The 277305-nt window shown below is 57.8% G+C and overlaps 5 protein-coding genes and 1 long non-coding RNA gene across 51 annotated transcripts in view; 2 read left to right on the top strand and 4 right to left on the bottom strand.

Annotated features, from left to right (window-relative positions):
* AGXT (alanine--glyoxylate aminotransferase) overlaps window positions 1–8038 on the bottom strand; it is a 10626-nt gene extending 2588 nt beyond the window's left edge. The window contains exons 1-8 of one of the 3 annotated variants that reach the window (XR_013519191.1): window positions 7612–8038; window positions 6899–7091; window positions 5573–5637; window positions 4872–4972; window positions 3698–3768; window positions 2719–2803; window positions 1612–1707; window positions 1–899 (exon numbers count right to left, since the gene is read on the bottom strand). The exon at window positions 1–899 is cut by the window's left edge and continues 636 nt beyond it. Coding sequence is in view for 1 of the 3 variants with exons in the window: in XM_002749974.6 (XP_002750020.4) it covers window positions 830–899; window positions 1612–1707; window positions 2719–2803; window positions 3698–3768; window positions 4872–4972; window positions 5573–5637; window positions 6899–7091; window positions 7612–7776 (846 nt within the window). In the remaining 2 variants the exon portion in view is untranslated. The remainder of the gene's footprint in view (window positions 900–1611; window positions 1708–2718; window positions 2804–3697; window positions 3769–4871; window positions 4973–5572; window positions 5638–6898; window positions 7092–7611) is intronic. The other 2 variants (XR_013519192.1, XM_002749974.6) reach the window with 2 other exon arrangements.
* A 50334-nt stretch (window positions 8039–58372) lies between these two features.
* KIF1A (kinesin family member 1A) lies at window positions 58373–178167 on the top strand. Of its 34 annotated transcripts, XM_078328939.1 has the most exons (52): window positions 59582–59678; window positions 79432–79600; window positions 86615–86782; window positions 95428–95504; window positions 96445–96624; window positions 97310–97375; window positions 97904–98082; window positions 99139–99250; window positions 101183–101260; window positions 101867–101932; window positions 102314–102331; window positions 113367–113442; window positions 114910–114988; window positions 115899–116041; window positions 116550–116576; window positions 118019–118227; window positions 119858–119937; window positions 120332–120407; window positions 122594–122673; window positions 122930–123036; window positions 124119–124202; window positions 126498–126678; window positions 126752–126824; window positions 127028–127121; window positions 128424–128572; window positions 128959–129137; window positions 130467–130604; window positions 131365–131634; window positions 138772–138890; window positions 141913–141998; window positions 143028–143166; window positions 143296–143467; window positions 143683–143773; window positions 145101–145219; window positions 146115–146170; window positions 147654–147762; window positions 148634–148700; window positions 148880–148964; window positions 151680–151785; window positions 154424–154450; window positions 164164–164187; window positions 165623–165737; window positions 167141–167274; window positions 168509–168570; window positions 168975–169120; window positions 169900–170100; window positions 170657–170734; window positions 171475–171599; window positions 172448–172600; window positions 173177–173369; window positions 174194–174312; window positions 174807–178167. In XM_078328939.1, the coding sequence occupies exons 3-52, from the start codon at window positions 86677–86679 to the stop codon at window positions 174847–174849; spliced, it is 5496 nt and encodes a 1831-aa protein (XP_078185065.1). In that variant the 5' UTR covers window positions 59582–59678; window positions 79432–79600; window positions 86615–86676; the 3' UTR covers window positions 174850–178167. The 34 variants fall into 34 exon arrangements, with proteins under 34 accessions (XP_078185067.1, XP_035162166.1, XP_078185073.1 ...); XM_078328941.1 differs by lacking the exons at window positions 59582–59678; window positions 79432–79600 and adding an exon at window positions 58373–58507; XM_035306275.3 differs by lacking the exons at window positions 59582–59678; window positions 79432–79600 and adding an exon at window positions 58825–58910.
* Window positions 130486–135048, bottom strand: LOC128932457 (uncharacterized). Its single transcript, XR_013519190.1, has 3 exons — window positions 134919–135048; window positions 134412–134516; window positions 130486–130624 (listed from the first exon to the last, which is right to left on the bottom strand). It is a non-coding gene; the product is annotated as an uncharacterized LOC128932457 (long non-coding RNA).
* A 16264-nt stretch (window positions 178168–194431) lies between the features above and the next one.
* AQP12B (aquaporin 12B) lies at window positions 194432–200518 on the top strand. Of its 2 annotated transcripts, XM_035306628.3 has the most exons (4): window positions 194432–194594; window positions 194631–195078; window positions 197395–197511; window positions 200173–200518. In XM_035306628.3, the coding sequence occupies exons 1-4, from the start codon at window positions 194472–194474 to the stop codon at window positions 200370–200372; spliced, it is 888 nt and encodes a 295-aa protein (XP_035162519.3). In that variant the 5' UTR covers window positions 194432–194471; the 3' UTR covers window positions 200373–200518. The 2 variants fall into 2 exon arrangements, with proteins under 2 accessions (XP_035162519.3, XP_003733324.4); XM_003733276.6 differs by having other exon boundaries at window positions 194432–195078.
* A 26997-nt stretch (window positions 200519–227515) lies between these two features.
* GPR35 (G protein-coupled receptor 35) lies at window positions 227516–261510 on the bottom strand. 3 transcript variants are annotated; one of them, XM_078328937.1, is made up of 3 exons: window positions 261392–261510; window positions 260364–260594; window positions 227516–232266 (listed from the first exon to the last, which is right to left on the bottom strand). In XM_078328937.1, the coding sequence occupies exon 3, from the start codon at window positions 232254–232256 to the stop codon at window positions 231327–231329; it is 930 nt and encodes a 309-aa protein (XP_078185063.1). In that variant the 5' UTR covers window positions 232257–232266; window positions 260364–260594; window positions 261392–261510; the 3' UTR covers window positions 227516–231326. The 3 variants fall into 3 exon arrangements, with proteins under 3 accessions (XP_078185063.1, XP_078185064.1, XP_003733326.2); XM_078328938.1 differs by lacking the exons at window positions 260364–260594; window positions 261392–261510 and adding an exon at window positions 246692–246711 and having other exon boundaries at window positions 227516–232260; XM_003733278.6 differs by lacking the exons at window positions 260364–260594; window positions 261392–261510 and adding an exon at window positions 236990–237306.
* A 5740-nt stretch (window positions 261511–267250) lies between these two features.
* Window positions 267251–277305, bottom strand: part of CAPN10 (calpain 10) — an 11823-nt gene continuing 1768 nt past the window's right edge. The window contains exons 2-12 of one of the 8 annotated variants that reach the window (XR_013519184.1): window positions 276387–276518; window positions 274983–275179; window positions 273886–274103; window positions 272108–272249; window positions 271444–271610; window positions 270102–271188; window positions 269740–269942; window positions 269338–269599; window positions 268234–268433; window positions 267927–267972; window positions 267251–267685 (exon numbers count right to left, since the gene is read on the bottom strand). Coding sequence is in view for 5 of the 8 variants with exons in the window: in XM_035306268.3 (XP_035162159.3) it covers window positions 267656–267685; window positions 267927–267972; window positions 268234–268433; window positions 269338–269599; window positions 269740–269942; window positions 270908–271188; window positions 271444–271610; window positions 272108–272249; window positions 273886–274103; window positions 274983–275179; window positions 276387–276518 (1878 nt within the window). In the remaining 3 variants the exon portion in view is untranslated. Of the gene's footprint in view, window positions 267686–267926; window positions 267973–268233; window positions 268434–269146; window positions 269600–269739; window positions 269943–270101; window positions 271189–271443; window positions 271611–272107; window positions 272250–273885; window positions 274104–274982; window positions 275180–276386; window positions 276519–277305 lie in introns of all 8 variants that reach the window. The other 7 variants (XR_013519185.1, XM_035306268.3, XM_008999796.5 and 4 more) reach the window with 7 other exon arrangements.

The following is a 277305-nucleotide window of genomic DNA, read 5'->3' as shown; positions in this document are numbered from 1 at the left end:
TGTGACCCCACAATCCATACTCTGCCAGGTCCCCGAGCCCGCTGCCGCCCTGTGCCCTGCCGTCTAGTCCTGCTCTCTTCCTTCACAGCCCCACCCACCTTTACCACCCTAGAGCCCTTCCCTGTGTGAGAGCTCAGCGCCTCGCCTTCCCGAGGGGGGTGGGTGTCATCTGGCTTACAGGGGCACCCCGGCACTAACCCAGCCCTAGGCAGTGGCTTTATGAGCGGACCCAGGAGGCCAATGTGGCAGGCACCGCCTTGCAACCTCACGGGAAGCTGGCTGCAGCCCAGGGACCCTCCCTGGACTCTGGACTGGGGGCTGGCGATGGGCCCCACGGGACAACAGGACCAGATGAAAGTAGGTGGGGCTTCCTGTCCCGTGTCCTGCAGAGCCACTGGACCTCTGTGCTGACACTGTGGATGCTGCAGTGGCCAAATCAACCCCTGGTCACAGCCAGTCGCGCCTGCTCAGTTCTCGCCCCGCCATAGGAGCTGGGCCAGACTACAGGACCGGCCTACCCCTCACTTTGGCCTCCGCTTCTCCTGCCCACCTGCTCGCCAGGCCTGACTCGCTGCTTCACACAGCAACAGAAGGGATGGAGCGTCCACACCTGCCTCACTGCTGCTTCTGTCCCTGGGGCTCTGTCCTCCCAGCCGTGCCCATGGCCAGTGTACCCGGGGCCCTGTCCTCTCTCCCCCACCCCATGGAGGGCCTCCCTGGCAGGCTCCCTTCCCTCCGTGCACCAGGGACGTTTCCTTCTCTGCGGGCTGCGCCCTCGGCAGTCCAGCCGGTGGCCCTGTCTCTTCCGGTGGGAGTGTTGTCTGCACACCTGCTCCGAAAGGAGGGCCAGGCCCTCTCTCAGGCTGTACAGGCTGACGACAGGGGTCGTGTGATGGTACCTGGAAGACATGAAGGGCTTGGTCTGGCACCATGGGCGGGGTCGGGGGCAGATGGGCATTAGCTCTGTCTGCCCTAGCCCCGACAGCACAGGCTCTCTGACCATAGGCTGGCCTTCTCCACAGAAGCCCTGTCTGGATTCAGAACGTTGGGCTGAGAAGGCAGCTGTGTCTGCCAGGGAGAGCACGGCTTGGTGTGGGGGCTGGCTAGGATGTAGTGGGCGGCTGCAGGAACAGACACGCGCCAGCACCTCCCCGCCCCTCAGCCCCAGCGTGCCTGAGAAGCTGGCAATGACCCTCCATGCCCACCGGGCTAGGGCACCATTCCTGATGCCTTGTCCTTGTGTGTAGCATAAGGGGCCTTGGGTTTATGGCCAAGGTCGTCTTTTGAGAGGGAGTAAACTGAGGCCTGGGAGTGGGGAGATATGGCAGGGTCAGGTCAACAGTGCCCGAGGGTGCGCTGGGACTTCTGGGGAGAACAGTGTTTTCGGAAGGGTCTGGGGGCCACACACCTGCCCAGAGCCTTGGGCCGGGGAATGGGGGAACCTTGGGTGGGGTATTTGGTAGCCTGGTGCAGGTGAATTCTGGGGCTCTAGTTGGGGTTCATGGGGCAGGAAGGTGGGGGGCTTGGAGAATCCCCGAGTGCAGAGAGAGGTCGGCCCCCACCTCTCAGCCACGCCCAGCACCCCGCCTTCCCGTCCCCACTGGGCCTCACATCCTGGGCTGGCCGTCACAGCCCCAGAGGTTGGCCAGGTACTTGACGTCCAGGTAGAAAGAGGACGGCTTTGTCTTGCGGGAGTAGATCTTGTTCCTGGGGAGGAAGGAGCCGCCTGAGCCCCGGCCTCTCAGTTTGGGGTGAAGGCCAGGCGGTCTTGTCAGCCGTCCTGTTTCACAGGAGTGAGACGTGGCAGGGCTCCCAGGAGGGCCTGCCCAGCTGCATTTGTGCTCAGGGGCCAGTGTGGGACCAGGCTGGCCGCGGGACCCTCAGCTGTCCAGTCCTGCTGGCCCTCGGGCCCAGCCTGCACCTCTGCCCACATGGGTGTGACCCCGCCAGGGGGCACCTGAGGCTCCCTCTACTCTGTGCACCCCTTTCTCTCCCCCAGCCCCTCCCACGGGGTCAGCCTTCATTTCCCTCATCACCCAAAGGTGACTGCTCTCAGGCCCCCAGGCCAGGCTTGGAACTTGAAATGTGTCTGTCTCTACAACTCCAGGTCGACCAGCCAGCCTGGGCCTCTCCTCAGGCTCCTGAACACACCCAGCTGCCCCCTTGGCCCTCCCTGTGGTCCAGCGGGCACCTCGGACCTCCCCTTCCAACACCGAATTCCTGACATCACCCCAAAGTCCTCTCTGTTCTGGGGACCGGCACCTCCTGTTGCCAGGCTGCAGCTGGATGAGAACTGCCTTCGAGGCCTGGCCCCCTTCCCCCACCCCCTGCCCGGCCTGGCTCAGCATCTGGACACTAGCATGGGAGGTGAGATGAGGATGGCAGGGGACACTGTGTGTGGCCCATGTGTCCCTTGGGGCAACCCCTGAAAACTGAGCCAGGGTGGAGGCTGTGTGGGGCGCTGGGCCACAGGCCCCCAGTCCTTTCCGGACCACTCCTTAGTGTGAAGCTGGGAACTGCCGGAGTGCCAGACTCTGCACCCTGCACCACCCCTGGTCCTCCCCTCATCCGGCCTCCCCACTCCCCGTGAATGCAGAGCCTGTGGCCTCCCAGAACTGGGGAGCCCTTCCTGCCTGGTTCCAGCCCCTCCCGCCTCGGGCCCCCTGAGCTCCCTGCAAGCGCAGCCCTGCATGGGGTGAGGGGCTGTGGGTCACTCACTTGGCAGTGTCACTGAAGGAGAGTAACGAGGTCCCTGGAGGTGCGTTCAGAACCTTCTGGGAACCCGAGTACAAGATGTCAATGCCTGTAGGAGGGAGGTTCGCTCGGGACAGGGACCCTGTCCCATGGCAGGCCAGTCCAGCAGGGTGCCGGCCTCGCTAACAGGCGGGAGGGCTACGACCCCACCAAGAATCCGTGCACGATGGTGGGGAGACGCAGAAGGGAGTCCTGGGTTCCAATCTCAACACTGCTGAAGGGCAGCCATGACCTCGGCCCTGAGCCTTTCAGCGCCGCTTCTCCCTCCACTGTGCTCGTCCCCAGGGACAGCCCTGCCTCCCCCGCACTGCACCCCTGGGCTCCTCCCCAGGTCCCTGCTTTCAGTAGTAGTGTGAGGGTCAGCCCAGAAATCCCTTCCTCCCTGCCTGAAAACTCCCAAATCAGGAGGAGCTCTGTGGAAACAGACAGGCTCTGTGGAGTGGGCCGGGGCAGCTCGGTGGTGTGGGGTGCAGGCTCTCCCCAGAGAGCGGCTGGGCACGGGAGGCCCCTCGGTCCCTCGGCCAGCCTGGCTGAGGTTCCCTGCAAGGTGACCCTGACAGAGGTGCTCACTGCTTTGGACAGCCTGGCAGGGTTTGGGGTGGATGAGAAACGGAGCCTCTGGGGGTTGGGCAGAGGGGTCTCCTAGGCCTGATTGGCTGGAGCCCTGCCCCTTGCTCTTCCCACCGCCCCCACTACAGCTCTGGGGCCTCTCAAATGTCCCCCACCAGAAGCTGCCCCTCCCGCCAGCCCCCATGCCTGGATCTGACAGCTAAGTGGAAACATGGTGGTGCCAGGCAGTTTCTGGAGCCGTTCTTGCCCCAGTAAGCAGCGAGTGTCCCCCAGGCCAGGTGGAGATGGGGCGGAATCCTCACTCCAGCCAGGCTTCCTGCATGTGGAGCCTGAGGCGGCTCAAGCAGGGTAGGCCCCCGGGGCACAGCCTTACCTTGCTGGTCCATGTACAGAGGAGCCCCGCCCAGGGATGCCACCGAGTCCACCAGGAGCAGGCACTTGTACCTAGAGGGGTGGGGACAAAACAGAGGGCCCAGGTGAAGCGGGGGGCCTCTGGAGGGCTCGGGCCCCAGCCTGGATGGGGTTTCTGGAGGTAGCTCCAGAGCCTTAGGCTGGCAAGGAAGGGGCTGCCTCCCGCCGCCACCCAGGAGTTGGCAGCTGCCTTCTCCTGCCTTTGTCAGGGTCCACTGGGACCTGCGGCTCTTCCTCTCCCACCCTGAGCATCGGTGCAGAGGGAGCTGGGGATCAAGGGAGCGTCATGGCCCTTGAAGGCCCCAGCTGCAGGGCCCCGTACTGCTGCTGAAGAGGTCAGCTGGGCAGTCTGGGGTCCCCAGGCATGGCAGGCAGCTGAGGGCCTGTGTGGACCCCAGGATCCGGGGTGGCACTAGGCTGGGCCACTCTCTGCCGACAGCTGCTGGCCAGAGCCAGGGCCGGGCGGGGCCAGCAGCACTCTCGCCCTCCTCCACCTACATGTTTTCTTGTCAAGAAAAAAAAGACACAGAAAGTATCTCACGCTGGCTGCAGCTGGGGAGCCTTGGGTGTCGCTGCACCCGCCCCGGGTTGTTTGCGAGCTTTATTCACGGACACGGCCAGGCCACCAGCTGTCCGGACTGGGACCTGGCCGTGGAGTTCCTCTCCTCTGTCCTGTGCTCAGCCCTGCAACGGAACTGCTGGGTACCAAGGGGCTCTGTACCCATTTCCCAGGTTATCCCATCTGACTCCATTCAAGGCCCAGCCCTGTGCACTCCCGTGTGGGGTAGGGAGGCTAGGGGAGGGAAATGGAGGGCTTCGGGCAGCTTTAGTGCCCTGGCAATCTTGGGGCAGGCCCTGGCAGGATATGGAAGTCTGCAACAAGCCCTCTCCAGCCATGGGGACAGAGGTCAGTGGGCACTGTGAGGGTGCCCGGTCGGAGAGCACCAGAGCCTGCCCCTGGACCTGGGCTCATTTTTAGACTCAGCCCAGAGCAAAGAGGACCTGGGAGGTGCCTGCACCCAACACTGTGCGACAGAGGCTGGGGTGGGGACCCGGGCAGAGGGACCAGTGCCCACCCCTCCCCACAGCCTGGCTCTGAGCTGGGCTCCAGCCCACCTCGCCGGAGCCAGACTCACCTGTGGCAGAGCTCCCCAAAGCCGTCAAGGGGCTGCAGCACGCCGCTGGACGACTCCCCGTGGGTCAAGAATAGCAGCACTGGCTTGTGCTGGGCCAGGCCCTGGAGAAGCGGGGACAGCTGCGGGTGGAGCTCAGGGGCGAGGGCCAGGATCCCCACAAACACCCTCCACGGGTGGCACAGCTCCAGGGAGCAACAGCTGGGCATGCCTCAACCCCTCCCTGATGGTGTGCATGGGAGGAGGGGGCTGGCGGCATCTCAGCTCTGGGAGGACAGCTTTTCCAAGAACAGGACTTTCGCACAGAGAGGGAGGAGTGGCCCCAGCCTGCTGCCCCCTCTGTGAGGCCTGTTCCTAGAAGGGACAGAGTCCGCTCAGGGCAGGTTGGGGCGGACTTCAGCCCACAGGGTGGGGTGTCTTGAGTGTCCGGGAATTGCCTGCGCCCCTGACCCCAACCCAGCCTCCTGCCTCCAGCCCCTCGGGCCCTGCCCACAGAACCAGGCTCCTGACTCAGTTTCCTTGCCAGATAGAAGCCTCCCAACCAGTCTTCCCACCACTCCCAGGGAATGGAACTCTCCCCTGTAGCTGGTCACCAGATGCTAGGATGGGTTGAGGGCCAGCCGTGGGCCCCAGCCTCCAGCCCTGACCCCAGCCCGCTGGCTGGCTGCTTCCCGGCGGTCCCTGGGCCAGCATGCCCTCCCTACCTCCTCCACCTCCTGCAGTGTGTAGTGACCTCCAGGGTCCTTGGTCATCGGGTGCACTCGTGCTCCTGGGGGTGGGACAGAGCGGGCTGTGTGGGTGCCACTCACACTGTAGGAGCCAGTGTTGGGCACCATCAGCCCTGGTGAGCAGGGGGCCCTGTGAGGGCTGGACCCTGCCCACCGTGGCACCCTGGCCGCCTGCCTGAAGCGGAGGGTGGACTCTGCCCAGCGAGAATCTCTCCGTGTGAAGAGCCAGGGCCATCCTGGCTGCTGGCTGTTGGAGCCCAGGCCCTGGGGCACTCTTGACAGAGCTCAGCTCAAATGCCCTTTCTCAGGCCACACTGACCACTGCCCCCCAGGCAGAGCATGAGCTCCCAGGGGTCGGGGCTGCACCCAGGGCTGGCACAAGGAGGCCCACAGGCGTGATGGGTGACAGACTGAAGGCCGAGGGTGAGTGAGGCAGAGTCTTGCCCTCTGTTGGAGCTGGGACTCGAGGATCACGCCCTCATCCGCCCCCCCATCTCTGTCTCTGTCCCGGGTGCCACTCACAGCCAGAGTTGTGGGAGGGGAAGAACCTGTGGCTCAGGGGACAGCATGGGGACAGGGGAGGGGCCTGCTGGCCATAAACCCGCGGCATCTGAGCCTGCATGCCGGATGTCCCCTTGGGTCCCAGCCTCTGCTGACCTGGTTCCTTTTGTGAGGTTTGTGGCCTCGGGGTCAGGACGTTCTCGGTGGTCGAGGTTGTGCATTAACCAGCATGGCCATGGTGGAGCTGACCAAGCCCATGTCCCTCAATCCACGATCAGTCATTAAACCCAGGGCACACTCCTGCTCCTGATTTTCTCCCAGAAAAGTGTACTCAGGAGGCAAAGACTCTGTCCATACCTCTGTATTTTGTGGATCACATCAAGTTCCAGAAGGAATGCTGCCAAGCTTTGAGAGGAGGCCTCAGCTTCTGAAACCCCAAATCCCACCCTGTCACAGAGCAGAGCTGCTGCCCAGGGCCCTGGACAGCGGCCGGGGCTCTCGGGACTGTATGCTGGGACTGGGGGCTTCCCTGCAGTGCTGCCCCCCCATGCACTCCAGAAACCACTTGGGGGGCCAGGGGATCAGGGCCCTCGTGCTGTTCCCAGCATGTCAGAGCCAGCCCCCAAGTTCCCTGAGCCCACCTGGAGGAGGCAGTGGGCTGGCCGGAGGCGCGTGTGGGAAGGGCCACACGGGGGGTAAGCGCTCACCCGGGGACAGGGGCTGCCAGCTTCACACAGAGGGAGGCCAGGGAGGCCTTGAAGGGTGGAGCCAGGGCCGTCCCCACCTGGTCCTCTTCCTTACCAAGGCGCTCCCCGATGTCTGCGGCTCGCTGCCCCCAGATGCCATTGACCCCGACCAGGAAGGAGTCGCCAGGCTCCAGCACGTTGATCAGGGCAGCCTCCAGGGCACAGTGTCCCGAGCCACTGATGACCAGTGTGAGCGGGTTCCTGGTCTGGAACACGTACTGGATGCCTTCCTTGATCTCGTCCATGATCTGCGGGTGGTTACAGGGTGAGACTCAGGCCCCCACTTCCCTGAGTAAAGAGGCAGTGACCCTCTCATCTCATCCATGATCTTTGGGTGCGTACAGGGTGAGACCCAGATCCCCACCTCCCCGAGTGAGGAGGCAGTGACCGCCCTCCGCATCGGTGATCTGCAGGTGGGTACACCAGTCAGACCCCTGCTTGCCAGAGTGAGGAGAGAGTGACCATCCCCCCACCGTCCATGATCTGTGGTGGGTACAGGGTGAGACCCAGGCCCCTCAAGTGAGGAGGCAGCTGATCCCCTCCGCCATCCATGATCTGCAGGTGGGTGCATGGGTCAGACCCAGTGTCTCTGTCTCTCCGAGTGAGGAGACAGCTGACACCCTCCCCTTGTCCATGATCTGGGGGTGGATAGAGGAGTCAGACAGACCATGGCACCCTGAGGTGGGGAGGCAGTAGCCCTCCCCTCATCCATGATCTGGGGGTGTGAACACAGGTGAGACCCAGACCCCCGAGTGCCCCCAATCCTACCTGGTATGTCTCCTTGTGCATGTGCCCGAGCATCTGCAGCCCCCCGGCCGCCATGGTTCGAGGAGGCAGGTTGGAGGGGCCGGGCCCTAGCAGGAGCCGGGTGGGGATGGACAGGGGCTTGAGCAGGGCCTTGGGGGGTGCCACCAGCAGCTGGTGCGACGCCATAGTCCTCACCCAACCTGCTGCTCTGGGACCCAGGGCTGCACTGGCCTTGGCCAGAGCCTGGAACATTTCCCCTTGGGCTGGACACAGAGGTGAGAAATGAGGATTGGTGGATGGGCTTCCGGGCGGCCCTGCCTTTTGCTCCTGTTCCCTGAGCCTTATCTGTGTTATCTTGCAGGTCAGGGCCAGGCAGCAGGGGGCTGAGCCCTCAGGCAGAGGGAGCCTCCGGGGCTGACAGAAAAGCAGAGTGCCACAGAGCTGTCCTGGTCCCAGCCCTCCCCGCTTCCCGCTAAGTCCTGAGTCCAGCCCCTCCCATCCTGCTTAGCTCAGACATTGGCTCCACCTGGAAGGGCTGACAACTCGAATTGGGGGGGCTTCGAGGTCGCTGGCAGATTCAAACAGATTTTGATTGGCAACTGGTGGGCAACCTAAGCTTCACTCAGAGAAGTGTTTCCTAAAGGGTCGGAGCACACGTCACTGAGGCTTGGCAGGCCCTGTGGTCTGTGTTGCAACAACCCCCCACCCCCCAGTTGGCTGATGTGTTGCAAAGACGCTGCCATAGGTGTGGGCGTGTTCCCGTAAAACCTTGTTTACAAAAAAGCAGGTGGCAGGCCAGCCTGGGTCCATGGGCCGTAGCTGCTGACCCTGGCTCAGCTGATGAGAAGGCTTGTAACCAAAAATAAAATGTGAAGGCCCCCGCAACCATGTGAATGGGCTTCACTCTCCGCCAGAGCACTCTAAAATCGAACCTGGAAGACGCTCAGGCCAGGTCGTCACGTCTACACATCAACATCAGCACAGCCCCAAGCCTGCTAGGAAGCATCCGCCATCTGTTCCCTCTCTCCAGGCCGCTACCTGGAGGTGTCCTGTGCTCCCCACAACCCCGAGTCATAGCCCACACGCTCCTTTCTGCTGGTAATCACTCTTTCCATCGAAATACGTTTAAACTCAAGTTGTCCCGCTCCTCCAGACGGAACCAGCGTCAGTGTCACATGTGTTGACTGATGCCTCGTGTCTCCCTGAAACCTCTAGAAGCAAGCCCAGCCCCGACCACCCTGGGCACTTGCGGTCGGGGTGCACCCTGGACCCTGGCAAGGTTGCTCTCCCCCCAGGAGGCTGTGTCATGGGTGCACCCTCAGCCTGGGTGACGCTGCAGTTAACTTAGAAACTTTCTAAATTAATTGAGATCTGTTTCGGATACTGTTTGGTTTCCAGCCTCAATGTAGCAAATAAACCTGCACCGTGTATAGACACAAGGCAAGGGTGGCGCCGTGCGTCCCGGCGTGCGTGCGTGCGTTCAGGCGTGCGTGCGTCCCGGCGTGCGTGCGTGCGTTCAGGCGTGCGTGCGTCCTGGCGTGCATACGTGCATCCCGGCGTGCGTGCGTGCGTTCAGGCGTGCGTGCGTCCTGGCGTGCATACGTGCATCCCGGCGTGCGTGCGTTCAGGCGTGCGTCCAGGCGTGCGTGCGTCCCGGCGTGCATGCGTTCCGGCGATGTAGAGAAAGTCTAGCTACTTACAAATTTTTGATTGAAAAGGGGCCTGGAACCAGGTGCCGACTTTAGATGACAGGGAAATCTAATGACTTCTAAAGTCCTGAGATAAAGAGGTTTCCCCCCCACCTGGAGCCTGCCTGATGGTCACCAGGTGATGTTTGCTCTCCTCACATGGTGACATGGTTGACCCTCGCTATTCCGCCATGCTCATGTCCGCCATGCTCATGTCCGGGTCTCAAGAAAGGGAAAGGGCACAGGGAAGCGGGGCGTCCGGCCCACCTGGCTGCTTCCCGCTGAAAGCGAGTTCGGGGGATACGTCGCGTTTTCCCTGCCTTGCTCTCGGTCATGAAGGGAACGGAGGGTCACGGAGACTCGTTCACGGAGCGGGGAGCCGGGATCCCACCCGGGAGGCTGTGTAAACGGAGTCGCCACTGCAGGCCGGAGTTGGGACAGCGCAGCCCTATCCGTGGGTGGAATTGTGCTGTCGTCTGCAACATGTAAACTGAATGAGAGCATTCAAAAGGCAGGGACCCGACAGTCAAGGAAAAGTGACAGAGAGAAAGGTCTAAGGCATGGGAGAAGCCGAGTGATTTTTGAAAGCCAATCGTAAGGTTTCGGCCCAGTCTCGGTCACTTTGGGAAAGCGTGTGTAGGCATCTGGCTTGTTTGAAGATACCTTGGACATCGGTGTCCGCTTCTCCAGACGTGGTAATGTCGGTGCAACAGGCCCCGTTGATGACAGCACAGACCCTCCTTGTTCAGCGAGGAGGCATCCAGAGCGCATCTGTTCCCAAAAACCGTGCCTGCCGGCGAGTCTGAAGACTTTCGTGGTGCTGGTAGACTTGTACCAGCTTTTGCTGAGGTTGTTTCAAGGGAGGCGCTAGGCTCTCGTTAGGGTTTCATGGTAAGTAAAACCTCCCCGGGGTGTAAGAGTTGCGACAGTTTCCACAGCTCCGGCCACAGCAGGTCCCAGGGCCCTTCTTCTAGAAGAGAATTCTGAGCTGGAAGTGATGTCAAGACACTGATGTGGGTGGGAGTTGCTGTTCCCAGGTACAATCACCATCGTGAAGAGGATGATCAAGGCTGGGCGGGGCCAAAGCCGGAGAAGGGTTTAAATCATCCCGGGCAGTCCTGCAAAGCCGTGAGAGCCCAGGAGAGGCAGGATGATTATTCAGATTAAAATGTTGGCAAGAAAGGAAGTGGGTCTTCTGACGGTTTTTAAGAGGCCCCATATGGGAGGAAATATGCTTACGTGCCGATGGAGGGGGTGGAAAAGCAGGAAGCGGCACGTGCGTGGTGTGGGAGATGAAAGAGGTGCACGATGGTTACTTTTCCTGTGTGGGCTGCATGGGTAAACTAACAGACACGAAGGTGTTGGGAGTGCAGAGGTGTTGTATGCCGGCGCTCTGCTGTATTGGTCCAGTTTAACCACTTATAAACTGGCAGTGCTCAGAGAGTCAGAGGTTTTTTTTTTGTTTTGAGATAGAGGCTCACTCATTCACCCAGGCTGGAGTGAAGTGGTGCGATCTCAGCTCACTGCAACCTCCCCATCTTGGGTTCAAGTGATTCTTCTGCCTCAGCCTCCTAAGAAGCTGGGATTATAGGCACCCACCACCTGGCAAAAATGCCTGGCTAATTTTTTGTATTTTTAGTAGAGATGGGGTTTCGCCAAGTTGGTCAGGCTGGTCTTGAACTCCTGACCTCAGGTGATCCACCTGCCTCCACCTCCCAAAGTGCTAGGACTACAGGCGAGAGCCACTGCTCCCAGGCAGACTCAGAGTTTTGATTGTAGGAGGCTAAGGCCTCAAATGGGTCAAAGTTAGCTCTGTGAGTATCATTATAACAAGGTGATACCCCAAATAACACTACAAATCAGGGCAGTTTCAGTGATACTGTAAGTATGGACGGTGAGGGAAGTCATGTGGTAGCGGGAAGTTGGAGGGGGTTTCCAGTTTGGCAGCACAGGAGATGGTCGGGGTGGGAAGGTGTGTGAGAGGAGTAGTGAAATTCCGGCAGGACAGTTTGGTTGGAGACAGGGCGCGTACGTGGCTTGGAGAGGTGGGTTGTGGACGGCAAAGCCAGCCACGCGAAGGAGTTTCTCCTCTCACAATTGTTGTAATTCAGGGAGGGTCACAAAAGTTTTTCCAAGTATAATCAGAAAAACCACCTTGCAGATAAAAAGCTGGGACAAGCTGAATGATTGCATGTCGGTCTTGAGAATGGATAAAGAGTAAGTGAATTGGCCGGGCGCGGTGGCTCATGCCTGTAATCCCAGCACTTTGGGACGTCGAGGCAGGTGGATCACCTGAGGTTAGGAGTTTGAGACCAGCCTGACCAACATGGTGAAACCCCGTCTCTACTAAAAATGCAAAAAAAAAAAAAAAAAAAAAATTAGCTGCGTGTGGTGGTGCACACCTGTAATCCCAGCTACTCGGGAGGCTGAGGCAGGAGAACTGCTTGAACCTGGGAGGCGGAGGTTGCCAGATCTCACCATTGCACTCCAGCTTGGGCAACAAGAGTGAAACTCTTGTCTCAAAAAAAAGTAAGTGAATTGAGGATAATCTCAGAAAAGTGGAGGATCTCGAAACCCTTCTGGAATATGTAAGGAAACAACAAGGGAGGGAAGGAAAGTGGATGATAAAGACAGCAAGAGGCTTACGTGGTATCCTTGGTCCTGAAGCTTCTGCTATTAATCCAAAGGAAGGAGTTCATATTCAGGTAAAGTGTCACCTGGTTGTTTGCAAAACAAAAATGAGTAGATCTTCCAAGGGCTCAAAATGTGAGCCGGCTGGAGTTCTGGCGGTGGTGCAGACGGCAAAGGTGGGCCAAGGGGAGGGTCCCTGCAGTAGAACAGCTGCGGGAGGGACTGAGAGGACTGGAGACGGTCCAGTCCAGAGGGCCTGAGGGGTTTCTGTCTTGACCCAAAGTTTTTAAATATACCCAGTCCCCCAGGCTAGTAGGAGGGCTTGTGTCTGATAAGGAGGGATCAGGTTTTGGACACAATTTGTCCTAGTCTCCAGCAGTGGCCTGGATTGTTTGCCCCAGGGAGGCAACGAGTTGAGACAGATAATGAGCCTCTGGATCAAGTAATAGGTCTGTTTGTAAAAAGCGGCATCCATGACGAATTTCAAACATTCTTCACCCTTTCAAGGTGGGTTGAAACCTCTGGGGTTATTCTAGATCTCAACAGGGCAATAGGAAGAAGTTACCCAAGATGGCCGAGTTTCTCTAGAGAGCCTAGTGGCCAGAGTTGTCAAGGCTAGACTGGCCTTGGATGACCGAGGGTGGTAGCAGCAGCAGGTGGCACTGTGTGTGGAAGGTCTCGGTGATTCCCGGAGGACAGAGGTAATGAAGGCCAGGCCGCTGTCTGATGGGAGGGATGGGGGAGCTCAGGTCAATGCCGCTGTCTGATGGGAGGGATGGGGGAGCCCAGGTCGGGGAACAACGTGTGGAAATGAAGGCCAGGCCGCTGTCTGATGGGAGGGATGGGGGAGCCCAGGTCGGGGAACAACGTGTGGAAATGAAGGCCAGGCCGCTGTCTGATGGGAGGGATGGGGGAGCCCAGGTCGGGGAACAACGTGTGGAAATGAAGGCCAGGCCGCTGTCTGATGGGAGGGATGGGGGAGCCCAGGTCGGGGAACAACGTGTGGAAATGAAGGCCAGGCCGCTGTCTGATGGGAGGGATGGGGGAGCCCAGGTCGGGGAACAACGTGTTCTAAAAGAGCCGTAGTTACTTCTGATGTTCTTTCTGTTTGACTGGGGAAGGCTTTAGTCCAGCCCGTGAAAGTCTCTAAAGATGAAGAGGTATCTGAATCCCTTATGAGAGGGCATGGGGGAGAGTCCTCCCATGAATAGGCTGGAGGAGGGCCAGGGGGTTCATTGCACCCTCAGGATTTCATTGACAGCAAATTGGGCAGAATTGAGAAATGTACCATTGAGCTGGGGCTAGGTCAGGCCTGTGAGAAAGAGGGTCGATTAAGGCTTGTAAAGTTTCTGCCCCCAGGTGGGTAGCTTGATGGAGATTTCAGAGGATTTTCCATTGTGGAACCTTGGGGAAGAGGATTATTTTGAGAGTTTCGAGGCCATCCCTCAGGAGTGAAGGCGACACCCAGTTTTAGTGCCTTCTGTAATGTTTGGAGTATGCTGGGGTTTTGGGGGGTCAGGTGAGGAATGAGGGCACCTGGAGAGGAGCTGAGCTGCTGATATAGTTTGTTTGTGTGCATAATTATCCCCCCTGGCAGGATGCAAGTTCTCTTTCTGAGGAGCCTGACAGAGAAGGGTTTTGCTGCCTCTGTTGGGAGACATGTCTTCTAGCAAGGTTGAAATTTCAGGGGCGTGGTGAATGGGGGTGTCGGGGCTGTGAGAGACCCTCTCTCCTTCCCACAGCTGTGAGGGCGTGCATCACATGACACACACACAGGCTGAGTCAGTGGGTAAGTCACTTGGGCCTTATTCCAGTGCCCGGTTACAGAGCTATGACAAGGGCTATTAGTTCAGCTTTTTGAGTAGGACCTGATTCTGTGGCGTTAGTGAGGCTAACTGTGGCACAGCCTGACACTCTCCTAACAAGAGCCTCCCGCCATCAGTGCACCCGGACTTTGTGCACAGCGTCCTGTAGATCAGCCCTAGCAGTGCAGGTAAGATCAGCAGTTTCTACACAAGAATGTCCACGAGAAGCCGTAGGTTTTACACAGAGTTCAGGAGTTTGCAAAGCAAGTGATTGGCGCTTATGAATTCTATGATCTGAAATCCAATAGAAGGCCTTAGAATTTAGAATATCCAAGATCTGATGGGGTGGGGTTAAAACCATCAAGGTTTGTCCTAGAGTTAGTTTTGAGACTACTTGTACTAAGAGGGCTACGGCTGCTAAGCTCATAAGCAGGGCGCCGTCCTGGGTACCAAGGGAAGGGTTTAAAAACTATGCTACAGGGCACTTAGAGGGCCCAGATCTCGGGCTAAAACTCCCAAAGCGATTCCCCTTCGTTCATGAACATGCAAGAAGAAAGGCTTGGTCAGGTCTGGCAGGGCTGAGGCCGGGGCTGAGAGTCAAGCCTGCTTTGAAGTCTCTAGAGCACGCTTCATGCTATCAGTCCACGTGAGACGCTGCTCCTCAGCTCCTTGGAGAGTTTCTTAGGAAGCCTTGGCTGTTAATCCGAAGGAAGGAGTCTCCTCGGCAAACCCGCCACACCCTCACAGGACCGAAGCTGCTCTTCAGTTCCTGGAGTTGTCACGTTTAAGATAAGATCTTATATTTTACATTTTAATTAATTTCATTAATTTAATTTATTTTTGAGACTGAGTCTCACTCTGTTGCCCAGGCTGCAGTGCAGTGGCGCGATCTCGGCACACTGCAACCCCCACCTCCCAGGTTCAAGTGACTCTCCTGCCTCAGCCTCCTGAGTAGCTGGGACTACAGACACACACCATCATGCCCAGCTAATTTTTTTTGTATTTTTAATAGCGATAGGGTTTCACCATGTTGGCCAGGATGGTCTTGAACTCCTGACCTCAAGTGCTCTGCCCACCCTGGCCTCCCAAAGTGCTGGATTTATAGGCATGAGCCGCTGTGCTGGGCCTAAGATAAGATCTTTACAAGTGCTAGAGAGGCTCTTTGTGCTGCGAGTTAAGATAAGACCCCAAATGGAATGCCCTGTGTGGATGTTTTCACCTTAGAAGGGGACACTTTGTACCGATAATCTGTAAGTTTGTTTGGTGCTAATACTGTACTTTGGTCTGTAACAGCTTTGCTAGGACTACAGATTAGCAGGTCATCGACACACTGGAGGAGGCTGCTGTCTGGGAGAAGCAGTGAAGACAGGTGGTCTTTAACTAGGGCCCGTCTAAAAGGCGGGGGCTATCTCTGAATCCCTGGGGCAGAACTGTCCAAGTTAACTGTCAGTTATTTAGGTATGTGGGTCTTGCCATTCAAAAGCAAACAAAAATTGGCTGAGTGTAAAGGAATGCAGAACAACACATTCTTGAGATGAAGAACTGTAAACCGAGCTGTGGAGGAGGGAATCCGTCCTCCGGGAACGGGATGGGGGTTTGGGGCAGTAGGGGCCGTGGCGGAGGGAATCCGTCTGGGAACGGGGTGGGGGTTTGGGGCAGTAGGGGCCGTGGCAGAGAAATCCGTCCAAGAACAGGGTGAGGGTTTGGGGCATTTGGGGCCGTGGCGGAGGGAATCCGTCCGGGAACGGGGTGAGGGTTTGGGACAGCAGGGTGAATCGGAATAGCAGCTTCGGGAGCAACCATTCCAAGGTAGGGCCCTCTGGTTTCTTCACAGCTAAGGTGGAGCGTTGCAAGGTGACCTGCATGGGCGGAGGCATCCGTGGGTTACCCGTTTTGGTTATTGGGGGCTTCAGCCCTTCTCATGCTTCTGGTTTCAAGGGCTACTGGTGGGTTCTGGAGAACTTACTGGGATGTTTAAGCCAAGTGATGACAGGAGCAGATGATACTCAACAGCCAGGAATAGAAGTTTCCCAAACCTCAAATGGCACGTGTTTTAGAAAGTGAGGTTCTACAGACTGTAGCAGCCCTTTTGGTGATGTGTGAGTTAACACAGCTAGAAGGTGAAGCCTCAGCTATAAATTAGCTTGTAATTTTGTTAAGTCATGCTCTATGAATGGAACAGTGCAGCTTGGCAGGACTAAAAAGGACTGAGTAAAGGAAGAGCCTTCATCTTACAAGGGAGTGGTGGCGTGAAACAGCCTCAGTGGGGCTTTCCATCCATGCCCGTGAGGGAAATGGAGGCTCGGCACACTGGACCACAGTAAACGTTTAAAACTGAATAACTGGCCCCGTATCTCTGAGGAACATTGCCTCTTGTTCAGCCTCAGATTTCCCCAAGGCTCCTCCCCAGAGGTGGAAAGGCTATGGGCCTGGACGGCCTCATGGCCCCGTCTGTCACCTGGAGGATGGCTTTCAGAGGCTAGGTCATCACCCAGGGAGAGGGTGAGAGGTGCCAGTTCTTGCCCTCATCCTGTTGGGTAGGTTGGCAAGGTTGTGGCTGTGATGGCCAAGAGGAAGAGGTGCCCCTCCCCTCTTAGTGACCTTCTTGGTAGCAACGAGGACACGGTCCTGGAGGCGTCTTGTAACCCAGCGGTTTGAGACATTGTTTATGCCAGTGTCCTGGATTCCTGCAACAGTGACAGGCCCCTGTTCTGTGAATGTTACAGGAACAAGCCTTGGGGTTGTTCAGGAATGGAAAAGAACCTGCCAATACTGTCGCCGTGTCCTCCTCCAGTGGAGCCTCTCTTATTTCTGATGTTTCCTCTTGGTTACGGAAAACCGTAAAGGCTGCGTGCGGTAAAGCAGGGAAGGGAGTCTGTGGGCCCTGCTCTGATTCTGGAGCTTTTGTCCGACGTCTTAGGGAAGCTTGACGTAAACCGTGAGGCCAGGATGGCCTGGCCCTCAGCACCTCTGGAGTCTGAGTCTCCAGGTTTACACATGGCCCACACCAGGCTTGCTTTGGAAACGGCAGGGTTCCCAGATGGTTCCTGAGTGATTTCTCATGTTTAGAAAAATTAACAGGTTTATTAGAGGCTTTTTCACTCCTTCCAACAAGCAAGTCGTGACATAACCTTGTCTGCCCCTGCCTCTGTCTGCGCCACTTCGGCAGCCTGGTATTGCCAGTGGGTCCTGTGTTGGGGACAGAGTCTTCCCAGCTCTCGTTACGGTGATGAGCATGAACTTTATCTGCCCCAGCTGGAGCTGAAGACCGTATGTGTGATTTTTCTTCGTGAGAACAAGTAATTACTACCATGAATACGTCTCGCCAGGTTGAGCCAGAGGCAATATGGAAGCTGCAGATTCTTGAATGAACTTAGTAGGATCCTGGCTAAATGAACCCAGCTGGGATTCGAGGAAGATCAGACACTGGAAAAGGGACATGAACTCACATCGTTCCTACATCTCCATTGGCCATCTTGTGGAGAGGAAGAACACGGGTTTGCTGAGGACTCTGTGCTGGTGGCATCTGTGACTCCTGTGTGAGTGTGTGAGGGGATAAAGCTCTGGGTATGGGGGCAGGAGGGCTGACTAGGGGGTGGAGCAGATGGAGCGGGAGCAGGCTTCGGAGGGTGTGACGGGCAGAAGGAAGGTCATCTGTGACGTCAGAATTGGGGATGGAGGAAGTTCCTTGGAAGCGTATGTGACAATTTTTGTGTGATTTTGGGTTTTGGGATAAAGCCAAAATGACTTCAGCACGTGGGACCTCTGAATCTTTCTGAGGCTCTGGCAGAACAAGTGTATCTGTAAAACTGTATTCCAATCCAGGTCCCGTTCAGAGGCCAGTATAAAGTCCTGGGGAGTGTCTATCGAACCCGAGATATATTACAAAAGAAAACCATATGCTTCTTTTTCAGAATTTTTTGTGGGTCAAAATTCGACCAGTTTTGAAGAAGTCAATCCAACGGGGAGTGCAATGGAACCGAAGAATGAGTTGGGCCCATGTTGGGTTTAGATTGGGGAGTACAAGACTCCTGAGGTGTCCCTGAGGAACTTGGACCTCGCCCCTCCGGCTCCCTCTGTTTGGGGGTGCCCACCACAGCTGGAGGGCCTGCCCTTGCCTGGATGACCCCTCCAGGTGTGCCCATGTTTGAGTGGTCAGCTCAGACCTAAGGGGGAGGAGAACTCCCCCAGAACTTGGGGTGCGGTTCTGCCTGAGGTGGAATTTGGAAGTGGGTCTGCAAACAGTGGGGGGCGTCTGGGCGGAGTGGGGATCATGGCCGCTGTGTCCAAGGCACGGGTTACAGGGCATTCCGTCACGGTGGACTTGCCACCCCAACCAGCAGTAGCAAGTTCGCGCTTTAGTCTTGGCCTTTGGGTCACACCAGACAGTGCCCTCGGCTGGAAACCCTCAATTCCCAGAGTACTCGAGCTGGTTCCCTGGCGGCCCCAAAATAAAAAAGAAGCCTGGCTAATTCCTCACCCCTAAGGGCACTGATAGAAAGACCTCTCTTCTCTGGGGCTTCAGGATCCCACTGAAGAGTGGCCTCCTGCCAGGGCCGTCAGTTCCTGAGTAAAGAACCAGACCATCAAGGGAAGCAGGGAGGGAAAAGAAAGGAGAAATCCCAGTAAGGTCTCCATATGCACCACCAAGATGCCGGGCAAGGAGTCAGAGCCTCAGCGTCGGGAAGTGGCTGACTCTCGGCTTGGTAAGAAGAATTTACCAATGACAGTGTGGGTCTGAAAGAGGAAAGCTGGGCCAGGCGTGGTGGCTCACGTCTGCAATCCCAGTACTTTGGGAGGCCGAGGCGGGCAGATCATGAGATGAGGAGTTTGAGACCAGCCTGATCAACATGGTGAAACCCCATCTCTACTAAAAACACAAGAATTAGCTGGGCGTCGTGGCAGCTGTAGTCCCAGCTACTCAGGAGAATCGCTTGAACCCAGGAGGCGGAGGTTGCAGTGAGCTGAGATCACACACTGCACTCCAGCCTGGGCGACAGGGCGAGACTCCGTCTCAAAAAAGAGGAGTGGAGTGGCTGCCTTAGCCGGAGGACTGAGTGCTGTGGGGAGTTTTCCTGAGGAGCACCTGTGGCCCTCACAGCAGGGGCTGAAGGGCGACTTGCAGATAAATGGCTGCATCTGTAGAGTTTTTGGTGCCTTAACGATGGCAAGGGTTGCACAGTGAGTTTGGCATGCGTGCATTCCAGAGCTCTATAGAAATTCTAGTTACTTATACGTTTAGGTTGGAAGGAGGCCTGGAAGCGGGGGGACTTTAGATGATAGGGAAGTCTAATTACTTCTAAATTCCTCAAATACGGAGCTTTGCCTCTGGACGGCTGGCCTGATGGTCACCAGTGGTGTCTGCTGTCCCCAGCCAGCTCCCGGGGCCTCTCCAGCTCTGCCTCCGGCCCTCCCCCAAGCACACTCCCCTCTGCTCCAGGCAAACCAACACGCCTGTGCCTTGACATGTGTTGGTGTCTCTGCTGGGAGTGCTTGCTTCTGTCTGCTCAGCTCCCCCTCGCACCCCAGGGAGTCATCCCGACTGTCCAGTGTCCTCAGCTGCTGTCAGGCCACTGGCCCCATGGGTCACATCGTCTGTTGACTGCCTGTCCTCCACCCCCTGAGGCAGGAACCCCTTTATGTAGCTCTGTGTGCCTGGCGTGGCGTGTGCAAGGGCAGAGAGGGTCTGGATGTAGGGTGGCTGACCGGTCCCAGAGGGTGGGTGGGGCAGCCCCCGAAAAGCCAGGGAGGCCTGCGTGCTTTGTTCCGGAACAGAAGGTGTTGCTCCCCCGTCCTGAGTCGACGTAACCAGGAGAAGCTGTTGTAACCACCCAGGGAAGGCGTTTCCTCAGGCTGAGAGCTTATTGGGAGCCTGGGAGCTACTGACGACAGAGAACTGCAGGGCAGGCAACTGACCTCTGTCTCCCAGGAGTCCAGGAGATAAGGGCCACCTGGCCAGGTGACCAGGCCGTTCCAGCCAAGGCCGGTAGCAGCAGCACCCTGGGGACGGCCTCTCGCAGCTGTGAAATGGGAGGCGAGGGCACCGCCCGCTCAGTCACCTGCCTTTCTGGGTCTGGGGTGGGCCTGGGCCGGCAGCCCAGGGGGCCAGGACGGGGTGTGAAGTCCCGGCCTGCCTTGTCCTCCTGGGGAGGACAGACCCAGAGGTGTCTTTGTTCCCCAGATGATGTCAGCAGGGGAACCAGCTGGCCTGCTACCTGACGTGAGGCTGAGAACTGAGTCTCTTCTAAAAATTACACTTGTTTTGTTATAACTGATACGACATAATGCTAACAGTTTCTTTGGGTCTGGAGCCCATCTCACTAAGGTAGCGAGCCCGTGGCCCTTAGGTGCTCTAGGGAGGTGATGTGTGGCATGCTGGTCACGAGGAGCTCTGGGCACTTGCCGGGCAAACCCACCGTGCGCTGTTTAATTGAACCCTGACGAAACCAGCCTATTGGGACATCCAGGTTGCAGGTGGCCATTGGGGCATTTGCCCTTTCACAGGCAGCAGCTGGGTCCCAAGGAAGGGGAGGATTGGAGTAAAACCCACTGCCTCAAGTGCTGGGCGGGACCCTGGGCCGTGGGCCTGTGCCTGAGATGCACTGGTGCCTGGGGGTGTCCGGCCCCAGAGGCCTCCTCCAGGTCACAGCCTGAATGGCAGGAGTTGGTTCTGGCAGGTGAGGGGCCTGCAGAACGGACGCCATTGAGTAGCTCCTGATGAGATGCCGTGTTCTGGGGTAGCTGTCCAGCGCTCTGCCTGGGTCTGCCACCCCATCCCTGGAACAGCCCCTGCCATGCTCAGCCTGTGGCTGCATCCCTGCTCGTACTAGGCATAAAACTGTCCTGTGAGGACCGCCTGCTGGTGTGCAATGCCAGGAGTCCAGCCATATGGAGGCAGGGCTGCCCTGGATCTGTGAGGTAGAGTTCTCCCCTGGGGTGACAGAGCAGATGTCAGGGGCCATGGGTCATTACAGTCACCAGGGTCATCGTGGAGAATTCTGGCTCGGCCTCTCCCGCCTGGGCCAAGACTGCCCTGATGCACTGCCTCCTCCCCATGTGACTCTGGCCAGCCTGAGGGTCCTCCAGGCAGGGGGTGAGGGCATGTGGATCAACTCCCTGGGAGTCTGGGCACAGCCGCCTAAATGCTGGAGGACTCAGGAGCCAGGGCATGGAGGATTTCCAGCCGGCCTCCAAGGCTCCTTTCCCCGGCCCCTCTGCCTGTGGCGAGTTCTTGACATTGTTGGGTGGGTGGGGGAAGGGGTGGGTAGGATCTGGCACTGCCTTCCTGGTGTTCACTCTGGGTTCCTAGAGGAGAGGAATCCTCCGCCCCTCAAGACCTTCCCAGGGAAGGTGTGAGCAGAGACCCCATGTGTGGTTGGACAGGACAGGCCTGGCCCCTTCCTAGAGGTGGCTGAGTGGGGTAGGGCCACCTCAGCCTTGTGGTCCTGGCAGCTGCTTGTCCCACTGGAACCCATGTCCTCATCTGCACAGCAGGGACATACACTCGGGCAGCGGTGGCCATGGTGACTTGGGGGAGAGGGCAGCTGCCTACTACTGGAGTCTCTGGGCTTCGCTCCTGGGACCCCCACCTTCCACCACCAACCTGGAGGCCCCCAGCACCCCCATACCTTACAGTCTATCACCCTCTTCTCCCAAGTGACTGTAGAATTTGAACCGGAAAGTGGCATAGCTGACAAGGAGGCTGTCCGGGCTGGTGTGGCCGCAGGCTCTGTGGGGGCTGGCCCTGTCTGCCACCCCTGCCCTGCCCTGCCTTCTTGAGGCAGGTGTTCTGGATATGGGGGAGCTCCGCTGGGAAACAGCGCCCTCCACACATGGCAGCGGCGATCGGTGGATGCGGGGTGCATTGCAGCCCTCGGAATATGTGTGTCCTAGTCCTAACCCCTGTGAAAGTGACCTTGTCCTAGGGTCTTTGCTGATGTGATCAGGCTAAGGGCATAGTGGATGTGCATGGGCCTGAGCCCAGATGAGGTCAAGGCCAGTGGGACTGGACCGAAGACAGGCTGAAAGCAGCAAGCAGCACGGAGGGTGTCCTCTGGCCACCCTCACTGCCCATTGGCCAGCACTGGGACAGCCTGCAATGCCATGGCAGTGCCCGGAAGCCGTGGCCCATTTCCATGGCAAGAACCGGAAGTGGCCACCCATTTCCTAGCAACTTCGAATAACCTGTCCCTTCATTTGCATGTCATTAAAAGTGGGTATAAATATGACTACCAACCTCCCTGCCCCGCACGTGCAGCTCACTGCTTGGGGTGCCCCGCTCGGCTGGAGCTGCCGCACTGCCACCGCCTCCCCGCACGTGCGGTTCACTGGGGTGCCCTGCTCCTCTGGAGCTGCAGCACTGCCCGCCTCCCCGAACCTGCTTGCTTCTACCACAGGCTGCTTCTCGAATTCCTTCCTGAGCAAAGCCAGGAATGTTCCCCGCATGAGAAAGGAGATAGCTGAACACAGGCACAGAGACAGCAGGGCGGTGCAGCTGCATGGAGGACTCCGGGGCTGCCGGTGACCACCAGAACCTAGAGGAGGCCAGGAGGGACCCCCATCCCCAGAGGCTTCAGAGAGCGTGGCCCTGAGAACACCTTCACTTTGGACTTCCGGCTTTCAGAAATAAGCGAGAAAAGGCTTTTGCTGTTTGACGTAACCCAGCCTGAGGTCATTTGCTGTTGCGGTCTCAGGAAGCGGAGCAGCACATTCACGAGTTCCTCATGCCTGCGTTCACATATGGCCTCTGTCATCACCTGCAAGAGCCGGCTGCCACAGAGTGCCGGCCACCGTCCTCGCCAACTCCCGTCTCTCCAGGGCCCTCCAGCTTCATGCTGGTCACTGGCCTGTGCCCAGCCTGTCAGAGTCGCCAGCATCTCTTTGACACCCTCTCCTTGTTCCTTCCGCTCTGAAGCCTCCTAAGACTTTTGAGACTGATCCAGCACGTGCACACATGTGGGAATGCTTCTTCGGCCACACCAACCTGCAGGAGGACACAATTCTGAGGAAGAACTGGGCGCTGTGCGGAGCTCAGACCATGGCAGGAACGCGCAGTGCCCCGTGGCCGCCCGCTCAGTGGCGGGGGCTGAGTGGCCGGAGGAAGGCAGGCAGGTGCCCACGGCAGCCCCAGCCCGTGCCTGTGCCTGTGAAAACTTTTAAAACACTCGACTCTTCATAGAAAAACTTAGAAACAGCCCCTCATGGCAGGCAAGGCACCAGCCCTGCCCGGTTCCGCCCTCCCGAGTGTGACCCTCAGCGAGGGCTCCAGCCCCAGCTGCTCTGCTGGACCTGGTGGTTCCGCAGGGGCCGGCACGATCATGCCAGTGAGAAGAGCGTCTCATCAAGCTGGGTTTTCCTTCGTGTGCGGGCCGCGCCCACTCACGAGCCTCTCCACCTGGAATTCCGCCCTGTGGAGGGGGATGTCCACGCCCACACTGGCCTGCATCTCAGGGATTTTATGAGCATCGGCGGGTGTAACCTGCCACAGTGAAACCCGCCCAGTTGTCCCATAGACGGATGTTGATGGTTTCTTTTGAATAAACATGGAAATTGGCTCTCCCAGTCTTAAAACTTGAGAAAGCTACATTTGTCTTATCTGAATTCTTTCCTCAGGAAACTGGCCCTCAGCCCTCCCAGGCAGTAGGAGGGAATGGAGATTCAAAGGTCACGGATCTAGACAAAGAGGTGCCAGCGCCTTCCCCATCGTGGCTGCCTGACCGGCCACCTGCTTCCTCCTGGCCAGCTCTTCTTCCTCACTCTCTAATTCCTGTTTTCCTGCATGTAGTTACATTTCTGCCACGTAGACCTCTCGTTTCAGTTGATCAGGGCAGTGGATTTGAGACGCGTCTCCCACCTCTTTGGTTAAAACGTTCTTACTGGCTTTCTGTGTGGCGAGCGGCAGGACCGAGACCAGACTCCTGGCGTTTTGGTGACAGGAGAACACTCGGGAAACTACAGTACAAATCAGCTCAGCCCCAATGCCGATGAGAAGCTGGCGGCCTTGCCCATCTCAAGGATTTTCCCAGGAAAATCAATTCGATGCCTACTTGAGATGTACTTTTAAAACTGATTTTTAAAACAATAAAAGTATTATGTGCTCATTGTAAATACTTTCAAAACATCAACATACATTGTTAAAAAAAAAGTAAATGACTTAAAACCCTCTATTTAGATGAGCCCACATTTTTTGTTTTTGAGACAGGCTTGCTCTCTTGCCCAGGCTGGGGTGCAATGGCTCAATCTTGGCTTATTGCAACCTCTGTCTCCCCAGTTCCAGCAACTCTCCTGCCTCAGCCTCCCACGTAGCTGGGACTACAGGCGCACGCCACCATGCCCAGCAAATTTTGTATTTTTAGTAGAAACTGCATTTCACCTTGTTGGCCAGGCTGGTCTTGAACTCCTGACCTTGTGATCTACCTGCCTCAGCCTCCCAGAATGCTGGGATTACAGGTGGGAGCCACTGCGCCTGGCCAGAGCCCACTTTACGACGGTAGGTGTGTGTCACTTTCTCATGTTTGTTTTGCCACGTTTTTGTCCATATAGTTGAAATCATTCAGTACACACTGATATTTGAATGGAAAAAACACCAGAACTTTCTTGGGCCTCAGTGAAAGTAACAGAAAGGACAGACTGGTGCTGTGCCCTGTCTGGCCCTGGTGGGTTTATGAGTCGCTACTATTCCACAACATTTTAAGAAGAAACAACTGAAGTCATCTCATAGCGCTTAAAGAGGCAGCCCGGCTACCCGTATGCATCGGAGTGATGTAGGGATGTTTTACCAAGACATTTCCAGGGTGAATCTCTTTTCTTTGGATCTGCTGGGCACCAAGAGAGCAGTTTATCATCCTCGTGTAGGGAAGGGTGACAGGCAGGCCGGGTGCTCCCTCCTGGATTTTGGGGGTCCCCACCACTCTGGTGGATCGAGGGGCCACTATGCCTAAGCTGTCTGTGCAGACAAGCGGTTCTGCTGGGCACCTGGTTTCCTCCCAGGGTTCTGGGACCCGCAGGGATGCCAGGTGGAGGGTGCAGCACGACCAGTCCTGGCTCTGAGGCACTGAAGGGCTTCCCTGGTTGGGATATGTCACACGCGCCACCATAACATGGTGCTGGGGAACGGCGCGTCCCGTGGGCTGCACCCGGAGAGGACGCTGGAAGCTCGCGTGAGTTTCCTCCATGCTCTGCCCCGCGCCTTGCCCAGGACCCACTCTGTGTGTGTGTGTGTGTGTGTGTGTGTGTGTGTGTGTGTGTGTCTTTTCCTTGTAACAAGTGGAAGACTAGTGAGTCCTCTTGGAGAATCGTCAGCCTGGAACCTGGCAAACCTGTGCAGCCACCTGTTTCCAGCTCAGGCAGTAGTGTGGCTTCCCTCAGCTCCGTGGATTCTCGGGTAGAGCCACGGTCAGAGCCCTGTGTGCTGACAACCTTCCTTTCCCGTCCTGGGAGAGTGCTGAGGTTTTGCTTCATTAATTCATATTTTTGTTTATTCACCATCATTTATTGATGATCTTCTCTGGATCAATAGTAGGAGAGTAAATGGTCATGAATAAAACAGTGAAAACACACAGGCTCCAGTGTGCCGGCCCAGGAGTAGGGGCCCGAGCAACTGCACAGCAGGGCCTCAGAGGAGAGATGAACAACCGCACAGCAGGGCCTCAGAGGAGAGATGAACAACCACACAGCAGGACCACAGAGGAGAGGTGACAACCACACAGCAGGGCCTCAGAGGAGAGGTGAACAACCGCACAGCAGGACCTCAGAGGAGAGGTGACAACCACACAGCAGGGCCTCAGAGGAGAGAAGAACAACCGCACAGCAGGACCTCAGAGGAGAGATGAACAACCGCACAGCAGGGCCTCAGAGGAGAGATGAACAACCACACAGCAGGGCCTCAGAGGAGAAGTGAACAACCGCACAGCAGGGCCTCAGAGGAGAGGTGACAACCACACAGCAGGGCCTCAGAGGAGAGGTGACAACCGCACAGCAGGGCCTCAGAGGAGAGATGAACAACCACACAGCAGGGCCTCAGAGGAGAAGTGAACAACCGCACAGCAGGGCCTCAGAGGAGAGGTGACAACCACACAGCAGGGCCTCAGAGGAGAGGTGACAACCACACAGCAGGGCCTCAGAGGAGAGGTGAACAACCACACAGCAGGACCTCAGAGGAGAAGTGAACAACCGCACAGCAGGGCCTCAGAGGAGAGGTGACAACCACACAGCAGGGCCTCAGAGGAGAGGTGACAACCACACAGCAGGGCCTCAGAGGAGAGGTGACAACCACACAGCAGGGCCTCAGAGGAGAGGTGAACAACCACACAGCAGGGCCTCAGAGGAGAGGTGAACAACCACACAGCAGGGCCTCAGAGGAGAGGTGACAACCACACAGCAGGGCCTCAGAGGAGAGGTGACAACCACACAGCAGGGCCTCAGAGGAGAGGTGAACAACCGCACAGTAGGGCCTCAGAGGAGAGGTGACAACCACACAGCAGGGCCTCAGAGGAGAGGTGACAACCACACAGCAGGGCCTCAGAGGAGAGGTGAACAACCACACAGCAGGGCCTCAGAGGAGAGGTGACAACCGCACAGCAGGGCCTCAGAGGAGAGATGAACAACCACACAGCAGGACCTCAGAGGAGAAGTGAATAACCACACAGCAGGGCCTCAGAGGAGAGGTGACAACCACACAGCAGGGCCTCAGAGGAGAGGTGAACAACCACACAGCAGGACCTCAGAGGAGAGGTGAACAACCGCACAGTAGGGCCTCAGAGGAGAGGTGAACAACCACACAGCAGGGCCTCAGAGGAGAGGTGACAACCACACAGCAGGACCTCAGAGGAGAGGTGACAACCACACAGCAGGGCCTCAGAGGAGAGGTGACAACCACACAGCAGGACCTCAGAGGAGAGGTGACAACCACACAGCAGGGCCTCAGAGGAGAGGTGACAACCACACAGCAGGGCCTCAGAGGAGAGGTGACAACCACACAGCAGGGCCTCAGAGGAGAGGTGAACAACCACACAGCAGGACCTCAGAGGAGAGGTGAACAACCGCACAGTAGGGCCTCAGAGGAGAGGTGACAACCACATAGCAGGGCCTCAGAGGAGAGGTGACAACCGCACAGCAGGGCCTCAGAGGAGAGGTGACAACCGCACAGCAGGGCCTCAGAGGAGAGGTGAACAACCACACAGCAGGGCCTCAGAGGAGAAGTGAACAACCACACAGCAGGGCCTCAGAGGAGAGGTGAACAACCACACAGTAGGGCCTCAGAGGAGAGGTGCCCGCTGTGGGGAGTGAGCAGGAGGGGAAGGAAGGATTTCTGGCTGAAGCCACATCTGAGTTGAAATCTGCCTGGGGAGAAGGGTTAATCTGGGCATGAAGGTGGGGCCCAGAGCAGCCAGGCCTGCCAGGTAGCACCTGCAGGACTCCCGGCGGGAGGGGCGGGGGCAGCCAGGACCAGAGCAAGGACAGTGTGGCCGGGGGGAGGCTGCAGGGTGGCCAGAGGGTGTGTGGAGGCCACAGGGAGGATTTGTGTTTATGCCAGAGCCCTGTGGAATCACGGGAGGACGGACTCTACCTACAGCAACGGCAAATCACAGCGCGGAGAGCCTGGAGGGTGTGCCCAGGAAGGCAGGCGCCAGCTAGGGCTGGGCCGTTTTGAACTGAATTGTGCCATCCAAAATACATGTGTTGAAGTCTGCCTCCCGTCCCTCAGGATGTGACCATATCTGGAGATGAGGTCTTTAACGAGGCTGTTAGGCTGGGCCCTAATCCAACCCGACTGAGTCCTCATAAGAAGAGGAGATTAGGACACAGACGGGGGAGGCTGCGTGGAAACGCAGGGAGAAGATGGCTGTCTACGAGCCAGCGGAGCGGCTTCTGCTTCACCCCTCGCAGCCCCGCCCCTCGTTCCCCAGCCTGTGTGTGCTGGAAAGTCCAGTCCTCCGCTGTTCCAGAAGCAGGTGGCCCTGCCACGCCTGGCAAGATGGTGATTACAGGGACCTGCAGGCAGAACGTGCAGGCGTGCGTGTGTGAGGCACTCAGCACACATCGGCCGTTCCCACATGAGAGGGGAGAGCTCCGGGCAGCGCTGGAGCGCGGCCAGCCTTTTGGCCTGAGTATCCTCCCTGTGGCGTCCTGGCCAACGTCTCAGCCCCTGGGAGACCCCATGAAGCTCTGCCCACATCAGTGGCCTGGGCACAGCAGCTCAGGCCTGACATACACACCAGCAGGGAGCCCAGGGGGCTGAGCTCTCAGTGCAGCCAGGACCGGAGAGCTCAGGGGGCAGGTCTGGGGTCAGAGGTCACCACCCTGCCTGGGAGCTGCCAGCCAGGGACTGCGGAGAGGAGGCGGGGTAGTTGTGGGGGACAACGTGCTGGTCTCCAGGGAAACAGTGACACCCAGTGGCCGACTGCGGCCCCGACAGATGGCACACAGGGTTCCTTTTCTTCCTGATGGCACAAGTGACAGCTGGGAGGTTCACATGGAGCAGGAGGAACTGCAGAAAGGCCCAGAGAGGACCCCCTGCCACTTCCTCCGCCGTCCTGCCCAGAGCAAGGTCAGTCTGCAGCGTGTGGGCATGGACTCCGCAGCCCTCCTGGGCCTGCAGCCGCAGGGAAGCCACTGGACACTGACCCTGCCTTAGGAATCCTGACGGCCATGCTCAGCCTGGGTGACGTGACAGTGACCTCCCGTAGCGCAGACCACAGGGCTGAGGACAGTGAGAGACAGTGACAGGTGACCTGGCTCTCGGGGAGGGACCTCACCAGCAGGGCAGGGCCGGTCGGGGCTTCCCGATTTGCAGGAAACTCAGGGAGGGGAAGGGTGCCGAGTCAAGGAGGGACCCACTGGTCCCTGGCCTCTGAGGCCCCTGGGGTGGGAGCAGCCTGCAGGTGGGGTGGATGCAGTGGGGGATGGCAGCAGGGGGCCAGGAGTTCAGACGTGACCAGAGGATGGTCAGGAGGCAGTCAGGTTTCAGCAGGGAGGGACTTGTTTGTGGGCTTGTTTCCCCTAGAATGATGCAGAGGGTGTGCAGTGGCTCCCACGGGGGCTCGAGTGGAGACGCCTGTGGACTCTGTGCCTCTCACCTTCCGCAACCCAGCTGTCCTCATCTCCCCGCCCAGCCTTGGTGCTCCCAGGGCTCTGAGACCCCCATCTGCCACCGTTCATCATCCGCAAGCAGCAGGTGGGGCTTTCTCACACAGGGCTCAGGCCTCCAGACCAGCCTGACCACCCTCCCTGGCTGGGCCTGCCCTGGGCGGCGCCCACTGCCCTTCACTGCCCTTCACTGCCCCCGGTCCTGCACTTGTCCCTTCCCCTCACTGAGTGGGCTGCTCTGAAGGCCCCTAGATTGTCCTTCTGGCTGTCCCCAGGGGCTTCCACAGCCCAGTTCCTGATGGCACTCGGCCAGCCATGGGCCCTGCACATCGGGGCTGCTCCTCGGCCTTCTCAGCAAGCTCAGTGGCTGGCACTGGCGTCACCCTGCAGTGTGTCCTTGGCCAAGCCTCGTCCCCAGCCAGGCCCCCTCCTCCTCAGGACAGTGGGTTGGGCTGAAGCCCTGTAAGGTCTGTGGGGTGAGCCCTCTTGTTCCTTCCTCGGCTTAGCCCTGGGGCAACCAGGTGAATCTTCTGCAGGGCGGGAAGCGGAACCTCCCACTGAAGCACGTGTCCCAGCAGTCCTATTTTAAAGTATCTTCTGTGTAAGTAATGAGGACATTTTCCAGTGACACAGATGTGAGAACAGCGAACTTGCCGGCGCCAGCACCGGCCTCAACAGCCGGCAGCGTCCTCCCGTCCAGCTTTTCTCAGGACCCCTCCATATTACTGTTTAATTTTGCTGAAGACTTTCACAGCAAATCCCCGGCAATGTGTTCTTCCACCCAGATCTTCCAGTGCGCGCCTAAATGCATGGGCCCTTTTCACACAGCCTCAATGCCATTGTCACGCTAAAAACAACAAATGACAATTCCTTAATATCATCTGGGATCCTGGCCTCAGGAAATGTACAAGCATGGTGGAAAGGGAAGCAAACACATCCATCTTCACATGGCGGCAGGAGAGAAGTGCAAAGTGAAGGGGGAAGAGCCCCTTATAAAACCATCAGATCTCGTGAGAGCTCACTTGCTCTCATGAGAACAGGAACAATTCAGTTACCTCCCACCAGATTCCTCCCATGACATGGGGGGATTATGGAAACTACAATTGAAGATGAGATTTGGGTGGGGACACAGCCACCCCATATCACCTGTTAGCTTCCCAAACCTCATCTGTACACACAGCCCCCAGAACTTTGGAGCACTGACTCCCACTCTTTGGCGTCTGTGCTCCCAGGTGGCTGTCCTCATGCTTTGTGCTGAAGTTAATTGTGCATTTCACTCTGTTTTTTGAATCTCTTTAGGGTTGAAAGGGAAGGGATTGGCCATGGCGCTTGGCACATGGGTAGCTCCTGGCAGGAGACCAGCTGTGCCACAGCCCCAGCCAGTACTCTCTGTAGGGCTCTGGGGCTCCCTAGCTGCCTAGCCAGCCCACTCTCTCAGAATCTCTCACCAGGGTCCAGACTCCCTGTCCCAGGAGCCTCTGGGCAGCAGAGAGGGAGAGGAGGAGGCAGGATCTGAGCTTCCACCAGGAAGGAAACCAAACTATATCCCCTACAAATAGACTTCTTTGGCATATTTTGAGATGGCTGTTCAGAGATCCTGAAAACGGAGACAGCCCTGCAAAGCTTTCTTTTGTGGGTAAATTTGCATCTGTATAGAAAACCTGCATTGATGCAGCCAGGCTTTTGCTGAGGCTCTCGTTTGTCTGCATTTAGGAAAGATAAGCTGAGAGTCTGCATATCAGCCTGTTCTCACACTACCACAAAGAACTGCCTAAGACTGGGTAATTCATAAAGGAAGGAGGTTTAATCGAGTTCAGTGTAATTGAGTCAATTCTGCAGGGCTGGGGAGGCCTCAGGAAACTTACATTCATGACAGAAGGGGAAAAAACAGGCCCTTCTTCACATGGAGGCAGGAAGGAGAAAGAGTGGCAAGTAAAGGACGAAGCCGAAAACCACCAGCTCTCATGAGAATTCGCTATCACGAGAACAGCATGATAGAAATCGCCCCCACGATCCAGTCACCTCCACCTGGTTCTGCCCTTGACACATGGGGATTATTACAATTCAAGGTGAGATTTGGGTGGGGACACAAAGCCAAACCATGTCAGTCCATCCCAGCCCCTCCCAAATCTCACATCCTCACATTTCAAAACATAATCGTGCCCTTCCAACAGTCCCCCAAAGTCCTAGCTCATTCCAGCATTAACCCAAAAGTCCATATCCAAAGTCTCATGTGAAACAAGGCAAGTCCCTTCTCCCTATGAGTCTGTAAAATCAAAAGCATGTTAGTTATTTCCTAGAGACAATGGGGGTACAGGTATTGGGTAAATACACCCATTCCAAAAGGGAGAAATTGGCAAAAACAAAGGGGCTACAGGCCCCATGCAAGTCTGAAATCCAACAGGGCAGTCATTAAATCTTAAAATTCCAGAATGATCTCCTTTGGCTCCATGTTTCACATCCAGGTCATGCTAATTCTAGGGGTGGTCCCCCATGGCCTTGGGCAACTCTGCCCCTGTGGCTTGGATTTGCAGGGTACAGCATTCCCCCCCCAACCCGCCCTGCTGGCTGCCCTAATGGGCTGGCTATGGAGTGTCTGCAGCTTTTCAAGATGTACAGTGCAAGTTGTTGGTGGATCTACCATTCTGGGGTCTGGAAGATGGTGGCCTTCTTCTCACAGTGACACCATGCAGTGGCCCAGTGGGGACTCTGTGTGGGTGCTCTGATCCCACAGTCCCTTCTACATTGACCTAGTAGAGGTTCTCTGTGAGGGCTTTGCCCCCGCAGCAAACTTCTGCCTGGACATCCTGGCATTTCCATACATCCACTGAAATCTAGCTGGAGCACCCCAAATCTCAATTCTTGACTATGAGTACCCACAAGCCTATTACCATGTGGAAGTTCCCAAGGTTTGGGGCTTGCACCCTCAGAAGTAACAGCCTGAGCTGTATGTTAGCCCCTTTTAGCCATGGCTGGAGCAGCTGGGAGGAAGGGCACTAAGTTACAAGGCTACACACAGCAGGGGGTCCTGGACCCAGAACAGAAAACAAATTTTCCCTCCTAGACCTCTGGGCCTGCGACGGGTGGGGCTGCTGTGGAGGCCTCTGGGCCTGTGATGAAGGGGCTGCTGTGAAGGTCTCTGACATGCCCTGGAGACATTTTCCTCATTGTCTTGGTGATTAAATTCAGCTCCTCATTACTTATGCAAATTTATGCAGCTGGCTTAAATTTCTCTTCAGAAAATGGGGATTTCTTTTCTATTACATCATCAGGCTGCAAATTTTTCAAACTTTTATGCTTTGCTTCCTCTTGAACACTTTGCCACTTAGAAACTTCTCCCACCAGATGCTCTAAATCATCTCTCTCAAGTTCAAAGTTTCACAGATCTCTAAGGCAGGGTCAAATGTCACCAGTCTCTTTGGATACCAAGGGCAACCTCTATTCCAGTTCCCGACAAGTTCTGCGTCTCCATTTGAGACCACCTCAGCCTGGATTTCATTGTGCATATCACTGTCAGCATTTTGGTGAAAGCCATTCAATAAGTCTCTAGGGAATTCCAAACTTTCCCACATCTTCCTGTCTTCTGAGCCCTCCAAACAGTTCCAACCTCTGCCTGTTACCCAGTTCCAAAGCTGCTTCCACATTTTTGGGTATCTCTGTAGAAGCACTCTACTCTCCGTGGTAAGAATTTATGGCATTAGCCCATTCCCTTGCTGCTATAAAGAACTGTCTGAGACTGGGTAATTTATAAAGGAAGGAGGTTTAATTGGCTTATAGTTCCACAGGGCTGGGGAGACCTCAGGAAACTTACAATCCTGGCAGAAGGGGAAGCAAACATATTCTTCTTCACATGACGGCAGGAAGGAGAAGGAATGCCAAATGAAGGGGGAAGCCTCTTATAAAACCATCAGATCTCATTAAATTCAGCTCCTACTCACTATCAGGAGAAGAGCATGGCAGAAACAGCCCCTGTGATTCAATTATCTCCACCTGGCTCCACCCTTGACATGTGGAGATTATTAAAATTCAAGGTAAGATTTGAGTGGGGACACAGAGCCAAACCATATCCGTCTGTCACCCTTGAAGGCTGAGAGAAGCATTTGCAATCTGCCAGCTGTGAGGTCCCATAACCTGGTGAGCCCGGCCTCCTTTTCTCCCCCTCCCATAATCTGCCATGCCACTGGGATCTGGTTTTGGCTGTGTCTGAGACTCCATTCTTTCTGTAACCTGTTCAAAGAAAAACCAAACTTTGTAAAACATTTAAAGTCGTTTCTTCTGAGTCAATATGAGTGACCATGACCCAAGGAACAGACTCAAGAGATCCTGAGAAAGTGTGCCCAGGCAGTTGGGTCACTGCTGACAGAAGTTACAGGCAAAGACATAAATCAATACATGGAAGGTGTACATCTGTTCTGCCTAGAGAGCTGGCACATCTCCAGGTTGGGGCACTTACAGCTCATAGATAGATTCAAAGATTTCCTGATTGACAATTCGTTGAAAGAGCTAAGTTTTGTTTAAAGACTTGGAGTCAGTAGAAAGAAAGGCTTGGGTTAAGATAAGGGGGTTGTGGAGGCCATGGGCCTTGTTAGGCAGATGAAGCCTCCCAGGCCACAGTCTTCAGGGAGAATAGAAGGTGAATGTTTCTTTTCAGATCAGACTTTCATTTGATCTCCCTTAGATCTGGGAAATGCCTAGAAAGACAGGACCAGCTACATTAATGGGGATTCTCCACAGATCCAAATAGCCCCCACAAAAGATGTCTTTGTGGGGCAATATCAAAATATGTCAGCGAGATGTAGTTTAGAGTAAAATATTTTGATTTCCTTCGGGGTCTGCCATCTGTCATGTGAGGCTACACAGAGTCTGTTTGGAATTTGGTGTCTTACTGCCACAGAGAGTCTGCTCTGTCAGCCTCATGATCTCTTTGTTAAGGCTAATGCTGCTTAGCTGTGCCTGAACCCCAGAAGGGAGGGGAATAAGGAGGTAGGTCTGACCCCCTTCCTATCATGGCTGGGAATTCTGCTTTTCAGGTTTCAGTGGAGTGTCCTTGGCCAAGGGGGGCGCCTACTCAGTTGAATGGGCCTAGGACTTAATTTTTGGTTTACAAATCTTAAGGTGGTATAAAGACAGCAAGTATCTTGTCTTTGAGCTTTTTTTTTAATACGGGGTCTTGCTCTGTCACCTGGGCTGGAGTGCAGTGGTGCCATCTAAGCTCACTGCAGCCTCCACTGCCCAGGCTCAGGTGATCCTCCCATTTCAGCCTCCCAAGTACCTGGGACCACAGGCATGTGCCACCAAGCCTGGCTAATTTTTTTTTTTTTTTTTTGTATTTTTGGTAAAGATGGGGTTTCACCCAGGCTGGTCTCGAGCTCCTGAGCTTAAGCCATCTGCCCACCTCAGCCTCCCAAAGTGCTAGGATTACAGGCATGAGCCACCAAGCCCGACCTCTTTGAGTTCTATTTCCCTGACTCCTGCGCACGTTAATAAATTTGTATGCCTTTTTTCTTATTAATCTGCCCTCTGTCAGTTCATGTTTTTCAGAGAAACTTCAGAGGGTAAAGGGGAAGGTTTTCCTTCTTCCTTACAACCCCATTAGGCTTGAAGCCTAAGGCCTCACCTAATTCCCTGTGAGACAGGAGAGAGTGCTCTGTGAAGGGTAACCCCGGGCAAGAGACATCCCTTTGTTATACGTAAATTTTTAATGCTGCAAAAGAAATAGCACTTGAATATAACTTTTCTCAGCAAGGCAATCTGCTTCTGTAGAAGGGTGTGTCTCATGGACGGAGCAATGGCGAGCTCCCCCTGAACAGGGGAGGGGAAGGAGTTCTTATCCCTGATGCAGGTCACCCCTGCTGCTGTGTCATTCCCCAATTGGCTAGGGTGGGACCACACGGTCTAAGTGAATTCCAACTGGGTGTTTTAAAGAGAGCAAAGGTATGACCCAGAGTGGCGGGTGAGCAGTTTGGTGGGAAAACTGGTTATGGAACAGGTGACTAAAGGTGACCCAGCTCAGAGCAGGTGGCCAGGGGTGACTCGGGTCAATGCTGGTGATAGATGAGTCAGGACAGAGCAGGTGACGAGGGGAACAAATGTGAACCACTGATTAGAACTGGCATAAAAGCTGTTAAACTTTAAAATGGAAGACAAAGGACTGAACATGCTGACCTGCAGATGCTTTGAACAGAAACTCAGAACTCCTGTATCCAACACCTTCCTCAGAACACACCCCCCAGGTTCCCTTCCCCTGGGGCCCTAGGAACGTTCTGCCCCCAGCCCTGCTGCCTGTGGAGAGGTGTTCTGAGGCCATGGGCCTCCCGCCGACCTCTCCCTGCAGGGCTTCAAGTCCCTGAGGCTGTAGACATGGCCCAGGAGGCTGCAAGGAGGTGGGGGGGGGGGCGCCCTGAGAGTAAGCTCGTTTCTGCTGCCTGACCAGGAGCACAGGCCACAGGGGGATTGGGAAGGAAGTGGCCCTCCCATGCCAGATCTGTCACTGGAGGGCCAAAACCAGAGGCCTGCTGGGAAGCTGGATTCCCGTCCATCCTGCAGCCCAGGGAGTCACGTGACTGAGCCATTGGTGTGCTGTCCCACCCGTTACAGAGCTCAGCCAGTCCACACAGCCCCTTGAGGAAATTTCGTTATTTCTGTTTATAGATGAGGAAACAGAGGCATGGCACAGGGAGTGAGTGACCTGCCCGTGGGCACCTCCCGGAAAGGGAGGACAGTGGCCAGGAGGTTGCCCGGAGGAGGTGGGGCCACTCGGACCAGGGCATCTGTGCGGCTGCACTGACAGGGCTTCAGCATTGAGGTGGGGTCCCTGTGCTCAGCCCAGGGGGCCTACCACCGGCGCATGACCAGGCACCCGAAGAGGCATGTTGGCCACCCAGCCACAGCTGGACCCTCCTGGAAAGGCCACGCTTCTGTGGGCCACGGGCCTGGGCAGAAACACGCTCTTCCATGTGGACCGGGCCAGGCTGCGGCTCCTGAGGCACACTTGCCCCGTGGGGAGCTCCCAACTCCCGAGGCGCAGTCACCCCGTGGGGAGCTCCCAGCTAACCTTTCCTATCATTTTCAGACGCATCCCGGGTTCTACTTCTTTTTCCCAGCAGATGGCACTGGGGAGGCTGTGTGGAGCCCTCCAGACCTGTGAGCTCAGGCCATGGGTTGCTGGGATCCTTGTCCCCCACTGACCGGCCCAGGGAGCTTGCTGTCCAGGGTCTCTGCAGCTCCCGTCAGGGTCACACAGGGTGTCCTCCATGGGTCGCAACTGCCCCTGCTGTTGCCAGGATGCCTCCTCCGTACTCCCCCGTCAACTTCTCCAATCGTGACCCAGTGGTCGCACCTGGGTCAGGGAGAGACAGAATTTGCCTGAGAAGAGATGCTCATGGACACGTTCGCTCCCAGAGGCAGCTTTGCACACAATGCTGGCGTTGGCAGCGTCCGGACCGGCCTCCTAGCTCCCCACACGTCCTCTTGAATAACACATGAAAAGGGAACTAATCCCCAAACTCCTTCCTCCAAAGTCGACTCCCTTCTGCCAAGATTTAAGGAAAGCTTTTGTCTCAGCGCTCCCACTGCCATCTTCTGGCCTGGAGTCCAGGCTAAGTCCCTGCGTGCTGTGCTTCCTTGGGTGGAAGCAGGACCGCAGACCCTTTGATGGAGCCTGAGTGGCAGAGGGGCCATCAGAGAGTGTGGGCTCTAAAAGACTCCCCAGTTTACAGATGGGGAAATTGAGGCTGGAGAGAGGGAGCCCTGCCCAGAGCCACACAGCTAGCATTGAGTAGGTACTACCTGGGAACCGGACCAGGTGTGCCCCCTCCTGACCAGGGCAGGGGCTGCCAGTGTGGGCTTCAGGAAAAGTCACTGTCTGGCAACTGCACCAGGAGCTGGGGCCACAGAAGGGGACAAGGGGAGAGGGAGAGAGGGCAGCTCCGTGGGCCTCTCCGGGGCCACAGAAGGAGACAAGGGGAGAGGGAGAGAGGGCAGCTCTGTGGGCCTCTCCGGGGCCACAGAAGGAGACAAGGGGAGAGGGAGAGAGGGCAGCTCCGTGGGCTTCTCTGGGGCCACAGAAGGGGAGAGGGAGAGAGGGCAGCTCTGTGGGCCTCTCTGGGGCCACAGAAGGGGAGAGGGAGAGAGGGCAGCTCCGAGGGCCTCTCCGGGGCCACAGAAGGGGACAAGGGGAGAGGGAGAGAGGGCAGCTCTGTGGGCCTCTCCGGGGCCACAGAAGGGGACAAGGGGAGAGGGAGAGAGGGCAGCTCCGTGGGCCTCTCCGGGGCCACAGAAGGGGACAAGGGGAGAGGGAGAAAGGGCAGCTCCGTGGGCCTCTCCGGGGCCACAGAAGGGGACAAGGGGAGAGGGAGAGAGGGCAGCTCCGTGGGCCTCTCCGGGGCCACAGAAGGGGACAAGGGGAGAGGGAGAGAGGGCAGCTCCGTGGGCCTCTCTGGGGCCACAGAAGGGGAGAGGGAGAGAGGGCAGCTCCGTGGGCCTCTCTGGGGCCACAGAAGGGGAGAGGGAGAGAGGGCAGCTCCGTGGGCCTCTCCGGGGCCACAGAAGGGGACAAGGGGAGAGGGAGAGAGGGCAGCTCCGTGGGCCTCTCCGGGGCCACAGAAGGGGACAAGGGGAGAGGGAGAGAGGGCAGCTCCGAGGGCCTCTCCGGGGCCACAGAAGGGGACAAGGGGAGAGGGAGAGAGGGCAGCTCCGTGGGCCTCTCCGGGGCCACAGAAGGAGACAAGGGGAGAGGGAGAGAGGGCAGCTCCGTGGGCCTCTCCGGGGCCACAGAAGGGGACAAGGGGAGAGGGAGAGAGGGCAGCTCCGTGGGCCTCTCTGGGGCCACAGAAGGGGAGAGGGAGAGAGGGCAGCTCTGTGGGCCTCTCTGGGGCCACAGAAGGGGACAAGGGGAGAGGGAGAGAGGGCAGCTCCGTGGGCCTCTCTGGGGCCACAGAAGGAGACAAGGGGAGAGGGAGAGAGGGCAGCTCCGTGGGCCTCTTTGGGGCCACAGAAGGGGACAAGGGGAGAGGGAGAGAGGGCAGCTCCGTGGGCCTCTTTGGGGCCACAGAAGGGGACAAGGGGAGAGGGAGAGAGGGCAGCTCCGTGGGCCTCTCTGGGGCCACAGTAGGGGACAAGGGGAGAGGGAGAGAGGGCAGCTCCGTGGGCCTCTCTGGGGCCACAGAAGGGGAGAGGGAGAGAGGGCAGCTCTGTGGGCCTCTCTGGGGCCACAGAAGGGGAGAGGGAGAGAGGGCAGCTCCGTGGGCCTCTCTGGGGCCACAGAAGGGGACAAGGGGAGAGGGAGAGAGGGCAGCTCCGTGGGCCTCTCTGGGGCCACAGAAGGGGACAAGGGGAGAGGGAGAGAGGGCAGCTCCGTGGGCCTCTCTGGGGCCACAGAAGGGGACAAGGGGAGAGGGAGAGAGGGCAGCTCCGTGGGCCTCTCTGGGGCCACAGAAGGGGAGAGGGAGAGAGGGCAGCTCTGTGGGCCTCTCTGGGGCCACAGAAGGGGTGGGAGAGAGGTCAGCTCTGTGGGCCTCTCTGGGGCCACAGAAGGGGAGAGGGAGAGAGGGCAGCTCTGTGGGCCTCTCTGGGGCCACAGAAGGGGAGAGGGAGAGAGAGCAGCTCTATGGGTGTGGCGCCTCCTTTCTTCCAGCAGCCACACTTCCCTTCACAGTGCAGGACCCTGGAGGAGCTTATGCTGACCAGTGGCTGCAACTCAGGCCAAGCCCCAGGAACTCCGGGACACGTTTGCCAGCACAGTGGCCAGGCCAGGCTCCCCAGGTGCTCGGCTGCCTCTGAGAACACTGATGAGATGAGGAGGCAGAGGCTCTGGGATCAGGAGATGTGTCCAGCTCAACCCTCAGTGCCTTCCTCTGAGAGCGCTGTGAGGCCCTGCAGAGGCTCGGGAACGGCGGCACCCTGCAGCTCCAGGCCACGGTACGGTGAGGCGCAGACCCAACATCGAACTTCCGTGGTGGGTGAGAGGCCTCTGGCTCAGGACCGACTGTGAGGCGTCCACGTGTTCGTCCGATGTGTACACACACCGCTGTCCCCACGGACAGCTGCCCTGCATGGTCAGGGATGGCGTCACCAGCATCCAGCTGCAGCACGCAGGCTCGGGGATCAGGGAGCCGCCTCTGATCAGCCTTTGCTGCAGGACCTGGCTTTCCTGCTCAGCTGGCCTCCAGTCTCCAGCCACACCTGGGTTCCTGCTGGCCGAGCACGTCCCGCATCCATCAGACAGACAAAACTGACCCTGGCCACGGGCCTCCCCGTGGGTGAGGCGTCGGGAAAGGGCTGGTTCTTCACTCGCTTGCTCTGGAGTTTCTGTTCTTAGGTTACCCAGAGATCCTTCACCCAAGTGCAGCTGAGAAGGTTGAGCCTTTCTTTCCCGTATTGGTTTGAAACACCTCCCTTAGCACGTGCTACCCCTATCATTTCTCTCTGTGTGGGTTCCCTCACCAGGATGGCCTCCAGGTTGATAGGCTGATTCGCCACAGGATAGGTAAACTCCCCTAGTAATTGCTCTTTCACTTGCTTCAATTAATGTTCTTCTCATTATCCACTTTTTTTTTTTTTGACGGAATCTGGCTCTTGAATAACAGATGAAAAGGGACAGGGAGGCTGGTGGAATAGCGGATGGCACTGCCCAGGCTGGAGTGCGGCGGCACGGTCTCAGCTCACTGCAACTCTGCCTCCCGAGTAGCTGGGATTACAGGTGTGTGCCACCATGCCCTAATTTTTATATTTTTAGTAGAGACAGGGTTTCACCATGTTGGCCAGGCTGGTCTTGAACTCTTGAACTCAGGTAATCTGCCCCACTGAGCCTCCCAAAGTGCTGGGATTGCAGGTGTGAGCCACTGCGCCCAGCCTTATCAATGTCACTGAGATTTTCACTTTTTTCTATGTATTTAATTTTAAATATTTTGTTTCTGTAGTTATATGTTCTTGTCATTTTCAGAGAACCAATCCTTTTTTTTCTGAGTCTAATTTCTGTTTATTTTCCATTTCATGATTGGGGCTTTGCCTCCATCCTTCATCCCGCCCTGCTGGACTGTGCTGTGGCTCGTGGTCTAGACTCTGAGGTTGAACATGCCACTCGTTTCCAGCCTCTCCTGAATTCTTACCAGAGCCTTTCGGGCTTGAGCGTCCCTCTCAGCTCAGCAGCTGAGCCCTGGTTTGATGAAGAGCGTTCTCGTTCTCACTCACTCACTCCTAGAGACGCTGTAACTTCCGTTAGGTCGCTTTATTCAGCCCCGTCAGGTGTTTAACTTCCAAGGCGCCACACTTTTTCCTTGGCCATGCTTTTGCTTACTTTCCGTTTTATCGCTTTAGGCCTGGAGAACAGTACCTTGTACAACTTCTTCTCTGAATACTTTATTGGTGTTTTGAGGGGCTCTCTGCCTGCTTACATCAGTGCTCACGGCTTTTGAGAAAGACCCGCAGGTGCCAGTGAGGGTTCCGGCAGGAAACTCTTCCCGCAGCTGCGATGCAGCTCCAGGGCACAGATGCAGAGAGCTTGGTGACAGGGCTGGGGACCCATCAAGGGAGATGTGGGTGGCACTGGGGTCTTTGCCAGTGCTGGACAGTGCCATCCAGGAACTGAAGCCCTTAGCAAGAGGGCAGCCTGTCTGGGGTGATATGAAAAGGGGGGGCCAGGAGGATCAACCCCTCCCTCCTTACCATCTCCTCCTGCTCTCCAGCCCTGGCAGTCTCTCCTATGGGATGAAAGGAGAACAGAATCTGGGAGACTACCTCCCAGAACACAGGGACAGGGACAGGCTGGGGAAGTAGGAGCAGGTCTACACAGGGCAGAGGTCCACCCCACACACCCTGGCACCTCCGTGGCACAAGGTCCCTGGCTTCCCTGTAAGTGCTTGTGTAAGTGTCTGTCACCAGGAAGATGGCAGGTTGCCCTGGGCAGGACTGCAGCTTCCTCAGTTCCATCCCCGCCGGCGTCAGCACTGGGCAAGCCCTCCACATGCTGACCCCAGAGAACCTCTAGTACCCAGCCTCCTGCTCTGTGTGTAGGCTGACAGCAGAATCCAGGCCCAAGTCGCTGGGGTGCACCCAATTTGCTTCCCTTCCTCCTCAGCTAAGGGTGAGCAGCAGGGGTGACCTGGCCTAGCAGGCAGCACAGCGGCAGTGCCGAGAGGCCGCTCTTCCCGCAGCTGCGCTGCAGCTCCGGACGCAGAGGAAGCTCAGGCCGTCTAGGGTCTGTGGATAAACAGACGAGGGAAACTGGAGGGACTGGGAGCAGCAGAAGCGGAGTGGGCAGGGGACTGGAATGACATGTCAAAAGCCAACACTTCCTTCTGGTCCTGCTCCCTAGGAATCTCCCGGGAGGGCTGCCTGCTGACACGGCTGCCTGCGATGGGCTCTGGCCCCAACCCAGTTGCTGCTGGCCAGACACTGACTCAGTGCCCGGCTGCCCAGTGCCCCACAAGCAGAGCCTGGTAGAGCTGCCCACGCCATGCAGATCCCCAGCGGGCCTCCCAGGCCAGAGCCCAGAGACCGTTCACTTGGGCCCTACCAGGCTCCACCCTTGGCTGGCTGGGGGCTGCCCAGCCTGGCCCCCACCCTCCTGGGGCTCTAGTGTCTGAGTCCAGGGCCCAACAAAGCTGCTCTCCTGCTGGTTATTTCACTCCTTCTTGAAATGGGTGACGACCCTGGTCCTACCTCAGAGTGATTCTGATGTGAGATTAGGGTTTGTGCAGGGATGGGGGTGTGATCCGCCCCAAGAGTCCAAATTCCCCAAGGCAGGGGCTGAGGGGTGAGGCTAACATAGCCAGGACTCCTGAGGGTCCTGAGCATCTGGGGTCTCCCGGCCTGGGTCCCCCTTGGCTCTCGTGACTTCACATCCTGACCCCTCCCCACCCACCGGAGCTCTGAGGGTCTCAGCGTCTCCATTTGACATCTCTTCTTTCCCACTCCTGTGTGTACACACACACACACACACACACACACACACTCACGCACACACATACGCGCTCACGTGCTCACACACACACACACACACACACTCCTCAACAAACTGTCCAAAACCTAATGCGGATAAATACAGAATGTGGTGCAAAGTGTCTCCAAAAACACAGCAAGGCTCGGCCTCCCTGCCTGTGCGCTGCACCGAGATCTCCAGGTCTGGGGGTTCCCTGCGGTGTGAGGGACACCTGTGTCATTTACTGTGCAAACCAGGCACTGTCAGAGTGAAAGGGGGCATGGGCACAAAAGCACAAGGCAGGGCTGTCTTGCTGGGCCTGGACATGGGGTCACCCGCAGCAGCCCAGGGTCAGAAACTGGCCGGACTATCTTCAGAAATCCGACACTGGTGCAATTCATCATGGCTCTTCCTCACCCTCTTCCCGGGAGATGGCCCAGTTTGGGGCTTAGTCCTCAAGAATCTCCAGTAAACATCTTCACCAGACCTGTTTCCTGGGCCAAAGGCATGGTTGTTTATTTCTTTATGACTTCTATAAACATTTGGATTTTCAGGAGACAAAGGAGAAATACAGGGACTGAACCCCTGTTCTTCCAGCAGAGAAATGGGAAGGGCAGTTCATCTGGCAGCCTCTGTCCTGCAGCCTGGTCCTCACTCCCTTCTGAGCCTCAATTTCTCCATCTGTAAAATGAGGAGGGGGCCTGGACCCCAGCCCCAAGCACAGAGTCATGATTTTGAGAACACGTGTCCACTAAAACAGATGGAACCAAAACAGTCACTGTGCGCCAGCATTTGGAGGTCTGCAAGGAGGAAGCGCGGCTTTGCGTCTTCTCTGCCTGCCAGGCTAGAGGTGCATCATAACCAGGACTTCTCCTGGTCGATGGCTGCCCACGCGGGGGTCCCAGGGCCCAGTGACACACAGAGCCACATGGCCTGCTTAACTAGGAGCCCCCACAATTCACGGAGAACAATGGAGTCAGGATCTCTGGGGTGACTCTGATCTGCAGCCGGCGTGACAACCCTGCGTTAGAAGTTCCCATCAGCCTCCATGGCTGAGCTAGGTGGAAGCTGTTTAGGAATGACGAGGATTTGGGAGGGGTGGGCTTGAGCGGGGAAAGGTCATCGCCGAAGCTTAACAGTGCAGAGAGAGGCTGACCTCCTGCCTCCATCGCTGAAAGCCCAGGCTGGGGGCTTCCTACCAGGGAACCTGCTTCTCCCCATCTTCCAAGCACTGCCTTGCCCTTGGCTCTGGCCCCAGAGAAGCTGCTGGCATCGGGGGAAGGGTATTCTGCCAAAGGCTTGACTCAAGCCAATCTGGAGCATCCTCTGACCCTCAGGGGCCTTTTCAGGCTCTCAGCCTTGCTGTCTTTGTTTGCCAGATGGGGGCGACAATTGTGCCTCCCTGTGCCCTCTCTGGGTGCAAGTAAACTAAGTTCAGCTACTCAAAAGTAAGCACTTCAGCCAGGCATGGTGGCTCACACTTGTAATCCCAGTACTTTGGGAGATCGAGGCAGGTGGATTGCTTGAGGTCAGGAGTTCAAGACCAGCCTGGACAACATGGTGAAATGGTGTCTCTACTAAAATACAAAAATTAGCTGGGTCCCTGTAATCCCAGCTACTTGGGAGGCTGAGGCAGAAGAATTGCTTGAACCTGGGAGGTGGAGGTTGCAGTGAGCCGAGATTGCACCACTGCACTCCAGCATGAGCGATGAGGAGACGCCATTTCAAAAACCCCAAAACCAAAATCAAAAGTAAGCATTTGGCAAATTCCACGGCACAGACGTGGCTGGCAAGGAGGGTCAGGGTCCTGGGGAGAGCCGGGGCAGGTGTCTGCGGGCCAGGAGGGTCAGGAGGGTCAGTCAGGGTTAAGAGGGAGAGCCAGGGCAGGTGTCTGCAGGCTGGGATGGTGGGGAGGGACAGGGATACTAGGGAGAGCCGGGGCAGGTGTCTAGGGACTAGGGTGGTGGGGAAGGTCACGGTTACTGGGGAGAGCCAGGGCAGGTGTCTGCGGGCCCCGCCTGAGCTTCTGCCTGGCTGCCCCTGTGCTGCAGTGTGGTCCGCCTGGTCCTCACCCAGGTCCCCAGCTCTGCTGCAAGAGCTGGGCCGTGACTGGGGCTCTGATGTGCCTCCTTTCCCTGGACCCAGGCCAGTGGCTAATGTCCTGTCTCCGCCCCATCGCTGCAGCCCCAGAGCATGCTGGAAACCTGCTGACACCACTGCTGAGATTCTTGGACCTCTGTGGAGTCTGAGCTGCATCCCAGGCCATGAGCTAGGCCAGCTCCCACCCACTGTGGAGGGGTGGACACAGCCTGGTTAAGCACTCAACGTGCCCTAATGCCCATTGTTTATTGGACCCAATTTACATGCTATGAAATTGATGGGTAATTACTTCACCTCCCACAAACGGAGAAGCTGGGGCTCAGAGAGATGAGTGACCACCCAGGCTCAAAAGTTAGTGAGGGACAGAGCCGGGATTTCTTTCCAGCAGCCGGTTCTCAACCTCACTGTTATCATCTCATTGACTTTCTCGTCCCCAAACCCGAGGACTGCAGCGTCCCCACAGTACACTTAGCCCCGAGACTTTCAGGGCCGCAGTGCACAGAGCAGAACTGGCGTGGACGGGAAGGCCTTCGCGCTACGCTGTTGTCAGGCAGGAAGGCTGCATTGAGGAGGAGGAGAGGGAAGAGGCATCCCCACAGGGCTTTGGAGGACGGGGATTCTCCGGTTTAGGGAAAGGCCGCACAAGCTGCATTGAAGCTGTGATACAGGGGCAAGGCCTGTAACGTACCGCTGCACAGGCGCCTGGAGGGGATCTGTGAGGACCTGGTGGGCAACGGGGCCTCGGCCAGACAGGGCGCTCTACGGGAACAGGATCCAGGGTCTACGCCAGGAACACCGTCCACAGGTCACCCTTGGGAGCCATCTGAGATGCGAAGGGTCTTGCCTAGGTGGGACCTAGGTCCTCTCCCGGCGTTTTTCTATCTTGGCCTCAGTTTTCCTATTTGTAACATGCAGCTTTGGGTCTCAAAGGGCCTTCCAACTCATCTGTGTGGCTGAACCCCAACCCCACTGCGGTGCAGCGCGAGCCCACACAGAGCTCCCTACGGCTTGGCCACACTTCAGGATCCAGGCTCAGGACCCCACGAGCCGCTCTCCCCGCAACCGCCACGCGCCCGGCGCCATCATCTGGCCCAGCGGGATGCGAGCCCTAGTTCAGTGCACCCCGCGGGACCCGCCCGCCGTTGCTGTGGTAACGGCGCTACGCCAGAGGCCAGCGAAGCCAGTAATCCCGCGCGGAGGGAGGAGGTTGCCAAGGCAACCAGGGCGCGCCACCAGCGGGGCGGGGCACAGGGGAGGAGTCTCTAGGGGGGCTGGGCCCACGGCGGGGCGGGGCACGGGGAGGAGTCTCCAGTGGGGCGGAGCCTGCGGTGGGGCGGGGCGGCGGGGAGGAGTCTCCAGCGGGGCGGAGCCTGCGGTGGGGCGGGGCGCGGGGAGGAGTCTCCAGTGGGGCGGAGCCTGCGGTGGGGCGGGGCGGCGGGGAGGAGTCTCCAGCGGGGCGGAGCCTGCGGTGGGGCGGGGCGGCGGGGAGGAGTCTCCAGCGGGTCGGGGGCGGGGCCCCAGGGAGTCCCGGACCCGCGCGGGCTGTGGCTTGTTCCCGGACGGCTGGGCTGTGCAGTTCCGCTCCACGCCTTGAGCTGGGACTTTTAATTAACCTCTTCTCAGATAACCTGTCTTTTCACTCTTTTGTCTCTGGGGTTCTGCAGACTTGGCTTTATCTCCCAGTAGAGGCCGTTCTTGATTCCTAATGTGAGCGTTTCTGTATGTGGGCAATTCTGGAAAATTCTAAGCCAGTCTTTCCTCGAGTATTGTTTCAGTGCCTCTCCGTGCCTTCAGGAATTCCGCGGATGGTTCTCCAGCGCCGGTCACGGCATCCCCCCCTCCTGCTCCCGGCCCGGCCCCACCCTCGTGGCGTCTCTGCTGTGCGCGCCCTGCTTGGACCCAGCTCCCCTCCAGGCCCTGCCCTTCCAGGCTTCCCAGGCCCAAGGGGGAACGGGGTGGGGGACAGCGTCTTCCTGACCTGCCATCCTGGTGGCCATAGAGCCCCCTGGCTGACCCCAGGTGACACCCTTGCCCACCAGGACCCCCCGACCACCCAGCCCCGCCTGGTTGCTGCTTGGACGTCACAGTCCATCCATCTCCGGCGCCCGGACTGGCCGCAGCCGCCTCTTGGTGTGGCGCTTGGGAGTCGTTCTTTTCTGTGTGAAAAGCTTGGTTTCTGTATTTTAAATTTTGTGATATATTTTTTCTACAATTTATTTTTATTAGGTGGGACCATGTAAAATTTGTAGGTCAAAAGTAGACATCAATAATTTGATATGATTTAACCTAATATTCCTTCCACATTGGTTTATCTAGAAGTCTACATCTGTAATCGCATTTTAAAACCTCTTCCTTAATGTAAATTAATTAGTAGTGTAGATTCAGAATGATACAAAAAGAAAGTAAAATATGAATGCATCTCACTCTTTACCTCATTGGCATGCAAAGTTACACCTGAATAATATTTAAAAATTCAAACCGTATACACAGAAAGAGGATATAGTTAAAAGAAAGGAGTGAATGCCTTCCCAACAACCCCCACCAAGAGTCACCCCCAGTCATCACAAAGGCGGACAACAGTTTTTGCGATTCTTTTCAGTGAAAAAAAGGGCGAGGGGGTTCCATTGTGCTCACTCTTCTGTTCTGTGTCCCTTCTAAACAATTTAACAGAAAATCCCCCGTCCTCTTCCCCATCACCACATACTTTTGACACCTTCGTTTTAGAAGCTTTGGAGAAATCACTCCTGTATATTCCCCAGTCCATTTAGCCAGTGTCAGTGGGCGAATACCTTGATTTTTTTTTTTTTTTTTTTAAGACAGAGTTTCACTCTGTTGCCCAGGCTGGAGTGCAGGGGTGCAATCTTGGCTCACTGCAAACTCTGCCTCCTGGGTTCAAGCGATTCTCCTGGCTCAGCCTCCTTAGTAGCTGGGATTACAGGCACGTCCCACCACACCCAGCTAATTTGTTTGTATTTTTAGTAGAGACGGGGTTTCACTGTGTTGGCCAGGTTGCTCTCAAACTCCTGACCTCAGGTGATCACCCGCCTAGGCCTCCCAAAGTGCTGGGATTACAGGCATGAGCCACTGCGCCTGGCCAATTACGTCGTTTTAAAATCCATGTTGTGGTCCGTATTCTTGCCTGTTTACGTTGGCAAAGTTTTGTGTGTGTGTATACCACAGGCAAATTTCTAGCCATGGAATTGCTGAAGTGAGGGTAGCAGCATGTTAACCCAGGTGCATTTTGACAGACTGCTAACCAGAAACATTGCCCTAGCTGCCCTGGACACTGCAATGACTTCCACCGCCACGATGTCCACCACCACGACTTCCACTGCCACGACTTCCACCGCCACGACTTCCACCGCCACGACTTCCACCGCCACGATGTCCACCACCATGACTTCCACTGCCACGACTTCCACCGCCACGACTTCCACCACCACACCTTCCACCCTCCACGATGTCCACCACCATGACTTCCACCGCCACGACTTCCACCGCCACGATGTCCACCACCATGACTTCCACTGCCACGACTTCCACCGCCACGACTTCCACCGCCACGACTTCCACCGCCACGATGTCCACCGCCACGACTTCCACCGCCACGACTTCCACCGCCACGACTTCCACCACCACACCTTCCACCCTCCACGATGTCCACTGCCACAACTTCCACCGCCACGACTTCAACCACCAAGACTTCCACCTCCATGGCACAGAAGGGCTCGTTTTCCCGTGGCCTGGGCACCCTGGACGTCATCAGACATTTTGATTTGATAGGTCAAAAACCAACCCCACTGTTTTGCTGTGCACTTCTTTAACTGCGGCGGTGTTTCCCCCTGCTGTTGGCCCATTCTCTTTCTGTTTTTCCTTCTGTAAACTGTCCCTTTGAAGTCTCCACCCACGTCTGGGGTCATCACTCAGATTGCCTGCTGCTGGTTTGCAGAGCACCTTAAGTGGCAGGCCATTCCCTGCATCTTCCTGAGTGTGGAAACGGTTTTCACTTTGGCTTATGGTGTTGGGCCATAGAGATGCCGGGGTTGTGTGGAGTCCTTATCTTTTCAGAGGGCTCGGCTGATGTGCCACTCCTTCTCCACTCCAGGACACTGCACGCGGCCACCCCAGCTCCTAAGGTTTTGTGTTCACAAACTAATGTTGATTCCATCGGTAATTTATCTTGATGTCACTCACGTGTCAGGTGTGGGGGTGGGGGGGAGGATCCAGCGCTGTATTTTCCTACAGTATCTGACATCAGTTATTAAAACATCTATTCCCCAAAATTATTTGAAAGGACACCTTTTATCATAAAATTTTGATCTGTTTCTTCTTCAGCACTGTTATCTTTTTAATTATGAGATTTTGTAACATGTTTTAGTGTCTCAGGGCCGACTCTCCTCAGTCTTCTTTTTAACATATTTCCTGATTAGTCTTGCATGTTGGTGTTTCCATGTGAACCGCTGTTGCTATTTTAATTGCATGGAATGTGTAGTTTCAGTTTAGAGAAAACTAGCTCTTTCTACAATGATCGCCTCTTCCAAAAATAGGCTGTGCTTTTCCACTAATTTACTACTTTTCAGTGGAGTTTCAAACTTCTCTGTATCATTTCCTTATGAGTGAGAAAACTGCACATGTATTGCTATTTTCTGGCATTCTATTTGTTCTTATTTTTGTTTTATGTATTCTTTATGTACATATTCTAGCAATTTTTGATTGCTATTAATTATTGGACTCCTCCATAATAGGTTCTAACTGGTCTTTGTTTTTTGTGGAAACAGTTGCCTTCTTGGTGATAATTTTTCTTTTCTTTTTTTTTTTTGAGACTGAGTTTCGCTCTTGTTACCCAGGCTGGAGTGCAATGGCGTGATCTCGGCTCACTGCAACCTCTGCCTCCTGGGTTCAGGCAATTCTCCTGCCTCAGCCTCCCGAGTAGCTGGGATTACAGGCACGCGCCACCGTGCCCAGCTGATTTTTTGTGTTTTTAGTAGAGACGGGGTTTCACCATGTTGACCAGGATGATCTCGATCTCTCGACCTCGTGATCCACCCACCTCGGCCTCCCAAAGTGCTGGGATTAGAGACGTGAGCCACGGTGCCTGACCTACAGGTGGTTTTTGGTTACATGGCTGAATTGTACAGTGGTGAAGTCTGGGCTTTCGGTGAACTCCTCACCTGAAAAGTGAACATTGTATCCGATACGTGGTTTTTCATCGTGTGCCTCACTGTCATCCTCCCCGCTTCCGGGTCTCCAGTGCCCTTTATAACACTCGGTATGCCTCCGTGTACCCATAGCTTAGCTTCCGCTTATAAGTGAGAAGCAGATACGTGCGGTATCTGGTTTTCCATTCCTGACTTACTTCCCTTAGGGTGGATGGCCTCTAGTGCCATCCAACTTGCTGCAAAAGGCACTATTCCTCTCATTTCCTGGTTGGGAACTACCCCGTGGTTATGTGCACCGCACGTTCTCCGTCCTCTCAGCCGATGCGCCCATTTCCTGGTTGGGAACTACCCCGTGGTTATGTACACCGCGCGTTCTCCATCCTCTCAGCCGACAGGCTCTTGGGTTGACTCCTATCTTTGGAGTTGTGCATATTGGTAGTTTTTTTTAAAGATAAGTAACGACTTTCTTCTGAGTACACATCCTGTGGCGGGATTGCTGGATTGAATGGTAGTTCTACTTTTCGCTGTCTGAGAATTCTCCGTGCTGTTTTCCACAGCGGTTGTACTGATTTGCATTCCCATCAGCCACGGCTAAAGCATTCCCTTTTACCACGTCCATGCCAACATCTACTTTTTTTTTTTTTACTTTTTAATAATGAGAGCTCCTAACTTATTGTTCCCTATAGCTTGTCACTCATCCCTTAAGTTTTCTAGATAGATGATTATATCATCTACAAACGATAATTTTGTTTCTTCCATTCCAATATTTTAACCCTCTATTTAAATAGAAAAAACCAGCTGTCTCTTCCCTGTCCGGAACACTTCTGATACCAAGTGTGATGATTGTTTTCCCCACACCTTCCCGTTATCCAACTCTTCTTATGCCAGCTGGGTGTCCTACAATTTAGGTGATGACACCAATTACCGCCAATTAGTGTAGACCCCATCGGTTAGGACTTTGCCTGTCAAGATTGTCCACTTCAGATGCCCGTTGAAGGTAGTGGGTCCTGGCCAGACACGGTGGCTCACACCTGCAATCTCAGCACGTTGGGAGGCTGAGGCAGGCATATCACCTGAGGTCAGGAGTTTGAGAGCAGCCTGACCCGCACGGGGTGAAACCCCATCTCTACTAAAAATACAAAATTAGCCGGGCATGGTGGTGCATGCCTGTAGTCCCAGCTACTCAGGAGGCTGAGGCAGGAGAATCACTTGAACCCAGGAGGTGGAGGTTGTGGTGAGCCGAGATTGTGCCTGGGCAGCAAGAGGGAAACTCCGCCTCAAAAAAAAAGAAAGTAGCGGGTCCCAGGTTACCCACACTTGTTGTTCAACTTGGCTACAAATCAGAGGCTTCAGGACCCTCTCCTCAGGCTCAGCAATTTCCTGACAGGCCACAGAATTCAGAGAAACACTTGCATGTACTGGATGACCATAGAGGACCTGTAAGGGACACAAGTGAATGGCCACCTGGGGAGGGACACAGGCTGTGGGTAACCCCCCGATCTGGGCACTGAAGGAGGAGAGCTAAGCCGATCCCAGCACAATTAGTGTCTGAAGAATGTCTCAGTTTATAGTGTTACTACTCAGTCGTTTCCTTTATATAACCCTTCATATACAATCTTATATTAGTTTATAGAATTAGTGCCTGAAGAATATCTTACTTCTCAGTTATTTCCCTATATACATATAAAATTGTGTCTTCGTTCATAGTCTGAGGAATGTCTAGAGCAGACACAGTGCAGAGCATGAATTAAGGGATGAACAGCTATACATATATGAGCATATCTTGCGTATAGTCAGAGGAATGTCTAGAGCAGACACGGTGCAGAGCACGATTTGAGGGCAAAGCAGTTATACCAGGACAAGAATCTTTGGCCCAGGCGGCAGCGTTCAGTACTGTAAAGATACCCGCTGTGTGGCAGGCTTGGAGGAAGAGCCACGCCTCCTGATACGGGAGTCGTAGGACCTTGCGGCCAGTTCTTGTGGACGGCTGCCCTCAGACTGGCAATCCCACAAGCATCCAAAGGCTTAAAACCCCACCAGTATAACCGCGCCTTGGTGACTGTGTAACTTGTCAGCTCTCTAGATACTGTGCTGCTCAGAGCGTCCTCCTATAGAAATCACTGGAAGCCGTCAGCAGGTGGCTGTGTACCTTGTCAGCTCCGTTGCTGCTCAAAGCATCCTCCTATAGAACCCCTTAGAAGTAGCCTGCCCCTAGACAAGAGTTATTGCACAGTGCACCCTCTTCACTGCGCATGGCCCACCTCCATGCCTCAGTGACCTAATGGGGGTGGACCCCTTGCTTATCGCTCACATGAATGTCTTGACCCTATCACTGTGCTTGAAGGTGGCCTCACTCACTACCCTTCCCCTGACCTACACCTAATAAATACAGAGGCTTCTGGACGTTCAGGCCTCGCCTGTCTCTGCCTGTAAGTGGCGTGGCCCCCGAGCCCAGCTGTCTTTCCCAGACCTTCTGTGTCCTGACTCTTTACTTCTCCGATCCAGCACCTCAGCACAGCCATAGGGGACACCTCTGTTCCTGTGGAGTTGGGGCACCGCCTTCCTGGCACATGGGTGTGTGCACCAGCCCAGAAGCTCTGCAGACCCTATCCTTCAGGGATTTTTATGAAGACTTCCTGTGCTGGTCTGTTCTGGCTGCTAAAACAGAACACCTCAGATGGGATAATTGATACACAACAAAAATTGACTGCTCATCATTCTGGAGGCTGGGAGGTCCAGGACCAAAGCACCGGCAGATACGGCGTCTGATGAGGGCCTGTTCCTCGTGGATGGTGCCCTCCGTGAGGGCCCTCCCCTGGCGGAGGGCAGAAGGGGCTCCTGAAGCTCTTTAACAAGGGCACTAATTCTGTTCGTGAGAGCTCCATCCTCGTGACTCAGTCACCTTCGAAGGGCCCCACCTCTTCATATTGTCACACTGGGGATTAAGCTCCAACGCATAAACTGAGGGAGGACACCAGCGTTTGGACGTGGCTCCTCATCACACAGCCTGACCCGCTGCTCAGCTCCAACGCATAAACTGAGGGAGGACACCAGCGTTTGGACGTGGCTCCTCATCACACAGCCTGACCCGCTGCTCAGTCGTCAGCCTCTCCCCTCCCCCGAGGGTGAGGGGGTGGGACTGAGAGTTCTGAGATTTTCCTTATGGCTTAATCTTTCTGGTGACCAGCCCCCGTCCTGAAGCTAACCAGGAATCCATGAAGAGTCACTCCATTAGAACAAAATATGCTCCTGTCCCCCAGGACAGCCCAAGGGATTCAGGAGCCCTACGTCACGGCCAGAGGTCCCGGAACCAAGTATTCGGTCTAGGAGGCAAATATTAGCGCAAAGGAGGGTCCCAGCACCGCTTCGCTTACAAGCACTTTAGGAGCGCAGCGGTGGGCACTGAGGGCAGAGACCAAATGCATATTCATGTCACGTGTTTTCTTCTCTTTTTTAATTGCACGGGCAGATAGTTCTAAATGAAATGGAGGTGAGACTGCACATCCTTCATTGCATTGAGGCTTTCTCTGTTGTTTTGGCAGCTCTCCTTTATGTAGGGCTCGTGGTGTGGCCAGCCCTGGTCTCTGCATTTTACATGTCAATTCACCGAATCCTCAGCACTGCTATATGGGGTTGGTTCAGCTCTTACTCCTGTGTCCTGCAGAAGAGGTCACAGGCACAGGGGGGCTCATGAACTTGCCCAGAATCATGCAAGTGACAGGCGTGAAGCCACCTGCTGCCCTGGGCTGGTCTCTTTCCCCGAGACCCTGCGCGGCTGCTCCCTCCTCAAGTGAGGAGGGGACTGCAGTCTGAGACTCTTCCTACCCAAGCCCCTTCCCTCTCTGTCTCTTTCACAGGCTCAGACCTGCCTCTGGGTCTGAAGCTCCCCTGCCTGCACCTGCCCCTCTCCTGGATCCTGCATGGGCTTACTCCCAATCACCCCTCCTCTAATGCCAGAAGACGGCAGAAGCCGTCTTTCCCCAGATGCTGTGGCTGGTTTTCTTTCTTTAACTAGAAATAGCTTCCCGGTCAAATGCCTTTTCAACACCTACTAAAGTCATCTGGTTTCTTTTTATCTTGTCACGTCCTAAGATGGATGAGTGTTCGTGCCACCCTGATGCTGTGCCACGATTGTGATTGTGTTCATGCCACCCTGATGCTGTGCCACGATTGTGATTGTGTTCGTGCCACCCTGATGCTGTTTCACGATAGTGATTGTTTGTGCCACCCTGATGCTGTGCCACGATTGTGATTGTGTTCGTGCCACCCTGATGCTGTTTCACGATAGTGATTGTGTTCGTGCCACCCTGATGCTGTGCCACGATTGTGATTGTGTTCGTGCCACCCTGATGCTGTTTCACGATAGTGATTGTTTGTGCCACCCTGATGCTGTGCCACGATTGTGATTGTGTTCGTGCCACCCTGATGCTGTTTCACGATAGTGATTGTGTTCGTGCCACCCTGATGCTGTGCCACGATTGTGATTGTGTTCGTGCCACCCTGATGCTGTGCCATGATTGTGATTGTGTTCATGCCACCCTGATGCTGTGCCACGATTGTGATTGTGTTCGTGCCACCCTGATGCTGTTTCACGATAGTGATTGTGCCACCCTGATGCTGTGCCACGATTGTGATTGTGTTCATGCCACCCTGATGCTGTGCCACGATTGTGATTGTGTTCGTGCCATCCTGATGCTGTGCCACGATCGTGTTCTCCAGCAGAATCGCCGTCGTACAGGCTCATTCTAAGGCACTGCTGACTTCGGTCTGGTTGTGTTATTCTGATTTTTGTATTCATACTGCTGTGAAATTGGTTTGTGGGTGTCCACTTCTGGATCTCTCCACCGGGTTTTGGCATCAAAAGCAATTTCATCCATCTCCTCCTTTTCGTAGCTGTGGGTCACTTTAAGTAATATGAGAGCAGAATTACCCGGGCCCAGGCCCACCAGGTGGCTGCTCTTTGAAAATTCCTTCCATGTTAGTGACCTGTTTGGGGTGGGCAGAGCCTGTTCCGGGGTGCCCAGCAATCCTGGACATGCCACGCTACCCTTGGCCACCTGCACAGCTTGCAGCCTCAGAGTGTGTGCAGAGAGGGCAGTGGGGGCGGGTCCTCAGTCCAGTTGTGGGGGCACTAATGTGAGAATGTCTTGATCTAGTCGATTGGAGGGTGGCGCTCTGAGTGTTGCTCCCGTCCTGCGCCCCTGAACTCTGACCTCAGGAAGCAGTAACTGAGCAGGGGGAGCAGAGGCAGGTCCCGGAGTGTTTCACACGCCGATCTGCCTGTAATTGTTCTGCTTAGAAGTTGAAAAATGATCAAGTGCTCAAAGAAAAACAATGAGATTTAAAGAAGGAAAAGCAGGAAGAGGAGGGGGATGAAGGAGAAGGTGGGGGGAGGGAGAGAGAGAGAGAGAGAGAAAATGAGAGACAGAGACAGGGAGGGAGGGAAGAGGGAAGAGGAAAGAGAAGAAACTGGCAGCCTCCGCCATTGGGTCTGGGAGCTGCATCAGAGCAGGTGGGCCCGCTCTCTTGGCTTAATGCTCTGCTGTCGCTGGCCCGTGATCCTTAATTTCATCTTTTGTGTTTTGTGGTGCGGATGGGATGATGAGGCAGGTGCAGAGGAGACGCCCAAACCTCTGCCCGCTCCTGTAGCTCCGTCCAGATCCGGCGTTCACAGTGCCATGGCATGGAGTTCAGCAAGACTCACGCACGTGCCAGCTAGAGCGGGTCATGCGTGCAGCCCAGTGGGCGTGGCGCGAGGCCACCCGGAAAGGCCACGCTTTACATTTGAACCAGAACTTGTTCCAAATACAGAAGGGGGCAGTGGTGGTCTGAGGAACTCAAAGGACCTGGGGCCCCCATCCTATCTTTTCTCACTCATTTGACTTTCCTGTACTGGCCGAGCACTTACGCTGAAACGGTGGCGTGCAAGGGGAGGGAAAGACAGGAAGACCCAGCGTGCTCCTTTCATCTCTCCCTCCCCATCAGCAAGCAGAAGGCAGAGAGTGTTGGTGCCAGCATCAAGAAGTGAAACAGCAGCGGGTAAGTGAGTGTCGTGCGTGGATTCCATTGTTCTGGTGAGAACAGAAGACACACACGTAGATGAACTGGGAAATATGAGCGGCATGATTTCAGTGATTTGGTGTCTGAGTTGAAAGCTCTTCTATCTGCATTTGAAACTGGCATTCTACCATAGAAAGAAGAAGAGCAAAATTCATGCTAGCAATTTAACATTTTAATTCTTCTTTACTGAGAAGAGAATTAAAGAGCAAGTAAACACCGTGGCCAGTCGGGAGCGCCTGGGGAAGGGAGGAGGAGGGTTCTGTCTTCAGCACCTTGAATTGCACTCTGCCCGGCTTTTGAACGAGGCAACTTTATTTCATTTTGCCTCAGGTCCCCCACATTCTGTCACTGGGCCTGTGTGAAGGATCCCAGTGGAAAAACAGACGAGGTCTGTGAAGTGGGTGGAGGCTGCCGCCAGGGCAGGGGGCTGATAGGAGACACCGTTTAGTCCTGCTCTCCTGCCCACCTTGGGATGGACTGGACCATGGGGAAGCCATCATGGGGACTGTTAGGGAGCTGCAAGATCCTCCTGGGCGGGCGGCACTGGTGACCACGGAGAGCTGCCCAGAGAGGCTTCTCAGCAGTGTCCGCTATGCCCATGGGCTGATGGAAGCATTCCTCCTCTGCGGACTCTGGGGAGGGAGGCAGCAAGGACTGGGGGTGGGTTTCAGGAAGAAGCCTGACACTCAGGGTCTTCCCTGCACCCGCCTGGCTTCTGTGCCTCCTACTGCAGGCCACCAGTAGAGCAGCTGCTGTTCCAACACCACTGGGTGCTCCCAGGCCAGAGTGCTCCCTGGGGATGCATGTCGGTCCACGTCTCTACGGCATTAGAGGAGGGGTGATTGGGAGTAAGCCCATGCAGGATCCAGGAGAGGGGCAGGTGCAGGCAGGGGAGCTTCAGACCCAGAGGCAGGTCTGAGCCTGTGAAAGAGACGGAGAGGGAAGGGGCTTGGGTAGGAAGAGTCTCAGACTGCAGTCCCCTTCCAGAAGCTTTTGGCCAAGCTGATGGGTGTCCCTGACACCCAAAGCTCTCCATTGCCAGGGTCTTGCAGTGGACGGAGGGGCCAGCACTGGCATCTCAGACTCTGTCTTTGATGAGGAGCAGTCAGGGAACAGGCAGCAAAGCTTAGTCTTGATGTAACAGTAATTGCTATAAACGTAAGTGGCTTAAATTCTAATTAAGAGGCAGAAACAGATTAGATTTAAAAATCTCAACAATGGGTTGCCTAAAAGAGATATGCTTTAAAAAGACACAAAAAGCTTAAAATTAAAAAGTTGGCAAAAGACATAGCAGGCAAATATGAACCAAAGGAAACTGGATTGACATGTCAATATATGACATTCAAACTTAAGGCAAAAACTAAAAAAAAGCTCCAAACACCAGACAAAGAAGGGCACACACGCGTCCGGGTGCAGGGAGCCGCAGAGTGATAACGCACGCCTGTGAAAGTCATTTCAGTCTAAAACTGTGGCCCCGACACACAGCAGGCAACACGTGCCAGACTGCTGGGAGAAGCAGCTGTTTTCACAGTGCTCACTGGAGTTGTTTAAAAATAATAATCATCGCTCACACTGACAAAAATTAGCAGGATCTCCAAATCCTGATCAATGCTGTTAGTAACCTTAAAAAGCCTTTCTCTCTGGGATCTCACCTTACTAGTCAACAATGAGCAATCCTGAACTATGACATGATACACAGAACTCTCTGCCCATCAAGCAGAGGATGCAGCCATTCTGAACACATGTAGAACGTGTGAAATAAGACTGTGTTAGGATTAAAGACGCCTCGCTGAATCCTGGAGGAACAGGGCCGTGCGGACTGGATGGCTGGCCAGTTGGACTGATTGTGCTTCTGTTGAGTTCCCTTTGCCCATTCTTTGGGAGACCACCCTAAATGGACCATACTCCTTGGGTGCCCCTGCCCTCCAGCTTCCCCTTGGGTTCAGCCAAAGCACTACTGGATTGGGGGAGGAGGGAGCGTGAGGTCCAGGGTTTGCTGCCCTGGCTCTCTCCCTTGGAAACTGTGGCTGGCTGCAGCCCCCAACCTGAGCCTCTGCTTCTGCCCACCCCACTCCCCACAGGCAGTAAGGCTGCAGTGCCACCAAGCCCTTGGGGCTCTCTGAGCTCCTGCCCACACCTTTGTTGATAGTCTCTTTATCGAGCACTTCTCAAATTACCCGATTTGAGTGTGCCATCTGCTTCCTGCCAGGACCTTGACTGAATACAGGCTTGTTCTCTGACAATAATGCAGTTAAATTAGAACCTGATAACAAAAGGTTGCAATGAAAGAAACGCCACTGAAAAGTAAATAACGTTATTAAATAACCCTGGTTTAAAAGGAGATCATCAGGGACAGTAGAAAATATTAGATCTGAATGATAATGAAAACATTTTATGTCCAAATTTGTGAGATTCAGCCGAGGCAGTCCCGTAGATGGGGTTTTGTAGCTTTTAATACAGTAGATGTGTTGGAAAGTCGGAAGGCTTAGAAAGGAGCTACTAGTTCAAGGCAGAGGAACAGATGGAATGCAAAGAACCACAAAGGAAGGAAATAAGACAGAAGGGCAGAAGCAATGAATTCACGGGAAAAACGTTTAACACAAGTGAGTCGGACCTCTGAGAATACTGAAAAATATTGAGAGAGAAAAATGCAAACAACAAAACACAGGCCAAGTGCACGCCCGTCATCCCAGCACTGCGAGACGCCAAGGCGGGTGGTGGCTTGAGGTCAGGAGTTTAAGACCAGCCTGGGCAACATGGCAGAGTCCTGTCTCTACAGAAAATGCAAAAATTAGCCAGGCATGGTGCCACACACCTATAGTTCCAGCTACTAGGGAGGCTGAGGTGGGAGGATGGCTTGAGGTCAGGAGTTTAAGACCAGCCTGGGCAACATGGCAGAGTCCTGTCTCTACAGAAAATGCAAAAATTAGCCGGGCATGGTGCCACACACCTATAGTTCCAGCTACTAGGGAGGCTGAGGTGGGAGGATGGCTTGAGCTGGGGAGGTTGAGGTTGCAGTGAGCCAAGATGGCACCACTCACTCCAACTTGGGAGACAGAGCAAGACCTCATTTTTTTTTTTTTTAAAGCCAGAATATAAGGAAACAAGCATAGAACCTGTAGATATAGATAAAAAAGATATGCTACTCATTTAAATATTAATGTGAAATAGATTAATTCCCAGAAAAATGTCAATTGCTTCAAGAAATAGAGAACTTTCCAGACTAATAAGCATGAGGAAAACGGGGGGTGATAAAGACCCCGGCCCCAGACGCCCAGATGGTTTTACTGTTTCTACCACGTTAGGAAGAATAATTGATTTCTCTCTCAGGCCAGTGGTTCCAGGGAATAGCGAAGGAGGAGGAGCTGCCCGGCTGGTTTCCGCGGGCTGGGGCTGGGAGTGGGCGCCCGTGGCTGTGCACCTGCCGCTGTTACTGCAACGCGCTGGCCTCCAGCTGTGGGGACTGAGGTGAAGCCGGCTCTCCCTGGCGTGTGGATGAAATGGTTAACGGAGGGGCCCTAGGGCAGCGCAGGCCCCTGCTGGGCGCCAGGGAGGCTTAGCCAGGATGCCCATGGCAGGGGCTGGGCTGGGGGGTACCCGGCCCTGAGGGTCAGGGTGGCCCGAGGTCCATGCACCCCCCACACCGCAGTGCGGGGAGGTCCCCGTGGACAAGCCGCCCAGAGGCTTTGTGGAAGGTGCCCAGCCCTGGGCGGTGGAGGAGGGCGGCGGCGCGCACGGAGATGTCACTCAACCCATGGAACCGCGAACGCAGCGCGGCTGGGGGCGGGTGACGCAGGCTGGGGTTTGCTGCGGTGGCCCCCGAGCGGCTTGTGACCTGGGGGTCCAGAGGAGTTAAGCTGGACAGGCCCGGGTGAGGACAATGGGGGCCTGGAGAGGTGGGGCGAGAGGAGGGCGGGGGGTCCCACGGGCCGCGGCGGAGGCGAGGCGGCGGGTTGCATCATCCCGCGGGGCCGGAGCGGGGCTCGGCCACCGCTGCTTTTCTCCGGCGCCCGGGCCGAGGCAAGATGCGATTTCACCGCGCACCTGTTACACCCGGAGCCAGCATCCCTCCCTCCCCCGCCCCGCCCGCCCCCCACGACGCGTCTGTCGCGGGCTCCGGGCGCGGGCAGGTGGACGTTTTACGATTTCACTGGAAAGGGGCCAGGGCGGGGGAGGCCCGGCGAGGGGTCCGCGGGCAAGGTCAGGGGCACGAGGGGCTTCGGGACCGGGCGCTCCGGGTCCCCCCTGCGAGGTCTCAGGGGCGCGCCGGGACCGGGGACGCCGCGTCCGAGCTGAGCCGGCGTCCGCCCCTCACCCTCCGCGGGGCCCGCCGCGGTGTCAGCGGTGACGTCACGGCCCGGCCCCGGCCCCCTCCGTCCCCAGCCCCGTCCCCGCGGCGGCCGCGTCGCCCGTCCCTCTCCCCGCGCGACAAACCAGCTGGCGGCTGGAGCTCGGGCGCCGCGAGCAGCCAACCAGCGCCTCGGGAGGGGCGTGGGGCGGGCCGGGCCGGGGGCGCGCAGCCCGTCACGCGGCGCCGCCGTCACAGCGCAGAGCAGCCGGCGAGCGGCAGCAGCTCCGGGCTCAGGAGCCCGCGCCCTGCCGGTGCCCATGCGGGGCGGCCGCCAGTGACGCCGGAGAGGTAAGGCCGCCGCCGCCCGCCCGGCCTCCCGCGCCCTCGCCCCTCGCCTGCGCCCGCAGCCCTCACCTGCACCCACTGCGCCCGGGGCGGGGAGCTCGGGCCGGCGCCCTCATTGCGGCCGGAAGCGCGGGCACCGCGAGGCTCCTTCCCTTCCCGACCGTCCTCCATCCCCGCAGAGAACAATGGCGAAATTCTGGGGTGTCCGCCCTTCAGGCGCCGCTCGGAAAGGCTCTTTCGCCGCGATCGCCACTGCAGCCGGGCCCTGGGCTCAGGGGGGCGGGGATCGCCTTGGGGAGGGCGCGCCCTGCCTGCGGGATCCGGGGACCCCCGCCCTTCCCAGGCTAACCCGCTCCCCCGGAGAGGAGCCGTCGGCGGGGAGGCGCCCAGACGGCGGGGGAGGGGAGGGGAGGGATGGAGAACCGGGCTGAGGACGCGGACGCGGCACCTGGGAGGGTGAGAGCGCGCAGGGCAGCCGGGCGCGGGCAGCTGCTCTGGTCCCCGGCGTGGGGGAGGGCGGATACTGGAGCCGGGAGCAAAACAGGCAGGCGGGGCAGGGGCTGCGGCGCTGGGGCCCGGCCACCCGCTTTGTCGCACCGCCGGGCTGCCCATCAGCCCCTCCCCCTCCGCGTCCCCTCCCCGGAGACCCCAGCTCCCTTCCAGAAAGACCCAGCATCGGGAGGGGCCGCCGGCGCGCACCGCCTGCGTCTCAGCAGCCAGCGCCCGGTAACAGGTGTGGCCCGGGGCGGGGGAGGGGCTGCGGCGTCCAAGCTCACGGCGCCCGGGCTCGGGTGACACGAGCGGACAGTGGCCGCGGAGACCTTCGCACTCCCGCTTTAAGCTGCACCTCACGCCGACTTCCCCCAAACCCGGGGCACAGCCTTCCGCTGGGGAAGGGCCGGGGCAGCATCCCCGCCGGGAGGCAGGGTCCGCAGGCACCCGGCGCGAGGCGCGAGACCGTGTGCGTGGGTAGGTGGGGTTGGGGGGGGGCCCTGCCGGCCTCAGGGGCGTGGGGGAGGGGACGGAGGGAATGCCAAGTCATGGGGCCTGCTGGGCGCGAGCGCGACGTCGCCCGGCGCGGACCCGATGCGCGCCCACGTCCCCAGGAATAGGGACATTTCCCCAGAGACCGGAGGACCCTCCCCAAGCGGCGGCCCTTTCCCAGGGGTGCCCGCATTGCCGGGACTAAAGGCCTGCAGGGCAAGAGGATTGGATCTTGCGGCTGCGGAGAGGCCTCGGCCGGGTCGCGCAAGGCTGGTACCGGTCTCACCCTGGGGACGCACAGCGCGACACCGAGGTGGGCTCTGCGGGACACGCGGTGGCACTCAGGCTGGCGAGGCCTTTGCCGGGGGACCATGCCAGCGGCCTCGTGGTCTGAGAAGGCAGCAGAGGGTTTGGAGGGGAAGCCCTGGGGTCCAAGGGGGTTGGGGCTGCACCTGCGGCGGCCATTTTGCAGGTGTGGTTGGCCTCAGCGGGCTGTGGAGTGGGGAGTCAGGAGTGGGCAGGTGTGGAGCCTGTGGTGGAGACGGGGCTGGCGGTACAGGGTGTGGGTCGGGCCAGGGCCAGAGCTCAGCTGTGCCCTTGTGTTGAACACACACCGCTATTTAGAGGGGTTCCTTGTTAGGGTGATGGGGTGGTTGAGATGAAGACCCAGGAACCGTCTGGACTGGAGGGACGCAGGCTACTGGCTCAGGTGCCCGGGTGGGGCCAGGGGAGCTCAGCCTTTACCTGGGGTGAAGTCTCCCGAGGGTGCTGGGTCCAAGGCGGGCCTGGATGACCAGCTTCACCCTGGGCTGCAGGTGGATCTGAGACCCTGCGGCTTTCCTCCCCCTGCGAGGTCCACGGGGCCGGGAAACACTGGAATCAGGTGCCAAGGCAGGTTTCCTGGCCCGGCCCAGGGAGGCCCCTGTGGTGGAGCCCACAACATGTCTGCTGTGTCCCAGCCCTGCTCCCTGCCCGCGCCCCCCCTGGGTGCCTCCTTTCCCCTTCCCCCTGGAATGTCCCACAGACTGCCCCATCTGGGGCTCTGCCGAGTCAGCCACTGACAGGAGGAGCCTGGAATTCTGCCCAAAGCCCGGGGATGGTGCTTGGCTAGGCCGAGATTCAAACCGAGGCCACCGCATGGCCACCTGGCCTGGGCCTCGCGGTCCTCACTGCTGTCGTGACTGCTGACCTTGGGCCCACCATGCCCTTTGGGAGTAGGGTAGGGCAGTCCTCCTGTGGGATTTGTGGAGGGTGGAGGGTGAGACGGCTACGTAGCCTCTGGAGAAGGCCCTGGAGAGACTGGGGACGTCTCTTCAGGCCACTTGGTTAGGCCAGCCAAAGCGGGTGAGCTGGGCGGGGCGGGGCCAGGAAGGGAGACATTGCATTGAGCCCTGATCCTACAGAATTGGGGTCTGTGGAGGGGCTGCCAGCATTAGGCAGTTACAATTGACAGAGGCCTGCACATGCCCAGCTGGCCAGTCCCTCAGGCCTGAGACCATCTGTGCACATCTTATCAGTGATCTGCAAGGGACCTGAGCTGCCACCACAGGTGGAGAGGGGAGGGCCTGGGTCACTGAGTGGCTGTGATTGGTAGGGTGAGCACGAGGCTGTCTGCCTTCAGAGTCTGGGGGCCTTTCTAGGACGTTGCCACATTCAGTGTACTTAGGCCCTAAGGACATGGCTCACCCCCCAATTCGGGAGACCAAAGCGACTTGATGTGTTGCCTCCCACTGCCTGTCTCCCCTCCATGCCCAGCAGCATCTCTGAGAACTCTGGGGGCTGGGCTACACCCTGCCCCGACCCTGTCCATGGGTGGCCTGGGTGCCCAGGGACACAGGCAGGCAGCGTGGGTCCTTGCCGGGTTCTGCACCTTAGATGGTGGCCTCGGGCCACAGGCCCATCCCCGCTGGAGGGAGGATTGGGATCCCAGAGCCTTGCATCCTATCCTTTGGCACGGCACCTGGGGGGGGCACGGGCACAGGTAGGGCACAGCGGTCCCACCTGACTAAGCAAGCTTGCTCTTTAGCTCCTGAGATCCACTGGGATCTCGGCCCTCTGACTGGCCTCTCGCCACCCCAGGGCCCCCACCCTCAGGGCTTCGAAAACCCTGGGAAGAGCTGGCTGGGCCTGGCCTGAGAACTGCAGATGGGGGTGCTACAGGGCAGAGGGCACAGTCAAGGTCAGCAGCCGGTGGAGCTGAGCCTCCTGACCCTTGGGCTCCTCCCCAGCCCGTGCTGCAGGCTTCAGCCTCCTGCAGGCCTGGCGCAGTGTGGAGATTGATCTGGATGTGTGGATGTGGGGCGTGGATGTGGGACTCGGTCTGGGGTTGCCAGAATCCGAGGAGGAGGGGCTACTGCATCTCTAAAGCCTCCTCTCCCTGGATTTAATCTCCTAATCCCAGGCCCTGGAGGCCCAGCCCTGACTGCCACGGAGCTGGGGGATTCTGATGGCTTTCGGGGACTCCCGCCTGCGTGCCATCCCCACCAGATTTCAGAATGACCTGAAGTCTAGGTAGGGCAGGCCAGTGCCTGGCTGTCCAGGCATCCCTGCGCCTCTCCTCATCCCTTCCCACAGTGCCCTTGAGGGGGCCAGAGCAGTCATCTGGCCACATACACTTATAGTCACATGCATTCACTTGGACACACACACACACACGCACACATGCACACACACACACATTGCACACACTGACACACATGCACATGTACACACACACGGACACGTACATACACTGACACATGCACACTGACATGCACATGCACACATGCACACTGACATACCACACATACATTCACACATGCACACACATGCACACTGACACACCACACATTCACACAGACATACACACATACATGCTCATGCACACACACCCACACATACATTCACAGAGACATACACACATACATGCTCATGCACACACACCCACACATACATTCACACACTCATGCACACATGCACACTCAGACCCACACATACATTTAGACACACACTCATACACACATACATGCTTATGTATACATGCACTCACACACCCACACATACATTCACACACACACTCATGCACACCTGCACACTGACACACCACACATACACACACGGACATACACACATGCTCATGCACACGTGCACACACACCCACACACATTCACACACACTCATGCACACATGCACACTCACACCCACACATACATTCACACACACATACATGCTCATGCACACATGTATACTCACACACCCACACATTCACACACAGACATACATGCTCATGCACACATGTATACTCACACACCCACACATTCACACCCACAGACATACATACTCAGGCACACATGCACACTCACAGATCCACACATACATTCACACACACATACACATGCTCATGCATGCACGCACACACACACACATACATGTAGATATACACACATACAGTCTCTGCATCCCTCGTCCCTGTCTTTGTTCCTGCCAGGGTTTCTCCTCTGGAGCACTCTCTACCCAACCTAAAACCCCATAGTTTGTAGGCCCCCCTCAAATGCTGCCTTGGCCATGATGCCTGCCGTTGCCGTCGCCCTGACCCTTCAGATTGGCACATAGGTTTCCACAACCACAGGGCTCCGGGCTGGGGAAAAAGACAGGGAGCACTGCTGGGGCCCCTATCCGACGCCACTCCGCACCCGAACAATGGGGACAGCACCGCTGGGTTCAGATCCCACTGGCGGTGGTTGTCCCATTTTCCAGGGCTCCTGAGAAGACCATGTGGCTTGTAAAGAGAGGACTGGGGACTCCGAGGACGGTTGCTCCTTTAGCACTTTCTGCCCGTCCCCCCACCCTTCCCCTCCACCCCCATTGCCCCTGCACTTCTCCACCACCATGGGGGCCAGCATGGTGCCTCACGCCGAGTAAGCACACAGGCAGTGCTCCTCCATGGCCGAGCGGTGTTCTAGCCCAGGTACTGCATTTCTTGGTGGGGTCCAGGGCGAGCTTTGGCCACCCTCTCGGGGGTGGGGAGTCCTTGGGTCTCAGTGTCTCCTGTTCAGAGCCTGGCTCAGGAATGACAGGTACCCCATTCCCTCTGGGCCTCCCGTGGGGCTCCTGAAACGCAGCTCTAGGGACAGGCGTGGCCCTGCCTGCTCCTGCTCCTGCAGGGCTCCGTCCCTGTGGCCAGTAGTGCCAGGAGTGCCTTCAAGGGGTTCCTGCCCCCACCTCAGCCCTGCCACAAACCCTCGGGCAGGCCTCAGTTTCACTCTTCGTCTGGCATCAGCTCGAGCCAGGACGGTGCAGGACAGGGCTGTGATTTCAATGGTCAAGGCCATGGGTTGGGGCTGCCAGGGTTCCTGAGGGGCTGCTGTGGGGCTTGGGCAGGGCCACACTCCATTGCTTGGTGTCACCTGGTCCCCACTGTCCTCCTGCTTCTGGGGCCAGGGCCCCACCATGGCTGCAGGTCCTTGGGGCCTGGGAGGGCTGCAGCCCTAGGACACGTGGTGGCTGCAGGGGCCAGGCCCAGACCAGAGGAGCATGCTTACGGCCCTACACTCTTTGCGTCAGCTCTGTACTTAGGTAGGGTGTTCTCGGTTGGAGTTTTATTTTCTCTTGGTTATCTTTTTTATTTTGGAAACAGGGTCTCACTTTCTCACCCACGTTGGAGTGCAGTGACGCAGTCACAGCCCACTGCAGCCTTGACCTCCTGGGTTCAAGTGATCCCCCTAATTTTTGTAGAGATGCGGTTTTGTCATGTTGTGCAGGCTGGTCTTGAACTCTTGGACTCAAGCAGTCCTCCCGCTTCGGCCCCCCAGAGTGCTGGGATTGTAGGCATGAGCCCAGCCTTTTCATTTTCGTGAATGGGTTTTTTTCCCCTTGATGGCATCTCCAGAAGTGGCCTCTGGCAGCTGCTTGCCATGTCCCCTGGGTTGGCATCTCTGTTTCTTGGACCCTGAGCTGCTTGTTTCTTGGTTTCCTGTCTTGTTTCGCTGGAGCACATCCTTGTGTGACTTCCTTGAAAAGGATGCCTGAGTCCTTGGTGTGTGTGCTTTAGCTGTGTCCTTGCTCTGGGTGGTGGCGTCTGGAGTGCTTCTGTTCCTGAGTGATTTATTTTCCCGGGGACCCTGAGGGCAGGGTCACCATGGCTTTCTGCACCTGGTCACTTAACAGCAGGGTTTGTTGGCAACTTGCCTCTTCTCCCTGGAAGCTTTTCAGATCCTTTTCCTTGGTGTCCTAACTTCATCTGGATGGGTATGAGGGTGGGGTCCGCACCTTTTGGCACTCGGTGGGCCCTTCACGCTGAAGCCAGGGTCTCTTTTTCTATTTGTTTGTAATTTCCTCCCCTTTCATTTTTCCTTTTACCCTGAATTGATGGATTGGTCCGTTTGTTTTCTTTTCTCTTGTATATTCTGCCTCCTTGTTTATATTCTAAAGTCCTTTGGCTTCCCTAGCGGTTTTTTGAAATCTTGTACTTCAGCTCTTACATTTTTCATCTCTAAAATCTTCGCATTTCTAACTGTTCTGTCTCATGGCATTCTGTCCTTGTTTTGAAAATGAGCGTCTTCTTGAAACTCCGCAGGTGTGTGGACAGAGGGTGTGCTCAGCTGTTTTGTGTCTGTTTCGTGCCTGTTCCATGCTTTGCCTGTCCTTCCCACCGGGCCTGTGTTCTGCTGGCGGCTCTGGTCCTTCCCTTTCATGCTCTGTTGTCACACCCGGGGAAGGCCTTAGTTGACCCACCAACTAAGTTAGGGAGTTAGGGAGGCTGTTGGTGGGAGCGGCAGGGCTGCTGCTGTTCACCCCTGAGTGGCTCTGACCAGAGCTCGGTGTGGGGTGCTGTCCATGGCAGGCCCTGGCTTAGGTGAAGGGGTGGGGCGTCTGCCAAGCTGCCCCTGAGTATCAGAATGAGGGGTACCACTTTCTTCAGCTCTCTGAGGGCTTCACTCCTGCTGTGGAGAAAGCCATTCAGCGGCTCACCTGAGGGCACTGGCAGTGACCACCTGAGGAGGGTGGGTGGTGGGGCTGGGGATGAGGGCTTCCATTTTAGCCTCACTTCTCACCGTTGCCTTCCACTGGGTGCCTGAGTTCCCGAGTTGGAGCCCCCTGCCCCTTCTCTGCCCTCCGCAAGCGGCACTGGGGGCTGAGGTCCCAGGAGGCGTCTCTCCCAGGCCCTTTGTTGTTGGGGCTCTCTGGTGGGCTCTAGCTCTTATCTCTTGGAACCTCAGAGTGACTGGTGTGCCTGGCAGTCATTGGATCTGGGGCCCCTTCTCCCTCTCGAGGTGTGGCCAGGACCCTACTCTATGACCGTCAGTTCTAATTCTAAGAAACACCTGCTGAGTTTTTTCTCAAACTCTTGAAGAAGAATCAGTGTTTCAGGGAGCAGCCCATGCTGATGCTTGCTCTGGGCTGGCCCTGTGGGGTGTGCACATGACCTACTTGGGAGCAGGCGGATCCTTGAGGTGGAAGCGGATCTCGAGGTAAAGGTGGATCCTGAGGTGAAGGTGGACCCTGAGGTGAAGGTGGATCCCGAGGTGAAGGCAGATCCCCGACGTGAAGGTGGATCCCCGAGGGGAAGGTGATCCTGAGGTGAAGGCGGACCATGAGGTGGGTGGATCCCGAGGTGACGATGGGTCCCCAGGTGAAGGCAGATCCCAAGGGGAAGGCGGATCCTGAGGTGAAGGCGGATCCTGAGGTGAAGGTGGATCCCAGGCGGACCCCGAGGTGAAGGCGGATCCCAAGGTGAAGGTGGATCCCAGGTGGACCCCGAGGTGAAGGCGGATCCCAAGGTGAAAGCGAATCCCGAGTGAAGGCAGATCCCGAGGTGAAGGTGGATCCCGAGGTGAAGGCAGATCCTGAGGTGAAGGCAGATCCCAAGGTGAAGGTGGATCCCAGGTGGACCCCGAGGTGAAGGCGGATCCCGAGGTGAAGGTGGATCCCAGGCGGACCCTGAGGTGAAGGCGGATCCTGGGGTGAAGGCGGATCCTGAGGTGAAGGCGGATCCTGAGATGAAGGCGGATCCTGAGGTGAAGGCGGACCCCGAGGTGAAGGCGGATCCTGGGGTGAAGGCGGATCCCAGGCGGACCCCGAGGTGAAGGTGGATCCCAAGGTGAAGGCAGACCCCGGGGTGAAGGCGGACCCTGAGGTGAAGGCGGATCCCCGAGGTGAAGGCGGATCTTGAGGTGAAGGCAGATCCCTGGGTGAAGGCTGACCCCAAGGAGAAGGCGGACCCCAAGGTGAAGGCAGATCCTGAGGTGAAGGCGGATCCCAGGCAGACCCCAAGATGAAGGCAGATCCCGAGGTGAAAGCGAATCCCGAGTGAAGGCAGATCCCGAGGGGAAGGTGGATCCCGAGGTGAAGGCGGATCCCGAGGTGAAGGCGGACCCCGAGGTGAAGGTGGACCCCGAGGTGAAGGCGGATCCGTGAGGTGAAGGCGGATCCTGAGATGAAGGCGGATCCTGAGGTGAAGGCGGACCCCGAGGTGAAGGCGGATCCCAAGGTGAAGGTAGATCCCAAGGTGAAGGCAGATCCCTGAGGTGAAGGCGGACCCCGAGGTGAAGGCGGATCCTGGGGTGAAGGCGGATCCCAGGCGGACCCCGAGGTGAAGGCGGATCCCAGGCGGACCCCGAGGTGAAGGTGGATCCCAAGGTGAAGGCAGATCCCTGAGGTGAAGGCGGATCCTGAGATGAAGGCGGATCCTGAGGTGAAGGCAGACCCCGAGGTGAAGGCGGATCCTGGGGTGAAGGCAGATCCCAGGCGGACCCCGAGGTGAAGGTGGATCCCAAGGTGAAGGCAGACCCCGGGGTGAAGGCGGACCCTGAGGTGAAGGCGGATCACCAAGGTGAAGGCGGATCCTGAGGTGAAGGCAGATCCCTGGGTGAAGGCTTACCCCAAGGAGAAGGCGGACCCCAAGGTGAAGGCAGATCCCGAGGTGAAGGCGGATCCCAGGCGGACCCTGAAGTGAAGGTGGATCCTGGGGTGAAGGCAGATCCCAGGCGGACCCCGAGATGAAGGCAGATCCCGAGGTGAAGGCGGATCCCCGAGGTGAAGGTGGATCCCTGGGTGAAGGCAGATCCCTGAGTGAAGGCTGACCCCCAAGGAGAAGGCGGACCCCAAGGTGAAGGTGGATCCCAGGTGGACCCTGAGGTAAAGGCGGATAGTGGGGTGAAGGCGGATCCCAGGCAGACCCCGAGGTGAAGGCAGATCCCGAGGTGAAGGTGGATCCCAGGCGGACCCTGAGGTGAAGGCGGATCCTGGGGTGAAGGCGGATCCCAAGGTGAAGGCAGACCCTGGGGTGAAGGCGGACCCCGAGGTGAAGGTGGATCCCAGGCAGACCCTGAGGTGAAGGTGGATCCCAAGGTGAAGGTGGATCCCCGAGGTGAAGGTGAACCCTGAGGTGAAGGCAGATCCCAGAGATCCTGAGGTGAAGGCCATCTGGGCTGAGCGGGCGCCTCTGTGCTGCAGGCCTTCCAGTAGCTGGTGGGGAGGGCCCAGGGCCTGTGTCTGCCCCGCACTCTCACTCCATGCCTGGTCTCTCCTGAATGCGCCTCAAGCCGAGGCACACTTTGTCATTTGCTTTAGTGCCAGCCCCCAGCCCCCTACCCCAGGGACTTAGCTTTTCCTGTACTTCCTGGCAATGCCCCCACCCCAGGGGGAGGCGGGAACCTAACATGAACCCAGAGCGCTAAAGCCACAGGGGAGTTCCTCCAGGGCTTCCTGGCCTCTGTGCCTGCTGTGACTTGCAGGGTGCGGCCTGGTGCAGCTGGTGGGTCTTCTGCATGCATTTTAACCCAGAGAATGTGTTCTGTTTCCCTCACCTCCATCTCAGGGCCCCTGGCTCGGGGCTCATGGTCTCCTTCTCCTGGATTCATCTCCGGCCAGCCACACCCACGTGGATGGCCACCATCACCAGGCCTTCTTGCCCTCTCCTGCCCTCGGGCCGTCTTCTCCGCTCACTTCCTGTGGGTGCGTCTGGTCTCGTCAGACCCTCAGACGCTCATGGTGCTGGTTCTGTGTCCCCAGTGCAGCTTCTCAGCCTCTTCTTTGCCTTCAGGAAGTCAGCCTGGCACCTCTGGCTTCCTCCTTGCCACCCTTGAGCCTGTGCCCTCATCTCTGGCCACTCCAGCCAGCGTGACTTAACCCCACAGGACCAATTCCCGCTTCTTGTCTCTGATGACTTCCTGCCCCACCTGTCCCAGAGGCTGTCCCTCTTTGCCTTTGAGGGGAGCTCACCCTTCCTTCTGGGCTCAGGCATGGGCTGCATCTGGCGCCGTGGCCCACAAACCCCCGCCTTCTCAGGGCTCAGCTGCTTCAGACCCCCATTGTCAGCTGGGCCTTCGGCCATCAGCCACACCCACAGGCTCTGGCCACCCTTGGGGCCACCTGGTCCCCTCTCAGGTTGGCTCACAGAGAGACTTCTTGAAGATAGTTACATCTTTATTTATTTATGTTTTTTATTATTTTTTTGAGATGGAGTCTAATTCTATAGCCTAGGCTGGAGTGCAGTGGTGTGATCACAGCTCACTGCAACCTCTGCCTCCTGGGTTCAAGCGATTCTCCTGCCCCAGCCTCCCAGGTAGCTGGGACTACAGGTGCCCACCATCTAATTTTTGTATTTTTAGTAGAGATGGGGTTTTACCATGTTGGCCAGGTGGTCATGAGCTCCTGACATAAGTGATCTGCCTGCATCAGCCTCCCGTAGTGCTGGGATTACAGGCAGCTGATAGTTCCGTCTTGGAAAATCGTGTCATGTAATAGCGAGGACATGCAAAGAAGAATACAGAATATTACAGCGAACGGCCACGTTCCCGCATCAGCTTTAGAAATAAGGCATTTCCAATATGCTCCCGCGGGCAGCACTGGCAGAGTGCTCACCGCCACCCGGCATCTCCGCTAACTCATGTCACCCTGGGGAAGAAGAGGGACAGATGGGGCCTGGTGGGAGGGAGGTCCCTCCATGTCACCAAGGCGGGCACGTCGAGTGGCCTTGGTGGTGCCCAGGCCCTTAGACCCCCTCCACGGCCAGCACCGTGAATTGGGTACTGATGGCTCCCAGAGTGTCATGTTTTCCCTGAGTCTGTGGAGTGCTGCTGTGTGTATGAAACCCCGAGGCGGCTGTGGCCGACTCTGCGTGTCTGCATCTTGGATGCGGGGCATTTGGGCTGTTTCCACGCTTTTTGCAATGATCAACAATGCTGCATTTTGATGCATTTCTCCCTTGAATATGAGCCACATCTCCACTGGCAGACTGTGGGGCACGTGGTCTGCAGCCCCTCCAGATGTTACCACATCGCTTTCTAGGTGGCGGCGCTGCCCACGGGTGAACCGTGAAAGTTCCAGTGTCTCTCCCGGGACTGCGCCTGGTGCGCCCCACTTTTAAATGTCGCGATATGGGGGATACACTCTGAAAATATGCTTTCTGAGCTACTGCTGTGGTTGAGTATGTTTTCATGTCAATCGCCAGTTCATATATTTTCGCCCATTTTCTTTTGTGATTTTAAAAATTTTAATTTTTCTCTGTCCTCTGTATAGTCTGCATACAAGTGTTCTCCGCTGGATTCAAGTGTTGCAGATACATTCTCGAGGTGTTTTCTGTGGGTTCAGAAATCCTTCTGGCTGGGCGGGCGGTTCACACCTGTAATCTCAGAACTTTGGGAGGCCGGGATCACTTGAGGCCAGGAGTTTGAGACTAACCTGGCCAAGGTGACAAAACCCCATCTCTACTAAAAATACAAAAAACAAATAAATAAATAGCCAGGCGTGGTGGCACATGCCTGTAATCCCAGTTACTTGGGTGTCTGAGGTAAGAGAAACTCTTACATCTGGGGGCAGAGGTTGCAGCCGAGATTATACCACCACACTCCAGCCTGGGTGACAGAGTGAGATCAGAACAAACAAAAGTCCTTCCCTAGGGGTGGTATGAAGATATCACTCTTCTTTATTTTCTTCCAAAACATTTTTTAACATGAGGTCTTTAATTCACATGGAATTTATTTGATATAAAAAGGTTTCTTCCCATGTTGTGTTTTCCATATTCCAGCCAGTTTTTCTTCCATCGCTGGCTCTGTCGTCGGCCCTCTCCCCCTTGCTCTTTACTTAAAGCTGCCTTTCCCAGCTGTTGAAAGGGCTGTGCTTCTGCAGGTCTGTCCCTGGGGTCCCTTCCGATGCACTCCTGGTGGCCCGTCCCTGGGGTCCCTTCCGATGCACTCCTGGTGGCCCGTCCCTGGGGTCCCTTCCGTTGCACTCCTGGTGGCCCGTCCCTGGGGTCCCTTCCGATGCACTCCTGGTGGCCCGTCCCTGGGGTCCCTTCCGATGCACTCCTGGTGGCCCATCCCTGGGGTCCCTTCCGATGCACTCCTGGTGGCCCGTCCCTGGGGTCCCTTCCGTTGCACTCCTGGTGGCCTGTCCCTGAGGTCCCTTCTGATGCACTCCTGGTGGCCTGTCCCTGTGCCAGTGCAGCCCGACTTCACGCCAGGGCTTCCTGCCAAGGCTCATGGTCATGGGCGTGCCGCGCGCTGCCCTCTGGTCCTGCTCTTTTTCTCTTCCTTCGGACTTGTTATGGATGCTCTTAACGTCTTACTCTACCACATACATTTTTAGAAACAGCTTTTCATGATTCACAAAGGAACTCGAGTTTTCATATGAAATGGCACTGAGTTTTTTAATCCATTCAGGTAATATTAAATGTTTCTAATATACTGAGATTTCTTTTCCATGAATGGTTTATGGTTCTCCATTCATTTAGATTTTCTGCAATGCTTTTGGTAAAGTTCTGCAGTTTTCTCTATAAAGAGTCAGTGACATTTATCCCCAGGTCCTCTGTAGTCTGGATTCTTTACTTACTTTTAGAGACAAGGTCTTGCTCTGTTGCCCAGCCTGGAGTGCACTGGTGTGGTCGTGGCTCACTGCAGCCTTGAACATCTGGGCTCACGGGATCCTCATGCCTCAGACTCCCAGGGAGCTGGGACTCCAGATGTCACCACTACTCCTGGCTGATTAAAAATACTTTTTTTTAGAGATGGGTCTTGCCATGTTGCACAGGCTGGTCTTGAATTCCTGGGCTCAAACAGTCCTTCTGCCTCAGCCTCCATGGTAGCTGGGACTCCAGGTGTGAGCCACTGTGCCAGGTTGGGTTATTTTAAAGGATACCTTAAAATATGTTAATTCTTTTCCTCAGGTATATAAGACTGTTCTTGATTTTTACAACCTTACTGAGCCTTTCTACTAATTCAAATAATTTTTCCATGGATCCTCTTGATTTCTGTGTGGATGAGAAAATGGTCTGTAACTAATGACAGTCTTGTTTCTTTCTTTCAAATTCATGTTTCGTTGTTTGCTGTTTTGTTGTCTTTCTGGTCTGGCTAGAACCTCTGCTACGATGTGAAATGAAAGTGGAGATGGCAGGCGTCCTGGACCTGCTTCTGAGCTCAGAGGAAATGTTCCCACTATTTTACCATTAAGTGTGATGTGTGGGTAGATTTTCAGTAGGGAGCTCTGATGAAGCTCAAAAAGTTTTCTTTTTTTCTAATATTGCTTAGAATTTTGTCACAAATGAGTCGATAATTACGGAATGCTTTTTTAGTATCTATCGAGTGCCTGGTATTCTGTCTTCTTTAATTTGAAGATTTTGATAGTAGCTCCCCTCACGTTGAGCGGTACTGTTGTTCCCAGAATACGCCTGCCTGCAGTGTCCTTTCTATTTCTCGCTGTGTTTTCCAGACTTTTGTACCTATGTCTATCCCTGAGATTGGTCTCTAATCTTTCTCAAACTTTTCTTGTTTACTTCCATGCTAAAATTCTATTAGCGACAGTGACTGAGCTGGGAGTACAGCCGGCCCTCCGTGTCCATGGGTTCTGCGTCCGTGAATTCAACCAGATCAAAATTTTTGGGAAGAAACAATGGTTTGTTTATAGTGAACATGTAGAAACATTTTTTTCCGCTTGTCATTATTCCCTGGACAATAGACTATAGCAACTATTTACTGACACATAGCATTTACATTGTGTTAGGTATTCTAACTAGAACATGTGAGAGGAAGTGTGCAGGTCAAGTGCAGGCAGTACACTGGCTCCTATGCGGACTTGAGCACCCGCGGATTTCGGTCTGTGGGGCTCCCGGGACTGATCTGCGGATTCTGAGGGAGGCTTTTATAGCCTTTGGCAATTCCGTCTCTTTCCTCCGTTCTCCTAAAGAGTTTGTGTAGGACTGATATTACCTTTTAAAAAAACTGTGGTGGAACTCACCTATGAAACGTGTCTGAATCCACTGCCTTTTTCTGTGGGTAGGTTTCTAAACGATTGGATCAACTTCTTCAATAATTGTAGGAAAATGCACGTTTCTGTCGCTTGCTTTTTCTCCTACTTGTCATCACGTTTTCCTGGTTCTTGGCGGGTGTAGCCATCTGGACTGGATGCGACAGGGCGCGCACATTCTAGAGTGTCTGACGTGCACTTCCTGCCTTAGTGTGTGTGGGGCTCTGTCCTGGAGGGTTCTAGAGTGTCTGACTTACACTTCCTGCCTTAGTGTGTGTGGGGCTCTGTCCTGGAGGGTTCTAGAGTGTCTGACTTACACTTCCTGCCTTAGTGTGTGTGAGGCTCTGTCCTGGAGGGTTCTAGAGTGTCTGAGGTGCACTTCCTGCCTTAGTGTGTGTGGGGCTCTGTCCTGGAGGGTTCTAGAGTGTCTGACTTACACTTCCTGCCTTAGTGTGTGGGGGGCTCTGTCCTGGAGGGTTCTAGAGTGTCTGAGGTGCACTTCCTGCCTTAGTGTGTGTGGGGCTCTGTCCTGGAGGGTTCTAGAGTGTCTGACTCACACTTCCTGCCTTAGTGTGTGTGGGGCTCTGTCCTGGAGGGTTCTAGAGTGTCTGACTTACACTTCCTGCCTTAGTGTGTGTGGGGCTCTGTCCTGGAGGGTTCTAGAGTGTCTGACTTACACTTCCTGCCTTAGTGTGTGTGAGGCTCTGTCCTGGAGGGTTCTAGAGTGTCTGAGGTGCACTTCCTGCCTTAGTGTGTGTGGGGCTCTGTCCTGGAGGGTTCTAGAGTGTCTGACTTACACTTCCTGCCTTAGTGTGTGTGGGGCTCTGTCCTGGAGGGTTCTAGAGTGTCTGACTTACACTTCCTGCCTTAGTGTGTGTGGGGCTCTGTCCTGGAGGGTTCTAGAGTGTCTGACTTACACTTCCTGCCTTAGTGTGTGTGGGGCTCTGTCCTGGAGGGTTCTAGAGTGTCTGACTCACACTTCCTGCCTTAGTGTGTGTGGGGCTCTGTCCTGGAGGGTTCTAGAGTGTCTGAGGTGCACTTCCTGCCTTAGTGTGTGTGGGGCTCTGTCCTGGAGGGTTCTAGAGTGTCTGACTTACACTTCCTGCCTTAGTGTGTGTGGGGCTCTGTCCTGGAGGGTTCTAGAGTGTCTGACTTACACTTCCTGCCTTAGTGTGTGGGGGGCTCTGTTCTGGAGGGTTCTAGAGTGTCTGACTTACACTTCCTGCCTTAGTGTGTGTGGGGCTCTGTCCTGGAGGGTTCTAGAGTGTCTGAGGTGCACTTCCTGCCTTAGTGTGTGTGGGGCTCTGTCCTGGAGGGTTCTAGAGTGTCTGAGGTGCACTTCCTGCCTTAGTGTGTGTGGGCCTCTGTCCTGGAGGGTTCTAGAGTGTCTGACTTACACTTCCTGCCTTAGTGTGTGTGGGGCTCTGTCCTGGAGGGTTCTAGAGTGTCTGACTTACACTTCCTGCCTTAGTGTGTGTGGGGCTCTGTCCTGGAGGGTTCTAGAGTGTCTGAGGTGCACTTCCTGCCTTAGTGTGTGTGGGGCTCTGTCCTGGAGGGTTCTAGAGTGTCTGACTCACACTTCCTGCCATAGTGTGTGTGGGGCTCTGTCCTGGAGGGTTCTAGAGTGTCTGACTCACACTTCCTGCCTTAGTGTGTGTGGGGCTCTGTCCTGGAGGGTTCTAGAGTGTCTGAGGTGCACTTCCTGCCTTAGTGTGTGTGGGGCTCTGTCCTGGAGGGTTCTAGAGTGTCTGAGGTGCACTTCCTGCCTTAGTGTGTGTGGGGCTCTGTCCTGGAGGGTTCTAGAGTGTCTGACTTACACTTCCTGCCTTAGTGTGTGTGGGGCTCTGTCCTGGAGGGTTCTAGAGTGTCTGACTTACACTTCCTGCCTTAGTGTGTGTGGGGCTCTGTCCTGGAGGGTTCTAGAGTGTCTGAGGTGCACTTCCTGCCTTAGTGTGTGTGGGGCTCTGTCCTGGAGGGTTCTAGAGTGTCTGACTCACACTTCCTGCCTTAGTGTGTGTGGGGCTCTGTCCTGGAGGGTTCTAGAGTGTCTGACTCACACTTCCTGCCTTAGTGTGTGTGGGGCTCTGTCCTGGAGGGTTCTAGAGTGTCTGAGGTGCACTTCCTGCCTTAGTGTGTGTGGGGCTCTGTCCTGGAGGGTTCTAGAGTGTCTGAGGTGCACTTCCTGCCTTAGTGTGTGTGGGGCTCTGTCTGGAGGGTTCTAGAGTGTCTGACTTACACTTCCTGCCTTAGTGTGTGTGGGGCTCTGTCCTGGAGGGTTCTAGAGTGTCTGACTCACACTTCCTGCCATAGTGTGTGTGGGGCTCTGTCCTGGAGGGTTCTAGAGTGTCTGACTCACACTTCCTGCCTTAGTGTGTGTGGGGCTCTGTCCTGGAGGGTTCTAGAGTGTCTGAGGTGCACTTCCTGCCTTAGTGTGTGTGGGCCTCTGTCCTGGAGGGTTCTAGAGTGTCTGACTCACACTTCCTGCCATAGTGTGTGTGGGGCTCTGTCCTGGAGGGTTCTAGAGTGTCTGACTCACACTTCCTGCCTTAGTGTGTGTGGGGCTCTGTCCTGGAGGGTTCTAGAGTGTCTGAGGTGCACTTCCTGCGTTAGTGTGTGTGGGGCTCTGTCCTGGAGGGTTCTAGAGTGTCTGAGGTGCACTTCCTGCGTTAGTGTGTGTGGGGCTCTGTCCTGGAGGGTTCTAGAGTGTCTGAGGTGTACTTCCTGCCTTAGTGTGTGTGGGGCTCTGTCCTGGTGGGTTCTAGAGTGTCTGACTCACACTTCCTGCCTTAGTGTGTGTGGGGCTCTGTCCTGGAGGGTTCTAGAGTGTCTGACTCACACTTCCTGCCTTAGTGTGTGTGGGGCTCTGTCCTGGAGGGTTCTAGAGTGTCTGACTCACACTTCCTGCCTTAGTGTGTGTGGGGCTCTGTCCTGGTGGGTTCTAGAGTGTCTGACTCACACTTCCTGCCTTAGTGTGTGTGGGGCTCTGTCCTGGCGGGTGGTTGACTTACCTGAAGACTGGTTTGCTCAGTCAAGGCCTGTTTCAAGCTTTTCTGGAGTTGATCTGGAGTAGACCACCTGCATGAAGAGTGGTCCTGCCTTCTCCCGGGTCTCCACGGAGTATCGGGAGGGTAGGCTCAGGAGGACCCCTGTTCTGGCCGACTGGATCACAAATGTGAGTTTTGGGAACCGTTCGGCTTCCAGCAGCCCAGTCTTTTTGTGTCTGGATTATCCAGGAAGGGACTAGTGTTCTGAGAAGACACAAGGGTACCCCGTGCGAATTTCTGATTTCTGGAGGAACTCTACTCACAGCCTCCAGCTGCCTCAGCCCACCCAGACTCTGACGCCATCTTCTCACCCCATCAGAGCTGCCAAGGTGCTTGGGTCCCACCTTGCCGCGCCTGCCTCCAGGCAGACGGAGTGATCACAGGGCCCAGCTAGTGTGCGCCCCTTCTCAGGGATCACAGTTCTGACTGCGGAAGGTCTGACATCTGACCACCGTTATTTTCATGTGTTTTGTCTTCTTTGCTAGTTATTGTTCAAGTGAGAGGTTAAGCCCCGTCCCTGGGACACCATCAGGGCTGGACACGAAAACTCCATATTTTGCTAGTAGAGTTTTCATTACCACTTAGTAAGTATTTCCTATTTTCATCATGATTTTTCCTTTGTTATTTAGAAGCTTATTTTTAGAATTTCTAAACAGATGGGTTTTAAATTAATTTTTAGTCTAATCATGTTCAAATTACACGATGGATTTCATACAGGTCTTTGGAAGTTGCTGGCAGTGGCTTTATGGTCTAGTGCCGGGTAAAAGCTTAGAAACGTTCCCCACGTGTTGGAAAAGAATGTTTATCTAGTTTTCTTCAGCGAGAGGCACATGTGTCCATTAGTTCATGATCATTGTTATTCATGCTGTGTCCTTATTCATTACATATCTATCTGCTTGACCTACCAATTAGTGAGGTGTTAAAATCCCTGTCATGATAAATCAATGAATTCCTCCATATTACATGATGGTTAACTTTGGTTTTATATTTTCATCCTTTTTCTCTCTCTCGGGTCATTTGGGTAGTTTTTTTCCGACATATTTTCCAGTTCATTAATTCTGTGTTGAGCTCCATTTAATTCGCTGATTGGTATGTCTGCTAAGTTCTCAGTTTCAAATAATTACATTTTATTTCTAAAGGTTCTGCATGGTTCTTTCCCATATTTTACCCCACTGTTTTTCACTTCTGCTTATTTCTTAGAACATTTAAGCCAACTTATTTTTATAATCTGCATTTGATAATTTTAATATATGAAGTCGTTGAGGATCTAATTCTTCTCTTCCCTCTCTCTTTCTTCTCCCTTCCCTCCTTCTCCCTCCCCCTCCCTTCCCTCCCCTTTCCCTCCCCTCTCCCTCTACTTCTCCCTCTCATTTTCCCTCCCTCACCCTTTCACTCTCCCTCCCTCTCCCTGTCCCTCTCTCTCCCCCTCTCTCTCCCTCCCTCTCCCTCTCCCTTCCCTTCCTTCCCCTCTCCCTTCCCCCACTTCCCTCCCCTTCCCTCCCCTCTCCCTCTCCTTCTCCATCTGCCTCTCCCTCCCTCTTCCCTCTCCCTCTCCCTCTCCCTCCTCTTCCCTCTCCCTTTCCCTCTCCCTCTCCCTCCCTCTTCCCTCTCCCTCTGCCTTTCCCTCTCCCTCCCCCTTCACTCTCCCTCTCCCTCCCTCTTCCCTCTCCCTCTCCCTCCCCCTTCACTCTCCCTCTCCCTCCCCCTTCCCTCTCCCTCTCCCTCTCCCTCCCCCTTCCCTCTCCCTCTCCCTCCCCCTTTACTCTCCCTCTCCCTCCCTCTTCTCTCTCCCTTTCCCTCCCTCTTCCCTCTCCCTCTCCCTCCCCCTTCCCTCCCCCTTCCCTCCCCCTCTCCCCTCTCCCTCTCCCTCTCCCTCTCCCTCCCCCTTCACTCTCCCTCTCCCTCCCTCTTCCCTCTCCCTTTCCCTCTCCCTCCCCATTCACTCTCCCTCTCCCTCTCCCTCCCCCTCACTCTCCCTCTCCCTCTCCCTCCCCCTCACTCTCCCTCTCCCTCCCTCTCCCTCTCCCTCTCCCTCCCTCTCCCTCTTCCCTCTCCCTCTCCCTCCCCCTTCACTCTCCCTCTCCCTCCCCCTTCACTCTCCCTCTCCCTCCCTCTCCCTCTCCCTCTCCCTCCCTCTTCCCTCTCCCTCTCCCTCTCCCTCTCCCTCCCCCTTCACTCTCCCTCTCCCTCCCTCTTCCCACTCCCTCTCCCTCTTCCCTCTCCCTCTCCCTCTCCCTCCCTCTTCCCTCTTCCCTCTTCCCTCTTCCTCTTCCTCTCCCTCTTCCTCTCCCTCTCCCTCCCCCTTCACTCTCCCTCTCCCTCCCTCTTCCCACTCCCTCTCCCTCTTCCCTCTCCCTCTCCCTCTCCCTCCCTCTTCCCTCTTCCCTCTTCCCTCTTCCCTCTTCCCTCTCCCTCTCCCTCTCCCTCTTCCTCTCCCTCTCCCTCTCCCTCTCCCTCCCTCTTCCCACTCCCTTCCTTCTCTCTCTTTTGGTGACTCTTGCTTGCAGTGAATTGCTTCCCTGAGTGTTTGGAGATATGGACTGCCATTGAGTGCGGTGATCTTGGGGACTCCTGGGAGGACTTGTGTGTGCTTTGCTAGGCGCTTTGGGTGCTAACTCCTGAGAACTACTCTGAGCTAACGTCTGGAATTTGGGTTCCACTGATCACGCAGGTGCTGTAAGTTTGAAACCCAAACTTTATGAGGACAGGCCTGTGGCCTGAATCTCTCAGTAACTTGCTTTTTCTCCACCCAGAGCTCGACACCATTCAGATTCATTCCCCTGTGTCCCTTTTTCACTCAGCCTTCCATTTCACAGAGGCTGTGGCTTTGAAGGGTTCTGTTTTCGTGGTGACTTGGTTCCAGCCCCCACTCTGTGTGTCTCTGAGGTCCCCCCTCCACCCCCCACAGCAGGTGAAACCCAGTTCTCTGCCTTCCTGCTGTCACCAGACGCCTGCAGCTTTGCTGCCACCTTAATTTCATCTCCTTCCTCCTTTTTCTTTCCTTCTGAGTCCCCTCACTTTCTTCTGGTGTTCGTTATTTACCCCGAATTCCTCCTTGGAACTGAATATCCTTGTTCTTTATCCTGAATTTCCAGGTCTTTATAATGAAGGGAGTCTCACCCGACACACACACAGGCAGAAGCCTCCGCTCAGCCCTTTTCCTCTCTGTTGGGAAATATTCATTTTAACGAGCAAACTGATTTTTGAATGCACACACACCAGTGTTTGTCAACCAAAATGAGGAATTTCGATTTATTTATTTATTTATTTTTTGAGACAGAGTTTCGCTCTTGTTACCCAGGCTGGAGTGCACTGGCGCGATCTCGGCTCACCGCAACCTCCGCCTCCCGGGTTCAGGCAATTCTCCTGCCTCAGCCTCCCGAGTAGCTGGGATTACAGGCATGTGCCACCATGCCCAGCTAATTTTTTGTATTTTTAGTAGAGACGGGGTTTCACCATGTTGACCAGGATGGTCTCGATCTCTTGACCTCGTGATCCACCCGCCTCGGCCTCCCAAAGTGCTGGGATTACAGGTGTGAGCCACCGCGCCCGGCCCCTCGATTTATTTTACCTCGACTGTTTGGTAATGGTTTTTTAAGTGGGTCTTTTTAGGTGAAGGATGAGCACAGCGTAGAACATCAAATGTCTTATAAAATCTGTGTGGAGAATCGCAGGCTTTGCTCGTCACGCCCGCTTTTTTCCAGCTCTCTCAGCTGTGTTTGGAATCTGGCCAGGTATCGCCAAATGACGGGCCCGCTCTGGTAATGCTTCCTGCCTTTGCAGTTACTGGATGGAACTAGAACACGTTCATCCTTTGGTTTGGTTTCTTTTTCTCAACGTCCTGTTTTGGTATTCATCCATTTATCATCTATCCTTCCTGAAACGTCACAAAATAAAAATAAAGGTAAACTGAAAAAAGACCTAAACGCTCACTTAAGAGTGAAGAAACGGGAGAACACTCAGCAGCCACATTCTGGGTGCCGAAAAGCAGGCCCACGTGGTAACTGATTTTGCAGATTCACAGGAGCAGAACCCTGGGTCCCTCCCAAGGCAAGCATTGCGACCTCCCGAAAGGCTTCCCAAGCCAACCACAGCGCCCTCAGGGACACTGGGGTCTGAACCAACCTGGGGATGACGTGGGGCTGTCCTCCCCACGCCCCCCCACCCCTTGTGCTTTCAAGGCTGTGCATTTCCTGGTCAGTCCCGCTCTAGCCACGTTTCGCGGGACCTTTGCCCCAGCTTCCACGTGTATCTCATCATCACTCGTTCAAAATATTTTCTAATATGCAGTGTGATTTCTTTCTTTGACCTATTTTTTAGAATTGTATTCCTTAGTGTCCAAGCAATTGGGTTATTTTGCAGGCAATTTTTTTGGGGTTATTGATGTAGAGTGTAATTCTATTGTGGTCAGAGAACATTTGCCTTATAACCTGAATTTAAGATGGACATTTGTGGAAGTCTGTGTTAAGACCAGCACATGGCAAATTGTAGTACACGTTCTGTGTGCACTTTAAAAGAATGCGTGTGAGGCTGGGCACGGCGACTCACACCTGGAATCCCAGCACTTTGGGGAGCTGACATGGGAGGATCGTTTGAGCCCAGGAGCTCAAGACCAGCCTGGCCAACATAGTGAGACCCAATCCCTACAAAATAAAAAATAAAAAAATCAATCAGCTGGGCATGGTAGCATGTTCCCATAGTCCCAGCTCCTCGAGGAGCGGAGGCGGGAGGATTGCTTAAGCCTAGGAGGTCAGGGCTGCGGTGAGCTAGGATCACACCACCGAACTCCAGCCTGGGAGACAGGAGACGCCATCTCTGAATGAATGAATAATTAATTAAATATGACATAAACTTAATTATCATAATTACATATGATATATACTTAATTATCATAATCAATTAAATGACATATACTTAATTATCATAATTAATTAATATAATACATACTTTCCCCTTCTCAGTGGCTGACAGAACAAGCAAAACTTTTTATCCTTTTAATTTCAGCCTCTCTGTGTCTTTGTATGTAGAATCTCAGGAACAGAGTATAACTTTTAAAACTCTGGCCTGATGATTGTCAACGTTTTATTTGGTGTGTTTAGTTCGCACTGAGTCGAGCTTTTATCTGCTGTCTTAACTCTTTACTTTCCACTCGACGTTATATTTCCACATGCTGTTTTTCTCCTTCCTTGCCTTCCACTGGATTCATAAATTTTAATCTTTATGTTATTTTTCTATTAGTTTGTTAACTAAACGTTAGTGTTCTAGTTTCTAAGTGACCGCCCTTGAAATCACAACACGCATCCCGAACAGCTGATACAGACGGTTCCTCCGAGCCCTTTCGTGGCCGTGCTGCAACCTGGGCACCTTGTCTTTGGGTTTCCATCATTTCCGTTGGGAAGTCAGTCGTCAGTCTTAGTTAAGGCCATATGCCATGTTTTCCTGGCTGTCTCTCCACGTCCTGCCCTCGCCCTCGGTCCCAGCAGCGTCACCAGGCTGCGCTTTCTGTGGCTTTCTTGTCTGCGTTGCTTTGCATCTCTGAACCTGCAGGTCCAGGTGCTCCAGCAGCTTTGGGCAGTCCGTGGTCGCTAGTTTTATGAATACTGCTTCTCCCCGTCTCGGTCTGTTCCATATAAACAACAGAACGTATTTTTCACAGTTCTGGAGACTGGGAAGCTCAAGAGCAAGGCAGATTGCTGAGGATCTGCTTTCTGGCTCACAGATCTGGCCTTCCTGCCTGGATCCCACGTGGTGCGGAAGGGGTGTCTCTGGCATTTCTTTTCTAAGGGCACTGATCCCATTCGTGAGGCTCCCCCCTCATGACCTAATCACCTCCTAAAGGCCCCACTTCCTAATACCTTCTCTTTGGGGGTTAGGATTTCAACATAGGAATTTGGATGAGGTGGGGACACAGATTCAGACCGCATCCCCGCTTTCCATTTCTTCTCCTTTCAGATTCCAGTTACAGGCACGTTGGACCATTTCCCTGTGTCCTCTACTTTTCTGGCTGACATGTCTATATTTTCCATTCTTATCTGTTTTAAATGTTCTGTATTTCCATCACCTGTCCTCCAGTTCACTAACACTGTCTTCAGCTGTGTCTACTCACTTGAGTTCCTAATTTTAGTGACAGTGTTTTTCAGATCTGGCATTTCCATTTGATTATTTTTTTATAGTTTCCAGTCCTCTGGCAAAACTCTCCATTTTCCATTTATTTCCTCTGTCCTTTCTGCTCTTATTTTGAATACATTAGTCCGGGTTGTTCTAAAGTCCTTGTTTAATAACTCCTAGATCTGGATTGTGTGTAGGTGTGTCTTTTTTCTCATGTGTTTATATTTTATTTTTCTTCTTTGTTTTAATCAGAATCCTTTCTTATTTTGTACCTTCTGAGTTTTGATTGGGTGTCACACATTCCCTATTAAAAGAATGTAGAGTGCAGAGATTATCCTGGGTCTGAAAAAATAAAATTAAAAGCACGTAGAGGCTCCAGATGGCTTCCCTTTTCTCTCCCAGGCAGCCAGGGTGAGTTTTGAATTAAGCCACGTGAGGGCAGGTTGTAGTTTGTACAGACTGGTCCTAGCTGTGGTTCTGCCCTGCTCTTAGGTTCTCTACCTTCCTGGGCTTTCAGCCAGAGCCAGGTGTCATCACGGGGTGTCCTCCTCCTGCAGGACGTGAACTCAAATCACTGTTAGCCCTGAGACTGAGCAAGATGCCTCATTGGTTTTCAGTTTGGGTTTTTAAATCCCACGTCTCCTGCCTGCAGAATCTGGCAAATGTCTTAAGGGAAGGACTGGGTGTTTGTTATCTTAGTTCTTCACCTCTGTCTTCCGGGACCTTGGCCTCTCAAGTTTCCTTCTTGTGCCCAAAAGCTCTGCAGCTTGCTCTGTCCCTCAGCAACGGCTCTCTGTCTGGGAAGACTCCGGATTCCCAGCCTCTTGCCCCTTGTGCAGAATGCAAATACGCCCGGAGGCGGTGCTCAGAGGCTGGCCACTGCCTGGGCAGCCCCTCCTCTGGAATGTGGATTCCTCCAGACACCCAGCCTTGTGTCGGGCCTCCTGCGCAGTGCTCTGGCGGGCGGCTGCCACTGCACCCACCAGGCCTCCTCTGCTTTCCCTGCATCGCGGTGTGAATATTCTGCACCCCAGAGCCAGAACAGAGGCTTCTCTGTGTCCTTGCAATGCTTGTACATTTTAAAGATCAAGTTATATAATAGCTTTATTTTTTTCAGTATGGGATGGCCAGTTGTCCCAATACTGATCTTACGTCATTACCTCAATTGCTGCCTTTTTCTTTAATGGATGTGTGTGGGCGTGTGTGTGTGTGTGTGCGCGCGTGCATGTGTGTGCCTGTGTGACTGTGCATCTGTGTGTGCACATGTGTGTCTGCGTGCGTGTGCATGCCTGTGCGTGTGCACCTGTGTGCATGTGCACGTGTGCACCTGTGTGTGCACATGCACGTGTGTGCATGTGCGCCTGTATGTGTGCACGTGTGTCTGTGTGTGTGCACGTGCGTGTGTGCCTCTGTGTGCCTGTGTGCGTGTGTCTGTGTGTGTGCACATGTGTGTGCATGTGCACCTTTGTGTGCGCGTCCGCTTGTGGACATGCTCAGTCTGTTCACATGTCATTTCTAGCCTTTGGAAGTGGCCGTACTCTGTAGGATGTAGATGGGATAGCTGGTAGGGGACGTTTCCCTCTTTGTTCTCATTTTTCAGAATTCTCTTGTCCTGCCAAATTTCACGGAAAGTCCTGTTGGAATATTTTGCTTATTGGAAGTGCACTGAATTTATGCGCTAAATTTGGGGAGACCTGGAAATTCTGCAGTGTTGAATTGAACATCTGCTTTCATGAATGTTTTCTTAATTTCCAAGTACTTCCTGTTTCAGTACTTGGGATTACTGAGTCACAGGACACAGACTTTTTAAAGGCCCCAGGCCTGCTGCAGAGCGCTGGCTGGAAAGCTTGCAGGTTTGTGCTCTCACCAGGGATGCGTGAGCTTGCCCGTCCCTCTCTCCATCCCGGCTCCAACGTCCTGAGACTTTTTCCCGTTTTAAAAATGCAGGGATTTTCAACACAAGGAAACACAGATTCTCAGAGGTCATCCCTCGGTCCACGCTGGCGGCCACTCCTGGCTGTGAGAAGACGTCGTGGCGGAAGCACTCTGGGGTGTACATGCGGCTGCGTCTGTGGCTCTAAGGGGCTGCCGTGCAGGCGGTATGAATCCAACCACATCAGGAACTTATGCCCATTTAGTCGTAGGGTGGCCTGGCACCTCCCCTCCCCTGTAGCCTCTGGAAGAGCTGTTTGCCCGAAGGACAGCCCTGCCCCACATCCAGCATGTTGTGTGTTCTGTGGAGGAGTTCTGGGGAGTCCGGAGGTGGCTGGGGCGGGGTCTGGGAGTTCAGCACCTGCCCTGGTCCCAGGCTCACTGTGCCCCTTTCCTTCTGCAGACACACCCTCCTGCTCTTGACCCTGGGGTTTCCAGGGGCAGCCCAGAGGGGATTGTCCCTTCTTCACAGCTACGAGGCTGGGGCACTGTCGGAAGAGGCCTTTTGGCCAGATTCTCCCAAGGGTGGCACTTATGGGTGGGGACGACCAGGTGCAAGGTTGCTTTTTCATGGCATCTCAGTGTGGGAGGGATTCAGGGAGGCCACCAAGCCTTTGTTCTCACTGGATTCCTCTGGTGATGGGGACTCACCGCTTAGTGGGCACCCTGGAGTGGAGACAGCAGCTGGTGGAAACCTCTTCATGCTTGCATGGATGCTGTTTCATGGAGCTCTGGCCATTCCTGTAACCAACGGCTCTGTCCGGAGCCTGTCCCTCTCCCTGTGCCCAGGAGCCGCATCCTTCCGGCCCCAAGTCCATTGGGGGAAACCGCAGCATCTGGGAGGTCAGCCCATGGTGGCTGCTTTGTCATTGCTTTGTGGGGAGTTTTCATCGGCCTTCCTCAGAGTCCTAGCACCCGAGAGGCCACCCTGTCATTTCACAGATGGTAAAGTGGGGCCCAGGAAGCTGAGTCACACGGCTGGGGTAAAGGCAAGGCCCAGGCCGGCCCCCCAGCCCTGGCTTGTACAGAGTTCCCCGTGACTCCTGGGCTGCTCCTCCTCAGTGGGGCCTTCGGGAATGTTCTGCTCTCCCTTCCGCGTAAATTACCAGCAGGAAATGTGGCTGAAAACATTGACTTTTGTCCCGTTGCTTAGGGCTGTCTGTCCTGTTCGGTCCGTTTCTGAGTAAAGTTCTCCTTGCTCATTCAGAGAACCTTCTGCTGGCATTCTAGAACACTGCGCCATTTTCAAGCATCCTTGACATGTTGATCTGAGACCTCACTAGCTCTTGGGGCCTGCACAGACCTGGCATGGAGCCCACCGGGGCCTGTGTCCTCAGGGGAAGCCCCTGCCTGGGGAATCTGCTGTGGGAGGGAGTGAAGGCCACCTTCGTGTTCACACCTGTTCACGCCGAGGTCGCTTTGTTTCTTTTGCCAGGTTCCAGCTTCCCCAGGCTTTCGAAGCTGGGTTCCACTAGTCCCGCTGGTTTCTAGAATGATCTGTGCTGCCCCCCTCCTTGTGGATTCCACCCCGTTCATGTGTCACAGCGGGGGACTTTGGAAGGGAGTGGGGAAGGCCTGTGGCTTCAGCTGCAGCAGAGCGCGGGTCTTCCCTCTTCAATGTTTCTAATTCACGTTTCCCTTTTTCCCCAGGTGATTGCCCTGCTCACTGGGGCTCCCACTACTGCAAGGAGTGACCAACGAAGGCCACCGAGATGGCCGGGGCTTCGGTGAAGGTGGCGGTGCGGGTCCGCCCCTTCAATTCCCGGGAAATGAGCCGAGACTCCAAGTGCATCATTCAGATGTCTGGAAGCACGACCAGTGAGTATCAGCCTGTGTGGCAGCGCGGCCGCCGTCCTGTGCCTATGGGTCCGGCTCAGCGTCAACCTGGCCCAGGCCCCAAGAGCAGCATCCCCCTCCTTGTCTCTGCGGTGCAGGGGTGTCCTGGGGCTGCGGTAACAAACTGCCACCAACCGTGGTGGGCTTCTAAGAACAGACATTGACCCTCACGGCTGTGGAGGCTAGAGGTCCAAAGTGGAGGTGTCCGCAGGGCCTCACTGTCTCTGAGCTCCTAGGGAGGATCTTTCCTGCCCTCTCCGAGGTCTGGCGGTTGCCAGCCACCTTGGCTTGCAGTGACGTTGCTCTGCTCTCTGCCTCTGTCGTCACCTGGCCTTCTCTGTGTGTCTGTGTTTCTGCTTTCACAGGACTTTTTTATGCGATACCCATCACTGGGTTTGGCTTTCTTATGAGGACACCCGTATCTGTCCCCACGTATCCCAACCATATCAGTATCTGGGAGCAAGAACCAATTGTCATCTCTCAGTTCTGTGGCTGGCTGGGCTTGGCGGGGCTCAGCAGGGCGGTTTGTGCTGGGGCCTTTGCTGCTGTCAGCTGCACAGAGCGGTGACATGCACAGCCACCTGGTCTTCAGGATGTGGACAGTGACGGAGCCTCTCAGTCATGTGCTCTGCACTCATACAGCACCCCCTCATCTATTACCTACTTGTGGAGGGGGTGACCTGAGGGGAGGGCACTCAGGGCCCATGGACATTTCCTCCCTAGGTTTGGTCTCTGAGGCCTGCTTAGGGGCTGAAGATTCAGGTGTTGATGGGGTGCTCTGGGCTCTGTTGGGTCCTGTGGAAGTGGGTGTGGCCTAGGGGTGATCCTTCCAGAAGCCCATGGAGCTCTGTGGCCACTCATGTTGCAGTGGGCAGGCTGCAGAGACCCTGCTAAACTCCAGGGTGTGGGAGCTCCTGTGGCTGTGGGGCCCAGTGCACTTCGGGGTTGCATCCTGACTGTTCTTCGAGGTGAATTCTTTTGTCTGTTTGGTCCCTGGAAGCAGACCCAGAGGCAAGGATTTGGGTGCCAAGAGTTTGTTTCGGAGGTGGTCCCAGGATGAGCTGTGGGAGAGTGGGGAGGCTTGCGGGGAGGCTGACGAAGGTGCGTTCTAAGTGGGTGACCCCCGTGGCTGGGGGCCTGGCCTTGCTGGGGCCCTTGGACGAACACAGTGTGCCTCTGGGTTGCCCTGCCCAGGAGTGCGAGGGCTTTTCAGATAATGCCAGCTGCCTTAGCTGACTGCGGGCCTGGCCTTTGGGGTTGGAAAAAGTGCTCAGGTGGCAGGACCCTGGCCTTTAAGTGGGAAGCCTCTGACTCTGGGTGGGAAAGGTGAGTTCAGGTGCAAACCATGGCTCTGGGTGTGAACTCTGACTCCAGGTGGAAGTGACCAGGAGCACTGTGACCCTGGGTGGGCAGAGGGCATCTGTGTCATGCCCACAGGCTCTTTGTAAGGTGTCCCAGCACATCAGGGAGGGCCCTGGGAATGCCCTTCCACCCCCACTGGGTGCCGGCCGCACAACTGCCACCTCAGTCTTGCATGTGGGGTCACGGGGAGCTCCACGGTTGGCACAGTGACAAGAACCAGACCCCATGGAGCAGCTGAAGACCACCAGAAGCCGCGTGGATGAAAGAACAAAGTCTCAGCGATGGGCTCCTCCTGTCCCTGAACCTTGGGGATGGCCCAACCTCAGGCCAGACCCTGGAGGACAGGGTTGGGCAGGTGGGCGGGCTGGGGCGGGTGTCCCAGAAGTGATGGCCGGTGGGCCACTGGCTCCCTTGCAGCCTCCAACCTGCCCCTGACCTGGGGTGGGCAGCGTCTCCAGTTTGCATTTCCCCTCATAGGCTCCAGAAGTGGGAGGGTACAGCCTGGAGGGGAGCCAGTGTTGCCAAGACCTGGACATTGGCGGTGCTGCCCACCCAGTGAAAGGTGGTCTGGCCGAGGCTGTGCCAGCCCAACCCCCGCTCCCCTAGAGCTGCTGGTTCAGAGACAGCAATGCAGGCCTGGATCCCAGACCTCACACCCCAGTGGTTTTTGCCTGCCTCACTCCACCCTCTCCTCTGCCCCAGGGCTTAGGAGCCAGAGGCCTGAGCCACATCCGTGGGCAGCCACGTTTCCTGAGCCACATCCGTGGGCAGCCACGTTCCCCGAGCCACATCTGTGGGCAGCCACGTTTCCTTAGCCACATCTGTGGGCTGCCACGTTTCCTGAGCCACATCTGTGGGCAGCCACGTTTCATTAGATGCGTGCTTCAGATGCTTGGATTCTGCCTGGCCCCGAAGACCCTGGACTTCTGGGATTTTGCCTGTGTGCCAGCAGCCTCTGCTCCCCACTGAGCTCTGAGCAGGTCCAGGCAGGTCCAGGAGGTCAGCAGGGAATGCAGGAGCCCTACACTCTTTTTGGACAACTGGTAGGTCCTGAAGGAACCTCCCTTTCTCAAAGGTGAGCATGTGTGGACACCAGCATCTTCCAGGAATCACCAAACCAAAGCCCATGTCTGCGGGGTTCTGAGGCCAGCAGGAGGAAGGGCTGTGGACCCAGAGCTGGGGTAGAGAGCCCGCCAGGGCATTCCTCCAGGACACCTGGGATGCTTCAGACGTCGTCACTTTCATCCTCAGGAAACCGAAGAGCCACAGAGCCAAGACCGCACATGAGATCAGTGTCCTGCCCACTGTAGCCAAGGACGCGCCAAGAAAGCTGGGGCCCAGGTTGGCCCGCATGCAAAAGGCGGGTGTGAGGGCGGCAGGGACAGGCACCCAGGCCATGTGCTGGGGGCGTCTGGTGATGGGTATCAGATGGGTGATACCCATCCTGCGTGCATGAAATGCAACAAAGATTACCCAGCAAGTGTGCAAAGCCGTGTAGTCAAAACCCTGCTGCGGTGTGTTTAAGATGAAGTCTTACTCAGTTGCCCAGGCTGGAGTGCAGTGGTGCGATCTCGGCTCACTGCAACCTCTACCTCCCAGGTTCAAGCGATTCTCCTGCCTCAGCGTCCGAGTAGCTGGGACTACAGGCACCTGCCACCATGCCTGGCTAATTTTCCCCTGCCTACCTGGCATTCCTTGGGCACCACCTGTGCCCTGTCCCAGGAGGGCCCCCACCTCAGGGAGCTCATGGCCACCTGGGGTGTGGCACAGGGGCCAAGGCTGGCACCCAGAGCTGGCCAAGGGTGGGACGAGGAGCAGAGGCAGGGAGGAGGCTGAGCTGCCTGGACTTCAGTGACTGCCAGGATCCAGGTATTTTTAGTACCGTGGCATTTTTGGTGGAGATGGGGTTTCATTGTGTTGTCCAGACTGGTCTTGAACTCCTGACCTCATAATCCACCCGCCTCGGCCTCCCAAAGTGCTGGTATTACAGGCCTGAGCCACTGTGCCTGGCCCTGGTGCTGTTTTATCAAGCCCAGGACTTGCCCAAATGCCTGCCCACTGGGAGCTGCTGAAGAGACCTTAAGTCTGTCCCAGCTGTGGACTTGAGTGCTCCGGAAAGCTTCGTGTTTACAGCCTCGGGAAAACACTACACGATGTTGGGGGGAAGGCGGCAAAGTCAGCACAGAGCTGGAGAACGAGACTGCGTGGAGGTAAAGGGCAGACGGGCACCCACGCACGGCAGGTCCTGTGTGCATGGGACATGAGTTTGCGTGGGAGACAGCAGGGTGCGGGCAGGGCAGAGAGTGGCAGAAGAATGAGCAATCAGGAAAAGTGTCTAGAAAAGCTGTTTTCATTTTGGAGAAAGCAAACCAGTGCCGGTTCTGGGAGAAAGTGCTGGAAGCCGTGTCGGAAATCTGGGTGAAGGGCTGAGGGAGCCAGAAGAGGAGGGTGCCTTCTAGCCCTGGTGCAGGGAAGCCTGCCGGAGGAAGCGGTCATGGGCTTTCTCCTGGAGGTCCAGGGGCCAGGGTGTTCTAGAGGGCTGGCCTGGCCCAGAACAAGCTCCAGGAGGACACCTGCAGATGGGGCATGAGACAGGTGCGGGCAGTGCCCCCCTGCCAAGGAGTAGGCACAGGAGCCGCTGTTCCAGATGACCGCTCAGCTGCAGCTTGGTTAAGTAGAACCGGGAGAGGCTGCCCTGGCTGCTGCGTCAGCCCCCTGGAGGATGTTGGGGGGCTGTGTCAGGCCTCTCAGAGGATGTCATGGGGAAGTGACCTGGTCAGCCTGCCCTGCCTGCTTGCAGTCTCAAAACACGAGGAGAGGCCCCGCTGTAAAGCGTGCCTTGTAGCTCCGCTGTGGCGCAGAAATTGGAAGCATTTGAAAGTAAATCCAACTGTCAACCTGTAATCGTCACCTGCGTAAAGAATCCACTTCCTGTAACGCACCAAAGCTGGCCGTTTTGTGAGCCGGCCGAGCCGTCTGTGAGGTGCGCTCCGGTCCGGCCTGGCCGAGCTGCAGGCTGGCTTAGGGGTAGAGTCGGTGTGACTCCTCTGCCCTCCTCCTCCCTCCTCACGTCCCATTTTCTGCCCTGAGGACCCTGAGCCTGCCCAGCCGTTCTGCAGATGCGGCCCCTGAAGTGAACTCCCGGAGTCAGGGGCGTGGCTGTGCTCGTGTGATCCAGTGATCACTGTGTGAACCTGGCCGGACGGCATCGCTTTGGGACTCAGGTTCCCCACCCGTGCAGTAGCGAGGGGTGGTGCTGGGTACCCTGAGATCCCCAATCATTTCTGCCCTCTTCTGGCCATGCAGAGGAGGCCCAGGGTTGGGGTGGCCTCTCATCCCTGCCCTCGCCCACAGACTGGGTGTGACCCCAGGCCCCGGCCCCCACTGTGGGCTCGGCTCCCCCAATCCTGAGCAGTCGGGGAAACGGGCGAACCCCTCTGCACAGGAAGCAGAGGCATCCGTGTGGTCCCCCGGGCTGCTGTTACAAAGCTACATACTGAGTGGCTTCAGCCGACACAAGTGCCTCCCCTGTTCTGGAGACCAGCCTCTGGCATCCAGGGGTGCTGGAGAGTGGGCATCTTAAACAGCAATGTTCGCTTCCCAGTGGCCTGGAGCTGGAAGTCCAATCAAGGTGCCTGCAGGTCTGCCTTCCTGCTGCGACCTCGCCTGGGTCCCCTCCCCTTCTTTAAAGCCACTCATCCCACCATGAGGTCCCCGGCTTTGTGGCTTCATCTCACCCTTATCCTCTGACAAGGCCCCTCCTCCAATTGCCATCTGGTTGGGGTCAGGGCATTGCATATAGATCTGGGACACACTCCACCCACAGCACGCTCCGACGGGGACAGCCAGCTCAGTCCAGCCTCAAACCTAGTGCTCAAGGCCACAGGGATGCCGGGACTCTGAGAACACGGCTGCATCCGTTCCTTTCCCCTCCCCGTCCTCCAGCGCCCCTGATCCCTGCCCACCGTCTCTGTCCTGTCCCAGTGGGCGTCCAGCCCTTTGCAGGCCACGCAGAGCCCTGGGAAGGCTGCCTGGAATTGGGCAGCTCACTGGCCTCAGAAGGGCCAGCTCTGGGGGCCTGGCCAGAGCCCGGCAGGAGGGGATGGGGGCCCTAAAGAGGCTGGTCGAGGAGCCCAGCCCAGCAGGCCCCGGAAGGACCTGTTTCTCTCTCCTCCCTCCTCAAACCCGCACAAGGGAAAAATTCCAGGCCCTGGCAAAAAAAGGCCTTTCTCCAGCAGACTCCGTGCAGGCTTTGTGAGAAGCGGGCTGCGGAGGGAGGCTGCCCGTCTCCACAGGCCTGGCGGACCCCTGGCTGGGAGGTGTTTTGGGGACTCTGGCTTCGAGTCTGACTGTGTCATGTGACCTGCGGAGAAGACATTCCCTCTCTGGAGCTTGGGGCCCATCTGTAGTGACAGAGGATGGTTCTCAGCCATAGCACAGGGTGCGGGGCGGGGGGGAGGGGGGGCGGGGGCGGGGGCGGGGGCGGTGGGGGGATGGCAGGGCAGGGCCAGGGTGGGGTGGGGGTCCCAGTCATAACACAGGGCCGGTGGGAGGGGCGGGGCAGGGCCACGATGGGGAGGGGGTCTCAGACACAATACATGGCCTGGGGGGATGGGGACAGGGTGGGGTAGTGGTTCCAGCCACAACAGTGCCTGGGAGGCGTGGGGGCAGGGCTGAGTGGGGTGGGGTCTTCACAACAGAGGCCTGGGAGGGGTGGGGGCCCAGGGCAAGCAGGCCTGAGGGATTCTCCCATGGGCCCTTTACAGCGGCGACTGGGCCCCAGTCCCGCCCACTCACCCATGCTGCCCTCAGTCCCCTGCCTACCTGGCATTCCTTGGCACCACCTGTGCCCTGTCCCAGGAGGGCCCCCACCTCAGGGAGCTCATGGCCACCTGGGGTGTGGCACAGGGGCTTCATCTGAGCAAGGCTGGCACCCAGAGCTGGGCAAGGGTGGGACGAGGAGCAAGGGCGGGTTGGGGTGTGGGGAGGAGCACGGCTCAGTGCAGCCGGTGAGGAGAGGGTGGATGGGGCAGGTGGGAGTGTGGGATGGGAGCCCGGCCTGTGTGGGGAGCTGGGCCCGAGGGCAGCGGGTGAGGGGATGAGGTGGACAGGGTGGGTGTTGCTGGCTTGAGCAGGGGTCGCGGGGCTCTGTGTCGGGCTGGGAGCCCTGGCTGGGCTGAGCTTGGGAAGGTGCTGCCATTGTTTCCATAGCACTGATTGATGGTTGATCTGGGGGCTCTGGAGGTGGCGCCACAGGTGCTGTTACCTGGGTCCTGGCAGGCACTGAAGTCTGGGCAGCTCAGCCTCTGCCTCTGCCTCTGCCTCTGCTCCTGGACACAGCACGGATGTGGCCTGTCAGCTCCAAGGACAGGGCTGTGACAGTCAGTCCCCGGCTCCCTCCGGCTGGATGCCCAGGGTACCTAGGTGTTTCCTGTAAATCCTTAGGCCTGGGACAGAGGCCCAGGTGGGACCGGAAGCTGGATGTGCCCTGGGGACAGGGCTGCCAGTGACGCCTGCCGGTCAGTAGGACGTGTGGCCAGAGAGCATGGCCCGGGCACCATGGAGCCCGGAGCAGCCACGGAGTGTGGACGGGTGGACGGGGTCTCAGTGCCCCACGCTGCCATGAGGAAGCACCACATGCAGGAGCGTCTCTCGTGATCCTGCAGACCAGATGTCTGAGATCTAGGAGGTGGCAGGGGCGGCTGCTTCAGAGCCATGGGGGGCACCGTCCAGGACCCCTGGCTTCTGGGGCTTGGGGCTTCACCTTGACCTTTGCCCTCGTGTTCTCATGGCGCCCTCCCCGTGCAGGTCTATCTCCAAATCTCTTTTGTAAGGACGTGGCGGCCCTAGGTGAGGGCCCTTCTTCATGGGGTGGACCTCATCTCACCGAACTACCTCTGCAACGAGTTTATCTCCAAGTGAGGTCCCATTCTGAGACAGCGGGGGTTAAGACTTCAAACTGTGAATTTGGAGGGACACAGTTTAACTCATAACGGGGCTGCTTTGTTCTCCGTGGCACTGGTGGCAGGTCCCAGGGTGCCTGGTGGTGCAGAGGGTGCGGGCGTCCTAGAGGCTGTGCCACAGCCCCAGCCCACGTTGGCTGAGAAAAACCAACTGGGGCAGACAGACTTCCATCTCCAGCCTCAATCTCCAGCCTCCATCTCCCAGACTCCATCTCCAGCCTCGATCTCCAGCCTTCATCTCCCAGCTGGGGCGGTGGTGTGAGCGCTTCCTTCTTCAGGCTTGATGGCGTGATGGCGGTGGTCTCTGGGACCCCCGACCAGGATGGGCCAGGGTTCCTCCTGGGTGTGAGAACTGAGAGGGGACTGCCTCGGGCCTCCAGGCCTCTGTCAGCACCCTTCAGACCATGTTCCAGGGTGGAGCATGTCCTGTCCTTCCGTCCACTGAGGACTCACAGCCTGTGGGGTGCAGATCCTGGGCCTGGGAAACGCTAGGGGCAAGGCCGGAAGGAGGCGGTGGGTTGCTGGGCTCCTGAGACACTTGCAGGCCATGTGGCTGGGGGACCTCCTGGGACAGACATTCTGGGACAGCTCCTGGGATGCCCCCCAGGCACCGGCTGTGGGTGGTGGCATCCTCACATGTTCATGTATTTTCTCTGGGTTTGATGAATAGCATTTTGTGGGCACTGCCTGAAGCCAGCCCAGGGTGGGTTTGATGAACAGCATTTTGTGGGCACTGCCTGAAGCCAGCCCAGGGTACCTGGAGTTGGGCTTGAAGCTGGGTCGATGAGGGAGGAGGGAGGATGGACTCTGGCAGACGTCATTCCCAAAGAGCTCAGTTCAGAGTAGAAGGAGCTGCACAGGTATGGCACCAACGTGGCAGATGCCCAGGCTCCCAGTGCTTCTCAGGCATTCAAGAGCTGAGCTGGAGCCTAAGGGCCTGGGCAGGGGCAGGCACCCCAGTGTGGGCCGCAGAGATGGAGGGGCTGCGGCTTGCCGCGGGGAAGGGGCCTCCAGGGTGGCTGCCTTTGCGGGAGCCGGTTGGACTGGGTGGGAGAATGACACAGATGCTTGCAGGTTGGTACAGTGACGCCTTCGGGCATTCGTGGGTGTCAGGGCCCACCATGAAGAGAGGGTAGAGACAGCTCGCTTGGCTGGCGTGGGGCCTAGGTCCCCTCCGATTCGTGGGCTTGACTCATCTGGGGCCCGAGGCCTCTTAGGACCACCTCCCTACCTGGCAGTGTCGATGCCAGCTAGCCAGGGTCCCTCCCGGCACAACACTGACACCTGCGTTCCCTCCCACAGCCATCGTTAACCCCAAACAGCCCAAGGAGACTCCCAAAAGCTTCAGCTTCGACTACTCCTACTGGTCGCACACCTCGGTGAGCCGGGGCCCCGGGTCAGGGGAGGCGGGAAGCAGTGTGGAGCCACATGGCCCTTGGGGTCCCTCCACCTCTCTGAGCGCTCATTCCCCTCTAGCTGGGGCGAGGACCCCACCCTGCTCTCCTGGACCCTGCTCCACTCAGGGTCCCCAGCTAAGGCAGTGACAGAGGCTGCGGGGCTGAGGGGCCGTCAGCTCCCTGCAGGTAGTTTCCAGGGTCAGAGCTGTGTGTCCGTCCAGCTGCTCCAGACATCTCAAAGTCAGAATGCCCGCAGCTGACCCTGGGCCTGCCTGGCATCTGTGCCCCGCACACTGGGACCCCAGGAGACACTGGACTCTTCTGCTTCCCCCCTCCCCCATCCAGTTCACACCGGGCCCTGTCCTCCACCTGCCACCTCCCTGACCCTTCTAGAAGCCACGCAGCCTCCTCACCTAGGGCCCTCATATCTACGTCTCTGAGATCTGCCCCCCACAGCAGCCCCAAGGCTCCCCGCTTCGGCCCACCCCATCCAGACAGTCCTCCTTCCAGGATGACCCCCAGCAACCATGCTGTCCCCTACCTAAAGTGCCCCGCTGCCCTCAGGACAGTGTCCAGGTGCTGTAGCTCAGCCTGTGGGATTTCTGGGCCTTTCACCCTGTCCCCAGCCCCAGCTCTTGTCACCTCTGCTTGTCACAGTCACACGGAACTTCAGAGGTCCTACCTCTGGGACTTTGCGTGGGCTGTTCCCCCTGGAACCTGTTCTCCCGCCTGGCGGCCACTCTTCATCCCTCACCTGTGACAAAGAGCCCCTCCTCTGGGACTCTGTCCCCCAGGCAGGATTAGGATGAGGTCAGGCGACCCTCCCCGCTCTGCTGCCCTGGTACCCCGGCTCCTTGGACACAATGGGCTGAGCCTCGGGGCATCCAGCCTCCTGCAGCTTCGTCTCCTCCTTGTCCCCCAGCCCGAGGACATCAACTACGCCTCGCAGAAGCAGGTGTACCGGGACATTGGCGAGGAGATGCTGCAGCATGCCTTTGAGGGGTACAACGTGTGCATCTTCGCCTACGGGCAGACGGGCGCCGGCAAGTCCTACACCATGATGGGCAAGCAGGAGAAGGACCAGCAGGGCATCATCCCGCAGGCACGAGGCGGGGGCGGGCCTGTCGGACGGGGCGGGCCCAGTTGAGACTGAGAGGTCTGGGCCAGGCAACCCTGCAAGCAGCCCCCAGAGAGCAGGGACTGAGGAGGGGCAGGCCAGCTGGGTCAAGGGTAGGGCTGGGCAGGTGAGAGAGCCAGGTGTGGCCGTGAAGCTGCCAACCCAGGCGCCAGTGCAGGGTGGGCCTGGCCTTGATCATGCGTGTAAGACAGGGCAGTGGGAGAGCCGTGGCGGGGGTAGCTGATCTCGGGGGGTGTGAGGGCTGGCGGTGCGGGCAGAGAGAGTGCTCAAGACTGGGCTGACCGAACAATGAGACAGCAGCTCCTCCTTGGCTGCAGGAAGCCTGAGTCCCCAGCCATCCCCCTGGGCAGGTGTCTGGACCTGAGCTGGTCACCACTTCTTTGCCTGCAGAGGGAAGGGAGGTCGCTGGGTATCTGTGGGATGGCGGAGCCAGGGCGAGGGGCAGGTGGCCCACAGGAAAAGATCAGATATCAGCCAGCTCCTAGGCTACGGACTTCCTCAGTGCCTTTACCGTGACATGTGCGTGGCGAGGGTGCAGGAGGGGCCTGAGAAGGTGGACCCTGCCTGGCGCAGGCTGCCCACAGCACCCCAACGGGGGATGCAGGGAGCAGCCCCAGCCCTCCCCTGCTCACCGTCCCCATTCCCGCAGCTCTGCGAGGACCTCTTCTCTCGGATCAACGACACCAGCAATGACAACATGTCCTACTCCGTGGAGGTAGGTCCCCCCACCCGCCATCGGCCCTGGGGCAGGGCTGGGAAGCGCGGGGTCTGGCAGTGCCTTCCTCATGCCACGTGAGTGCCCTCCACTGGTCTGCACACCCAGCTTATCCCTCGCTCTTCCAAGTGCAAGTCGGCAGGCCTGGGCAGGGCTCGAGCCCCCCGAAGCACAGAGCGGTTAGGGGATCCCTGCCTGGCAGGGTCCTCTCCAGCAGCTGGTCTGTGCTGGGGCAGGGGCTGGCACCTCAGAGCTCAGGGCCTGGCCATGCCTGCCATGCCCGAGGTGGCCCTGGCAGGCCTGTGTCCTTGAGCCCAGTATGGCCGTGGGGAGGGAGGCCACATTGACAGCCCTGTCTGGTACATGCACACAGGGCTGCAGACAGGGAGCCCTGTGTGTGTGCCCCCAACCCAGCACGAAGTCCCCACCCCTCACTCAGGGGTCCTCATGGTGACCCAACCCCCTCATTCAGGGGTCCCCCCACTCCCTGACCTCAGGGGTCCCTGATGGCCTGGCTCTGCCCTGCAGGTCAGCTACATGGAGATTTACTGTGAGCGTGTCCGTGATCTCCTGAACCCCAAGAACAAGGGCAACCTTCGAGTGAGGGAGCACCCGCTGCTGGGGCCCTACGTGGAGGACCTCTCCAAGCTGGCTGTCACCTCCTACAATGACATCCAGGACCTCATGGACTCAGGGAACAAGGCCAGGTGGGTTGGGGGACTCGCTGGCCCTCCCTGTCCTCCTGTCCCACCGGCCCTTTTCTGTGGGGTCTGTGCCAGCCCGAGAGAGGCTGAGAGCTCACCCTGTGCAGGGGACACCATTACCTCCATGGGCTGCTCCTTCATGGGGGTCTGCATCCTCCAGCTGAGGCGCCTGGGGGGTGCTGGCAGTGTCTGTGGCAGCAGGGGCCAGCGTGCTAGTGTCGGGGTGTACGTGGGGAGGGGCGGCCGCACAGTGCTGCAGCCATGAGCAACCTGGCTCCTTGGCCTCTGCTGCCTTGGGCCCCCTGCCCAAGATGCCCGGGATGTCATGGCAACAGACCCTCCCCCCTCTGCCACCCAGGACTTCCTGAGGGTGAGGCGATGACCCCTGTCACTCTCAGCTCCTGAGGTCGGAGGTTGGGAGTCACACTCCTTGCCATCCTGCACCCCCTTGGTGGCCCTAGGAGGACCAGTGGGGGGTGCTACTCCTGACAAGGCCCTCAGCGCGCCCTAGCCATCACCATGACACCGTGCAGAGCTGGGGCCCTGGGCTACTTGCATGCTGTGGGCTGAGTCTTGGGAGCCTTCCCTGAGGTCCCTGGCAGGTCAGGGTGGCATCGGGGCCACCCTCAGCAGCCTCGGGCTTCTTGTTCTGGAGGACACCGCCGCTGACCTGTGCCACCTCCTGTGGGGAGCTGCGGGCTCCTTGGGCTTCCCAGAGCCTTGGGCATGGGCCATGGTCGGGTGGACAGCTCTGGAGGGCTCCTGCCCAGCTGCGTGCTGTATGGGCTTCTCTATCCAGGAGTGGGACACTCCCCCAGTCACTGCTGCCCTAAAGACGCCAGGCAGGGGCTGAGGCTGTGAACGCCACTGTGGGCAGGCGGCCGTGGGCCCTGCTGGAGCCTTGGCAGGAGGCACCGTAAATGCCAGCCCAGGCAGGGCGGCTCCTGGGGTTTGGGGGAGCTGCCCCCCGATGACCTGGTCCATAGGGCTGGTACCACTGGTGACCTTGCACCTGGCCACAGGATGAGGGGTAACCGTGTGTGGCTTTCTGCTCCTCAGGACTGTGGCGGCCACCAACATGAATGAGACCAGCAGCCGTTCCCACGCTGTCTTCAACATCATCTTCACCCAGAAGCGCCATGATGCAGAGACCAACATCACCACAGAGAAAGTGAGTGTGCAGTGGCATGGTGGAGCCACCCAGGGCAGTGGGTGGTCAGGCCAGTGGGGGCAGCACAAGGGCGCCATGCCCGATACCCACCTGCGGTGGGGGCAGTGTCCTTATGCTGATGCTGGCACCAGGTAGGGACATCCCCAGCCCATTGCGCACCTCGGTGGGGGTCAGCCAGGCCTGCAAGGCCCCCTCATCTCAGCAGGGGGCATCGGGCACGGAGGGGAGTCCTGGCCTGTGGAAGGCTGGGCATGGGGGGCTCCTGGGCTGTTGTGGTGGGTGGAGAGCGTGGGGGGCTGTGGAAGGCTGGGCATGGAGGGGTTCCTGGGCTGTTGTGGTGGGTGGAGAGCGTGGGGGGCTGTGGAAGGCTGGGCACGGGGGGCTCCTGGGCTGTTGTGGTGGGTGGAGAGTTTGGGGGGCTGTGGAAGGCTGGGCACGGGGGGCTCCTGGGCTGTTGTGGTGGGTGGAGAGCGTGGGGGGCTGTGGAAGGCTGGGCATGGAGGGGCTCCTGGGCTGTTGTGGTGGGTGGAGAGTGTGGGGGGCTGTGGAAGGCTGGGGATGGGGGGCTCCTGGGCTGTTGTGGTGGGTGGAGAGTGTGGGGGGCTGTGGAAGGCTGTCCTTGCGGCTTTGCTGCAGGCCAGGGCACAGGGATGAGGTGCAGCGTGCCTGGATGGCCCTTGGAGGGTGGCAGTGAAGGTGGGTGGTGGGCCAGGGTGGGCCTGTGCCAAGGTGCTGTGGGCCCTGGTGCGGGCTGGTGGACCGGGGTCCCCCCACCCAGGCCCGACAGCTGGGCCCTGGACTGGGGGCAGGGCCTCGCCATGGGTGCTGACATCTGCAAGCACAGAGGGGCATGTGTGTGGGCAGTGTCACCCTGCCCACTGCCCCAGCCCCAGAGGCCCTTCTCCTACACCTTGGCATTCTCCGTGGACCAGGCCATGGGGCCGCCTCCTGGGGCCTTGCCTGGACAGCTAGTCTCGGCTTCCCGGAGGGGCAGGGGCCGGGAACCCAGCCTCTCCCTGGCCGTGTCTGACTCTGCCCCCTGCCCTCTCGCCCTGGCCGTCAAAGCAACTCCCAGGAGTACCTCAGCCGTTTCTGGGTGGGGGCTCGCTCAGGCAGCTTCGTGGGGAGCGCAGAGGGCTCAGTCCCCAGTGGTGTTGGAGGTCGCTGGCTCAGGCAGCCAAGTGGGGAATACACAGCTCTGGGTGGAGTGAGGGCTGCTCAGTCCCTGATAGTGCTGGTGGGCCCCCACGTGCATCCTCCTGACCGGTACCCTTTGAAGCAGTGAGAGGGGGCCTAGGATGGCTGAGGTAGGTTGGGGGACAGACAGGGGTGAAGCTGGAGGAGGTCAGCCCAGCTGCCTGCTCCACTGCCCTCGCTAGGTGGGTACTGAGAGGGTCCTGTGGCGTCCGTAGGCAAGTCCTGCCCTGAGCTGTGGCTCAGGAGGGGCCAGGCCTCTGGTGCAGGGAACCCCACCCCAGGCTGTGGGTGCCCCAGTCAGGAGCCTGGCCAGTGCCCGAATGACTAGGTGCAGCCATGGACTGTGAGGCGGCTGAGCAGGGCAGGGCCCTCCTGGAGCTGGGTTCCACTCCCACCATGGACGCTGAGCACCGTCTGTGGACGTGGGGACCGTGACAGATGCACCCCGTGGGTGCTGTGGGGAGCGAGTGTGCCCTGTGTGAAGAGTGCCCAACGTGTGGCGGCTGTGCCCACGCTCCCCCCCAGGAGGTGGCTGGGCACTTACTCAGGCAGGGCATAGGGAGAGCTGGGACGGAGGAGTGGGTGGAAACTGCAGGGTCGGCACCACTGGGCCCAGGGAGGGGCGGCGCCTTGCAGAGGGGACGCTTGGCCGGGGCTCCCCCAGCGGCCCTGGAGACCTTGCCTGGGGGTCCTGGGATGTGGCATCTCCTGCATGTGACGTGTCTACTGTTTCAGGTGAGCAAAATCAGCCTGGTGGACTTGGCCGGGAGTGAGCGGGCCGACTCCACGGGAGCCAAGGGCACGCGCCTCAAGGTAGGGGCCAGGCTGCCACGTGGGGACTGCAGTGGGCCCGTGTCCACACTTGGCCTGCTCCAGGGTGGGCGGCAGGAGAGCTCTGCTGGGGGCCTGAGCCACCCCGAGGGTGAGCCTGGGCAGGGAGGGTGGGCACAGGCCAGGGCCTTGGGCCACCCGCAGCTCTGGGCTGTGCCTGGGGCACCAGGGGCCTGGCGGGAAGGTGGCACACAGGTCAGGGTCCTGGAGGGACAGTGACCTCTTGTGGGCCCCGAGAACTTTGCACCCAGTGGCTGGGTATTCCCAGTGTTGGGGTCAGGAAGGAATGTTCCCCCCGCCCACCCCCCCTCCACTGGCCTGGGCGCCTGATACTTAAGCAGTGGCTCCAGAAGTGGCTTGGGGGGACACAGGATGGTATCAGGGTTCGCATGGAGCTGAGGGCAACACTGGGGGACACGCTCCCGGCCAGAAACTCCAGCTGGCTTCCTGCCAGGGCACCCCATGCCTGTGTGGCCCCAGAGGTCAGCAGCTGGGGCGGCGGCTTCCGCCTCATAGTGCGTGGTCCGTCTAGAGCAACAGACCCCAGAGACCCTGGTGTCCCAGCGCCACCCTCTTCTCTGCCCACAGGAGGGGGCCAACATCAACAAGTCGCTCACCACCCTAGGCAAGGTCATCTCCGCCCTGGCTGAAATGGTGAGTGGCCCAGGCGGCTTTTGCAGCCAGACCCCCCCCAGAGGGCCTTCCAGGCCCCCATCTTCCCCTGTCACCCCCGTTTCCAGGCCCTGTGTCTGGGAGGTGGCCAGAGTGTCACACGCTGGGGAAGGGGTAGTGGCCCTGGTTTCTCCTGGGGGTCTCAGTTTCCTTGCCTGTAAAGTGGGGCTGTGGCCACGGTTGGCCCCATGCCGCGGCAGACCCATCCCCCAGCACCACCCAAGACCTGGGCTCTGGAGGGGTCCCTGCCCCAGGGGAGCTGCTGTCCGGAGACCTCAGAACAGCAGAGCCAGGGCGAGGGAGCCCGGCCGCCTGCTCTTCTGTGGCTCGGGGCCTCAGCCTCTCTGTCTCTTCCTTTTTCAGGACTCAGGACCCAACAAGGTAAGCTGCTTCCTTCAGCCCGGGGCAGGGGAGGCCGGCGTTGGGGGGAGGCCGGCGGAGCGGGGGGAGACCGGCGAGGGGGTGAGGGCGGCGTCCCCCGTGCATTGGCGGCGGGGGGGCGGGCAGTGAGTGCGCTGGGCGATGGGGGACCCGGGGGTGGATCCCGGGAAGGAAGAAAGCGGGCTGTGGGAGGTCCCCCGTGTCTGTGTGGACAGGGGCGTCCGGGGTCTGGGGTGGCCTCCGGCGCCTTGAGCTGCGAGGAAGGGGCGGGGCGTGAGGGGCGGGGCGGGGACGCAGTGTGAGGGGCGGGGAAGGGGCGGGGCGAGGCATGAGGGGCGGGGCAGGGAAGCGGCATGAGGGGCGGGGGAAAGGGCGGGGCGCGGAGTGAGGGGCGGGGCAGGGAAGCGGCGTGAGGGGCGGGGAAAGGGCGGGGCGCGGAGTGAGGGGCGGGGCAGGGAAGCTGCGTGAGGGGCGGGGAAAGGGCGGGGCGCGGAGTGAGGGGCGGGGCAGGGAAGCGGCGTGAGGGGCGGGGCGGGGCGCGGCATGTGCAGCCGCCAGGGTGAAGCTGAGGACTGTGTGGGACCCGCGTGGGCGGCCGGGACGCTGTTCGGGGACGGGGCGGCCCGAGAGAACCTGCGTGGGAATGCGCGAGGCAGGCAGGCGCCGCCCGAGGAGCTTCACTGGGGCGGGCGCGGCGGGAATGGCGCCCGCTCTGTCGGGAAGGAGAGAACCGCGTGGACTGAGAGGAGCTGCGTGGGGTTGCATGAGGAGTTCTGAGTGGCCACGAACACGTGTGGGGCCGTGTGAAGAATTCGGAGGAAGCATGTGGGCTGAGTAGGGAACTGCGGAGAACTGTGTGGGTGCCTTCGTGGGAGCCACAGGAGCACCTTGGGGACCCGTGTGGGGAACTGTGTGAGAGGACGCGTGGGAAACGGCGGGAGGCACCGCGTGGGTCTGCGTGCAACGGAGGGCCAGTGTGGGGAGTTGCGTTTGGAGTGGGGGGAACTGTGAGGAGCTGTGATAACCATGTGGAACTGAGAGAACAGCATGGAATGGCGTGGAAGGTGTGGAACAGCGTGGAGCGGCGTGGACTGGTGTGGAACGGCATGGAGCGGCGTGGACTGGTGTGGAACGGCGTGGAGCGGCGTGGACTGGCGTGGAAGGTGTGGAGCTGCGTGGACTGGCGTGGAAGGTGTGGAGCAGCGTGGACTGGTGTGGAAGGTGTGGAACGGCGTGGAGTGGCGTGGAAGGTGTGGAACGGCGTGGAGCGGCGTAGACTGGTGTGGAAGGTGTGGAACGGCGTGGAGCGGCGTGGAATGGCGTGGAAGGTGTGGAACGGCGTGGAGCGGCGTGGAATGGCGTGGAAGGTGTGGAACAGCGTGGAGCGGCTTGGAATGGCGTGGAGTGGTGGGCGTGGAATGGTGTGGAACTGAAAGAACAGCATGGACTGGCATGGACGCTGTGCAGGCTCTGCGTGAGGATGCTGTGCAGAGCGGGGAGGGGCCGTGTGTGGGGCCGTGAGGGACGTGATGCGTGGACACAGCGGGGCTGTGTGCGCACCTGTGACCTGTCTGGTGCCTCCTGACTGGTGAAACGTGTTGGGAGTGTGTGGCACCCGCTGTGTGACGCTGGAGCGGTGGGGGCCGCGTGACCGCGAGGGGCGGCGGGGGCAGCTGTGAGGAGGACTGGAGGGATTGTGGGCCTGGGAGAAACCACGCGGGGAGGCGTGACGAGCCATGGGGACCAGGGGGGAATGTGCGGGACGTGGGGAGGAACCGGCAGGAAGCGCCCAGCCCTGTGTGTGGACTCAGAGCACCTGTGGAGAGTGAGGCGGTGTGTGGAAGCCTGGGAACTGTGTGTGTGGGGCTGCGTGTGTGGAGCTGTGTGTGCAGCTGTGTGTGTGCAGAGCTGTGTGTGTGGAACTGTGTGTGTGCAGCTCTGTGTGTGGAGCTGTGTGTGTGTGGGGCTACGTGTGTGCGGCTGTGTGTGCAGCTGTGTGTGTGGGGCTGCGTGTGTGGAGCTGTGTAGGGAGCTGTGTGTGTGGAACTGTGTGTGTGCAGCTCTGTGTGTGGAGCTGTGTGTGTGTGGGGCTACTTGTGTGCGGCTGTGTGTGCAGCTGTGTGTGTGGGGCTGCGTGTGTGGAGCTGTGTAGGGAGCTGTGTGTGTGGAGCTGTGTGTGTGGAACTCTGTGTGGAGCTGTGTGTGTGTGGGGCTACGTATGTGCGGCTGTGTGTGCAGCTGTGTGTGTGGGGCTGCGTGTGTGGAGCTGTGTAGGGAGCTGTGTGTGTGGAGCTGTGTGTGTGGAACTGTGTGTGTGCAGCTCTGTGTGGAGCTGTGTGTGTGTGGGGCTACTTGTGTGCGGCTGTGTGTGCAGCTGTGTGTGTGGGGCTGCGTGTGTGGAGCTGTGTAGGGAGCTGTGTGTGTGGAACTGTGTGCACAGCTGTGTGTGTGGAACTCTGTGTGGAGCTGTGTGTGGAGCTGTGTGCAGCTGTGTGTATGCAGCTGTGTGTGGAGCTGTGTGTGTGCAGCTGTGTGTGGAGCTGTGTGTGTGTAACTGTGTATGTGCAGCTGTGTGTGCAGCTGTGTGTGCAGCTGTGTATGTGGAGCTGTGTGTGTGGAACAGTGTGGAGCTGTGTAGGGAGCTGTGTGTGCAGCTCTGTGTGTGCAGCTCTGTTGTGTGGAACTGTGTGTGTGCAGCTGTGTGTGTGTGTTGAGCTGTGTGTGGGGGGCGTGTGGAGCTGTGTGGGGAGTTGTGTGTGGGTGTGTGTGGAGCTGTGTGGGGAGTTGTGTGTGGAGCGGTGTGTGTGGAGCTGTGTGTGTGGAGCTGTTTGTGTTGGAGCTGTGTGTGGAGGTTGTGTGGAGCTGTGTGTGGAGGTGTGTGTGGAGCTGTGTGTGTTGGAGCTGTGTGTGGAGGTTGTGTGGAGCTGTGTGTGTTGAGCTGTGTGTGTGGAGCTGTGTGTGGAGCTGTGTGAGTGGAGCTGTGTGTGTTGGGCTGTGTGTGTGGAGCTGTGTGTGTTGAGCTGTGTGTGTGTGGAGGTGTGTGTGGAGCTGTGTGTGTGGAGCTGTGTGTGTTGAGCTGTGTGGAGTTGTGTGTGTGGAGCTATGTGTGTGGAGCTGTGTGTGGAGTTGTGTGTGTGATGTGTGCACGGAGCTGTGTGCAGAACTGTGTGTGGAACTCTGTGTGGAGATGTGTGTTTGGAGGTGTTTTGTGGGGAGCTGTGTGTATGGAGCTGTGTGGAGGCGTGTGTGTGGTGGTGTGTGTGGAGCTATGTGTGGGGTGCTGTGTGTGTGGAGCTATGTGGGGAGCTGTGTGTGTGTTGAGCTGTGTGTGGGGGGCTGTGTGTGTGTGGCTGTGTGTGTGTGTGGCTGTGTTTGTGTAGCTGTGTGGGGAGCTGTGTGTGTGGCTGTGTGAGGAGCCATGTGTGGAGCTGTGTATGGAGCTGTGTATTTGGAACTGTGTGGAGCTGTGTGTGGAGCTGTGTGTGTGGAGCTGTATGTGGAGCTGTGTGTGTAGGGCTGTGTGTGGAGGTGTGTGTGTGGAGCTGTGTGTGTGGCTGTGTGAGGAGCCATGTGTGGAGCTGTGTATGGAGCTGTGTATTTGGAACTGTGTGTGGAGCTGTGTGTGGAGCTGTGTGTGGAGGTATGTATGTGGAGCTGTATGTGTAGGGCTGTGTGTGGAGGTGTGTGTGGAGGTGTGTGTGGGGGGCTGTGTGTGGAGTTGTGTGTGTGGAGCTGTGTGTGTGGAGCTGTATGTGGAGCTGTGTGTGTGGGGCTGTGTGTGTGTGGCTGTGTGTGTGGAGCTGTGGGGGGGCTGTATGTGGAGCTATGTGTGTGGGGCTGTGTGTGTGTGGGGCTGTGTGTGTGTGGAGCTGTGTGTGTGGCTGTGTGGAGCTGTGTGTATGTGGCTGTGTGTGGGTCTGTGTGTGTGGAGCTGTGTGTGTTGGTGTGTGTGGGTCTGTGTGTGTGGAGCTGTGTGTGTGGAACTGTGGTGCTGTGGGTGTGGGGCTGTGTGTGGAGCTGTGTGTGTGGAGCTGTGTGTGGCGCTGTGGGCGTGGGGCTGTGTGTGTGCTGTGGGTGTGGAGCTGTGTGTATGGAGCTGCGTGTAGGGGGCTGTGTGTGTGGGGCTGTGTGTGTGTGTGGAGGTTTGTGTGTGGAGGCATGTGTGTGGCTCTATGTGTGTGGACCTGTGTGGGGAACCGTGTGGAGCCATGTGTGGAGCTTTGTGAGACGCCGGAAGAACCTGTGTGAGGAGTGGAGGAAGAAATGCCTCAGGAACCATGTGGGGAACGGGAGGAACTCTGAGGGCCTGAGTGGAGCTGTGTGGGGACATGGGGAGCCGTGGGTGGTGCCGGAAGAGGCAGTGTGTACAGCGGGGTGGGGAGCCGTGTGGGGAGTTCAGTGAGGAACTGTGTGTGGAGCTGGGTTGGGAGCTGTGTGGGGAACTGGGTGGAGGCGGCGTGGGATTGCGTGACAGAACCTTGCGGAGCTGTCTGTGGGGCCACAGGAGGAACTGTGGGAAATTCTATTGGAAGCCTGTGGGAATTGCTTGGGGCAGGGCATGCTTGTGTGGGGACCCATGTGAGGGCTCTGTGGAGCTGGAGCTGTGCATAGACTCTGAGGACCCAGGGAAACACGGCTTCTTATGATTCTCCACGCAACTTTTCAGTCTCGGCAACAACCCCTTACACGGTGCTGCACACATGTCCCCAAAAAGTTTCTCAGGTCCTCAAACCATTCCTTACACAGTTCCACACCTGCTTCCCCACAGTTCCCACACTCCCCACACTGGTTCCCACACTCCTCCATGCCAGTTCGCACACTCCCCCATGGTTCCCACACTCTCCCCATGGTTCCCACACTCTCCACACCAGTTCCCACACTCCCCCATGGTTCCCACACTCTCCCCATGGTTCCCACACTCTCCACACCAGTTCCCACACTCCCCCATGGTTCCCACACTCTCCACACCAGTTCTCACACTCCCCCATGGTTCCCACACTCCCCACACTGGTTCCCACACTCCTCCATGCCAGTTCGCACACTCCCCCATGGTTCCCACACTCTCCCCATGGTTCCCACACTCTCCACACCAGTTCCCACACTCCCCCATGGTTTCCACACTCTCCACACCAGTTCTCACACTCCCCCATGGTTCCCACACTCCCCCATGGTTCCCACACTCCCCACACTGGTTCCCACACTCCTCCATGCCAGTTCGCATACTCCCCCATGGTTCCCACACTCTCCCCATGGTTCCCACACTCTCCACACCAGTTCGCATACTCCCCCATGGTTCCCACACTCCCCCATGGTTCCCACACTCCCCACACTGGTTCCCACACTCTCCACACCAGTTCGCACATTCCCCCATGGTTCCCACACTCTCCATACCAGTTCCCACACTTCCCCATGGTTCCCACACTCTCCACACTGCTTCCCACACTCCCTCATGGTTCCCACACTCCCCCATGGTTCCCACACTCTCCCCATGGTTCCCACACTCTCCACACCAGTTCGCACACTCCCCCATGGTTCCCACACTCCCCCATGGTTCCCACACTCCCCACACTGGTTCCCACACTCCCCACACTGGTTCCCACACTCCCCCATGGTTCCCACACTCTCCACACCAGTTCACACATTCCCCCATGGTTCCCACACTCTCCACACCGGTTCCCACACTTCCCCATGGTTCCCACACTCCCCACACTGGTTCCCACACTCCCCCATGGTTCCCACACTCTCCACACCAGTTCACACATTCCCCCATGGTTCCCACACTTCCCCATGGTTCCCACACTCTCCCCATGGTTCCCACACTCTCCACACCAGTTCCCACACTTCCCCACACAGCTTTGTGGTTTTTCATGCAGCCACAGCTTCCTCCCAGTTCCTCGCAGGTTCCCATGCAGCTCCGCACACAGGGTGGGAAACTGTGTGAACCAGGAGAAAGCATGTGAAATGGTGGGGAGCTGTGTGAACTGGGAGGAAGCATGTAAAATGGGGTGGGAGCTGTGTGGGAACTGAGAGGAAGTGTGTAGGATGGGGTAGGGGAGCTGTGTGTGAACCAGGAGGAAGCATATGGAATGGGGTGGGGAGCTGTGTGGGAACTGAGAGGAAGTGTGTGGAATGGGGTTGGGAGCTGTGTGGGAACTGAGAGGAAGTGTGTAGGATGGGGTGGGGGAGCTGTGTGTGAACCAGGAGGAAGCATATGGAATGGGGTGGGGAGCTGTGTGAACTGGCAGGAAGCATGTAAAATGGGGTGGGAGCTGTGTGGGAACTGAGAGGAAGTGTGTAGGATGGGGTGGGGGAGATGTGTGTGAACCAGGAGGAAGCATATGGAATGGGGTGGGGAGCTGTGTGAACTGGCAGGAAGCATGTAAAATGGGGTGGGAGCTGTGTGGGAACTGAGAGGACGTGTGTAGGATGGGGTGGGGGAGCTGTGTGTGAACCAGGAGGAAGCATATGGAATGGGGTGGGGAGCTGTGTGTGAACCAGGAGGAAGCATATGGAATGGGGTGGGGAGCTGTGTGGGAACTGAGAGGAAGTGTGTGGAATGGGGTGCGGAGCTGTGTGGGAACTGAGAGGAAGTGTGTAAGATGGGGTGGAGAGCTGTGTGGGAACTGAGAGGAAGTGTGTGGAATGCGGTGGGGAGCTGTGTGGGAACTGAGAGGAAGTGTGTGGAATGGGGTGGGGAGCTGTGTGGGAACTGAGAGGAAGCATATGGAATGGGGTGGGAGCTGTGTGGGAACTGAGAGGAAGTGTGTGGAATGGGGTGGGGAGCTGTGTGGGAACTGAGAGGAAGCATATGGAATGGGGTGGGAGCTGTGTGGGAACTGAGAGGAAGCATATGGAATGGGGTGGGGAGCTGTGTGGGAACTGAGAGGAAGCATATGGAATGGGGTGGGGGAGCTGTGTGGGAACTGAGAGGAAGTGTGTAGGATGGGGTGGGAGCTGTGTGGGAACTGAGAGGAAGTGTGTAGGATGGGGTGGGGAGCTGTGTGGGAACTGAGAGGAAGTGTGTAGGATGGGGTGGGAGCTGTGTGGGAACTGAGAGGAAGTGTGTGGAATGGGGTAGGGAGCTGTGTGGGAACTGAGAGGAAGCATATGGAATGGGGTGGGGAGCTGTGTGGGAACTGAGAGGAAGTGTGTAAGATGGGGTGGGGAGCTGTGTGGGAACTGAGAGGAAGTGTGTGGAATGGGGTGGGGAGCTGTGTGGGAACTGAGAGGAAGTGTGTGGAATGCGGTGGGGAGCTGTGTGGGAACTGAGAGGAAGTGTGTGGAATGGGGTGGGGAGCTGTGTGGGAACTGAGAGGAAGTGTGTAGGATGGGGTGGGAGCTGTGTGGGAACTGAGAGGAAGTGTGTGGAATGCGGTGGGGAGCTGTGTGGGAACTGAGAGGAAGTGTGTGGAATGGGGTGGGGAGCTGTGTGGGAACTGAGAGGAAGTGTGTAGGATGGGGTGGGGAGCTGTGTGGGAACTGAGAGGAAGTGTGTAGGATGGGGTGGGGAGCTGTGTGGGAACTGAGAGGAAGTGTGTAGGATGGGGTGGGAGCTGTGTGGGAACTGAGAGGAAGCATATGGAATGGGGTGGGAGCTGTGTGGGAACTGAGAGGAAGTGTGTGGAATGGGGTAGGGAGCTGTGTGGGAACTGAGAGGAAGTGTGTAGGATGGGGTGGGGAGCTGTGTGGGAACTGAGAGGAAGTGTGTGGAATGGGGTGGGGAGCTGTGTGGGAACTGAGAGGAAGTGTGTGGAATGGGGTGGGGAGCTGTGTGGGAACTGAGAGGAAGTGTGTAAGATGGGGTGGGAGCTGTGTGGGAACTGAGAGGAAGCATATGGAATGGGGTGGGAGCTGTGTGGGAACTGAGAGGAAGTGTGTGGAATGGGGTAGGGAGCTGTGTGGGAACTGAGAGGAAGTGTGTAGGATGGGGTGGGGAGCTGTGTGGGAACTGAGAGGAAGTGTGTAAGATGGGGTGGGGAGCTGTGTGGGAACTGAGAGGAAGTGTGTAGGATGGGGTGGGGAGCTGTGTGGGAACTGAGAGGAAGTGTGTAGGATGGGGTGGGGAGCTGTGTGGGAACTGAGAGGAAGTGTGTAGGATGGGGTGGGGAGCTGTGTGGGAACTGAGAGGAAGTGTGTAGGATGGGGTGGGGGAGCTGTGTGTGAACCAGGAGGAAGCATATGGAATGGGGTGGGAGCTGTGTGGGAACTGAGAGGAAGTGTGTGGAATGGGGTGGGGAGCTGTGTGGGAACTGAGAGGAAGTGTGTAAGATGGGGTGGGAGCTGTGTGGGAACTGAGAGGAAGCATATGGAATGGGGTGGGAGCTGTGTGGGAACTGAGAGGAAGTGTGTAGGATGGGGTGGGGAGCTGTGTGGGAACTGAGAGGAAGTGTGTAAGATGGGGTGGGGAGCTGTGTGGGAACTGAGAGGAAGTGTGTAGGATGGGGTGGGGGAGCTGTGTGTGAACCAGGAGGAAGCATATGGAATGGGGTGGGGAGCTGTGTGGGAACTGAGAGGAAGTGTGTGGAATGGGGTGGGGAGCTGTGTGGGAACTGAGAGGAAGTGTGTAAGATGGGGTGGGGAGCTGTGTGGGAACTGAGAGGAAGTGTGTAGGATGGGGTGGGGGAGCTGTGTGTGAACCAGGAGGAAGCATATGGAATGGGGTGGGGAGCTGTGTGGGAACTGAGAGGAAGTGTGTAGGATGGGGTGGGGAGCTGTGTGTGAACCAGGAGGAAGCTTATGGAATGGGGTGGGGAGCTGTGTGGGAACTGAGAGGAAGTGTGTGGAATGGGGTGGGGAGCTGTGTGGGAACTGAGAGGACGTGTGTAGGATGGGGTGGGGGAGCTGTATGGGGACTGGAGCAGAGTGGAAGGGGTTTTCAGGGGCTGTGTGGGTGCTGTGGGGACCGTGGGACTCTGAGAAGTGCGTCTGTGTGTGTGGAACATTGCGGGAGCTGTGAGCATCTGTGGGACTCTGAGAAGTGAGGACTGTGTGAGGGATCATGTGGGGAGCCATGTGAGGAAAGGTTTGAGGAATGCAGGAAACTGGGGAGCTGTGAGGAACTGTGAGATCAAGTGTCAGGCGCTGTGAAGATTTGCATGTGGAGAGGTGGGAAGAACGCGTGTGTAATGAGGCCCTAGTAGCGATCTCTGAGGATCGGGTGGAACTGTTAAACTGTGAAAGAATTGTGTGTGTGAGCTTGCGGGAAACCATGAGGAACGACGTGAGGAGCCTGAGTGATCCCCGCGGTCGCCATGTGGCTGGAGTCCAGTTTGCAGTGACTGCTGTGTTCCTTCGTGGAGGGAGGAAGGGAACTGAGGAGCTGGGCGAGGAGCCCTTTGGGGAAATGGGGAGGTGGGAGGGACTGAGGGACTGCATGGTGACTGCCAGCAGCTCCCTGAGGGCTATGCCTGGGTCTGAGGACATCTGGAAGCCGCGTGGAAATCACAGGACTGGCCATGTGAAGGACCCTGCAACGGACTGTGATGGAGACTTTTGAAGGAGCCGAGTGAGAGGGTTTTCGAGGAACTAGTTGAGGAACAGTGCCTGGAGCAGGGTGTACCGGCAGAGGCTGGCCGATCTGAGGATCTGAGGTCCTTCCCTGCTTGTCAGGAGGGGCTTGGCCGAGCTCTAATGGGCAGCAGTGGGCGGGTCCTCAGCAGGGCTCATAGCGCCTGCTTTAGCCAAGGACTGGTCCTCAGGCCATTCGCGTTTCATGAAGGGTAGGTAGGGACAGGGTGGCCTGGGGTGACCGTCAGGGTGGAAGGTCAGCATCGCACTGACCCAGACTTGAGACAGTGGAGGCTGGGGAGGCAGAGGGGGAGAGCGGGGTGGTCCTGGGAGATGGCCCACTGGACAGAGGCTGTGAGGGAGCGGGAAACCTGGGGGGCTGCTGGCTCCTTGCTGAGCTGGCTGAATGGACATTTATGTGGAAACAAGAAATATGACATATGGCAGAGAATTCACCCTGAGGAATTAGAAAATCAAAAACCGAACTAGAAATAGATTTTGTTCCTACCAAGTTTCCAAAGGAAAGAGAAACCTTGATCGCAGAGAGGTCGGTGCGGCGCTCTGGAAGCCCCTTAGACAGGGCATCAAGAGCTTCGCATTTTTCCATGCCCTGCGGGCCGGTGGAGTCTTCCTGGGGTTGTCTTCGAGAACAGTGGTGACTGTGTGTGCCCAGCCCTCGAGGTGGCTTCTGCGGGCATGTCCCTGGGTACAGGCTCCAGGGCCGGGGGCCTTACCTGCCGGCCCAGCAGGTACTCTGCAAATGCTTCATAAGGCAATGCACACAGGAACGGTAGACATTGGAAGTCACTGAAACCCACAGTTAGTGGGTTCATTTAATCAGTCACAGAGTGCCCATCAGAAGCAACCCCCGGCAGCCGTGATGTGGTTGGAGTCCATGTTTTGAGGAACTGTTATTTACCTTAATAGAGGAATAAAGAGCCAAAGAGATGGCAAGAGCATGGAGGATGCTTGATTCTGAGGACAGGCGCTGCAGGGCCTGTGAGCTGACTTAGATGGGGCAGAGGGCAGGTGAACGCTGGGTGAAGGGGAGGGTAAGCTGGCAGGGAGGAAGGTGCGGCTGAGGCCAGGGGCCCGGAGGGCCACATTTAGTTGTGGGGCCTCTTCCCTTAGGTCAGAAGGAGTCGCTGATGGTGTTTGAGGAGGAGCCATGGGCTCAGATGGGTCCTTCAGGCAGGGTAGAGGGAGGGCACACTTGCTGGTGACATCAGCACTCCTGGCTCGTGTCCGGCTGTGTGGCCCAGACACAGCAAGGGTGGAGGAGGGAGGAACCAGAGGGATGTGCTCTCAAGTCCATGACTGTGGCCTCGAGGAGCCCTCTGGGGTGGCGCCCTGGGGTCTGGGCAGGTAGAGGCCTGGGCAGCCTGTGAACGTGTCCAGCCCAGCGGGCCCCACCCCCCCATCCCAGCCTCCAGCTTTGGGGAACCACGTGGCAGGGCCTGCTTGGGCTCCTCCCTTTCCCTTCCTCTCCAGTGGGCCTAGCTTGACCTTGAATGTTCTTCCCCCACAGAACAAGAAAAAGAAGAAGACAGATTTCATTCCTTACCGAGACTCCGTGCTGACCTGGCTCCTCAGGGAAAACCTGGGTGAGAACTTGTGGGTCTGCCTGTCACCAGGAGGCCTCTCACCCTGTCTCAGCTGAGGCCGGGAGGTGAACCTGGAGGGTCCAGTCAGTTCGTGGCCCTTCTGGTGGGCCTGGGGCAATGGCTAGCAGTGGGTTAATGTAGCAAGTGTCCAGACCAGGACGGCCCAGGGGGCAGCACAGCCCACACCTGCCTGTGTCCGTGGTCCTGGGTCACGTGGGCCGTGACCCCCTTCTCTGGGCCTTGGTTTTCCCTACCTGTAGTGGGGGCTTAGGATTTGATCTGGGAGCGCTGCTTGCTGGGATTTGAGGGGCTGTCATGAACCTCCTCCTCCGCGTCTGAGTTCTGAGCAGTGAGAGTTAGATGGGGAGGTGGGGATTGAAATGCACCCAACACTGATCCCGGCCCTCCCTGAATACCGTTAGAGTCCTCCCCAGCTGCATTTACAGCTGAGAGGCTGGTGCCCAGGGAGATAAACTGAGTCTTGAGCCTGGCGAACATAGATGACTGGGGGGTCTCAGGCCTCCCTTGGCTGCATGGCTGAGGTGCGCAGAGCCCTGGCTGATCACCTCTGCACCCCACAACTAGCCAGGCTGCTCCCCAGCTCAGGCTGGCATTGCGGACTGCAGCAGGCCTGCTGGTGGAGAAGCAGGTGGATGGGCCTCGCTGAGCGAGGAAGAGAGTGTTCCTTCACCTGAGATGCGGGCTGGGAAGGAGCCCGGGCTCCAGGTACAACCAGGTCCAGCCCCAGGGTGGGGGCAGGGGAGTCCTCCCATGGAGCCTTTCCTTGGGTTCGTGTGGCCTGTGCCCAGCGCCTCACACTGTCTCCTCAGGCCCTATCAGGACTCACCAGGGACCCATGCCCTGGGAACATGGCCCCGAGGACACACAGGTCCCTGGGGTCAAGCAGGCAAAGTCATCTGTCCAGACTTGAAGCACCGGGAGGCGGCAGTCCCAAGGGCTGGGTGGACTCAGTGGTGACCTTGTCTGATGGCTGAGGCCGCCATGACCCGATTCCCTGAAGAGAAGGAACAGTCTGTCCCTCACACTGCACATTACACTTGCGGGGATCCGGCTAACACGGGCCAGGACTCTGATGATAAATACCGAGAAAAATGTTTCAAATGAAAATGGTGGAAGTGCGTGAGAAAATCATAGGACATAGACGGTCTTTATCTCGGAGTAAATGCCTTAAAACCCGCCACAACTTGCCTCTCTGCTGTGGAGGAAAGTGCCCCAAAGGAGAGGAAAACCCGAGAAGTAATGGGGTGCCTGGTGCAGAGGTGAGGAGGCAGCCAAGGAAGCTGGGGCCTTGCTGTTGTCTGTGGTCATGTGGGGGTGTGAGCCCAGCCTCAGTTTATCTCTCTGGGCCTCAGCCTTCCCATCTGCAGATGTCGGGGGAGGGAGGGAACAGGCACAGCACTGGGGCCTAGACCCTTCTCTGGGCACAACCTGGTCTACTGCCCACAGGTGGTAACTCAAGGACAGCTATGGTGGCAGCCCTGAGCCCTGCAGACATCAACTACGACGAGACCCTCAGCACTCTGAGGTGAGTTCTCCGGGGAGGCGGGCTCTGCTTCCGCCCACTGGTCTTGGGGGACGGATCCTTGTGTTTGAATTAGGAGCGTCAGTGAGCAGGGGCGACTCTTTTTGGGGGGTTTATCTTGGACTCTATGAGACTGGAAGGGACTGTTACTGGGCCTCCTGGGCCTGCATGGGCCCTGTCCCATTCCCTCCAAGGAGCCTTTGGGGTGTGTTTTGGGGCTGCAGGCAGCCCAGGGCCCTGTGGCACCAGACTGGGAGAGCTATGCCTGTGGGCAAAGCAGTTGACACCTGCCAGCCGGGGAGCCATTGGAGATTTTTAGATGGCAAAGGGGGCATAGGTGTGTCTTATGGGCAGGGCGGGCACCAGGGGTGGGGAGCCTGGGCCCTGGCCCTGCTGGACACTGCTCGGTGGCTTGGGTGGTGGTCTGTCCCCTGTTTTGACCCTGCACCACCAGTGCTTACGAGAAGCAAAGGGCGCGTGTCCCAGTAGAGGCTGGTGTACTTGCTGGCAATGCAGACGTGCGTGTCGGCCGATACACGGCATGGGCAGAAGCCTACACACGGAGCTGTCCCCACGTTTTCCCCATGACTTTCTCCCTCTCTCCTGAAACAACTGGGGGTGAGGACACCACCCCGTCCCTGCTCTCCTGGGCCTCAGTTTCCCCGAGCGGGTGAGCTGGAACTGGGTGACCTCACCTGTACGTCTCCTCTGGCCTGTGGCCCCAGATGCTCCCCCTGGTGACTTGCCATGGGGTGACTTCCCACTCTGTGCCAGGCTGTGCTGGCTTGGGTCCACCCCTGGTTTGGCTGCTGAGCCTGAAAGGCTGGGTCTTGGGCAGGGCCCCAGGCACCCTTGGGACCTGCCAGGCATGGCCCTGTCCCGAGCACAGCCGACAGCCCCCTTTGCTGCCCAGGTATGCTGACCGGGCCAAGCAGATCCGCTGCAATGCTGTCATCAACGAGGACCCCAACAACAAGCTGATCCGCGAGCTGAAGGACGAGGTGACCCGGCTGCGTGACCTGCTGTACGCCCAGGGTCTCGGCGACATCACCGACAGTGAGTGCCCACCCAGCCTGTCTGGACAGGGTGTGGGACCTCAGGCTCAGGGGCCTCGCAGGGCATCACGTACTGTCCTGGGGCCACCACTCTGCTGGCCACACCTTGGGCTGGGGCGGCTCCAAGCTGCTCTGAGAGCCCCTTGGGGCCAAATCCCTGTCCCTGCTCTGTGTTCCTAGGCAGAACTGCCTCTGGGAGGGAGGCAGGATGGGGGGCCCTGGACAAGGGCGTTTCCTGGCTTTGTCCTGGATGGTACCGCATGGTTTGGGTTTGGTACAGATGCGAGTGGGCCAGAGACAGCTCCCCTGGAAGCCCTACAGGCAGGCTGTGGGTGCTGGGGTCACAACAGGCCCCGTGTTCTGCAGCTGCAGATTTTCACCACCCTGCTCGTGGCCACGCACGCACTGCTGGCCACCCTGGCCTGTGAAGGGTGTGCCTGACCCTCTGGACAAACCTGTTCTTCTGTTTCTCTGTCTCTCCCCCTCCCCCACGCTCCCTTACCCCGTAGCCAACACTGTGCCTGGAGGACCCAAATGTGTGTATTCCCTCTGCTGCTCTCTGCATCACTGCTTCCAGCCCCAGCCAGCATGGGGGCCTAGGGCAGCACGGGCAGGGAGGGGTGAGCCCAGGGCACTGGCTCTGCTTTCTTCTCTTTTTGGGGCAGAAAGCACTGTTCTCCCACAGCCACAGGGCCTGCTGGTAGATGTGGGATTCTCTCTGCCTCTGAGCCCACACCCTGACTCATTCCCATCCATATGGTCTAGATGGGAGGCGAGGCCATGGGGGAGTATGGGTGTAGCTGAGGCCTTCTTAGGCTCCAAGTGGCCAAGGTCAGGCCCCTGACCCTCTGTGCCCCCAGAGGCCTGCGAAGGTCAGGATATCAGCACCGAAGGGCCAGAAGGCTGGAGGGACTTACCAGTCCCCAGCTCTTAGCTCAAGCTTCTGTGTGCCAGGCCATTTCTCCAGCTGACCTGACCCCACACGCCCAGGCCCTCCACTCTGGAAGTGCCACAAGCCTCAGCTTTCACTGTGATGCTGCCAAATCCCGCTCAGCCTCTGTGCCTCCTGGCCTTGGCTCTGGCTCCATGGGGCTGGGTACCTCCTGAGCCTGGCTGCGGGCACCCTCACCTCCCCCATGCCCGTCCTGAGCCTGGCTGCGGGCACCCTCACCTCCCCCATGCCCGTCCTGAGCCTGACTGCGGGCACCCTCATCTCCCCCACGCCTGTGTCCGGTGCTTACTGCTGCTCTGCTGTTTGTTTGCTTATGCTAGGAGACCCCTGGCACTGCCCACTCCAGTGATGTCACAGCTCCACCTTCCAGGCCTTAGGGGCATGTGAGCGTAGGTGGGAGGGTGTGTGCCTCGTGGTGGCGGGGAAGGGCGTCTCTCAGAGGGTCCATGTTCGCCTCCTCCACGATGGTCTCTGGGCTGATGACCACAGGGGACAGTGGCTGAACGGTTAGTGCAGCCTGGCCCCACAGCTCAGGGCTGTGTGGTGTCCCACGGTGGGTTCGAGGGGTGGGAGGACAAGTGTGGGGTCTGTACGGTGCACTGCTGGGTGGCCTCGGCAAGCCACTGAACAGGGCGGGAAGACGTAGGGTTGACAGGCTCGCAGCCCCCGGGTGCGGGGTCTGCATGGCGGCCTGGCCGTGAGGCCTGGAGTGCAGCTCAGGATAGGGAGACACCTGGCAGGGGGTGCGGGGGAGCTCCAGGATGCCCAGGGCTGTGTCACGCTGCTGCTGGGGAGGGCAGGCTTGGGGGACAGGTGGGCACGTGGGTGCCACTGCCGGTCGGGTCCTGTCAGAGGTGGGGGTGGCAGGAAGGCCTTGCATGCACCTGTCCTGGGCCGGCAGGGCTGCTGTGCCACGCTGTGCTTTGTGTCTTGCCTTCTCTGGGCCCTGCCTCTTACTTTTTCCCATCTTCGTCTTTTTTCTCTCCCTCCCTGTCTGTCTGCCTGCCCTGCCCCTCCTCCTCATAGACATGTCCGACCTTGAGAACAATAACCTTAACCGTGGTGGGACGGTGAATCCAGCCCCTGACCCTCTCTCCACAGTGACCAATGCCTTGGTGGGCATGAGCCCCTCGTCCTCACTCTCGGCCCTGTCCAGCCGTGCAGCCTCCGTGTCCAGCCTCCACGAGCGCATCTTGTTTGCCCCGGGCAGCGAGGAGGCCATCGAGAGGCTGAAGGTGAGGGCACCGCATGGGGCTTCGGGGTGGCAGGCTCTGGGAGTGGGGGGCTTGGAGGAGTGAGAGCCCCTTGCCTCCTGGGCATAGCCCGTCCTCATGGACGGGTCCATCATGGAGGACCTGCAGGAGCCTCTGGCGTGCGGCACACAGGTGCCCCATGCCTGGCCTGTGCCCAGACCACCCACAGCAGCCAAGGCAGCAAGTTCACTTGGGCATCCCCAGGCTGGGGTCTGCATGACACTCAGCTGCCAGACAGGAAACGCCATGGGTGTCTGGATGGCCTGTGCCCCACGCGGGCCAAGCCTGGAGCAGAGAAGCTCTAAGCATGAACCTCTAGGATGGAGACTCCTCCCGTGGGTCTTTGACTGTGAGTGTGCGCTTGCTCAGGGAGCAGTGAGCTGGATGGCGGCTGTGGGTGGAGGGGGTCTCATCCCCCTCCCAGTGGGTGGATGGCGTCTGTGGGTGGAGGCGGACCCTGCAGTGCCCCTCCACTGGTGACAGTGCCAGGTCACAGCAGCTTCCTGTCTGGTGTCCCACAGAACTGCACCCACTGAGAAGGGCCGAGACTGTGGTGCAGGCTCCTGAGCGCCCCCTGGCATTCTGTGTTCTATCTGCACAGCTGCCTGGGAACAGTCACCACCCCACTGTCCCAGGTCTGGCGTGTTCCCTGGCACCCAGCAACGGGCCGGGGGCGTTTTAGGTTTCCAGTCACAGGCCCCTCCGTGAATGGCTGTGCAGGGGCCGGCTGAGCTGCACGCCTGGGGACTGAGGGGCTGAGGGGAAGGGCAGAGGCCCCACTGAGGCATGTGAGGCAGCAGATGGGGGTGGGGTGGGCCCCGTGAGCCTGGAGCAGAGGGCCCTCGTGGGGTGTTGGGTCCCACTGTGGTGTTGGGTCCCACTGGGGTGTTGGGTTCTACTGGGGTGTTGGGTGCCACCGGGGTGTTGGGTCCCACTGGGGTGTTGGGTGCCACCGGGGTGTTGGGTCCTACTGGGGTGTTGGGTCCTACTGGGGTGTTGGGTGCCACTGGGGTGTTGGGTCCCGCCGGGGTGTTGGGTGCCACCGTGGTGTTGCGTCCCGCCGGGGTGTTGGGTCCCCACTGGGGTGTTGGGTCCTGCTGGGGTATTGGGTCCTACTGGGGTGTTGGATCCCCACTGTGGTGTTGGGTCCTACTGTGGTGTTGGGTCCCCACTGGCGTGTTGGGTCCCCACTGGGGTGTTGGGTCCCGCTGGGGTGTTGGGTCCCAGCAGGCTTCAGGTGGAAGAAACCGGAGACCAGGCTGCTGCTGGGCAGCGTCGTCCATGTCCTGAAGAGGGGCGAGCACCCAGGGCTCCGGGCAGCGGTGAGGACCGCTGTGTCTTAGGAGCTGAGGCTCAGCATCTCCCAGGAGCATTTGCTTCTCATTTCCCTGCAGATTTGTTAACGTGTTTCCCCGTTTTCTTGAGTGTGTCTAAGGGAAAACGCACATTCTGTGAGCTTCACCTTGGTCTGCTGGATGCCTCATGTGCCTGGACGGGCCCAGGAACATGGGCTCTTGTGCTTTGCAGCCCCTTCTCCTGGCACCCGAGTCTCCATTGTCCTCTCCCCTGGCCCCAGCCCCGGCAGCTCACTGTGCTCTGCCTCAATCCCCAGGAAACAGAGAAGATCATAGCCGAGCTCAATGAGACCTGGGAGGAGAAGCTGCGGCGGACGGAAGCCATCCGGATGGAGAGGTGTGCGGCGGGGAAACTGAGGCCCAGGGAGGGGCGCAGCCAGCAAGCCCAAAGCCTGGGCAGGATGAATACTGGGCCCTGCCCTCCAGTACTGGGCTCCTGTACCCTGGGTGGCCACATCCCAGCCCAGGGCATACCTGTTCCCTCGCTCCCAGTGACTCCCACCTGGTACGCTGCTGGCTGCTGGCCACAGAGGCCTGATAGACCTGATCCCTGTCCATGGTGCAGAGGGGCGGATCTCATCAGCAGATGCCCTGACCCACTGACCAGATGGGACAGGCATGGGCACCACCCAAGCTACGGTGGCCACAGGCCTGCTGCCTGAGTTGGTCAGCCAGGCCCGAGGCCAGGAAGCCTCGCGAAGCTTGTGCTGACTTCAGCTCTGTTCCTCCAGGGAAGCCCTGCTGGCCGAGATGGGCGTGGCCATGAGGGAGGATGGCGGCACCTTGGGCGTCTTCTCTCCCAAAAAGGTAGGAGCGGTCCCACTTCTGTGGTACTGCCCTGATCGGAACAGGACCGGGCGAGGTGCTGTCTTACAGAGAACCAGGGGGTGCCTTGGGAGGAGGGGGCCTCTGGCCCTGTGCTCTGGGGTGCAAAGCGCATCCACAGGCACACTTGGCTTTTTCTGGGAAAATCGGTCCCCACATTCTCATGGTGGGGTGTCCTGGTGGCTTTGATAGGTCAGATAGGTCTTGTAGTGGCCTGAGGTGTGGACTGGGCTCCCCAGGGTCAGGGCAAGGCTGTGGAGCCAACACCCAGTCTGGAGACTGAGACACGTGGGACTGGACCTGGCCTGGAGCCGTGCTGCTCACAGAGCTGGGCACCAGCTGCCTCCTTAGAACTCAGCTGGGAGTCAGGTCTGACTGTTCCAGCAGGGGCCCCTCCTCACACCAGGCGAAGCCTAAGGGGCTTTCAGCTGGGGAGCCTCAAATGGCACAGAGCCCCTGGGCAGCTGCTTCAGAGTGTATGTGGCCCCGGTGCCCCCATCCAGTAGCCTAGGTGGGGCTGGTCTCTCCTGTGGTTCTGATCCCCGGACCCCACACACCCACCGCAAAGATGGTCAGGAGAGTGGAGCGCCTTAGGAGCGGAGCTCTGGCTGGCAGGGTGGGGTGCTGGTGGGGGGCTCCCTGGGCCTGCCTTGGGCTGGGCCTGCTCTGGACATTGCTCATCTGATGGCTGCATCAGGAGTGGAGAGGGTAGCCCTGGGAGGGGCCCAGTTGCAGGGCACCCCTGTGGATGGCGGCCAGGCCGCCCAAGCCACTCCAGCCAGTGCACAGCACACACGCAGGGCTTCCCTGCACACGAAGTGAGGCTTTTTGATGCTACTCATGCTTCTGGCCCACAGGAGTGGGGTCCTCCCTAGGACGGCACAGGGGTCCCTGGCATTGCTGTTGCTGTCACATACCAGGTGTCACATCCAGTGGAGGCTTGGACATGGGGACAGACATCTGTGTGACCATAGCTTGGGAGGGGCTGGGCAGGACTGTGCTCCAGACCAGGGGCCCACTATGTGCTGAGGTCCAGAGGCAGGAGGGGTCTGAGAGGAGCTGTAGGCAGTTTCCAGTCCTGGGCAGGGCGGGGACGGGCCGTGCCCTGATGGGGCTTCACTACACGTGTTGTCTAGACAGGCCTTTGGTTTGGTCTGGGATGGATTCTTCCCTGCACTGTTTCAGACCTTCTCCCCTTCCCTGAGTGGTAGGGTGGAACTCCAGGGTGTGGCTTTAATGGTGGCCCTGGGTCTGGGAACTGCCCAGAAGTGGAGCCACTGGGGACCCCCTTTCTGAGAAGTTCAGTGTTCTTGGGACTCACAAGAAGTGAACAGGCCAATGGGGTCCCAAGGCTGCAGCCCCTGTTTGGCCCTAAAGCTGTAGGCACAGCTTCTCCTGGCAGACATCCTTGTCACTCAGGGGTGGGGATGGCTGGGGATGGTCTGTCTTTTTTGTCAGAAGACCAAGTGTCCACCCTCAGCACGGGAGAGCCGCAGGCTGGCGGACATCTTTGTCACTCGGGGTTGGGGACGGCTGGGGATGGTCTGTCCCTTTTGTCAGATGACCAGGTCTCCACCCTCTGTAGGGGGAGCCCCAGGTGGCTCATCAAGGACTCCTACAACCGCTTCACTTCCCAGGCCCCAGAGCTGAGCCCTCCATGGTCAGGGCCCTGATTCTTCTTGGCTCTTGGCTCCCACTGGTGAGCCCACAGTTTCTGGGCTGTCTGAGCTGGATAGGGTCCTAGAACCCCATTTTGTAGTCCAAAGCTGGGAACCCAGGACCCGGTGGGACCCAGCCTCTGCCCTGCACATCTGGGGGTCCACCCAGCCTCAGAGTCCACCCCAGCCCCAGGGCCCCCCCATGCTGAGAGCTGCGCTCTCCACCCTTCTGGAAACTTCCGCTGCAGGGCTGGGGCTGCTGGGCCAGGCCTGGGTATGTGCGGGAGGCTGGGTCCCACCAGCTGCTGCTGTTGGTGGGCTGTCTTCTGCTTGAGCTTTCTGTGTTCCTGTTCCTCATTTTCCTGGCTTGGAGTGACCAGCCTGGTGGGACCAGCTGAGGGTGGGGGCAGGGACCCTTGTGGGTGGTCCAGTGCCTGGGGAGAGGTCGGGGGGCAGCTGGCATCAGGCTCGCGCCCCTGCGGGAGAGATGACCCTCCTGTCTCCCCAAAGACCCCGCACCTCGTCAACCTGAACGAGGACCCGCTGATGTCCGAGTGCCTGCTATACTACATCAAGGACGGGATCACCAGGTGGGGGCCTGGCAGCCGCTCCAGCCGCGCCAGCCTGGGGTCTAGCGGGGGAAGGGTGGACTCCCCACTCCTGCCACTGCAGAGGGGCATCTGCTGGGCTGGCCTCTCCCCCACTGTCACTTCCCCAGCAACCCTGCTGATGTCTGCCCTGGGTGTTCCCCAAATGATCCTGGTGGGTAGTCCCTGGAGGCCAGCGGGTAGCATCCTGGGCATGCTGGGTCCCTGCTGCAGTGCTGATGGTGCCCCCACCCCGCAGGGTGGGCAGGGAGGATGGCGAGAGGCGGCAGGACATTGTTCTGAGTGGCCACTTCATCAAGGAGGAGCACTGTGTCTTCCGGAGCGACTCCAGGGGAGGCAGTGAAGGTATCGCCACCCCCTCCAACCCACGCCCTTGCCCCTGTGCTGTGATGGTCAGGCCTGAATCAGGTCACCCTCTCCCAGCTTCCCCAGCTCTTGGTGGGACCTGAGTCTTACTTCTGGGCAGGACGTGTGTGTTTGTGTGTGTGTGTGTGTGTGTGTGTGTGTGTGTGTGTGAGAGAGAGAGAGAGAGAGAGAGGCACCTTTGGACAGAGAGAGACACTTGGGGCCAGCCTCGAAGACAACTTCCACTGGGATGGTGCTTGGGAAAAGGCCTGGTGCCTTCTGTGGCCAGGGGCGGCTGCTGCCTTAAGGAGCTGAGCCTCCTTGAAGGCCAGGGGTGGGGCGCAGGTGGGCTGCTGGCCGAGAAGCGTGTTGGGGCCCAGGGTGGAGGATGTTCGTGGAGGGAAAACAGTGTGCCATGAGGAGTGAGTCCAGATCTAGGGTGGAAAACTATTTCCAGACCTCAGTTTTCTGTTGGCTGTGGGCGGCCATCTGTCCGTTTCCCCTGCCTGCCCAGCGGCCTGCCTCTTGGAGGGGACATGAGCTGTCCGCATTGCCTGGTGCTGCCCCACTCAGAGTGGGCCTGCGGTGTCAGGGTGCGTCACGTGGCTCTCGGCCCAGGCTCAGGGCATCTCCCAGCACATCTGGCAGCCTCTGGTCGGCAGACCTGTCCAACTTGGCCATCTCAGGATGACGGTCTTTCGTGCTGCTGGAGCTGGGTGGCTGTCCTGCAGTTCTCTGACTGCAAAGCCCGCTCTCCTGCGGGTGGCCCAGGACCCATTAGCTGGCTTTTATCCTTGTCCACCTGGAGAGCTGGTCAGCGCCCTGGGTGATCAGGTCCAGCACGGCCTCTCAGCTTCAACATGGGCACATGCATGTCCCTCCTGGGGTCACTTTCTTCCTGTTAAGTGGGCTGAGAACCTGGGCTCCTCTGAGGCCCACGTGAGCATCGCCAATGGTCAGGGTCTGTGTGGCAGGGAGAAGAGAGGCCTGCAAGGGCCCACGCCCAGGGGTCAGGTAAGCTGAGTTGCTGTAGGTCATAGCCCCTTACAGTCCTTCCCTCTGTCCTCCTGCCTTTCCTGTAGCCGTGGTGACCTTGGAGCCCTGTGAGGGGGCAGACACCTACGTCAACGGCAAGAAAGTCACAGAACCGAGCATCCTGCGATCAGGTACATCCGGGGGCCCCGGGGTGCAGTCAGGTGAGTGGGAGAGGCGAGGCCTCCGTTCCCACATTCAGGCCATCGCTTCCTGTGCACCGCCTGCTCCCAGCGGGATGGCAGCTCCGAAGGGCTGTGGGGCATGTAGGGGAGGGTCTGCGGGCACTTGACCAGTTCATGTGCCTCCCCACTTCCCCAACTCCAGGTCCACAGCATCAGGACCCTGGGGCCTGCACCTCGGCCCATTCACACAACACAGGAACCCAAGACATTGCGTCCATGCTGTGGGCTAAGTGAGGAGCAAGGCCATGCCTGCCTTGGAGGAGGCTCTTGCCTCCCGGCCCAGGACTCTGCCCCGTGGGGCTGGCCTGGGGGAGACAGGGCTGTGGTCAGAGGCTTCCCAGAGTTGCAGTGTTGGGGAGCGTCAGCAGGGTGGCAGCTACAGGAGCCTCTGAAAGCAGCCCCCCACCCCCTGCGGGGCTGGGCTCTCTTCCCAGACACTGCAGCCTCTCTGATGTTCAAACACGTGCAGGCACATGTGGTGTAAAAGCCCTTCTTTAGGGAAGTCAGACAGAGGGCCCTCCTGCATGGCATGTGACTGTCGCCTGAATAGTTTGGGTTCCACCAGAGAAACAGCAGCAGGCTGACGCACGGATGGACTAGGATACGTACATCCATGTAAAGAGATTTGTTTCAAGGAATGGGCTTACCAGATTGCAGGGCTGGTCAGGGAAGTCTGAAGCCCACAGGCAGGTGCAGGCTGGGAACTTGGCGGCAGAGGACTCCATCTGCTGGGTTTCTTCTTCCTCAGAGGAAGCCCCAGTTTGCTCTCAGGTCTTCACCTGCTTGGATGAGGCCCACCTTGCTGCTGGGGGCATCAGCCCATTGATTGCAGGTGCTGAGCACATGTGCAGAAACCTCCATGCCACACCCAGGGGGTATGTGACTGAATCCCTGGGTGCTGTGGCCTGGCCAGGCTGACATAAAAATGACCATTGGCGGCCGGGCGCGGTGGCTCAAGCCTGTAATCCCAGCACTTTGGGAGGCCGAGGCGGGTGGATCACGAGGTCAAGAGATCGAGACCATCCTGGTCAACATGGTGAAACCCCGTCTCTACTAAAAATGCAAAAATTATCTGGGCATGGTGGTGCGTGCCTGTAATCCCAGCTACTCGGGAGACCGAGGCAGGAGAATTGCCTGAACCCAGGAGGCGGAGGTTGCGGTGAGCCGAGATGGTGCTATTGCACTCCAGCCTGGGTAACGAGCGAAACTCTGTCTCAAAAAAAAAACAAAAACAAAAACAAAAATGACCATTGGCTTGGAATGGGGGAGACCTTTCCCTGACTGTCTTGGGGGAAAGCGGAGGGGGTAAAGAGGGGAGGTGACACCCAGCATCCTCACTTCTAGCCCATCTGCCCCCTGGAAGGCTTCTGGAGGTGTCCCCGGGACTCAGGAGTCCTGCCTTTGGGGTTCCTGGGCAGGCCTTGGAGGGCAGGACACAGTGAACGCCCTGAATTCATGGGGTGGGCTTGTCATGGGGAGTCGGTGTGGCTGAGCCTGGGCGAGAGCAGGTCAGATGGACAGACAGCTGTGTCCATTCTCCCTGCTTGTTTGGGGTTGGCCCTGATGCCTATGGGACTCGGGGTGAGGCCTAGGCTAAGAGAGGCCTTATTTTGAGTCTCCCCTCCCTGTGTCTGAAGTGGGCTTCACATGGGCCTGTGGACGGGGAGGATAGCGAGGGGGTGCCCAGGGAGGACAGACCTGCAGGCACGGGCCACCTGGCGGGGAGGTGGGGCAGAGCCAGCTCTATGGGGCGTCAAGACAGAGCTGGGACTCGCAGGAAGTTAGGGGGAAACTAAATCATCCAAAGAGAGTCCTGCAGGCAGGACTGACCCAGGACAGTGAGTGCTGCCCCGGAGGGCCCTGCAGATGGGGCAGCCCGAGAGGGGTCCAGCGGCTGTCGGGGGAGGGTCCTGGCTGGGTGTGGGGGGTGGTTGGGGGGATGTCTCGGCTGGGATAGGATGCCAGGGGCTTGGGGGGTAAGAGGCAGGTGCAAGGCTGGCCTGGGGAGGGGCGGGGACACTAGAGCACAGCAGAGGCCCCAGTTCTATGGTTCACCAGTGTCACTGGCTGCTGAGTGGGAGAGTGAGGAGGTACTTTCAGGTCCCAGCGAGGACTCGGGAAGGAGTGGCTTGAGCTGGGGATGGTGGGGTGCCTGCAGCCGTTCCCCTTTCTCCTCATGTCTTCCCCTTGAGACCTTCAGGGACCTGAAGATCCCCTAAGGCCACCTGTGCCTCTGTCCCCCAGGGAACCGCATCATCATGGGCAAGAGCCACGTGTTCCGGTTCAACCACCCTGAGCAGGCCCGGCAGGAGCGAGAGCGCACGCCCTGCGCAGAGACGCCTGCCGAGCCTGTGGACTGGGCTTTTGCCCAGCGTGAGCTGCTGGAGAAGCAGGGCATCGACATGAAGCAGGAGATGGAGCAGAGGTGAGGCGGACGCCACCCCCGTCGGCCCGCTGCCCCGCCCCCTTCCTGTGCTCACCCCACTGCTCCCTTGCAGGCTCCAGGAACTGGAGGACCAGTACCGCCGTGAGCGGGAGGAGGCCACCTACCTGCTGGAGCAGCAGCGGCTGGTGAGCGACATGGCCCTGCCCTGCCCTCACTGCCCGGCCACCACCCACACCAGGGACCCTTGTCCTCCCATGCCCCCACTACTGGCTTGCCCAGCCCCATCTCTTGCATCCAAGCGGTGGGATGCGGTGATGCCCTGTCTAGGCGCAACTCGGGAGGCCTGGGAAGGGAGAGCTGTGGTGGAGCCGCAGCCTTGCTTCTGCAGGACTATGAGAGCAAGCTGGAGGCCCTGCAGAAGCAGATGGACTCCAGGTACTACCCGGAGGTGAATGACGAGGAAGAGGAGCCTGAGGATGAAGGTGAGGGCGCCAGGCCAGCACCTGCTGCGTCAGGAGGGTCTCAGCATGGAGGTGGGCAGCCCTGGGCCCCTCCCTGGAGGTCAGTGGTTAGCACTTTTGCCCTGAGGTCTGGACCTCTTCAGGGTGATAGCTCTTTGTCCTGGGAAGCACTGTGGAAGCAGGATTGTGGGAGGGGGTAGGCGTTCCCACAGCTGGCAAGCACCCCTGCACACCCACTTGCATGTGCACACACATGCCCACATTCATGCACACACACGTGCACACACACGCTGGCCCTGACAAGAGTGGCTGGATGATGACGGGGGTGGGGAGTGGCACTGGTAGGAGCTCACCAGGCTCATGTGCATCCACTCGCCCCATCCTGCTGACCACGAGGCTCATGGAGGCCCTGAGGAATAGTCCACTCTGCACATCAGCTCGGGATTCACTTAGCGAGCATGTGCTGGGAAGCCAACCTGGCTGACCTCCTGCTGCCGGGGCAGCGGTGGCCCATACGCAGGTGCAGAGGGCTTTGAGCCCATCTCGGCCTCTGGCCCACTGGTCAGCATCTGTGTGCTGCTGTGACCTTGGTCTCTTCCCCTCTCTGGACTCGTTTACCCTGCGAGGCTTCCTCCCACTGCAAAGCTCAGGTGTGCCGGACTGAGGCAGCCAGAGGCTCTGGGTGCTGTGTTGGGAGGAGGGGCAGGGCCTCAGCACAAGCATAGACCCTTCCTGGTGTCCCTGCTGTCCTTCTCTCGAGGGCCCAGTGAATAGACAGGCCATGGGTGGGGAGAGGGTGTTCAGGCCAGCGCAACTGGGAGTGCCTGGCCTGCCCTCCTGCCTCCTCTCCTGTGGGTCCCGCTGCTGCCTGCTGGCCCTAGATGGCGCGTGGCTGTCATTCATTGGTGGCATTGCTCTTGCAGCCGCTCTGATCTTCAGCCTGACTCACAAGGTTGCTCCTGGCAGCCTCTCTTCTGGGCCATGCAGAGCTTTTCATGTCGAGCACTGTGACAGATCTCTGCCGGTTCCTTCTTCCCGTGTACCCAGAACAGTCAGCGTGAAGCCAGGCGCAAGCACACAGCTCTCCCGGCCCAGGCACAGATCAGGGGAAGCCTGGGGAGAGGGCCCATCCACCTCTGGCCCAGCGACCACAGTGGGCATAACCTCCAGTGTTTACCTGATCATCACCCGGCTGTGGTGACATAGAGCCTGGGGTCACACGGCAGCCCCGTGGAGTGGCCGACCAGCTGGACCTTCCAGAGGGTGGGGCATGGGTCAGTGTTGTGGCCGTCCTGAGATGCCCGTGTGTGACCTCTCCCACAGTCCAGTGGACGGAGCGGGAGTGTGAGCTGGCGCTCTGGGCCTTCCGGAAGTGGAAGTGGTACCAGTTCACATCACTGAGGGACCTGCTGTGGGGCAACGCCATCTTCCTCAAGGAGGCCAACGCCATCAGCGTGGAGCTGAAGAAGAAGGTGGGCTGCCCCACTGGCTGCACCGCCTCCTGTTGGAGAGAGGGCATCGGCTCGCTCATGACGGGGACAGCTGCTTGGGACTCAGCGCCTGGTCCTCTGCCAGCCCCGGGGTGGCATAGCAGCCCTGCTTGACCTGGGCCCCCCAGAAGGGTGGGCAGTGAGGGAGCCCAGGACTGGCCAGGCGGGACTTGCCTTCCCTGCTCACGGGAGGCGGTGGCAGAGTGGGCAGGAAGCAGGTGGTCCCCTGCAGCGGCCGTCTGTGAGGTTCTAGTGAACTGCTGTGGGACGTGCAGCTGGAATCTCCAGAAGGTGGGAAGGAAGCCCTTTTGGAGACCTGGCGCCCTGTCCCCCAAGGGGCTGACGAGTGGTCATCTTCCCCATCACAGGTTCAATTCCAGTTTGTCCTCCTCACGGACACACTCTACTCCCCTCTGCCACCTGACCTGCTGCCCCCAGAGGCCGCCAAAGACCGAGAGACGAGGCCCTTCCCCCGCACCATCGTGGCCGTGGAGGTCCAGGACCAGAAGAACGGGGCCACTCACTACTGGACGCTGGAGAAGCTCAGGTGTGGCTGGAGGGCCGCTGGGCGGATGGTGGGTGAGTCCTCCTGGGCAGGACTGAGGCCACAGGAGCGGTGGTGGGCACAGGCTTCACGGCGGGTACCTGCAGACACCGCTGTTATGTTAAAATTAGAAGACCAACCTGAATAGTCTAGCCTTGTAGAATTCACATTCTCTCTGCCAACGCAGTGGTCGTACATAGAAATGGATTTGGGTGTTTTCTTTAGGAGAGAAGGACATGAGGCTAATGCTCCTCAGGCCCACAGGGCTCAGGACGGTGCTGTGGAGGGTGGGCAGGCCATGGTGCCAACAGAACAGGCTGGTGGGGTGCCCGGAGTGAGCACAGCAGGGCCTGGAGGGCGGCTCCCCAGAGGGGCTCGGAGAGGTGCTGGGGCGGAAGCAATGTCCCCTTGCTCCTCCGGGAGGTGGGTCCCTCAGCTGAGCCAGCAGAAGGTGGAGGAGGAGCTGAGGTGGGCGTGGAGCTCACTCTGATTTGTCCTGATCTTTAATTTGATTTTAAGAGATGGGACCGGCCGGGCGCGGTGGCTCCAGCCTGTCATCCCAGCACTTTGGGAGGCCGAGGCAGGTGGATCACGAGGTCAAGAGATCCAGACCATCCTGGTCAACATGGTGAAACCCCATGTATTTTAGTCTCTACTAAAAATACAAAAAAAAAAAATAGCTGGGCATGGTGGCGCGTGCCTGTAATCCCAGCTACTCAGGAGGCTGAGGCAGGAGAATTGCCTGAACCCGGGAGGCGGAGGTTGCGGTGAGCCGAGATGGCGCCATTGCACTCCAGCCTGGGTAACAAGAGCTAAACTCCATCTCAAAAAAAAAAAAAAGAAAGAGATGGGACCTTGCCTTGTTGCTCAGGCTGGAGTGCAGAGGTGTGAGCACGGCTCACTGCAGCTGGAACTCCTGGCCTCAGCTGATCCTCCCACCTCAGCCTCCCAGGTAGCTGGGACCCCAGGCACAGAGTGCACCACCACACCCAGCTGATTTTTTAATTTTCATTTTTGGTAGAGACGAGGTCTCGCTCTGTTGCGCAGGCTGACCTCTAACTCCTGCCTTCAACCAATCCTTCCACCTTGGCCTCCCAAAGTACTGGCATTATAGTGGGAGCCACTGTGTCCAGCTGGCCTTAACTTATGGGGGTGACTGAGTCACCATGTGAGGTCAGCGCCATGAGTGGAGGATGTCACTCACAGGCCCCTGGAAAGCAGAGCATAGACGCCCCGCAGGGCCGAGCCCACTGCCCCCAGGAGCTAAGGGTGTGCAATGCCAGCTGCTGGGCGCTGGGCCTGGGTATACACTGGCCCCTGGCGTCCCTGCAGGCAGCGCCTGGAACTGATGCGGGAGATGTATGACCGCGCTGCCGAGGTGCCCTCCAGCGTCATCGAGGACTGTGACAACGTGGTGACCGGCGGAGACCCCTTCTACGACCGCTTCCCCTGGTTCCGGCTGGTGGGCAGGTGGGCGCCTCCTCTGTTCCCTGCCAGAGAGAGAGAGAGAGAGAGACTGAGAGAGAGCAAGGTGGCAGTGGGGGTAGGAGTGGGCTGTGCCCTGATACCAGGCAAGGCCCCAACAGGTGCTTTTCCATCCCAGACCCTGGCCCTGTCCTCCCTGGTCTGAGATTCCTCAGCCATTCCTCTCCACACCCCACAGGGCCTGTTATTTCAGGGGACGCGAGATGGGGTTTTGGCGCTGCCACCCAAAACCCCTGCAGGGCTGTGGCCGCCAGGACCCACAGGTCCATGTGTGTGAATATGTGAGGCTTTCCAGGTCACGCTGTGGCCTGAGGATGGGAACGTGAAGGCAGGGTTGTGTCACCCGAGCCTCAGAGATGGCTGCCTCCTTCCCCAGGCTCCCAGTCTGGGGTCTGTGCCCAGCCCCCTGCGCCCCCTGGCACTGTGATATTCAGAGGCCTCAATGTGGCCAAACGCTTGAGGTCCTTCTGTGGCCTCAGCCACTCCAGGCCAAGACCCCTGTTCTCAGTCCCACCAGCAGGTGCCCTCCGGAACCTTCCGGAACCTTCCTGCTGGCCTACACGTGACTGCTTTCCAAGCTTGGGGGCACATTTTTGGTCATCTTGTCTTTTGTGGCAGCATTCTCGATGGTCCGCGTGTTTGGTTTTGGTTTTAAACAGAAGCCCCCCAGCCCTGGCCCCGGCCCCCGGCCCTCCCTGCGAGTCGCTGGTGTTAACTTCTCTCTGTCTTGTCGCACTAACCCCAGTTCAGCCATCTCTGGCTGCAACAGCTACCCTCTTCTCAACACATGCATGAGCGAGCGCATGGCTGCTCTCACCCCCTCCCCCACCTTCTCGAGCCCCGACTCCGACGCCACCGAGCCTGCCGAGGAGCAGAGCGTGGGGGAGGAGGAGGAGGAGGAGGAGGAGGAGGAGGAGGAGGAGGACCTGGAGGACGACGTCTTTCCGGAGCACGCGCTGTGCGACGGCCGGGACCCGTTTTACGACCGGCCCCCTCTGTTCAGTTTAGTAGGAAGGTTGGTGAGGTCGAGCAGAGCATGCTGGGGAGGGCCCAGCTCTTTTGCACAGGAGCACTGCTGCGGGCACAGGTGGGCCGCCGGTGCCTGGCCCGGGCCCTCCCAGGGCAGGCGAGGCAGGCAAGGCAGGCAGAGGGGCTGGCCTCCTGAGGAGAGCACCCAAGGCCCCTCACAGGGGGGCTGCTCGCCCATCCTGGAGATGGTGGCTCTGGGCCAGTGGGGAAGAGGCCGGGTTCCAGGTACAGAAGAGGCACCCCGGAGCTGGCAGCTGTGGCCCCAGGCAGACGGGATGATTTCTGCAGAGAGGCCGCAGGAACCCTGGGGTGGCTCAGGCACCCGATGCCCAAGTTCCTCCCTGAGAGTCCCAGTGCATGGCCCGAGGGGCATTTGATAGGTGAGGGCCAGCCACCCCCAAGCTGGATGCCCGTCCCATCATTCCCCTGGGAATCCACTGCGTCCTAGTGGAGGCAGCCTTGCCACAGCTCAGCTGTCGTCCAGAGCAGGCAGAGGCTCCTGGCGGCTCTCACTGCCCTCCACTCTCTGTGGGGAAAGGAGCCGGACTCAGGCAGCCATCATGAGACCAGGGAAGGCCTTCCTTTTATGAGTGGGAGGCAGCTGCCTACCCTTCTATCTCCCTCTGAAGTGGCAGGGCCTGGGCAGACCACGCCTGTCTAAAGGTGAGGACGGCTCCATCCCTCCTGACCTCCCAGGTCCTCATGGCCAGGGATGGGGGCATGTGGCCCAGTGCCCTCACGGAATGTGCCCTTTGTAGAGAGAAGTTGGTTATCACGTTTCCCGAATGGACGTGAGGCCCCGGTTGGGAGACGGAATGGAGGCTGAGGAAGTGCAGTCCTGGGGTGCAGGGGCCCCGCCCTGCTGGCAGATTTGGCAAATTCAACTGCCTTCATGTTATCGTGGAAGGAAAGTCAGGTGAAGGAAAGGTCTAGAAACCTGGCTGTAGGAATCAGAAAGTCAGCTCAGGAAACAGCTGAGTTGACATGTTTTACACATATGAATGCCAGGAGATAATTATGAATAGCAGCTCTGTTTGAAGATTGAGATTGCTTCCCTGGGTTAGGCCAGTGGAAGTTTCCAGAAGTCTTGAGCTTGGAGCAGCAATGCTGGCAGCAGAAGGCTAAGGGTGGCCGCAGATCACAGGGCTGACACTGGCTCTCCTCTGTCCTTGGGTGGAGATGGTGGAAGGAAAGCCTCGCTCTCCCTCTTGGCAGCAGGTCCCCATGGGCGCGTGCCATGGCTTTATCCTGATTAGTTTTCCATGAGTTACTAGACTGTGAGGTGAGATAAGCTGGCCCACCAGACACAGACCTGCGGCAGTCTCCCTCAGAGATGCTCTGGGCCTGTACTTCCTACTCTCCAGGCCCAAGAGGGCCCCGAGGCCAGTTCCACGCAGGCCTCTCTCAGAAAGCCCGGCTGTAGGGCCAGGCCCCCTGCACCTGCTGGGCCCCAGGAGTGGCTTCGGGTGTCAGGTAGGTGAGGGATCAGGATGCACAGGAGGACGAGGACAACAGGACAGGTGGGGTGGGGCGCTCGCAGTCTCAGCCAGAAAGAGCTGGGTCCTTCCAACATATTTTTCCCCTTTTGTGGATTTGAGATCTTACAAAACTACCAAACCAAACCAAAGTCATCAGAGAGAGACCTGGCCCCGGATTTCGGGGTGGCCGTGAAGAGCTTCATTTGGAATCATCTTGATCTTTTTGGTTTGGCAAGAATTGGCTTCTCCCACGCAGCAGCTATGCAGTCCGGCCCTGGGAAGGCCCCTGGTTGATTTCCCTTTAACCTTCCGGTAGCTGCTGGCTCTCTCTCCAAAGCTTCAGCGAAATTGGGGCACCTACTCTTGTCCCCTCTGGAAAGGCTTCCCTGGGTCCCAGCATGCATCTTTGCACCTCACCAATCTGTGGTTAGCGCCTGCCTCCTCCCTCCCTCCCGCCACACTCAGCCCTCGCTCTGTCTGCCTCTGCTGGCGCCTCTCTCTTGGGCTGGGTTTCAGTCTGCTTCAAGGTACCCTGGCCTCTGCGGAAGGCCCGTTCAGCACTGGCCTCCTGTGTCCTGCACAGGGGCTCCAAGGCCAGGGTCAGCCCCCAGGGGCCTCTGCCTCTGGTGGTCTGGGCACCAGGTGATGTGGGAGGCGGGTGGGTGGGTGAGCACTACCCAGGGTGGGGGAGTGGGCCTGGGCTCTGATTTCCCCTGGAATAGGAGGGCCAGTGGACTTGGGAAGGGTGGGTAGGCACGGGAGCTGCAGAGAGAGCAGGGCGAGAGGCTGACTGCCTGCGATGAGGGTCCCTGGGAGGGGAGCGGGGCTGGGGCGGGAGTGTAGGTGTCCAGGGCTCAAGGGCTTTGCTCAGGGTCAGCTCTGTGCCCCTGGGCTGGCAAGACCACGCCACTCCCTTGGATCCCAGGTGGTGCCCTCGGTGGGCCGGGGCCCCTCTGCAGCATGGCCACAGATGGTGTTTCTCGGCCTGAGACCCTGAGTGAGAGCCATTCTCTGTGTGTGGGTGTGTCTGCAGCTGGTAGGGACAGGCCTGGGCTAAGTTCTGGCCCCTAGCTGAGTTCAGATTATCTCTGGCACCTGAAGGTCAGGTGAGGGTCATGGTCTGCTCTGGCCTGTGAGGCCTGCGGTCCTGGAGGGTGTCCCCACTGGGCAGAGACCCCCGGCTCCAGGACACCAGGCACCGGCGCTCTGCCCCATCCCTTCACACCCTGGGTGCATTGGTTGGTGTGGGCTCTTCACCAGGTGGGGGCGCGTCTTCCAGGCCTACCTCACAGTGCTCTTCAGGCTGCTGCTGCCACTGGGGCAGTGGATTCAGGGCCCAGCAGTCCTTTCTGGCTGAACAAGTCCATCACCAAGCCAGGCAGACGGGGACCTGCAGTGGGGAGAGGAGACCACCCAGCACTGGAACCCCAGCCAGGCCCACGTGCTCCCACGGGTGGCCTTGGGTCCCGGGTCAGTGCCATGAGGATGCTCACAGGGCGTGGTGAGATGGGGCAGCACTGGTCCCAGACCTGGGGTCCTTTCCATTGTATAACCTCTGCCTGGATGTCCCCTGGGGCCCCACCCGAGCAGTCCCCGCCTTTGGGGCACAGTTTGGGTTGCACCTTGAGAGCAGTCAGAGGCAGTCTGTGAATGCTGCAGCGTCTGGGACCCCCCCCAGTCCCCAGCCTGAGGACATTCTGAAAAAGCGTGAAACAATCCCTCTGCTTAATTAATCAGCTGTGATAACTAGGCAGGCACCCAGGTTAAGTGCCCACCCAGAGTGGAGGCCTACCCCAGCCCTAGAGGGAGGCCGTGGAGCTTGGTGTCCATGCAGCGGAGCTGGAGAGGAGTCCCACGCAGGCCTCACTGCCAGGCCCTGGCGACTTCCTTCATCTCCGTGCCTCAGGGTCCTCATCTGTGCGATGGGGTGTAAGTGTCACATTTCATCATTTAACGTGCGAGGTCCCGGGTGGATTTTGCGCAACCCCAAGGAAGAAAGGTGCCGCTGGTCAAGTCGGGATGTGCCCTGGCAGGGAGATGGGAGCTCTGCCTCCCAGGAGCTAGAAGAGCAGAAGGCCCGTGTGCTTGCCACAGAAGCCAGTGGCTGTGATTCCTGCCATGTTGCTTCTCAGTGGGGTGATCCAAGCCTGGGGCTACGAGGGGCCTGGGTCTCCTCCTCGAGCCCAGCCCCCGTCCGATTTGTGGGGCACTCAAGTGTGTGCTGTGCCGCTGGTGCCTGAGCCCATGGTTGGCAGCCTGGCAGAAGGCGTCCCCTCAGGAAGCCCACAGCCAGTTCCACGTAGCGTTTGTTCAGCAGGGAGGCCTTGTGGGTGGAGAGAGCCCGGATGAGGCCTGCCTGCTGCAGCCTCACGTGTGACCTGTGCCTCAGTTTACCTCTGTGCACTGCCTCAGACCCTCTTGGACTTGGCCTTTCAGGGGCAGTGGGGGAGAGTCAGGAGGGGGTCAGTGTGAGACCCTGAGAGCTCAGCACGAGTATGGGGTGGCCACTTCCCTGACTCAGATACAGGAGTCTCCTCCCTCTGGGTGTGGTCCTGGGGAGCTCAGAAGTTTGTGGATCGCCTTTGTGGTGCCGTGAGTGGCACATGTGGGTGGCCCCAGAGCCTGGGGCTCTGCTGACTGCCAGCAGCCCCTGTGGAATTGCCCTGAGCTTCTGGGAAGACAGCTCTGGCAAGGGGTCTTTGGGGTAGGAAAGATAGTGTCTGGCTCTGCTGGGTGGCCTGGGACAGCTATAGCCTCTCCTTCCTGGGAGGCTGTGCCAATGGATTCAGAGACCCTGTGCCTGGCAGTGTCCTCACCTGGCCCACAGTGAGAAGGGTCCCGCCCCCTCTCTGAGCACCACCCATGGGCTCCCTGCAGACGGCGTAGGGGTGGGCAGCCTCTTCATCCTCGGTGCCCTTCTGCCCTCCAACCCCAGGCTGTTTGCAGTGGGCACTGTACCCGGAAAAGGGCGGGGTGAGTTGGGGCTGAAAGGCAGGGCTGGTGCAGAGGCTGGCAGCATGGGCTGTCCTGCCTGCACTCCTTGTGTCTCCCCCAGCGTGGGGCACCCGCCACCCAGAAGGGCCTGTGCTGTGGTGGCCTGAGTCCTGGCTCTCCCCACCTGCTCACGGACATCTTACTTGGCTCAGATTGTAGCAGCCCCTCGCCGTACCCCCACTGTCAGGCAGAGACTGTCTTCCAGGAGCCAGGGTGCCCTGGGAGGGGAGGCATTGCTGTCCTTGGGGATGCTGGTGAGTCCCCCACTGTGGGGCTCCCAGCAGGACTGTGGGGAGTGGCCCCGCCCTTTGGGGTGTTCTCTCGGGATGAGGGCCAGGGTGAGCATCCATGGTGCTTCTGGACACAACCTGGGTGGGTAGCCCGGGCAGTGGAGCCCCAGCCCCCACACCGAAGTCAGGCAGAGCGGCCCTCAGCCCTGTGCCAACAGGTCCTTGACTGGCTTCGGGGTGTGGGGCCCTCACTTCTCGGGGGGTGTCTTTAGAGGGGGCGCTGTGCTGGGGAGAGGGCCCAAGCAGCCACCAAGGGGCTTCCTCTACCCCAGAAGGGATGCCTAAGGAGAATTTCAGGCCCTGGAGGGCAGCAAGACCCTTTTCCTGCTGTGAGCCCTGCCTGGGCCGTTTTGCGGTAAGGGCAATGGTGAGGGCTCAGCTCAGCAGGGCCACTTGGAAAGCAAGGGAGTTTTCATGGGCCCTTGGAAAGCAAGGGAGGTTTCAGAAAGAACAAGGTGGCCAAGGGGAAGGTCCTGACTCGCTGGGACGCCTGGGCCTCCGAGGAGACTTGAGGCAGCAGATGAGATCAAGGGTAGGGCCTCCCCTTTGGGAGCAGAGGTGCCCAGGGCATCCACGGACCCAGGAGCTGCAAGGCTGGGTTGAGGCTGAGCTTGACCGTGAGGGGGAGGCAGGACCTGGACCCCCAGGGTCATGTGGGGCATGGACACCCGTGTACGGAGCCTGGGTGTCACCAAGGGCATGGGGGACGTGTTTGATCAGTGCCCTGAGACCTTTCTGGCTGCTGTGGGGGCCGGGCAGGGCGGGGCTGGTGGTGATGGGACAGTTGAGGTGGAACTGATGGATTTGACGAAGAGGAGGGGCCACAGTAGTGCTGGCTTCTGACTTGCTGCTTCAGGGAGGTCAGGTGGGATGGGGGTTGGCGAAGCAGGGTCAGGAACCCACCTGAGAGGGGGCTGGGCATTCACAACCCCCTGAGTCTCACTCCACCCCTCATCAGTATCTGCTCTGGAATCAAGGCCCCAGGCTCAGCCCTTTCCCATGCTTGAGGTCACTGCCTGGAGCAGGAAGTAGGGTCTTTCCAGGCGCTCCCCTGCGGCAAGACCAAGGGCCCAGCCTGGGTGGAGTCAGAGCCCCGGGTGAGCCAAGTAGAGCAGGTGACCCACCTCTCCTCCCCACTCCTCCACCCACAGCCCCACCCTGGTGCCAGTGCCCACCTGGCCAGCAGGCCTCCACCTTCTGCGCCCCCTGCCCCCACCTATGGCTGCTCTCCCTGATCCCCTCATTGCCCTGACTCCCTGGCGAAGACTTCAGGCCACCCTGCTGCTTCCCCGTTATTGACCCTCCACCCGCTCATTCTGTCTCCAGGCCCCTCACCTTCCACCTTCTGCACCTCCTTCACACACCTCCCACCCTCCTGTGTCAAGTCCTGCCCGTCCCCACGGGGCTGTGCTCCTACCCACTCTGTGCTCAGGTCCGTGGGTGCTGTGTTTATGGGGGCTCCACCGCCTGGACTGGGCCGGAGGGTCACGGAGGCAGTTTCCTGGTCTGAAGTTTGAGCTGAGCCGTGGGCCTCCCCTCCCACAGCAGGACTTACCCAGGTGTCCTTCTCATGCCAGGCTTCCTTCCCCTGAAGGAAAGTGCCCCAATCTCAGCATGTACTCCTGGGCTGCTGGGAAGGGGTGTGCAGTCTTCACAGGGTCGTCTCTGGCCTTCCAGCTGCCCACACATGGGTCAGCACAGGGAAGGCAGCAGCTACCCGTCGACCGTAGGGGCTTGTGGTCTCTGCCTAGGCTGGTCCTGGGAAAGGGGGGCTCTTGGTGCTCTGGACCCCGCCATGGCCCTGGGGGTGTCCTCAGGGCTCCATTCAGTGCCTCCCTGGGCCCTGGGCTGGGGGTGCCCCGTCTTGGCCAACTCACCTCAGAGCTCCCACCTGCTGAGTTTCTGTTCGGGGAAGTGGCTCTGTGGGGTCTGTGAGCATCAGGGACCTTTGGGAAGTAGGCAGGAGGCAGGGCGATGCTGGCCATCAGTGCCAGTGTGAGAAGGGGGCAGCGCAGCGTGGTCTGGGTCCTGGTCCAGTCCCCGTCCTCCTTGAAGCAGGCTGAAACCTCCCTCCTCCGCTGCTCGCTTCTCAGGCAGCTGGGTCCGGGCCCAGCTGGGCTGCGCCTCTGCTCGCCGCAGCTCATTCCTCATCCTCCTCTCTGTCCCCCACCTCCTGTCTCCTCCGGTGCCCACCCTGCCTGCCCGTCCGCTCTCGCTGTCCTGGTCCTGGCTGTCCCGTCCGGTGGCTTCCCTCTGCTTTGCAGCTCCGTGTTGTGTCGTGAGCCGGGCCGTGCTGCCGCCACTGCCGCTCAGAACTCACTTGAAGGGGTGACCGGTGACTTGGCCTCTGCTTCCCCGCAGGGCCTTCGTGTACCTGAGCAACCTGCTGTACCCCGTGCCCCTGGTGCACCGCGTGGCTATCGTCAGTGAGAAGGGCGAGGTGAAGGGCTTCCTCCGTGTGGCCGTCCAGGCCATCTCAGGTGCGTGCCGGCCAAAGACGTGGGCGGCGGTGGAGCTGCAGGGGCTGGCTCCCACCTGCATAGGCAGAGGTGGGGACCCAAGAAGGGCCTTCTGGCATCGGGTGGCCTCACTCAGCCCTCCACTCTCCCTGGGGTCAACCTGAAGCTGTTTTTCCACTCTGTCCTGGGCTGGTGCCCTGGGCTGTGGGCCCCCAGTTGGCCCTGGAGTGGCTACCCAGCTCTTGGCTCTGGCCTTCTGGCCTCCCCGGAGATAGCTGGGGGGACCTCAGGGGCCATGCTGAGCCCAGCCCCTTCTGAGCCTGCGCTGGTTGGGGGTCCCTGCCTTCCCATCAGGCCACCTGGATCCTTCCCCAGCCTGCTGCAGAGCAGGTGCTCTCTCTCAACCCAACCCACCCACCTGACTGTCTCTGCAGCCCCAGGAAAGGCCTGTGAGTGCCTAGCCCCAGCCCCCGGCCCTGCCCAGGGCAGCCCTCCCTGGGGTGCTCCTGCTTCCCTATGCCCTCCCTGTTCTTAGGCACAGGCCCATCTCCCTCCACCCTGGGCCTGAAGCTGCAATCCCCTCCCTTGTGGGAGGCGGAGACTGGCACTGCTGGCACCGGTCCCAGTGGCCGGAGGCACCAGGCCAGCCCCAGAGCGCCTGTGAGCCTTGGTTTGCTCAGATGTAAACGGGTCCATTTTAATGCTCCCCACCTGATAGAAATGTTGAAGGGGAGTCAGGAACGCAGATGTGAAAGAGCTTGGCCGCCTGGGAAGCTACAGGCCAATAGATGGCTAGTGCTGTGAGGTCGGGTTCCCCTTTTTTCCCTGAACCCCCCAGCCCTGCCCGGGCTTCTTCACTCCCTTCCCTGCACCCTCCCATGACCCGGGCTCCTCTACCATGGTCTCCTTTCACCAGGGACCACTCTTCTTTCTCTCAAAGGCCTTGGCTGCCTGGGCACCCTGGCAAGACAATAGTACAGATATGGGCAGGTGGAGGCAGAGAGGACGGGCACTGATGCCGCAGGGCTCCTGGCTGCCCAGAGGAGCTGGCAAAGACGGCCATACCCCTCTCCAGATGTCGAGTCCCCCAACTCTGAGATGGCTCATCTTCCCCACCCTGAGATATCTCACAGCTCCTGAAAGATGCAGGATGTCTGGTCACATTGCCCTGCCATCCTGGCTGCCTTGGGAAATTTTAATCTCACCTAATTAATTAGACTCTATTAATAGTTAAATTCTCTTTAGCCCATAGTTTCTTTTATGAGACAAAGTCTTGCTCTGTCACCCAGGCTGGAGTGCAGTGGCATGATCTGGGCTCACTGCAGTCTCCGCCTCCCAGGTTCTTCAAGTGATTCTCCTGCCTCAGCTTCCTGAGTAGAGTAGCTGGGACTACAGGTGCGCGCCACCACGCCTGGCTCATTTTTGTATTTTTGGTAGAGATGGGATTTCATCATGTTGGCCAGGCTGCTCTTGAACTCCTGACCTCAAGTGATCTGCCCACCTTGGCTTCCCAAAGCACTGGGATAACAGGCCTGAACCGTCGCGGCTGGCCAGCCACCATGCCCAGCCCAGCCTCTGATTCCTAAATGCTGTTTGCAGCACCTCCCAGTAGCCATGTCATTGCTGGTCATCCAGACCCTGATACTGCAGTGCTGAAAGTCAGGGGCCCAGCTGGGGAGAGAGGGTGAGCACCAGGGAAGGGCCCCAGCCCCGAGGCCAGAAGGTGGGGCGTGTACTGGATGGAGTTGCAATGCTCAGGGAAGCTGGGAACACCTAGCACCTCCCCTTCACCCCAGGAGGTGCCACCTTGCCAGGTCATCCTGATCTTGCCTGTGTCCGCAGCTCATACCGAGGGGTCCTCCAGGGCTGAGCCGAGCCATCCTAACCCCTTCCTTCCACGGGCCCCCACCCCGACAGCCACCTCCCAGTGGGGCTGCACCAGAGGCTGTGGGGCTGGCTTGCGTCCTTGTGAGGGCAACTGCTGTCCTGGTCTGCCTTTGGTCAGAAGGGGCCTCTGGGGTCCACAGGGAGGTTGCCCATTTCCCAGGCCCTGAGTTCAAGCTCAGTTCAAAGGTCTCCCTCTGTCCTGCACCCTATGGGATTGAGAGGTGCCCCCACTGCTCAGATGACGGTCGCCAGCTAGGAAGGCACACAGCAGCTCTGAGCCCAGGTCTGTGTGCCCGGGTCCACAGCTCCTGCTGCCCCAGGTCATGTGCCGGGAAGCCAGGCTGGGACGGTGTCTTGGAAGTGCTGCTCTCCTGGGCTGGGTTGCCGGCCTCCTGCAGGCCATCCCACAGCTGAATGTTTTCTGTTGGGTGACACGTAATGCGTTTCCCTGTCTGGTGGCGGAGAAGGGAGCTTAGCAAAGGCACTGGTCCTGGCGTTGGTGGTCTCAGAAGTCTCACCAGCCCTGCCTGTGACCGGGGCAAGGTCAGCTTGCTGTTCCCTCAGCACAGACTCCTCCACGAGCAGGTGCCGCCTTGCACAGACCACGGCAGGACAGAGCCCAGGGCTTCAGGCAGTGGGCAGGGTCCACGGGGAGCTTTGAAGGCTGGGGAGTGTGGGTGCACACAGTGGGCAGGCCTGGGGAGTGGCTGGCGGCCCTAGAATGTCGAGGCAGGTGACAGGTGGTCGCTCTGCACGGATGATGGCAGAAGCACGTGATGATGCTGGAGGTGGGACCCGCAGTGCTGGCAGAGTGGTCTCTGCACATCGAGATGGGGAGGGGCTGCTTAGGTTCTCCTTGAGCACCTGGGAATGGGGCAAGATTTGGTTTTGAAAATGACTTCATGACCCCTGTCAAAGTGGGCTGTGACAAGGCCGTGGCCACTCTGGGGCCCCTGGGCTGGACAGGCTGATGGTCAGTGTCCAGGGATGTACCTGGTTGTCACTGAGGCCCGGGCAGCAGCTTTGCTCAGGACCCTGCTGCCTGCTCTGGCTCCTGCACCCTCACCTTGACTGTGGGGTGGCTCGGCCTGGCTCTGCCCACACCCGCCTTAGGGGACAAGCTGGGCTCCAGCCATCTGCTCCATTCCTCCTGCAGCGGATGAAGAGGCCCCTGACTACGGCTCCGGCGTCCGCCAGTCGGGAACTGCTAAAATTTCTTTTGACGACCAGCATTTTGAAAAGGTATCAAGCTCCCTCCCAAGTCCCAGGCCTGGAGGGACCTGGTGCTCACTGGAGTCCCATGCTCTTTGCTCCTCTGCCACCCTGTCCCATCCCATGGGCCCTGAGTCCTCTTGGGGTTCTTGCCTTTCGTCCAGAGTGCTGAGCCTGCCCCATCTCTCAATGTTTAAAGCACACCATGCCCCTTTCCCTGGGTTTGCCCTGACTCCTGGATGTGCCCATCCCCCACCACAGCCTCTCTAGCGTCCAAGCTGGGGCACAGAGCAGGTAGACAGCATGAGCCTCCAGAACAGACTCTGAGGTGCAGCCACCCGTATCCTGTCTCCCTTCTCTGGGCCTGCTCTCCTCTGGGTCCCCACAGTAGCACGTTCCCACTGCCCACTTTGTTCCCTGCAGTGAGAGTAAGGGGCCCCTTGGGCTGCCCACCTTCGGTCCTCATGTGAAGGGCTGGTGCTGTGTCCAGTGGTACCTGGACCACTCAGGCTCCTTTTCTGCTCTTAGAGAGAGGGTGGTGGAGGAAGGTCCGAAAAGCGCACCCCAGCCCACGCTCAGGCAGCTCCTCCTGCCCCCACTTTCTTACACTAATTTCTCACCTGCACCCACCTGGCCCATACCATTACCCAGAACCCTACTCCCTGAGCAAGGGTGGTCTGTCTGCCCAACACCTTTTCTCTTGGAGGGGCTGCCAGTGTTGGGGGTGCCCAAAAGGGGGAGGGGAGAGAGCTTACCTGCTGGGCAAGGGGACCTGGCAGGGGGGGGTCCAGCTGAACTGAAGACCAGATCTAAGAGATGGGTAGCGAGTTGTTTCCAGGACAGCTCAGACCTCACATAGGCTGTAGAATCCAAAGACACACAGCCACAGCAGGCCTGGGGAGGTGGGTCCCCCAAAAGGCAGGGGCAGATCTGCGGCGTAGGTCCTTGGAGGCTCTAGCCCAGGCTCTGGGCGGCACAGCCCTCCCGTGGGCCTGTGACGGGTGTGCGGTGCCCCTCCCTCCGCTCCTGGCTCTCTCTGACTCTTGTCCCTCTGATCAGTTCCAGTCCGAGTCTTGCCCCGTGGTGGGGATGTCCCGCTCTGGAACCTCCCAGGAGGAGCTTCGCATTGTGGAGGGCCAGGGCCAGGGGGCAGACTCGGGGCCCTCAGCCGACGAAGTCAACAACAACACCTGTTCAGGTGGGTCACTCACCCCCGCTGCCCAGGGCGCAGGGCACGCTGAGACCTGGTTCCTGAGCCCAGCCCAGGCCTGTGGCCAGAAGAAAGTAGGATCTAGAAGTCCATGACTGTCTCCCTGACTCCCAGCAGCGGTGCCCCCAGAAGGCCTCCTCCTAGACAGCTCCGAGAAGACTGCCCTGGACGGGCCCCTGGATGCCGCCCTGGACCACCTCCGCCTGGGCAGCACCTTCACCTTCCGAGTGACCGTCCTGCAGGCGTCCAGCATCTCTGCCGAATATGCTGACATCTTCTGCCAGTTCAAGTGAGCCCCGCTGCCCTTGTGTCCCCATGCTGCATGGGACTCTGTGCCCAAGGCTCCCTGCCTGGGCGCTGAGCAGGGCAGGCTGTGTTGGTACCGCATCGGTCCAGCCCGAAGGCCCTGCACGCCCCAGCGCCCTCATGGGAGGTGGGTTCCACCTGGTGAGGTCTTGTCCTGGGTCCCCCACCTCACGCCAAAGCGTCTCCGCTGCTTTGCAGCTTCATCCACCGCCACGACGAGGCCTTCTCCACGGAGCCCCTGAAGAACACAGGCAGAGGCCCCCCACTTGGCTTCTACCACGTGCAGAACGTACGTTGCAGGCACTTCTCCCCATCCCTGCCGCTGACCAACTTCTCCCAGGGCGTCTCTGATCGTGGGTCATTCTTCCTCTTCTGAACCCCGGCTGTGGGCCAGGTTGCCCTGAGCACCAGGAATGCCAGTGCCAGGCGGGGTGTGGAGGCGATTTCTAGGCAGTGGGGGATCCTTGATGGGTTTACAACTAGGTGGTGAGGTAGCTCAGAGTCCCCGAGAACAGCCCATGGTGAGTGTAGGGCAGACGGGGAGCTGGCTGCAGGTATAGTGGGGCCTGGGTTTGTACCGAGGCCAGGGGTGGTCAGCAAGGACAGCCCTGGCATGGGGGTCGGGAATGGGACGGAAGCAGGGTCACAGGGGCTGTAGGGTGCCAGCAACGTCCCAGAGGCCCAAAAAACTCCAGGCAGGAGAGTGCTGGCAGCAGGCAGCTGGAAGGATAGAGAGGAGGTGGAGCCGCTCCTCCTCCAGGTGGAGAGCCGGCCTCCTGGGGCAGGAGGGAAAGAGTTGCTTGACGGTGATAAGGAAAGCTCCCAGGGAGCCAGGCCTTGCGTGCCAGGCCACGGGCATTGATGGGGAAGGGCTGATGTCCTGGAGACTCCATGGTTAGCCAGCTGGGACTTCTGCCACAAAGTGCCACAGAGGGGGCATCTATAGCAACAGAACTGTGGCCTCCCGCTCTGGAGGCTGGAAGCCCCAGATCAGGGAGTGGGCAGGGGCACCTCCTTCTTAGGCATCTATCCTTGGCTTGTAGAGCAGCTGCCTCTTCCTGGCTTCTGTCCACGTGGCCTTCCCCCTCTGCATGTGCGTGGGCCCAGACCTCCCCTTTTCATAGGGACAGCAGCTGTGCTGGAGTGGGACCTGCCCTGAGGGCCTCTCTTTAACTCCGTCATCTCTGTAAAGGTCGTGTCTCAGGATACACTCTCATTCTGAGGTCCTGGGTTAGGACTTCAACGTATGAATTTGATGAGGGGGACACGGTCCAACCCGTAACTCCTGCTGAGTGGGCCAAGGCCCAAGAAGGGGCATCCTGCAGAGGCCAGTGCTGCCCTTTGTCCCCTTCCCCAGCTCTGTGTTCTGAACAAGCAGCTGACCATGTGGCCCCGTTCGTCCTGGGGAGAGAGGCCAAGGGACGGACTCCTCAGTCCTGCCTGGGGCACATGGTGGGAGGAGGGGCTGGGCCAAAGGGCCTGCTGCCTGTTGTGGGCAGAGGGGCCCAGCTGGGGTCCCAGATCTGGGCCTGGAGCACCTGGCTGACTTATGTGACTCTCCTTGCCCCTTGAATGTGGCCTGGCCGTGCCCTCCCGTTCTCCCACCTGCCCACCAGATCGCAGTGGAGGTGACCAAGTCCTTCATTGAGTACATCAAAAGCCAGCCCATTGTGTTCGAGGTCTTCGGCCACCACCAGCAGCACCCGTTCCCGCCCCTCTGCAAGGACGTGCTCAGGTCAGCACCCTGGCTCGGGGGTTCAGGGCGGCTCTCCCAGCCCCTGCCCGGATCTTTTCATCCAACTGTCTTGAGGCTGCAGAACTCACGTGCCCCCTGAAGCCCACCTCCCCTGCCCATCCGGGAGGCCTTCTGCCCAAGGCTGGCAGGACTCAGCAGTGAAGAGCTCTGGGCCTCCCTACAGCTTCTCCCCTTCAGGACTAAGGAGGGTTCCTTGTGAGCATGGCTCGGGGAATCTTCACCTCCTGCTGGCCTGGGCAGTGTGCAGGGGCTGCCAGCTGGAGGATGCCAGAGAGACCACTTCTGCTGCCCACGGAGGATCCCAGGAAAGGGGCCCAGCTGACACCCCTGGGGGAAGCCCAGCCTAGCTCCCTCACTCCCGAGGCCTTTACATATGTGGGCTCAGACAGATTTGCAGGGCTATAGCATCTCACCCTAGACCCTGAAGGTGGGACAAGAGTGTCCACCCTGGGCCAGGCCAACCCCTCCCGGGCACCTCCAGTGCAGAGAGAACAGCATAGAGGCCTCGGGGGGCGTGTCTCTTCCCATCTCCATCTCCCCGCAGCTGTCAGGCAGGACTGATAGCTCAGGGGCCCTCCAGGGCATCAGGGAAAGAGACAGGCAGTGAGGGCTTTGTTTTGGGGGTGCTTTTCTATCCTTGGGAGTGGCTGGGGACTCTGGACTGGGAGCCAGACCTTGACCTTTGCCCTGGTTTCCTGTGGCCCCTGCAGTGGGATCTGGGGTCCTGAGGGTCCCTTCTCTTCCTCCTACCCAAACGGCCTTCGGGGAGACAAGGCAGGAGGGGGCAAGGATGGGCACCTGGGGCCCCTCTGTCTCCTGACCCTCCAGCCCAGCCTCCCACAGACGCCTCACGCCAGTGCTTCCTCCTCCACAGCCCCCTGAGGCCCTCACGCCGCCACTTCCCACGGGTCATGCCACTGTCCAAGCCAGGTAGGAAGGGTCTCTGGAGCCGCCCAAGGGCAGCAAGTGCCCTGCACTGTGGGTGCTGAAGTGGGCTGGGCTCCACAGTGGGTGCTGGGCACTCTGGGGCCACCCTGAGCCTGTTGGGCCTCACAGGGTCCCATGGAGCAAGGGTCTGTCCTGTGTCCATGGAGTAGCCCGGAGCTGGTGGCAGAGGCGTGGGGAGCAGAGGAAGGAAGGCAGCAAGAGGGTTGGGGGCTTTGAGGGGACTTCTGGCCTCTCCGCTGAACACAGGTGGAGATTTGGGGGTGAAAGGCAATCTAGGAAGCTCCTTCATGGGGGGCCGAGGCTGGAGGTGGGAGCAAGAGTGTGGGGTCAGTGGGGGAGGCGTATTTAGCAGAGCTTTTGCCTGGAACCTGGAGCCCCTGCCTGTGGGAACAGGTGTGTCATGGAATAGCACGTGACGTTCTTTGGGTTTTAGTTAAGTGTGGAGTTTATTTCCTGCAAGACCAAAACCAGGGTCATGGTTGGAGAGCTGGAGACAGCCAGACTGAGGCCCGGCAGGTGTGTGGCTTAGTCCCTCACTTCGCTGAAAGCCACCTGCCTGAGGGGCTGTGTTCCAGGCATCAGCACCCCAGAGGGTAGGGCCCGCATGAGAAGCTGTCTCTGCAGCTGGCAGGTGGCCGCGCCGGGTCTGCACACGTGGGGACCAGGTGTTGGCCTCTCATGCCTGCCTTTCGAGGACCCGTCCTCTGCACTATGTAAGATGAAGGTTTGCAAGCTGAGGACACCTCGGGAGGGCACCCCAGCTGTGGCAGGGCCTGTCCCTGGTATACACAGGCTTTCTGGCTGGCACATGGGCTCCCTGTGACTCAGTCTTCCCACAGCCTGAAAGAAAGACCTGTAGATCCATCTTTGTGGGAGAGGCAGAGGAGGCTCAGATGGCACTTGCTGGAGGAGGGCCTGTGTACTGGGTCTCAGAGGAGGCAGTGGTGGGCAGAGGCTGTTTGCCAGCAGCTGGACGTGAGCGGAGGGCCAGTAGGCGCTGAGGGGTGGGGCCTCTCGGGCCAGGCCTGGGTGCTGCTGAGAGGTGCTCGGACTGGTGCAGTAGGCTGTGGCCAAAGTGTGGTGCAGGTGACAGGCCTGGCTTCGTGGCAGAGGGGCTGTGAGGGTTGTGGGCTTTTGAACAAGGGGCTCTGCTGCCACCCCTCGGGTTCTTGGGGTCTTGATCCCTGTCCTCCCTATGAGCTGTGCCCAAGTGCGTGGCCATATGCCTCTGCTAGCCGGGGCACGGAAAACCTGAGCACCCAAGAGACGGGCTGAGGCCTGAGAGTGCACGGGACCGGGTGTAACTTGACCGTGGCCGGGGTTGGCTGGTTGTTTCTCTTGAGGAGGGGGAGGTGCCCTCGCTGCCTCTGAGCCCCTTGGCCCTGACACCTCCTCTGTGAGTGGGCCCTTGGCACATGATGGGTCGGGTCTGCCCTCCGCACACGCCTCCCTCCTGTCCCCGCAGTGCCTGCCACCAAGCTCAGCACGCTGACGCGGCCCTGCCCAGGGCCCTGCCGCTGCAAGTACGACCTGCTGGTCTACTTCGAGATCTGTGAGCTGGAGGCCAATGGCGAGTGAGTGCTGGTGCTGGGGCCCCCGGGTGTGGCCAGCGGCCAAGAGGGACAAGGCCCCGGGCCACCCAGAGTCGTTCTTCCAGTGGGTGTTCACTGCAGACCTCCTGTGGGCCCGGCCTCGTCTAGGGCCTGGGGAGTAAAGGCAAAGCTCCCCGCTGTCCTGGAGGAGCTGGTGTGGGGGCAGAGAGGGGCTAGACAGATGAGCACCTGGACTGGCCCCCACGGTTCGCAGCACAAGGACACAACACCAGGGGAGTGGCTCGGGGGGGCTGGGGTGGCAGACGTGCCACTCACGAAGTGATCAGGGGACTTCTGAGAAAAGACCTGAGGGAGGTGGGAGGGGAGCCCTGAGGCCTGGGGGAGGCGGGTTTCAGGGCCCCAGTGCAGAGGCCAGTGGGGGGCCTGCCTGGTGCCCTGGGGGCAGTGGGGAGCTGGGCTGAGGCTGGCGGCTCAGGGTGTGGCCTGGTGGAGACTCAGGTCTTTGCCCCGAGTGGGCCGGAGCCTGAGGTTGGAGCAGACTAGCCCGTCTGCTGGGATTTCCTCTGCATCCTGTGGCCTTGGGTTTCAGATCTGCAGGGCTGAGGAGAAGCAGAGGACCCTCGGGACTGGTACAAATCCAGCCCAGAGGGGCCAGGCTGCCCTACGGTGTCTCCTCGTTGGACACCCTGCCAGTGAAGTGGGCAGGGCCGCGAGGCGATGGCCAAGGAGGCCTGGTGGTTTCTGTGCTCAGCTGACCATGGTCTCCGTGGTCCAGGCCACCTGATCTGCTGATTTTTCCGTTTTTGCTCCATCCGCTGTGGGGCCAGGGTCCTGTGCTGCCAGGAGGGTGGGGAGGAGGGCTGACCGCCCCTCACGTGTGTCTCTCTTCCAGTTACATCCCAGCCGTGGTGGACCACCGTGGGGGCATGCCGTGCATGGGGACCTTCCTCCTTCACCAGGTGCGAGTCCCCACCCCGCCCCCCCGCCTATGTCCCCCTCCCACACTCCACGTGGACCTTCCTCCTCTACCAGGTGTGAGACCCTCCCTGCCCCTCCCCTGCCTGGGTTCCCCTTCCCCACCCCACGTGTCCCACCACCGCCCCAGCGGTCTGACTGTATCCTCTCCTGGCCCCGGCAGGGCATCCAGCGACGGATAACAGTGACACTACTGCATGAGACGGGCAGCCACATCCGCTGGAAGGAAGTGCGCGAGCTGGTTGTGGGTGAGTGCCGGGTGGGCGCTGCCTCGGGGGGTGGGGCCGAGCAGGTGGGAAGAGCACAGACCTCCAGCTAGGTGCCCAGGTGCTAACCACACCTCTGCCTCTGTTGCTACGTGACCCTGGCCAAGTCACATAACCTCCCTGTGGGTCAGTTCCTCACCTTCAAAGGAGAGCCTTGGACCTGGGTGACGAGGCACGAGCTTCTATTTGATCAGCGTGGGAGAGTTCTAGGGCTGCCCTGACCAAACACCACAAGCTGGGTAGCTGACACCGGCCGGTGTTTATCATCTCACAGTTCTGGAGGCCGCAAGTCCAGAATCAAAGCGTGGGCGAGAGGCGCGCGCTCTCTGAAAGCTGTCGGCGAAAATCTTCCCCTGCCTCTGCCAGCTCCTGGTGGTGGCTAGAGTTCTGGGCGCCCCTGGCCTGTAGACGCATCGCTGTGTTTTCACAGGCTTCTCCCTGCCTGCGTCTTCCCAAGCCCTTTCTCCTAAGGTCGTCAGGCAGGTGGGATGAGGGACCCATCCTGCGCCAGGTTGACTGCGTCTATAGTCAGCTTGATCACCTCTGCAAAGCCCGACTTCCAAATAAGGTCCCACTCGGAGGCACTGGCGGTTAGGACTTCCACATCCGTGCCTGGGTCGCAGTTCCACCCATCACCATCACCAGGGATCTTACTCTTTTTTTCCACGACCTCTTGTTTGGAACTCTTGGGTCTGCTAAGGTGTAGAGAATTTGTCTTCCCAGTTTCCATTCAAGTGTGCCGTTAGCATGAGGCCAGCCCAGCCCTCCCTCGCCCTGGACATTGCTATGGCCGGGCTGGGTGACTGCTGAAGGTGGCTTCTCGGGCTGGAGCCATCACCCTGTGTCCCGGTGCAGGGCTGCAGACAGGACATTCCAGGAACATGCTTGCGTCTTAAAGTGTTGTGTCTAATTGCACATGCATTGGAAAGCCACAGATCAGGCACCCAAACCCTCCCTTTGAGGCTGTTCAGGGCAAGCCTAAAAACAGGGAACCGACTGACAGGCAGAACGTAACAAATACACAGCTGGCTTACGGACCCGGCCACGTGGTCATTGAGGACCTGTCCCTGGGGCAGCTCCGCTCCCACTTGCCGAGTCCTGGTCTCTGTCCCCCAAGGCAGACAGGAGAGAAGGAGGGAGGGAAGCTGGATCTGCAGGGTTGGGGGGACACATCCTCCGGCCTGCTTACATCCCACCTTCTCCCCACCTTCTTTCTACAGAGGCAACAGAGTGTCTGTTTATATGGGGTGGGGGATCAGGGATGCTATTGAAAGGGATTTGGGGAGATGCAGCGTGAACCCCAACACCGCCCTTCAGGCTAAGGGGTTTGGGCTCAGCCTCGGGCTTCGTGACAGAGCAACCCTGTGACTGGACTCAGGGCACAGAGCAGCCGGGTCACTTTCTAAGGGGCACCTCCGTCTTTCCTGCTCCCCACCCGGGACCCACGCTCACAGTTCACAGCCTTCTCCTGGCTCAGCATCCGTCCCAAGAGGGCCCTGTGAGTTGGACAGAACTGTGGGCACAGGGTCAGCGAAACGGATGAGAGTTGAGGAGACACCCGGGTATCCATGAGCAGTGGCTGAGTGGGCCCTTTGAGGCAGGGGAGGAAGTGGAGGTGTGGACAGCAGAGGGCCAGGACCCCAGCCCCAGCCCTGGCACTCTGCCCAGACCAGCGGGCTCATGCGTGTCAGTTTTGTGGGCCAGGTCCTTGGCCAGACTCAGAGCAGGCTGAATGCTGCTGAAGCACAGGCCCCAAGGGCAGAGAGGGGCTCTGCCCTGGCAGCAATCCCTGCAGCCGAGATGCTTCCCCGACACGGGCCCTGCCCCACCGTGGACCCAGAGGGCCTGGCATGGGGAAGGGCACTTTGCTGGGATCCCACCTGCCTCCTCCTAGGACCTGTGTGCGAAGCCTATGGGTCGAGGTTCCAGCCCATGTGCGCTTGCCAGCACAGAACCCTCGTGGGTCCTGGGTTTTATCTGGTCCATGCGTGGCTGAGGAGAGGGAAGGCTGTCATTCCTTCCTGGCACATGTAGAGAAAATGTACATGTGCTTGTTTACTCCTTTGAAGGAGCAGAACTGTCACTGTCTGGCCACGAAATTAGGAGGTGAAGCTGCTGGGCAGTATTCCTGCCTCATAACGGCCCCAGTGTCTTTCAGAGACAGACACCCCCAGTGCATGCATCTTAGCAGGCTCTCCTGGACATGCCCCTTGTAAGAAGAGGTTTTATGGCACAGATAATGTTCTTTCTTCTCCTCTCCCATCCCTCCCCTCCTCTGCTCTCCTTCTCCCTCCCTCCCTCCCTCCCTTCCTTCCTCCTTTTCCTGGTGATTATCACCATTTTTAGGTATAAGAATAAGTGGGAACAGTCCCCCTCTGTGTCTCGCCTAGACTTCCTTTTCCAGCAGTCTGGAAGGCCTTGCTTTCCAGGCTCAGCACCTATGTCTCTCGGTGTCATTGTGTCCCAGAGACAGTCGAGAAACACCAGAGAGCTGTCACTGCAAATGGCTCCTGGGTCACTGAGGACCCTGCGGGGCCTCCCTGTCCCCACACCCGGTGCCACGTTTGACCGATGCCCTACTGACCGTGTGGGGACCTGGCTTGCTGACAGGACTCCCGCCTGAGGCAGCCAACAGGGCCTCCCAGGGCCCCACCTGCCCCCTGAGATGTGACCCGTGGCCCGTTGCCTTTTCTGCAGGCCGCATACGAAACACTCCGGAGACTGACGAGTCCCTGATTGACCCCAACATTCTGTCTCTCAACATCCTCTCTTCCGGATACATCCACCCGGCCCAAGATGACCGGTGAGTCTGAGACTCCCTGGACACAGGGCCCAGGGCATGCTCCCAGCCTGCCAGGCCCTCGGCCCACCCGGTGCAGGGTCCAGCCACACGACGTGGCCCACTCCAGTGCTCTCCTGGCCCTCCCTCCTGGCACCTGCTGGAGCTGCATGGTGAGGGGCTGGCGGCCTCTGCACCTCCCAGCTCTTTGTTTGTTCATGCCCATCACTGGTTCAGGCACCCACTGCATCGCTGGCTCAGGCATTCCCCCCATCGCTGGTTCAGGCATTCCCCCCCATCGTTGGTACAGGGATCCCCCCATCACTGGCTCAGGGATCCCCCCATCACTGGTTCAGGCATCCCCCCCATCACTGGCTCAGGGATCCCCCCCATCGCTGGCTCAGGGATCCCCCCCATCACTGGTTTAGGCACCCCCCCATTGCTGGCTCAGGCATCCCCCCCATTGCTGGCTCAGGGATCCCTCCCATCGCTGGCTCAGGGATTCCCCCCCATCGCTGGCTCAGGCATTCCCCCCATCATTGGTTCAGGCATCCCCCCCATCACTGGTTCAGGCACCCCCCCATTGCTGGCTCAGGGATCCCCAGGCCCCTTTGTTCGTCACCAAGTAGAGGGGCCAGTGCAGGTATTGGAGGATGAGCTGAATTCTGTTCTCGGGAGTTTCATGGTTGGGTGGTGTGGGGACAGGTGGCTGTATATCCAAGGACCAAGCTGCCAGGGGCAAGTCAGTGGCCTCTGGCAGGCATCCTGGGGCTAGGGGTTGAGCAGCCAGGGTGGGACGCCCACAGGCACTGCTTGGCACAGGCCCCTCATCACCAGGCTGCTCCTTTCCACACTCCTGGCATGGCCAAGCCCCACAGTCTGGGCAGTCCCAGCTTGACCACACCTGGGCTGGGGTGTTGGAGCCCTGGGGTGTCTGTGGCAGCCCCATCGGGGTCTGCTGAGGTTGGGGGATGGGAGAGGGAGGAGGCCCCTGAGGTTGGCCTGGGCAGGTGGCTCAGCACTGCTAGGGCAGCCCTACTGGGTGGGGAGATCGCTCGGGCTCCACTGTATCCCAGACACTGCCTTCCAGGGGCTTGGGGAAAGTGAGGCAGGGGCTCCAGTGTCCAGTCCCAGATGCTCCTGGGGGCTCCATGTGGCCCGTGATGCACAAGCCCAGAGCAGACCCTCGGAGCTGGAGCCAGGGGTGTCTCTATGGCCAGCTGGTGTCTGTGTCTGTAGGAAAATGTCTCAAGGGCTTCCCTGCAAGGAGGGTCAGGGTCATAAGGACAGAGGGTCCCGGGGTGGGTGGCACTGTCTCCTATTCTTTTGACTTGGGTCCAGACACAGCTCGGTTTCATCAGAAATATCCAGAAAGTGGGTTCTTGGGGAACCCCTGCATTAATGCAGACACTGCAGGGGCGGCCAGGGCAGGGGGCAGCTGGGTAGCCAGGGTGGGCACAGCGCTGAACAGCAGCGGGTGGGGGTGGGCAGACACCTGGACTTGGTGGATGCGGCTCTGGTCCCAGCCCTGCCTTCGGCTCTCCGGAGGGAGCCTGCCCTACACTCATGTCCTCAGGAGTGGGGAGGACTCAGGGTGTTCTATGTGGAGGTGGCGCCATGGTGGGGGTACACGTCCGGGATGGGGGAGGTGCAGCAGATGCTGGGCTGGGTCGGGGCTTGGGGGCTTCCTCGTGCCTTGCTTCTCCTGCGCCATGAGATTACTCCCTGGTGAGTCATGGAGAAGGCCTGGAGCCCCCAGCACGGGCATTGCCCGCTGGGTGTGGGCTGCTGTGCCTGGGCTGTGGGGGACCAGGACTTAGAGTGGGGGTTGGGGCCCAGGAGGGCTGGTCTGCCATGTGGGACTGGCTTTGGAGCCTGGGAGATTACCTCATTACCATATTTCCTGACCTCTGACCTTCCCTCAACCCAGGTAGCTCCTGCAGTGGGATGGGCAGGGGCTTCAGCCCCCAAACCCCCACTGTCTCCCTGCACAGAGGGCTGGGTTTCTGAAGATGAGCTGTCATGGGTGACACAGGAGGGAGTGGCTCATGGCTGGACCTCAGGCCACCCTGTTCCTGGAGGCCCGAGAGCCTGTCACTAAAGGGTCTTTGGCCCCACACCCTGAGGGCTGTGAGATGTGAGGCTGGTCCCGGGCCGGCTCTGGGGTTGAGGCCAGGGCCCGGATCTGAGAAAGGAGGGAGGTGTGTTGTCCGGGCGTGGCCTCCCCAAGCACTGTGGCCCTCTCTTGGCTCCTGCCCGTGCTGGCAGCAGCCCCCAGCCCTGCCCCGGAGCAGTGACGAGGACTGTCCTCTGTTGGCATCCCTAGGCAGACAGCGTCCTGTGGCTTGGCTGACCAGGCCCATGACCTTCCTGTGCCATGGATGGTGCTGGCGTCCTCAGACCCGGGCCGGGCCGGGCTGCTCCATGGCCTTTCTCCCCGACGTGCAGGCTCAGGAGCCCTGGCTTCTGGCTCCAGCCTGGGGCCTCGGCTGCCCCTGCGCTTTGCCACTGCCTTGCCTCCGCCCGCTCCCAGGCCCCGCGCTTTGCAGCCTGCCTGGCTCAGAGTGGGCCCTCGGCCGCCGGCCGCTCCCGTCTGCCTGCCCCGCCCCGCTCCCGCTGCCTGCCCGGCCTCACTAACCGTGTGATTGTTTGTGTTTTGCAGGCAGTTTCTTGATTCGGACATACCTAGGTATCATCTGTGTCCCTTGGTTTCATTTCAGCCACTTCTTTCCTTCCCTGCTCCTCCCTGACTGACCCCACACCCTGCCCCCCACAGCCCTGAGAATTTCACTTCCGGCTTCCTGGACTCCTCACACGCGCTCACCTGTCCTCCTGTCCCTTCCGTCTTCTTTCTTTTGATTCCCTTGGAATCTCGGTTTGATTTCTTTATTGCTTCCACCCCGTCCTCTTGGCTGAGTCCCTTCTGCCCCCCACTCCTGACTCTGGCTGCTTTGTAGTTTCCTGCCCTGCAGTAGACGCTGGCTGGCCTCCCGCTCCTCCTGCCCCAGCCTTGCCTGCCCCTGGCCACAGGCTGTCCTGTGGATGGGGGCGGTGTCCTGCACGCTGCTGGCTGGCCTGCTGCCCTTGGCTGCCGCACCCTGTAGGGTCCAGCCCTGCTCCCCGCTTCCTGCCAGGGGCCATAGGAGGCAGAGCCGTGAGCACAGGGGTTGGGGAAGGGCAGACAGGAGCCAGCCCAGGAGACCCTCACGCCCCGGCACATTCCACAGCCTCACGTGAGCTCCTCACCTGGCCAGGCCACTGAGCCTCCTTTTGTGGAAGCGGTGGGTGGTAAATCCATGAGACCAGAGAGTCCGACTCAGGTTGTCCAGCAGGAGGCAGCGTGGCTCCCTGTCCCCAGCCACAGTGAGGCCCCTGCCCACACCAGCCTGGGGCAGGAGGGCCCCCAAGTCCCTAATCCAGAACTCGAGCCTGGAAGATGAAGGCTGCCCGCTCGTGGGTCCCCGCAGGACCGCCCCCAGCACCGTGGCAGACATCTTGCGGGCGGTGTTTCCGGAGTGAGCTGAGAGGCAGAAGGCCTTGCAGACCACGTGCCGGCCTTTCAGGTCTGAAGCTGGGAGGCGTGAGGCCGCTCCTGACACAGAGCCCCGGGGCAGCACGGCTTGGCCAGCACTCTCTGAGGCCACGTCCTGGTTGGGTCATGCTGCGACGGGTCAGGACAGATGACTGACAGCTGTGGCTTAGGGACTGTGCCCAGAAGACCTGCTCGGGGGCGGCAGGGCAAGAGTCCCCATTGGCATGGCCCCTTGAGCCCGCACACACGCGTCTTTCCATGAACAGGTCTTTTCCGAAGGCTGCTGTGCCAGCTCTCCCTGGGACCTGGTGCAGCAGAGGCCCTGTCGAGGGACAGCTGTGATGGTGGCCTCACGGAGGGAGTGCAGCCGTTGAGGCCTGAGCGGGGCCTCCCTTTCCCTGCAGCGCGTCCGGACGGGCTTGCAGGAGGAGGCGGCGGTGTGCTAGCGGGGCCTGGAGTCAGCTGGCCTGGCTCTGAGAGATTCCCCGTTCTCAGAGAGATCCGGGCCTGGGGAGCCCACCAGCTTGGGCGCTAACATAGGAGCTGTTTTCCGGGCACAGGGAGATTCTGGCCCATCATTGTGACCTTGTGGCAGGGGTGGTCTGCATTTTGTTCCAGTTTGAGCTGGGCGGTGTTTCAGTCTCACACCTTCTGCTTGTTTGAGTGGATGCCAGGCTGGTCCCAGACACCCCTAGGTGGACACATTAGCACCTCCAGGAAGGCGCCTGTAAAGTAGGCACACAATGGCTCTGCGGGAGGAGAGGGGACTGTCCATCCCTTGGCAGCCCTGGGCCTCGGGGGCCTGTGTCCCTGTGCCTGAGTGAGGGGTCAGCCCCTCCTGTGGCTTTTCCCCCATTCCAGAATGAGCTTGCCGGCCCCTGCCCCATGGGCAGCAGGCTTGGGGCATGGCCTGCGTGGGAGGCCTCCAGCTCCGGGCATGAGGGGAGAGAGAGGGTTTCCGAGTCCTGAGATCGGACTTGGCGCCTCCTTCCTGGGGCCCCATTTTGCCAGGCAGGGCACTGGCATGCTGGGCAGTCCTGTGGACATGCAGATGCTGGCTGTGGTGCGGGGTCTCATCCCAGAGGTCTGCAGCGGGCAGGGACCCTGGGGCCTCACGGCGGTGCCATTTGCTGACTGTGGATGTGGCTGAGCAGGGCCCTGGCAGAGCCCTGTTTCCATCCCGGAGAGTGAGGCTGGTGATGGCCTCTGCCCCCCGCTGCTGTGAGAGCAGTGAGATGGTGCTGGGCGGGGCCGGCACGGTCACCCTCTACAGCACGGGGCCAGCACGGTCACTCTCTAAGGGTGAGCTGCAGTGTTGGTGCCGAGACTGCCTAACTGGTGGTCCCGAGTGTGTTTCTTGTCCCAGCCGTTACGCTGTGCTGAAGGCGGTGCACTGAGACGTTGCGGGTGTCTCTCTCACACGGAGTTTGGGGTGAGGACCAGGGTGCATGTGACGTCATCCGTGCGTTAGAGAGATTGGCTCCAACCTCCTACCCTCGCATCTTACCCAGGGTCACGCAGGCTGCCTGCCCCAGGGCCACGGGGGTGACCTGCCCAGAGCAGAGGAGGTCAGCACGGCCCTTCAAAGCCAGGCTTCTCTCGAGGCAGTGAGGAGGGGCTGGGGCGCAGCAGGGCCCACAGTCACCCTGGCCACCCAGCAGCATGGCGGCTCGTTTCCCCAGAGAAGGGTCCAGCTCTGACAGCCTGAGGCTTCTCCAGCCTCATCAGGAAGGGTCAGCGGCAAGCTCCTGTTGAGACCCGGGACCTCAGGCTCTGCCCTGTCCTTCCTGCTGTACTTGGTGGGGCCGCAGCAGTCACCCGCCCGCTCATCCGTCTTTCACCTGCGACTAAGCCACTGCTGTCAGCCACATCCCATGGGATTAAAGGCAAAACCATGAGGTCTGTCCTGGGGGTCAAGGCCTGGCCAAGAAGCTCATTCACCCCCTCGTCCCTCCCTTACCCCTCCCCCATCCCTTACTCTCTCCCATCCCCTCATCCCTCCGTCATCTCCCATCATCCCCGTATTCTTTTCTCATTCCCCCTCATCCCTCCCTCCCTCATTCCCCATCCCCACATCCCTTATTCTTCGCCGTCCCCATCATGCCCTTTTCCTTTCCTCATTTCCTCATCCCTCCCTCATTCCCTCATCCCCCCATCAGCCGAACTCCTCATCCCCTTGTTAGCTCCTCCCTCATTCCTTCATCTCACCCCTCCCTCCTTCCCTCATCCCCTCTTTTCATCCTCTCTTCCCTCACTCCGTTTGCCTCCCCCTCACCCGCATCCCCTCACCCCCTCATCTTTTACCCCCTCGTCCCTGTATCTCCTAATTCCCTCACCCCTCCTCCCCTTGCCCCTCATTCACGCCTCCCTTCATTCCCTCCATCCCCTTTCCTTCATTGTTTTCTCCCCTCACCCCCTCACTCCCTCACCCCCATGCCCTCATCTCCTCACCCTCTCCTTTCTTCCTCCCTTCACCCCCTCATTTCTTTCTCCCCTTCTTCCTTCATCTCCTCCTCCCTCACCCCTCCTCCCCTCATGCCTCACCTCCTCCTCTCCTCTCATCCCTCCTCCCTCCTCGCCTCCTCCCCTCATCCCTTATTCCCTCCTCCCCTCCTCCCTCTTCCCCTTATCCTTTATTCCCTCCTCCCCTCCTCCCTCCTTCCCCATTCCTCCTCCCTCCTCCCCTCATCCCTTACCCTGATCCGAATAGCAGACACTAAGCAAGCAGGCTATGTCCTGGCCTGCGACACAGCAGTGATGTGACCTGATTCAGGAGCCGGAGTCCAGTGATGATGTCAGCCAGGGCGAGGGGGACTGTGGGGTTTCCCGGTGGGGAGGGCGCACCAGGGGAGTGAGCTTGCCTGAGCTGGGGGCACAAAAGGAGCCCATGAGTAGAGGTGGAGGGGAGAGTGGGAGAGGGGGCTCCCGGGCAGCACTGAGCCCCTGACCTGGCACTGCCTCTGAGGCCAGATCTTGTCTAGGATTCTCCTTCTCCTAGGACAGTGACCTCCAGGGCCATGCCGTCGAGGGAGGCAGTGGGGAGCAGTGACAAGCAGGTGGTCTCCCAGCTGGTGTGGCATCCGGGGTGGCGCGCAGTCAGGGCGCCAGCTCTGGCTGTGTCGGCCACTGCAGCCCAGCCCCTGCCAGTACAGCCCAGGCCAGAGCCTTGTCCGATGTTGCTCAGAGCCCGTGCCTTCCTCAGGCCCATGGGGACAGGACGAGGCTCTCTCCCACTGCACCCCACACACTCCTCACCTCTGTCAAGCCTGTGCCTGGCACCCGGCAAGCACGCCACCCCAGCCCCTATGTCTAAGTCCTTGGTGGGCTTCACAATCCAGCTGTAACGGGCCCTCCTCCAGGCAGCCTTCCCGACTCTGCCCACCTCCTTCTCCCCTGCCCAGCTGTAGGATCTCTCCCTCTCTGTGTGGATCTACTGTGCATTTGCCGCCAGGCCAGGTTTCACACTCTCGAGGGCAACATCAGCCTTGCCAGTTGTATATTTCCTCACAGGACAGAGCCCAGGAGCAGGGCTCAGTCAGGCCAGGAGTGGGGAGCTGGGAAGGTGGGGCCAGCAGTGACCAGGGCTCAGGCTGGAGGTGGAGAGGCTGCAGGGCAGGGTGAGGCTGTGGCCCTCGGGTGCCTGGCCCAGCTCTTGCAGTTGGCGTGGTCCTGTGTGGATGCCAGCGTCCAGCTTTCATCCCACAGACTGGCTTGGGCTGCCTGTGTTCCCTGCTCTCTGTTCTGGTGGCAGGGCTCTCGGGCTGCATGGCGGGCGGTGCCACGTGACTGCCTTGGGTCCCCTCCAGACCCTGTGGACTGTGTCTCTGAGGTGGGGGTTCAGGCACAATCCCCTGCTCTTAGTGGTGTGTTCACCCGCGGGCGAGGAGGGCCTGCCCTGGCTGCCATCCATGGCCTCACCCTGTTAGAAGCACCTGTGTGTTTCTGTTGAAGCTTTGAGCATGGGGCTTACTGTTCAGATTCTCCACAGAGGCAGTTGCCCTGTGATGCCCGCCTTGCCCGTCAGCTTGCTGGGTGACTTGAAGAAGAGCCCGGCACCACCGTCTCAGTGGCGTGTGCACACCCTGAGGGGCCCTTTGCAGCTGGCTCCTTTCACGGTCAGGTGCAGAACAGCCCGAGCTGAGCAGCAGCCTCACTGCAGCTTTGGAGGGAGCGGGCGGAGTCCCAGCCACCTGCTCCGGTTCCCGGACGCGGGTCTGTGGCCGTGCCAGGGCCTGAGAACACGGCCCACAGCACGTGTGTTGCCTTTGTCAGCAAAAGCTTCTCAGCAAGCGCTCAGGGCTCCCCATGCGGGCTCTCCCTCCTTTGAGCCCTGAACCTTCTCTGCCCCGAGCTGAAGGTGGGGTGAAGATGGGGTGGTCCTTCTTTCTCGGCCCCAGCAGAGGGCAGCCTCAGTCCGAGGCTGGAGGAGGGAGCCACCGGAGAGGCCTCCTGGGCGCCACTGCTCCGCTTCCCGGTCGGCTTTGGAAGGAACTGTCCTGATCAGCATGTCCTGAGAGAGGACCGTTCGTAACCCCACCTCGGGCGATCCGTGGCGGTGCAGCCTGACCCCTGCAGCCATCTCTTTCTTTAAAAGTGGGTTCCCTGAGCACAGCAAATCAGAGGAGGGGCTGAGGAACCAGGAGCAGCAGGTGGGGGCGGGACCGCCTTGCTGGGAGGAGGGGCAGAGGTGAGAGTTGGGCGCTCAGGCCCTGTCCTGGCTGTTGGTGGTGGGGCCTAGGAAGGGCCCATCCCTGCTCTGGGCCTGGGTCCCCAGTTGTGGAACGGTGGGATGTGGAGCGTCTGCAGGATACCCGGGCAGCTGCTGATGGCAAAGCCCACCCAGGCTAACTCGAGGCTCTGCCCATGGGGCTGCCCCCGTTTCAGCGTTTCTGCTTCAGGGGGTCTGGGCTGGGGCTGAGAATCTGTATTTCTAGCAAGTTCCCACCCTGGGCTGCATGTTTCCTCCTGTGCTGATTCTGGAGGTTTTGTAGCTGTCACGTGGGGTAGAGTGAGGGGGGCTTTAGGGGACGGGGCTTGGAGCAACCTCGTGCCTGCTCCTGGAGTGGGGGTCCTGGCGTGGTCTCCAAGGCCCTCTCAGCCCACATCCTGCCGCGTGATCTTGGTCATGTCTCAGCCTTCCTGGGTCTTGGTTTCCTGCTGCATGATGGTGGGGCACCCGTCGGTGGTTCCCATGCTGTACCTACAAGCTCGGTGGGTCCCAGCTGGCAGTGTGGGTCCCGTGTGGGTGAGCTGGTACTCTGCCAGCCTGCTCCACCCCGGTCCGCCAGCCGCTGTCCCCTCTGATCTCACTTGGGGTCTGGGTAAGACCTGTCCTCCCTTTGTAGAGGCTTGAGGGGCACAGGGGGACCAAGGAGTGTTGCCAAGGACAGTCCTGGCCCTGGATTCCAGGATCTCCTGCCCGTGACCAGGTGGAGCAAGGCAGGCTGTGGGCCAAGGGCTGGTTGAGAGACCTGGCTGTAGCTCTGCAGGGCAGAGTGGGTGGCCTCTGGGACACACCAGTGGTTTGGAAATGACCCAGGGGCATAACAGTAGCTGTCCCCAAGTCAGACCCTGGCCCGGATGGCCATCTTGGCACCTGGAGGATGGGATGGTGGTCTGGGAAGGCCCCTTCCCTGCTGCGCACACAGCCCTGTAAGGCCCCCTCCCGCCATTCCCTCCCCAGCTCACATGTGAGACTCCACCACAGTCAGGTTCTCAGAGAGATTCTAGTCTACTGGGGTCTGAGCAGGGCAAAGCCACATACTACCTGGACTGAAAAAATCTCTGCGAGGACCCCCAAAGGGGCTGTTGTGGCCTCGTGTGGAAGTGGGTTTGTGTTGTACTTACTGCCCCAGGCCTGGCTCCAGCAGAGCCCAGTGGTCCTAAGGAGCAGCCCCTGCCTGGCCTTGGGGTCCGGCCTGCCTCACTAGACTCACTTCTTTGCTGTGTCACACTTGGGGGCCAAGAAGCCCCAGGATGGGGCAGGGACATAGCTCCTGATGACCAAGGAGTGCCTGGGCTGGGAGGACCCGGTGCTTTCTGAAGGGCGCACGGAAGGGAGTGGGTGCTGAGAGCCCTGCTGGTCCTGGTCCTGGGGCCGAGGGGCGAGGGGTGGGCAGGCTCTGTCTGCATACACACAGATGGAAGAGAAGGAAGGGGAGCAGAAGCAAGCTGAGGCCCTTTAGAGACTTTAGGCAGGAGACAGAGGGTCCAGCACGGGGCCAGAGGGTTGGGCCCACCAGAGACAAGGCTGATGGGACCCAGTGCATAGAGGTAATGAGGATGATAGCGATGCTAGCGTGTACTGGATAATGATGTGTACCCAATAGTGACGCTGACATGTACCAGATAGTGATGCTGACGTGTACCAGATAGTGACGTGTACCAGACAGTGATGCTGACGTGTACCAGATAGTGACGTGTACCAGATAGTGGTGCTGACATGTGCCAGATAGTGACGCTGACGTGTACCAGATAGTGACGTGTACCAGATAGTGACGTGTACCAGATAGTGACACTGACATGTACCAGATAGTGATGTGTACCAGATAGTGACGTGTACCAGATAGTGATGCTGACATGTGCCAGATAGTGACGCTGACGTGTACCAGATAGTGATGTGTACCAGATAGTGACGTGTACCAGATAGTGACACTGACATGTACCAGATAGTGATGTGTACCAGATAGTGACGTGTACCAGATAGTGGTGCTGACATGTGCCAGATAGTGACGCTGACGTGTACCAGATAGTGACGTGTACCAGATAGTGACGTGTACCAGATAGTGACACTGACATGTACCAGATAGTGATGTGTACCAGATAGTGACGTGTACCAGATAGTGGTGCTGACATGTGCCAGATAGTGACGCTGACGTGTACCAGATAGTGACGTGTACCAGATAGTGACGTGTACCAGATAGTGACACTGACATGTACCAGATAGTGATGTGTACCAGATAGTGACGTGTACCAGATAGTGATGCTGACATGTGCCAGATAGTGACACTGACATGTACCAGATAGTGATGTGTACCAGATAGTGACGTGTACCAGATAGTGATGCTGACATGTGCCAGATAGTGACGCTGACGTGTACCAGATAGTGACGCTGACGTGTACCAGATAGTGGTGCTGACGTGTGCCAGATAGATAGTGACGCTGACGTGTACCAGATAGTGACGTGTACCAGATAGTGACGTGTACCAGATAGTGACACTGACGTGTACCAGATAGTGACATGTACCAGATAGTGACGTGTACCAGATAGTGATGCTGACATGTGCCAGATAGTGACGCTGACGTGTACCAGATAGTGACGCTGACGTGTACCAGATAGTGGTGCTGACGTGTGCCAGATAGATAGTGACGCTGACGTGTACCAGATAGTGACGTGTACCAGATAGTGACGTGTACCAGATAGTGACACTGACGTGTACCAGATACTGACGTGTACCAGATAGTGACGTGTACCAGATAGTGATGCTGACGTGTGCCAGATAGTGACGCTGACGTGTACCAGATAGTGACGCTGACGTGTACCAGATAGTGGTGCTGACGTGTGCCAGATAGATAGTGACGCTGACGTGTACCAGATAGTGACGTGTACCAGATAGTGACACTGACGTGTACCAGATAGTGACGTGTACCAGATAGTGACGTGTACCAGATAGTGATGCTGACGTGTGCCAGATAGTGACGCTGACGTGTACCAGATAGTGACGCTGACGTGTACCAGATAGTGGTGCTGACGTGTGCCAGATAGATAGTGATGCTGACGTGTACCAGATAGTGACGTGTACCAGATAGTGACATGTACCAGATAGTGGTGCTGACGTGTGCCAGATAGATAGTGACGCTAACGTGTACCAGATAGTGACGCTGACGTGTACCAGATAGTGACACTGACGTGTACCAGATAGTGACGTGTACAAGATAGTGGTGCTGACGTGTGCCAGATAGTGACATGTACCAGATAGTGGTGCTGACGTGTGCCAGATAGATAGTGACGCTGACGTGTACCAGATAGTGACGTGTACCAGATAGTGGTGCTGACGTGTGCCAGATAGTGATGTGTACCAGATAGTGGTGCTGACGTGTGCCAGATAGTGATGTGTACCAGATAGTGGTGCTGACGTGTGCCAGATAGTGATGTGTACCAGATAGTGGTGCTGACGTGTACCAGATAGTGACGTGTACCAGATCGTGACGTGTACCAGATAGTGACGTGTACCAGATCGTGACACTGACATGTACCAGATAGTGACGTGTACCAGATAGTAGTGCTGACGTGTACCAGCTCCAGGCCCTGTTCTCATCACATTCAAGTATTAGCTCATTTAATCTGTGGGACATCTTGAGTTAGGGCCAATTACTACCCCATGGTACTGACAAGGAAATGGGCACAAAGCTGTCGGTGACATCCTGAGGCCCCGCAGCTGTGAAGTGGTTCTGCGGCATTCCAAGCGGTCTGAGGCACTTGTTCCAGGCCAGGCTGCAGTGGCCCCAGCCCTGGCAGCAGGCCTGACCCTCCACAGGACCCTGGAATGTTTCAGGAGAGGAGCACATCCCTCCCGGCCTTTGTCTTGGCTCCCAGGCCATCTGCCTGGTCCGGCTGAGGACAGATGCAAGGCTCTCACAGCAGACCCCGGGGAAGGGGGTGTGTGCAGGGCCAGGGCCAGGGCCAGGGCCAGGGCGCCCCACCTGGGCTCGCACCCCAGCCCTGTGTGCAGCAAGAGCCTGGGGCCATGAGCCCCAGCGTGCACCTGTCACGCTCCTCAATTATCTGCCCTGGGCTCTGTGCTATGCTTGTTCTGACGTCTCCATTTCTTCTGTGTGTACGTGTATGTCCTGGCTGCCTCCACCTTTAGCGTTTCATTGGGAAATGACACTAGGTACAGCTCACTTTTCTCTTCTGCCCTTGCTTGGTCTGTCCTCTTCTGCTTTTCCAAGTTCCTTTTCCTCAGCGTCTGCCTGCTTCTCTGCCCTTTCTCTGACTGCCCGCTGTCCTCACTCTTCTGGGGTCGCTCCTTGGTGATGTGTGTCTGATAGTGGCTTTCCCTGGTCCCCCTGCTTCCTCCTACAACCCCAACCTGTGAGCTCCATGCCCTGTGTCCAGACCATGCTGTGCAGTAAACAGGGCAGCCTGGCACCACCTGTGCCCCACTGAGGCCTCAGGAGGGCCCGGCCGCCTTGGAACCTGTGTGGCCACCCAGCAGTGTGTGTGTCAATGTCTCTGAACTGTGTCCTCGCGAGGATGCTTGGAGGGGAGCTGGGCGAGGCTGGGCGGATGGCAGGATGGGGCAGCCGAGGGTGCTGCCCAGAGTCTGTGGAGCGGCCGCACTCTGGATTCAGGCAAATTGCCTGCCCTGGGTGTGACCAGTCCTCCCTGTGGGCACCAGGCCTGAGGAAGGAGCTCAGTTGCTCTGCCATCCAGAGGGCTCAAAACAGGAACTCTCACATAACAGAAAACCCTGTTCTGGAGCAGAGGGCACCCAAGGTGTTTGCAGAACGCAGTTCAACCCCATGGGGATGTAAAATCCCAGAGCCCTGGGGTTGGCCCTGAGCCGCCCTGGGATGGAGTATGCTGGTGGCCGGCTCAGGCTGTGGTCACTGTAACTCCGGGTTGGAGATCAGGGACACAGCGTGGCCGCTGCTGTTCCCTGTATGCTACAGAGAGCGGCTCTTGCGCACGGCCTCGCAGCAGCCGCCCTGCCTCCAAGCCAAGCATCCTCCCCCCGGGCCTTCCTCTGCCTGATGGACCAAGGGTGAGTCCATTGTCGGAGGAGATGGACTGTGGAGGGTTCTGGCAAACCTGGGCAGGTCCCCTTCAGGTCCAGGGAGAGATGGCGGTGCCTCCTTACTCAGACTGAGGCTGGAGTGGGTCCGGCACAGGCTCTGCCCTCTGTCTCCCTGCCTCTGCCCTTCCCCTCCTCCCCGCGAGGCCTCTCCTCTTACCCCCCTTCTCCTTTCCCTTGTTCCCACCATCCCAGCTCCCTGTCCTGCCTCCCTCTCTGCCCTTCTTCTTCTCATTCCCCGCCACCTCCTCTCCTTCCAGCCTCAGTGTGACAGCCACAGACGGGCACCATCCGTGGTAGAGCTGGGAAAACGCTGGGCTCACCCCCATTGGGGCTTCCAAAAGTCCCCACTCTCTGGGTCCTGAGTAAGGAGGTGCCCGTCCTTCCTGGCGCCGCCGCCCGGGCTTCCAGCCTGTGCCTCCAGCCGCACCCTTGCGGCTGCCCCACGTCTGTCGCTCTGTCTGCATGTCCCCGGCCTGGCTGAGAGCAGCCCCCTGCCATCAACTTCTCCTTGGTCTCTGCTTCCTTCCAGGACCTTTTACCAGTTTGAGGCTGCGTGGGACAGCTCCATGCACAACTCTCTCCTGCTGAACCGGGTCACTCCTTATCGAGAGAAAATCTACATGACACTCTCTGCTTACATTGAGGCAAGGCACCCATGCCAGGGCACACCACCAAGACCACCCAGCCCCCAAGGCTCAAGGTTGTTGGGCGCTCTGGACAACCCCAGATGACCTAGACGCTTTTCAGAGGACTTCTCCCTACTTTAAATCCACGTGCCTTTTTTTTTTTTTTTTAACTGGACTACAAGGTTGAATACATAAATCCATTTGCTTTTTGTGTTTTCTTTTTTTTTTTTTTTTTTTAAGATGGAGTCTCGCTCTTGTCACCCAGGCTAGAGTGCAATGGCACAGTCTCGACTCACTGCAACCTCTGCCTCCCGGGTTCAAGCAGTTCTCCTACCTCAGCCTCCCAAATAGCTGAGATTACAGGCGCCCGACACCACGCCCTAATTTTTGTATTTTTAGCAGAGACAGGATTTTGCCATGTTGGCCAGGTTGGTCTTGAACTCCTGGTCTCAGGTGATCCGCCTGCCTTGGCCTCCCGGAGTGCTGGGATTCCAGGCATGAGCCACACATCCGGCCTCCATGTGCTTTCTATGGCAGTTAACTCACTCTGCTAAACTTAGTGTGTGGGTGTCGTCCTTGGGAGGCAAGATGGCTGCAGCCACCAGACACGTGTCTATGTTCCCAGCAGCACAAAACAAGCGTCCCATCCCCACGCCCCTCCCCCACCGTCAGGGTGTACAGTCCGCCAGCCATGGCCAGGCCTGGGCTGCGCCTCCCAAGTGCAAGAGTCGACTGGAAGCATGGGCGTTGCTTGCTGGTGGTAGTAGTGAGGGGGGGCGGGGAGCCATGGCAGGGCATCTGCAAGGCACGGCCCCTCTCCTCAGTCACAGCTGAATTATTCCAGCATCACATGGGGACCATGTGCCCAACTCACGGGAAGGTGCTGAGGTTGTGCCGGGGAGATGCTGGCAGAGCTCCTCCCAGTGAGTCCTCGGGGCGCCTCAGCCACGCACAGCAGCAGCCCCCACTTGTGAAGACAAGGGGCCAGCTGTTTAGCAGCCAGCATGCCAGCCTCCAGGAAGTCATTTTCTGTGGCATTTGAGTTGAAATGCACACGCTCAAACCAGGTCTGCTTTGATCCTCACGGACTTTCCGGGGTTGGGAGGGTGTCGCCCCAATTCTGTGGTGAGGAAGGTGAGGCGCAAGCGGTGAGCCTGTGTCTGGGACCCTCGGCGTCTCCACACGTGGAGGCTTGCCCCTCAGGCTGCCCAGCGGTGGACAGGGCTGTGGCTGTCTGTCCCCAGCAGGGTTTGGCTTCAGGCCAGGAGCAGACAGTTTCTCCCGCCTGGGTCCAGGCCACACCTGAGGCCCTGGGAGGGCCCTGGGGCTGCCAGTCAGTGCTGGGCCGGCTGGGAGAAGGCTGGAAGGACACCTGGGCACCTGAGGTGACCCGTGCCTGAGCCCGGCCCTGCCTGTCTCAGATGGAGAACTGCACGCAGCCAGCCGTCATCACCAAGGACTTCTGCATGGTCTTCTATTCCCGCGATGCCAAGCTGCCCGCCTCGCGCTCCATCCGGAACCTGTTTGGCAGTGGGAGTCTTCGGGCCTCGGAGAGGTAAGCCCCCGGGGTGAGGCCGCCCGGACTGCCACCCTGGTCTCCGTGCAGGCTAGGCTGGGCTCTGCCTGACAGCAGTCCTTGGGCCACCCTGCAGCTCACACTGTGGGAGGCCCGGCCACACTCCCAGCTGGCTCCCTACGCTGGGTCCCCTCCAGCTCACCCCTGATGGAGGCTCTGTGGAGGCCACGGTGCCTACAGGGGACAGTGATACCACAGTGAGGGGCATGAGGAGGCCTGGGCCAGCCTACGGGGCAGAGGAGGGGGGCCCGGGGTACCCACCTGGGACCTCCTGTGGGTGGTCCTGGGGCCACACCACGCCTCCCCGCTGGTGACCTTCCCTGGGGAACACGGGAACCCCTGCCATGCGAGTGCTCACCAGGCAGTGAAGGGTGGGCTAGATAAATGTGGGAGGGGCTGGAAGGGGGCTCTGGACACGGCTTCCCACAGGACATGCTGGGCAGCTCTTCTCGGAGGCTGGTGGCACCTGGGGGAGCCAGACAGCAAACACCAGGACCAGCTGTCCTTGTGCACTGACCACACGCCTGCATTCTCAGGGCAGCAGGGGGAGAATGAGCTGGAATGTCAGGGCCCTGGCTGCTGGGCTGCTGACGCTGCCGGGCACCCGTGGCTGCCTTCAGTGGGTGCCCCTGTGGTCTGCCCCATGGATTTGGTGTCCAGGTTCACTCTGAGCACTGCCGGGAGGACAGAGCTTGGGGGTCAGGACTTAGTGTCCTCGAGGGCTGGCTGTGGTCAATCTGGAGGTCACTTGGTCATTGTGGGATGCCACTGATCTGTCTCTGTGAGATACTGGCCAAAGCGCTCTCAGAATCTGTCCTGGGCATGGTGGGGCTGCTCTTTGCGGGGCTCTCGACACCCTGGAGGGACTGGAGGTGCTGGATGCTGGGGATCTGGGGACAAAGGTGCTCACCTTGCCTGTGTGTCCCCTGGGCTGGGACAAAGCGGAGGCTGCGCTGGGGCCCTGGCCTCAGGTCACAGCCCCAGGGGCACCTGAGCAAAACCAGCATCTTTTCTGTGGGGGCCGGATCGGGTCTGGGATGAGGACTCTGAACAGGGGCTGTAGCTCAGGGACCCCGACACCCACCACCCCGACATTCACCTGTTGAATGTGTGTTTGATAGTGGGGCCTGTCCGCAGCCAGGTTGGCTGTGTGTCCCCGTTGTGGGGCCTGGTGACCACGTGTTGCTCCCTCTGCTCCCTCTGCTCCCTGCAGTAACCGTGTGACCGGCGTGTATGAGCTCAGCCTGTGCCACGTGGCTGATGCAGGCAGCCCAGGTAGGTGTCTGTCCTGCTCTCTCTGGGTGGGTTCCTGGCCTGCTTGACCTCTGCCCACTTGGGGTGACCACAGGCTAAGCTGCCCTTTGCAGGGGTCCCTCACCGATAGAACACAGCACTCACTCTGTGGCTTCTAGAGTTGTTCTGACGTGGGAGGAGAGTCAGGCCTGCTGGCTTCCTCAGGTGCCCAGGACACAGCGGCCAGGGTCGTGTGACACCAGGCCAGATGACCTCCTATGGAGGAGGCCTGCATGGCTCTTTGGGCCCCAGGGTGGACCCAGGACCAGGGGAAGCTGATCTTCACCCCAGTGGAGAGGCAGCTTCAGAGTGGGGCAGGCTCTAGGGTGGGTGGGAGGAACCGCCACCTATCAGGTAGGGATGGAGTGTCCGTGTCCCCTGTCCAGGAATGCAGCGCCGGCGCCGGCGAGTCCTGGACACGTCCGTGGCCTACGTCCGGGGCGAGGAGAACCTGGCAGGCTGGAGGCCCCGGAGTGACAGTCTCATCCTGGACCACCAGTGGGAACTGGAGAAACTGAGCCTCCTGCAGGAGGTGAGGCAGCCTCGGAGGAGGAGGCCCACATGGCCATGTCCACGTGGCTTTGTCTGCAGAGCAAAAGCTGGAGAAGGCCCAGTGCCTGGTGCCCACTGCAGGGACAGCACAGCGGTCGGGAGTCACAGCCACCTGCAGGAGAACTCTGTGACACCCCAGCTGCTCACCCTGGGGCTGGGTGGCACATGACAGAAACATGGCCAGGGTAGCATGGAGCCATGTTCTGGAGTGAGCTGGGGAAGACTATCAGGCTTGCAAACAGAGGCCAGGAAGGCCCGGAAAGAAAGTCAGGGGGTGGGGGACGGTGCTGCCCTCCGAAGCTTTAATCTGGGAAACCGACATGCGGCATCTACGTGCTGCCTTGGGCCAAGTGTGCATGTGACATGTGACGCCTGAGGCACTTGAGATGCGTGAGGCCAGGGCTGTGCCCACCCATCAGCCCTTTCCCGACGCTGCCAGCACCGCGGGGCAGCACGGCCCTGCCCCAGAACCTGGTGCTCGAGATGCCTGTGTCCGTCTGCTCACCGTGGGTCCGCACAGTGGCCCCAAGGCCGCAGGCTGAGGTGGGAGGGCAGGGGGTGCGGAGTGCTGTCAGCCCTGTGGCCCCAGTGACTGTTCCCTCATTTCATGGCTGAGGGCCATCAGTCTCCGTCTCAGCCCAGGGGAGGGGTGGGCTCTCTGGGGGTCTGCCCAGAGGGTCCTGCTGCTGCTGAGGCCAAGCCCTACCCCAAAGGCCACCCCTGAGGTCCAGCAGGTAAGGCCTTGTGTCCTCTCTGAAGGTGGAGAAAACTCGGCATTACCTGCTCCTGCGGGAGAAGCTGGAGACCGCCCAGCGGCCTGTCCCAGAGGTGCTGTCCCCGGCCTCCAGCGAGGACTCCGAGTCCCATGGCTCCTCCAGCGCCTCTTCCCCGATCTCAGCTGAGGGCCGCCCCTCGCCCCTGGAGGCTCCCAACGAGAGGCAGCGGGAGCTGGCCGTCAAGGTGGGTCTAGCTGGTGGGCAGCACAGCCATGGCTGCAGGCCCTGGAGGACCCTGGGTCATTCCTGGGTAGCTCCAGCAACCCAGCCTTGCCCACGCCTGCCCTGGTTGGTGCCACCAGGAGCTGGGAGTGTGAGGGGTCCCTAGGGTCCCCTTGCCCGCTGCCTCCACCCCACCTGCACTGAAATTTGGGTGCCTTTTGCAGCCTTCCCTCCCAAGTGATGATGTGCCCGCTCTTGAATACCTGTGCCAATGGGGAGCTCACCACTTCCAGCCACAAGTGGCTCTTTTGGTGGCTGACCGGGCCACTAGGAAGGCCTCCTGCATTGCAGGCAGCTCTGCCTCTGGCCCTCACCAGGCCCTGAGCCTGACCCTGGGAGGCTTCCTGGGCTCACCTGATGGCCTGAGAGGGGTGGAGGTGCTGCCCACCTTGACCTGCTTTTTGTCCTCTGGCTTTGGAACCGACCTGTGTCTGGGGAGGAGTGGGCGGAAGACCCTGTGAGTCTGGCTGGGCAGGTCCCGGGGGGCTGGCCCCTGACCCCTCGTGCTCCGTCCACAGTGCTTGCGCCTGCTCACGCACACGTTCAACAGAGAGTACACACACAGCCACGTCTGCGTCAGCGCCAGCGAGAGCAAGGTGGGTGTGGAGGGGCTGCCCCAAGCTGCCCTGTGGGGCTCAGGTCCCTACAGCCAGTTGTCCCTGAGAACAACTCCCATTCCGAGTGGGAAGAGGCAGTTAAGGGTTTCCTAGGCACGTGGCTTAGTGCAGAGGGACACATAGTGCCAGTTTCCTGTCTGCCTGGGGTCCACGGGAGGCGGGGCATAAGTGAGGGGCCGGGTGGGTCCTGTGGCCTGGTGCACATCCAGGCACTTGCAGGCTTCTGCTGTCTTCCTGGCCCCCACCCTGTCTGGCTGTCACCCTCTGGCCTCTGGCCTGGTCAGTCAAGCCCCCACTCGGCTGTCCCTTCTCCTACTGGGACCGCCCCCACCGAGTAGCCTGGGAAGCTGCCCCTGTGCTGTGCCATGCCTGGAGCTCCCGCCTCGGCCACAGCCTTCCTTGCCGCCATGGCATTGCCCAGCACCACCTCACACAGCATGGACGGGGGCAACAGGGCAGAGCTCACCCAGCATACTCCTCAAGGAGATGGCAGGGTGGCTGCCTGGCTCAGGCCAGAGCCTGAAGTGCTGGAAGGGCCGGCCAGGGGCTGCAGGGTCCTGGGGTCTTGAGACGGCCAACCTTCAGCATGGCTGCTGCCAGGAGGGGTAGGGTGCCCCAGGCAGCAGGTGCAGGGTGGGCGCAGGCATGGGGAGCAGCGCCCGCAGGGGCCAGAGACCTCCTTCCCTGTGTCCCCTGAGAAAGACCTGTCTCATCTGCAGCTCTCCGAGATGTCTGTCACCCTGCTGCGGGACCCGCCGATGTCCCCTCTAGGGCCAGCCACTCTCACGCCCTCCTCCACTTGCCCTTCTCTGGTTGAAGGGCGCTACGGTGCCACTGACCTGAGGTGAGTAAGCTCCAGCCTCCCGGAGAAGTTTCCGGCACCACAGCCGACCGTGACAGTGGCAGTGACTCCGGGACATGGAGAGAGCAGAAGGGGCAGCAGCAGAGGGAAGGGCCTGGATGGGTGGGGTCCTCAGCCTGTCAGAGGCACCTGTGCCCTGCCAGCTCCCTCCCGTGTGTGTTCCCTTTCCCTGAGCCGTGCTTAGAAAATAACGGAAAGAGAAAAGGCTATAAAAGAGGACCTGAGAACTGTCAGGCTCCATATCACGAGGGGAACATCTGGGCCCTGCAGGGGACCCTGCGTGAGCCCCTTATGTCCGATTCACAAGCCGGCAGGCAGTTTTCACTCTCGTTTTAAAATGCCTTAAGGTTTCCAGGTTTTCATTAAAAAAGAAGGAAGGCAGCCTCAGCCCAGCCTCCTCGTCGGCAGGCCTCTGACCACCAGATCAAGTCACGGGGGCCTGGCCCATGCAGGGTGGGGGGGTTGGGGGCAGCGGCACCCTCTGTTCAAATGGCTCCTTGGAACCGTGTGTCACCTTCAGTCTCACTGTGGAGGTGGGGACAGGAGGGCCACTGGGAGGAGGGTGTGGAGAGGGGCACGGGCTCCCTGGCGGGGCCCCTGAGGCTTGTCAGGGAGCCTCCCCACCATGCCCAGCACTTCCTGAAATCAGGCACATGCCTGGCTATCCTGGCGGGTGCTTCCCGGGAGTTCCTGCTGTAACTTCCCGGTGGCATAGTTGGGGAAACCCCACAAAGCTGCCCTACTGTAGCTCTGAGGAGGGCGAAGCCCAGGGGGAGACAGCCCAGGCCCAGGGAGGCCCGCGGCATGCAGCCCTTCCCTCTGCTTCCCAGGACCCCACAGCCCTGCTCCCGGCCGGCCAGTCCAGAGCCCGAGCTGCTGCCAGAGGCCGACTCCAAGAAGCTCCCTTCCCCTGCCCAGGCAACAGAGACAGACAAGGAGCCCCCGCGCCTGCTGGTCCCTGACATCCAGGAGATCCGAGTCAGGTGTGTGTGGCCTCCCTGGAAAGCGCCGCCAGCCAGCTTTGTGCCGGCAGGGGATAGGCAGGCTGTCCCTGACCCCATACTGCGGGCACAGGGACCCTCAGACTCAGGGCGACAGGCAGGTTGTCTGACCCCACACACTGGAGGTCCAGGCAGGTTGTCCCTGACCCACAGGCAGGGGCACCTTTGTGCTGGGAGGCCAGGCAGTCCCCGTGACCCACATGCCTGGGCCGAGAGATTGCACAGAGCACAGGGTGGTGGGTGGGGTCAGAGCCAAGGCCCAGGTAGGGACCTGGTGGTCACGGGGCACGGTGCGACAGCCCTGCAGCCACTTCAGCTTTTTCCTTTAAGTTTCAATGTTTCGTGGTGGGGAAACTGAGGCCTGGAGCAAGGTTGGTGCCTGGTCTCTGGCCTGCTGGGTTGCAGTTGTGCCAGGTGCCCTTCGATGCCTCGACCAACTTTCTGGCCGGGGAGGTGGATGGCATTTCAGGGGCCCAGCTCTGAGGGGTGGACGGTGAGAGCCCACGTCAGCCGCCACCCCTGCCAAGGGCCCCAGTGAGCAGCTGTCTCTGCCCTCAGCCCCATCGTCTCCAAGAAGGGGTACCTCCACTTCCTGGAGCCACACACATCGGGCTGGGCCAGGCGCTTCGTGGTGGTGCGGCGCCCCTACGCCTACATGTACAACAGCGACAAGGACACCGTGGAGCGGTTTGTGCTCAACCTGGCCACCGCCCAGGTGGAGTACAGCGAGGACCAGCAGGCCATGCTCAAGGTGCGGCTCAGGCTCAGGCACCGGGAACCCTGGCAGGGCAGGAGCTGAGCCACCATCCTCTGCTGCCTGCATCAGAGCGGGAGGCCCGACTGCTCACCCCAGGCTCTGGCGCCCCACCCTGTCACACAGAAGCTGGGCTCAGGGACTCAGCCTCAGGGATCCTCTGCCCTCTCTCACAGCCTCTCTGCCTGCCCAAGGGGCACATGGCCCTGGTGACAGCTAGCAGGGATGGGCTCTGGGCAGGGCAAGCATTAGTATTCTCCTGTGTGATGGCCACAGCCACGTCCCTTCCTCCTGGAGTCACCCAAGATGGGTGGCACCGGGCCTGCAGAAATGGGAGAGCAACAGGGCTCACAGGGGCCCTCCTGCCCCGACTCTGCCCAGCCCTTCCGGCGGGAATGGCTCTGGACAAGCTCAGGAGTCTGCACTCCCTCAGGCTGGCTGGGGAGAAGACTCTGAGCCATCTAGAGGCGGCCTACAGTGTCTACAAGGTGGTTTTTAATTCCCTGTGGTGGGGTGGGTGGTGTGAACCTACATCTGGACCAGCAGCCCAGGCGGGGTCCCAGGAACCAGGGGCCATGAGGGGCAGGTACGTGCCATGGGGATGCCGAGCAGTGGTGAGTGTGGTCCTGGGACCACTGGCCACACAGACGCATCCAGAAGGCCGTCACAGCCCCGGCCGAGTCAGCCTTCCCCTCTGGGTCCCCTCCCTGGGACTTTCCCAGGTGCCCCTTCCCTGCCTGCCTGGCCCTGGGGAACAGGAGGGTAGTGTGCTGACCATGACCCCCAGGCCCGCACCTCCTCACCAGCGGCCCCCTCTGCAGACACCCAACACATTTGCGGTGTGCACGGAGCACCGCGGCATCCTGCTGCAGGCCGCCAGCGACAAGGACATGCACGACTGGCTCTACGCCTTCAACCCCCTCCTGGCCGGGACCATACGGTAGGGCCTGCCTGCGAGGCCGCCTGGGGAAGCACTGCAGCCGGGGGAGGGGGCGTGGCCGGGGAGGGGGCGTGGCCGGGGAGGGGGCGCGGCCGGGGAGGGGGCGCGGCCGGGGAAGGGGGTGCGGCCTGCCCTTGTCTGCATGGGCTGGGGACGCCCGTAGAGCTGTTGGAGTGATAGATCCCAGGTCAGACTTCCAAAATGACATCCTAACCCGGTGGCCTTGGCATGGGGAAACCTCATGCACGTGGCAGGCTGCAGAAGGAGCCGGTCCCCCCCACGCAGAGACGTGCAAAGTGGGGTGCGGTGGGGATGGCTGGGCTGAGTCGCACAGGCCGGAAGCAGAGATTCAGCCCCTTCTCCGGGTGGTGAGGGAATCAGAGGGATGCGGGGTCGGTGGCTGCCCCTCAGGCTGCCTGCCTGCAGAGGGCACAGTGGAGATGGCTTGGAGCGTTCCGGGCCTGACCATGCCACCTCTGCCGACTCTCCTGCAGGTCCAAGCTCTCCAGAAGGAGGTCTGCCCAGATGCGGGTCTGAGCCCTCCCGTGACAGCCGGCAGGCTCAGCCTGTCCCTACCCTCGTCCCTGTCTGTCCTGTTACCTGCTGCCCTGCCCCTCTCCTGCCAGACCGCCCACGACCGGGTCGACCCCCAGGGGACGCCCATGCCAGGCCCGGGACCTGTGCCACGCGACCTGCTGTGCTCCCAGCAGAGGCTGCGAGTGCCATATCTTCTTGTAGTACATGCTCTGGGTGGAACACGCTGGGAGAGGCTGGGGGGCCAAGGGCACAGGTCACGGGGGTTCTTGCTGCCGTTCTAATATTTTTTTAAGCATAGACAGACTTATAATTAATATACGTTAGTTAGTGACGTTGAAACAGTCCACTTGGAAATTAACCATAAGACTTGTTGTATTTATAAGTATTTATTTCTAACGCCTCCACATAGCCCTATACTATTCAGATGGAACCCCCGACCACCTCCAACCCGTTTGTTCCCGTGTGTCTTCCAAGCCTGCTAGGGACAGGAGGGCAGGGCAGGGGCAGCCACCTCAGAGGGCCTTGGTGAGAAAGTGTCTGGACCAGTGGGGCACCTCTGGGCTAGCACACAGGTACATCGCCTGGGCCCCTGGCTTCTCCGTAACCACACGTGGCCTGGGGAGTATGTGTGGGAGGGTGGGGGAGTCTTCTGATGCCAGAAGTGTGAGCAGCCTGAAGGCTGGTGTGGGCTACTCGGGAGGTGGGAGGTGGAGCGCACATCCCTCTGGGCAGCCGCCTGAGACGTGACTCTAAGGAAAGTTCTGGCAGCTTCCCCCAGGAGAGGGTGTGGGGTGACACGCAGCTCTGAGATGAGGCAGATGGCACCCAGGCTGTGGAGATGTGTCCCGGGTGGAGAGCCGGAGGGAGCAGGGTCGGGGTCACCAGCCAGCGTGCAGACTGTGGGGCTGGGTGCTGTCCCTGGACCCTTGGGTTCAGGTGGCTGGGTTGAGACCAGGGTGTCAGGGAAGGTGGGAATTCAGGGTGACGGTCCAGGTGTGGAGGTCTGTGGGGCAGCCTCTTTGGCTGCAGTGAGAAATGGAGTGAGCTGAAGGTGGCTTCTGGGAAGAAATTCTGCCACTGCGGGTTTCCTATGAAGACATTCCTCTCTATTCCCAGGGAAGAGTTTCTGTGAGTCCCACTGAGAAAATCCCATGGGTTGGGGGTGTCCCTTTGTTCTGGTCCCATTTCATTCTCTCTGTAGACACCAATGTCCAAGGGCCGCCCAGGACAGGACAGGGCCAGCCCCAAGCTGAGAGTCTGGTCATAGCAGTCATGTCCAGAGGCCTGGGAGGTCTTAGGGCCTCCCCACCACAGCCAGAGGCCAACTTGGTCTCTTCAGCTCAAGGAAAGACCGTAGCCAAGCAGCAAAGCCCCTGTCCCACCATGGCCCATGGGAGCAGTTACGTGGGGTCTGGAGTTCCTGACCTAGGGCCAGGTGTTCTGGCCCCGCCCAGCACTTTCACCAGACCCTGCCTCCTGGAGTGGGGGAGATGGTTCCGAGGCCCCTGGCCTCCCAGGCTGTCCCACGTGATGGTCACATGAGGTTCAGAGACCCCGATCCCAGGCCTGGGGGAGAGACAGCCGGCCCAGGAGCGGGGAGCATGGGCCTTCTGTGCCACAGGGGAGGGCTCTGGCGTGAAGTTTTCCTTTGGGAAGGTTGTTTGGGCCCCTTAAGTTCGGAGAGCGGGGTGCAGGGCAGGCGGGCCAGGGCCCACAGGGACTGCAGTCTCTGTGGCTGCCTGCTGGGGCCAGCCTGGTTGGGAGCTGGGACTATAGGCTCGCCTTTTCAAAGCTGGGCTCAGGTGCTGTGTGGTGCGTGTGCCCTCACCCCCTACCTGGAAGGCTCTCCCAGGGGCTGATGGTGGGTTTCTGAGTGAGAACCATGGTTCAGGAAGCCACGCCTGGGAAGGCAGGACCGAGAGCTTTATTTGGAAATCTCCCAGGTGAGGTTCACATTCCAGAATAAAATTCAGAAGCCAGGTGTCCTTTGGAGGCAGTGGGCCGAGATGCTTCTTGCAGAAGCACCTGCTCTGGACGCAGGGCCGCCTGGAGGCAGGGAGGAGAGGCAGGGGCAGAACACGCTGGTCTGAGAGGAGTCGGAGCCCCATGGGCCCCAGGCAGGCCAGAGGAGGCACAGGCCCCACCACGGCCAACTCAGGTCAGCCAGCCTGAGGCTGCGGCCTCCAATGGGTCTGGGTGCCACCCAGGTCGCAGGTGTCTGAGGCCAGCCAACCTGCAGAGCACCTGCGGCATGGGTGGAGCTGAGGGGAGGAGCCTGGGAGCCGCCTGAATTAAGAAGCCTCCACTGCCATGGAGGCTGCCGGGCGTGCCCTCTGGCCAGGTGCCATTTTGGCCTTGACTAGGAGCCTTGACTCCCTCCCTCCAGGCCTGCTCTAGTGAGGGATGCCAGGGCCCGGGAACCCAGAGTTGCTGGTGAAAGGAAAGCCAGCTTCTGGAAGTGCGCTCTGCCAGAAACCCCCATGTTTGCATTAGCGGAGTTCTCTGAACGCCCAGGACTCAGTTTCCACAACTGTGAGGTGGAGGTGCTCATGGGGTGCAGGGCAGAGGAGACGGTGGGAAAGGTGAGGCAGGTCTGGAGAGCCGTCTCCCTCGGAGGGGTTCATTGAGTGCTTTATACTGCGGAGTCTGAGGGCTTGGTTTGGTTTCAAGGCAGCCATCCTCCATGGGAAAGGGGGAGCCCCTTCTGCTGCGGTCCCAGATAGAAGGGGATGCCGGGCCCCAGGCAGATCAGCACTGGGGCCCTGGTGAGACCCGACCAGTGCCCGGGCGTGGCAAGTCCAAGGCCTCCCACTGGGAGTCATCACCGGAAGATGCCAGTGTTTCATTCACCAGCCGCGAGGGCACAGACCCTCCCCACCCAGGACAGCTGTGGTGAGGTGGCCCCTGTCGCCCCTGGTCCCTGGTGGGGCTGATGTTACAGGTGTTTGCCGTGCTGCTGCACTGGTCCTGTGCCAGCCTCGCCCATGCAGCGACCACGGAAGGCTCACTCCCTTACCCCTGGGGCCGGGCCGCTGGGTCCTCCAGATGGACAGCAGCTGTGGCAACCTGTGTTTCTCCCTGGACCTGTGCTTCCGTAGCTAGTCCGTCCCCTGGTTCCCCTGTGGCTCAGAGGCCGCGTCCCTGGCTTGTACATATGTGATTGCTGTGGGCACACCCAGACCCCGTGTCGTAGCTGCCGTCCCCACGTCACGACTCCCGCCCCCATGTCTTACGCCTGAGTGTCAGCCTTCGGCTCCTGTACCGTGTGTGCACTTGATACTGTGTCCAATTAAAAATAAACGGGATGCGTCCGTGGGCTCTGCTGTGGCTTCACTCACGTGCCAGGTGTGTTGGGGGGGGCTCAAAACATGATTGCAGGTGGGAGCATCCAGCGCGGTCCAGAGACAGTGCCCCTCCCCCAGGGATGAGGCAGGGAGGGGCTGGCTCTGGAGGTGGGTAGGGAGAGGTGATGGGAGGGCGTCGAGGACTGAGTGTACACTGGGTGCTGGTCTTGGAAGACCCACCTCCACCTGTCTCCCTCCGTGACCAGCTGCACCCCTGTGAACCAGCCCAGGCACCTCTGCAGGGACACAGTACCTCCCACCCTCATGCCAGGCCACTGCACCATCCCAGGCAGCCTCTGGGGCCTGAATTCTTCAGAGTCTCCGGCCCATGGGGTCTGTGCCTGGCCAGATCCTCAGAGCCTCCTGGAGTTATGGGGGCCAGGCCATTGCACACGGGGGTCTTGGGCTTGACCAAGAGCCAGTGTCACACTGATGGCTGATGGGAGGATGGGGTGACAGCTGTGTACTTCAGGGGACTCTGGGAAGGGCCTCCAGTCCTCAGAAGCCTCCATGCCCTCCAGAGGTGAGTGGCTTTATGTCACAGGCGACAGCCATCTCCAGGACGTTGAGTGAGGGTGGCACCGCTTGGAAGGCAGTGCCCCTCAGTGGGCCTGGGAGGTGGGCCCTGCTGGCCAGCATGGGGACTCCAGGGCCTGTGTAGGGTCACCCTCTGGCTGCAGGTGGGAGGGGCTGTGTCGGGGCTGGCATAGATACTGCTCCTCCCGCGAGGAGGACTCCTGTTTGAGAGGCTTAGTCTTCCGGTCCTGAGATTATAGACTTAGAACTCTGCCACCGGGGTGCAGGGCACACACAGTGCCACCTGGGTGCAGGGCACACACAGTGCCACCTGGGTGCAGGGCACACACAGTGCCACCGGGGTGCAGGGCACACACAGTGCCACCTGGGTGCAGGGCACACACAGTGCCACCTGGGTGCAGGGCACACAGTGCCACCGGGGTGAAGGGCACACAGTTCCTGAGCAGTTTTGTTTTGTTTTTTTTTATAACTCCTTGTGAGCTTACCATTATTTCAAAATGAAAAATAAACCTTTTTTATTCATTGGATTTTCTAGTTTTTCTACAATGAATTTGTGTTACTGTGTCATTCTTTTAAAAAGTAAGAGGCCGGGCGCGTTGGCTCACGCCTGTAATCCCAGCACTTTGGGAGGCCGAGGCGGGTGGATCACGAAGTCAGGAGTTCGAGACCAGCCTGACCAACATGGTGAAACCTCATCTTTACTAAAAATACAAAAATTAGCTGGGCATGGTGGCGCGTGCCTGTAATCCCAGCTACTCAGGAGGCTGAGGCAGGAGAATTGCCTGAACCCAGGAGGCGGAGGTTGTGGTGAGCCGGGATCGCGCCATTGCACTCCAGCCTGGGCGACAGAGTAAGACTTCATCTCAAAAAGAAAAAATGAAACTGACAGAATTAACCTTAACCCACAAGCGGCTGTGCCTTCCAGTGCTAAGGAGAAATCTGCCACCACCTCTGCTTCCACCTGACCTTGTTCTTGGGGCCCCAGGGATGACGTGTGTTGTCTGAAGGTTCTGGAAGACCAGGCAGTGGAACCGGGAGTGTGGGCTGAGTGGCGCCGGGCTTCAGAAGCTGGTGCCTTCCAGCAGCAGTGTGGCTGGGTTCTGGGACCTGGGACCACTCTGTGTCCTGATCATCCTGTGCCCTTTGGGGTCTGGCTCACCCTCCCCGGCTCCACCCTCTCTTGGCTGGTCTGGTCTTTCTGGCCACACTGGTGCCTCGGCGCAGCCCTGGCTGGGGGTTCTCCGAGGCCCGAGAACCATTCAGACCCTTCGGATGCCCGCGAGTCTCCGCTCCCATCTAGGAAGTGGCACAGTGACTCAACGCGGATAGACTTATGTCTTAACTACAGTGCCGGCTTCTGCACTGGGGGTGGTCCTTTAGGGGTTTACACTGGCTTTCACAGCCTCCAGGATGTGTAGAGGGTAAAAAAGCCTGGAAGCCCCAGCCTTGAGAAGAGGGTCCACACCTGTGCAGACAGCCAGTGATAGCCCCAACCTGGTCCCCAGGGAGAGGTGGCCCGTAAGGCAGCTGCTCCCTTCTGCCCCAGCCTCCTGCCCCCTCGACACCTCCTGCTGCTGCCCCAAAGCCTGACTCAGCCCAGGGCCCCTTCCGTGCCCTCTGTGAGCTGGCGGCTGAATGCTGAGCCTAGGGCCCGGGGAAGCTCCCTAGGTCCCTGCCTGTGCAGCAGATCCTGAAACTGAGGCTCAGACCCCAAGATGGTTCCAGAACCCTGGGCTGAGCTTCGCTGGCCCATCCAGCCTGTGCTCTCTACTCCACAAGGCCTCACGGCTGGCCCCGTGGGCCCTAGGAACGGACCAAGCCACAGCATGGCTGTCCAGAGGCTCACATGTCCACTGGACGTGTTGTGTCTCTGGGCAGCAGAGCCCTGGCCTTGGGGACACCCAGACAGGATCCAGCCAGACTCCTCATCCCACTGGGGTGACACCCACTGGCCAGCTAAACCCACCTGGACCCTGGGCCAGAGGGCTGCAGGCATGTCCTGTCTACCCGCCAGGAAGCAGGAACAGGGACTTAACCCTTGCCCCCGAGGTCTTCTCTTCCCACCAACCACCACCTGGAGCCCGCCAGGCCGCAGCCAGGAGATCTTGACTTCACAGGTGTGCTGGGTGTCAGAAGGATTCCACCGCAAAGCAAAGGGTGTTTCCCAAGAAGAATCAAGGAGCTGCCTCTCTCCCCTCAGGGCGGGCTTCCGGTACCTGGCCCAAGAGAGCTTGCAGCTTCCCACCCGCTCTACCCCCCACACGCTGCATGCTCCTCGTCTCCTGCATGGAGCCAACCGCTGCTTTCCTGATTCCTCCACGCTGTGCTTTTCACAACAGCAAACAGCAGCGCAACGTGGTCCTTACACATAAAACCGCGCTCCTACCCTACTTCTGGGGACAAAGTCCTGGCCAGAACTACCTTGTGGGAGTTTGTATGAACTCCTCTACGCATATGGATGTATTCATACGTGCCTCCTACGTGTGTGCCCATCACACACGCACTCGAACGCACACACACGGACACCCATGCACACCCCCACACGTACATACACACACGTGTGTGCACACACGCACATGCACATACGCGCACACACACGGACACCCATGCACACCCCACACGTACATACACACACGTGTGTGCACACACGCACATGCACATACGCGCACACACACGGACACCCATGCACACCCCACACGTACATGCACACGTGTGTGCACACACGCACATGCACATACGTGCACACACACGGCTTCTGAAGGTAATGCCTGTCGTTCTCTCACTGCATGTCTGAGTCTCTTTAGTCTTCCCCATTTGATAGGTGATAAATGGCACCTTATCATTTTTCAGTTATATTTATTTGTGTTGCTAAATTATTTTCATCTGTTTAATAGATTTTTTTTTTGAGTCTCTGCCTCCCAAGCTGGAGTACAGTGGTGCAGTCTTGGCTCACTGCAACCTCCGCCTCCTGGGTTCAAGTGATTCTCCTGCCTCAGCCTCCCAAGAAACTGGAATTACAGACACTCACCACCACACCTAGTTATTTTTTGTATTTTTAGTAAAGATGGGGTTTCGCCAGGCTGTCCAGGCTGGTTTTGAACTCCTGACCTGCAGTGATCCACCCACCTTGGCCTCCCAAAGTGCTGGGATTACAGGCGTGAGCCACTGCGCCCGGCCTGACTATTTTTACTTCTTTTGTGACTTGCCTGTATGTCTCCTGCCAAGCTTCTCTCTTGATTTGCAGTCAGTCACACGTATATTGGCAGCTCATTCCTTTGTCACATGTTCGAATTTCCTAACTTCATCTTTCTGTTTTGTTAATCTTTTATTTTGCCTTGTAAAATTATGTTCAATATTTTTGAAAGTCAATCATAGTTTCTTTTCCAAAATTTCTAATTTTGGGCATTGCGCCGAAAAGAATCAGCCCAACAGGCTTGTGCCTGCTGTTCCTTAAAGGCCTGCTCCAAAGTCGATCCTCACATGGCATCTGGGGACCTGGCACTTGATGGTGATGACGGTCACTTTGCCCGGACTGTACAAACAATGTAGCCCATGATGCACGTTCCGTCTGAGTGTGGAGTTTGGTGTGTTCCGGGCAGGGCGTGACCAGCTTCCAGTCAACACCTCAGGCACTGAGTCTCTGCTCAGCTCTCTGACGGCAGCTCTGAGTACAGACGATCATGCGTGGCTGCTGGGAATGAAACACGTCCCGTGTTATCCGTGGAGAGGGGCAGCTCTGCGTAGAGACGGCCATGCGTGGCTGCTGGGAATGAAACACGTCCCGCGTTATCCGTGGAGAGGGTCAGCTCTGAGTACAGACGGCCATGCGTGGCTGCTGGGAATGAAACACGTCCCGCGTTATCCGTGGAGAGGGGCAGCTCTGAGTACAGACGGCCATGCGTGGCTGCTGGGAATGAAACACGTCCCGCGTTATCCGTGGAGAGGGGCAGCTCTGAGTACAGACGGCCATGCGTGGCTGCTGGGAATGAAACACGTCCCGCGTTATCCGTGGAGAGGGGCAGCTCTGAGTACAGACGGCCATGCGTGGCTGCTGGGAATGAAACACGTCCCGCGTTATCCGTGGAGAGGGGCAGCTCTGCCTACAGACGGCCATGCGTGGCTGCTGGGAATGAAACATGTCCCGTGTTATCCGTGGAGAGGGGCAGCTCTGAGTACAGACGGTCATGCGTGGCTGCTGGGAATGAAACACGTCCCGCGTTATCCGTGGAGAGGGGCAGCTCTGCCTACAGACGGCCATGCGTGGCTGCTGGGAATGAAACACGTCCCGTGTTATCCGTGGAGAGGGGCAGCTCTGCCTACAGACGGCCATGCGTGGCTGCTGGGAATGAAACACGTCCCGTGTTATCCGTGGAGAGGGGCAGCTCTGCCTACAGACGGCCATGCGTGGCTGCTGGGAATGAAACACGTCCCGCGTTATCCGTGGAGAGGGGCAGCTCTGCCTACAGACGGTCATGCGTGGCTGCTGGGAATGAAACACGTCCCATGTTATCCGTGGAGAGGGGCAGCTCTGCCTACAGACGATCATGCGTGGCTGCTGGGAATGAAACACGTCCCGTGTTATCCGTGGAGACGGGCAGCTCTGCCTACAGACGGTCATGCGTGGCTGCTGGGAATGAAACACGTCCCGCGTTATCCGTGGAGAGGGGCAGCTCTGAGTACAGACGATCATGCGTGGCTGCTGGGAATGAAACACGTCCCGTGTTATCCGTGGAGAGGGGCAGCTCTGCCTACAGACGGCCATGCGTGGCTGCTGGGAATGAAACACGTCCCATGTTATCCGTGGAGAGGGGCAGCTCTGCGTAGAGACGGTCATGCGTGGCTGCTGGGAATGAAACACGTCCCGCGTTACTCCGTGGAGTGGGGCTTGGAAGCACGAGCCTGGTTTCCTTCACGCCACGCCCCATGCCGTTTCCATTCCCAGACGTGCTTTCAGAGCCTTTTGCCGTAACCAGCCTCAGACCTGGCACCACTGGACACGAGGTCCTCTGCATTCGTCCAGAATGTCTCTGAACCGGGGATGACCTCGAGGACCCCGTGATACAAGAACACACGTTGAAGCTCCCCCCCCTTTCGTTGCACTGACCTCTAAGAGCGATTCCCTTTATGCAAATCAAACCCTTAACCTACCTGGCATGATACGTCCAAGTACAGTTCACTCTGGGAATGCAGAGGCTGCTTCATATCAGGACATCTGTTAATAAAATCCACCATATCAACAGAGCTGAGAAAAAGCGGTGGTCGCCACAAATGCGGGGAAGCAGGAAGGGGCAGAGCTGCAGGCTAGCACCCCCACCATTCAATGGCGGTTTGGAATTTCTAGCTAATTCCTTCACACGAGGAAGTGAGCAGAGGGATAAAAATAGAGGAAGGGGATGTAAAAATGGTCTCTTCTGCAGATGAGAGAATTATATACTCAGAAATCCCAGAAGAATCCACGGGAAAACCACAAGGAACCTGAATTTAAATTTCAATGGTCAGTATGAAGGTAGATTTTATTTTTGTTTAAAAAACACATATTTCCAGCCAGGCGCGGTGGTTCACGCCTGTAATCCCAGCACTTTGGGAGGCCGAGGCGGGTGGATCACGAGGTCAAGAGATGGAGACCATCCTGGCCAACATGGTGAAACCCCGTCTCTACTAAAAAATACAAAAACTAGCCGGGTGTAGTGGCGCACCCTGTAGTCCCAGCTACTTGGGATGATGAGGCAGGAGAATTGCTTGAACCCAGGAGGCAGAGGTTGCAGTGAGCCAAGATTGTGCCATTGCACTCCAGCCTGGCGCCTGGCGCCTGGTGACAGAGCAAGACTCTACTTAAAAAAAAAAAAAAAAAACAACATATTACCTACTTCTGTCTGTTGAAAAGGCCTAGAAACAACAGCCAGCTACTTACCAATGACACATTCCTAGAGGTGAGATTGTACCGTCTAACTAGAACTCTTCTCTAAAACGGAGAAACTGCTAGTTCAGGGCAGGGATGAGAACTGGACAACACTCTGATGAAAACGTCTTCAACAACAACATTATCACACTTTAAGGGTTTTGCCAACAGGACCCAGAGTCACTGTCAGACTTTGAGAGTTCTGTCAAAAGGACACAGGATCCAACTGAGAGTCTCCCACTGGCCTAAGATGGGACACTTTGCACATCAGTAAGGCTAATAAATAAACGTGATGACTGGAACACGTGTGTATGGTTTGCCTGTGTCCCCACCCAAATCTCATCTTGTAGCTCCCATGATTCCCGTGTGTTGTGGGAGGGGCCCAGTGGGAGATGATTAATCATGGGAGTGGGTCTTTCCTGGCTGCTCTCATTATAGTGAATTGGTCTCGGGAGATCTGATGGTTTTAAAAAACGGGAGTTGCCCCTCACAGGTTCTCTTTTTTGCCTGCTGCCATCCACGTAAGATGTGACTTGTGAGGGCCCCTGGCCGTGTGGAACTGTGAGTCCAATAAACCTTTCTTTTGTGAATTGGTCAGTCCCGTGTATGTCTTTTCAGCAGCATAAGCAAACTAATACAAGGTAAGATGACTACACCATGGGTTTATAACGACACTGCAGCTCCCTGGTGACCCTCAGAGGAGGCAACTCATTTTGGAAACAAGTAAATCAGGAAACAGAACCAAGCATTATCCTGTCTTCCCGTAGAAACTGCACCTAAGCATGGCCAGGTAGCTGAGGAGCAGAGAGGAACAGAGAAGGTGGTCCCGAAACCCCATGGCTGTGTGACCCCTGATCCATGGACAAATGACTGAATGCAGCCAGCGGCACTGGCACCACCGAAGTCACAGCAGCAGGAAAGCTACCTCCGGATGGAACGCCGCAAGCCACCCACGGGATGGTTCACAAAAAACTGACACTGAAGCCCATCACGTGTCCAGATCTGGCTGTAAGAAGGACGGGGAAGACAGGCTGAGCTGGCAGACATGACCGGGCCCGTCACTGAAGCCCAGACGTGGAGGCTTCACTCAAAAACGACCTCTGCTCTTCAACAGAGAAATTACAGGATGAGAGGATGAGGGAAACAAAATAAATGTAAGAGACCTCATGTGGATCCTAAGTTTTTAAAAAGCTGGCTCACGCCTGTAATCCCAGCACTGCGGTAGGCCGAGGCGGGTGGATCCCGAGGTCAGGAGATCGAGACCATCCTGGTCAACATGGTGAAACCCCGTCTCTACTAAAAATAGAAAAATTAGCTGGGCATGGTGGCTCACGCCTGTAATCCCAGCACTCTGGGAGGCAGAGGCTGGTGGGTCATGAAGTCAGGAGATCGAGACCATCCTGGTCAACATGGTGAAACCCTGTCTCTATTAAAAATGCAAAAATTAGCTGGGCATGGTGGCACGTGCCTGTAATCCCAGCTACTCAGGAGGCTGAGGCAGGAGAATTGCCTGAACCCAGGAGGTGGAGGTTGCAGTGAGCCAAGATTGCGCCATTGCACTCCAGCCTGGGTAACAAGAGCAAAACTCCGTCTCAAAAAAAAAAAAAAATAGTTAACCACACACAGGCTGTAGAAAGTCTTAGAGATCATTGAAATATTTAATGATGAAAGAATAGCAAAATTCCATTTCCTGATATATAAAGTTAGTTTATTTTATACATGTATAGTTGATAAACGTGTATATATATATATAGAGAGAGAGACAGAGAGAGAGTTTATATGTATATAAGTTAGTCTGCAGATTTAGCATTGAGCTGGCACACAGCTTGAAGTTGCTCTTCTGGTTTTTAGCTTCCTCATACACATGCTTCAAGGACGATGTGAAAAGGAGGAAGGAGTTCCTTCTGCTTGACGCTGACAGTTCTGGGAACTCGGATCCTGGGGAGGGCAAAGCCGCCTCTTGAACTTCTCTCCATTATGAGAGGGCTGAGTTGGGTCATGAGGACGGTCACACGGCTTCACTGCAATATGTCAAGCATGACATGGTTTCCTTAGCGGCGTCTACAGTCCAGATGTGTCTCATGATACAAGCAGAAGTTTTGAACCTCTGAGTACAAAGCGGGCTGGCTGGCATCATATGTAATTTGGAAAATAAAATCTTGCAGAAAAAAAAGTGAACAACATTAGGTGCGTGTCTCTGGTGCATAAAGAGCTTGGAGATCACGAAGCCCATCTTTACAACAAGAAAAGCTGACAAACCTGAAAATCAGTGTTTTCTTTCACGGATCAGAGCTTTGAGCACATGGCTGCTCCACAGTCTGAAGAGACAGCACAGAGTCCCAGCTGACAGTGGCGCCTGGAGCCACCCCTGGCCCGAGGCCCTAGATGGCCGTCCTGGTGAATTGCTGGAGGCTGCGTGTGGACCGGCTGCAGAGAGAGGGGGTCCTGCGCCCCAGGCTGGGGGGACGCTCATGTGCTCACGGGTTTTACCACCTTGAACCAAGTTCTCACAGAGAAGAGCGAGCAAAGAGAAATCCCCTCATGTTCCCATCAGGGGGAGGGGCAGAGCAACCATCTCGAAACATGCCCAGACTTCCTCCACAACGCAGGCCTCTGGGGTGGAGGCGGGAAGGGAAAATGAGAAAGAGACGGGCACTTCCCCAGCCTGACGCAGGCGACGTCGCCCTGGCCAGTCAGCTTAGACCCAGGGAGGCGGTGGTGCTCCCTCCAACGTCCTGCTGGAGATTCCAAGTGCAATCACACAAGAAAAGAGGAAACTGCAAAAATTTTTTCCCATTCTGTTGGTTGCCGATTCACTCTAGTGACTGTTTCTTTTGCTGTGCAGAAGCTGTGGAGTTTCATCAGGTCCCATTTGTCTATTTTGGCTTTTGTTGCCAATGCTTTTGGTGTTTTGTTCATGAAGTCCTTGCCTACTCCTATGTCCTGGATGGTTTTGCCTAGATTTTCTTCTAGGGTTTTTATGGTGCCAGGTCTTATGTTTAAGTCTTTAATCCATCTGGAGTTAATTTTAGGGTAAGGTGTCAGAAAGGGGTCCAGTTTCTGCTTTCTGCACATGGCTAGCCAGTTTTCCTAACACCATCTGACAAAGGGCTGATATCCAGAATTTACAAAGAACTCAGATTTACAAGAAAAAAACAAACAAGCCCATTCAAAAATGGGCAAAGGATATGAACAGACACTTTATGACATATATGAGGCCAACAAACATATGAAAAACTGCTCATCATCACTGGTCATCAGAGAGATGCAAATCAAAACTACACTGAGATACCATCTCATGCCAGTTAGAATGGCGATCATTAAAAAATCTGGAGACAACAGATGCTGGAGAGGATGTGGAGAAAAAGGAACACTTTTACACTGCTGGTGGGAGTGTAAGTTAGTTCAACCATTGTGGAAGACAGTGTGGCAATTCCTCAAGGACCTAGAAATAGAAATTCCATTTGACCCAGCAATCCCATTACTGGGTATATGTCCAAAGCACTATAAGTGTTCTACTATAAGGACACATGCACACGAATGTTCATTGCAGCACTGTTTACAATAGCAAAGACCCAGAACCAACCCAAATGCCCATCGATGATAGACTGGACTGGGAAAATGTGGCACATATGCACCATGGAATATTATGCAGCCATCAAAAACCATGAGTTCGTGTCCTTTTTAGGGATATGGATGAATCTGGAGACCGTCATTCTCAGCAAACTGACACAAGAACAGAAAATGAAATACCACATATTCTCACTCATAGGCGGGTGATGAACAATGAGAACATGTGGACACAGGGAGGGGAGCACTACACACTGGGGTCTATTGGGGGGAATAGGGGAAGGACAGTGGACAGGGGGAGCTGGGGAGGGATAGCAGGGGGAGAAATGCCAGATGTGGGTGAAGGGGAGGAAGACAGCAAATCACACTACTATGTGTGTACCTATGCAACTGTCTTGCATGTCCTGCACATGTACCCCAAAACCTAAAATGCAATAAAAAGGAAAAAAAAAAGAAAAGGGACTGAGAGGCAGGCGGGTTGGGGAGGAAGAAACAGAAGTATCTTTCTTTGTAGACAACAGAGTTTTCTACGTAAAAATGCCAAAGAATTGACAACAACACAAAGCAAAACTGGAACTAGGAAGCGGGTACAGCAGGGCCACAGGACACAGTGCCCGAAAGTCAGCTGCTCTCCCATAAACCGCAGTAAGTAACTGACATTTCAGATACAAACACCATCCTGCTCGCATTAAAAAAGAAACGGAAATAGGCAGGTATCAATCAAAATATGTAGAGGCTCTGTGTGTCGAAAACTACAGAGTTTCCGAAAATAATCAAAGTATATCTAAAGAACGGAGAGACAGTCTGCGTTCACGGACCGCAGGACTCAGTGCTGCTAAGACGTCCACTTTTCCTGGTCGGTGCTGTAGATTCAGTGCATTCCAATCGAAATCCCAGGGAACGAACCACACCTGCCTTGTCCTGCCGCCTCCCTCGACGCCTGCCCCTGGACGCTCCTTCCTAAGAGGTCAGCGGAAACCAGCCCTTTGGAAACACTTGCCAGACCCCTGACCCAGCAACCAACCAGCATCTCTTCCCAGTGAGACCGTGAACCATGGACTGATTTTGGCCGTGTGTCCTCCGTGTCACCTCGACATATACGGCCTATTTTTTTTTTTTTTGAGATGGAGTTTTGCTTTTGTTGCCCAGGCTGGAGTGCAGTGGCGCAATCTCAGTTCACCGCAACCTCCGCCTCCAGGGTTCAAGCGATTCTCCTGCCTCAGCCTCCCAAGTAGCTGGGACTACAGGCACCTTCCAACGCCCCCGCCTCCAGTTAATTTTTGTATTTTTAGTGGAGATGGGGTTTCACTGTGTTAGCGAGGCTGGTCTTGAACTCCTGACCTCAGGGTTTCACTGTGTTAGCGAGGCTGGCCTTGAACTCCTGACCTCAGCTGATCTGCCTGCCTCGGCCTCCCACAGTGCTGGGATACAGGCGGGGCCTACTATGAATGCGCTGAAATGGAAGTCTCCGCCCCAAAGGCATCATGGGACGCACGCAGCAGGCACGTGTGTTCGTGAATATTCATAGCTCCTCCGAAAGTCCGTTCCATCCTCGTAGGTGGACACCTGCTCAGCACACGTTCCTCCCGCTTCGTTCCTCCCTCTTCCCTCCCGCTTCCCCATCAAGGAAGTGCTTGTTTCCAGCTCCCGCTGGAGGCCACACTTCCCTGCCTGCACCAGCCAGGCTGCAGGTGGAACCCTCGGTGAGAAGTGAAGCTCTCCTCTCAAAGGTGGGAACGCTGTGCTCCTTCGGCCGGCATGCAGTACGGAGGAACGGGGTCGGAGGACTCACATGGCCGTAACCCGGGACGATAAGGCCTGCGGAGCCATCTCAAGGCACGTGTCTCCCAGGCACGGCACCCAGGCCCCTGGCCCCACAGGCCTCTGGTCCAGGTGACACCAAGTGGCTCCCTCTTTGCCAGGATATCCCCTGCCCCAAGGTGAGGGCCTCCTTTCCAGGCTCAGGGCACATGGTGACACTGGAGGGGCCCACAGCCCCCTCCCTGTCTGGCTGCCTTTGATAGGGCAGGTGGACGCTTATCCCACCCTGAGGTGTGGCAGCAGAGTGGCTGAGTGGTGGACACTCAGCCAGTCCCGGATCAGGTTGGGCCCTAGCCCAAAGCTCTGAGCCAGGGGCAAGGCTGACCAAGAGGGGTCCCCCGGCCTTCCAAGGGCACTTTCTTCCACCCCCAGTGACTAAGAGGACACAGAAGGCCGTGAGGTGGCCCCAGGTGATCCTCATGTGGGAGGGAGGCCTGTCCCTACCCACACTGGGATGGGCCCCCCTGATTGCCAGGCACCAGGGAGGTGGCTGGGGCAGAGTCCCCAGGGAGCTTTTGCACTGATTCTGGGGAGAGGAGGTTGCAGGTTGGACCCCTCCCGGATTCCACTGTTCCTCAGCAAACAGTCCCCTCCCTGTGGCTCGCTCTGTGCCCTGGCTCAGAAAGAAGATAAGGGTCGGCTTCCTTCCCAGGGCTTCCCATGTCCCACCCCAAAGCGTGGCTGTGGCTGCAGTTTCCTTTCTCCCAGGAAGACCTCTTCTGACCTGGCATTCCTGGCTTGGGTGGAGTCCACCCAGCTGCTGCCTGCTCCCTGCGGCGATGCAGCCCCTCCTGGGGGTCCCTCCAGGTTCTCTGAGGGGATCTCGGGAGGTGGGGCAGCTGGCTCCAGAGCAGTGGGAGTCCCTGCACAGCTGAGCGCAGGTGTCCTGGATGGGGCACCGTTCAGATGATGGGTGCGGCTCCTATTGGGCCCTCAGAGGCCGGCTCAGGGCTGGCCAGGGTCCTCTGCAGGGCAGGCTCCGGGGGCTGGGCCCTGACTCAGGACCACAGAGGGAGGCCTGACAGGGCCCTGTCTGATGGTAACTGGCCTCAGGCTGGCCAGCACTGGGCTCTGCCACCCTTTAGGACCTGGGCGCTGACCTCCTACTCAGGCAGACACCAGGGGCCCAGGAAGCTCAGTCCTTCCCTAGAGCCCGTGGGAGGGGCTGTGGGGCTCCACGCAGGGCTCTGGGCAGGGTTTCTGGGGTCTGAGGGTGGCTAGAGCCCGTGGGAGGGGCTATGGGGCTCCACACAGGGCTCTGGGCAGGGTTTCTGGGGTCTGAGGGTGGCTACGGCTGCTCACTCCCAGAGCTGTAGGATGGGGCTCTGGGCTGGGCAGCTCTGTGTGGGGCCTCCAGAGTGTGGTGTGGGCCAGGCTGGCTCCTGACCCGGGCTGAGGGGTTCTGGGCAGGCAGTGATGGCGGAGACTGGCTTGTACCTCCCCACACAGAGCCCAGCCCTTGCTTTCTGCCTCCAGTCCTGGCGCCATGACCAGGATCAGCAGAGCAGCTCAGGGAGAGGGGGCAGCATCCCAGGGGCTTGGAACCAGGCTGTAGTCCCAAAAGCATGACCTGTGCACCCCAACACCCCTGTCTTTTGCCCTCCTGGTGCTGGGGGTGGGCACAGCCACAGACGGAGGGGCTCTGCCAGAGGCTGAGGTGCCCAGCGAGTCAGGGCAGCCACCCTGAAGGGTCTACCCCTTTACCGGAAATAAAGTCTTCCTTCCCAGTTTACAGATGTGTCATTTATTCAGTGGATGTAGCTGACCTGGGGCATTTTAGGTATTTACCAAAAGCCATAAACGTTTGTGTCTATAAAAACAATGGGCCACAAGGCTAAGAGCAGCCAAGGACGGAAGTCCACCCAAATGTTCGTCATCAGAAAAATGGCCAGACTGTGGCTCTTCAAGACACGGGGTCAAGTCAGCAATGAAAAGGAACAAAACTCTGAAACGGTCGAGGGACACGGACCCCCAGGGACGATCCCTCCCTGAAAACAGGCAGATCCAGCCCGCACAGAGCTCATGACTCCATTCCTCTGCCGGCTCCAGGGAGAAAGCGGGAGGCTGGGATCACAGAACCCAGAAGAGTGGACCATCCTGCTGAGGAAGGGCAGGGAGGACCGGGAAGGACGGGCCCCACCGGGGAGACTCAGGCCGCTGACACGGGCACAGCGCACGTGCGCCCACGCTGAAGACGGGCGCGTTTCACGCTGTTTGCATCTTCTGGTTACAAGCGTGTTTTGCTTCTCTAGAATAAAGAAATAAGAGCTGGGAATGATATTAAATATTCCTTCTCAGGTTTCCTGCGTGTGGGGTAGCGTGGGCCACGCGGACCCTCCCTGCGGGAGCTCCGTGGGGGAGACACTGTGGGCCCAGTGTCCATGACACCGGGGGGAGGATTTCAGGTCTCGGGCAGTGTTGGATCACAATCTGAGGAATCTGTCTGAGCTCATTCTCCACAGGATCCCAAGAGGGAAAGCCTGGCTTTTCCCTGTGCGGCTTCCAGGAGGTTCCTCTGCTTCTCTGAGAGGGCAGGGCACCTGCGCAGGAGCAGGCACCTCAAGGCACCCAAGCCCTCCTGGAACCTGGGGTTCTCGGCCCCCCGAGGAGTGGCCAGTGGGAGGGGAGGGGGGCAGGCGGGGGCCTTCCTGTGGGACTCGCAGACCTGGGGCCTCCTCTCCTCCTTGGAGGGGACCAGACGCCTTCCCCACCTGGAGGAAGCTCTGGACCCCAGAACTGGAAAGGGCAAAGCTGAAACAGAATCACCCCTTGTTCTGCAAGCTGCTGCCTCTGCTGTGCCCTTGGGCATGCCCCTTTCCTCTTGGTCTCAGTCTCCCCAGCTGTGCAAGGAGGACACCAGCTGGGGCCCACCTGGGTTTGCAGAAATCAAAGGAAATCTAAGTCTCAGAGAAAGGGGAGCTGTGGGCCGGGCTGCAGGAAGGCCGTCAGGGGCTGGAGTGTCCCGGGGTAGAAGGAGAGGGCTGGGGGACACCCTGCAGGTCCCACGTGCTACACCCCGTTTGGCCGTGGCTGGTGTCCTAACGCTTGGGAGCAGACCCAGGGGACAAGAGACATGCTTCCGGGTGACAGGCTGCCAGTCTCGGGGCCCCCAGGGCTCATGTCCCATCCCCTAGGGGACCGGAGCTCTGGAAGTTCCCAGCCCCAGCTCTCTCCTTCCGAGGACTCCCAGGCACAGTGCCTTCTCCACGCAGCTGTGGGCAGCTGACCCTCTACAGAAGTTCAAGAGAACAGTGATGGCACTGTCAGTTTTCATCTCTGGGAAGCTCTTGCTTTTTTTTGAGATGAAATATCACTTTGCTGCCCAGGCTGGAATGCAGTGGTGCTGGCTCACTGGAACCTCCACCTGCCGGGTTCAAGCGATTCTCCTGCCTCAGCCTCTCGAGCAGCTGGGATTACAGGCATGTGCCACCAATTTTTGCATTTTTAGTAGAGATGGGGTTTCACTATGTTGGCCAGGCTCATCTTGAACCCCCGACTGGTCATAACCCCGCCTCGGCCTCCCAAAGTGCTAGGATTACAGGTGTGGGAAGGACTTTCAGGGCAGGCAGATGGGAGGGAGGCTGATGTGAGGGGTGGCCCCGAGTTCCCCGAGGTGCAGAGGCAGGGGCTGCGGCCGGCTCTGACCAGACGGGGACACAGAGCAGGTGCAGGAGGGTCTCACGCAGATGCGACCCCAGGCCAAGTCAAGAAGCTTGGGGGTCCTTGCTGAGGTGGGCACAGTGGAGGTGCAGGGAGCCAGGAATGGGGGGACCTTCCCATAGGCAGGGGACACAGTCCAGGTGCAGGCAACTAGGGGTTCTCACTCAAGGGAAGACACCAGCAGGTGCAGACAGGAGGGCGTTTCCCCGAGCCAGGTCATGGAACAGGTGCAGGGGCATGAGGGCCCCTCCCAGGCGGAGACACAGTGTGCTTCAATGGGGGCCTCACCACAGTGGGGCACAATGCCAGTGCAATAGAGGGGCCTTAACTGAACTGGGAACACAGTATCTGTGCAGGAGGCAGAAGTGGGGCCTTCTCCAGGCAGGGACCTGGAGAGGGGACCCTGGCTCAGAGGGGCCACAGCCCAGGTGCAGGGAACAGGTATTGTGGTCCTGGAGCCAGGAGCCCAGGTGGGAGTTGGGGAGCCGAGCTCAAGGCTCTGAGGAGCTGGGGCTGTCTCCAGGGTGCAGGGCTGGCCCAGTGTGGCCAGTGGGGCCAGGTGTGTCAGGTGCCAGGAGGATGCCAGGCTGTGAGGCGGGGCTCCTGTGGCCATCCTGGCTGTGCACCTGGGTGGCAGCCAGTGGGGCGGGAGCAGGGGCTACAGGTGTGGTGTTCCCAGAGGCACAGGTGCCCTCTCCCACACTCCTAGGTCCCAGTCGTGGGAACCAACCAGCCCCTGCCTGGTCCCCTCAGGTGTCCTGCAGGCACAGCTCCTCGCAGGACCTGGGCCGATGGCAGGTCTTAACGTGTCCCTCTCCTTCTTCTTTGCCACCTTTGCCCTCTGTGAGGCGGCCAGGCGGGCCTCCAAGGCCCTGCTCCCCGTGGGCGCCTATGAAGGCTTTGCCCGGGAGGCAGTGGGCGCGGCCCAGCTCGGGGCCTGCTGCCTGGAGATGAGGATGCTGGTGGTGCTTGGGCCCTGGGCTGGGGGCTTTGGGCCTGACCTGCTGCTCACCCTGCTCTTCCTGCTCTTCCTGGCACACGGGGTCACCCTGGACGGGGCCTCGGCCAACCCCACCGTGTCCCTGCAGGAGTTCCTCATGGCCGAGGCATCTCTGCCTGGCACACTGCTGAAGCTGGCGGCCCAGGGGCTGGGCGTGCAGGCTGCCTGCACCCTGACGCACCTCTGCTGGGCCTGGGAGCTCAGCGACCTGCACCTGCTACAGAGCCTCATGGCCCAGAGCTGCAGCTCGACCCTGCGCACGTCCGTGCCCCACGGGGCGTTCGTGGAGGCCGCCTGTGCCTTCTGCTTCCATGTGACCCTCCTGTACCTGCGGCACTGTTCTCCCGCCCACAGGGTGCCCGCCGTGGCTCTGCTGGTCACCGTCACGGCCTATGCAGGTGAGCAGTGCTTTCCCTTCCCCTGGGCCCTCAGGACACCTCCACCTGTGTGGCCTCCATGCACACCCAGGGGTGGGGGCTGCTGGCCCAGGTAGCCCACAAGAAGGGGCAGCGATTTCCTACGAACTGGCGGGTGGACGAGGGCCTGTGCTGGACACAGGGTGCTGTGGAGGAGCCTGTCCCCTACCAGGGCCATCCTTCCTGCAGTGCCTCCCCCACTCCCAGCTGTTCCTGGACCTCTCAGAAGTTCTGCCCCTGGGGTAGTTGGGACAGCCAAGGCAGAGGCTTCTGGGCCCAGCCCTGGTCTGGTGTGGGGGTCCCTGCACCCTCCGTCACCCCTTCTGAGTGACAGGTCCTGTTCCACCTGCCCCACTCGGCCTCTGTGGCCCCTCCTGACACCGAATCCTGAGATCCTGCTGCATCTGGGCCCCCAGTGGGACCAGGCTCTCAGGGTCCTCTCAGCCCCCGTGTGAGCTCCTCCTCTCAGACCATCTGTCTGATCCAGCCCCATGCCTGCCTTCCCCTCCTTCCACTCCCAGGAAAGCCTTTGCTTGGGAAGCTCCCAGGACAGGTGTCCACAGGGCGACAACTCTGTGGCAGGTTGCCCGGGCCTCTGTCCTGGGTGGTGATGGAGAGCTGCCGCCAAGGCTCCTGCCTCCTTGAGGCCCAGGGCGCCTGGCCTCAGGGACGGAGCTGCCTGGATCTGGTGTGCACCTGGGCGGCTGCAGGCTCCATGTCCCTGAAGGCCGTGACCCTCCCTGGGCCGGTTCCTTGCTCTTCCCTGCCCAAAGGCAGGTCCCTGGCATTGGTGGGTCCGGTGATTTGTGTCTGTCACCCTGGCCTGGGGCTGCAAGACAGTGCCCGACTGCAGCCGCCTTCCTGCATCTCACAGCCCACAGCCCTGTCCTCTCCTCTCCCTGCCGCTGTCCTCTGGGAGGACATCTCTCCCCATCTCCCGGTCTCTGTCTCTCCTGTCTCTCTCCGTCTCCCGGTCTCTGTCTCTGCCTCTCCTGTCTCTCTCCATCTCCCAGTCTCTGTCTCTCCTGTCTCTCTCTCCGTCTCCCAGTCTCTGTCTCTCCTGTCTCTCTCCGTCTCCCAGTCTCTGTCTCTCCTGTCTCTCTCTCCATCTCCCGGTCTCTGTCTCTCCTGTCTCTCTGTCTCCCGGTCTCTGTCTCTCCTGTCTCTCTCTCCGTCTCCCGGTCTCTGTCTGTCCTGTCTCTCTCTCCATCTCCCGGTCTCTGTCTCTCCTGTCTCTCTCTCCGTCTCCCGGTCTCTGTCTCTCCTGTCTCTCTCCGTCTCCCGGTCTCTGTCTCTCCTGTCTCTCTCTCCGTCTCCCGGTCTCTGTCTCTCCTGTCTCTCTCTCCGTCTCCCGGTCTCTGTCTCTCCTGTCTCTCTCCGTCTCCCAGTCTCTGTCTCTCCTGTCTCTCTCTCCATCTCCCGGTCTCTGTCTCTCCTGTCTCTCTGTCTCCCGGTCTCTGTCTCTCCTGTCTCTCTCTCCGTCTCCCGGTCTCTGTCTGTCCTGTCTCTCTCTCCATCTCCCGGTCTCTGTCTCTGCCTCTCCTGTCTCTCTCTCCGTCTCCCGGTCTCTGTCTGTCCTGTCTCTCTCTCCATCTCCCGGTCTCTGTCTCTCCTGTCTCTCTCTCCGTCTCCCGGTCTCTGTCTGTCCTGTCTCTCTCTCCATCTCCCGGTCTCTGTCTCTCCTGTCTCTCTCTCCGTCTCCCGGTCTCTGTCTCTCCTGTCTCTGCGTCTCCCGGTCTCTGTCTCTCCTGTCTCTCTCCATCTCCCGGTCTCTGTCTCTCCTGTCTCTCTGCGTCTCCCGGTCTCTGTCTCTCTCTCCGTCTCCCTGTCTCTGTCTCTCTTGTCTCTCTCCATCTCCCGGTCTCTGTCTCTCCTGTCTCTCTCTGTCTTTCTGTCTCTGTTTCTTTTTTTCTCTCTCTCACTATCTGTCTCTCTGTTAGTCTCTGTGTCTGTCTCTCTCAGTCCCCTGTCTCTCTTGAAGGCCACATCCCACAAGGTGGGGTGCTGGATTCTAGCATGGTTGTGGGGGACAGGAGTTCATGGAAGGATGAGACATGTGGAGGGTGTTTGACGCCCTGCGAGGCCCCCAGGCTGCTGCCCCTGACCCAGACCTTGGCTGAACCAGCCTCGCTGCCTTGTGTGTCCCTCGGTGCAGGGACCAGGTGGAGCCCAGGTGCTGAGAGCGACTCGCAGGCCTGCAGGCACCGGCTCTGGGTGTGGACTCTGGCTCTTGGGTCCCGCCTGGAGAGGGGCAGCAGGCAGGGCTGGGGACCAGGGTTGTCTGTTCTCTGCCCACAGCCGGGCCCCTCACGTCCGCCTTCTTCAACCCTGCCCTGGCCGCCTCCGTGACCTTTGGCTGCTCAGGCCACACATTACTGGAGTACATGCAGGTGTACTGGCTGGGCCCTCTGGCAGGTAAGGGCAGGGGCAGGGTGGCGTCCCACGGGCTGTTGGGGTCCAGAGCGCGTCCTGGTACGTAGGGTTCTCCAGGGTGGGGGTGAGGGTGCCGGGTCAGTGCTCCTGGGAGGGCTCTGCCGTGGTGTGTGGGGGAGGGCCTGTGATGGCAGATCTCACTTTGGACACCTTCCCAGCGCACAGCAGGCTGGAGCCAGGGGGCAGGCTGGGGACAGACATGGGCAGATGGGGACGGTGTCTGCAGGGGGGCTCCAGGTCCTGGGGACTCTCCACACACCTGATCCCGGCTCCCCGAGAGGGACTCAATCTGGTGACCCTCAGGTGACAGGGAGACCCACTTAGACGATATGGGGTGCCCTGCTGCACTTTGGGGCTGTGAGCGTGGGGGTGGAGCAGCCCCTTTGCACCCTGGGATGGCCCGGGAGGCCTCTCCGTTCCTGCACGGGCCTGGCTTCCTGCGGGTGACGAGGCCCTAGACTCTATCCTGCCAGGCTTCTGGGTGCTCTGCGTCTCCTGGCGGATCCGCAGCCCGTTTCCCCTGGGCGTCCACCTCCCATTCAGGCTGCCCTTCGCCCCCCGCCGGCTGCGTCCTCAGCGTCTCCTATTTCGGTTTATTCCTTCTTTTTGGTGGTCCCCGTCTCACAGTAGCTTCCTGAGAAACGGGATCTGGCGGGTACAGTTCAGACCCCCTGCGTCCGAAGCATCATATCCTGGTTCTGACCTGCACTTGAGTGTCACTGAGGCCTGGGGCCGAGTCCCGGGTGGGAGATCAGTTTCCTCCTGAGTTTCTCAGGCCCCACGCCGTGGCCCGGGGTGGCCTAACGGGCTACAAGGCAAAGGACCACCAACGAAGAGGCTTCACATGACAAATGTGCTCTCAGCCAGCTCCGGAGGCTCCAGATGGAGACCGGCACTGACAGGGTCCGCTCTCCTTGGAGGCTTCAGGGGGGCTCCTGCCTATTCCGGACTCTGGGGTCTCTGGCACCTGGGTGTCCCCAGGCTGGGAGACACACCACTGCCGTGTCTGCTGGCCGCCCCATGGCCGCCTCCTCTGTGTCATTGTCCCTTTTCTCTGTAGAGGGACACCAGTCATTGGATTTGGGGTTCACTCCACTCCAGTATGATATCATGAACTTAACTGATTTCATGGACCAGGCCCTATTTCTGACAAGGGCGCACCCTGGCTTCTGTGAAGGACGGGACTCTGGGGAAATACTCTTCCCTCTGCTGCTACCTCTTGCTCTGGAACTGCCTCCAGGGAGAAGCCCAAAGGGCATCTGGCACTTCTAGGAGCCAAGTAGGAAGAGGCTGGGGTCCCCTTTTCAGAACTGGCCTCCAGGCTTGGGCAGCCTGATGCTAGAATCCAGAAGCCTCCTCTAGAGAGGAACTGTCTCCTGCCAGGGCCAGGGAGGGAGGCACTGGCTGTTTTTATATCTTGGGGCTTTGGGGCTCCAGAGCTTCCCATGTGGAACTGCTGGCCCTCCTCCCAGGTGAGTCTGGGCTACCCATCCCAAGGGACCGGGTCCAGCTTCTGAGAGCACAGGGCATCTCTGGAACAAGTGGGTTGTTTCCCAGCTTTTGGCCCCATGGAGTGGGGACCTGGCCCCTACCATCCGTCCACGTTGGTCAGCCCCGTGCTGCGCTCCTGCGTCTCCTCCTGTCTGCCCTTCTGGGTGCTTGATGCCTCTGAGAGCCTCCCTTTCCTGTGATCTTACAGCAGCTTCAGGAAGCTGAAAAACAGGCTGATGTCCTCCATCAGCCTCCTCCACCCACAAGTTCAAAGTCAGCCTGAGCCCTGGGGAGCTCCGAGTTTGCAGGCAGGAGCCCTGTAGCCAGGCGTGGGCATGGGGCTGGCTCCCGGGGTGTGAGCAGCCACCGGTACCTCTTGGCTGCACCCCTGAGCAGGTCACCCCGCCTCCCTGGACCTGCCCTCCTGGGAGCAGAGATAGGACCAGCCTGGGCCTTGGAGGGCTGAGTGAGGGGCGGCGGCCCATGTCAGCAGGCTGTGGTCACAGAGGCCACTGTCAGGAGCCGCAACAGCTGCAGGTGGTGAGAGGCGGGTCCGCTCAGGCTAGTCCTGGTGGAGTCCACACCCGTGGGTTAAATCCTTAGAGGACTGGGGTCAAACTCAGAGACGATCCCCTCCCGACTTCCCAGTGACCCAGGCAGGCAGGGACGGAGGAGTCTCTGTTCCTGGGGTCTGGAAGGACGTGGACATGAGGACTCAGCAGGCCTTGCCTCCCACCCAGGGCTCCCCCATCTTTCTTGTCCACTCCCATCCCCCACCTCCATGCCAGTCCTCAGCCCTGCAAACAGCCACCCTGGACACCACATAAGGTCCCGGAGGAAAATGGCCACAGAGGCTCTGACAGTGGCTCAGGACAATATGGGGTGGGCATCCCAGTCACCTCTCCCAGAGCATGGTCCAGAAGTGCAAGGAACCCCATGGGCTTGCCCCATCCTGACGGCTGGCATACCCAGAGGGAGGGCACGACCAGGGAGGGAAGACCAGGGCCAGGCAGGGGCCAGCCTTCATGGGTCTTAGGGCCCTTGCCAGGCTGCCTGGCTCCCCTGTCCTGGCGCAGGCCTGGTAGGGAGTGTCCTGTCTGTCGTTGGGCCCAGGAGCCCCCCGGCCTGCCTGGGACCTGCCTTCTCTTTCAGGGATGGTCCTGGCTGTACTGCTGCACCAGGGCCACCTTCCCCGCCTCTTCCAGAGGAACCTGCTCTACAGCCAGAAGAACAAGTACCGAGCTCCCCGAGCGAAGCTGGCCGTGGCCTCCAGGGACACGCAGACAACTGCGAAGGCGTGCAGTGCCCAGGAGCCTGGGCGCAGCGGTGTTCAGGGGCCACACTCCAGCTGAGCGGCCTTGCTCTGTGTGAGCCCTGTGCCAGGGCCCTGCTTCTGGCTGGACCCTGGAACCCCCTGGAGCTAAGAGGGGATTTGGCCTCCCCTCCCCGGAAGCCGTTTGTCAATAAAGGATTCCTAACACCTGTGTGTCCCCAGGGGCCAAGAGGCTCCTGGACAGGCAGGCAGGGGTGTGCGGACATACGGAGAGGCCGGCCTGAGTCTCCCTCTCTCCCACGGCTCCTTCCCGCCTCTTGTTAGAGAATAAGCAGGAGAGGAAAGGGCAGGATGGAAGAGCTGGGGACTCCACCGGGTCCAGAGTCTGCAGAGAGGGTGCCGCAGCCCTGGACGTGCTCGGCAGGGAGCCCACAGCCCTGGTGGCTGAGACCCGCTGGGACGCTGAGGATGGCCAGGCCCAGGGCACCCAGTCCCACGGCCCCTGAGTCCGTGACCCTCAGGACCAAGGCCCTGTCGTCTCCCAAAGTCAGGTTGATCAGGGGGACTTGGGTGGAAGAACTGGGACCTGGAGGCATGGCGCCTCCAGCCATTTCCTTCCCAAAGAACAGAGCCAGCCTGGAAACTTCCACCCCAAGGAGACAAAGCCCCCCTGTTATGGGTTCTGCTGCCCCATCCAGAGGATAGTGAGTGAGGGTGATCGGGGCCCCTGCCCCAGGCTGCACCCCATCCTCTGCTAGGCAGCAGCCCCTGGGCCCAGCTGCTGTGCTATGGGGAAGGACGAGAGGGCAAAGCAGGGATGTGTCCTCAGTGCCTGTGGGCGAGGACACTGCAACCCCGACGTGACCTCCGCCCTGACCCCCTGGGCTGCAGGAACATTCACAGGACTCCTGGAAAAGGTGGAGATGGCTCAGAACCGCGGTGCCACCCACTTCTACACCAAATCTGGGTGTTCTGGAGCCATCTAGCCCGTGTGGGGGTGTGATTAGTATGCAAATGAGCACATCACTAAAAGCAGGAGACACTGGGGCACACCCATAGCCCAGTGGGGCCCAGGCAGTCTCAGCCAGCGTTGCCCACACCCGGGTGTTTCCTGAGAGCCAGTCCTGTGGGGCATCCAGAGGCCCAGATGGGTGCCAGACGGTGCCAGGCAAAGAGCTGCTGAGCACACGGGGAGCGAATGGGGTGGGAACCAACCAGCTCCCCTCAAAGGGGGTCTGTGTGGGGCTTGGCTGGGCCTGGGCAGCTGCAGAAGCAGCAGCAGGGGGTGGGGGCCCAGGAAGGAGAGGGGCCTCCCCTGGTAGCACCCGCCTCCTGGGTGCGGGAGGTGTGTCTGTTTCCGCAGGCGTGCCTGTAGCCTCTGCACAGATTCTTCCAGGGGCGGAGGTCCGGGTCCTCAGGCAGAAACCGTCTCAGCAACCGAGCATGGAAGAGCAGACACAGCATATCCCAAGCCGGTCACCAGGAAGCTCTCACGGTTACTCCACCCCGGAGCCCCTTTCTGAAAATCTCGAAATTCTCAACAAAACCCACAGGCCTTGAAGCAAAGGCCACTGCATTTGACTGAAATGAGCACAGTCTTGATATAAAATGCTGGAATAACCTGACATTAACGCAGAAGTTTTGGAATTACTTTTTCTTACATTGAAGATATGCTGACAGGATTCACAGTTCAAGATGCAAGTTCACAGCCGTGAATTCACGTTCAGTGTCTCGTGTGAACGCCACAAGTGCAGGGACAGCTTTGTATCTAAAACCACCCTGGAGCTCACGCAGACGTCTTCTGTCTGGAGCGTGACCGTTTCCGGGAACAGCTGCTCACCCGCTCTCGATGTGCTAAAATCTGAGACTCCATGTGGCTCAGCAGAGCCGCCTCCCAGGTCACCACCCACTGTGGGACGGTCCCAGCAGCTCCGGGACGTGCCCTCAGCGGAAGGAGCCTTCACATTAAAAACTGCCAACGTGACTTGGAATCCTGCACCTGCCACGGGCGGCCTGCGTGGCTTTCAAGTAGATGAAAAGGAAGTTGCTAAAAACAGATTTCGCGGACCCAGTGAGGGATGTGCAGGGAAGGGAGCGGGACCCAGAGGTTTCCGCGGCGGCTCCGGGCCACTGTCACCCCGCCCTGTGGAGTCCGCGTAACGGGGGCTGACGGCGCCCCTTCTGCTCCAGGGCTCTGAGGACCCCCGCCGGCCTCTGAACACGGCTCTCCTCCAGGCCGGGGCTCTGCTCCCGAGGGCGTCCCGGATCCCACACCCGCCCCGGGAACTGGCAGGTACAGGCGCCTGGCGAACCGCAGCTCGGGGACGGCCAGGTCCCCACAGGGCGGCCGGTGGCCGGGTCCAGGTCTGGCCTCAGCTGGTAGCCCAGGATGGGCACCAGGCCGTGCTGCAGCGACGCCAGCTGCAGGTCAAGCTCCGCGCCAGCCGCGAGGCCTCGCCACTCGGGAGGCAGGTGCGCGCCCCCCGCGCCCACGAGCCCCCCGCGACCCCCGCGCCCACGAGCCCCCCGCGACCCCCGCGCCCACGAGCCCCCCGAGACCCTCGCGCCCACGAGCCCCCCGCGCCCCCCGCGCCCACGAGCCCCCCGTGCCCCCCGCGCCCACGAGCCCCCCGAGACCCTCGCGCCCACGAGCCCCCCGAGACCCTCGTGCCCACGAGCCCCCCGAGACCCTCGCACCCACGAGCCCCCCGTGCCCATAGCGTGCGGTTGAAGTGCGCGCAGAGCTCCGGTTCCAGCGTGTTCCAGGTGCGCCCTGCGCTCCACACGCGGCTCCAGCGGCTCCCCGCGAAGGCCGCGCGCGGGTGGGCGGGGAAGGCCGCCAGGTGGTCCAGGCCCCAGGACCGCGCGGCGCGGCAGCACCAAGGGATGGTCCAGGCACTCGGTGGTCAGCACCAGGTCCAAGCGAGGCCGCAGCTTTCACCCCCGGGCCAGGCGGCGCGCTGTGGTCGAGCCCAAGGTGGAGGCCGCGAGGTTGCGGGGGGGGGGGGGGGGCGGTCGTAGAAGGCGCAGGTGTGGACCAGGAAGCGGTGAGGGGCTCTGGGCTCGGGCTCCGGCGAGGCCGTCTCGTAGCAGGAGAAGGCGGACCGAACAGACTGCTGCGCTCCGGGTGGAAGCAGCGCCTCACCTTTGCTCTGCTTCCCACCAAACCCCCCATTTCTACGCGCGGTACTTCCGGGCCAGTGCCGTGGGGGGCTTCCCCAGAGGCCTGAGCCCTCACTTCCACGTCATGAGCCAGCACCTGAGGTTCCAGCCCACGTAGGTGAGTCCTGGGCCCTGAGGCTGGGGTGCGGGAGGGAGGGTGATGACCCACACTCTAGGTGGATGCCACCTGCACCCTGCACAGCTGCACAGGGACCCCAGGGGACCCCGCAGGTCTGAAAAGCCTCCTCTCTTCCAAAAGTGAATTCCCTGCCCTTCTCTCCTGGAGAACCGGGCGCCCTGAGCAGGGAGGGGACCTTCAGGAAGAACAGGTGGCTCCGGGGCTTTCGCCGCCTGCCTGCGGGACCCCGGGGAGTCCGACTTGCCCGGAGACGGGGCTGCCACCCCAGCGGGAGAGGGTTCAGGACCTGGCCCTGCAGTGACATCACATCTGTCCTGGATGCCTGGGCTTCCGTTTGCCACCCCTGTGTCTGTGTGTGGGCACTGCCTGGTGAAGTCATTGGCAGGTGGGCCAGAGCTGGGTCCCAGGTGCCTTCCGACCAAGCTGTGCCTGGAAGGTAGCTCTGCAGAGATTTGCTGAGTCCTGCTTCTAGGAGGGTGCTTCCAGCCCAGGGCTGCCCCTGCAGAGTGCGCTGGGCATCCGGGATTCATTCGAGGTCCCACCTGCCTCTGCCCATGGTGAGGTCAGTGTGCCGTGGCCAGAAGAGCACTGATCCCAGGTTCCCCGGAACGCCGGTCGGGCGCCCATGTGCAGCAGGGAGTAGGTTCCTGAGGAGCCCTGAGGTGTGGGGAGGAGCCTCCCGGACACTGTTCTGAAGCTGGTCACCTACAGTTCTGTGCCCAGCCCCGCCCATGAGCTGCTCTTCATCGCAAGGGGGTTGAGGGGGGCTTTGGCGGGCTGTGTGCTGCCAGGTGTGGCACATGGTGTCCTCTTGGGAACTGGCCAGGAGCAGTGACACAGGTTGTCACCTCCTCCTCTCAGAGCACCCCCGTGGCCCTGGGTGCTCACCCCTCACCTCTGCGCTCCCCCAGACCCGTCCTGTGTGGACTTCCCACTCCCTGTAGCCACAAACGTGGTAAATATCACACAACACACAAAATATACACAGAGTTGAGGCCAGATATGCCAATCACAGCAAGAAAGGTGAATCTCTGTGACTCACCTACTGAAATGTACACATTGGCAGAGGCTCACAAAGCAAACCCAACTTCATTCACACAGAAGACGTGTTAAACAGGATAAAAATAACGGGACCGGCGAGTGGAAATAACAAGGTGGGGGCTGTGACCCTGATATCTGAGGTCCAGGCGTATTTAAGGAGACAAGAAGTCTCCTTGCTGTGTGGGGCTGACCAATTACAGCTGTGACCATCTGCACGTCGGGCACCTCGGCAGGCGCCATCCTGCACCACACACTCCACAACATTCCTGGAGAAGCAGAGCCAGCCTGACCAAAGGGTCTGTGCAGTTCTCAGAGGAAAATGAAAAGCTGTGCATATTTGCATCAATGGAATAAACTAAAATAAACTAAATATCCACTTCAAAACGGTAGAAGGGAATCGCATTATAGAATTAGCAGAAGCAGAGTTTTAAAAAGACGGAAACAAAAATTAATAAATTAAAAACAAAGAAGTGATCGAATCCTGTTTCTTTAAAAAACTAAACAAAATAGAATATAAAATTATAGACTAACTTCTTCAGTGAATACTAATACAAAATAAGAATTAAAGAATTAGCAAATATAATTCAAAAACATGTGAAATAGTAATGGCCCAATGGACGTGGAATATCAAGAATGCAAGAGTCGTCTGATAGTAGCACATTCTTCTAATGATTCACCTGTCAGCAGCTCTAGGAATAAAACCGTGTGGGTATTTCCACTGACAAAAAGAAACTACAGGCCGGGCATGGTGGCTCATGCCACCTCTGGGAGGCCGAGGCGGGCCGATCACAAAGTCAAGAGATCAAGACCATTCTGGCCAACATGGTGAAACCCTGTGTCTTCTAAAAGTACAAAATTTAGCTGGGCGTGGCACGCACCTGTGGTCCCGGCTGCTCCGAAGCCTGAGGCAGGAGAATTGCTGTTCAGCAGTTCCTCCCGTCGGAGGCTGCAGTGAGCTGAGATCGCGCCACTACACTCCAGCCCGGCGACAGAACGAGACTCCGTCTCAAAAAAAAGAGAAAAACTACAACATCCATTCCTTGTTCAAAATAAGTTAACAAATTGGAATCAATGAATCTTTTTTTTTTTTTTTTTTGAGACAGAGTTTCGCTCTTGTTACCCAGGCTGGAGTGCAATGGCGCGATCTCGGCTCACCGCAACCTCCGCCTCCTGGGTTCAGGCAATTCTCCTGCCTCAGCCTCCCGAGTAGCTGGGACTACAGGCACGCACTACCACGCCCAGCTAATTTTTTGTATTTTTAGTAGAGACGGGGTTTCACCATGTTGACCAGGATGGTCTCGATCTCTTGACCTCGTGATCCACCCACCTTGGCCTCCTAAAGTGCGGGGATTACAGACACGAGCCACCATGCCCTGCCCAATGGATCATTTCTTACACACACACACACACACACACACGGAGGCACCTACAACCCAACATCTGACTTTATGGGAAAAGACCGCAGTTGCTCCTGATAAGTGAGGAAGGAAGCGAGAGCTCCCACGATGTCCACATCTACAGCAGGAAGGAAGCCAGAGCTCCCACGATGTCCGTATCTACAGCAGGAAGGAAGCCAGAGCTCCCACGATGTCCACATCTACAGCGGGAAGGAAGCAAGAGCTCCCATGATGTCCATATCTACAGCGGGAAGGAAGCGAGAGCTCCCATGATGTCCATATCTATCTACAGCAGGAAGGAAGCGAGAGCTCCCACGATGTCCATATCTACAGCGGGAAGGAAGCGAGAGCTCCCACGATGTCCATATCTATCTACAGCGGGAAGGAAGCGAGAGCTCCCACGATGTCCATATCTATCTACAGCGGGAAGGAAGCGAGAGCTCCCACGATGTCCATATCTACAGCGGGAAGGAAGCGAGAGCTCCCACGATGTCCATATCAACAGCAGGAAGGAAGCGAGAGCTCCCACGATGTCCGTATCTACAGCAGGAAGCACTCAGCTGTCAGCTAACACCATTAGACAGGAGGAAACAGAGGCATGAAACCGGAGGAAGAAAGCCGCCTCTTCGATATGGTGACGGAGAGAAAACACAGACACAGCAGAATACAACATTAATGTCTGAGTGATACGCCGTGTACCAGTCAAACAGGCTTCATCTGTCAACAGCATACAGAAGAACAGCAGTAACAACAACGCACTAAAATTCTTGGACATAAACTTAATAGGAAACGTGTAAACCCTAAATGCATTTCTAAAGACATAGCAATAAACTTGAAAAGGCGGGAAGACATCTCACGCTGCAGACGGAACACCCACAGGCCCCTCCAGCTCAGGAGATTGGCAGCAGCAGCTTTGGGGTGGGAAGCAGACAGAGGGTCAGGTGCCCGCCCACCTGGGCGAATACTGGCTTGTGGCCTGGCTTTCCTGGGCTGGGCACCCATGAGACACAGGTGGCCCTGAGAGACGCCCTGCAGGGAGGCCCTGCTTCTCCTGTGGGCTCCCCACCCGGGGAAGGGGGCTGCAGGATGGGGACCCTGCTCTGCACCTGCTGGAGGGAATGCAGGGGCAGCAGCTGAGGGAGGAGGGGAGCCTGCCTGGAGGAGGGGGCTGGCGTTAACCCTGACCTGGCCACAGCACAAGAGGGGCAGGGCTCAGGGGCCAGGGAAGGGGTCTGCCCTCTGCTGAAGCCCTCAGCTTTCTCTGCCCACCCGGTCCTCAGCTCCCTGGGAAGGGTCTCACCTGACTGTCGTGAGGCAGGAAGTAAGGCCCTGAGACGCAGAGGGCCTTGCTCTGGTTCCTCAGCAGTCAGCCGGGGCTGAGCTTCCAGGAGGGGCTGTTTCCTCCCTGCCCTTGGCCCTCAGGGCACCCTCTGCTCCGTTTGGTCCATGCTCTGGCCCCAGACCTCCAGCGGCCTGCCCAGTGCAGTGAGTGGGCAGGAGGGCTGGTCTGTGGCTGCCTGGGTGTCCACGCTGCGGTCCCTGGGTGCCTGAGGTTTGCTCAGAGACCACTGTGGCCACTCATGCCGCTCCGGCCGAGTGCCCTGTCCCTCCTGCTCCAGCAGGTCCTGTCCAGCCAGAGAGTAGAGTCGTCCCTCCATGGGGGGGCGTGGCCCATGGGGGTCTTCCGTGAGGTTCAGCCAGACCCAGATCCCACCCCACCTCCCTCCACAAGCCGTTCCCTCCCTCCCTCCCTCCTTCCTTCCCTCCCTCCTTCTCTCTCCTCCTTCCTTCCTCTCTCTTTCTTTCTTTCCTCTCTCGCCTGTGGACTTTGAACTGTGCCAGCACCACCTGCTGGAAAGACAGTCTACTGTTTTGTGAACTGTCTTCTCCCTTTGTGGGTGACCGGTTGCCGACATCTGCGACGGTCCGTTTCTCCGCTCGCCGTCCCGGTTCTCCGATCTGTGCGTCTGTGCTTCCACCAGGACCACACTCTTGTGATTCCTGTATCTTTACAGTAACTGAAGTCAGGTGGTGCTAGGTTCGACTTTGTCCTTCTGCAGTGTTTCCTTGGATATTTGGGGTTTTTGACTTTCTCTATAAACTTAAAGTCTCTTTGTTCAGGTCTTCAAAACAGTTTTCTGGGTTTTGACTGGACTTGCGTTAACCCTATAGATCAGGTTGGGAAGAGGTCACATCGTGACAGCAGCGTCCGGAGCGACAGATCCTCCACTGGTCACAACTTCAGCTTTCAAATCAGAACACTCAAGTTTCCTGCAGCGGATCCCATACATGTTTTGTTTGACTGATACCTAAATATCTTCGCTTTTCGGTGCCATTACAAATGGTAATTTGTATTTGAAATTTGAACGTTTTGGAAAATTTTCTGTTTGACATAAAACCTTTGAACTTAATAAAGAACGGTAATAACTGGTACATACAGTATTTCAAAATATTTCGGAATATTTTCACTAAGCACCAAGTAGAACGATTCCCCATAATCGTTTCACTGAGAACCGGTTTGAAAGAATGCTTCAAACTTAACCTGTTGAAAATCTAAAGCCGCCAGAGTGTCTAATCACCGCGTGATGACCGGGCTAACAGCCCGAGGTCAAGGTCATCTAATGGAAGCTTTCAAGAGCTCATGTCACCTGTACATTCTCACTGAGGGGATGTGCGGGCCTCAGGCTGGTAACCACAGGTCCACGTGCCAGACACCACACGTGCGCACGTGCACACACGCAGTAATAAGCAACGTGTGTCAGTGATACAGAAGATACGGTCCCGTATAGGTAAGAGGAACAACGTCCACCTGTCATGGGCGCGCAGTGAGTGCCGGGCTCTGGGACGGACACACAGCACAGACCCGCAAGGGAGAGCCTCAAGGGCAGCAAAAGAGAGAAGCCCTGTGCCCGGACGCAACAGAAAGAGTGTGGAGAGGCTTCCGGGACCAGGCAGCACCCGGGTCAGACCCGGAGCTGGAGTGGATGTCAGCGCGTGTGGGGTGGGGCCTTCGAGGCTCAGGAAGACGAAAGGAGCCAGTGTGGGGCCGCCTCACACTCCGGCCCATTCTCAGGCCGGCGGCCTCTGCTCTTCTACTCAGGTCAGCTTCAAAGGTGCAGGGATATTTGCCATGGGCAGCGACCATGTGGGGCCAGAGGCGCGGATGGTAAAGGAGTTTATCAAAACAGTTGTGGGTAAAGAACTGATCAGAGAAAGTATGAAAATATGTTGCACGAAAGCAACGGGCAGATCAGCAAGAGAGGGGCTGACTACCAGGAGACGAAGGCTTGCGGGGGGTTCCACAGGATGGTGCTCGTGCTGTGAGCCGGAGAGGGCTTTGCACAGTGCTGACAATGCCAAGGCTGAGGGCAACAAGGTGAGTTCCCCGGGCAGGAAGGCTGCGTGTCCTGTGCCACGGAGGCAGGTTTACAGTCACCCGCCTTCTCTCTTTGCTTCCCCTGCCTCCTTCTCCCTAATTAGGACTCCATGGTATTGGCAGATGCCTGCTGGAGGCGGGCGAGGAGCCCTGAGGGGTGTGGGCCGGCCTCTGCTGCTGGACACCGATGTCCTCCAGCTCACGCGGGCAGTGCCCCTGCAGCAGCGCCCGCTCCGCTGTGACTCACTCCTTAACCCCAAGACCTCTTCGTTGTCATTCAAGAATTCACATCAGGAAATGAGCCGACGTTTAACAACCAGCTTTGCTTTGTTTTTTTTTTTTTTTTTTGAGACCGAGTTTCGCTCTTGTTACCCAGGCTGGAGTGCAATGGCGCGATCTCGGCTCACCGCAACCTCCGCCTCCCGGGTTCAGGCAATTCTCCTGCCTCAGCCTCCTGAGCAGCTGGGATTACAGGCACGCGCCACCAAGCCCAGCTAATTTTTGTATTTTTAGTAGAGACGGGGGTTTCACCATGTTGACCAGGATGGTCTCGATCTCTTGACCTCGTGATCCACCCACCTCGGCCTCCCAAAGTGTTGGGATTACAGGCGTGAGCCACTACGCCGGCCCCATAGTATTTTTTTATGATTCTTTTAATATTTATGGGAGAAGTAGTGGTGACTCCTTTTTTATTTCCGCTGTTAGTAACTTGCATTTTCTCTCTTTTTTACTTGGTTAGCCAGGCTAGACATTTATCAGTTGTATTGGCCTTTTTGAAAAAGGTTTGAAAAACCAGGTTGTGATCCTGTAATTTTCTCTCTCGTTTTTCTGTGTTCAGTTTTATTGATTTCCAATCTAATTTTTATTATATCTGTTATCCTGCTTGCTTTAGCCATAAATTATTATATTTCTACAGTTTCCTGGGATGGAAACTTAGGTTACTGAATGTGGGTATTTCTTCCTTTATAGCATGTGCACATGTCATCTCTCAGTAGCCCCATCTGGGCGCTGCTTTGCTGAATCCCACAAATTTCATGAGTAGTTGTATTTTCATTTTCATTTAGTTCAGAATATTGACTTTCATTTATCTTGAGAATTCTTCGACTCGTGCCATTTCAGTGTGTGCTGTTTAATTTCCAGATGTGTGGGGATTTTCCAGCTAACTTACTGTTGATGGTTTCTAACTTTATTCCATTGTGATCTGAAAGATGTTTGTATTTTTGTTTCTGACATTTGTTAATGTGTGGTTTATGGCCCAACGTGTGATCTAATTTTGTGAATGTTCCATGAGAGTTTAAGAAGAATCTGTATCTTGCTGCTGTTGTAATTAAATCAGCTATTCTCATTTCCTTTTGATTAGCGTTGGCATAGTACATCTTTCTTTATTATTTTACTTTCGACCTATCCAAATCTTTGTATTTTAAATGAGTTACTTGCAGATAACGTATCATTGGATCTTGTTTTTTTTTATCTTTACGACAGTCTCTTCTAGTTGGTCTATTTAGACCATTCACATTCAACACGATCATTCATACAGTTGGATTGAAATAGATCACATTTGTGTCTGTTTCCACTTATTAGTTCCACTGCTCTTTACCACGGACGCGGCTTTTTACTGTCGTCTCTGGTTTTAATGAAGCGTTTTATACAGTTTCCATCTAGCTCCTCCATTCGGGTGTCACTAGGGTAGCAACACAGCATGTTTATATTTTTTAAAATTTCAGTGGTTATCCTAGAGCTCAAAATATACAACTTTAGCTAATGTAAGTGGAACTTTGAGTAACACCGTATTGCTTCATGTGAAGCATATGTACTGAAGCACAGTGTTTTCAATCCATGTACACATATCCACGTTCCCAATCTGATCAGTCAGGGCACAGATGGGCCGAGTCAGCTAACGATCAACTTGATCTAACTGACGTTTCTGAGATAATCCATCTAATTGTAGGAAACGCATTATTCTCAAACTCTCATGGAACACTCACCAAACCAGACCACATTCTAATCCATCTAATTGTAGGAAACGCGTTATTCTCAGGCTCTCATGGAACACTCACCAAACCAGACCACATTCTAGGCCAGAACACACATTAAATAATGTAAAAAGTAAAAACACAAAGGATATTTCACACCACAATGGAATAAAATTAAAAGTCAACAACAGTAAAATTAGCTTTCCCCAAATATCTGGAAGTTGAACAGTGTACTTTTAAATAGCATATAGATCAAAGAAAAACTCTCAAGATAAATAAAAATTAATATTTTTAACTAAATGAAAATATCACTTATGAAAATTTGTGAGATGCAGGAAATCCAATGCTTAGAGGAATCTTAATACCGTTAAAATGCACATATTATAAAGAAATAAGTATCTATCTACATTCAACAACCTCAGATTCCATCTCAGAAAACCAAAAAGAGAACAATTTAAAGCTAAAACAAGCAGAATAACACAAATAATAAGAACTAGATCAGAAATCAATGAAAAGCAAAATGGAAAAAAATAAAGAAAATCACTTAAACCAAAAACTTTTTAAAAGAAATCAACAAAATTGGCACAAACTTCAAGCCAGACTGCACCAAAAAAAAAAAAAAAAAAAAGAGAGAGAGAGAGAGGTAAGACACAAATTACTAACATCACAAATGAAGGAGTCATCTCTATTGATTCTTTGAAGATTAAAAGAATATTAAGGAAACCATAACCATTCTATGCCCATAAATTTGATAACTAGACAAAATGAGCCAATTCCTTGAAATATAGAAACTACCAAAATTCACAGAAGAAGAAAAAGATTACTTGAATTGTCTTGTCTACATGTGTATAATAAAGAAGTTGAATGAATAATTAATGATCTCAACCAAAAAGCATGCTACTTTCAGGTAGTTTTACTGCTGAGTTCTACCAACTATTTAAGGAAGGAAAAATTAGTTTCCTTCTTCTAATTCTCCCCATCTTTTCCAGTAAAGAGAAATAGAGAAGACACTTTTTATCTGATTCTATGCTGCCAGCACTACTCTAAACCAACGGAGAGAAGGAAAGCCACAAACCAGTATCTCCTACGAACACACACAGAACTCAACAAAGCATCACATCATATCCAACCACACAGAAAATAAAGTCTGCACTGCTACCCAGGTATTCAAGGCTACTTCAATACTTGAAAATTCATCTACCATATCAACAGGCTAAAGGAGAAAAATCACATGATTATGTTGAATTGGGCCGAGCACAGAAAGTCAACACCAAGACAAAAGATGCCAAATTGCAGGGTTTATTGCCGGCGACCACAGAGGACTCACATCTCTCCAACCCGTGGCAGAGAAAGAAGGGTGACAAGACCTTTTTATACCCGCAAAACCACCTTGGGAGTGGGGTGAGGAGTGGGGATGGGAATGAAAGGCTGTGAATCACCTCCCAGGCAGAGAGGTGGGTGAGGGGGCTCCGGACATTCCAAGGGCCAGGGGACTTTTGTCATTCCGATTGCCGCTTAAGTGGTTTACAGAAGTCAAGATAAACATTAGTTTATACATTATTTTGGCAGGTGTGGGGTCCACAGATTTTTCAGTTGCTTGGAGCCAGGATGGAATTATCTGGGGTGCTTACTCTGGTCATTACTGGTAAACAGAGGCCAGCAATTCTGGCAGTTACAGATAAGAGAAGGTATGCAGCTTTACCTCTCTGCATTCTGCAAAGTAAACTCGCAGTTTACAGAGGCCAAGGTTAGCAGACATTGTGAGGAGAATGGAAACAGTTTTGTCTCTTTATAAAATGGCATTGTACAGGTTCTAACTCTAGGCCAGCTATATCACAATTATATCAAATGATTCAGAAAGAGGATTTACCAAATCCTACATCCATTCATGAAAAAGTTCTCAGCAAACTAGGAATAGAGATGCTACTTCTCAAGTTGATAAAGTTCATCTACAAGCAAACTTACAGCTACAAAGAAACATCACACTTGCTGGTGAGAAGCTGGTCACTTTCTCACAAGATCACACACGAGGCAGGGATGTCCCACTCACCACATCCACTCAACATCACCCTGGAATTCCTAGCAGATGCAATCATACAAGAAGAAGAGATGAAAGGTATCTATATTGGAAAGAAAGAAATGAAGAAACAAAGGAGAGAAAGTTATTTTTTACCAACAATGCTGAAACAGACAGAGGTCTATGTGAAGGACAGCAAACCTAGACATGAGCCTAACACTTTCCCCCCAAATGAACCCAAAATGGATCGTAGCTGTAAGTGTAAAATGTAAAACTATAAAATGTCTAGAAGAAAACGTAGGAGGAATTCTGTGTGACCCTGGGTTTGGTGATGTTTTTAGATTGCACTCCAAAAGCATGATTCATGAAAGAAAAATTAATTTTGGATATTATTTAGATTAAAATGTTCTGCCAGAAAAAGATATTGTGAACAGACTATAAAGACAGTCCATGAAATGGGAGAAAAATCTTTGCAAACTGCATGTCTAATAATTATTAAGGACTTATATTCAAATTATACAAAGAATTATTAAAATTTAGTAAGAAAATAACTCAAATTGAAAATGAACAAAAGATCAGAACAGCTCATCGGATAAGATACACAGATATCAAATATTCATGGGGAGTGAATATTTGTCAAGTGTGCACTTCCACATGCATATCTGATATACACAATGACATAATTCATCATTAGAGAATTAAAAATTAAAAAATAACACACCTATTCAAATGGCTAAAATCCAACAACCTGACAATACCAAATGTTGATGCGCACGCAGAGCAACAGGAACTCTCACCCACTGGTGGTGGGAATGCAACATAGTACAACCGCTTTGGAAGATAGTTTGGCACTTTCTCACAAAGCTAAACATAATCTTACCATATGATCGGGCAGCCACACTCGTAATGACTTACCCAACTGATTTGGAAACTTTATGTCCACAGAAAAACCTACATGTGAATTTTCATAGCAGCTTAATTCATAATCACCAAAAATTAGAAGCAACAAAGCTATCCTTCAACAGGTGAATGAATAAGCAAACTTCAGTACATCCATACAGTGGAATATTATTCAGTAATAAAAATAAATTAGCTGTCAAGCCACAGAAAGACATAGAGACACCTTAAATGTATATTGATAAATGAAAGAAGCTAGTCTGAAAGGTGATGTACTATACAGCACGTATAAAGCGTGTATCAAAAGTTATTATATAACATGGAAAATATCAGTGGTTGTCAGGGGTTTGAGGGGAATGAAGTTAAAAAGGTGAAGCAAAGGAATTTTTAGAACAATAAATCTATTCTGTAAGTACTATGTTCTGTATGATGCTATAAGGGTGGATACTCGACATTATGCAATTCTCAAAATCCATAGTACTTAGAGAATAAAAGGTAAATTTTAATATATGCAAACTGTAAAAAGTCATTTAGGTTTGAGGCTCTCAAGAAAGAATGCGAACTATGAGAAAACATCTAACTGTATTTGAAGTGTATAAAACAATCTCACTGAAGGGAGTGGAAAGAAAAGGCGCTGACCTAAATAACCTGGGAAATGAGTGTTGCCCGTAAGACGGAAGGAAAGGACACTGCACATAAGCACTGTACTCTGCTTGATAGTGTCACCCCACAGGCATGAGGGTGAACAATTCTGATGCCGCTACATGTCTGCTGAAGTTGGACAGTTAGGCTAATGGATGGCAGAGGGTGGGTGCCGGGGTTCTCACTGGGTGAGATAAGCAAGGGGAGGAAGCTGCTTCCAGGTAGACCTGCCCCGTGGCCATCTGCAGTCCCTGTCTCTGTGTCACAGATAGTTGCATGAGCCTCAGAGGGGGCGTGTGCGGCTGGGAGGACACGTCTAGCTGCAGCCCACCCCTGCCCTGGGGCAGCCTCACACCCCCGGCTTCATGGGCCCTGGTGGCCACCCCAAGTGACTGCCCCAGGACGCCCATTTGCTTGTTTCGGTCACCTTCTAATCCTGGAAGGCAGTTCTTCTGATGGATGTTGTCATGTGCTACTTTAATGCACCCCTGAAACTCCCACAGGGATTTTAATGGGGCCGCCTCTTTAACAGACTAGTTTTCCAGTGGCTGCCACTCAAGTCAGCACAAACCCAAACAGGAAAACCACATGCAAGTGAGCCCACCCACGGAGCTGGTTGTCTTTTCCTTCTTTAATCAGAGAATCGTGCCTGTAATCGCAGCACTTTGGGAGGCAGATGAGAAAGGATCACTTGAGCTCAGAAGTTCAAGACCAGCTTAAGCAGCATAGCCAGACCCCATATCTACAGATAATTTTAAAAATTAGCCAGGTGTGGTGGCGTGCACCTGTAGTCACAGCTACTAGGGAGGCTGAGATGGGAGGATCGCTCAAGCCTGGGAGTCTGAGGCTGCAGTGAGCAGTGATCTCACCACTGCTCTCCAGCCTGGGCGACAGAGCAAGACCCTGTCTCAAAACACAAACAAACAAACAAACAAAACAAAACAGACTGACCCTTCCAAATAGGGTGCCCTCCATTCTCCCTGGACCATAAATGAAGCAGCTTCTTGCTGATCAGTTGAGAGCTAGTCACTGATCTTTTGGGCACTGTTTTCATGGTGACAGAATCCAGAAGCTCCTCAGAGGATTCCAACGTCAGTCCTCCGGGAAAAGAGGCTCTGCTCATGGGGTGATGAGCGCCTCCTACATTCCCCCAGGAGCACGTACTTGCACCTGTGTACATAAATTAAGTAAACTTTCCATTTTATTCCGGAATTCTGCGCACTGACCTCTCCACTGGAGTGTTTCTGATCTCACTTAAGACATTCTATGTATTTCAGGTTCTGGGGTTATTTTATGTCCTTCAGTCATAGAAACAGTCTCAACCAAAGCCTACAGCCTGCAAATGTCTCTCAACCAGAAATTGTCCTGCCCAAAATTACAGTTGTCACCCCTGGATGGGGCTCACAGGCTTTGCTGTGAGTCTGGTCTACCCCACACAGGGCTGGACCACACAGAGGATGTGTGCTGTGCTCCTGCTTCTAACAGGATGTTCATTCAAGGGGCAAGCCCTTTCTGTCCACCAGGTGCTTCATATTCGTTCAAATTAATGACCTCTGTGGGCTTGGACAAGGCCACTGGCTCCATTTAGCATGCCCAGCCAACACCAGCTGAAGGGTGGATGTACCTGTTGAGATGCTTTGGCTCTGTCCCCACCCAAATCTCATCTAGAATTATGACTCCCACAATTCCCACGGGTCATGGGAGAAACCCAGTGGGAGGTGACCGAATTATGGGTGCAGGTCTTTTCTTTCTCATCATAGTGAATGAGTTTCACCTGATGGTTTTAAAAATGGGAGGTTCCCTGCACAAGCTCACTCTCTCTGCCTGCTGCCATCCATGTAAGACGTGACTTGCTCCTCCTTGCCTTACGCCATGATTGTGAGGCTTCCCCAGCCATGTGGAACTGTAAGTCAATTAAACTTTTGTTTCTTTTGTAAATTGCCCAGGCTCAGGCAGGTCTTCATCAGCAGCATGAGAACGGACTAATACACCTGTCTTCTGTTTTACATGTGGCCCTAGGAAAGCGTCTCCCAGCCAGATGCAGAATCTGCCCCCATGACACATTCAGGTACAGCAGGTGCAACCCTGTCACATAAAGTCTGCTCAAACATTCTGATTTTCATCTGCACTTTCACCTTCACCCCGTCAATCTCTGCTTCCTACACCCTCCCACCCTCACTGTAGCTTCTACGGAGACTTAACCAACAGGTCTGGAATCACAGCAGGAGAACAGCCCGTTGCCGTGTATTTATCTGGAAGCAAAAACGCCACGATGACCAAGGTATGAACTCCCCCCCCCATACCAAGGTGTCCTTTAGACATTGCCTGCAGCAGAAAAAACCTTTTATAGAGATGTTTATTAACCTGACCAGCAGTCACACTTCTTGGCAAGAAAGTCTCCAGATGTGACCAGCTGCACATGTTCTATCCTGCAAGCTTGCTAGGTAAAGAATTCTTTCTGACTGGACGTGATAGCTCACGCCAGTAATCCCAGCACTGTCGGAGGCCGAGGCAGGTGGATCACTTGAGGTCAGGAGTTCGAGACCAGCCTGGCCAACGTGGTGAAACCCCATGTCAACTAAAAAATACAAAAGTTAGCCAGGCATGGTGGCACGTACCTGTCATCCCAGCTACTCGGGAGGCTGAGGCAGAAGAATCACTTGAATCCAGAAGGCAGAGGTTGCAGTGAGCTGAGATGGAGCCACTGTACTCCAGCCTGGGCGACAGAGGGAGACTCTGTCTCAAAAAAAAAAAAAATGCTTTCTGGAGGGCAGGTGGCTCAGTGGCCTGTTCGTAAGTCCCTATTCTGTATTTCTGTCTGAGAAGCTGTCTCAGCCTCTTTCTTCAGCCTCTCAGCTCCCTGGGCCTTTGGGGCTGGGTCTGCACTGACCTGCTCACCCTGGAGCAATCTCAGTGTGTGGGGCTCTCATGTCAAGGAGTTCTGGAAACATTTCTTCTGCATCCCTGACCATTTTAGCCACTCGTGGGTGTGTGGCGTTGGGTCCCCAGCCAGGCGTCAGGTCGAAGGACACGAATCCTCTTACCAGTCAAGCCCTTGTGTTGACTGGACTCCAGGATCATCGCTGGAGGCCCCTGGAGGCCACCTCGCTCACGGTCATCTGTGCTTTCTAGTGTTTCTATTTTTCCAAACTGGATGAATGGAGCCTTCAGTGCTGGGGTAACAGGAACTCCTGTCAGCTCCAGTTTCTGAGAGTCCTGTTGTAAGAGCTTCGTTTTAAGCACGTGAACATCTGCTTTGCTCTGCCCATGTCTTTCTTTCTTTTTTTTTGAGATGGAGTTTCGCTCTTGTTACCCAGGCTGGAGTGCAATGGCGTGATCTCGGCTCACCTCAACCTCCGCCTCCTGGGTTCAGGCAATTCTCCTGCCTCAGCCTCCTGAGTAGCTGGGATTACAGGCATGTGCCACCATGCCCAGCTAATTTTTTGTATTTTTAGTAGAGACGGGGTTTCACCATGTTGACCAGGATGGTCTCGATCTCTTGACCTCGTGATCTACCCGCCTCGGCCTCCCAAAGTGCTGGGATTACAGGCGTGAGCCACCGTGCCTGGCCCGCCCATGTCTTTCTTTCTTGCTTTTTTTCATTCTTGTTGCCCAGGCTGCAGTGCAATGGCACAATCTCAGCTCAGTGCAACCTCCGCCTCCTGGGTTCAAGCAATTCTCGTGCCTCAGCCTCCCAAGTAGATGGGATTATAGGCACGCGCCACCACACCTGGCTAATTTTTGTATTTTTAGTAGAGCCAGGGTTTCACCGTGTTGGTCACGCTGGTCACAAACTCCTGACCTGGGATTACAGGCATGAGCCCCCACGCTTGGCCTTATTTTTTGCTTTTTAAAATTAGAGACAAGGTCTTGCTATGTAACCAGGCTGGTCTCAAACTCCTGGCCTCAAATGGTCCTCCCACCTCAGCCTCCCGAAGTGCTGGGATTACAGGTGTGAGCCACCATGCCTAGTCGTGTTCTCCCCATTTCTTAGTAACTTTTGAAGGGCGTCCACCTGCCGGGATGGGTTCCTTCACTCTCACGTCTGACTTTCCGCATTCTCTTGCAAGACAGTCTGAATATCTCCACAATCTGTTGTTTCGGCTTAACTTTTTCCCTTGGCCCCAAGGCAGTGACTACAGCTTGGATCTCTCAGAACCCAGGGATGGTGCAATGTCGGGACTCACCCCAACATCTTCCTCGCCTTCCCCTCTAACTTTCCCGTCGGTCGTGGCCCCGAGGCGACCACCTCTGCCTCACTACCCATTGGCTCAGCCTCAGAACCTCTCTTTTGCTTTCCTTTTAGCTTTTACCAAAAACAGTAACTCACAGTGGACCCATATGAAGTGCCACTAGTGATCCTGGAAGTGCTCCCAAGAAGCAGAGAAAGTCATGACATTACAAGAAAAAAGTTGAATTGTCTGATATGCACTGAGGCCTGCAGGTGCCGCCACCTCAGACGGACGATGCGTCTTGCAGACAGGAGACAGAAAACCGAATCATATTGATAAATACAGATGGTCCCGTGGATGTTCTTTCTCTTATGATTTTCTTAATAATAGTTTCTTTTCCGTCGCTTACTTTATTGGAAGAATACAGTTTATAAAACCTACGCCATACCAGACAGGTGTTCAGTGTTCACGTTACCAGGTGGGCTGTTGGCAGGTAACGGCTGACTGCTCTAAGTGCGGAACAGCCTTCATTGCAGTTGTCAAAAGTGGGAGTGGCCCTGAGGACTGCGTTCTTCTCAGTCGGATAAAACTCCTGGAGCTGAAAGTGGAATTCATTGGAATGACCCTGAGTCGCTGAAAAATGGAGCAACGAGAGGGCGGGGCTGACGGACGCTCCTTCCTTTCACTCTCTCACTTAGCTTTCACCAAACGCAACGCCCAAGAGATTCCATGTCTGGCTTGTTTCTGTTACTTTGTATTTATTTCCTTATGCATCTGGCCAGCCGTTCTCGGGGATTTGGATCCATCATTTCCAAGTTGTTGGAAACGTCTACCACTGGCGACGGATCACGGCGTGGCTGCAGTTCCACACCACACACGACCCAGGGCCATCCGGAAACCAGAGGTCCTTCTTCCCCTGCCCTCTCACTGATGCTTTTCCCAAACCACACGTTTCAGCGAGTCCGGGTCATTCTGGTGAATTTGACTCCCAATTCCAACTCCAGAGCTTCGGCCAAATGTGAAGACAGAGAAAACCGTCCTCAAGACCACTCTGTCCCTCTAACACCAGTCACGAGTTCCAGGAACCCCACACCACCCTCGGGTTCTGTAATGAGACAGAAAGACTCATAGAACTCACTGAAAGCTGTTACACTCATGGCTACAGTTCGCTACACAAAAAGGACACAGTTGAAAGTCAGCCAAGGACGCCCCGCACAGCACAGCATCCAGGAGGACGAGAGCCTTGTGATGTCCTCTCCCTGCGTGGTCAGCCCTAGTGTGTCCTCTCCCTGCGTGGTCAGCCCTAGTGATGTCCTCTCCCTGCGTGGTCAGCCCTAGTGATGTCCTCTCCCTGCGTGGTCAGCCCTAGTGTGTCCTCTCCCTGCGTGGTCAGCCCTAGTGATGTCCTCTCCCTGCGTGGTCAGCCCTAGTGATGTCCTCTCCCTGCGTGGTCAGCCCTAGTGTGTCCTCTCCCTGCGTGGTCAGCCCTAGTGATGTCCTCTCCCTGCGTGGTCAGCCCTAGTGATGTCCTCTCCCTGCGTGGTCAGCCCTAGTGATGTCCTCTCCCTGCGTGGTCAGCCCTAGTGATGTCCTCTCCCTGCGTGGTCAGCCCTAGTGATGTCCTCTCCCTGCGTGGTCAGCCCTAGTGATGTCCTCTCCCTGCGTGGTCAGCCCTAGTGATGTCCTATCCCTGCGTGGTCAGCCCTAGTGATGTCCTCTCCCTGCGTGGTCAGCCCTAGTGTGTCCTCTCCCTGCGTGGTCAGCCCTAGTGATGTCCTCTCCCTGCGTGGTCAGCCCTAGTGATGTCCTCTCCCTGCGTGGTCAGCCTGCGTGGTTTTGCTCTAGTGGCATGTACATGAGATGACACACCTGCGTCACTGCCAGCCGGGGAGCTCACGTGACGCTCTCTGTCCAGAGCCTTTACTGGGGCTCCGCTATGTCGGCAGGATTGATTGATTGATTGGTGGACTGACTGATTGCCCACACAGTTGACCTTAGTCTCTAGCCTTCAGGAGGTTGAGCCGTGTGACCGAAGGCCCACCCTAAACCACACTGTTGGTCTTTCTGGTGGTCAACCCCCACCTGAATACTGTCAAGTGTGGCACAACCCCTCCAAATCATCTTGATAGACTATCTGGCATCAGCCGCGACATTCTCAGGGCTCAGACATGGCTTCCGGAAACCAGGGGAAAAGGTTAAATTCTTTACCACACAACGTCTGAGATAAAAGCTACACAAGGTGTTGATTCCCAGGGCATCCTCACGTCCCTGTGCTGTGTGGGGGCGTCTGCCACAGGCGCCTCTGGGTGGTGGCTGTGGCAGGTGAGGTCCCGGTTCCAGGGCCCAGGGAAGAACCTACGCCCCAGGCCCAGGAGCCAGAGCCTCACTTGAGCCCACTCCAGCGGCCAGGCACTAGAGCTCAGGCTGGGGATCCTGTGTTCCTGGGGATCCACCACCTCCAGCTTGGCTGCCCTGATCCAACCCTCCCACAGGAAAGGGTGCTGCTGACCCAGCTCCACCTTCTCCTCATCCCCTTGTCAGACATTAGAGGGTCCTGAGGGTTCCAGGGCACAGCTCCTAGGAAGACGACTCTGTCTTTTTCCAGATTGCAGAAAGACAGGAAGACATTGCTAGGAGTGAGGGTGCCCTGGCCCAGAGCCTCCGCCACTGAGGAGCAGTGAAAAGCGTCTACACCAAGCACAGCCCACACACCCTGAGGCAGAAGTGAGTCGCCTCTGAGTGACCCCACCTTCCAGTGAGTCCATGTCGGAAGAGCCAGAACCACAGCAAGACGCTTTGCTCTCTATGAAAGCAATGTCGATTTCTTGTATCTGTTGGTTTTGCTGCTATTGACCATTCGGGGGCTTGGGTGGAAATCCAACAGATTATCATTCTCAGATAATGTTCTGCAGGTTCTCGGAACAGGACTCTCCGTCATTAAGGGCTTTCATGGTCTTCTGCTTGGAGGAAGTGTAATCATATTATTTTCTTGTTGTTAATTACTGTAATAAAGCTATCCAGAAACAGCAAGAACTTTGCCTTCTAAAATAATTTTGCTGTTTTTCTCTTTTTTTTAAATTATTAAGTGGTTACACAATATCTCAAATGGAGACCTAATATAATTTTTAGGGTGGTGTTTTATAAATGTACATTAGGTAAATGTGATTTCCACATTATTTGATTTCTGAATACTGCAAGAAGAGTATTTGTGTCATTGTTATTTAATAAGTCTCTTCATCCAGGAAGCAAGGTCCTCCATCCCCTGCCCTCCCACTGATCTTTCTCCCAAGTCACAAGTTTCAGTGAGTCAGGTACATTCTCCCTCTCTTGTCAGCTAATATCAGACCTTCTATTGGAGCTAATATTTCCCCTCCTCACGTGGAGGAGAAGCAGCGGGAGGCCTCGTTCTCCTCCAGTCTCCTTGTGTGGGCCCCACTCTGCGGGGACCATCCTAACCTTAACACAACAGGTGCCGGGGGCCTGAGCAGAGTTCATGGGTCAGACCCACCCTCTTCAGCCCGTCTTGGCTCCACGTGCTGAAGTGATTCCCCAGTCGGTGATACTGAAGCTTAGAATTCTAGTTCTCGGGATAGTGGCTTCTACATGAAGCTCATTTGGGAGTGAATCTCCTGGGGCCGCTGCTTCCTTTCCTTCTTCGCTGACTCGGGAAGGACATGATGTGGACGTGGCTGCCTGTGAGGACCCTGCCCCAGGGAAGTCAGTGAGGGTTTTGTGGGAGCCCTCTCACATCTGGGGAGGCGCAGAAGCGCGGATTTCTTCTACGGACCGAGAGATGCATATACAGCCGTCATGAGACCAATTATGGTCAACTCACTAAACTAGATTTTTAGGAAGTTTGGGAAATACTGTTCCCGCAAAGCACCCTTCCCTTGTCCACCCGTCGCGGGTGCTGGGGTTGCCCGTGGGAGACCTGGCCTTGGTGCCCTCCACTTCCCTCCTTCAGTCCCGAATCCAGCTCTGGAGGAGAAGCAGCTGGGGGTAGGGAGCGGGGGGGGGGGGGGGGGGGGGGGGGAGGGAAACGTGCCTCATAAAGAGACCGGCGCCTGACAGCGGGGACCCCTGAGCTCACAGGACGGCAGGTAAGAACAGCAGCTGGACTCCCTCCTTGTGAGGATGAAACTGCCTGAGCTGCTGGGGACCCAGAGGGCCGGCTGGAGTCTGCAGCAGCTTGCTGACCTCACAGCCCGAATTTCCACCACGTTTCAAACTCGCTCCCCTGAATCTGCATGTGGGACCCATGCGGAGGCACGAAGAGACAGCTGCACCTGCCCAGGGGACATTCCAGACCCCCCTTTCCCTTCGGCAACCACCTGCTCATCCCGGAACCCACCCCAAACCTTCCCTAGTGACAGCCCTGCCTTAAGGCCAGGATTCGAGACGGATGTGAGCCGGATCCTGGCTCCTTGTGTGGGGCCCAAAACAAGCCCGTGTTTCCTCAAACCCGGTGCCAGGGCCGGCTTCTGAGCACACCTGGAAGCCAGCCCCATTCACTGTCTTCCTCTCTGCAAACCAGCTGCTCACACTTGTTTCCCCAAAGCTCCTATCCTCTCCCAGGCCCCTCACCCTGTCACCTCTCAGGACCAGGGTGTCCCCGAGCGCGCTTTAGGGGGTGCCCGGAGATGGGATGGGGCACTAGACATCCAGCAGGGAGCAGAGGGGACTTGAAACGCCAGCGGAACCCACAGAGCAACGAAAGGAAGCAGAGAGCAGCCGCGTGCGTGGGCTCCGAGGACTCCGCAGAGTGTCTGCACATTGCAGGCCCCACCCACGCGGAGCCCCAGAAAATGCCAAGTGGGGAATGCAGCCAACCAGCGGAGGGGCCACGGGGTGGGGGAAGCTCGGGGGCAGCAGCACGGTGACAGGCGCGGCGGAGGCGTTGGGCAGACGCACCTCCCTGCACACGTTAAGGGCGGTTTTTTGTGCAGCAGTCACACCCCAATGAAGCTGCTTAAACATGAAACAAAGACAAGCACAGTGGCATTCTCAGAGACGCCTGAGAGGATGGGGCATCGCGGACTGAGACACGTGGTTTTTTTTTAAATTGTACTTTGGGCTCTGAGGTGCACGTGCGTGCCCTGCATCCTGCAGGGCTGTTGCTAGGTACACACATGCCACGGTGTTTCTGTCTCCATCCCCCGTGGCCCACATCAGGCATTTCTCCAGGTGTTATCCCTCCCCATCCTCCCCACCCCCACTGTCCCTCCCCTCCCCTCCACACCCCCCCAACCTACCCCAGTGAGTGCTGTTTCCCTGCCTGTGCCCATGTGTTCTCACTGTTCATCACCCGCCTATGAGTGAGAACATGCAGTGTTTGGTTTTCTGTTCTTGTGTCACTTTGCTGAGAATGACGGTTTCTAGGTTCATCCATGTGTTTATAAAGGACACGAACTCGACAATGGTATTTTTTAAAAAGGAAGGACCAGGCCGGGCACAGTGGCTCACACCTGTAACCTCAGCACTTTGGGAGGCTGAGGCCAGGAGGATCACCTGAGGTCACGAGTTCAAGGTCACCTGGGCAACATGGGGAAACCCCGTCTCTATTAAAAATGCAAAAATTAACAGGGCGTGGTGGCGGGCGCCTGTAATCCCAGCTACTTGGGAAGCGGAGGCTGCAGGGAGCTGAGATTGTGCCATTGCCCTGCAGCCTGGGTGACGAGAGAGACTCCATCTCAATAAATAAATTAATTAATTAATAAAAAAGAATGACCGTTTGAATAACGACTGGAATAAACATGTAGTAAAACTCTTGGAAAATGAAGATAAGGAAATATCCCCAAGACAGAGCAAAAGCTCAAAGAGATGGACAAGAGGGAAACAAAAATGAATATGTAGGAAGCAGGTCGGTCTGAGAACTCCGAACTCACGGAGGGGAGGACACCACCCAGGACAGAAACGAGCCCAGGCGTCTGGGGTCCTCCGACTGGACGAGCACGCCACGCTCCCAGCCCAGTAACCGGATGAAACCCCAGCCCGGCCTGCGTCTCGGTGAGATCCTCTGCTAGAAGTGGAAATGTGTTTACCCTAAAAGATTCCAGATCGGGAGAAACGAACAGACAGCAGAGCGTCAGGGGTCCAGTGACGCACTAAGAAGACACCCGCGCCACTGACCAGCGTAGTCGGTTCTGGGCCGTCCGCTGGGTCCCCTCCCAGTCCCGGGCCATCCGCTGGGTCCCCTCCCAGTCCCGGGCCGTCCGCTGGGTCCCCACAGACCCGGACCGTCCGCTGGGTCCCCTCCCAGTCCCGGGCAGTCCGCTGGGTCCCCTCCCAGTCCTGGGCCGTCCTCGGCCGTCATCGGGACCTTCTGCTCCTCAGTGGCTGCAGAGACCCGCCACGATCTGGGAGGCACCTCGTCGTCTGCTAATGGCCACAGTTCCCCAGGCTGTTCCCAAGTGGTTTGCGTTGCCAAGCCCTCGCCAGCTTGCACCCAACTCCACACTCTCCCCAGGATGACTGTGGGCCCCATACAGAATGTGTCCTCGCCAGATAAGATTCCCCAGGTGTACACTAGGAGAGGGAGGACTGGCTTCCGTGCGCCTACACTCCAGACCCTATACTCCTGTTGATGCAGCCTCAACCAGAATCAACTTCTTCTGATGCCTGTTCTTTGCTAGTTAATGGTGAGTCTGCGGTGATGTGATGACCGTGTGGGCTGCTCTGAAGCCCTCGGGAGGTCTGAGCCTGGTCTCATTTGAGAGAGAGCACTTCTGCTTGGCCTGGCTCAGCCCAAAGGCCAGACGTGGATGTGGGTGCTTGGAATGCGTGAGCTGTGGTCGGGTTCTGAAGTCAGCTCTTGGGTGCCTGACTGGGTCCTTTTGCTTCTGCTTCCTCTCGGCATCCTTGGGGCTTTGTGAAAGTCCAGCTGCCTCCACTGTGCTGGGAGCCAGTGGGATAGGAGGGAGAGGGGACGTGTGCACTTCCTGTCCCAGCCATCCCCTGCCAAGGGGCCTTATCCTGAGAGCCAGCGTGGGGCAGCTGTGCCCCGAGGCTCTGTGCACCCCCACAGGGCTGCGGGGGGTCCTTGGAGAGCTGAGGGCTCCTCTGTCCACCACCAGGCGGCCCCCATGCCAGGACCCGGAAGGGTGCCGTCTGCCTCACCACTGCTGTCCTCTCCACCCAGGCAGGGACTTCCCAATGGCATAGGCAGGGGCAGGGTGGGGCTCTGCCAGACCATCACCTCTAGGTGTACCTGGAGCCCAGAGGGAGCCTTAGAATCCTTCTTGACACAGGGCTCTAGGAAGCTACCACCTGGCCAGAGTTCACCTCTCCATCTAAAGCTCTTTGCCACTGCTGGTCGATGCTGGCCATCAGAGTGCCCCCGCAGGGCTGAAGCCAAGTCCCACGCCCAGTTCTGCTCATCTCCCTGATCCCCAAAGCTCGCTGGGGACAAGACTGGACATCTGCACTCAGCCCGGCTCAGCTGGTCAGCCTCGCATGAGTCCATCCTGGGGTGGGGATTGTTCCATGGACTCCTTCATCTCTCAGAAATGAAAATCCCAGAGGGCCAGGGTGGGAGAAGTCAGGGACAGGGAAACTATCTGCTCGGCTGTGCCCTGGACAAAGCCCCTGGAGAGCTGGGTTTTGGTGAGAGCAGGACATACTGCGGGGCCGTGGGGCAGGTCTGCAGGACCAGGGCAGGTGCGGGAGTCCTGAGGAAGCCCTGAATGGGGGCATGGTGCCAGTGGCAGGGCCAGACCCATTCCAAGGGTTCTGGTAACACAGGAGGGCACTGGGCTGGGGCAGGATGGAGAGGAGAGGGTGCCAGCCCAGGTGGGCTGCCCTCATTCTCATGCAGGCACACCCCCCGTCCCTGCCCCACTGGTAACTGTTGGTCACCTTCATGGGCCTTTCCAGAATGATGTGACCTGGTCCCAGCTGGTGCAGATCTAGGGCTCAAGGAGAGTCATGGGCAGGCTGGGCATGGCTTCTGCGGAGGGCAACCGAAGGCTCAGGCCCCTGAGGAGGGGGAGATGGGCAGGGAACTCCATAATGAGACCTTCCAAGCACAGTCTGAGTGGCTTAGTGGGGTTGGGGCAAGCTCCTCGTGGGTGGGGTGCCAGCAGGTCTGGTCCAGGCTGGGCAGTGTGCCCCAAGATGGTGAATCAAGGAACAGAAAGGGGAGGACAGGGAGAGGCTGGTGCTGTGACCAGAGACCATGCCACAGGACTGGGTATGGGCTCTCCTGGGCATTAAGCCTTCTGCTTATGGACCTTCCTGGGCACAGACCCTCCTGGGTATGGACACTTCTGGGCATGAAGCCTTCTGGGCATGAACACTCCTGGGCATGGACCTTCTTGGACATGCACCCTTCTGCACACAGTCCCTCCTGGCATGAGCCTTTGTATTACTCTGTTTTCATACTGCTATAAAGAACTGCCTGGGACTGGGTAATCTATAAAGGAAAGAGGTTTAATTGACTCACAGTTCAGCATGGCTGGGGAGGCCTCAGGAAACTTACAATCATGGTGGAAAGCAAAGGGAAAGAAAACACCTTCACAAGGTGGCAGGAAGGAGCGGTGCCAAATCAAGGAGGAAGAGCACCTTGTAAAACCACCAGGTCTCAGGAGAACAACATGGGGGAACCACCCCATGATTCAATCACCTGCACCTGTTCTCTTCCTTAACATGTGGGGACTACAATTCAAGATGAGATTTGGGTGGGGACACAAAGCCTAATTATACCATTCCGCCCCAGCCCCTCCCAAATCTCACATCTCTTTTACATTTCAAAACCAGTCATGTCTTCCCGAGAGTCCCCCAAAGTCTTAATTCATTCCAGCATTAACCCAAAAGTCCAAGACCAAAGTGTCATCTGAGACAAGGCAAGTCCCTTCTGCCTAAGAACCTGTAAAATCAAAAGCAAGTTAGTTACATATTAGATACAATGGGAGTACAAGTACTGGGTAAACACATCCTTTCCAAATGGGATAAACTGGCCAAAATGAAGGGGCCAAAGGCCCCATGAGAGTCCAAAATCAAGCAGAGCAGTCAAAACCTAAAGCTCCAAAATGATCTCCACATCTCACATCTAGGTCAGGCTCATGTAAGAGGTGGGCTTCCACGACCTTGGGCAGCTCCACCCCGATGCTTTGCAGGGTACAGCCTCCCCTCCAGCTGCCTTCATAGGCTGGTGTTGAGTGTCTGTGGTTTTTCCAGGTGCATGGTGCAAGCTGTCAGTGGATCTACCATTCTGGGGTCTAAGGGTGGTGGCCTTCTTCTCAGCTCCACCAGCAGTAGGCAGGACCCCAGCAGTGACTTTGTGTGAGGGCTCTAACCCCACATATCCCTTCTACACTGCTCTAGCAGAGGTTCTACAGGAGGGTGGCACCAGTGCAGCAAACTTCTGTGTACCTGCAGGCCCAACACCACATGTAAGCCACCAAGGCTTGGGGCTTGCACCTCCTGAAGCAAAGGCCTGAGCTGTACATTGGCCCTTTTTAGCCACTGCTGTGATGCAGGGCACCAAGCAGCAGGCCCTGGGCCCCACCCACAAAACCATTTTCTCCTCCTAGGCCTCCAGGCCTGTGATGGGTGGGGCTGCTGTGAAGACCTCTGACATGCCCTGGAGACATTTCCCCCATTGTCTAGGCTGTTAACATGCGGCTCCTAGTTACTTATGCAAATTTCTGCAGCTGGCTTGAATTTCTCCTCAGAAAATTGGTTTTTCTTTTCTCTTCCATAGTCAGGATGCAAATTTTCTAAACTTTTATACTTTGGTTCCCTTTTAAATGTGAGTTCCAATTCCCAATCGTGTCTTTGCGAATGCATGAAATTGAATGCTTTTAAGAGCATCTAATTCACATTTTGAATGCTTTGCTGCTAAGAAATGTCTTCTGCCAGATACCCCAAATCAGCTCTCTCACTTTCAAAGTTCCACACATCTCTATGGAAGGGGCAAAATGCTGCCAATCTCTTTGCTAAAACATAGCAAGAACCACCTTTACTCCAGTTTCCAACAAATTCCTCATCTCCATCTGAGACCACCTCAGCCTGGAATTCATTGTCCATATCGCTGCTATTCAACAAGTCTCTAGGAAATTCCATACTTCCCCACATCTTTCTGTCTTCTTCTGAGTCCTCCAAACTGTTCCAACCTCTGACTATTACCCAGTTCCAAAGTCACTTCCACATTTTTGGGTATCTTTATAGAAGCACCCCACTCTCTTTGGTACCAATTTACTGTATGAGTCTGTTTTCATACTGCTGTGAGGAACTGCCTGAGACTGGTAATTTTAAATGAAAGAGGTTTAATTGACTCTCAGTTCAGCATGGCTGAGGAGGCCTCAGGAAACTTGCTACCATGGCAGAAGGTAAAGGGGAAGCAAGGCACTTTCTTCACAAGGCAGCAGGAAGGAGAAGTGCCAAGTGAAGGGGGCAGAGCTCCTTGTAAAACCATCAAATCTCATGAGGACTCACTATCATGAGAACAGCATGTGAAAAACAGCCCCCATGATTCAATTACTTCCACGTGGTCTCTCCCTTGACACCTGGGGACTATGGGTATTACAGCCACTACAATTCAAGGTGAGATTGGGTGGGGACACAAAGCCTAACTGTATCAGCCCTCTGGGGCATGGATCCTCCTGGGAATGGGGCTTCCTGGACCTTACTGGGCACAAACCCTCCTGGGCATGGGGTTCTCCTGGACATGGTCCTTCCAGGGCACAGGGCTCTGTTGTGCATGGGCCCTCCTCAGCATGGACCCTCCTGGGCATGCAACCTCTCTGACATGGATGCTCCTGGATATGAACCTCCCTGGGCATGGGCCCTCCTTGACATGGACCCTCCTGGGCATAGACCTTCCTGGGCATGGACATTCCTGGGCATAAACCCTCCTGAGCATGCACGGCCCCTCCCGGGCACGGAATCCTCCTGGCCATAACCCCCTCCTCGGGCACGGACATGTTTGGGTATGGACCCTCCTGGACATGGGACCCTTTTGGGGATGGAGCCCTCCTGGGCACAGGACCCTTCTGGGAATGGGGCCCTCCTGCTCATGAATCCTCCTGGGCATGCACCCTTTTAGGCACAGGGGCTTCATGGGGCTCTCCTAGGCATGGGCTCTCCTGAGCCTGGGGCCCACAAACCCCATGAGGTTGGCCCAGACCACGTGGGTGGCCTTGCAGGTGGCCTCTGCCTGCCCCACGTTGGCTGCATGCTTGTGCCGTGCCTCTGCCAGAACCTGACTGCCATCTCTCTCCAGTCCTGCAGAATGTAGAGCAGGGTGGGGCGGTGCCCGTGGAGACACAGTATGGGCGTCTCCATACAGGGTGGGTGCGAGCCCAGGCCAGCTGGTCCACACTCACAGGAGGTCTCTGGAGAGCTCCATCCAACCAGCGTGGGTTTCAAGATGCCCTCCACATAGAAACCAGCAGGATGCCCACCTCTGCCTGGGTGGGCACCCAGTCCCTGCCCCTGTCAGACATGGCTTCCAGCCTTTCCCTGAAGGAAGGACAAGAGGGCTGTATCCCTTGGCAGACCCTGGCCACCCCTCACTGCCACCCCATCCCAACCCACCCCTCACCTGCATGAACTTGGTCACCCCCGGCTTGCTCCCCTGTGCAGCCCCTACATGGAGACCAGCTGCTCCCAGCCCACCTTGAGTGAGGAAACCTGGCCTGGGGGCCTCTAGTGTGGTCCTGCCAGGAGCTTCCAGAGCCCCTGCCCGTCCTCCAGATGGGTGGGAGGAGGGGTGAAAGGGTCCAAGGAGGGCCTGCAAGTGAAGAGCCCCAGAGGGTTCCCTGGAAGATGTCCCCTGGTCCCCTGAGCCATCTGCTCCCTCCCTGCCTCCTGTCACATGAGTGGGCAACACAGAGGGCCCCACCAGGACTGACTCCAGGTAGGACGTTTGATTCCAGCCCCAGGGGGCGGCGGCAGGTGTCATCAAGGCTGCACCCTGGCCAGCAGGAACCCACCCTGGCCAGGTGAGCTGGCTCTGGGGATGGCAAGAGTACGGCCTCGTCCTGGGGGTCTCGGGTTGGCCTGGCTCTGGCCTCAGTCCTCTTGCCCTTATCCCTGTCCCTCTCTCTTCCCAGAAGAGCATGTGTTAGGGCCATCCTTGCCCACCCAGGGCTCCAAGAGGGTGCACAGTGAGCTCAGGGCTGATCCTGGGCTCACTGCTGCTGGTCCCAGCTTCCCCTGGCAGGCAGCACCTCCCGGAGCCCCCGAGGCCTGGCCGCCAGCACCCACAGTGTGCCTCCTAGGTGAGGGTCACACACAGAGAGTCCTGGCTTTTGTGGGCCTTGGCGCTGGGAGGCGCAGCCAGTGCAGACGCCTCCTGGAACTCCTTGGCCATGTAGTAGTAGCAGATGGCATCCAGGCAGCAGTTGGCATCCGAGAGCTTGCTGGTTATGTAGAGGGCACGGCCGAGGGTCTTCAGGAGGCCACAGGCGTGGAGGTCCACAGCGAGGCGCACCGTCAGCACCACATGCAGGGGCAGGAAGCAGACCACGAAGACCACAAGGTTGGCCCAAACCATGCGGGCGGCCTTGCGGGTGGCCTCTGCCTGCCCCACGTCAGCGGGTGGCCTCTGGGCCAGGGCAGTCACCACCTTCAGGGAGCAGAAGACCACCACGGCCAGCGGCAGGTAGAAGCCCAGCAGCGAGATGGCCACGGAGTTGTAATTGTGCCGGGAGCTCCTGAAGCAGAAGCCACCCGCCTGCATCCCCAGGAGCCAGCGAGCCACCAGGGAGCTGATGACCAGCACCCAGAGGGCCACACACACGGCCGCAGCCTGCCGGGGGGACCTCAGCCAACGGGCACGCAGCGGGTGCTGCACGGCCACGTAGCGGTCCACAGCGATGGCCGTGACCAGGCTGATGCTCATGTACCTGTTGGTCAGGTAGATGCCCTGGGAGAGTTGGCACAGCGGCGTGTCCGAGGTGTCCTGCAGGGAGTGCAGCACAAAGGGCAGGGCGCACAGCAGGCAGAGGTCAGCCGCCGCCAGGTTGCTCATGTAGATGCGGGTCTCTGTCCACTGCTGCATGCGGCAGAGGAACACCCAGAGCGCCAGGCCGTTGAGCAGCAGGCCCAGCACCAGCAGGACGCCCGAGTAGGCGTAGAAGCCGAGCCTGAGCTGCGGGGACCAGGTGAGGTCGCTGGAGCTGCAGGCGTTGTAGGTGCCGTTCATGGTCCTGGGGCTGCGGGGGACACGGAGGTCAGCAGAGAGCCAGCGGGAAGAGCGAGGCACTGCCCCACTCCACCCACCTGCGGCCAGGGATGGGGGAGGAGGTGAGCCCCGACCCCACATCCACAAGCACAAAACTCCCCAAAGAAATCATGGATGCCGTAAAGAACTCGAGTCTGAGCCCTGGACAGATCCTCCCAAGCTCTCCTGGGACCTGACTGCTGTCACAGGACAGGAAGGGAGGCAGAAGGAGCTCCATGTCTCCGTCCAGTTCCCAGCTGAACAAGTGCTGCTCTCCAGAGCTGAAATCCTGGACAGGGAGCCCAAAGGGCTGCCAGCCTCATGCAGCACACAGCTCAGCAGGGAGGGCTGCAAGGCAGCAGCACCTGTCAGCCTGAGGATGGAATGACCAGGTTCCCGGAAAAAGCCCAGGGCGGCCCCTCCACCCCTCCCAGGACCCGGCTGTGGGAGGCACCCACATTTGACCCCACATCTCCGCCGCCCTTCCCCACGGCAGAGTCCAGGACAGCTGGGGCTGCGGCTGTGGCCTGCCCCTCCCTCCCTGGGAGCACCCACCCACCCAGTCCTGAGCTCTGGAGGGCCTGCCTGGGATCAGCCTGAGGCCCCATCCCAGTCCTGCATGTGAGATGGGGCGTCCACTCCTTGAGCTCCCAGTGGTCAGAGCCCATGAGGGAACTCTGTCCCTCCAGGCCCTGGCCACACTGCTCAGGGGCTACCCTGAGATGGTGCTGAGCGTCCTCCTCCTGTCACCATCAGGACCACCACAGGGCCACCCCTCCACTGTCCGTGCTGGCCTCTCGCTGCCCCAACACCCTCCGCGACACAGCCCAGGAAGGCTGAGGCCAGCCCAGGGTGGACTTCAGCAGGGTCTGGCATCCAGGACATGGGCTGGAGTCACGCTGACTCGGCCATCCCCCAGGCTGGGCAAACTTGTTTCCTCATCGTAAGGGGTGCTGGTGTCGTAGGGGGGTGTGGTGTGAGGTGGAGCTGCTGGTGAGCACCCAGAGCACCCACGTGACTCACAGTCACGTGTCCCCCTGCCCGGGTCCCTCAGTGGGTCCAGGAAGAGCCTGGAGGGGTAGGGGTAGGAGAAGCCTCTCCCCCCATGGCTAGGCTGTTCTCGGGGGCATCCCACAGGGGTTTCCTGTTGGCCTGGGAGGGAAGGTGGGAAAGACTCAGTTCACAGCGAAGGGCCCCCCCTCCTCCCTCTGCCTCCTCCTTCTGCCTTGGGGAGCACAGAAAGTCCCCCACATCAGGAGAGGGGGGAGTGCCTAAACACTGTGACTGCAGCTGCTGGGGACCATTCGTGCTGGTGGCCCCTGGGGACTCCAGTCTCCAGTCCATGAGGGATGCAGGGCACAGATTTCAGCCGGAAACAGACTTTCTGCCCTCTGGCTCCATCCGTCTACTTAGATCCCTCGCTGGCTTCCAGGTTTCAGGAGCCCTTCCCCGTGGGCAAAGTACTGGTGCCCAGGACCTCTCTCCTCCCTTCTGATGGACCCGCTTGCTTCTCTCTGATTCACAAGCAGCACCTTGCCCTGGTTCTGGGGAACTCTGGAGGGATCCTGAGCCAGGCCAGGCGCTGAGGACATCCCAAAACCCACTGGAACCATCCGCTGGGATCTGCCCTTCTGGTCTGTCCCGTGTTCCTACGGGCCAGGAGCCGGGCGACCCCAGAACCTGCTCAGAATCTACACTTCACAGGCACCTGAGCTGGGCCGACCCGTGCGCTGGGGAGGCCTCCGTGTGACTGACCTCCCGTTCCCCCCACCTGAGCCCTCCCATCCACCAAAGTCAAGGGCCGGTCTTGGGCAGGGCACAGACCTGGTGGGTGGAGGGGGCTGCACGGCGATTCCTTCCTGCCCGTTCTGGAGCAATAGCTGCCTGAGACCTGCCTCAAGGGAGGTGAGGACCGGGGGTCGTGGGCCTGGCCCCTTCCCATTGCCCAGCTTCCCCTCTCCCCCCACCCCATGGCTGCCAAGGGGCTCTCAGGTCACACATTCCCAGGGCTGTCACTTTCATGCTAGGCTCGGTGTGGCCCAGGATTTTGTGGGGGAGAGTTTAACTGCAGGCCCAGCACGGTGGCTCACACCTGTAATCCCAATACTGGGAGGCTGAGGCTGGAGGATCACTTGAGGCCAGAACTTTAAGAATAACCTGGGCAACACAGGAGACCCCATCTCTACAACAAAAATGTAAAACAATGAGCTGGGCTGGTGACGCGTGCCTACAGTTCCAGCTCCTCGGGAGGCTGAGGCAGGAAGGCGGCTTGAGGAAGCCGAGGCCGCAGTGAGCTCCGACCGCACCACTGCACTCCAGCCTTAGGGGAGCGTGAAACCCTGTCTGTAAGAAGAAAAAACTCTAACTACAATGTTTAAAATGTTCCCATTCATAATAAAACAAACACTGAGCTGTTGGGGAGGAAATGCAAATGCTGCACGGGGCTTTGAAGAGGTTCCCTGTCCATGGGTCCTCGTGACGCCTGTCGGGTGCCTCCCAAAACACGTCAGGAAATCAAGGCCCAGGCTTCAGCCCAGAAAGCAGGGTCCCTGGGAGCTACCATGGCCAGCACAGGTGCCCACCTACCGCCCCAGCCCCACCCAGGAATCTGTGTCCAGGCCACGGGCCACAGATCCTCAGGCCCATCCTCCTCGGCAGACACCAGCACCGTCAGCCTCAGGGAGCTCCCGCTGCCAGGGACTGGGGGACGGGGCCCTGCCACTTCCTGCCCAGGAGGCTGTGGGGGACAGGAGCCAGCCGCATGCCACTGAGGGCCCGCTTCCCCTTCCGATGACAAGGTCAGCGTTGGCTTCTGCACACAAAAGCAGAAAGCTGCCCTTTGATTCTGCACGGAGCAATCCAGAGAGAAGCCTGGCTGTAGGCGAGAGGCCCAGCCACACTGGGGGCCCTCGCCAGCCCTTCCCACTGTCTGGACCGGGGACCCACCTACACCCCTGAGTACCTGGCTGGCCTGGAGTTGGGACTATAGGTCCTGACCACTTCCTAAGACATGGGGGCCAGGAGTGGGGAACAGACCCCTGCTGCCTAGGCACCAAAGAGGGCCCTATACCTGTGAGCCCTCCAGGCCTGGCCCCCACATACAGCAAGCTGGTACACACAGGCTCCAAGCCCCGATCAGCCTCAGGCCACCTGAGAACCCATCACAGCTTCACCCCACCTGAGACCCCATCACAGCCTCACCCCGCTCTGAGATCACATCACAGCCTCAGCCCACTCTGAGATCCCATCACAGCATCACCCCACTCTGAGACCCGATCACAACCTCAGCCCACTCTGAGATCCCATCACAGCCTCACCCCACTCTGAGATCCCATCACAGCCTCACCCCGCTCTGAGATCCCATCACAGCCTCAGCCCACTCTGAGATCCCATCACAGCCTCACCCCGCTCTGAGACCCCATCACAGCCTCAGCCCACTCTGAGATCCCATCACAGCCTCAGCCCACTCTGAGATCCCATCAGAGCCTCACCCCACTCTGAGATCCCATCAGAGCCTCAGCCCACCTGAGATCCCATCACAGCCTCAGCCCACCTGAGATCCCATCACAGCCTCACCGTGCTCTGAGATCCCATCACAGCCTCAGCCCGCTCTGAGACCCCATCACAGCCTCAGCCCACCTGAGATCCCATCACAGCCTCACCCTACTCTGAGACCCCATCACAGCCTCAGCCCACCTGAGATCCCATCACAGCCTCAGCCCACCTGAGATCCCATCACAGCCTCAGCCCACTCTGAGATCCCATCACAGCCTCAGCCCACTCTGAGATCCCATCACAGCCTCACCGTGCTCTGAGATCCCATCACAGCCTCAGCCCCACTCTGAGACCCCATCACAGCCTCAGCCCGCTCTGAGATCCCATCACAGCCTCAGCCCGCTCTGAGATCCCCCCATCACAGCCTCACCCCGCTCTGAGATCCCATCATAGCCTCACCCCGCTCTGAGACCCCATCACAGCCTCAACCCACTCTGAGATCGCATCACAGCCTCAGCCCACTCTGAGATCCCATCACAGCCTCACCCCACTCTGAGATCTCATCACAGCCTCAGCCCACCTGAGATCCTATCACAGCCTCACCCCGCTCTGAGATCCCATCACACCCTCAGCCCACTCTGAGATCCCCCCATCACAGCCTCACCCCGCTCTGAGACCCCCCCATCACAGCCTCACCCCACTCTGAGATCCCATCACAGCCTCAGCCCACTCTGAGACCCCCCATCACAGCCTCACCCCTCTCTGAGATCCCCCATCACAGCCTCACCCCTCTCTGAGATCCCATCACAGCCTCAGCCCACTCTGAGATCCCCCCATCACAGCCTCAGCCCACTCTGAGATCCCATCACAGCCTCACCCCACTCTGAGATCCCATCACAGCCTCAGCCCACTCTGAGACCCCCCATCACAGCCTCACCCCACTCTGAGACCCCCCATCACAGCCTCACCCCTCTCTGAGATCCCATCACAGCCTCAGCCCACTCTGAGTCCCCCCATCACAGCCTCACCCTACTCTGAGACCCCCCATCACAGCCTCACCCCTCTCTGAGATCCCATCACAGCCTCAGCCCACTCTGAGTCCCCCCATCACAGCCTCACCCTACTCTGAGACCCCCCCATCACAGCGTCACCCTGTTCTGAGAACCCCTATCATGCCCCTGCCCCGCTGGGAGGCCCCTAGAGCCGTGGGCCCCACCGACCTGGACCTGCAGGCAGCCTTGGCCTCCCGGTGGAGTGTGTGATCCCCGATGCCGAAGCCTGCGCACGGGCTGTCTGAGGAGGGCTGGGGGGAAGTGAGGCTGGTCCCTGACTCTGCCCCTCCTTAAGGCTGAGGGCGGCCGGCCCTCTGACGACAGCAGGCCAGGGGTGACGGGAGTTCCCTGCTCCTGCACCAGCCCCAGGGGGATTTCTGGGAGGGAAGTGGGGTGCCGGCCCTCGGTACTGACACCTCTGAAGAACCAGCATCCTTGCTGAGGGCACACATTGAGCTGGAAACAGCATGAGAGACAGCAAAAGCAGAGCCGCTCCAGCCCCGCCCACGGAGCCCTCCCCCCTCCCCAGCCCACTTCTGCCCCGTCATCTCAGAAAGCCTCCAGCTCCACCCTTCCCAGAGCCTCACGCCCAGCCCTGGCAGGGTGCAGCACGCACACTCATCCGGACTCACGAAGACACGCTCCACACCTTCCAACACACGCACGCACACACATGCACACCGGCACACATGCATGCACACCCACATGCCAATGCACACACCAGTGCATACACCGGCGCACATAGACTCACACACACACATACGAATGCAAGCACACACCAATGCACATGCACGCATGTGCACACACCAATGCACATGCTGACACACATGGACACACACATATGCACGCATGCATACGCCAATGCACACACTGGTGCACATGCACGCATATGCACACACCAATGCACACGCTGGCACACATGGACGCACGCATGCATACGCCAATGCACACACCGGTGCACATGCACACACCGGCACACATGCATACACACGCCAACGCACACACCAACTCACACACCAGTGCACATTCACACACCAACGCACACACCAGTGCACAGGCATGCACGCGCAAACACCAATGCACACGCCGGCGCACATGGACACACACATGCGCACGCCAACACGCACCGGCAGACATGCACACACACAGGCACAGGCCAACACAGGCACACACGGGTGAGAGGCACATGCTCCAGCGTGCACAGGTAGCTGGGTCCTGCCCTCCTCCTTCCCCACAAGGCCACCTGCACCTCCTCCAAGCCCATCCCCTCAGAAGCCTTTCCAGACCACCCCTCTGGAGCCCCACTGCCCTAGGGGCCTCCCAGCAGGGCAGGGGCATCATGGGGGTTCTCAGAGTAGGATGGTGCATTCTCCAGGCTAGAATGTTCTCTCTGGCCCCCACCTCCTAGGCAGACATCTTCCTTCTGAGCTCAGGGTGGGGGAGTTCATAGGCCCAGTCTGCCCTCTGTGGTGCGGGGGCCCCCACCCCCCTCCTGGGCCCCGTCCACCCCGAGTGCAGGGAACTTGTCCCCTCAACGTGGGCTTCACCGCCCCTGACCACAGCCTCTCTCTCTTCAACAACCGGGAGAGGCTGGGGAGAGCTTCAGCCTCCCCCTCCCACTTTACAGTCGTGGAGACAGGCCCAGGGAAGGGGAGCACTTGGCCCGGTGTTCCAGGTGCGGGGGCAGGTCTGAGACCAGTGCCCGGGCTCTCTACCCAGAGGCACCTGAAGCACCCTGGCTGGGCCTCGGTCCTTCTCTGCTGTCATCCTAGGCCTAGCTCCTTCCCGGCCAGCTGTCCCTCCAGACCCAGTCCCCAAGGCGGGCCCTCAGGTTCCCTGCCCAGGCCCCGTGGGCCGTGATGTGGGCCCCACTGCAGGAGGCTCAGATTTGGGTTTGCATCCTACTGGTCTCAACTCCCACCCCTCTGGCCGAGGGGTCTGCCCTCTGAGGTCAGCAGAAGGCACAGCACCTGCTGGTCCAAGCCCATCCACCATCAAGCAGGAACTGGAGGTGCAGGCTGGGGATCTCCTGGGGTGCTCCTCACACGTCTTGTGGCTCAGAGGCTAAACAGCTGGATGATGCCCCAGGCAGGCCTGCCCAGCCCACCAGAGCCAGGGCCCTGCAGAGCCCCTCTATCTGCACCCCTCCCCCCGCCAGCCCTGAGCTTCACCTTGCCCCTTCCTCTGGGCGTCCTCCCTCCTCAGCAGTGGCCTGGGGCACCCCGTCCATACCAGGCCTGGCCTCCCTGACGTGGCCTGGCAGCTGTGCTCATCACGCATTGGAGGGGAAGCCCCTCTGGGCAGGGACATGTGGACCTGGTGGATTCTAGTGGGCTGTGTGGCCTTGGGGAAGAAGCTGGAGATTGAGAGACTTCCACTGTCTCTGAAGGGCCCCTTGCCGCCGGTTCCAACTATTGTAGGAAACACTGCCCTGGCTCACCCCCACCTGTCTCCACCTGCCCCTTGGCTGTCTCTGCAGGGCAGGGGGGGACTCCGGGGCAGCCCCACCCAGCCCGGAGCCTGGGCCCTGGTGTTCTGCCCCATCCTACGCAGGCAGGCCTTCCCGGGCCCTCCAGAGCACTGCTTCTCTCCTGGCTCCCTGCTCACCCCCGGGGCCCTCTCTCCCCAAAGCTACACCCTCGCCCTGTTTGAAGTTCCTAGCACCTCACCCGTTTGATTTTATCGCAGAACTGTTCTCTCAAGTTTCTGTGCAATGGGTTCCTGCCTGTGGGACTCCATCTACTTCCTGCCCTGTCAGGTCCCTCGCGCAGAGACCCATCTCCGTGAAGCTCGGCAACCCTCGCCCACAGGGACTCCTGTCTTGGGGCCAGCAAGTGCCCAGGACACAGCAGTGCTCGCCACATCAGTGCCCGGCTCAGGCACAGCTGCCGTGGGCGGGATGGGGCGCCAGCTGCCCGGTCCTCTGCTGCTGCCCAGGCCCTTTTTCAAGGCTGGAAGAGGGTTGGATGGCAGATTTCTGTTCCAGACCAGGCCTGTTCTCTCCCTGCTGGGCAGCCTCTGACCACCTGGCCCTCTTCAGAGGAGAACTGGCAGCCAGGGTCCTGCTGTGGGCACAGGGGCACCGCCCAGGGCCCTCGCCCCCCCCCCCCCAGCCTCTGCTCTTGGTCAGCTTCCTCTCCAAGGTTGCCCCTCACCCCCAAGGTCAGCCCCCTGCGGCAGCGCCAGCCCCTCCCACCTCACCCTGCTGGGCTCTCTGAGGGACACAGGAGTTCTGGATAGGATTCCTTCCTGCCCTTCCTCCTGGATCCTGGCCAGAGCTGCCAGACGCCACTCCTGCAGGCCTATCTAGAGGTGCCTTTGGGGCAAGCTTGTCCAACCCTCGGGCTGAGGGCTTTGAATGCGCCCAACACAAATTTGGAAACTTTCTTAAAACATTATGAGATTTACGCAGGACCTTTTTTAGGTTACCAACTATCGTGAGTGTTTGTGTATTTTACGTGTGGCCCAAGACAATTCTTCCACTTCCAGTGTGGCCCAGGGAAGCCAAAAGATTGCACACCCCTGCGTGAAGGGAAGTGTGTGATGTGTGAGACGCTGTGAGGGGAGCAGGAGCCTGGGAGAGCCAGAGAAAGCGGTGGAAGTTCAGCTCCACCTTGAGGCCTTCGAGGCCCATCCCCGCCAGCACAGCCCACGGCCACAGGCCGTTGACGGCGAAAGCTTCTACGACAGCAGTGTCCAGTGCCGGCGTCCATAACAACATGTGCTTTCCAGGCCATCCCCTTGGCCGGACGCAGTGGCTCAGGCCTGTAATCCCAGCACTTTGGGAGTCCAAGGTGGGAGGATGGCTTGAGCCCAGAAGTTTGAGACCAGCCTGGGCAACATAGCAAGATCCCATCTCTACAAAAATTAAAATTAGCCAGGCATGGTGGTGCGCACCTGCAGTCCCAGCTACTGGGAGGCAAAGGCGGGAGGATCGCCTGAGCCCGGGAGGCAGAGGTTACAATGCGTCGAGACGGTGCAGCCGCACTCCAGCCTGGGCAACAGCGCGAGAGCCCGTCAAGGATCGTTTTCTTTAAATCAATAGGACGATACACGTGAGGTGCAGTTGGCTTGGTCTTTACATAGACAAGCAACCTGTATGCTAAAAACGCAAAGCTGGGGTGCTCCCCTCTTGCTCAGTAATGGACAACTTTCAACAAACGCCCTCTTCTCACTGCACTCTGACTCACCTTGAATTCCTTCCTGAGTGAGACCCAAGAGCCACGTCTTGAGGTCTAAACAGAGACCCCTTTTTCACAGAGCCCCTGTCTTAAATGAGCCGCTTGGGTTCTTGTGGGTCCTTTGTACTTGGGGTTTATTAAAACAACACAGTATTGTTTTATCCTGATGACCGTTTTTCTGGTGTCCCTGTGAGCGCTGTGCCCCCAAGGCCAGTGCCTCACGTGCCCACCCGGGAGCTGGGGCCAACCGGCCGGGTCCTCTGTGCGGGTCTCAGCCGTGGACCCCGAGAGAGGATGTGAGTCCCCCTCCCGCTTCTTGAGGTTCCTCTGTCACCCCCAGTACTTTCTGCTCCCCTCTTCACAGAACCAGGTCTGGAAGTGGACGTCCTGCTGGGAAGTCCCATCCCCCAACTGATCATGCCTAAAGCCTGGGGCGTCATCGTGAGGGGCTGGTGACCAGGACACAGGGTCTCTGTCTAGACAACCTGCCTTTGTGTGTATTTGATATTTTCCATGATAAAAGTGTACAGAGAACTGAGTGTGTGGGACAGTAGGGGAGGGGAGGGCAAAGCCCATCAGCTGTGGGGTAGAGGAGGTGGCCTGCAGGGGTCCCAGGGCGGCTGCCCAAGACCAACACCTGTGGCCTGGGGTCCCCTCCACCCAAGACCCACCCTCTGCCCAGCCTCCTGTGATGGCCCCACCCCAGCCTGCCCTGCCCACACCCAATGGGATGTCCTATGTGACCCTAGACTCATCTTCCGACAAGAACCAGCCCCAGGTGCCACCGCCCCCAAAGCCAGGGCAGCCAGCGGGGACTGGGCCACAGGGAGTGGTTTGGGTTGAGGGTGGCAGAGAAGGCCGAGGCCTGTTCCCTATGCCGGCTGGGCGGGCAGCAGACAGCATTTGCTACCTGGGAGGAGTCGCCAGGGCACCGAGGGGCAGAGTGCAGACCAGGCCAGCAGAGCCTTTAGGCTGCAGGAGACCCCTCCCGCCCACAGCTCTTCGGCCCTCCCCTCCTTCCTGGGGACGTCTTGCAGGCCTCAGCCCTGGCAGAGGTCACCTCTTCTTTTCTTTTTTTGAGACAGAGTCTTGCTCTGTCACAAGGCTGGAGTGCAGTGGTGCGATCCCGGCTCAGTGCAACCTCTGCCTTTCAGGCTTAAGTGATTCTCCTGCCTCAGCCTCCCAAGTATCTGGGATTATAGGCATGCACTGCCATGCTTGGCTAATTTTTGTATTTTTAGTAGAGACTGGGTTTCACCATGTCGGCCAGGATGGTCTCAATCTCCTGACCTTGTGATCCGCCCGCCTCAACCTCCCAGAGTGCTGGGATTATAGGCATGAGCCACCACACCTGGCCTGGGCCACTTCTCTTACTTGAAAACCTCCTACCCAATGGCGGGCTCCTTCCTGTGGTCCCTACACAAAAGTCATTTGTGGCCCCTGAGACCCTCACTGCTTGCCGAGGTGCTCAGGCTGCTTTCAGCAGCCGACAAGCAGCACGGATGCTACGAGGAAGCAGTGGGGTGGGCAGGGGGCTTCCCCACACCTCCGGGGACTTCCCTGCCCCATGCCAGGCTCCCTTCAGAGGGACTAAGAAGGTGCTGTCCTGGCTGCTCCCCGCTCCAAAGCCCCTCTGACCCACCCGCAGCATGGCTCCCCCCTCCGAAGTGCCTCTGCTGGGCCTCTCTGAACCCCACACAGCCTCCAGCCATGCCAGGTGTTCAGGGGGGTCCTCACAGCCTGAGCGTGGGGCCCTTGGCAGGAGGTGGGCACCACCACAGGATGGGCAGGGGACATGGGGCCCCAGGGGTGGAGAAGGGATCCTGAGGGGACCTGAGGGGGACTGCGATGGGGGCAGGAGGGTCCTAAGAGGGTCTGAGGAGCTGCAGGTCACACTCAGGACCCTGCCTTGCCTCCCCCATGCCCATTCCTCCCATCAACAGGCACCCTCATGATGATGCCTGCAGCTCTGCCCACCTGCAGCAGGAGCCTGGCTCTGCCCTGGGCACTCAGGGCCCACCTTCCTGCCTTGGAACTCCGGCCCCGCCCTCACCCAGCCTGTGGGCATTAAGGCACCTGGCCACCAGCACGGGGGCACTGCCTAGGGAGATCCCAGCCTGGGCCACCAAAGGCCAGGACAGGTGCCCCCTGCCCCTGGGCCACCCCCGCCAGCTCACTCACCCCAACGGCTCCCACTGCCTGCTCCTGGGGACCCACTGCTGCCAGATGCCCTGCTGGGGTGCCCGCCTAGCCTCGGGTGGGCCATGGGTGCTGACCCAGCCAGGTTTCTGCTGTTTCCAATGACTTTCCCTTCTCCTAGCCCTGGACAGCAGGGCCGCCCTCCCAGACTCCTTCCCCCTCCTCTGCACAAGGCTGTGACTGGGGGGCCGCCTGCTCCCAGACTCCTTCCCCCTCCTCTGCACAAGGCTGTGACTGGGGGGCCGCCTGCTCCTCCACCCTTCAACCACCAGCTGCCTGTCCCATCCCTAGGCCCTCCCTTCTCCGCAGAGAGCCACCCCGCCCCTGCCTGGGGCCCTCCCAATTCACTCGCCCTCCAGTCCAGGAGACCCCCACTCCCAAGAGCCCCCGTCCTAAGACCCCCTCCTAAGAGCCCTGCTCCCAGTAGCCCCCCTCCCAAGGGCTCCCTCCTAAGATTCCCCCCTCAAGAGTCCCCCACTAACATCCCCCCCAGGGCTCCCTCACAAGATCCCCCCTCTCAAGAGTCCCCCACTAACATCCCCCCTCCTAAGATTCCTCCTCCTAAGATCCCCCCTCCTAAGATTCCCCCTCCTAAGAGCCCCCTCCTAAGATCCCCCTCCTAAGATTCCCCCTCCTAAGATCCCCCTCCTAAGATCCCCCCTCCTAAGATTCCCCCTCCTAAGAGCCCCCTCCTAAGATCTCCCTAAGATCCCCCCTCCTAAGATCCTCCCTCCTAAGATCCCCTCTCCTGAGCCCCTCTCCTAAGATCCCCCTTCTAAGAGCCCCCTCCTAAGTGTCACTTCCTGGCTCAAGAACCTGCTGAGGCTTCCCGCTGCCTGCCTGAGGCCACCTGCCAGTTGCTGGAAGGTCCTGTGCTCTGGGGACACGTCTGGCAGGGAGCAAGCAGCAGCCCTTGAGAGCTGAGTGTGTGGCGTGTGTTCTCATCCCTGACCTAAAGTGAAACATAAACCCCCAGCAGCTGGACAGGGGAGGGGCAAGCCCTCCAGGCGGGGTTTCCCGGACGTCCTCCCGGGGCGCAGGCCCCCACCTGGCTGGCTTGCCGCAGTCTGTCTAGAACGGGCCCAGGAAATGGCAAGTTTAATCACGCCCAGGAGCCAGAGGGTCCTTAACCCCCTAGGACATGTGGGGTTCTCACGCCCGCCCCTTTGCCCTATCCTGGGACCATCAAACTTCAGATATGCCTGCTCCAGGGTGGGGCAGACGCCTGCTGACAGAGATGGGAGCAGACGCTCACAGAAGAGAGGTAGTGGCTCCTTAAAGGCGCGGACAGATGCTCACAAATTCCAAGTGCACTGCAACACTCCTCCTCCATCAGACAGGCAGCAACACTCCTCCTCCATCAGACAGGCAGCAACACTCCTCCTCCATCAGACAGGCAGCAACACTCCTCCTCCATCAGACAGGCAGCAACACTCCTCCTCCATCAGACAGGCAGCAACACTCCTCCTCCATCAGACAGGCAGCAACACTCCTCCTCCATCAGACAGGCAGCAACACTCCTCCTCCATCAGACAGGCAGCAACACTCCTCCTCCATCAGACAGGCAGCAACACTCCTCCTCCATCAGACAGGCAGCAACACTCCTCCTCCATCAGACAGGCAGCAACACTCCTCCTCCATCAGACAGGCAGCAACACTCCTCCTCCATCAGACAGGCAGCAACACTCCTCCTCCATCAGACAGGCAGCAACACTCCTCCTCCATCAGACAGGCAGCAACACTCCTCCTCCATCAGACAGGCAGCAACACTCCTCCTCCATCAGACAGGCAGCAACACTCCTCCTCCATCAGACAGGCAGCAACACTCCTCCTCCATCAGACAGGCAGCAACACTCCTCCTCCATCAGACAGGCAGCAACACTCCTCCTCCATCAGACAGGCAGCAACACTCCTCCTCCATCAGACAGGCAGCAACACTCCTCCTCCATCAGACAGGCAGCAACACTCCTCCTCCATCAGACAGGCAGCAACACTCCTCCTCCATCAGACAGGCAGCAACACTCCTCCTCCATCAGACAGGCAGCAACACTCCTCCTCCATCAGACAGGCAGCAACACTCCTCCTCCATCAGACAGGCAGCAACACTCCTCCTCCATCAGACAGGCAGCAACACTCCTCCTCCATCAGACAGGCAGCAACACTCCTCCTCCATCAGACAGGCAGCAACACTCCTCCTCCATCAGACAGGCAGCAACACTCCTCCTCCATCAGACAGGCAGCAACACTCCTCCTCCATCAGACAGGCAGCAACACTCCTCCTCCATCAGACAGGCAGCAACACTCCTCCTCCATCAGACAGGCAGCAACACTCCTCCTCCATCAGACAGGCAGCAACACTCCTCCTCCATCAGACAGGCAGCAACACTCCTCCTCCATCAGACAGGCAGCAACACTCCTCCTCCATCAGACAGGCAGCAACACTCCTCCTCCATCAGACAGGCAGCAACACTCCTCCTCCATCAGACAGGCAGCAACACTCCTCCTCCATCAGACAGGCAGCAACACTCCTCCTCCATCAGACAGGCAGCAACACTCCTCCTCCATCAGACAGGCAGCAACACTCCTCCTCCATCAGACAGGCAGCAACACTCCTCCTCCATCAGACAGGCAGCAACACTCCTCCTCCATCAGACAGGCAGCAACACTCCTCCTCCATCAGACAGGCAGCAACACTCCTCCTCCATCAGACAGGCAGCAACACTCCTCCTCCATCAGACAGGCAGCAACACTCCTCCTCCATCAGACAGGCAGCAACACTCCTCCTCCATCAGACAGGCAGCAACACTCCTCCTCCATCAGACAGGCAGCAACACTCCTCCTCCATCAGACAGGCAGCAACACTCCTCCTCCATCAGACAGGCAGCAACACTCCTCCTCCATCAGACAGGCAGCAACACTCCTCCTCCATCAGACAGGCAGCAACACTCCTCCTCCATCAGACAGGCAGCAACACTCCTCCTCCATCAGACAGGCAGCAACACTCCTCCTCCATCAGACAGGCAGCAACACTCCTCCTCCATCAGACAGGCAGCAACACTCCTCCTCCATCAGACAGGCAGCAACACTCCTCCTCCATCAGACAGGCAGCAACACTCCTCCTCCATCAGACAGGCAGCAACACTCCTCCTCCATCAGACAGGCAGCAACACTCCTCCTCCATCAGACAGGCAGCAACACTCCTCCTCCATCAGACAGGCAGCAACACTCCTCCTCCATCAGACAGGCAGCAACACTCCTCCTCCATCAGACAGGCAGCAACACTCCTCCTCCATCAGACAGGCAGCAACACTCCTCCTCTGTCAGACAGGCAAAAATCCGAGAGCCTGACCACAGGAGAAGAGACGTCCTCAGACGGGACCCACTGGTCCCTGGTATCTAAGGTGGTACAAACCCCAAGCAGGTGGATTTGCCAAGTTAGAGCTGCGTTTAGTCTTTGACCTGATAACCCCACTTCTAGGAATGTATCCACAGACAGATGCAAGGACCACGAAGCATGTACTTCAGCAGCTAGTCACCGCCATGGCGTGGAGTGGGGACAGCCTGGGGGCCACTCAGAATCTCTCCCAAGGGCCCGGGTGGAACCAAGTAGGTTCACACCACACAACACTGGGCAGCTGTAAAGAGGATGGAGAAACAGTTCTACTCACGGTCCCACGGTCATCGCCAGGAATATATTTGTAAGTGAAAAATGCATGTTTACATATATATAGACAACGTATGTTTTTTTAGATGGAGCCATCAGCTTGTGTGTTTTACAAATGGAAATAAAAGCCACAAAATTTGCTTTAAATTGTTACCTGGAGAAAACAGGTGGAAATGGGGTGACGGGGTAGGCATGGAAGCTAGACTTTTGTGAACATGTCTTGGTTTCCAGATTTGGATTTAGAATCATGTCAATGTTTGTGTAATTCTTTAATGGAATTAAATTAACTTTTGACGGGAATTCTTAAAATTGAGAGCAAAATGAAACCAACTGACTTGCATTGTCGGCCGACGACACGGCCCTACCGAACTCTTCCAAGGGATTTTAAAAGTCATCAGGATGCAGATCCATACAGCCCAACAGCAAAAAACAATGGCAAGAGGCGTGTTCAGTATTTTCAACAATCATTTTCCAAATAATTGTACAACGCCGTTTTGTCTGTATATCTGTATAACCCAAGGACTTTGAAAGTATCTAAAAATAATTTTGAACTATGTTCAGTCCTTACACGGCTGACGGTAGTGTTGGTAAAATCATTTTGGGAATACAGGGCGTGTTACAGGATGAAACAATGACAGCTATGCTGGGTGCTGTTGAGACAGCAGGTGCTGCCGTACTGTCACCGAGGTTAAGGAAAAAGTGTGCAGACCCGAATTTAAACACAAAGTATCAGTGTGTTCTCATCACGTGTCTTAAAAAAGAAGTCTTAGTTCTGTTCACCGACAGGCTCTAAACATAATGAGAAATCCAGGAGCCAGCAGCACACCTAACACCCAGCTGTGGTCTCTAAGCACCACTTCTCCTGAAGAGAGGAGAAGCACATGCTGTCGGGTCTGAGCTAAGAAGTGCCTGAGACAGGCCGGGCGTGGTGGCTCACACCTGTCATCCCAGCACTTTGGGAGGCCGAGGCGGGTGGATCACGAGGTCAAGAGGTCGAGACCATCCTGGTCAACATGGTGAAACCCCCTCTCTACTAAAAATACGAAAAATTAGCTGGGCATGGTGGCGCCTGCCTGTAATCCCAGCTACTCGGGAGGCTGAGGCAGGAGAATTGCCTGAACCCAGGAGGCGGAGGTTGCGGTGAGCCGAGATCGCGCCATTGCACTCCAGCCTGGGTAACAAGAGCAAGACTCTGTCTCAAAAAAAAAAAAAAAAAGTGCCTGAGATAATCCTGGAATGTCTTCTTATGCCAGAGAACAAAGTGGCCGGCAAAGATCATGAGTGTGAAGATGATCGGGGCTCAGGACTCAGATCCAACTGGGCCGGCACCGGACAGGCAGGAAGGTCTGAATGTCAGTAAGGATAATAATTCTAATGAACCGGAACAGTAGACGTTTAAACATTTATGTGTGCGTGTGTATATGTACATACATGTGTGTGCGTGTGTATATGTACATACATGTGTGTGCGTGTGTATATGTACATACATGTGTGTGCGTGTGTATATGTACATACATGTGTGTATATGTACATACATGTGTGTGCGTGTGCATGTGTGTGCAGTGCTTATGTGATGTGTGACTGTTTTTGGGTCTGTATTTGTATACGTGTCTGTGTCTGCATGTGTATCCTACGTTCATATAAACATTAAATGTTAAAACTATTTAAACTCAAGAATCTGTAGTTATACTTTAAAAACCCATTAGTCACTCTTGAAAGATGCCAGGAAAACGTTCATTATTTTATAAACGAGCAGAGGAAGGGAAGGAATCAAGCATTTCCCCGGCCTTTCCTATGCAAACGGCACCTCAACATGACCACAGAATAATGAAGGAACACTTCTTTTCACAGACACATTCTCGCTAAGAAATAATGAAGGAAGAGAGAAGTAGAATGTGACTATTTTGCAAACCCTGATGGACAGATGAAGTAGAATGTCACTATTTTGCAAACCCTGCTGGACAGATGAAGTAGAATGTCACTATTTTGCAAACCCTGATGGACAGATGAAGTAGAATGTGACTATTTTGCAAACCCTGCTGGACAGATGAAGTAGAATGTCACTATTTTGCAAACCCTGATGGACAGATGAAGTAGAATGTCACTATTTTGCAAACCCTGCTGGACAGATGAAGTAGAATGTCACTATTTTGCAAACCCTGATGGACAGATGAAGTAGAATGTCACTATTTTGCAAACCCTGATGGACAGATGAAGTAGAATGTCACTATTTTGCAAACCCTGATGGACTGATGAAGTAGAATGTCACTATTTTGCAAACCCTGATGGACAGATGAAGTAGAATGTCACTATTTTGCAAACCCTGATGGACAGATGAAGTAGAATGTCACTATTTTGCAAACCCTGATGGACAGATGAAGTAGAATGTCACTATTTTGCAAACCCTGATGGACAGATGAAGTAGAATGTCACTATTTTGCAAACCCTGATGGACAGATGAAGTAGAATGTCACTATTTTGCAAACCCTGATGGACAGATGAAGTAGAATGTCACTATTTTGCAAACCCTGATGGACAGATGAAGTAGAATGTCACTATTTTGCAAACCCTGATGGACAGATGAAACTAGCATTAGGATCAATCATTCTTTTCGTTGTGCACCGTTGGTTACCTATTGCTACACACAGAAAGTTACCTCTAAAATGAGAAGATTAAAACAACAGAGTTTAATCATCTCCCAGTTTCTGTGGGCCAGGCAGGCATGTGGGCTCTGCCAAGCCAGGCCCTCTGCTCAGGGTGTTTGATGAGGTTCAGCTGGGGCTTCGGTCTTATTGGAAGGCTCCGCTAAGAGATGGGCTTCCAGCTCCCCATCGTGGGTGTTGGCAGAACTTCATTCCCAATGGGCTGCCGGCCTGAGGACCTCGAGGCTCTCTGACTCCTGCCCACAGCTGCTTGCTGCCCGTGTCTGTTCACAGGGCAGTGCACAGCACGCAACCGGCTTCCCCAGAGCAGAGAGAGAGAGCACGCATCCAAGACACGGTCTCTTTCAACCTAATCATGGAAGAGGCAACACATCACCTGTTTTGACTGTGTGGTTTATGATAAGCGAGTAAGTCCAGCCACCCTCACAGAAGGGAGGTGCATGACATCAGGAGGCAAGAACCTCCCACGGGGGTCTCTTGGTAGCTTCCTGCCACATTCGGGATCACCGGTGGCTGCCAGCCTCATAAAAAGAGACCACCAGACATCACGAGCCCCCGGTGGAAATGCATGCCCCGCTTGCCAGGAAGTGGGCTTGCCAGAAACCAAAACTCTCCCCTGAACCCGGTGAAGCGTCGGACCGGCTTGGAGACTGTCAGGCCTGGGAACCCCAGCCACGAAGGCTGCAAAGCCCAGTCTGCAGAAAGCTGCACAGGGCAACAGACCCAGGAGGGAAATGGAGGGACGGAGGGGAAGCTGCCAACTGAAGCCCAGGAGGCTTGTCGGCCAGCAGACTGCGCGGCCCTCGCGAGCATCCGGTGGGGCCACTGCTGTCCAGGCTGGACCTCGAGCCCCATTGAAAGTCACCCTCAGGCCTGTATTAATGACTGCAAAAGTGCAGGGAAGAGGTGCTGGAAGGGGAAGAGGTGCCGGCTCCTCTGCATCTGATTTTTGCCCCCTGGGTGACATTAGGGAGACATCAGGGAGACGGGGAGATCACCTCACTACCAAGGCTGGGAAACAGAAGGCTCAAACAAAGGATCTGGCCTGGAGACCTCGGAGGAGGCTGCGAGCGGAAAGTGCCGTTGGGGGCAAAAGGGCTGCTTCTGCTTTCGGGCCTGCTGCCCCGTCTGTGGCTGGGCCTCAGTGATCACGCAGAGGGTCCCGGCCTGGAGCCAGGCTCCTCAGATCGGATTCAACCGTTTAAATGTCTAAGGTGGGAGCTGAGGCCCTTCTGCCTTCTCTGCGGCAAAACCCCATTGTGGTAGCCCCCGTGAATGAAGTCTCCCTCACTGTTCTCTGAAACGCTGCAGAAGTAGAAAAAATGTAAAAACTAACTCCGTTGTTTGTCTGCTGTTAAGGACGGGTTCGTTTCTTGGCTAGATGTGATCATGGTTACTGTGGTCATTGTTTTTAAAACTCCTCATCTTTTATTCATGCGGCAGTTTTTGTAGATAGAAGGGCATGATTTCTGGCACTTATCTCAAAACATTTGAGCCCGCAGATGAGGGGGTGTGGGACGCCGGCTCTTCCCAAAGGTGGGGTGATGGGCACAAGCGCTTATTACACTTTTATTTCAGTCTGTTTGAATGTTTCCACAATAAAAGGTCAAAAACAAAGATGGCCAACACCCCGTGCCAGTCTGTAGAGGGCATGGGAGTGTACTGTGGCTTTCTCCTTTGGCTCCATGGCAGTGAAGACGTGAAGATGAGCTTTCCTCACTGGCCCTGCAATGAGCCACCCTGAAGCGTCACAGGCAGGGGAAGCAGATGGAGAAGGGACTCATGGGCCCAGGTGAGCCTCAGAGAGGACTTGGCAAGGGGCCCTTGGGCATCGTCTGAGTGGGAGAGCCTCATAAGCCCTGGGGTGACTACACTTGGGCTCGAAGGGCCTGGTGTGGTAGGGCAATACAGCTTCTCCTCACCTGTCCACATGTATGTGCACACACACTCATGCATGTGCACACCGGCACATGTAAACATACACACAAGCACATGCATAAACATATGTACATAGAGAAATACATGCACACACATAAAAACAGACACATCACACACACTGCATACACACATGCACACATGGGTGTAACACATAAATACATGCAAACATACATACACACAAGCACATGTCTGCACATATATGTACACACATGTACATTTATACACACACATGTTTACACATGCAATATACACACATGCACATGTCTACACACACACACACACACACACACACACTCTGATAAGCTACATCACTGGAGGGGCCCTGGGTGGAGGGACAAGACTGTCAGCCCGCGTAAGCCTGAGCCAGGGGCATGGAGGTGTCACACCAACAGCGCCTACCTGGTCCCTCCCTTCAGGATCTCACACAGACATGGACGCCAGCCAGGAAGCACCCACGCTGAGAGATGAGCTCCCTTCCACATGGGAAAGGGGGGAACTGGGAGAGCGGAGGCCTCCTTGGGACCAGGGACAGGCCTGTCCCTATGGCTCACATGGTGCCAGTCTTTGTACCCTCAGCCTCAAACCCATGCTGCACAGGTGGGGAAACCAAGGCCTGGGGAAATGGGCTGGCTCAAGTCCCCGGGAAGTCTGAAGTGAGGAGAACTGGAATGGTGACGGTGACGGTGAGGGTGAGGGTGAGGGTGACGGTGAAATGAGGGTGATGGTGAGGGGGTAAGGGTGAGGGTAAGGGGGTGATGGTGGGGGTGAGGGTGAGGGTGGGGGTGAGGGTGAGGGTGAGGGGGGTGAGGGTGAGGGGGTGAGGGTGAGGGTGCAGGTGAGGGTGAGGGGGTGAGGGTGAGGGTGAGGGTGAGGGGGTGAGGGTGAGGGTGAGGGTGAGGGTGAGGGGGTGAGGGTGAGGGTGAGGGTGAGGGGGTGAGGGTGAGGGTGAGGGGGTGAGGGTGAGGGGGTGAGGGTGAGGGTGAGGGTGAGGGTGAGGGGGTGAGGGTGAGGGTGAGGGTGAGGGGGTGAGGGTGAGGGTGAGGGTGAGGGGGTGAGGGTGAGGGTGAGGGGGTGAGGGTGAGGGTGAGGGGGTTGAGGGTGAGGGGGTGAGGGTGAGGGTGCGGGTGAGGGTGAGGGTGAGGGGGTGAGGGTGAGGGTGAGGGTGAGGGGGTGAGGGTGAGGGTGAGGGTGAGGGGGTGAGGGTGAGGGTGAGGGTGAGGGTGAGGGGGTGAGGGTGAGGGTGAGGGGGTGAGGGTGAGGGGGTGAGGGTGAGGGTGAGGGTGAGGGGGTGAGGGTGAGGGTGAGGGTGAGGGGGTGAGGGTGAGGGTGAGGGGGTGAGGGTGAGGGTGAGGGTGAGGGGGTGAGGGTGAGGGTGAGGGTGAGGGGGTGAGGGTGAGGGTGAGGGTGAGGGGGTGAGGGTGAGGCTGAGGGTGAGGGTGAGGGGGTGAGGGTGAGGGGGTGAGGGCGAGGGTGAGGGGGTGAGGGTGAGGGTGAGGGTGAGGGTGGGGGTGAGGGTGAGGGTGAGGGGGTGAGGGTGAGGGTGAGGGTGAGGGGGTGAGGGTGAGGGTGAGGGGGTGAGGGTGAGGGGGTGAGGGTGAGGGTGAGGGGGTGAGGGTGAGGGTGAGGGTGAGGGGGTGAGGGTGAGGGTGAGGGTGAGGGGGTGAGGGTGAGGGTGAGGGTGAGGGGGTGAGGGTGAGGCTGAGGGTGAGGGTGAGGGGGTGAGGGTGAGGGGGTGAGGGTGAGGGGGTGAGGGTGAGGGTGAGAGTGGGGGTGAGGGTGAGGGGGGTGAGGGTGAGGGTGCGGGTGAGGGTGAGGGGGTGAGGGTGAGGGTGAGGGGGTGAGGGTGAGGGTGAGGGGGTGAGGGTGAGGGTGAGGGTGAGGGGGTGAGGGTGAGGGTGAGGGTGAGGGGGTGAGGGTGAGGGGGTGAGGGTGAGGGTGAGGGTGAGGGGGTGAGGGTGAGGGTGAGGGTGAGGGGGTGAGGGTGAGGGTGAAGGTGAGGGGTTGAGGGTGAGGGTGAGGGGTTGAGGGTGAGGGTGAGGGTGAGGGGGTGAGGGTGAGGGTGAGGGTGAGGGGGTGAGGGTGAGGGTGAGGGTGAGGGTGAGGGAGTGAGGGTGAGGGTGAGGGTGGTGAGGGTGGCGGTGAGGGTGAGGGTGAGGGTGGTGAGGGTGAGGGTGGTGAGGGTGGGGGTGAGGGTGAGGGGGTGAGGGTGGGGGTGAGGGTGAGGGTGAGGGGGTGAGGGTGAGGGTGGTGAGGGTGGGGGTGAGGGTGAGGGTGGTGAGGGTGAGGGTGAGGGTGAGGGTGAGGGGGTGAGGGTGAGGGGGGTGAGGGTGGGGGTGAGGGGGGTGAGGGTGAGGGGGTGGGGGTGAGGGTGAGGGTGAGGGGGTGAGGGGGGTGAGGGAGAGGGGGGTGAGGGTGAGGGGGGTGAGGGTGAGGGTGAAGGTAAAAGGGAGGTCTGGCATTGGGTGAAGAATTGTTGGGATTACCGTCAGGGTGGGAGTCAGGGTTAGGGTTAGAATTAGGGTAAGGTCTAGAGTCAGGGGCCGGGTCGGGCTTAGAGCCAGGTTGTGGTCAGCACAAGGCTTAGGTTAGGGCTGGGACTGGAGTTGGAGTCAGGGTTAGGGTCCGCATGAGTTAGGGTTAGTGATGGCTCCCTCACCTTATCCATCTGATGAGATTCTTCACCCTTTTCCAGGGCTTCCTTTATACACTTGCACTCAGATGCGCACCCTCTGACACCCGCCCCTCCACCCTCATAGTGCCAGGGAGCTGTTCCCGTGCCCTGCTCTCCTCTGCTCACCCCTCATCTCGAGGGCCTGTCGGTGTGTTGCCCCCACTCTTTCTCCTCCTGGGTGGCCTGCAGCGCTGCCGTCCCTGCACCTCCCCCTCCTGTGTAGCATGTCTTCCGGGAACCCTTGTTTACTGAGCATCCCCGCTGGGCCCTGAGCTATCAGGTTCTGCCCGCTCCGCATCTGGGGTTACCAAAGGTCTGTGCAGCTCACGTTACGGTGGAGGTGGGAGTTCCAAGAACTGCCACAGATGAGGCTGACTGCTCAGCTTCTGTGGTTGTGCAGAGCCTCTGCCATCTTGAAGCAGAGGCTGGGTTATGTCCCTGCCCCTGGGAGGTTGGGGATGGCGTCTCTGTGAGCGTAGCTCTCAGAGGAGGACTGTGGAGATACCATCAGCAGGAGGCCCTGCAGGCTAGGATGTGGAGCCCACCATGGCCACAGGTCTCACCCACGCTCTGACCTCCCTGGACCTGTCTTTCCCCTTCTTCCTCTGGAGAAGCCTGGATTTGGCCAGCTGTTTGCCTCCTCCCAAGGCCCCACTGGCTGCCCCGCTGGCTGCCCCGCGCTGCTAAAGGGCCATCTTCTGGCTCAGGCCAGTCTTGCCAATTCCCCTGCAAGAGAAGTTCCCACTCACAGTCATGTCCTCACAGCTCCTCACAGTCCACCCACTGAAATGTGGATCCCACCACGGTCAGCCCACCAGAACCTCTCACTGAGGAGGGGAGAGCCCTTTGAACTCCCATGTCCCTAGAGCCCAGAGCACAGCTGACAGACAGCACCTCCATGCACCCACCAGCAGCCTTTGGCCAAGTCAGCCAGTCTCTGGCTCTTGTTAGAAATTGTTTTAATAAGGTGCTGAGTAGCTCTAAATGAACGCCAATTTACCCACCGTGAAGGTGAAGGAATGGAATTGAGACGCTCTCTGAGGTCACCGCACCCTGCCCTGAAACACCCTTGTGTCGATGCCCCAGAAGCAACCGCAAAACCACTTCCCCATGCGGCTCCATGACACACACTCCCTCGTTCTGCTCCTTCTCTGGCCTCTTATTTCATCTTTACAGTCCTGCATTTGGGTCCCTAAAATGCTGGGGCTCCTCAGGGTCTGGTCCTGGACTCTCCTTGCCCATCATATATTTTGCACCCACAGACTGCCATGCTCCCGTTCATTCAACAATGGCCCCTCTGCCGTTCACCCCCAGAGCCAGCTCCAGCCCCGGCCGCTGGCCTGAGCTCTGGGCCGTGGAAGGAAAAGCCTGCCAGCTGTCTTCCCTTGGATGCCTCAGACGCACTTTAGATGCAACCTGCCCAAAACCGACCACACCATCCAGCCGTTTCATCACTGCCAAGATCATCTTCCTTCAAAGTTCCCCACCTCAGAGAGTGGTTCCTCCTGGCACCCAGGCCAGATATGTCAGTGTCATTTGGAAATCTTTCTCCTCCCTATCCCTCCTACACCCAATCAATCATAAACAGAGTAAAATATGCATATCACAAACCCTAAGGCAACTAATGAAAAGATCAAACGGGGAGTATGATAAATTAGTTCATAGAAGAGGTAAGTGAAATACAAAATAGTCAACTAATCCAAACGAAGGCAGAAAAGGAGGAGGGAAATGGTACAAAGAGCAGAGATGAGTGGGAAACAAAGAGCAGACGGTAGATTCAAACTCGACCATTACATTACATGTGACTGCGGCAGACAATCCAGTTAAAAGACAAAGATCGGGGGTCCAAAGTGGCTCCCGCCGGAGGTCATGGCGCTTGCAAAGGTGAGGTCATCAGTTCAAGGCTAACCTGAGCAACCTCATAAAGCTCAAACTGATTGGCAAAAATAAATAAATAAATAAATAAAAGACAAAGATCATGGGCCGGGCGCGGTGGCTCATGCCCATAATCCCAGCACTTTGGGAGGGTGAGGTGGGTAGATCACTGGAGGTTAGGAGTTCAAGACCAGCCTAACCGACATAGAGAAACCCCGTCTCTACTAAAAATAGCAAAAAAAAAAAAAAAAATAGCTGGGCCTGGTGGCATGCACCTGTAATCCCAGTGCTTTGGGAGGATGAGGCAGGAGAATAGCTTGAACTTGGGAAGCGGAGGTTGCAGTGAGCAGGGACTGTGCCACTGCACTCTAGCGGGGGTGACACAGTGAGAGTCCATCTCAAAAAAAAAAAAAAGGCAAAGATTATCAAAATGCATTTTAAAAGCACGAAGTGGCTCACTGTAATCCCAGTGCTTTGGGAGGATGAGGCAGGAGAATTGCTTGAGGCCAGGAGTGTCAGACCAGCCTGGGCAACACAGTGAGACTTCATCTCTACAGAAAGTTAAAAACTAGGCAGGGTGGAGTGGCTCACACCTGTAATCCCAGCACTTTGGGAGGCCGAGGCGGGTGGATCACCTGAGGTCAGGAGTTTGAGACCAGCCTGGCCAACATGGTGAAACCTCGTCTCTACTAAAAATACAAAAATTAGCCCGGCGTGGTGGTGCATGCCTGTAGTCCCAGCTACTTGGGAGGCTGAGGCAGGAGAATCACTTCAACTGGGGAGGTGGAGGTTGCAGTGAGCCCAGACTGTGCCACTGCACTCCAGCCTGGGTGACAGAGCAAGATTCTGTCTCAAAAAAAGTCAAAAACATAGCCAGGTGTGGTGCCACAAGCCTGTAGTCCCAGCTACCTGAGAGGCTGAGAAGGGAGGATCGCCTGAGTACAGGAGTTTGAGGCTGCAGTGAGCCATGATCGTACCACTGTATTCCAGGCTGAGTGACAGAGGGAGACTCTGCGTCTTAGGGAAAAAAAAGCAAGAAGTGACAATATGTGGTCAGCTTGATGTGATACATACTTATATAAAGAACAGGTAAAAGAATGAAACAATGTAAAGGAATGGAAAATTTATAAGATGCAGACATTAATTGTAAGAAAGCTGGAATAGAAATATTTGTCTGTACTACAGGGAATATTCCAAAATATAAAAAGGGACATTTCATATTAAAAAAAGGACCGATTCATCAAGAATATCAAACAATTCTAAGTGTGTATGTACTTAATTACAGAGAATCAAAAAACGAAGTAAATTAATAGAACTAAAAGCATAAATAGACAAATTCACTGTTGTGGTGGGTTTCTCATTAACTCACAGAACAAGTAAACCAAAAATGAGCAAGAATCCCGTAGCCTCGAGCCACACCGGTCACCTCATCCAAACTGCTGTGTGCGGAGCACGGCGCCCCACGGCAGCACATACACACTCAGGTGCACACTGAACATTTTCCAAAATAGGCCACATGCCAGACTATAAATTAAATCTCCATAAAATTAAAAAAGATGTAAGTTACACAGAGTATGTTCTCTAAGTACAACAGAGCTTAACTAGAAATCCACAGCAACAAGGTACAAGACACCTGGAGCGTACTCAACGTTTGAAAAATTAAACCACACATTTAAGGTCAAACGCAGGGGTCAAGCAGGTAACCGAGGAGATGGAAGAAGACATTTTTAACTCAATGGCTATAAAAATGCAACTTGCCAATAGTGCCAGATAAGGTTAATGGCATGCTTAGAGGAGACCGCAGCTCTAAGTGCTCACGTCACGAAAGAAGGAAGGGCTAGAACCACTCATCTAAGGTTCCACTTCGAGAATCTAGAAAACAGCAACACCACAAACAAATGTAAGCAGAAGAAAGGAAGTAAGAAAGGGCGAAAATAGAAGAAGAAAAGAAAATCAGTAAAATGAAGGTTGGTTATTTGAAAAGATCAAAGACATTGGTAAAGCTCTGGCTAGACTGATGGAGGGAAATCCACAAATCACTAACAGCAGGAATGACAGACAAGCCGTCCCTGCAGATGCTACAGAATCAGACGAATAACATCACACTATTAAGAACTTCATGAAATGACATTTGACCACTTCGATGAAATGGAAACATTTATTAAAGGTCACAACTTGCCAAAATTTACACAGAAAAACAAAATTTAACTAGTTTATATCTATTAAGGTTGTTGAATTATAGTCTGAAGCCTTCTACAAAGAACACCCAGATGGTGTTACTGATGAACTCCATCAGACATTCAGAATAAAATAACACCAATCTTAACCACATCAGGAAAAAGGCTTGCCAGCTCATTTTCTAAGCCAAGTTTTTGTCCTGTACCAAAACTGGACAAAGATATTGCAAGATAAGAAACCTACAGGCCGGGTACAGTGACTCATGCCTGTAATCCCAGTGCTTTGAGAGGCCAAGGCAGGTGGATTGCCTAAGGTCAGGAGATCAAGACCAGTCTGGCCAACATGATGAAACCCCATCGATACTAAAAGTACAAAAAAATTAGCCGAACGTGGTGGCACGCACCTGTAATCCCAGCTACTTGGGAGGCTGAAGCAGGGGAATTGCTTCAACCAGGTAGGTGAAGGTTGCAGTGAGCTGAGATCACACCATTGCACTCTAGCCTGGGCAATGGACAAGACTCTGTTGAAAGAGAGAGAGAGAGAGAGAGAGAGAGAGAGAGAGAGAAAGGAAGGAAGGGAGAAAGCAAGCTACAGACCAATATAATGCATAAACATACACACAAAACCCCTAATAAAATATTAGCAAACCAAATCCAGCAATATACAAAACATATATATTTTATATATGGGAAGCTGAGGTGGGAGGGTCACTTGAGCCCAGGAGTTTGAGGCTACAGTGGGCCAAGATTGCACCACTGTACTCCAGCCTGGGCAACAGAGCAAGCCCCTGTCTCAAATCAAAAGAAGGAGAAGGAGGAGGAGGAGGAGGAGGAGGAGGAGGAAGAGGAGGAGGGGGAGGGGGAGGGGGAGGGGGAGGGGGAGGGGGAGGGGAGGAGGAAAGAAAAGAGATAAAGAAAATCCTAATGCTGAAGAAAGAAAAAGAGAGAAAGGAAGGAAGGAGGGAGGGAGGGAGGAAGGGGAGGGAGAGAGAGAGAGAGAGGGGAGAGGGGGGAGAGACAGAGAGAGAGAGAGAGACAGAGAGAGAAGAAAAAAAAATCCTAAAGCATTTACCAGAAAAGAACAAAAGAACCAAAAACACTCTGAATTAATAAACACATTATCAAGGGTACAGGATACAAGATTAATATACCAAAAATGCATTCCTATATACTAGCAAAAAACAATTGGAAAATAAAACTAAAAATACAATACCATTTACGAGCATTGGAAAACAAAGTACCTAGGCACAAGTGGAAAACGTGCATTCTCAGTTACAAAATATTGCTGGGAGAAATTAAAGAAGATCTCAATGAATGAACAGGGCTGGGCGTCTTGGCTTAAGCCTGTAATCCCAGCACTCTGGGAGGCCAAGGTGAGTGGATTGTTGGAGTCCAGGAGTTTGAGACTAACCTGGGCAACACAGCAAAACCCCGCTTCTACTGAAAAACAAAAATGCAAAAAATTAGCCAGGTGTGGTGATGTGTGCTTGTAGTCCCAGCTACAGGGGAGGCTGAGGTGCGAGAATCACCTGAGCCCAGGAGGTTGAGGCTGCAGTGAGCTGAAATCCTGCCACTGCACTCCAGCCTGGACAAACAGAATGAGATCCTGTCTCAAATGAATGAATGAATGCAATGGATGGGTATACCATGTTCATGGATTGAAATATGTCAGTTCTCCTCATATTGATCTATGTGATCAATCCAATCAAGCATCATGCCCAGCTGGTTTTGCTTCCTAGGCATACCTCAACACGAGCCTATTCTCTTGGTCTCCTCACCTCCCACCTAGCCCAGGACCCCACCTTAATGTTTGCAACAACCTTTTAGCTGCTCCTCTACCTCCAATTCATCCTTGAGACTTCAGCCAGAGAAAGATTTCAACCATACGGATGTCAGATCCTGCTTTAAACTGCGTAGAGGCTCCCCACTGTCCACCAGACGAGACTCAGGCTCCTTAAATACCACTCAAGACCCCTGCTTACATCTCCAGCCTCAGCTCTTGCCACATTCTCCAAGCCCACTCCTCACATTGCAGGCACAGAGAGCTTCTTTCCATTCCCTGAGAGTGTCCAGCCCCTTTCCTGCCCTTGGCTGACCCTCAGCTGGTGAAGGAACACCCCCCTGTCACCCTCCCCTTTCCTTCTACTAACTCCCTTTCTGATTCAATGGATTACCTTTGTGTAGACAGTCCTCCCTAATAGATCATGCATGCCATGGGGGTGGGGGTGAAGAATGTCTTGGCCACATCCACAGCTATCCGCAGTGTGCCTGCCACCCACACATGTGCTCAGGAGGCATTAGGATGCAGGAACAGTGGGCAGTAAGATGTGTCCAGTGGAAAGTGACGTGTCCATGCTTTTGATGTCCTCATAGGGTGTGGAGGAGGGGTGATGAACCCTTGTCAGCTGGAACACAGAGACAGGCACACAATGTCACACCCTTCCAGGCCCTGACCCAAGCCTGGCTGCTCCTCCCCCGGCAGCTTCCCCCCTGGCGGATTCATAAAGGGACAGGGTGTCCCAGACAGCTAAGGTGGGCCCAGGCTGAGCCCTGACCTGAGTAAGGGACAACAGTGCATATGCCCCTGACTCAACCAACTAACCCTGGTGCCATGTTCCCTGGGACCCCCGAGTGAGTCCTGTGGTCCTAGCCCCGCCTTGAGGCAGTGCTCTGTGGGTGGACACTGATGACACCTGCTGGGGATTAGAGAGGAATGGCCAGCGGGGGCAGCACTAACTGGATGGCCTGAGGGTTACGGCCCGCACCCTGCAGCCACAGTCTGAGCTCCCCAGGATGCTACGGAGAGCCAAGAGCTCCTGAGCTTCCCAGGCCAGCCTGCCCTCCAAAGCCTTTCCTCCAAAGCAGAAAAGACCCTTCTCCTGATGAAGCTGCCATGTCCAGGGCTTCACGTTGGGATCAAAAGGGCCCAAACTATCCCCTGGAATAAAATGATTCTGCCATTAGTTTCAAAAGGCAGCAAAACTAGCTGACATCTGGCAAAAATTGTGTGAAAAAAAACAACAACACAAAAATCACATGAGGCCTCCAAGGGACGGCAGGCAAGGCGCAACTCTGAAGAGAGCATGAGCCCAGAGTTCAGGGCTGAACACCCAGGCCCCAGTCTGGCCGACTGCTCCTGCACCCTGCCCCGGCCAGCCCTCTCCCCTTCTACCAATTTTGGGCTCAGGATCTCGACACTCACCCCAGAAGCTCTGCTGCCCCAAGACTGGCCCAAGCCTGGAGGACTGTGAGGAAGAAGGCAGCAGAATCAGGACTGGGTAGGACATGGCTCCCACCAAGGAGTCACCAACGGCTGTGCCTGGAGCCGGAAGTGATGACAGGAAGAAATCCGGGCAGGTGGTGTGGGGCAAAGTCCCCGGGAAAGGCCGGGAAGGAGCTGCCCTTGTGCCCACACCCAGTCCTGCCCGTCTGCATCCACCAGGGCCGCCCTTTGTCCCTTCCCACCATGGGAGGGAGAGAGTCTTCAGCCCACACACCCTGCCATGCAGGCCCACGGTATCTCTAGGGACCCCACAGCCCTGGACCCCATGGAAAGGCCAGGCCCTGCCCTCCAGCATGCTGGAGAGTTCTGGGTGCCTTGCCAGGGCTGCCGTTGGGGAAACAGCATTTTGTTTCAGGGCAGCCCTCGTTTGCTAGGACACAGGCCACTGGGGACTCAGCGTTTGTGTAGGACAGGGGCACTTCTAAGAATGACATGTTTATGTCCCTGAAACCCATGTACTGAAGTCTTCACTCCCAAGGTGAGGAACGAAAAGCTGGGACTTCTGGTAGGTGATGAGGTTATGAAGGCAGAGCTGCCGTGAATGGGAGGAGTGTCCGTATAAAAGTCCCCGGGGCGCTCCCCTGCCCTTCTGCCACATCGGGACTCAGGGAGAAGGTCCTCACCAGACACCAGGCCTGCCAGTGCCTTGACCTCGGACTTGCAGCTTCCAGAGCGGACAGCAACGCAATTCCGTTGTTTATGAGCCGCCCAGGCTGAGGCGTTTTGTTACAGCAGCCCAAAGGAACTCAGCAGGTGCAACACAGGGGCTCTTAATGGGCTGAGGACACTCTTTGGCTGCCTCTATTTCCACGTAAACCAACAGCCTTGCAGCAAAACAAGCGATCAATCGGGACTGAGGGATTGGCAGGCAGCCCAGAGAGGCCCGGAGAGGGCGGGAGCTGCAGGGCAGCGGCTCCCAGCTCCAGAGCACCCCTAGAGGCCCCTGGGTGACCCAGGCAGGAAAGCCTCGGGGGCATCCAGGAGCAGGAGTGCTGGCGGTGGCGCTGATGACATGCCCGCTGATGGTCCAGGCAGGGCTGTTGGCTCTAAGGCCGAGAGGGGGCTGAGGGTTTCTAGACGGCCTCCACCCCTAAGCAGAGCTGTGCAAGGAACCCGTCGAGGCCAGCAGCAGCCTCTGCAGAGTCCATCCCAGCAGATGCTGAGACAAATGTCACTGGGTGGCCTGTGGCTGTCAGCCCAGAAAGCAGGAAAAGCCCCGCAGCACCTCACCCCCACTTGCCTCCCTTCCCTCCTGACACCCCGGGAGTCTCCCCCAAGCTGCCAGGCCAAGGGCAGCCTCCCTGCAGGTGTTCCCAGGGTTATGGTCCACACAGCCACTGCTGAGAGGGTGCGGCCAGCTATGAGTAAGTGGCGTGAGATGGGGTGGGAGCCCCAAGGGAAGGGGCTGGGCTGTGGGCAGCGTTCTTGGGGGCAGCCTTGCCCGGGGATGGCATTGGGTAGCCTGCCTGGGGAGGCTGAGCCAGGCAGGGCACGAAGTCCAAGCGTTTCAGCCAGGTGGGGGCACTCTGGCTTCTCCCTCACCAACCCCACCTCCTCCATCTTCCCTACAAAACATCTTGCACCCACGTTCTCTGTCTGCCTCTGCTTCTGGAGAATCCAACCCTCACTGGAGAAGAGTCAGTCACCTGGGATTTGGAGCTGGGTCACTCACGGCCCACTGGCAGTGGGAACCCATCACTGGTCGGCGGAGACAGGCGGCCCCTGGCACAAGGTGTCGTCCTGTCCAGTTCCAGGGTCCAGTGAGAGGGGTGGGGAAGGGGGTGTGCTGGGGACCCAGCTGCTGTGTTTGATGAATGCACAGACACGGGGTCCAAGGAGAGAGTGAGTAAGGCGCAGGTGGCCGAGGCCTCATTGAGGTCCCCGGGCTGGAGTTCGGAGAAGCCGGGCGGGGGCACAGCAGTCTCAGCTCCTGGTCAACGCCCAGCCAAAGCCAGGGCTCCATCTGGAGAACCCAGGACCCTGGACAGGGAGGAGGCGGTGCATGGTGCCTGAAGGTTTGTCCCCAACCTCTTAGGAAGCTTCTGAGCCTGGAGACAGACACAGCCCACCTCTCACTCCTTCCCCGTCAGGCCCTGGCCCCCTTGGGTCCCAGGGCCGACCGAGTGAAGCACCAGCAACATCCAGTGAGCAGGGAATGGGCTGCAGGCCCGGCCAGCTCGGGGCACACAAGGGGGAGCACTGGTGGGACTGGATGCTGAGGCACCTGTCCCTCAGGTGGGGAAGCCGAGACTCCGAGACACAGGGTTTGACACTCTAGCAAAGCCCTGGAGGTGGAGCAAACCTGCAGATTCCTAGAAGCGTGGGCAACACTCCCACTTTTGCCGGGCAGGGTGAAGATGCGGGAACTGCCGTGGTTGGTGGAGGGTAGGTGTGGGCGAGCACGTGGTGGGAGCCACCAAGCACTGGTTCCCTGGGGAGACCAAGGTCACACCCCTCGCCTGCCCCATGCTGGTTAACGGGGAGTGGCAGCTGTGCCGCAGGAACCAGCATCACAGGGTTTGGCTTGCTGAGGGCGGAGGGAATCAGACCCCTTATCAGCAGAGGCCACGAGGCTGAAGGGCGCCAAGGGGCCTGCAGGGCTTATGGGATGGCAGCAGAGCAAGGCAGGGTGGCCAGTGAGGGCAGTGCTCAGGTGGAGCTGGCAGAGGGGTCCAGGAGGGCTGAATGTGGTCACCCCGATAAAGAAAACCAGTTGGGCCCACACTGTGCCTGCGTTTGTTCTGAGCCCTGGATCTGCTGACTGAAGAGTTAGCCAAGCCTATGAGACTAAGGACCCTCCCCCCATCAGCAGGTGTGCATGACAAGGACTTTCCCAGCACTATGTGCACCGGAGAGAATGTCCTGGCATCCGGGAGCCACTGGGCACAGAGGCCCTGAGCTGACACTGGTCCCTGGAGCTCCACCACAGTGGGACACAGGACAGGCAGTTAATAGCGGAGTCCTGCCCAGGACCAGCTCACATGAGCCCACAGGGCCTACAGACCCACCCGGGCACATCCTGGCCTCTGAGCCTGCGACTGGGATGGACACCTGGGGAGCGACCGACACTCCTGCTGCATCTTTGGGGTAGAGGTGGTGGTGGGAAGACCAAGAGGGACACACTAGAATCCAAGAATGTCCCCTCCTGCCCAGGTCCCAAAGCAGCAATGGCATCTCAGGATAGCGGAGAGAGGGTGGCGGCCTGGATCTCTCTTCATTCGGTTCAGTGTGGCCCTGTGGGGTGGGATTCCTGGGGGACACGTGACAGCCGAGGGCAGTCCCGTGCGGCATTCCCTGGAGGCCCAGGTACTGGGGTTGGCCATCGCCTGGATGAATACACCACAGAAGATCAGAAATGGCTCACATTCCTGTGCAATTTGTGTGGAATGGACAAAGGCATCTGCAGTTCTTCCAGGGATGGCTGCCATAATACAGGACAGAGAGAGCAGCTGGCCGGATGCCTTGAGAAGCACAACACTGACCTATGACCTTGAAGACAGGATGCTGATGGCATCAGGGAGGAGGCAGCCAGGGACAAACGATGCCAGGCCGAAGCTCCTGCACCAGAAACGTTTAGGGGGCTGGGGGCTAGATTCCTGCCAGGCGTCCCCTCCAGTTGCATTGGGCACCTTCCATCATAAGGAAACACGAGGTCTCAGGGGTCTCTGCAGGCCCCAGAGGGAGCGCATTCCACACCCAGGAACATGGTTCCAGCTGGTAGGTGAGACGGCCAAGGCAGCCAGGTCCAGTGGAGCTAGCCCGCACGGGGGAGGGGGGACGACAGGCACCAACCGTGGCCCCAGAGTCACGGAATCCTGTGCTTTTGAGGTCTCCTCTCAGGCGGTGGCCTCGGACATGGGGAAGCAGGTCCTGACTGAGGACTTCAGCCAGAGCTGCCCAGCAGGAGGGTGTGGCCACCACCATCAGGGCTGCCTCGGGGACAGTGGCTCGTGAGGGCCCAGTGGCTGGCCCAGGCAGGGTTTGCTCCAGAACTCTTCATGGGGAGCCCGCCACAGTCTACTCCGACATGGACGCAGCCCTGCCACTGCCCTCCCTGCACAGACACTGAGGAAGCCCTTGAGAAACACTTTGACCTCAACTGTCCCGTCCCACCCTGTACCAGCAGGCGCTGCCCAGGGCCTGCCAGCCCACAAGCACAGGGTTCCAGGACAGCTCTGAGGGCTGGAGCCTCCAGCTTGGGCACTGCCCTGCGGGGGATTTCTTTGACCAGCCCCTCACTGTTCACCCCGAGTTCCTGCACCCCAACAGGCAGCACCACTGGCTTCACCCGAAATCAGCAGTGGATGAGGGAAAGCTGTGGTGGGGTTCTGCACACGGGGAGACCGAGCCCCACCCTGCTGCTCAGGAATCTGTGTCTGAAGATGACGAGGACCCAGCTGCCAGTGCAGCGCTGCTGGAGGGCCACTGACCCAGCAAGCGGAGGGGCTCGGGGCAGGGCCAGGGCAGCTTCCTGTGGGTGAGCCAGAAGGGTGGCTGGTGTGGCCAGGGTGTGGAGGGGTGACAGTGGCACAGGTCCCAGTGGGCACACAAGACACCAGGACTCCAGAGATGGGTGTGATCGGGGAAGCAAGGCCCAAGTCAGGCTCACTGGGTGCGATGGTTTGGTGTCCCCGCCCAAATCTCCTGTGGAACTGTAATCCCCAGTGTGGGGAGGGGCCTGGTGGGAGATGACTGCATCATGGGGGCAGGTTTCCCCTTGCGTCTTCGTGATAGTGAATTCTCGTGAGATCTGGTTGTTTAAAAGTGCACAGCACCTTCCCTTTGCTCCCTTCTTCCTTCTCCGGACACGTGGACTGCCTGCATCCCCCTCACCTTCTGCCATGACTGGAAGCTTCCTGAGGCCTCCCCAGCCACGCTTCCTGTGCAGTCTTCAGAACTGAGTTGATTGAACCTCTTTTCTTTATAAATCACCGTCTCAGGTAGTTTATAGCAATGTGAAAAAGGACCAATACGCTGGGTCTCCCCATGCACGAACGAAGGAGGGACTCAGGAAGTGAATGGAATTTAAAAGGGATTAGTGGCTGGGGCTGGTGGCTCATGCCTGCAATCTTAGTGCTTTGGGAGGCCAAGGCAGGAGGACCACTGAGGCCCCTACCTACTCAAGCGTTTCAGAACTGACCAGGCGTGGTAGTGTGCTCATGCCGCAGAATCCAGCCCAGGCGGCAGAGCAACGCCGTCTCCAAAACAAAAGGGATCAGTGGCAGTCCTCCCGGTGTGTGTCTGGAACTGTCTTCTGCACCTTTCGGTGACACTACAGCTCTCATGGCAGCATTCTCTGTGTGGGACCGAGAGGCCTGGGGAAATAAATAATCCCAGTATACTGCGCAGGTGAACTCCGGCCGAAGGCGGAGGAGCCGTCCTGACCCAAAGATTCCTGTCCAAGCGAACCTGGGTTCCTCCCCCTGCAGCAGCTCCTGTTCCAACAGTTTCTGAGATGTCCCTCACCAGCCTTGGCAGCGCCTTCGCTGGCCCTCCCCTCCCCTCACTCCCGAGTCTACTGGTCTGCATCCCCCAAGGCCAGGGCTTGACCTACCCGGCCAGCCTCAACCTCAGCCTCCTGGCCCGGGGCACGCCCTGTGCCCACCCCTCCAAACTTCTCCCCTCCTCCCCACTCACCATCTCCGCCTGAAACCTGCCTGCCTGGGCTGGCTCTGCCCACTGGGCCCTCTGGAGGCCATCTTGATCCTCACCATCTCGGCAGGCACCCAGCCCTCCCCACAGCACGCTCAGCAAGAGCAAATGCAGCCTGGAGCTATCTGCAGATTCTCAGTGCTCATGTTTATTTATAAAGTTACATCCCAAAAGTGATTCAGACAATAAACAGTTATAAAGAAGACCCACTGCCCTGCCCTCCGGGTGTGAGGCCTCTTCTGGAGTCCGCTGAGGAGGGTCTGGGAGGGATCCTGGGGTCTCTGCTGTCTCAGTGGCACCACAGAAGCCACCGAGTTTCCCGCCCTTCCTGCAGCATCTGCTCACCCAGAGGGCTGCGTCTCTCACGATGGAGGCATCCTGTGGACCCCCAGGCAGCAGCCGCCTGGCAGAGCTGGGAGGTGGGCCAAGACTCAGGACCAGCCCCCGACCACGAAAGGCTGGCCGGCCCAGCGGCTGGGGACCCTTCAGGCCTTCAGCTCCAGTCACCTGAGCTGGCCAGGGGCCACACAGCTAGGTTTTCATCACTGCCATGATGGAGACCTGCGAGGACAGATGGGGGCCTAGACAGCGGCGGCACTCACACCTTCTCACACCCCACAGCGAGCACAGCCAGGGAATGGCATGCAGCCCCAGCTCCCCCTGCCCTTTGAGGCGCCACCCAGGGCTCTCACAGGAAGAGTCAAGGCACCTCATGTCCCAGGCAGAGGTCATCCACCTGAGGCTGCAGAAAAACCCTAGGCAGGCAGGTAAGTGGGCTGTGGGCTGGGGGCTGCATACGTACCTCCTGGAGGAACTGGCCCAGCACCTCCTGGCTGTGAATGGATGGTCTGTGGAGAGATGCCAGGTCACTGCTCTCACACCCCACTGGCACATGAGGGGCTGCGCACTCCTGCCCACCCCCTACAAGACTCTCCTCGAAAGCCCAGACCAGCAAGGAAGGGTCCCCAGGTAGGCAGGACAGTCCTGGTCCGCCAGGACAGATAGGATCTTGGGGGTGAGGGGCAGGCAGAAGAGACGTGGGGGACAGGTGAGGGCTAAGACTCCAGGACCCTAGCCTCCAGCGGGCCGCCCAAGTTCCAGGGCCCCACCTGTCAATCTTGATGGCGATGGTCACCGTGAAGGCCCCCTCTGTGTCCGGCAGGTAGGTGGAAGGCACGACTCTGTAGGTGCCCGCAGGCAGGAGGCAGAGCTGGCTCACCTCCTGGGCATAGCGGTGCGGCACGCAGCTTAGCAGCGGCTCCTGCAGGAGCAGCGGGGTCGCGTCCAGGCTCCTGCCACCCTCAGGGACCTGGGGAGGCGCGGGCTCAGACTGAGGGGCTGGCTGTGGGGTAGGGGGCACAGCCCGGGGCTACCTGCTTGGATGCCCTCAGCCCTCCTGAGTCACATGCAGCCCCAGACACTGGCCTTGCCCACTAAGCAAGGCCTGACCACCCCTGCCAGAAGGTGCCGGCAGCAGGGCCTTAGCCTGGAGCCCCGCCGCATCACTAGGGGCTTCATTTTAAAACCTGTGACTGCCCAGCCAGCCCCAAGGGTATGCTCACTGGCCCCTGGACATGTTTTCCTCAGAGCTTTGGGGGACCTGAGCCGGCTGCCTGGGCAAACAGCGAGGCTCTGGGAGTCCCGGCAGCCCACCGTAAACTGAGGGGCACAGAGTCTTCCTCATCCGGGCCCTGCATTCCAGGGGACACCGGTCTGCAGAGAATGGACCTCCGGACACAGTCGTTCTGAGTCAGGTAAGTGGACAAGGGGCCACTGGCTGAGCCCTAGTGACTGAGGACTTGCTAAGATGCAGGGGTTGCTGTGGCCGGCCAGTCTGGGCCTCCCTCCTCTCACCTGAGTCCATTGGGCTCCCGTGTCCCTAAGCCCAGGGCTCAGCCTCCTGTCCCCTACAAATTTCTCCCCTCCTCCCCACTTACCACCTCCTCCAGAAACCCGCCCTGCCTGGGTGAGCGCTACCTCCCACGCCCCCGGTCCCCGGCCCTTCCAGAGGCCATCTTCAACCTGGCCTGTGTGAGGATAGAGATGGGGGAGAGGCCCATGTGGGTTCCAGGTGGTGGCTTGAAGGGCAGGGGAGCTGGGGCTGTGTGCCCACTTGACTGAGCCCAGAGCCCTCTGTTGGAACAACCAAGGCCAAGATGCAAATTCTCTGAGGGCCCCTCTGTTCCCTCTTCCTCCCGTGGCGAGGAGCTTGCCTGGAAGACATGGAAGCCAATGGGATGGAACTCGGTGTCACCGGGCTGGCAGTGCTGATGCAGAGTGATGTGGACACAGCGGGGGCCAGGGCCCTCGGGGACCAAGAAGGGGAAGCAGGGGTTGGTGGGGTAGGAGGCAAAGTTCCTGCTGCCCCCTGCCGTGTGGCCGGCTCTCCACGAGCCCCGCAGCTGCACGGTCCCCCACTCCCCTGAAGGCAGGACTGCCCCGGGGGCGGCGTTCTTGGCCACTGCCCTGACGGCACTGCCAGGGAGACAAACATGGGAGGGCGCTGGTGGCAGGTTCCCGGCAGCCTCAGTCCCCACACGGACACCTGCCAACCCCGAGGGAAAGTGCCCGAACCCTGACTCAGAGGACAAGCCGCACTGCGCAACTCCTCTCACCTGAGGGAGACCCGCCCGGTGGAGAAGACTCGGAGCAGGAACTGCCCAGGTGCGTCCTTCAGGAAGGTGCTGGGGACAGCCAAGTAATAGCCTGGTGAGAGCTCGCAACGCAGGTGGACCTCCCGGTCGTATGCATGGCACGCAGTGCCAGCCACAGGAGGCGCAGACAGGACCCTGGGCAGATTGACCCGCCGCTTCTCCACCTGTGAGCATGGGCAGAGGCCCAGTGCAGAGGAGAGACCAGTGTCAGGCGCCTTGGCCTTCCTGCTCCAAGCACAGCAGCCTCTGGAGGCAGCAGACAACAGCGCCAAGGCCGGTCAGTGCCCTCCACCCTCTCTCAGGGGCCAGCTGGAGATGCCCACCTGTATAGGTCCGCACTTGGCCGTGGGGCCACTGTCTGGAGCCTACAAGTCCTCCCCTGTAGGAGGTGCCATGGCCCAGGCAACTTGGGGGCTGCTGGACAGTGGGCCTTCCAGCACCTCCTTTTCTAAGAGGAAAGGAACATCATGGGGCCACATCCATGAAGGGACAGGGAGCAGTGTGGTACCAGGTGTCACACCTTGTCAGCCCCTGAGCAAGCGGCCAGCACATCCTCGACCACATTCAGGCCTTTGCTCCCAGGTGCCCCATCAGTTCTTCCAGGAAACAGCACGTTTTGTGAACCAGTGGTTGAGCCTGGGACTGACCAGGCCTCAGAGCAAGCCCATGAGGCCGGTGTCAGGACCCGGCCTAGCAGGGGAAGAGACTGAGGCGAGCAGGGAGAGGACGCGGCCGATGCTGGGTCACACAGCAGGCTGCAGAGCTGGGACTGGCCTAGGTAGTTCCTTGGCCAGCACTTCGCCTCCTTGCCCCGGGAACGCATGACACCGTCGGGAGCTCTGGGCCCGGTGCCCTGTGGGTCCTGTCCTGGCTGCAGCCTCCTTTGCTTCCTTTGGCCAACGAGGCCCAAGGCCAGGCAGAAAGAAGCCCAAGCTGGCAGTCTCAGGTCACGGCCAGGTCGGGGAGCACCGGCAGGCACAACCCCATGCCACGGCCCGAGGAGGGGGAGGCTGGTAGGGCCTGGGGCAGAGTCCCATGTGTCCCTGCAGGACTGCTCCGAGAACCCAGACCTCCATGGGCCTCCATGCCACATGTGCCATGGAGCATGAGCCAGGCAGGGCCGAGTTACCTTCCAGATGTGCAGGCCCACAGCCTGGTAGTGCTTGCCCGGGATGCCCGCTGGGCTCCATGAAGCACGACTGTCACCCACCAGCGCCCGCGCCCGGCCTGCCCCATCCGCTGCATGCGTCCTGGATCTCTGCAGGATGGCCACGTACACCTCGCTCGGCTCTGAGACCCGTAGCCAGAATTTGGGGTTGCTGGGAAAGCCGCTGTTGTTCCGGCAGCCTCCTGCTGACTGCCCCTTGACCCAGGCCCCAGGCAGCACCCGAGTGTGGCAGAGCAGCCTCTCTAGTGAGAGAACATAGGTGTCAGCTGCAGGACACCGCTCCAAGCTGGCCTCCCGCCATGCCAAGCCCATGAGCCCCAGCAGGGTCTAAGCAGCAGCCACGGCCACGGACAGAGCCGGCCCCTCCCATGGGCCTACCCTCCTCCCGGCTCCTGGGACAGAAGCATCCCTCCACACAAGAGAAGCAAACCGGGCACTGCCCAGCCTCCTCACCTCCGCAGCAGAGCACACGCCCAGCACAGCCCTCAGGGCACTACCTGTGTAGAGGCTCTGCAGGTGGCCGGCCTCCGTGATGGGGTAGCCGATGGTGATCTCATCAAATTCCCTGAGGAACTCATCCTCCTCCACCCAGAACTCCCCTTCCTGGAGCTGGGACAGGAGCTCAGACGCTAGCACTGCATCTACCTGGCTCCAGCCTTCACCCCTGCAAGAAACCTCAACTCAGCAGAAGCCCCTCCTGAAAACTGGTAGCATCAACTGGCAGGCAGGCTGGGGGGACCCTGGAGGGGATCCAGAGAGCCTGGAGTTCCTGCCAGCGCCCTCACAGCCCAGCTCTGCAGCTCCCCGCCCCCACCACACACTTGAAGCAGCCTGCAGCACAGGCCTTCCGGGCAGCAGCCACCCACCGGAGCCCTCTCTTTTCCCAAAGGAACTTCGTGCCTCTGAACGCGTCTTCCCAGGACTGCTGTCTGAGCTCATGATGATGTCTGCCCTATCGAAACCCTAGGCCGCAGCCCCTGGCCACCTCAGCAGCCATTACAAGGACTGTCTGGGGTCAAGAGAAGCATGGTGTCACATGAGCAGGGGCCCAGGGGCCTTGCTGGAGATATCCAGGTAAGGTCCTAACAGCTGCAGGTGACAAGGATACAGGCCAGGTTGACACTGGGCCCCTCCCAAGCGCAGTGAGGCCCCGTCACTCACCCCTCTCTCCAGAGCCCCTGCCAGCACCGCCGGCCCCAGGGGTTCTGGATCCGCAGCAGCAGGACGCTGTGGCCCGCCTGTCCCTGGAGCTCCCGCAGGTCCGAGACGATGAAGGCATGGAACTCCCCCAGCTCCCGGGCACCTGCGTGAGGGACAGCTTGGGCACAGGCAAGAAGGGCACCATGACGTCCCATATGGACGAGGACACACAGGCCTCCGTCTCTGGACCTGCTCCAGCCCACCTGACTGTGGCGACACAGACCCCCACGGACCATGGGGGCTACTTTCCTAGCAACTGGCCTATCGGCTCAGGAGCGTCTCAGAGCAAGCACCAAGGCCCTGACTCGGCTGCCAGTGGGTCCAGTGCTGGGTAAGTCATCCCTTCTCTAGGTCTCAGTCATCGCCCATACCCATCAGTGCCCAATGCCTGGCACAGTGCCACTTCTCAAACACGCCGCACAGATGCATCTGCAACTACCAAGGACCTAGAGAGTGCTCCTCTTGGCAAAGCCCATGGCAGGCAGGCATCTGGATACTGCCCTGACCAGAAGCCATGGGAGGCACGGAGGCCTAGGGGGGCGACAGCTCTACCTGGCCAGAGACCTTGAGACAGATGGGCACAGAAAAGAAAGAGCCAAACAGAGGGGGTGCCGCATCTGTGGCGGGCATTGGTCTAGAGAGGAGGGGCTCCTGGAAGGACTTGGGTCCTGCCCATGCCGCAGCCCCTGGCCACCTCAGCAGGCTCCAGTGCACCTCCAGCCATGGCGAAGTGCTAGGACTTAGCCCTCCCCACCCTCGAGCAGCCTGAAACCAACAGCTCCCCAAGCTGATGTTCAAGAGACCAGCGCCCTCACTCCCAGGTGGAAGGCTCGGAGGCCAGGGTCCTGCCTGGGCCCCAGTGGGGCTGACGGGGAGCACACGCTCTCCAGGCTCTCTGAACCTCTCAACGTGCTCCTGAACCCCATCTCTGGGTCTGCTTGTGGGGGACCCGGACCAAGGCCTATGCCAACTTGTTTCACTTTACTGTGATATTCATATTCTTTGACCAGTATTTAAAATGATCCTGAATATTTAAAAAATGGTAAAGATGTTCACTGATGTTATTTATAATTATATAAAACCAGAAATACCTTAAGATCCAACATCAGGGGAACGATTCAGAGACTACGACAAACCCACTCATAGGAGCACGCAGACGGCGCATGTGGCAGTGTGAGAAGCGGGTGCAGGACGGAAGTGTCAGCGGCACGGGCTCCGGAAAACCGAGAGCACTCGAGCCACGGTGGTCAGATCTGAGGGCCTTTTCACTTCACTTTTGTGAGATGGGATCTTTCTACGCTGCCCAGGCTCTCCAACTCCTGCGCTCCAGCGATACTCTCACATCGGCCTCCCAAAGTTTTGGGATTACAGGGGTAAGCCACCACCCCAGCCCCTTTCTTTTCTTGTAAATAAACTGTCTTTAATGAACATATGTCTATCACTAAAATAAAAAACAGGTTTTGATTTTGCTTGGTTGCCCACTGGGCCAGGGATAGCATAGACGATGGCCTCTGACTCGGTGCCCCTGCTTCCTGCCTCACACCAGCTGAAAGGACTGGTCAGGGAGTGAAGCGCTCTGTCCCTCTGGAAGAGGACAGCGGGGGAAGGTCACAAGCCCAGGACACCACCCTTGAGAACAAGCTTCCTTCTCCCCACTTAGTCCTGGCAGGGCTGTGTAGCCAGTCACACGAAAAGCCACAGTGCGCCTGAGGCCTGGCGGTGAGGGGCACGTGCCTCACCTGCTCGGGGGCTGAGCACAGAGCAGCTGATGAGACACTGGTCCTTCAGGTGGAGCAGCTGCCGGCAAGTCCTGTGCTCCCCGGGGCCTGTCCTGTCCTGCTCGCCTCTGCTTCCTGCTATGCCCTTCAGGTTCCATCTTTCTGCCAGGCCGCCAGTCAGGTCCACCAGGGCATCTGCCACCTGCCCTGCCCACAAGTGCTCATAGGACCCATGGACCCTAGGGGACACAGTCACCATGGAAGTGAGCCTCTGGCATTGGACATGGCCCCCCACCGACTCCCATGGGTAACACGCCAAGTCGTTCGGCCGCCACCTCAATCATACCTCTTTATTCCCCCTGTGCCTTCCTCCTCATCCTCACCTTCAAACACCTTACTCCACAGTGAACCTGAGTGCCCTGCAGTCCTCTGCTCACATAAAGAAACTCTCTGGCCTCCGGTGTGGGCATGGGAGCAGGGCAGGAGGAATGGAGGCTATGGATGCCCACAGCCCTCAGCTCTCAAGCTCCAGCCCTACTTTTCCAAAATTAGCCCTTGGGACGGAAGGGCTCATTGGTACTGATGTCACTGGGCAGCCTTCCCGTGTTCACCAGCTTCCCTGCCTGCCTGTCGGCCCAGTTGCCCTTGGCAAGATGATGAATATGTTCTATGAGGAAAGGCTACTCAATTATGGTTGACGATGAGGGTCCTGGTCCCTGAGCCAGCACCATGACACAGAAGTGCTGGTACGTCGGGGTGGCCTCACTTCTCCCCAGCAACTACACAGCAAGCTCGCCTGTCCCAACCATTCAACAAACAGAAAGAAGCGTCTCTCTTGCCGGGGCTGAGAACACAAGGAAGCTGGCGCACATGCTCTCTGTGGAGGATGACCCAGGGCTGGGCTTTGGAGCAAGGGAAGGGAAAGCGGGGAGTGGGCAAACCACAGGCCTCGGAGGAGAATCTGCATCTGGCCAGCCAGCGTGACCCACAGGACGAGACCTTCAGAACCGAAGGGGGCTCTGCAGCCCAGAGTGAGCGGAGACCCTCCCAGGGCAGCCCGTGGTGGCAGCAGCTCCCACTCGCCCCAGACCAGGCCCTTCGGCCCCCAGCACACGCACTTGGCATAGACCTTTTCCAGTAAGGGGAGCCAGAACACATCCTCCCTCTGGCAGCGGGAGAAGCAGAGTCTCCCTGCAAGGCACGGCAGGCGGTCATCTGTGGTCACCTCCACCCAGCGTCCAAACTGCCAAATGCGACAGGTGAAGGAGCCCTGGTACTCCTGGTCGGCCCAGCTCGGCTGTCCCGGAGGAATGACCTGGGCACGCACAGGGAGAAGCAAAGGCGAGCATCACGTAAGCATCGTCCGGCACAGCTCCGGTGTCCCGGCCATGGCGTGGCCACAGCTGAGCACTCTGCAGAGAACTCTGTGGCACATCTGGATGTTGGCGTGTGCACAGGGCTTGAGCACCACACACGAGATCAACAGACCTCTCATTGCAATGCTTCAGGACCACACCAAGGGGGCCACGTATCCCAGGACACAGTCTGCTGCCCTCACTAAAAGCACCTGACCTGAAGCCAAAACGATGTGACTTTCAAGGGCATGAGTGACCCCATTACTGACTAAGCTGGCTGCAAGCAACATGTCACCACAGGAATGGCAGCCCCTCTGCTTTGGGAGCCTGGTGCCCCCACACTGGGCCAGCTGCCTGCACCCCCATGTCCACCACGGGGCTCCTTCAGGGGTAAGCATTCTGACGCAGCGTCAGGGGGAGTGCAGGCTGGACACCACTCCCCCTGACGCTGGTACGGTCCTGGCTCCGCCACTTACTGGCCAGAAACACAATGGCAGTGGTTTTAGCACTCTTGTTTGTTTAAAAAGAAAGAAAGAAGAGTCAAAGCAGGCAAGGCTATGACACTGAGAGTCAGTGACCGTGATATGCTTAGCATGGGGCCTGGGAGTGAGTGAAACGCTGTGAGGTCGGCACGGTCGAAGCCGCTGCATTAATCAGTGATGCTCAGCGACGAGCCCAGCACAAAGCTGCAGACTCCCAGGTGCGGCCAACCTGAGAAGGCCTTCTCCACCCAGAGGGTCTGTCTACCAACAGAGCCAGGTTGAATGTCTTTTGCAGACGCTGTCAGAAAGCCAGGCAGCTAGCTCAGGAACGATCTGGGACAGAGGCCCCCAGCCGCCCATCCTCCTGTGAGCTGGCACATTTGTCTCTTTACTCTAAATGTGGTACTCTGACTCCACGGAGAGCCCGGGGCTCAGGAGATCAGAGAACAGGATGAACACCTCCCTGACGGAGCCCTCTGGCGGGGCCAAGGCCCCCCCTCCTGCCGCAGAGGGACAGAGTGCAGTCCTCAGTTTCTGCCTCAGAACGCTCCTGTCTTTCCCCAACACAGAGAGAAATCCACTGCCACACGGGTCTGTTTCACAAGGGCTCCCCATGCTCAGCAGCCAGGAGAATCGCGCAGAAGAGAAAGTGGCACCAGGACAAACGGGGAAGAAGGGCCCCCACCTGGTCCAGGAGGTGCCTGCTCTTCTGCAGGGCGGCACAGGCACACAGGAACCAGCAATCCCCCAGCAGTCCTTGCTTCACCTGCCCCTCCCGTGGGTCATCTGGAAACAACCGGGGCGTGGCACAGATCTCCTGAAATAAAGTTGTCCAGAGTTAGATCATGCCTGCTGGGAAATCCTTCAAACTAAGAAGCCAAGGATTTAGGTGAAGGGTTGGGGCAGAGCTTTTCCAATCATCACTGCAGCCCAGAAGGGGACAGGAGGTGGTTTCCTGTGGTGGGTGTTCTTCAGCTCCTGGCTTCAAATCCCCCTGCCCAGCTTAATTCTGGGTGGCCTGTCTCTGTCTTCCTTCCTTACTGGAAAAATCGCAAACTCTCCCAAGCTCCTTCTCAAAACAGCAAAATGTTGGTTTAGAAAAGTTTCACTTTTCATTCATGCTGGCAGATCTCAAATGCGTCCTCCATCCTGCTGGAAATCTTCCTGTTTCTCTAGCAGGCTCCATTTCCCACATCCCCAAACTATCACAGACCTTCCCCTTTCTCCCTGTCTTCTCAAAGCATCCACACTCCCCTTGCCCACCCCTCTGAGCTGCCAACCTTGCCTCCTGCTTCTGGACCTGACCCTATCTTCTGCCCTCTGGGCACCTCAGAGCCTGGACTCCTTCCTTTTCACCTCCAGGGGCAGAATCCGAGCAGCATGAAGACGGGAGAGAGGCTGCCGTGTTCTTTAAGACGTTACCCTCAGCACCACAGTCTCCTTCAGGCTTCTCCTCATTACAACCTCCGAGAAAGCGCTGAAGCCCACTGCTGGCTTCCCATTCACTCCACACAGGCTCTCCAGCTTCTGAGCCAGTCATGCCCCCTGAACTGCCTCTATCAATGTCACTGTCGTCTCTGTTACCAAACCCATTGGGCTTCCCT

This window comes from Callithrix jacchus, chromosome 6 (genome assembly GCF_049354715.1).
Source record: "Callithrix jacchus isolate 240 chromosome 6, calJac240_pri, whole genome shotgun sequence".
Taxonomy (NCBI): Eukaryota; Metazoa; Chordata; class Mammalia; order Primates; family Cebidae; genus Callithrix; species Callithrix jacchus.
The sequence above is the reverse complement of the archived record's forward strand: the minus strand, read 5'-3'. Positions and strand labels throughout refer to the sequence as shown.

Bases quoted from the DNA above. Each gene is read 5' to 3' on its own strand.
- KIF1A (XM_078328941.1), top strand. From the start codon at position 86,677: ATGGCCGGGGCTTCGGTGAAGGTGGCGGTGCGGGTCCGCCCCTTCAAT. The intron at 95,505-96,444 runs GTGAGCCGGGGC...CTTGTCCCCCAG, and splicing joins CCTACTGGTCGCACACCTCG to CCCGAGGACATCAACTACGC. The intron at 148,965-151,679 runs GTGAGTGCCGGG...CCTTTTCTGCAG, and splicing joins AGTGCGCGAGCTGGTTGTGG to GCCGCATACGAAACACTCCG.
- AQP12B (XM_003733276.6), top strand. From the start codon at position 194,472: ATGGCAGGTCTTAACGTGTCCCTCTCCTTCTTCTTTGCCACCTTTGCC. The intron at 195,079-197,394 runs GTGAGCAGTGCT...CTCTGCCCACAG, and splicing joins CACCGTCACGGCCTATGCAG to CCGGGCCCCTCACGTCCGCC. The intron at 197,512-200,172 runs GTAAGGGCAGGG...CTTCTCTTTCAG, and splicing joins CTGGCTGGGCCCTCTGGCAG to GGATGGTCCTGGCTGTACTG.
- GPR35 (XM_078328937.1), bottom strand. From the start codon at position 232,256: ATGAACGGCACCTACAACGCCTGCAGCTCCAGCGACCTCACCTGGTCC.